The sequence below is a fragment of the Struthio camelus genome, chromosome W (assembly GCF_040807025.1).
Source record: "Struthio camelus isolate bStrCam1 chromosome W, bStrCam1.hap1, whole genome shotgun sequence".
Taxonomy (NCBI): Eukaryota; Metazoa; Chordata; class Aves; order Struthioniformes; family Struthionidae; genus Struthio; species Struthio camelus.
The window spans coordinates 33,207,062-33,467,793 of record NC_090981.1 but is presented as its reverse complement, the minus strand read 5'-3'; the positions used below and the strand labels follow the sequence as shown (position 1 = coordinate 33,467,793).

Sequence of the window (260,732 nt, the reverse complement as noted above, 5' to 3'; positions counted from 1 at the left end):
CGGCCGCGGCCGTCAGGGGCTGCCGCTCTGCGGGCTGCTCCCGGGCTCTGGCGAGCTCCCTCGGCGGGCGCGGCGCCGCCACGCGCCGTCCCGGGGCCGGGCAGCCCCTGTGGCGGCCGTTAGGGGCCGCGCGGCCGTTGGGGGCCGCGGCGGCGCCCCCCGCCGGCCTCAGGCGCGGGCGAGGCGCTGCCCTTCCTCCCCTTGGTTTCTCTTTTTTTGAAAAAGGCAGCGCTCAAACGGGGATCGCGTGTGGTGGCAGGCTGCTGGCGATGCCTGCTGGGGAACATGCGGCTTGCTCGGTGTTCGGGGTTTGGCGGGTGTGTGTGTGTGTGTGTGTGTGTGTGTGTGTGTGGTTTTTTTTAACATATACAATCTGTAAGATTCACCCTGAGCTAACAGTAAGAAATGAGTGAAGATTTATCATCTCATTGAAACCAAACCCTTCATGGTGGTTTTTTTTGTTGTTGTTGTTGTTTTAAGCTTTCAGATGTTGGGAGGAGCTGCGCTCAAATCTGAGCGTCGATGCAAGAGGAAAGCTGGGAGAATAAAACATTTTTCAATTAAGCTAATAACCTGGGACCAACTGTGCAGTAATGCTTGATTAATGCACATGGTCCCCTGATACTTCCAACACACCGTAGGTATGCTGCATTAATCGGCACTGCTGCCCAGACTGATTATATAACAAGTATCTTTTTCCTGAAATACAATTATGCTTTTTTAAGTTATTTAATTTTTTTTTTACATCCAGTGGTCTGCATTGTTGTCATTTCTCAGAAAATACTAGAATTTGTTAAATGTTAATTTACTTATGTAGTTTCGTTTTCCATTTACATCTGCTCATTGCCTTCTATTTTATTTTGCTTCCCTGCTGCACTTCCACTGTCTTTTCTCTCCTCACATTTCAGAAAACTTCTCTAAAAATTTCCTAATATTCCTTAAAGGCTCTTGCTTCTGCTTCCAGAACTGAACCATTCTGCAGTTTCTGTTTATAGTTAACTACATTTCACTGCTTGATTCTTCCAACTTACTCTTATTTTGTCAAAGAAAATACTCAGTGTAGAGAGAGATATTAATATTGCATGTTTTTGCATATGTGACCCATATAACCCTAACATAGCTTTTGTGGTTTTGTGGGAAAGGCTTAAAGGTAAAGGCTTGTGGTAAACTTGGACCTAGATTTAGATTCTTTTGATGTCAGGACAGCCAGTAGAATATGATGCAAAGAAATACAAAAGCTGCTTTTAAGTCTCAAGTTGTGTTTTAATACTGTTTTCCTTCTGTTTTGTAGGGAGACAAATATGCCTGCTCTACTCTTCACTGGCTTCTAAAATGTGAAGATAATGGAAAATATAAACATGAAACAATGAAGAGTGGAAGACAGAGCAATTCTAAAAGCTTCTGAAGTCCAAGTCCTGAAAATCATTGTATCAGGATGGGTCCGATGCTCTAGAGTCCCAGGGGGACTCACGAGTTCCCGTAAGGATCAGGGGATTCTGATGATTGCAACTGAACCATTGGCCATTACGCTTACAGGAGGCCAAAATAAAAGGAATTTGAATGAATCAAGGGGTGGGAGAAATGATGGTGTAATGAATATGAGGGTGACAGAGCATTGGAACAGGTTGCCCAGAGAGGTGGTGGAGTCTCCTTCGCTGGAGATATTCAAAAGCCGTCTGGATGTGATCCTGGGCAATATGCTCTAGGTGACCCTGCTTGAGCAGGGAGGTTGGACTAGATGATCTCCAGAGGTCCCTTCCAACCTAAACGATTCTGTGATTCTGTGATATGCAAGAAGTGTCAGTAAAATATTAATAATTATCAATATAGAATATCAATAAAATGACACTACAGCACCATGTCGGTATTCACCAATGCTCACTTTCTGCAGCATGGTAGTGATAGTACAGGGTTTTTCAAAGTCAAGGTAGGGACTAGGACATGTGTTTTCTGTTCATTGTAATTTGTTGTATTCTCTGCATGATTTTTTTCAGTGTTCACTGCCAAAGATATATTTTCTTCACTTTCCTGGACAGATGCCTTAAATTCCTGCATTCCATTTTTAGCATTTTATTTCTGAGGCTTTCTTTAAATGTGTTTATCTTCCAAGCAATTTCTGGGTCCATGCAGGTCTTTCTTGTGTCAGTTTTATCAGCACTGTTCCAGGCAAAACACAAAGGGCTTTTTACCTCTCATTTCTCATCACTGAAATTGCAACTTGGCTAAAGTTCTATGTTTATTATTGAACAACTGTGCAGAAACTTGGTTTACATACAAGAAACGAAGTGAAAGGCGCATATATATGTGTGTGTATATATATATATGTATAAAGAAAATTTAAATTTATATTCCCAAGTCTTAAGTCAAATAAGTGGTGGGTAGAGCACTGAAATCCCTAAGACTGTTTTGAAAAATCTCAGTACTCTTTTCTAAATTACTAATTCATTCAAATGTGTTTATTTATTGGGATATCCTTTTTGTTTAGGACTTCAGTTAGGTTGGCTGAATACGAAGAGACCTGTGCTAGAGAATGAGCCGTGTGCTATACAAACCTGGTTATCCTACCATTCCATTAATGAAGGATGCTATCCAACTCACTACATTCCCATCTAATAATAGCACAATAAAAAGGAACAGCTTGCTCGGCAGCATCAGGTGGAGTCATAGATAATTGTTTCATGCTCCGTAAACACTTTGGGTTTGTTATTTATCAGCAAAAGATTTATTTAGCCCCTAGCGCATCCAATGGTATTGTGCCTTAGTGCAAGATCAGAAACCAATATAAGACCGATTATGAAAAGATTATTTATGATGTATAACTTCAATTTAGCATGATATTCAGGATAGACTTGCTTCTAAAGGAACTGGGTTGAGGTAAAGACCTTTTTATCTATTTGCGGAGAAATGTTTAATAAAGACATTGGGTTTTTTTCAGTGTGTGGTAGCTAAGTGGGTACCATTACATTTCCCAAGTGGAAGTATCTTCTTGTAGCCCAAGTGCACTGCAGATAGGTGAGATGTCCATCAGGACAGTACATAATGCTCAGTATGAAATCCTAAGCCACCAAAAGTCCCATTGAGAATTGTACCCACAAGTTTCAGGAGTGCCAGGAATGAATCCCATCAGTCCTGATTTTAGTCACACATAGGTGTAAATCAGCAGTAATTCTACTAATGTTTTCTTTTTTCTTTTTTCTTTTTTAATAGGAGTGTATTTTTTTTTTAAGAACAGTATATTACAGCAGTGTAAATGAACTCAAAATCAGAACCCATGGGACAAGCATCTTTTCTCAGGTCTCCTCAGCAACTATAAATACATTTCATCTGTTTATGTTTTAGATTGCTCATCTGCAGCATGCTTAACTCACAGGAATATTTTGCAGAACATTTTGTTAATGTTTGGTATCTTGGTCCAAGACATCCAGATGAAAGTGATATTGGAAATGTCCTTATACACTCCAGGTGAAAACATTCCCATTAGAGCCAAAGGCAATATTCCAGCTCTGTCATTATGCTTAAGAGTTCAACTGATGGGCTTTTTTCTTCCTCTTTGTCAGAAGGCATTTAAAGATTTCAAGCTGTAGCTGTATTTTTGCACCTAGTTTCTGATCCTTCAAAAAGATGGCCATGACAAAGGGATGTTAGTTTTGAAAAGCCAAGCATGCACGCACAGCATCTTATTTCCTTGTTCATTAGGAGGGCTGGAGCATTTAAACCTAAAAATTTAAAATCAAGTCTCAGCTCTGTTTTTGAGTCCAACTTGCTATTTAATTGCTGCAGTGTCTGTCAAGACATCCCTTCCAGGCCGCTGCAGCACATGCCAGAGGTCAAGGGGAAGTTTGGGAAACCTGGAAGACAAGTGCCAAGGAGAAGTAGCAGGGCTGTGGGTCAGGAATGAAAACTGCTCTCTCTGCTCCAGCTGGTACCGCTTGGCTTTACCAGAGATGCATCACTTAGCTCAGCCCACCAGCTACGCCGGGGCTGCCCAGGGCGCACGGACATCAAACATACCTGTTGTCCGTGTCTTCCTATCATCTTTATGCTTTCTGGTGGGGTTGCCCTGGTTCACACTGGCAATAGAGCGGACCCATCAGCTTTTCTGCTTGCGAGATGGTTCAGAGCCATGCAGCAAGCCAAATGGTCATGCAGCAGAAGGCTGATAAGTCCAGAAGCTTTGCCACTTCGCAATGGCAGCCCGTTTCCTAACAAAGGTATTGATTGCGAGGTAAGAAGCACAGGCGTGAAACACTGGAACCCACAACGTGAGAAAGCTGCCTCTGAAATAAAAGCACCCCATCAAGTTATAAAGAGATAAAATTGTATTCCTTCATCTTTGTGCACCTCGTAAAGGAGGACCAATTGTCTCTCTTATTGAGACAAATAAGGAATGCGTGAAGATAAATAGGAACAGGTCATAATGAAAATCAAAGGCAGGTAAAACAATGTATTTTGATTTTATTTGCAGAAAAAATATCAAAACGTTTCAGGTAAACTCCATCATTTATCCTTCAATTATGTTGAAAGAATATTGCTGATAAAGAACATATTGCGTAATCAAATTTATTTTTGAATCAGTCACAAAATGAAAGCCAGAGAGCAAATTCATCTCTGATGCCACTTCATAAGGTTGACCCATTTGATTCTGTAGAATGAAACTAAACGTTTTTGCCTGCCCATAGAGCTTTCTTTCCACATGTACATTTAATTAGGTTAAAACACTGGCCATTCTTCTTGGCTGAACTATCAGTCTATCTATGTAGTAAGCCAGAATAGACATGTTTATAAAACAATCAGGAAGAGATCCTGAATGTGTTACTGCTTCTCTGCACTCTGCCGCCGAGCTGACAGTGAAAGATGAGAGCAGAGCTCAGTGCTAGGGAGTTTCTACAGTGACAGATAGCCAAAACAGCGGCTGGTGCACCACAAGCCTCACTCGGAAAGAAATAGTGATGCTAGCAAAGACAGGGGCACTTGTTCAGGGGGAAGAGATCAATGTACAAGGATCAAGGATCAACCCCATCCTAGTTTAAGTGTTTTGGCTGTTCTAAGTATTACAAGCTTTCATAATTCAGGAGTCGCTTGCAGGCTGTTCTGAGTCAGTTTGCTGTGTGCTGAGCAGCTCCAGGACTGGGCTTCACGCCAGTTTTGCAGAATACCTCTGACTTTCCCCCGACCTGATCAGGAGCTGCTCTGTGCTATCATCCGTTCAGAACAAAACCCAAAAGTGACTCTTCTTCCTTCTGTTATTTCTCACTCAAATGCATTAACCTGGAGGAACAGTACATTGTAAAAAAATGTATTAAAAATGTGACCGCTAATATTTCTACCTGCATCTCGCTACAGAACCTGCCACTCTGCAAGGAGATTTTACCCAGCTACTATAGCTAAATGGCTCTGCAAAGTACAACCTCAGGTTGTAAGGTATAAAAACAATCAATTAGGTAAGTGTCAATATTATTTTACTGATTGCCTTTGAGAGATCCAATTTGAGACGGTTAGTAACATTTAAATGGGATTTTATGTCACATATAGTTTGAATTTCCTAAGTCAGAGCACCACATTTTAAAATGACAGTAGCTGCAAACACATTTGGTGGCTAAAGTAGATGCAGTAGCTGGTGTCGTTTAACTATTTAATTTCTAAGCGGGCCATGCTACTTAGATTTAATTTAGCTGTAGTGGAAGAACACTCTTGAACCCCACTCTTTTTCAGTAACGCCGTTTCTTTTTCTGCAGGAGCCAACACTACAAAGTAATTGCAGGAAAATATAAAAGAAGCCATATGTGTAGGCAATCACAGGGAATATGGGAAACACCTGTTTTTCCTTCAATTACAGCCTGCAAACTAGCGGGGCATGTTTATTTTGGGGGCATTACATTTGCTTGTGTAATAGCGCATGACACATTTTCAGTTTTACTGCGGGCAAACACTGAGAACAGCTAATCATATCGGAATAAATGAAACACAAACATGCCCTCCCAGCCATAGGTGCAGTTAAATAGGGGCCTAATGACACCGCACATTACCCGCGCGGCATCCACTTGGGCGAGCAGGAAGCAGTTGGTGAACAACCTCCCATTTGTAGCAACCTGGCGCGTTTTGTTGACTTTAAGTCTCAAACTAATTCGACCAAAAAGCACGGAAAAACGCATAGGCAGAACTGTTGGAGACACGGGAAAGCCTGATAAACAGCAATAATGTAACTATTAGGAGGAGGCAAAGCCCCCCCCCCAAAAATATGATTTGACTTCTGGCGATAGAGAGAGGCAGAGTAGCAAGTTCCGTTCGGGCTTGCTAGTAATCCAGATAGCAGAAGCAATCACAAAAAAGAAATGTTTTAGTGAAATGTTTTATTGATTTTGTTTTAAAAGATATTAAAAGCACCTTTTTTATTCTGCATTTTTGAGTAATACTTTTAGTTAAATTTTACTTACAGTGAAGGACTTTTTGTCCTCATGTGCAAGTTCTTCACCAAATGCTTTGGTGAGGGGCAATACATTCGAAAATTGTTGTATAAATTTTTTAATAACAGTATAAATAATATCCAGTGTTGATGAAAACGGTGCTGAGAATTCAAAATGACTATTTTCATGAAATATTATTTAATTTAAAAGAAGCATTTTTGTTAAAGTCTTCTTAGAAGATTTAGCACACTGATTAATTCATTAAAAATGGCTCTCATACAGGGTTCTTCCTCTTCATATTCTTTTTCAAATGTAGTGAAAAGGAGGGAAGATGGGAAAGACGAGAGAACATGAGCAGGAAGAAGAATACCTAGGCAAACGGATCAAACCACATTCAGAGAAAAATGGAAGCTATATAAACATTTTTATCTGTTCCCTCTCTCCTTGCTGTTTGTTGTAACAAGTTATGGGCTATTTGGTACATGGCTTGTATACAAGTAACAAAATGTGACAATAAGAGATGATTTTGGATTAAAATTCAGAAGAGTTGCTTTCCTTTGGGAGACAAGGGTGGTCTCATTGAAGAACTATGAGAAACAAAGTATTTAGTGTTTCTTACCAAAATCAGTACCGGGCCAAAGCAGCACATGAGTAAGGGAAAAGAAGTAAGTTGTATTCTGGAAAATGCATATTTCTATGGCAAGTAAGAATTGCTGTTAGCGGGTCAGCCTGTCCCAGCGGGTGAGAGCAGACTCCTGTCACCTACCGGGTCCCTTTTCCGTCACGAACCCAGGAGCAGGTGAGCACTGTGTGAGTGGAGGTGTGAGTCTGACTGCTGCCTTCCCATGGCAGCGCTGGGTGTCTGACCACACCGAGCTGCAACACCCTGTTTGTTTTTCATGGGATCTGGCTGTCATTTTTGACACGTTTCAGTGTCTGTGGTGGTCTCACTAGTAGACACATCTATCCAGCTCTCTGTAAAATATATATATCAGGCTGATTTGTTCAAACGAGGGCAGAATCCTCTGTGGCCATCCTTGTTCCAGGTTAAAGCACTTCACTTTGGTTTGGATTAAGCCAGTGAAGACAAAATTTAAATGTAACCAGTTTTAAACCGAAATTGTAATGTTCATTTTTTGATTTGACCCATACAGCTAAAGCAGCATCAGACTGTGGCTAGGCAAGGCTTGTGTCAGTTCTTTACTCTTTCTCAGGGCAATATTTCAGGTGTCTGTGTTATCCGATCTGTATTACTGACACTTGGCCACACATATTTTGCTTTTGGATGCTTTCAAGTGCTACCTCGATACTTTTATCTAAAAAGTCAAGTGCTGATTTCTATCAAACGATTAAACTCCAACTTGAAAGGTACAAGCGTGTGAGCCGCTAGATCACCACTGACTACTGGAAAACAGTTTTTAAACATTTTTTCAGCTGAGATTGAGCTATGATGAAGTAATGTCATTTCAGAGGAAATCACTCACCTACCAAAATTGCTATTTAAATATAAAGCCAACTCTTCAGTGCATATATGTTAAAAGGAAGCGTTTGTACTGGTGCTCAGCAATGCATAAGCCAAAGCAAATATAGTTTTTATGGATGGGAGATGCATTTTAGACTGTATTTAAATATGCAGTAATAAAATCACAGGATTTCCATGGAAGATTTGCATAGGAGTGTACCAGGGATCACCACCTCCATCTAATAGTGTTCAGCAATAGGTCCTCCAGCTTACCTCCATGCTGTGTGGGACTCCGTGGCCGGCCCATTAGCGGCTTTTCCTGCTCTCTGAAGGGCAAAGGCTGAATAACACATTGGTTATATTTTATATATGTACGCTCACAGACGACGTCTTGGCCTTGCTGTGGTAGCCTTTGCAAGCATTATATTACAGAATGCTTTCTCTAGATAATTTAGAGTTGGGTTTTCAAAAACTTTCAGCACTCCAGGAATTATAATTCCAAAATAACAAAACCAAGATGCCACCCTAAATAAAAAGAGAATTAAATATTAAGATATAAAACTGTTAAATATCTTCATAAGTCATTACCACCAAAATACATAAATGATCCCAAAGGTATCTGGTTTCCTTTTGCACATGTAGAGATTACGGACATTCAGTACTCATGGTTAAAGCCAAGGGAATCCAAAAGCGGAGAAAATGGGCCCCCTTTAAAAGGGTGGGAAACCCTTCCCTCCATGGCACATGCTGCAGGATCACTGAACTGAACAAGGACCAGAGCCCAGCTCTGTGACTTTTTTTAAGTATTAAAAGCCACTGGGTGATAGCAAGATCTCTGAAGAACCATTTCCTTTGTAATTTTTAAAAGTACCTGCTTCAAATGTCACTGCATGATTTAATCTCATCCTATACTTGGGGGAAACTGCAAAAGGAGAAGGATACGTTTCTAATTAGCAGTCTTCCCTAAATCATCTTTCTTATGCCAAGTAATCATCGATATTTCTTCCTCCTGTGTACATAACACACAGCGTGATTTCTCTAGCTCCTCGTTGCTGAGTCCAAGGCAAAGCAATCTTCCATCCTCTTTTCGAAACAAACGCAGTCTGGGCTGAGCACGATGCTGTGGGACGGGAGAGTTGAGCCAGGAGAGAGGGCCACGCAGGGCAATGGTGACTGAGCGTGGAAGCAAAGAAAATTCAGCACAACTCCCAACAAGCTAAACTTAATTGTAGCGACAGTTGAAGGCATTAAGCACGTTCCAGGATGATGATGTTTAGCCACAGGCACAATTACGCTTTCTGGGGAATACACTCAGTTGAGTATCATTAGAAAGGAAACATAAAAGGTTAACAAAATCAAAGCAAATGCATTTGAAACTTCAGGACAATGGTTTTGAATAGCTGTTTCAGTAGGTCTGCAACAGCCATCCCACTGGGGGTTAATTATAGTCGGAATAACCTCATCCAGAAGATAGGCTACAGTAACAGGGGTAGAAAGTTGCAGGGAACGGCATAGACAGAAATATCTGTTTTATCTTGAAAATCTATATCATATTTAATAAACCTTCTCCTGTGAAATAGGCCATTATGGGCAGTGTGTTTATCTAAGCTGTTTCCCATTTCTCGATCTTCATTATGTTCTATTGTCTGCAGTATATTTGAACAGTCAATATAAAACTTTATTTAATTAAATTAAAAGGCAAAGCCTTATTCAAATATAAGAAAATGCTTCCGCTTACTTTCCCACTGATTGAATACTTTAGTTTTGTATTTTATTGCTTGAATCTTCCAATTTAATAACACTTTCATCTGAGATTAATATCAGCAATATTTCTCGATCGGGTTATCCCAAATAATTTTGTTATTTTTTGCCAACAGCAAGAGGATATTTCCGCATTTCTCTGTATTTTTATATAACCAGCATGAAATGCTGTTGCTAAGCGGGAAGAAAAATCAATAGAGAAGGCAAGCATTGCACCTTCTTGTAACCTCTTTTCTTTTAAAGCTTTTCTTCTGCACAATTCTGGCATGACTTTGTGAATAGTTACAGTGTTTTGCATTTCGCGTTATTTCTAGAATATCTCACATAAAAAGTCACGCTGTTTGACTGAAAGGTACCATTTTGCTGAAACTACTAAGACAGCCTTCACTATTAAATAACCTCTTCTGAATGTAATGAGTGAAATAGGCTGAATTTTAAGTTGAGACTCCTTCCACTAATCTGCCAATATTTGTGTGGTTCTGCCTCTTCCAGACAAATCATGACATTGAAACGTTCACTAGCATCTAGAAATTTTATATGATTATAAAAATTATTTGTATTTGCTGTTGCAAGAACACACTTGACAGTCTACTATCTGTGGAAAGGAAAAGAGAAAATCTTTTCCTGGCATTTTATGTAGCAGCTCTCTGCTACCGCAGACCTGTCCTAAATACCTTGCCGAAAGTCACACCGGCAGGGCCCGGGGGCAGCCGAACTCCAGCGCCTCAGCTGATGCCCCCGGCGCTGGGCCGCTCGCCCTCCACAGAGCCACGAAGGACACCACGTGGACTCATGTCCCCGATACCTGGCACGCATAGTCGAAATCTGACCCGCGCGATACTTGTGCGGCTTTAATCGTGTACTTATATGTCACGCGAAGCCGTGGAATAACTGCTCAGCCAAAGAGAAACAGCCCCACTCTCCCCGTTCCCCAGGACAACCATTCTGCTAAATCTTATCTGCATTTGTGGCTACCTGTCTCTGCAAAAATCATCAGCTTTACTTCTTTAAACTGGAAATTCCTCTCGGTGCTGGTGAAATAAAGAAAAGACAAAAATATTCCTTTTTACTCAGCATCCTTGGTACTCGGGACAGAAATAGGTGTCGCGTGATTGAGCAGATATAGCTCAGCTTTTGCTGGATTAAAAGGATGATTAATTCATACAGTTTATAACTAAGAGTTATTTTGGAGAGCGAGTGAGCAATAGATGCCTGGAAATTCCCAATTAGATTCAAGAGCATGTTGGAGTGAGTAACGCACACCCACTGGAGCAGCTGTTTGTTTGCACTATCGCAGTGCGTGTATCACCTACCCAACTGACTTCAGAGACAGCAGGGGATGGCAAAAGATGCTGCTGGATTCAAAGTGACCATGTAATTCTTTTTATTATGACACTGCTTGGAAAAAAACAGTTCTTAGGGAAGATGTCACACCGAAAGACAGACGGGTGAAAGAAAACATCTCTAAACCCAGCCCCCTGGGTGGGGGATTCTGAGCCGGCATCTTTCTCTGAGCTACAAAGAAGAGATTAGGAAAGCACCCTTAGTTTCCCAAGAGCAGAGTGTCAGAGACATTCAAGGAAGCAAGCAGGGCTTCAGCCGCCTGACCTGTTTTTAATGAGCTCCGGGGGAGTCTCTGGGCTGTGCTTGAGCAGCCTAGTGACCGTCTCCGCAGTGCCACGGCTGCAATCTCCCAGCCTCGCTGCCCTCCGGGCACCCACTTCCCCTCCCAAATCTCGGGGCACTCGCGTGGCTGCTCCTCAGTCTCTCTCCTACCCATAGCTACGGGCTTGGTGCATTGCTCGGCAAAATACCTGCGTCTGGAGCAGTGGAGAACGCAATCTTTCTGGCAGGGTTTTCCCTAGCGCCGACATTCAAGCCCCACAGAATCCTGTTTACATAAGCTCATAAAGTAGGTACGATAGGACGTGTATTTACCTCACTGTTCCTACCACTAACAGAGATTTGTCTTTACCCAGATTGCTGGGAGCAGAGATGAGCTCATTAAGTCAGCATGGCTGCAGCTTGCAATGTAGGGAATAGCTGCACTATTTCCATCACTAAAGTAACTGTGAAGTACACTTGTGGGGGGCATGTAAAGAGAAACATTGTTGTCATTAGAAATTTTGCTAAGATTCCTCCCTCCCTCTGATTCTTTCTGCAGAAAGACACAGAATTTGTATAATTGGTATAATAGACAAGCTATATAACCTGCAGTTCTCCTTCCTACTTAGTCTTCAGCGTGAGTTCCACCAACTTCATTGTGTTTACCCTGCGCGTCACTAGTAACTGAGGTAAACAACTGAGAGAGACCTTGCAAGTCGTGCTGCTGCAATTTAAGATGCTGTGGCTGCCCTAGCAGTGTGCCCTGCTCCTGGGGTGGAGGTTACCTTTCCTGCAACGGAGCGGGCGTTGGGGAAGGTGCCTCAGCTCAGTGCAAAGACAAGTGTTGCAGATTGAACTGCTGAGGGAACTGCGTTTGAACAAAGTGTCAGACTTCATACTGATGTGAACAAGGAGCGTTCATAAGTTCCCCCAGCTGACTGTGGGATGAGAGTGGCAGAAGAGCAGGACAGACCAGTTGGGATGGGAACGAACCGTGCTGCTATTCACGTACTGCACCGCTGCACCTCTTTGCTGAGCGAGAGCAAGCCAGAGATCTCAGTCAACTCCAGCTTCTGAGATGACCATGATAACTTGCGTAACTAAACATCTTTCCCTTGTCACAACAAATGGACGCAGGAACCGCAGAAACTTGTCACACACATAAGCTACAAATATAGGGACTGATTTATTGAATATAAATTCGGTTTCGACTATTATGGTTGTGCATGTCCATCTCTCATTTCTATGATTCCTTAAAAATCTCCCTTAAGCTTTTGTAAAGGTAAGAGTTAAAATATTGTAGATATGCTGAGTCTCATCTCTGTCTTTGATCAAGACATATAGGCATCATTTCAGGTAAAAAGTGAAACTGGATTTAATTTACTCCCTCAGATGTCTTTGTGTTAAACAAAGGAAAATGTTAATCTAAACCCAGGAAAATTCATGGCTGTCACTTCGAGAGCAGTCCTTCTCAGTTTTTCACTGGTGTCCTCTGACACAGCCCAAGTAAATGGGTCTGGGTACAAGGCAGAGGGTGTCAGAGACAGAAATCCTCTTCCCCATCCTCTGGGGAGGTTCAGGCAGCCCGAGGCAGCAAGCATTTCATCCGCAGGGTTTCAGGAGCGTGCGTGCCCTAGTACCTAACCGTCACACACCAGCTTCTCCTCTCCAGGCTCTGCTGCAGAGGTTGCCATAGAGTCATTCACCGCATCTGAAAAACACGGTTGTTGTTTGACCAGAACGACGCGGTTGGGTTAGAGGTCTCTTGCAGTCCCTGCTTGAGGCAGCTGCGTAATTGTGAGCCTCTTTCCTATCTGCCACGCTCCTCTAGCAAAAAGGGGTGTTTGATCCTGATGCTTTTTAAACGACGCGTTGTGCTCTCTCCTTGATAATTTGGTTATTTCTTCTTTTTCTTTTTCCTTTGATCTGAAATAGATGAGAGTCAAAAGTACGTTCTGGCTCTTGTCTGTGAAAAGATTCATATAGGTACACTGCTATCTTTACAAGGGCTTGAAAACAATGCAGGAGTAGGAAAGAAGAAACAAATTGCACGTGAAGAAGCAGGACCCCTTAGGGCAAGCTTTTCATGTCAAAACACTTGTTGGCTGCTTGTTTAGAGACTTTCAATTTAAACAATGCATGAAAGGCAGTGGTCTGAATCCTTTTAGCTGGAGTTTCAGGGGGATCAAGGAAAGTGCCAAGGCTGCTGCTGCACTGTGCAGCTAAGATGCTCGTATGATGCTCTCTCGTTTGAATTTATTTTTAGAGATGGGAACCTATGCCTTCTTGTGATTGTCAGCTTTGCCGCACCAGGAAGGCTGTCAGAAGGAATCAGCTTGTGTGCTCCCTTTCCCTGTGACCCTAACAGGGAACATCGAGAGCTCTGAGCTCTGTTTGACATTTGCAGCAAAGCCTTCTTCTCCAGATTGTCTTGTTTTTTTAAGCACTGACGCCACTCGTAAAATTTCAGAAAAATATGACAGTTAGTGCTGCTTGTGAGTAACTTTTAGGGAAATGTCAGCTACTCTGCATTCAGCATATGCTGAAGCAGTATTTTTCAAACGCTTCAAATTTCATCTCCAGTTTCTCGTGGGTGAACAGGTTATATCCAAGCTGTATTATGACTGAAGTTGCATTAGACAAGCATAGATACTGGTTACATGCAGACTCTGTTAGGGATTAAGGGAGCTGAATAAGAGGAGCTGAAGTGAGATTTCTAACAAGCCATAATTCCTCTTTCTTGCAAGCTTTTCTGTACTCCATCTGCTGTAAACTCTTACTCCCATGCCCATTTCCTTTTGTCTTAACTCACACAGGGTATTAGAGTTGCTCTAACACATCAGCGTTAACAGTCTTCCCATAAGGACAGAAGATGGAGTATGACAAGTCTGGGACACCTTAAAGGTGTTTTTGTTAGCAGAGGACATCTTCTATCACTGATTTTGGGAAGGAGAAGTTATTTACCAGAAATCTGGATGACAGATGATATCAGCTCTCATCTGTTGTGATTAAATAGTTAACGCTTGTCCTCCTACCTCATGTGACAGAGATATTCCTAATCGCGAGTAAGTTAGTGGCCAGTGTGTTTGAACCCCTTTCAATTTCTATGCTGGCTGACAACTCTTTGAGAAGGGTGGTGCTGGTGAAGGAAGCAAGTGAGTGACAGGAGCCATTGGCATCCCCTCAAGTCACCTCACATCAGGCCATTGCCAGCTTCTCTACAGCACTATGAGTAGTCCAGTGGGGCTGGCTCACTTGGGAGAATGCTTGGCTAAAAGACTAGTAATGTTTCCAGGCTTGGATCTCTTTTTCTGGTAATCCCACAGCGTTGGGTCAACCACAGAAAGGGATTTGTTTTATGTTCTGTTTTTAAATATTGTCTTGTCATTCTCAGGTGTCACGGTAACTCTGTTTTTTCTTGAATCATTGAATATACAAAAGTACTCAAGTCTTTTGTTCCCAGCATGAAAGTAAGAGGAGAAAAAAAAAAAACCTGTCTGTTTATTGGTAACATCTGCTAATTGATGACTTAGAGTCCAGGTTAATCATATTCATTTACTTTGACAGTGAAATCCTGGTTCCACTGAAATCAATCAAAGGCTTTAAGGTATGCATATTCTGGTTTCTGTCTAATTTATGCAGCTATTCTGTTTGAAGCAAGCTACCTTTTTCACCCCATGTTCCCCTCATGAGAAGCACCCGCTTGTTCTTATGAAGAAGTATTTCTTGTCATCTCTGTAGTGTCTCTCATCCTAATTGCAGTTATCTCGTTTGAGATGTCTCATTGTCTTCCCGATTAGAATCAGCTGCGGGGTTTGATTCCCCATCCTGCTTGCTCCCTGACAGGCGCTGCGAGGCTTGCAATCACAGCTTGGATTTTGTTTCCCTTCTCTTGAGCCGGCAGCATGGTTCAGAGGGTCTGATTAACATTGAAGATACTCTTTGTGCATGGTTCCTATCAGCAAACCAGTGACACAACTCACAGACACCCGCATGCTAGCCTTACAGCTGACAGGCTGTGGCATAATAGCTTCTTAGTGTTACAGTTCTCTTTGGCTTTCTCATTTAAAAATAAAGAAAAACAAAAGGCAAAAAAGGGAAGCTTTCTGCATACTAAACACTCCCTCGTCTCTGGATGCAAAGGCATTTCTGAATGTTCCCCAGGAATGAGGATGCAGAACTGTAGCAGGACATAGTTTTAAAAAAGCCCTTCTGCAGTCGGTGGCAGATTTCACTTTTGACGTTCATGGGGCGAAGGGTTCTCCTACTTCTCTTACTCAGCACAACAGCAAGAGACTTCCCTGAGCAAGGATGGCAAGCTGAACCCTTGGAGGGAGGCTGAGTCAAGGTTAGGTGTACAATGAGGTGATGTAACTCCAGGAAATCAGAAAGAGAGTAAGATAAAATGAAGGTCAAACCTCTTATTAAAAGCGTATTGACTTGATTCTCACAGTCTTTTTACCTCTAAATCTCCACTCATTCTGCAGATTTGCTTTTATGGTAGTGCAAATGAAAGGAGCACTGGGCATTTTTTACGTTAATGGGAGCGCTACTGACAATGGTTAACAGAATTTGATAAAATTGTTAGAGATTGGGAGCTGTCTTTCAGTAGCTGAAAATAGCTTGAATGTTCTAGCTCCAAGGGGTAGTGGGACAGGACATATACAGTACATTTCTTCAAGCCTTTAGGCAAGAAATTGCACATTCATTTTGCTCCGGAGCTGCCTTTTCTCTCCCTCCTGACGTTCCCTTTGGAATCTGACTAGCCAGGCCAGCTGCCTCATTGCAAGTCTGGCTAGATGATTTCTTGTTAAAACAGGGCCATTTACTTGAATTGTACACGAAAGTGCAAGATTTGCATATAACCCCAACTGCCAAGCAAAATTATTCCAAATCAGCCGTTTCCATTGACGAGAGCACGATGCTTAGCATTCAGGATGCAGCATCTGAATACATTGAGTAAATTATATGTGGCAAACTATTCATGCATTGCCTGACTGTAGGATTTACTCACACAAACAGCCACAGAAACTACATAATAAGAAATCTTCAGCATCGTTTCAGAATATATATATCTTAGCCTGGGGAGTGAGTCTGAAAACAGGTCCTCCATGAGAGGAGGACCGCCCTTGCCATTAAGACTCTAGATTGGGCTCAGAAATCTGGACTCCTTTGCTAGCTCTAGCATGTCCTGCCTACATGACCCAGGCAACCCAAATCCATCTGCATTTCAGAAATATCACTATTTCCTTTCTCCCACCCTTTTCCTGCTTTAATATGTCTCAGCCATTTAGCTCCAATCTGCCTGGGAGAGGTTATAAGGAGACTGTGTAGCCCCATGGCCGCAACTACACTGTGTGAAGCGTGAGTGTGTATACCATTTCACCAACTACTAGTACAAGTAAATCTGTGCCTGCTTGGTGCTTTTACATACGCTCTGTCAGTATGCTTAGGTTCAGAATAATTCAAATTAAAAAGTCCACACAATAGTTGCTAAAGGTAGGTAGGAAAGAACAGCATTTTCAGGTAGCTTTCAAGAAAACAGCCAGCAAAATCCTGCTTGAGAAGTTCAGTTGCATTCATGGTTAGAGTTCGTAGTCTGTTTTTAAGTGTTTTATGAGCTCACAGTCACGCTAAGGAACTACAGAGTGCCAGAGGATTTGCTATGTCTGGTAAACGTCCTACACAAGTGACCTGAAACGAAGTTTCTGGCTGGCTTTGAAATGGCAAGTCTCTTCAAATTGGAATCAAACTAAATGCAGGGCTGATCTGCTTTCCACTGGGGTTCATCATAAGGATGAACTGGACGAGAAGAAAAATATTGACGGAAAGAGGTGAGTGGCATCTATGCACGCATCACCTAGCTGGAGGTGCAATGTAAAAGCCAGAGATGGGTTTATGAGAAGCTCAAAGAGGATGGTAGCTCTTTGTTCATACTGATCAATATTCCACGTACCCGAGGTGTGATGGGAGAGAGAGCACCAATAAATAGCGTTTTCCCTTCTTTACCGTTGCACCTGTATGTAGCTTTGGAGATGGCTGAAAACTTGGATGTAAAGATTAACTGAGCTGGATTAAAGTGGACTGGCCAGTCAAGTCCCTGCCCACGTGTGCCTCTGAGCTTGTCACCTTCTGTCACCCGGCCAACCTGCCCCAGGAACCCTGGAGGAACCTGCAGTCACATCTTCCAGCGTGCTTGTGACAAATGTATGCCAATGAGCCCAAAAGCCCACGTAGATGGAATGGCAGTGAGCCCCAGTGTTTTAGGACGCAGAAGTCAGGTCCAAGCGGAGACAAGCAGTCCGAGTACTTGAGACACAAGCGCATTTGCAGTGCAGAGAGTAGCACAACTGTGGGGAGCTGAAAGGAAAGCACTGGGTTGCCAGCCCTTTTTGTGAGGGAAGCGTACAAGAAGTACCATTTCGCGGGTATGAAAAACATAAGGACAATGATAAGAAAGACCTGATGAAGACAGCACAGGGGTGGGGATAAATAGCCCTGGGGAGAGCAGAGGAAGGTTTGCATCAGAGAAATGGTTAAGTGAGCATCTTATCTTCGCCTCAGGCAGGTGAAGCTACACAGCATTTATACTATGACTTGGTCTCAGATAATGGGAGAAGCAGCAGAATCTTATTTATATATGTAGGTTCTACAATCGCTCTTTCACACTTTTTGCATTTATTGAAGCATAATTTTGGTGAATTTACTACTCTATAGGGAAGCAAAGACTAAAACGCAGATCATTAATCCTTAATATTGAGTAGATGCAGCTTGTTAGTTTGCTTTTCACCATGTAATTATTGCTGCTGTCAACAAGCCTGAGAAATGTGGAGCTGAGATTCTGCACATCCAGTTTAGAAAATCAAGGGGAAGATGCTTAGAGCTGACAGACAGCACGGACGTGTGATTCAGGGAGCCATGCTCCCTGATTCGCAGGGCTGAAAAATCATCCTGGGAGATTTCTATCAGAAGCCTCATGTATGTTTGTGTCAAAGAGGGGGAAGATAGGCTTTCAGCACCACCGAAAATTAACAGCACATTTTGGTGATTAGTTTGAATTTAAAGGTAGTATTTTCAAATATTTCATAAGTAATTTGGACCCTAAATCATACTAACCCTTCCACGGAAATTCCAGTCAATCCCTTTGTGATCCCAACTCGTGAATCCCCTTGATAGGTCCCTAAATCTGGCACCTGGTGTTGACACTGTTGATCTTTTTCTACAGAATCGTTTGGTCTTGAATCCATCATACCCCCCCTGGATTTCTTGTTAAGTACATGATACTTAAATCTGGTATGCTAACTACCCTTCCCCCATTTCACCTTCTTAATTGCTGTATTTAAAGCAATAATTTAATTTAGAATTAGTGAATTGCTTTGTGCAGATATTTATTAAAATCTGTATCTTGAAAGACATTGACAGTTTCATGCAAGAGGATAAATACTCTCACCAAACAGGCACATCCTAGCCAAATTGTACTGTCTGCATATGGAAACAGTAAGATGTGTTCACGGTCGTCTGGAAGTAACAGTCACCTAGTTAATAGATTAACGGTCCTCATGCCATTAACTGCTCACTGACAAAATCTGCTTTTAGCCACAGACATCTTTGCTAAACTAACTAGGTGCTCTGTAGGAGATCAGCAAAAGCTTCTGGAAAAATTAGTTGCTTGTATGTCCATAATCAGAAGCAGAGACTTCTGCTGACATCTGTGGCCAAGTAATATAGACAATAGGACTGAAGGATGAATGCTGTAATATAATCATTGGTGAGCATAAGAGTAAGAAGGCAGCTGAACAGAGTCCTGCTTTTTAAACAGACTTACAGATAATTTCAGGAAGAGCAGATATATGTTATGGAAGTGTGGAGGATTTCAGAGAAGAAAGACGGACATGACCATTACTCATTCTGCAGACTGCTCAAATCCTAAACGGCCTAACCCCACCTTGTGGCAGTTCTGAATTAGGTTGTTTGCTTTGTTCCTTGGACTGCAAACATTTCCCGAGGTTTAGCCAGCTACGCTTAAGACCCCCCTATAGAAGGAAAGATTAAAAGGGAAAACCGAAAAATGTTCCTGGCCATTCAAGCAAAATGAGATGCTGGAGAAAGCAAAACGATTGGCAAAGGGAGGACCACAAGTTCAGTCATGAGCAGCTTGAAAGTTGGATCTACTATTACTGAATAAGCCTGAGAAAGCTGTGATACGAAATCACCTGTATTTTAGGTAGACTGTTGTGACCTGGATACAAATACTGTCCGAGTTTGTTATACTTTCAGTCCAGTCACACCTGAGGGGAAAAATTACTGTCTCATCATTTATTCAGAGCATCTTCATTTTTTCAAAAGCTATATTGGAAACATACTTTCAAGAAATACAGCCTTACTGATGGCCACGATTAACCAGCTGATGCTCCCATGTATGCTTCCATTTAATAATAACAGGCTGCTACTAAAAACACATATACAATGCTACAGTTAGTTAATAAGAAATGTAATTAAAAGCGGATGAAAATGATCTCCTTTCAAGAGATCCCTCTGTTTGCCCTGCTTTGCAAAATGAAAACATCAAAGAAACAAATATTCTATCAAATGACTCACTGGCAATCTATTAGCATATTTGTGTATCTCCCTGCCAGCCATTCGTATACCAACACTTTTACAAAAGCTGCCTACTGCAGGCTGGTGTATGATTTCTGGTTAGCTTGCTGGTCACCATCGTGATATAATCTCCTTCCAAAGCAATTTAATTAGCACAGTGAAAGAACTGACCTTTCTCAAGATTTTTTTTTTTCCACTATGCTAAAAATATCCCACTGAATATGTCAATAGTATCCTTGATGCACACAGCACTCTGGTACCCTATTGCAAGGAAAGAAGCATTTTTAAAAGAATAATTTAATACCCAATGAGAAAAAGAGGCTTTTTCCTGTCTTTTTAAATGGGCAATGTTATTCAAATGCAATATTACTGTGAATGTTCTAGGTGAGAAAAAAGCCCTTAAGTAATAATGCCTTGTGATTCTCAGAGTATTTTAGAAGAACTATATATTTCTACCCATCATTCATGGACATGGCACAGAAAATTGAACTGATGCGCCAGACCGTCCCACAGACTCTCCGTGTTGCAGATTCTGTCCACTGGGATCCACCTGAGATATTTGCTCCTTCATCATCATTTATTAATTTAATTATTGCTTGCACTGTAAAAGCTTCAGCTCTTGTTTTGCCCCAGGGTTCTTCAGAGGCTCCTTGTTGCTAAATGATGCCGCGGACCGAAGGCTACCCATCCCCAGCAGTCCCAAAGGAACGGCTGCCTCGTCTAGATCTGCCTTTCCAGTACATGTCTAATATTAGAAAGAGCACAGCTTGAAGCAGCACTTCTAAGTAGACGGAAATCAAGCTTCATCAGTAGGTGCACAGCATGTGTTTCTCTCAGTGAAGATGCTCCTTGCCATTTCTCAAATCATTTAAAAAGTGAAAAGCAAGCAATTATTTCAAAGCAATTTGCAGCCCAAGGATGAGCTACACATGTGGTTTGTTGGTAACCAAGTGCTGTCTCATGATCGGTGATATTTTCCTATTAGGTTAATTAGTCTTCAGAGCTGACAAGGTTAGGGAAATACTCTGTATGTCCATAGGCAGGACAAAATTACTCTCCTCTTCAGTTGCCTCTTTCTGCTACTTCTTTGTGAAAGGTAATTGCCACTAGGTGATCTGGCTGGGCCAGGGCCCTTTTCTGCTCTCAAGAAGGTAACAGGAAAGCAATTCTGGGCTCAAAAAGCTACAGCCTTCATCTCTTTAACACTAATCCCCTCTCCAATAAAGATACACTTAGAAGTGGAGTAAATGCATTTTTAAAGGGACATAAGGGTCTCAGGGGAAATGAGAATCCGGCTCATAGTGCTAAGCATACAACCTACACAGGCACGTTTGTACAATCACACAGAGCTCCACCAAAACCCGTCGTACTCGCTGTCAGTTCAGGCTACCTATCTAGAAGTTTTTGTTTCCAGTGATTTTGTATTATTAGCCACACTGGTTTTAACTATCTTTTCTGTCTAGCTTTCGGTAGTAGCCCAAGTATTCTCAGGACTATAAAAACAGAGTTCAGAGCAAATGGTGCTGTGAACTTTTAGTGATGAAAATGGAGAAAGTATTACTTGGCTTTGCACCACCAGGAACAAATTGGTGCAGAGATCATTCAGCATTCAAAAGATCTAGGCTCTGTTTACACAGGCTGGAGAAAGGGCAAAAATCCTGTGCTTTCTGGTCTGCTTCTGCACCCTACCTGATCCTGTCGTCCTATTTAGGATACCTGTAGTTCAGTGCAGTACAGGAACATTGCTGTAAGAGGACCTCGCATTTTAGCTCCCTACACATCATATCAGTCTTCTTGTATGAAGACTTGTCTGCCAAATGTTATTCATCAAATATCCACAAGAGAGAACTTACGTACCACCATAAAGATATATGTGTGCTGGTGGTGGATGTATGCAGGTGTACACGCACACTCACAGAAAGAAAGAAAAAATACCCTAGAAAATACCCTTTTTTATATGGGCTTGCCTAAAAACAAAGATGATGTGATGGGGAAAAAAAAGAACAATGAAAAATATTTTTCCTATTTGTGCTGTGGTTTGTTTGAACTGGCCATTATAATAAAATCAGACAGTGCTATTTTTAACACACAGCATTATGCTTATGAAATTTAGCAAGCAATAGGGACTGGATGGGTCTGCTTTATGGCTAAAATGAGCCCAGCTTCTCTCCTTCATCTTGTGTTTGAGTTCTCTTAAATATCGCAATTCTTTCCAAACAGTCTGGATAAAAAAGCAAGCTGAGCTCAAGCGCAGACTTGATCCCAGAGCTGAAATGCAATATACACCTACTCTGATTCTGTTCCTGCTCCTGCTGTATAACGTCTGTGTGACTGTGAGCCTGGCACAGTGACTCCCTGCGTCTCTAATTGCCAAGTACAACATGAGCTACTGATTGAATAAAATCTATAAATTCTATAAGCACTCATCCACTGCAGCAATAAGGGCCAGAAAAGTATCCAGATGGACTATGCACATTGAAAAAATGGCAAAATGCCAAATATTAAGGGACTAAATGGTAGGAAAAGAAAGTGAATCCAAGCTTTCAAGAGGAATTATAACTTTTAGCAAGCGTAAAAGAAAATATTAAACGTCAAAAGTCTGTGTCATGCCCGTGTAAGTTATAGGAGTGACTCATACCGACTTCACCTTGGCATCATAAAACCAGCACTGAACACCAGAGCCTTCTCTTCTGCTTGCAGCTATTTATAAGGTCTTTTTTTTTCCCCTTTAGCATGACATAGGGAAGAGTATCTTGAGTGTATATCATACCTTCTTGCTTAGGATCTGCAGAGCTCTGAAAATTCGCATGTGTGTAAGACAGAGAAAAACAGCATTCTTTACTGAGAGCTAATGAAAACAATTTTAATGTCCTGAAAAGAAGCAAGGCCACAGACAGGCTTGGGGGGACGAGGAGGGTGTCTTCCTGCCTTCTCTTGCCAGAAAAGTCCAGGCTGTTTCGGAAATGCTTTTTCTTGCAGTCTGCAGCCCACTTGGAGGCAAAGTCACCTATCAAAATCTGCCTCACTTCTTGGCCTTTGCCCTTTACTTAAAAGCATCGAATAAGATTTTTATAAATTGAATTCAAAGGTTTTGCCTACCTGGTCCTGTATGTAGCACAGCCCTCCGTCCAGAAGGATCTGTTCGGATCTGCCCCTCAAAGCTGCCACCACAATAGCTGAAAAAACAGCTCAAGTAATTGTGCTTTTTTTTGCCCCTCAGGTTTCTCCCCACTGTCTCACTAAAAAAAGGCAACATTTCAATTTAGAGTGCATCCAAAATGGGATGAAGTTCTTTTGATTTTTTTTTTTTCCGGCTGTTTCATCAAGGTTACGGAGCAGTTGGTAGCAAATCTAGGTGAAATTACAGTGTCGAACTAAGTTTTAGTCAACATAGAACAAGTGCAGGATTAATTTACGTTGAAGGGTTTGCATGTCTCCTTTCGGACTGTGTGAGTTGTTACGGTAGCCTGCAGACACGCCGGCCTAAGTCTTAAGGACAGGATCGTTAATATAAGTTGCACGTATAAACCGTAGGATTACATTTCTAGGTATGTTTTGGAAAGGATCTTGAAGATTTTAAGGCTGAATATGCCCCCATTTTACCCTGTTGGCTGATACCTCTCTAGTGGCACGATAGTGGGGCTATGAAAAAGCCTGTAAGTGATTTCACCTCACGCTGGAAACCTAAAATAGGAGGCTTCTTTCTTAAAGCACTTGAGGATTTTCAGGTGGAAAGCGCCGCGGAAGTGCAAAACTACAGCGTGGCTGGAAGTGTCTGGTGAGGCTCTTACGCCTACTGGAGCGCGGTCAGAGCCCTGCCGCCCGCTCCGCCGTACAGTACGAGCTGCCTTTCACACGGCGCGACCGTCAGAGGGAGGCCCAACTGATTTTATTAGCGGCACTCCTGCAGGAATGACAGAGTCGGCCCTTTAGCGGCCGGGAACAGCAGACTCATTTCAAACTAGCGTGTTGTTAAAAAGCAGCACGCAGGGAGACCTTCTGTGCTGGTTAAGACTTACTGCAACCAAACTGCCTGTTGCAGCCATCTGATACCGTTGTTTAGTATTTGCGCCGTGTCAGAAGGCATGCCGGGCACCTCACAGGAGGGATACCCAGTGTTTGGTTTCAAACGTGGCCACCCCTCGGTTCAGAGATAGGAGAAATGGTGGTAGGCAGAAACAAAAGAGAAACAGGACTGGGAAGGAAAGGATTTTATATGTGAAATCGTGGAGACTTGTTTTGTGTACAATCACACACGCTGAAGATATTTTTCATTTAAAATTAAAATGGGAAGCAACTTTGCATCTTGACTTTGGCGCTTTCCCTGACGATTGATAGCGTCCTGCAGTCTTGAAGCACCTGAGAAAGCAATTTGTAACCACAACTGTCACCAAGCAGCAGTAGCTTCCAGGGTAGCGTTACAGCGCACAATGTGGCTTATCCCAAAATAGAAATATATGTTGCTTTCCGTAAATTACTGTAACTTAATAAAAGTTAATGCAAGTTAATGTAATGTAACCTACCTTTGACCATAGTTTCATTTATTTCCAGGGCAGTCTCTCAAACTTCTGCAGGAAGGCAGAGTACGCTACAAAAGAGTATGCAAAGTAGAGAAAATTTACATATGCAGAAAAAGTAAGCATCGTTCAATGAGGACAGGTCAATGAGACTGACAAAATGATAACTAGTCATTTTTCAGCTCTCCTTTGCATGACCGTTTTTTCAGTTAACTCTTCTATTCTGTTACACAGTGGAAATTTTTATGAACTATGGAAATAAAGCTAAAACCAGCTTAAAGCTGCCTTAAGCAAGATTCACAAGACCTATTGAACGTATTCGTGATTTATAATTTATTGGAAGATTATACCTTGGTTTTGGAATAAATGCAAGCTGTAGCTTTTCAAGAAATTTGAAATACGTCTCTCTACGGGAGGTGCAATTCTCCGCTGAAACAGTCAGATTTAGATTAACGCAAGTAGAACAGCTGAATTCTGTTTTGCAAGAGGGACTCTTGAGCCTCTTAAAGACTTTGCAGCCTTTGAGTTGGACATAACCGATCTGTTTTGTTGGCGGCTTACAAATGCCCCAGCACCTTCGCAGAGCATTGCCCAGGACCCTTATGATGGTGGCCCAGTTTCTAGGATGCTCCATCCCTCCCTGACCCACGTGTCAGCTCCGGGCGGCAACAGGGGACATCACCCAGGTGCGGCTCAGTGCCACCACAGTGCGGGCTGATCTTCTGAAGCAATTCCTCCGTGGCTACTATTTGCAGTCCAATATTTTAAGACTAAATAATTTAAAATGATTATTATTAACTACAGTGTTTCCAAAACTGTTTCAAGGACAATGTGGTCGTCTCTGTAGCGGGCCCTGGTGAACGGCTGTGGGCAATGAGGTTGTCACCCGTAACTATAGACGTCGTTCCCATCAGTGCCGGGAGCCCTCGTGCAGGCCTTGGTCACCTTGCAGCGGGAGCACAGCAACGCAGTCCAGGGGGACGCAACGCTCGGTGTCCTGAGGAAACACCAGCTGCTGCAGAAACGCTGCAGCCATCCAGGCTACCACGAACACACCAGGCATGCTCACTTCTCGGGGTGCTGTGTGCGAAATGGAGTTACGTTAGCCTGTGCTCATGGAGGAGTTGATGCATCGTCACTGCAGGTTAGTGCCAGCTGTAGCTAAGCCGGCTTTTTCCCCTGCAGGACACACACATCAATTTGTGGGCGTGGATTAACAGAGAAAGAAAAGGGTAAAAACAGGCTACTTACATCTATGCGCACCACCAGGTAAGCTGCTTTCCTCCAAACTGTGAACGGGGTTGTGGAGGACCAGATTTTAAAAGATCTGTAGTTGAAAAGCAGCATTTCAGAAAAAGCATCATTTCATCAGTTTTTCTTAAAGGACCTCTGCAGCTGTTAGCGTATCTGCTTTCACTTAACCAGGCAAGATCAAGAGGTCAGCCTAATGCCTGTTATTATTTAAAACCTTTCTGCAATTAACGACATATGATAAATTAACTATAGGCCACCAAACCAATGAAAACAATTTCCAGAAAAACATTAGCATGAACAGAAGTCAATTAAATTATACCGGAGGAACACAGGAACTGCTGTACTGCACACTAAGTGTTTAATGAACAATCAATTATTTTAACGCATGATCACTTTTTATTTCTTATTTCCATCCATAACACCACTGTAAAAGCTTCTGAAAGTTGAAATAAATTACTCTCACTGTTTACTCCTACTAATTTTACCATTATTTTACTGCTACAGTGATTTATACTGGTTTAGGATATACAATTTTCCTTCAGGGTAGTGGTGCTTGTTTGCTCACAGGTACTCTAGCTGATGGCATAAGAAACAATTTTCCTAATGCCTCCAGATTTTTTTAAATGAAAAATATTTTTGTTGCCTGAGTTGACACAACCGCACTGTGTACGCAGCCGGGATTAGGAACCCAGTTTAAGTCTGCGGATTGCACTTGGGGAACCAAGTGCCTAGAAGTGAGGCATTGCGGTACTTGGTAGCTACCTCAACTTGCCGGGCAGGGTCATACCTCAACTGTTACACCATGCTGGACTCATGGTGCTCTGATCCATGTGGGTTTATCTAATAAAAACGATACCCTAGCAAGAAGTCACATGTCACCTCTCTCTTTTTGATGCCAGTACTAGGGGATTTGGTGGTTGTTGTGGAGAAAAAAAGCTTTACAAATCACAAAGCCATGCAGGCGAAGAACGAGACTGTAATGTTGCAGTTTATGAGATTTCTCTGGCTCCAGAACAGTAACAGAGAGGTCCCAGCTCCTCAGCTAACGCACGCTCCTTAGTGCGGCTAACCGCCCACTTGCGCCAGGATGTGGCCCACAAGCCTGCGTGGGACTTGTCCACAGCTGGTTTAATCAGCATCAATAACCTTCTCCCACTGCAGTCCAAGAGCTGCCTAGTCACTCGTCTCTGATTAAGAAACAGTGACTCACTTTCTGATCTGACTCTTTCCTGGTGCTTTTGTCTGCAGAATAATTTGAATTAAATATTTATGAAGAATTCTGCAGAGTCAAAAGTTACTATAAATGACCAAATAAATTGGAAAATGTATGCAGCTTAGTAAAGACACCTTGGTGCTGTAGTTATATAAAGTCATGTAGTCCTACTGACAAAGGGGCGTTCTTAAAGCATAAATTGATTTAATTCCGTATATTCGTGAGGATAGTCAGTAGTTCAGTTAAATGGTCATTGTATTCCCTGGCTTTCCAGTAAGTTAGAGCTGCTCCCAGTTCAAAGATCAAGAGGTGCATTCTGCTGTGATGTGTGACAAAGAATCATTTTCTCCTGGAATCCAAACTTACATTTGATTTGACTCCTAAAAAAGCCCACTGGTGGGTGTTGTTTTACAAAGAGATGACTGACAAAGATTTCACATCTGGGATGCACACATGCATAGCTTGGTGACAGATTTCCAAATGAGGCTATTACTAACTACCTGCAAACTTCAAAATTCAAAAACTGATTTTTGTTTTGTTCTCTTTTTGTCCCATTTTTACTTCCGGATTAAGACATAAGCATTCGCATTCTCATATGCTTTATTTGCAAAGATACAATAATTTTTTTGCCCCCATCAAAGACCGTAGTCCCGTTTTCCGTTTTACTTCATTGCTAGGATTCCAGATAATCTGTTATCTTATGGGTTTCCAGGGTCTTTGGAGAAACGGTTCATCCTTCTGATATGCAACATCAGCTCTCCCTGCTGCCATGGCTTCTAGATGTACCTTGTGCTTTCCTTTTGGGACTATTTGGGGGAATGGCTTTTCCATTCCTCCAATGGAAAGGGACTATTGAGACTTCTACTTTATATGAGGCATAAGTGAGAGCGTTCAAAATCCTCCCAAAGGACAATTAAGCTTTTTTCAACTATTTTGAAACAGTTTAGGAAAAAAAAAAAAGGAGGTCCTTCTAGTTCTTGTATTGTCCACCCTGGAGAAAAATGAAGTGTGAAAGACACGTTATGCATAAACAAGGAGTATTTTAATTATATGCGCATTTTAAATTGATACCATGTTTTGGAGCAGTACTGCTGTGAAGAACGTGAATGTTCCTATAGTAAGGGAGCAAATCAGGACCAAATTTCAAACTACTCAGGTATTCATTTTTCTTTGTAGATTAATTTAATTTTGCTGCAAAATTTTATTAGAAAAGATCTAAGTGTCTTCATTTTTATGATGGACAGAAATTCAGTAACACTCAACGACCATAAAGTTCCTGTATGAAGATGAAATCAAATGAGAGAATTGATGTCATTGTGGATATCCAATAGCTGATACAGAATCAGCTCTGCTTCCCTACTCATTTTCAACAAAATATGCAATACATTCAGACGTTTTCCAGAAACAGAATGCGATGAAGCCACAATTCCACATTTAAGACAATTGCGCAGTTACAAAATTTAGAAGGTGAATGTGGAGAATTAGAATTTTTTTAACTATATCTTCAGACTATGGGTCTATATTCTCACAAATATGCAGATTCAGTCATGACAAGACAGAAGCAACAAGGGGATCTGTTTTGTTATCGTGACCTTTCCTAGGGATCTGATCTGGGTATACAATAGAGTTAGTTGGTTGTTGGGTCTCATTATCAGAGATTCAGTAATTTTTGGCCATTTTCTTAAGATGAATGAAGAAACTATGGTCCCTGGTGATTATTTGCCTTCAAAAGTGGCCAAAATGATCAGTGATGAGTTAAAGTACAGTGTGATATATGAGTTTTTAAGGAGTTCTTTCTATTCTATGAATTTGCCAGTTTCTTTTCCTGCAGCATCTCACCCTGATACTGGGGTAACCAACCAAAAAACTATCTTCAGCTGGGGGCAACCCGTGAAACGAGTGGTGTGTTCCCCGTCCAGGGGCTGTGCTCCGCAGCCAGCGCAAGGCTGCGCCGCCGGGGTTAGGGCTCAGCGCGAGCGCAGTGGCTGCGTGCCGCGGGGCGAGCGCTCGCAGAGCCCTGCACTTAGCCGGGCGCCGCGTCCCCAAAGAGCCCCAGCCAGCTGCCTGCCGCGCTGGCACCTGCAGTCCCCGTTGCCGTCCAGCCTCACGGGGCCACCTGCAAGTGTCCTACTGCACAGCCCAGCCAGGAAAGTTGGCCACCCTCATTTGGTAAGAGCAAGCACAAGTCTGGAGCCATTATATCCAACCAGTAAGTATTTTTATAAGAAGTAGTTTTTATTTCATTAAGGGCTGGATTTGTCCTGAATAAGCATGCATGGGTTTCTCTTCTCCCATAATTTGAAAATAAGTCCAAAGTAAGATGCCAGGTGTATGGCAGTGGCTCCTCTCCAGCTGTTGAGTTTTGTTCCTGCTGATGTGTCTTAGATCTTGTTTTTCTTATGATTGACACTAGGGTAAAAACTGCTTTGTAGTACAGTGCCTTTATTAACCAGATTATTCATGCTAGTTTTATTTATGCTGAAGTGGAAGGAAGTGTTCTGCTTCAGCTGCAGAGGGTCAGCAGAAGAGCCTGATGTCGCAGCTGGCCAGGACTGCCTACTTCATATGTGCGCAATTTAAAGGCGGGGTAGTGAAAGCCAAAAAGTTTGGCTGGCAGTTCTAAGAAAAAAGGCACCATGAAAAATCCTTACGTACACGTGTGTTCACTTTCATTAAAATTAATATAAGGCAAGGGAGGTATATGACTACATTCATTAATATTAATGGCAATGGAGGGTTAGGTAGATATCTTAGCTTCCCTATAAATATTACATAGAGCATCTTCTTTAACTTCCCTGAAGAACCCATGTAAAATGCAAGCAAGACGACACTGATACTGCTCTCAGACAAATGTGAAGGACGGGACTGTTTTAGCTTGCTAAAGCTGTCTGTTTTTTTCCCCAACATTACATCAATAAAATTCCCATTTGCCTGATGTAAAGCGTTCATTTCCTCGTGGGCTGTTGCCAATTATGGGAAAGAACTGATCAATAAAGCAAAATGATGGGCTTCATGAATGTTAAAAAGTCATACATAATTTACAGACTACGCTTAATTCCAGCATCCTGGAAATGAGACTGCTATAAAACCGTATAACTCTCATGTACTGCAGATACCAGGAAAAACAAGTCAAATTACTGCGTTTGGTTAAGGTATAGAAAGTATTGTCCTGATATTTTTAAAGCAATCAGGAGATACGGACGTGGACAAAGATTTATGACTGTGATTATCTTTTTGCTTGCTGACGTAAATTAGCCTTCTGGGAAACCTAAGTTATTTCTCAATATGCTCTTAATGGTCTGAGTCAGAACTGCGGATGATCTCTCTCCTACAGAGGATTTATAGTAAAAACAAAGGTGAGAGCTTCTGTTGCAAAGGACAATGGAAGTGGGAACAGAAATATTTCATGCGAGTGAGCTCATCCTCCGGCGTGTCGCAGGTGCTACTGCTAAGCAAACATGACTCTAGCCGTGCAAGCGGAGCGTTTACTTTTCCAGCTGGATCAGGCTGATGATTATTCCAATCATTGACATTATCTCTGCAAACAGGGAATTATGCCTCACACTGGCAACCTAGGATTTTGCCAAGGTAATGGATGTGTCTTTTGCATGAGCTCATCTGTACGTTACCGGCCCCATGTCAAGGGGATTGAATGACTGATGTGCTTCCACATCTCTTTTTTCTGATTGATATGCTTATCCTTCCAACTTTGCCCAGGGTCACACTTCACACAAGCCAGCACTGCAGCAGATACTAATTAGAACAAGGTTAGCAACTTCAGCAATCAGGACAACGACAGGAAAGTGGGGAGCCATAAAGCCTGAACAGTCTTGTACTCTACAGAAATCATTTCTATTATGCAGATGGTAGACCAAGAGATTTCCCCACTATTTCTGTTTCTTCGTGCTGTAACAATTCTGTGTATAAGTATGGCAAGTACTGCTGCAGCTGTGCCTGTGCAAATGGATTTATAAGACCACCACTAAATGAACTGAATAAATAAGAAAGCCTACAGAAAGTGTTCAGATATTCTTATCGTTTTACCAGTGGACATCTGTCCTTATGGCAAACATCCTGGATAGTTTGCACAGTATATAGCGCTGGCACAAAAGGAATAGCAAAGATAATAATCAGATGCCAAAGCAGAATGACAAAGCAGCAGAGGGCAGGTGGGCAGTTTGCAAAGACCACGTGTGATTTATGACCTAGATGGTGCTGTCGTTTCCCTCCCAAGAGCAAACTTCTTCAGAAATGGTGCCAGGATACTTTCACAAAGCGGTTCTCTTCCACTGAATTGTCACAAATAGGCTAGAAAAGACAAATTAACTTCAGATTTTCAGGTTTTGGCTTGAAACAGACAATATGAGAGCCTCCACTCTCATTCATCGGTGTAACAAGGCTGTCTCGGGCTTTGATGCAGGAGAGCCCTCAGGCCAGCAACTCGCAGCACTTGCTCTTTTCTTCCTAGGTGGCTCCCTCAAACGCTGGTGAAGGTGCACTGCCTGCACACCAAGTAGCTTCCCTCCTACTGTGTACAAAGCTTTTATATTGAATAGACAGTAAGCATATTATGAATATTCACCCATCAGAGAGGGTGCTCCCGATGACGGTTACTAGAGTTTAACAAATAATCACTTGTGTTTATGAATGCTGGGCTCTCATTAACTGCCTTCGGATGCGCCCTTTGCCAGTCAGATGTCCCCGCCATGCTCCTCGTGTTTGCTCCACACCTTGCAGAGACTTCCCTATGCTATAGCAAGAAAGGATCCTGCGCTGCAAGTGAAGATCAAGCATGGGGCTTCTTACATTGTGCACGGACACTTTATTTGCAGTGATGCCCAGGGGTAGTGCCATGTATATCTTCAAATTGAATTAACTCTTCTGATTTATGCAATAACTTAATGAGATCTGTTCGGTAGCATATCATTTTATTGACTGCTCTTGCATTTATTTTTGTGTGAAGAAACTGTTTGGACAATTAATACTTTTGCTTGGGCTCTTGATACATTTTCATGCACTTAGATAGCAAGCTTCCATCCAGGTCCCAGCAGAATGTACTGCATATCTCAAAAGTCAGCCCTAAGGGGAATTGTGAGGAATACCCCTCTCTAGATTTTTTCTTTTGCTGAATCATTTATTGCCACCTATTTCTCAGATTAAAAAAAAAAAATAGAGACACGGTCTCCCCGCCACCTCCTACAGACTCCTTCAAACTGAGCACTACATCTTCTCTTGTTCTGCTGAATTATGCTACTATGAAATAAACATGTGGTCCACACTCCTGTCAAATATTCCCTGACAGCATTCACCCGATCTGCTAGAGGGCTGTGAAGATAACGCTGCCACGTTACCTGAGTCTTTGTGTAGTACACCGCGTGCTTCCCGTGTTAGAACTGGACCCTGCCACAGCACTGCATGGTGCCAGAAGAGAAAATGAGTCCAAAAAAAAAAAAAATCTCACTGGCCACAGTAATTGTTACTCTTCTGCCATAATTTCTCCCTATCCCTGTCTTGTTTTGAGCCAGGAATCCTGCCGCAGCAGTTGCGAGCTGACTGACCCTCCGAGGAGCAGCTGGGAGCTGGGTTTGCTGCCTCCTTGCCCCGAAGGCTCACACAGAAAGTGCCCCGGCTGCAGCGAGCGGACAGAGCCAGCGGGCTCCCAGGCGGGACGTCCTGAGCTGACCCCTGCTACTGCCCGGCCAGAGAGAGTCGGGAAGAGGAAAGAAGGCTCTGATCTTTTGTTTGCTACTGAGTCGCAAAATCAGAAAAATCAGTGACTGTAAAACGGTTCAGTCACTTCTACCTTCCAAAAATGTTCCAGTTATACTGTCACATACCGAGAGCAGAGAATATAAATCATCCTACGTTAAAAAAAAATAAAAAAACTTTCTTCAACTAATTTTCTGTAAGCATTTTTATAAGACACTAAAAATTGTACCACGCCTCAGAGACAGGCAAAGAAAATATTACAGGAAAAGTAGTTCTCATTCCTGTTGGGAGAGATAAAGCAAAAGTTAGGGAATGAAATCGGGGAACTTCTCAAGACAATGGGAGATGTGCCATGGATTTGAGAGAGAGAGTTTCTCTTAAGGTTTTTAATCCAGCATTAAGCTAATCCAGCACATCCTTTTCGTAGCGTAAGTGTAGTTTTACTGAGGCTCGGTACTCTGTAAGACTGTGTAACTCTGTCTGAACAGTACCTGGAAAAGGTAGAAAAGGACACAGGTGTATTTTAGACGTTTGCAGCTTGACAGAGCAGAGAATAGGGTTGCGCAAGCAGGCAGGCATCTGATTGCCATTTTGCAGAAGACCCTGGGAGTTTCAAGATGATACAAATTAAATAGGCATGGAAGGGATTATGAAATAGGATTACAGGGCAGAAACATTTTCTGCACAGAGAGGAACAAATCTGAAACAAAATTGGGGCAAAAGGCACGTTAACAGAACAGCAGCAGAGCCCGGCGGCAGCACTGGAAGGACCGTGTCAGTGGCCTGAAATACAGTGTTAAAACCCTACCTCCTGGAGTTCAAAAGCAAACCTTTCCTTGACTTCAGGGCTTCCTCTCACAGCCAGGTTCAGCAAGAAGCAAAGCCGGCTTGGTGCAAGTCATCCTCAAGACAGAGAAACTGAGTGTCATACTTTGACCAGGGCTGGCTACAACCACCGCCAGCGAGACTGCGCTGTGCTCGTGCTCACACCAACACAAAAGACGGCAGGATCTGAACCCGTATGACTGTACACCAGGCTCCTCTAACCCCCTCCACGGTGTAAGCGGCACCCCCCGAAATTCAGTAGCACTGTGTCTCTGATATCAAGATGAATTTGGCCTTTAGTGTTTGAGGGAGACTGTGGCTATACTGGCATTATAAACAGTCAGTGCTGGCTGGTGAAATTCCTTTATCTGTCTGATTTATTTTCAGACATTTGGCTGGCAATATAATGGCAGGGAAGCAAATACAGCTGCCCTTTTTTAATACAGAAGCTGTTTGCTCATCGTGCTGTCTGAACTCAAGGCTGTCGCAATCATTATGAAACTATTGTGTTCTTTGACTTGCATAAAACAGAGAAGTTCATCACGCAGCCTTCAGGACAGTTGGCCAATCTGATTAAAAACGCTCATACTCATATGGTGGCTGGTGGGAGGGTTAGGAAAGAAACCACCGTGGCAGGTTGACAGCTCACAGAGTGGCAGTAAGTGCTCTGCTAACAAGCCATGAAGGCACCCACTGATTAAAAAGAGTGGTGAGTAGAACAGATTATTCTTGCTCTCACTTAACAAATTGATGATCTTTCCAACGACATGATAGTGGGGGGGGGGGCGGTTAGTAGCTTAAATCTTCCAAGATAGCATCTTCTATAAAAAATACTAATAGTTACAGGTATATTTCCACCAGCAGTCTGGAGCATTTGGGAAGTTCCAGGGCAAGTTTAAGAAAATTTTTTATAGTTTGATATCAGCTGCTCAAAATAGCCATGTCTAATAGGAGATTTTAAAAGTGGAGGAGAAGGTGTGAGGGAAATGTAACACAGGATTAGCTGTAATAGTTTAATAAAATCTTTAGGGATGAAAGAGATAAAGGTACCTTTAACAGTAGGGTGCTGTGAGGGCAGAATTTCAGGATACAGTTTATTCTGCGCTACTGTTCCTATAGCCACAAAACATACATCACTCACAGACGTAATGGTGAAATTCCAGTACTCTCCAGTTGTGTTGCCTCCACAGGATAAAAATGATGATTCCTCCCTTTATGAAATAGCAACCACAGCAACAAAACTTCACAACAAAACCTGCAATGGTTAACAATGCAAAGCTGTTACAGAATAAAGATGCAGCCAAGAAAGATACAGGCAATAAAGATACAGCCAATGTAAATGGCACATCACGTAGGAAAGCCTCTGCTTCTCAAGGGAAGACAAGTTGAAAACTGATGCCAAATTTCTCATCATGATTCGAACAAAATGTCTCAAAAAGCAAGCTTGTACGAGAGAAGTTTCATCATCGTGATGTCCATTTTCTATCGGAAAGACTTCCATATTTCTGCAAGTAGTAGAAATCAGTGAACATAATTCAGCTGTTGCTCCAGGACAAAGATCGAGTTTGTGCTCCTCTGAGCGCTAAGGAGCTGTGCTTCATCATCAGGAAGCTGCTGCTTTAAGGCTTTTTTTTAAGCAAGGATGCTTCCTATTTATTTGAAGTAGCAGGGCCCCTGCAGGGTGACATATACCTTCTGCGCTCTCAGAGTTGTGGAGACTGCTAAATCTCTGGATGTAACAGCAATGCCTTTCAGTCACAGAAGCCGCCTTCTGTGATCAGTTATTTTTAAAGATGCTCAGAGTTCACGCATGATGAAAATACCAGTTTAAACCTCAGCTAAAACTTACTCAAGACAGCCAATACCCAAAGGAACCCTGGAAAGCAGCTGGATCTTGTCCAAGACACCATTTTTTGCTAAATGTATTCATTTTACTGGCTATTATTCTGTCTCAAGCAAGTCCTGGACAGTGTTTTCAGCCTGGTTTCCTGAAGAGTTAAGGCTTCAAATCTTTTGAAACTCTATTTTGAGCTTTTATTCTTAGTACGCAAGAAAGAGAACAGATCCAGTGACAGAAAGCCATATGGGCTGTCCATACTAGCCAAAACTGATAGTTATTCGCTGTTGTTATAACTGTCATTGGTTGAGAGGAAAACTTCTTCCGGAGTTTGTGCTTCGTTAGGCACCGGACAGCTCTCTCCTTAGTTTCTCTCCGAAGTGGATTTTTCGATGTCTAAAAAGGCGTGAGTTGTGGCTGAAGCCTGAATGTCTGCGCTGGTATCTTCAACAGACAGGTTCTTGGGCCCTAACAAGGTGGGAGTTTCTGCTGCAGCCTTATTACAAGTCAGTACAAAAGAATCAACTTCAAGGCATAAATCTGTAGAGAAGAAAGCTTCTTTCATTCGCAGGATCGTGGAGCAACTTGGTTTACTCTGTGTTTCTGAAATTTTGTCATTGCTTTTTGTCACAGCTGTGCAGAAGGTTAGTGTTAACATGGGAAACCGACTGCTTTAGGAAAGAAACGGTGTTGTGCAGACATGAAGCAAATGCACAAAGTAAACAAAATGACAAAAAGGCACTCGCCTACCAGTTCCTCTAAGTTATCAGAGCAACAATACCTGTGAGAAAGCACATCCCACCAATCTCTGATCAGAGCATACTTCTTGAGTCAGCTTAAGTCAGCTAGCTTTCTTTTGTTCATTTGTTCTCCTCTCCGGGAGGATATGAAAACACCGGGAAAGAGCACTAACATCCTTACATATGTCTACCAACCCTTCCTTGTCCTCAGGGCATCCAAATAGTTGTAATAAAAGTCTGCAGCATGTATGAAAGATTAGATACTATTACAGTTTGAGAGAAAGTGCATGTGCTGAAAGTGCTGGCCTGAAGCCATGAAACAATATTGCTGCTGTGCCTCCACTGGCTTCCAGGTATCTCACTAGAAATGACATTTGCGCTTCCAGAGCAACCGTAAAATACTGAGAAGGAAAGAATCAGTTTCATCACTACATGCAAATACCACGTCAGTGCATTTACAAGTGGGTTGAGGAGCATTGTGGTGACAGCCACGGTCACAGTCATCAGGAGGGGCAATCTGTGTGACGCAACTGCGTGTTATCCCTCGTGTCGACAGTCTATATGGCTTTCCATCACTGCAGCTGCTCTCTTCTTCATCCACCAGGAAGACATGCTTGAAGAATGATCTCATTTCAATTATTTTGAGCTATTCGCAAAACAAACATCTTGGTAGGTTTTGGTTTAGGAGCTAATTCAATTTTTGCATTAAGGACCAATGTTGATTACATAATGACGTTTCAAGAGACAGCATTCTGCTAATGTCGTAGAGTTTGTACTCACTGAGACCAAACTTCTTCGAGGAAGAATGCCAATTTTCATTTGAATTCATTTTTGAATTCTGGTCTTTGAAATTGGATCCCTGTATTTGCACTGGATAAGTAGTTGTGATTTCCTTCCCTTTGCTATTGCATAACAGTGAGCAGACAGGTATTTCTTTTAATGGTCGCTTTAGAGAAGCAATGCCGTAGAAAGTCTAAGAGGATAAAGGTAATTACCGACAAAGTATGACAAGGGTGGAGCTTGATGATGATTGTGAAAATCAAGTTATCATACACTAAGTAGAAGCTAGGCTTAATTTCCTGGCACGGTCATATGATACAGTCACAATTTTTTTTTTTTACCCTGCCACATGGCTCCAGTGATCACAACTACAGATATATTGTAGTTTGTTTATCCACCTTCACAAGATACAGAGTCATGGCAGGAGACACAAACCTCTTCTGCTATACGTGGCAACTGCTGAGTATACAGCCACCGCAGCACGCCTCTCTTCACAGTAACGTAGCATCATCCTGTGGATCGCTCTCTGTTTTGCAAGAGAGCCAGTCCGGTCTCCCCTTCCTGTCCCCACTGTGATAAAGGAGATGTGAATTCGGAGATTTACCTTTTTTCAGGGATATTATTATATCAGAAGAAATAATGTTCGGTATGAAACCCAGGTGGAGGATTACTTAAGCACGTGGAAATATCAATATTGCAGATTAGAGACAGTGCAGAACTGGGGCTCTCGTGTAGGCTCCCTGCTGGCTTTTGGAAACTGTTGCTCTACATGCACAGCGCTACCCCGCTGAGCACAGCTGAAACGGCCACCAGGGCAATGGCAGCGGCTGCTGCAGGAGAGACAGCTCAGGCGGCAGCTCCTGGATACGGTGACTCTTCCACGTCGCAAGAGTGAAACTGGAAGAAAGTGCGTGCGAGAGCTGGAGAGAGCTGGGCCTCTTCAGCGGGCTGCTCCTGAGCTCCCACAAATCAGCCTGGTCCCGTGATTTTTGCCTTTCATCTCAGGCCTCCTCAGGAAGCTCCCATGCGAAGCTAAGAAGGTGCTATGCCGATCAAGAGAGAGCCTGTGAATATGCTTTTCTCTTAATTGCTACTGTCCTCAGGCCTTCAGATGCTCGGTACGATCTAAAGTAACAAAAGGAAGTGGGTTTAGCTGTCTATATTAACGAAAAGAAAAACCTATTGGAAATCTTAAGTAGCGCTTTATTATTAAGCAAGGCTATTCTGGGAATGAGAATATTAAAGGACAAATAGACTAGCACAGGGTATAACAAATGATAGTGATAATAGCAAACAGTTGCAGAAAGCCCAGGAACAAAACCCCAGGTTCTTTCACTCCATCCCTTTAAACTTTCTGCTGGAGCAGGATTAAATCTGTTGTTCGCTCCAGAGTACATACTTCAGTGGGAGGTTTTTTGTGGCAGAACACGTACGGTGGGAAAAGGCTGTGTAGGATAGTATCGAACCCCAGATTTCGATAATGGCCTCTGGAGGAGAATGGCCCCTTGCTGGGCTCGAATTCAGACGAGCGTCTGGCCTGACTTACCGAGCCAGCCCGGGGCCCAGCTGCAGGGGCCCAGCGGTCGCCGGCCCGCGAGGTGATGCTGTGATTCACCCCGGCAGCGACGGCGGCGGCGAGGGAGCAGCGGCCGGGAGGCTGGTCCAGGTCCTGCCCGCTCCTGGTGGCCAGTTGCCATAGCGACAAGGTGGCTCACTCATGGCAGACGAAAAGATGACCTCGTGCTGGGCTGACACGCGGCAACTTGCTTTTCCTGCCAGCTTAAGCGCCGGTGACACCTCGCGCGGGACCGGCGAGCGCGGGAGCAGCTGTAACCTCCTCAGAAGTCACAGCACGCTCCAGGGCTCCCAGCTGCTGCCTGTCGTCGACTTTGCATTTCTGCACGCAGATGAAGGAAGAATGATAATGCGTACCAAAAGAGTTCGTTTTCCCATTCCTCCACATTAATTCCTTGCCTCCTGAAATTCAGTTAAAACAGAGAAAGAAAGAGTATACTGGCAAAGAGAAAACAGAGTTTTTCTCACAGCAAATACTACAGATTTTATACTACAAATAGGGAAAAATAGCTCCCATATCTCTCCCAGAAAGGCACTGAAGAGACTGCTCCTTTCTGATATTTGTTTTTTGGTGCTAACCTTTTATGGTTAGCCTTTTATGGTGCTAACTCTTCAGCGATGGACGTTTGAAATTTTCATGTTTTATTTTTAGTGTTTTTGTTATTGTATTTTTAAGTATTGTGAATGCCATGAAAACCATCACCTGCAGAGGAGATTCACATCGAGTCTTTCAGTGCAGAACTGTCAAATTCTGTATCTGTGCAACTGGGACGTCACTGCACGTACAACACTGTCAGTGCAAACGAACGGCCGATGGAAATCGATAGAGCCACCTTCCTCAAATCCCACTCTTCCAGTCCCGCGTGAAAGTCAATAAAATCACTCTGGGTATCTGGTTTGATGGTAAGCACATAATATTTTGCTACTGGGCACTGTGGGCTACACTTCCTCCTACTGCCTCCATCCTCCCCCTTGGCACCCCGATCTCTCACATCCGAGCTCTTCCCGCCAGAGGGTTGAACCTGGAGCGCCTCCCCTGTTCGTTAGCAGCTCTAATGAACCACGAGCTCCTGGCAGGGATTTAATGCCCACGGACACAGTACAGAAATGGGAGTGCGCTGTCACTGTGCTACAGGCAAGGGACAGAAATTAGAGAAATACACAGATAACAAGATTGCACATATTTTCCTGTCAGACTGTCAGATACAGCAGTGTGGAGACAACAGTGTTTGAGGGAAAGGTTTCAAAATGAACATCCATCAGTTACCAATAAAAAAAGAGGCAAAATTTCAGGAAATGTTTTCCCTTGAAGAACGAAAATGCAATCTGGGACCCGATCCTTCCCATTCAGACCAGCGTCAGGTACTTTGGGGAAAATCCTTAGTAGTGGCTTTTAAATCCATTTTTCCTTTTCCTGACTTTTTTTCCTAACCAGGAGTTATCTGTGGTTCTATTAGAACATCCGTGTCGCTTCAGTCTGCAAGCAAAGATCCCTACTATACGCATATTTTCTTGCCCCGTTATTGGTCCTTCATGATTGAGAGAACCAATATGTCCTGCTGCTTCTAGCAGATGTGCAGTCTTTAAATAGCCTCGTCTGTAAAAGCGAAGATTTCTCTCCAAAACCGTTTCTCAAAGGCTTTCTTCCACAGAGCCAGTGCCTCTCAGAATACTGCATGAGGACTGAGATAGATCACTTCACGTCACCCAGGAATAAACCTCAGCTTTGTCACTGTCTTATTCATATTTGATAGCATGAATTGCAAGCGGGCTTGTATTTGCATGTTAGATTAATTAGATGCTGTCTTCCTGGCATTGCCTGAAAAACTTTATGATGTGTCAAATTAAAATCTGCACAGATTTCTTTCACGCTCAAGATTTTTTGCAACGTATATTTAATTTTCATTTTACTGGAAATTAATTAATGCTGAGTACAGAATGGGCAGGTGACAAATGAGCTGCCTCATTAGACGGAAGGATGGCAAGCGGTGCAAAACACACATTTGTAGTGCAAGAATGCCAGTTCTACAGGTTACAAGCTGCACGCGCTGTGGCTGGATGTCAATATATAAGTGAAACCCCGCCGCTTAGGGCGCATGAAGTGGTGGCACTGGCCGGGTTAGCCTGCCGGCCCCGAGCGGGGGCTGTCATCTGAGCTGTCATTGTGAAGGAAATAGGGACATTAATGAGACACCTGTGGGACCGTTATACAAAGAGAGAAAGAACCGAACATTTTTTTTAATTACATTGTCTTTGGAGGGCCCTTGTCTCAGTCCTTCAGACAGGCTGGTCCCTGGTGAACCCCCGGCAGGAAGGGAAGGTGCCCGTCCTCACCAGCTCACCAGGTCTTCGTGGCACCAGGAGCACCAGCGAGGGTCCCTGGGGCCTGCCCAGAGGCTGCCAGAGCCCTGCCTGCTCCCTGAAACGCTCGGCATCTCTTGGTCATAGATTAAGCCTTAGCTATTTACCCTGCCTCCAAAAACATAAAAAAGAAAAAACAAAAGGAAATAGAAGAAAGCAGACAAAGCCCACGAGCTCAGTGGATGGCGTACATTTCAGCATTTCAAGAGAAAATACGGGATGAACCAACAGACTCTGCCAACATGACTTAATCTCTCTCCTGCCAGTGCTGCTCCTGTTTATAATTAGGACTAAATGCATTAAAAAAATAAAATGGGCTCTGCATTGCTGGAATTTCAGCTGTTTTCTGATGTCCTCTCATGTGTACTGGGAGAACTGCCTCTCACTATGTATCAGATTTTAATTGCAATCGGTACTGAAGTTAAAGCCCTGTAGATAAATATGTTAGCAGAAAGCATCCTCTCTAAGGAATTTTCAGCCTTGGAAACTACTCCTCTGCTTTTGGCCAGAGTTTATTCAGTTTGCTTACCTTCAAGGCATCCTGCAAGTTTGACTGATTTATCTGGACAATTCCTTAAAAACTGAGGTACACAGTGCCCAATTTTGCGATTGCAATGTTTTAATTCTCCAAGCCAGCACAAAATTACAGAAATGCACATGTGACTTTTGTAAAAAGATTTTTTTTTTTTTTAGTACACACATGCCAAAGCACAATACAGAGGCTTACACTTCAGTCTCACCTCTGACCGTATCTCTGGCCCTTTCATTTGTAATAGTGAGCCCCACTGCTATGTTGCTATGCTTTATCAATTAATATTGAACTGAAGTCTGTGAAAAAATAGGATGCATTTGATACAGTCAGCAGCACAATTTGTTATTTCTGGGCTGTAAGGGCTACAAATCGGTAGGACAGGTAGTTTCCAAATGTACTTCTCTCCACATATCCTGAAGTTAGTCTGAATATTGACTTTTAAATCTGGCTTTAGTTTCTGCAGCAATACTGTACTATCAATACAATATTGCTGTGCCATGCCCTGGGCCCAAACTGAGAGCAGCCCTCTAATTTCCAGCCACAATATTCATGAGCACATCTGACTGAATACGTTAATATCTAATAACAGTTCACAGAAACACCGAAGCTCATTTGCACATCACTGCTGGGCTACAAAAATAGATGAAGAACCGAAAAAAAAAAACCAAAAACCCTCAAAATCCATATTTTCCCCTACAGTGAGCGAAAGCCACATCCCAGAGTTTAGCCATGCTAAATGAAATTGCATAATTTTAAGATTCTTTCCGTTCAGGTTTCATTGCCTTTTGTCCTAAAATCAAGAGAAATTATAATGAGATAAGAGATATATCGGAGCGACAGGTGGAAAGGAATCCCAAAAGGGAAGGGGGGAGGATAATTACAACTTTCTTTCAGCTCCGGAAAGGAGCGGTTTCCTAGGCAAAGCAAGACGAGCCTGTTTTGTAGACTATTACAGCCCAGTTTCTGCTGTGCTCTACCTATGCAAGTGAAGGGTGTTGCGCACGTGGAGTAGCAAAACGCGCAGCCCAAGCTCCGTCTGCAAAGGCTGCAGGTCGTCGCAAGGATCCCAGCAGGTGGCACTGCAACCTAGGGAAACCGGTTTTTTCCCTTGGGCTGGCAAGCTCCTCCCTGAGCTTGTAATTTTATACTGAACTTACAAGTGACTGAAATTTGAGACTACTTTATTTTTTGCGTTATTAGCATCGCTGCCTGCCTGCATATTTGCGCAGCAATAACATCTAATGGCCTTGTATGAAGATAAGTGGATTTTTTTTTCTTTACTTAGCTTCGTACAGAGCTGCCCTGAGCGGTCTACAAGCCAAGCTAGCTGTGTGCTGAGGTAAAAAAAGAGGCCAAGGTTTCAGATAAAATCCTACCCTCTCTTGCCTTTATAACGTGTTTAACTCGCACGAAGGGGAAGAACAAAACACAGGCTGGCAGGGCAGAACACAGGATGAGGTAAGCTGTCAGAGGAAATGAGTCAGTGCCCGAAGGGAGAAGGGGTTCCTGAGAGACCAGGCAGTAAACACCAAATGCCGCCTTCTGACTGGCGCATCCTAACAAAAAGGAGATAACAATCGAGGCTGAACATCATGCAATACTGAAAACCTAGTGTCGGCATGGAATTTTTGTACGGAGTCATTTCAAGCGCTAGAAAGGGCTGTGTCGGTCTTGCAACATAAATTCCTCGAATCCTGTCTTTTTGCTAAATCTTTGTGTACTTCTCCGGACAGAGGAGTGCTTGAGCCTCCCAGATGTTATCACAACGTTGCATAAAAGCATTAAATCAAATTGACCAAACTAACACATAAAGTCTAGCTGATCCTGTCTTGATTTCCAGGCGTTTTCAGTCTGGAGTGGTTGAAATCAGGGTACTTCATGGACTACTTTTAAAGGATGTAAGGGGCCAGGAAAAGCCATTTTTTATACACCAAATGGCAACCTAGATATATATTCATCTTAAAAGAGCTTGTGCTGCTGGTACAAAATTTTGGAACATCCACCAACTCAAAAAAAGCTGAAAAGTACTGCTATGAAGTTTACTGGGCAACGTTTAGGAGTGTCATAACAGACAGGCACGACTGCGAAAACAAAAGGAGATTAAAATCTGGGCCACCATACATCAGGTGAGGATATCTTGGATGGGTAGAGCAATCCCACACTGCATAACATAGTACCTCTGATGTTTCTTCGGACGGTCTCCGACCTCCTGTGCGCGTGCCCCAGGCTCCGAGGGGACGGAGCTGGCGGCAGGTCACTGCCGTACAGCACCAGCGCAGCGTGCCAGACCTCTCCCTGCCATGCCGTCGCATTGCCTTCAGAAAGTCAGTGCTAACACGACGGTGCTTGTGACCCTTCCTGCACAAAATTGCTGGGAAGACAAGGAAAAATAATGGCTATATTTTAGCTTTCGAGGACGGGTCCCATCACGTCAACAGATCTACGCAGAGGGACTCTCGTTATCTGCAAAGTCAGTATACGGAAAGGGAGGTTTCAGGCATACAGTCTCAACACTGAATATTCTCCTCTGCATAGGGTGTGAGTAATGTTTCATGCAACTCTTAAAAATCTGGTCTGCAACACTGTGCTCTGTAAACAAGCCCAAGCACTGCTATTACGAAGCAGAGGAGAATGTCAGGATTGTGGTCAGAGGGAAGAAATTTAACTGGCAACCACACGCCAGCTCGAGGAGCACTTCCAGCAGACCCTGGAAACCGAGCACAAGCAGCCTTTTCCCCAGCTGTACATCGTCTTCCCGCTCTCCCTGAACCAGCGGGTCCAGGCAGAGCAACGGGGCGATCCTGCTCCTCGTGTCAGACCCGACCGTGTGCCTGCGCCATCCCAGCAGCAGCCACCGTCGCGAGTCCGCTCATCCCTCACGTGCGTGGGGAATCCCTTCCAGAGTCCCAGCTACACAGGCCATATTTAGTCTTTTCCACTGGGAGCTCTAGTCCCTGCAGGAAAGAGGATTTTCCCTCTTTGGGATGTAGATGTAGGGCACGTTCAGCCCTTTGGCTTCGAGCCCCGGGCTTTGGCAGCAGCAGCAGAGAGGTGGAAGAGATATCTGCTCTGGCATCATAAGCATAGCCAGGAGCGCACTGGCACTTAACTATTATTTATTCACCAGAAATATCGGCGCACCAGCAACCTGTGGATGGCATCTCTTTTTTAGGTTTTGGCTTAGCTGGCGTATTAAAAAGAATCCAGAATCTTTTCACATCAGCCTGTAATGCTGGCACAGTTTACTGAAGTTTGGTTAAGAGGCGAACGGACTGGTGTCCTGGCTTAAATTATTTCTTCTAATTTTTCTCCGACCTGGGGGAGAAGGGACTTTTACATGCACAGATATTGGGACAAGGTTCGTATTGTCACTGCAGAAATAATCTTTTTCAGACTCAATCTAGACTTTGTTAGGGCCAGCAGGAAGGCAGTGTTTGCAGTGAGCTTTGCAGCAGGTCCCTGGCAAGCTCAAGCAACCCCATTTCCTCCGGCTGTGCCAGACTCTCAGCAGTGGAGGAGGAGCTGCCTCCTCCCGGAGCCTGGAGCAGGAGACGAGCACTTGTGTTTATATTTCTTTAAGTGCAAAGCTCTTGTCTCATGTTTTCAGGGTCTTATGGCAGGAAGCGTCTATCTTCTCACTGGAGGACATTGTTTTTGCCACGTTTAATAATCACACGTTTCTTCTTTAGATGATTACTCCACCCCCCCGAAACAACTCTGCAGTTGGCCGTGGCGTTTTAAGAACAGCGCAGAGCAGGGCAGATTTCCCAGCCCCTGTTTGGTGACTTGATGACTCAGAGCAGAGGTACGAAGTGACTAATAAACTTCGAGCTTTGTAACCCAATGGGCGCAAGGGTGGGGGGAGCCATTTACTTCCGAACGCAAGTTACAGCCAGGCCCAGCTCCTCTGCGAGGAGGTTTCTCTCCTGTTTGCTGAAGTTCAGGTTCCGGAAACCAGCGCATTACCCGAGCACCCCACGTTTCGGCTGGGGAAGAGGCCCGGGGACGGCCTCCTCGGCCTCAGCCGCAGCGGGTGTGCGGGCAGGCTCGGCCACGGCGGTGTCAGCAGAGCCGCTCTGGGCACCGTAGGGCTGTCCTGGACCGGCTCATCTCACCCAGCACCTCTGCGACGCACTGAGCAAATCCATTTCTTCGGCGCGCTTGTGCTCAGACTTTACTGCTCTGCTATCCTCCTGTTGCTGGAAATAACCGGATTTTTGCAACGTTCGGGGCTGTGTCTCGGACGGGCCAGCCCTGATGAGTACGAAACGCAGGCTCCAGCACGTCTGCTGTCAGAGCACCCGTGCGTACGTCCTTGACCTGCGTTTGTCAGCGCTGCCGCGCGTTTGCGAGCGGAGTTGGCGTCACACGCGCCGGGGGTGGCCGGCACGCTCTGTGCGTAGCGGCCAAGGGCACCTGGGCGGCTGAGTCCCGCTTCCCGGCTGCATGGTCACGGCCCGGAGGGGAACGGCAGCACACCCAGCTAGAGCTGCAAGCCCATTGCCAGGCTCAGCATGACTGTCCGGGCTGTATGGCTCCGTGAGCCTGGCTCTGAGACGTAGCACAACTTCTTCTGGGGCGAAATCACCTGTTTGGGGGTTTGTAATTTCAAATCCTCGTTTACACCATTTTGTTTTATTGTAATGCAGCAATACTTAGGATCTTTATAAATAAAAATTATTACTAATTTTAACAGTAGAAGGACAACATTAGATAGCATTACGCATCACCTAAAAGAGACAAGAATTGTATTATTTAAGATTAATCGTTACGGATTCTACATCTCTTTAAATCTCTCTCTCTTGAATGTTAGTTCAATTTGCTTTCATTTTTTAATTATTAAAAATGTATATTGCCTTCAAAATAGCATACAGCTGCAAAATATTTTTCACATTACCCATTTTTCCCTTCAGAACAATCCTAGCTTCTTTGTTTTCTCCATTTTGGAAACAGAGGAAAGAAGTTCCTGCAAAATAGCGCTACAGTTTTCCACAAAACATTTCTTTACCGGTCTTCACTTACTTATTTACACTGGCTCCCTACTCACTGTTCCGATTGGAAGTCACACTTTTTAAAAGGCACTAAGCATAGTAACAAACTAAGAAAAGACTGAGACATGTGAGCTTCAATCCCATCCAGAGTAAGCATTCTCCAGTGATGAAAAATTTGAAGTGTGCAACTGGGCAAATGTCAGAGCAGGGAAGTAATGGCAGTAAAGTGGCAGATGGCTGTAACGGATCCAGGAACACTACATGGTAAGCAGAACTAATATTTGGAGACATGGCTATTAATACAGCTTTGAACATGTTTCATTTCCAGGTGAGGCACTGGTTAACCAAGTACACGTGAGATGAACCTGATAGCAACAAGACTGCTAGATGCACAGCAATACCCACTCAGCCCGATCAAACCATTCCTACATGGTTCAGCACTGTGACGCTTTATTTAAGGAGCGGCATTGTCTGCTTTATCCCCATCTCCAAGAGATGTTCCTGTGATCAGAACTATATTTGACAAAGATATTTTTCTGTCTCTAGAATGCAGTCCATAAAGTATTATTACTCTGTCTGTATTTAAGATCTGTATAACATACACATAAATATGTGTGTGTGCATAGAAGTACATTTTGCACACAGAATTATTCCATTACGCGTGAAAGCCGCTGTTAGGTTTCCACGGTCTGCACACCAGAGCGGACAAGTTATGTAACTACTTTTTTCATTGTTGGTATAACCATGTTTGTAAGCTTTATGATCAGAAAAGAAATGTGGTGCGATTGAAAGGACTGCACATAAATCAAATTCAGGGTCAATTCCCTTCTCTGCTATAAGCATCATTTAGTCCTTCTGTGCCTCAGTTTACCAGGCAGAAGCCTTTCCCTCCCCCCAGAAAAGTGATAGTAAATTGAAAGCCTGAGGGACGTCAGTTCTATCCTAGCAGATGCTATGTCCCTGTAGGAAAGGTAGATGGTCAGTTCACAAGAGCTGCCTAATTTCCTTTCTCTCGTCAGGAATTTGTTTGCCACAGGTTTTTCATATCCTGTCACAGGTGCTGAGTGAAATACTATGGAAATACTTTTGTAATTGCCGGCATCTTATTTTATAGCCAGCTGTTGAAAATATATTAGAAGAAGAACCATTAGAGGCCAGCAAACACAGTGTCAGCAAAGACTTTTTAAAACACTAACAGAAAGCAGAAAAAATACTTAGCAAGGTTGGCAAAAGAGCATTTTGTGTTTTCTAACCAGCGGTAGCATCCAGCTCACACAGATGTACTCTTCCAGCAGTAGGCTCCGACACGACCCCATGGAGCAGGCACCAAAATGATGGTCTTCTGCGGTCTCAAAAGAGTCGGGGTCACCTTGTGCCACTTGTGTCACTAGTCGCTACACGTAATGTCCAAGGGCTCACACTGTGGCTACTCAGCAGCTAAGTGGAGGTGGGTGGAAGAGCTACTTTCCTCTCTTTTCTGATCACTGCCTAGCCCTAGAGATTTTCTGAAGTTTCTATCAAAATTCTGTCTTAAGTTTAATGTTTTCTTGTGTAAATTCAGAGTAAATTCATCATCCTTGTTAGTGCTGTTTTGCTTTAAATGATTATTCTTTAATCTTTAGACATTAATGTTTTATTTTAGCTGGGAATCATGGGAATATTGATTAGTGATACAGTGCATTATACCATAGACTTGTACAAAATAGTTGAGAGAGAGATATACATACATACACATATGTATAAAACCTTCCAGTGTTATTCTTATTTTTGCTTTTGGATTAGTCATAAACTATACTTTCATCTGTTTTGGACTTCTTCAGGCCTAACTGCCTATGTATCTGCGCAAGGGTAAGAGGATGAGAAAAAGAAAACACAGAACAAAATAGATAGAAAAAGAGACAACACATATCATGACGTGTCACGTAAAACCTTGTCTTTGTTGTCCCGGGATGACCCATCAGAAGTAATACCCATAGAAATGAGTTACTGCATCTTTGCAAACCAACACAAACAATTTTTTAGTTTGCTCTGTGGAACACATTTTAGCAAATTATAGCTATTTTTCTTGACCTTTCCCCTGCAAAGTCATTTAAAGCCTCTATTAATGCCAAGAATCCCCAGATTAATTCTATCTGAAGGTAAGTTTCGTTTATTATAAAGCTGGCAAAACTCTGGCCTGGTGGAATACAATGTCAGTCCTTTCCCTCAAAAACTAAAAGTATTGAAACCAAAATTTATGGAACGTTGCTCACTGTGGTGATTAGAGATTAGTGCCATACGGCACTGAAAGGAATGCTGCTACTATCAAGGAAATCCTTCTTTCTATGGCAAACGGAGATAAAGAGAGAAAATGACCAGAAAGTACGTGACAGCTGTGATTTCTCACAAGGATTTTACGCTTTGCATGATATAGCATTGACACATAAACATATGTACCCTGCTAAATTCTGCATGTTGAAAATGTAAACGGTGCTTAAAAGGTATGCATTTGATCGTATTAACATGATTTTCTGTTGATTTTGAGACTTTCTAGTGCACAAAGGCTTCAAAATTTATTTCTAAACCCATAGTGTTTGCTCTGGCTCATCACATACAGAGCTCCCAAGAGTTTTCCTTATCTGAAGTTTCTAGTTATAAACTAATCTAAGCCTATACTTTGAGAATCTGAGGCAAATGCTAGTATCATTTTCATGAATGTCTTGCATTCAGCGGAGTTCCTCCAGGTCTATGAAGATCTGAAATTTCTAGTACATATATTTTGCTATAACTGTGTAATTCACTTTGCACTCAAGAGAATATACTTCATCTGAAAAAAAGGTTCTTTTTAAATAAAAGCAGCAGACAAAAATGAGCTGCAGGTTAGCCGCTCCTACATAGTTAAAATGTTTGACATTCACAGGGGGTAACGCCTAGCTCATCATACTATACTTCCCTTTGGACTTCACTTTTGAGTCATAGCCCTGTACATGTATACCTGTATCTATACCAAATCCACAGAAACACCTGTGATTTGCTAAAAGCCATATTTGTACTGAAACAAATAAATGCCATGAGGAATACTTTCCTAAACTGTTTCCAAATCAGTCAACAGAACTGTATTGGGGATATCGTGGTCTCATCCTAGTTGTCTTGAACCTCTGCTGACCCCTCAGACTGACAGCACAGGCTGGTTTCCCCAGGAGAAACAGGCTGCAGAGAAAAGAAAGGACGAAAGATAGGGGGGTGAAGTCCTGTATGATGAAAGTTACAACAGATGATTTTTTCATTGATGATCACACGTGACGCATTCTGCTGAAGCTTTAGGATTTTATGTGAAATGCTCTATTTCAGTGTAATGTCCTTCAAAACTTTGGATAAATAAAAACTTTTGTATGCATCATCCAAACTTAACTCCATTAATGATGACATTTTAAAGTTAATTTTTTGAATTAACACCCAGCTCAGGACTTACTGATTTACAAAAAAAAAAAAAACAAAAAACCAAAGACAACCGTGGAATCAACTGTAATTTCTTCTTGGCTAGTTTCAGAGGTAGGGATGTCCGTTTGCAGAAAGGAAATTTCTGTTCAGCAGCAGGATGGAGTCTGGTGTGGAATCTTTCAGCCCCATTGATGAGGGCTAGATAAATGGAAAGGACATATAATTTATATAATAAAAGAGAAGATGTTTATAACATATACAAATGTATGTGTATAGACACATATGGAGAGAAATCATTCTTGTTCAATAATAAAGATTTGAAACATTGCTTAACGGTACAAGGATGTTATCAAACTACTTGCCCTTATCAACAAATAGGATTTCTATAGCCGAAAACACCACTTTGCATTTACTGGACACTGTGTGAACAGAAGCAGTAGAAGAATATATGAAACGTACTTGCCCATCTCAGTTACTGCTGGCATGTTAAAACAGGGCGGGATCACAGGCATCAAGCGAAAAAGTAAATCCTGTTTGGGAAAGGAAATAAGAGCTGAGACCAAAGAAAGTCTTCTGCAATCATTTACGACACTTCAGAAGGATTGTTTCAGGGAACCCGTGCCCTGCAGGGACACCTGGAGACAAAAAGACAAAAAAGAGATGTTTTATGAGTGTGACACCAGCACGGGACAATGCCAATGTCTCAAGTGTTGTGGCTCCTAAGCTGTGGCTTACTGAGTACTCTGCTTTCCCACTTTCTAAACACAGACATATAAAATTTGCAGCGCTGCTGAGCACATATTAGATCTTAGCTGCTCATAAGTCAAGGACTAAGGTTAACAAACAATATTCCTGACGGGCTGTAAAATCTGATGGGCAAAACTACTCGACTACATGGCTGTTCACAGAGCCATTTTGCCAGTACTGACCAAAGTGCATGACTTGCAGTCACCAGAGTGCATGACTTGCTGTCCATAAGAAAGTGAGATTTTGTTTTCAGTAGAAAGAGAATAGAAAGAAAAATCATGCCAAGAGCTTCTTGGTAAACTAAAGAGATTAAACAGAACTTGCTTAACTGGTCTTGCAACCGTATCTTCCTCTCTTCATATTTTTTAAAACTACCACAGGTAGAAATCTAATTATAGAAGAGATTTTATATTCTGTTTTGTAAATTTGGTGAGTGACTCATAAATTTGCGGTACTATTATGCAAGTGATAGTAATAAAATATGCATACTCGGCAAAAATTTCTGCTGACCCTGCCAGAATTTTGGGCATCTTTTTATTCAGAGATATTTGACATCAACTGGAGCTGTTCAGAGGCTGAGTATGGTAGGGAAAAGATAAGTCTGTGATTCTGAGTACAGATTTTAGACTCCCAATACCTTGAATTAAATATAAGTGTACCCATGAAAAATATCTCTAAACGACTATTAAAAGCATCAAAATTGTTTCTGAATGCTTATTTACATTATGCACACTATTATCACAGTGAGTAGCTTGTGCTCCTGATGTTGCCACCTGTCATTGCTCCAGCTGACTTTCACTGGACCAATCTGGACTGGACTATCAGTTGTCTCTCTCATCTGTCTGTGTTTCTGATCAGTTTGGTGCAGTACTCCTCTCCACACGGCAGGTAAAACCTCAGCGGGCACGAGGGAGTTTGTTCACTTCTGTATGACAATTGCAGATGCTGCGAGGGAGCGAGCAGAAAATGCAACAGAAAACCAGTGACTTAGAAATTACACACCCGTACAGTACTGAAAGCTGTAGGAAAAGCATATATTTTCCTCAAGTGAGCAAATTGGTGTTTAGCCCTGCGGTAGTTCAAGAGCTGACTCATGCACCAGTCAGCTGTGATCACTTCTGCTGGAGGAACAAGTACCTGATTTTAATCCCCTGGTAAATGTGTGGTGTCTACATCATCTACATCTAAAACGAACACAAACTAATTAAGTATAAAGTCATGTGGAAATTGCCAATAAACAATGTTTTTTTAAAGAGATCTGGAAGATCTAGAAGAGACTTCTAATAGCAAATCCTTTCACCCCCCCCCCCCCAAACCAAGCACTCCTCTTGACAGGAGCTCAGTCACTGTCCAAAACCTTGCAGAGGCATGCAGCACTTGCAGGAACTGGGTTACGTGCCTGAGAGGCGCTCCTCCTTCCTCCGCCTGCAGCCTAGGAATGCAATCCTATCTGTTAGACCTGTCAGAGCAACCCCGGATAAAATAATATGCAAAAGACTGGTGTAAAAGTAATACATTAAACATGTTCCTCACCTTTACTTCCCCCAGAGCATCTTGCCTGTATGTCTGATAGGCCAGTCCTATGTAACTGCTTTATACATTCACAGGCTTAGCTAAGGACTTAAAATGTTAGGCACCTGACCCTTAGAGTGGGACGCAAAATTCATAGCTGTCATGGGCTTAATCACTTCAAAGGCTAGCTAAAAAATCTGCACAGAGCTAGCCAAAAGGCATGTTAGGCAAACGATGTGTCCCAACCTTGCCTCCTCTCTGGGGGTTAAAGCCATCCCCAAGGCTTCTAGGGACTCACCTTGGCCCCCCCAAGGTCTATGTCTAATTCAGTGTATAGATAATTATTGCATTTTGAACCTCCTTTCACTGAAAGTTCATTTCATGTTATTAATTGCATCATTTTTGCTACAATATTTGAAGGATATTTACTATACATTAATCCTAGCTTGTTTATTCACTGAGAAGGTCTTCGAGAAGGAGGGTCTTCACTGGAAAGTCTTAAATGGTCAATTTTCCATTTCAGCTATACATCCCTATGAACAGGACTTGGCCAAACCAAGTCAAGCCTTTCACCCAGGCCCACGATAACACCGTTCATATTCACAAAGAATTTTCCAGCACCTGATCTGGCCCATTTAGTCAGGCTTAACCTCCCAGCAGCTTTGACTGACCGTTAATTATTCCTGCTGTATTTGGAAGAGCTGACCGTACATCTTGGGCACCTCATCCGTATAAGCAGTCACATGGATTTGGACGTTTAGAACTTACTCTCGAAACAAAAAAAGCAGACATTGAAAGCTTTTGGATTTAATAACCTGAGTTGCAGTAAATGCTGAATATATGGGTTAAAAAACCCCTCAGGATATGTGACAGACTTCAGAACTGAGACTACTTCATTCGAAGGGAAAGTTATATGCAATTTTAGGGTTTGGGGAAGGCAAGGCTTAAATGCTGAAGGAGCCTGAGCTAGAGGAACAGGTAGGTACCTGGAGATACTGCTGGCCTTGGCTCAAAGAAGGCAGACAGCCTTGGAGGAGCGTCCCACATCCCGAGGGGGATGCCCAGAGGGTAACGGGGAAGGGCTCCAAGCATCGCTTTGGGATCAGATGTCCAAAGCTTTTCAGGGGAACTGGGGAAAGGCTGAGGGACTGACTTTCGCGAGGAAAGAAGTTTTCTTTTAGTACTTCCGCTTGCAGCTTAATCTAGGAAAGTGCCTATATTTTTCCACAAAGCTTAGGGGGAGGGGGAAGGAGCCCAGCTTGTGTTGGACCAGATGTGCCGTTTTTTCAGGAGTCACATTCACGGGGCAGAGAACAGCCCTCAGAGGAGTACGGGACCACTTCTCCGAGCAGCAGCGTTGCAGCCACCCGACGGCGACCGCGCTGCCGCCGGGCACCGGCCCAACCCCGGCGGCCGGCCCGGCCCGGCCCGGCCCAGCGCGGGGGGAGCTCCCCACCCGCCCGCAGGAAGAGGAGGGATCGGTCGGGCCGCGCCCGGCGCTGGCTGCGGGCGCAGCGAGAGAACCGCTTCACGGGGGCAGCGCGGCGCCCCGCTTCTCGCAGCGGAGCCGCACGGGCCCCGCCGCCAGGCCAGGCGCGAAGCAAGCGGCCGCCATGTCGCAGCCGGGCCGAGGGGCGCCGCCGCCCCCCGCCGCCCGGCCGGTAGGTTGGCGCTGGGCGTTGGCGGGGGACGGGACGGGACGGGACGGCTCCGCGCCCAGGGCCGGCGGCGGGCCGGCTCCCGCGGCTGGCGCCGGGGCTCGGGCGAGGGGGGCCCGGCCCGGCTTGGTGGGGGCCGGGGCCGCCGCCGCCCCCAGGGCGCGCCGAGGCCCCTCGGCGGGCGCGGCGCTGGGCAGGGCGGGGCGGGGCGCGGGGCCGCTCCCGCCGCGGCGGCGCCGCCCCCGGGCGGGCCGGGCAGGGCAGGGCAAGGCCGGGCCGGGCCGGGCGGTCTGCGAGGACGAGCGGGCGGCGGCCATGGCGTTCGCGCGCTGGTGGTACGCGATGGTAAATATGGGGGGCGCCGCCGCGGGCCGGGAGCGGGGCCGGGGCGCCGCTGGGGGCTGCGGCGGTGGGAGGCGCGCGGAGCGTTGCCCTCGGTGTTAAAAGCTAGTGAGGGGAGGGCTGGGGGGGCCTGGGTGCGGGTGGGGCCGGCCGCCCTCGGCGGGGGGGGCCGGGGCCGCCCTGGCAGTTCGCGTGTTGCGCGTGGGCTGCCGTGAATTCCCCGTGAAGTCCTTCTCGCGGGAGGTAAGCCGCGCTGAGAGCCAGGCTTTCCCCTGCTTGCTGCCGCTTTTCCTACTCTTGTGAGGAGTGCGGGCTTCCCGGCTGGCAGAACTTCATACGGTTCAAATACGGCGATTTGCAACATAAGGCTTAACCTGTATTGGGTTGTTTCTGCTTTGGAAAAAGTTCCGCAGCGGCCTCTCTTTTCCGGAGCGTGCTCTCGGCTGCAGGTAGTTGATGGCGTTGCCGGGAATAGTTGTAGCTGGCTGGATACCTGAGAAGGAAACCGCCGCGCTTTGATGGCTTTGGTGGTTTAGCTGACCTTACGTTACTGCTCATTACTGTGCCTGAACCTGCAATTGCCTAAAACGCCTTCTTTCTACTTTAGTCGTATGAGGAAGCAGCTTGTCTTTCTGGAGAACAGCTTAAGAAAAGGTAGCGTTCTGTTAAAGTTTTAGAGAAGGTCTGCGTTACGCAAGGTGACTTTCACAGGAAGCGTTATGTTAAGGTGTTTGCCAACTGTCTGTTCTCAGGTAGATGGATCTCTGGAATTTCTGTTCATGCTTTTAGAGTGCTCTAAGTGGCTTTGATACATAGTTACTAACGTGTTTCAGTGTCATTCACAGTATTAAGTCAAATCAGTTATACAATATAGTGGAGGTGGCACAAAGTTGCAAACAAGAAAGTTTAGGAATTGCAGCATTAAACGATAACAGGAATATTAAAAACCTTTGTAGTCCTGGGTCATTGAATCAGAAGTGTAAAAAGATACTAAACCTCACTATATACTTCCAGGTTAGAAAACCATTCCTCCGCATGCTCTACTGGAAATCAGTCTTTATAACCATTTGCACCAGAATATCACCTGCTAACCTCTGGTAACCCCATACGAGGCTGGAGTCCTCTTTTGCCCTGTCCTGGACCTGTATCACGCAGGGCAACTTCTGTCTGGAAGACCTTATGCTCTGAACAGGAATAAGCAAAGCAGAAAATGTATGGAGAGAAGAAGAGGGGGGGGGAAAAAAGAAACATGCAAAAGAGATGAATTAGTTGTTCTGCCAGTGTTTTTCCTGGGTGGTGCATTTAAAGCAGAACGTGATTGCTGTAAGAAGAATCTAATTTTCACCTGCACATTCCTTACACATCTTGTCAAGTTCCTTGACACATCTCTCCATCTTGCTGTTTTCAGAAAAGCGTCACAGATATTGCAGGTCTTTTTCCCCACTTCATCTAAGAACAAGGGTCAGATTCCTATCCAGCGTAAAATGATATGCCTCCTTTATTATCTGTCGTGCTATGTTATTTGATGTTAGCTAAGAATCTGGCAAGTAGATTTGCCTTCTTACCCAGTTACTGAATGTGTCATCGCTGCAGTCCTCCAAGATGCCATGTAATGGCTCTGAACCAAAGGCGCATTAATGCTGATGTGACTCTGGAGGCCCAGAAAGACTTTGAGTCTTGTCTTGAAGCAAGACCTTTAGCTAGGGTCTGATTTTTGCAAGTGCAAAGTGAAAATGCAGTTGTGAGTTCAATTATTAATATTTTACCCCGTCCTTTTCATATAGGTCATGAATTTTCTAACTTATGAATGCTCTTTGTATCAGAAATTACAGATATAGCTATAAAATGATGGTCATGCATTTTTGTACACTGTAGAAGATGATGAAGATCTTAAGATAATCTTTCTTGTTTATCATACTTCTTCTTTGTTTATTTTGAGATAGATTTTATGAAGATATTCTGATTCCAAATAAAGTTATGGCTGGTTTAGCTTGCTGTGTTATTGGTTAATAAAATGGGAAAATATTTTGGGGCAACTTAATTTTCCAACGACCGTAAGAAACAGTTGTTAATTAGTTAGTAGTTGTTAACAGTAACTTTCCGTAGCCACTCAAACATCTGAGAATAGGGATTCATCTCTGCTCTGTTGTGTTAAGTGAAGAAAGGAGATGATTTTTGGACCTATTTATTTCTCTACTGCTTTGTGGGTTGAGTGGCAGGAGATAAAGTTAGCTAACCCTTTAAAGCAATAAGTTTCTGTAGCATTTTTTTACATGGATATAAGGAGAAAGTGATGATCCGTATATCACTGCACTATCTTCAACTGGAATGTCTTCAAGCACATCAGACAGACAGCCTAGGAAAACAGTACAGTTGAATGCACATAGTAAAACTAAAAGAAAAAAAAGTTATTTGTCTCTAATTTGTTTTAGTTACAGCAGTACAGGAGAAAAGTTTCAAAAATTCCTTTTAACAAAACCCTAACAATTCAGGTTTTTAAAATGGGTTGGGGCATCAATCGGATACTTAAGCTGATAGGTTTTAATTTTAAAAATACAACTCTCATATTCCAATTTTTCCTCTTCAGAGGCAAAACAAGCCACTTAAGCTGTTTTTTCAGGTAGTAGGTGAACTCATTCACAGCCCCATAAAAGCACTTTCAGTACAGACACAATTGAACTAGTTTTCTGTGCTTTTTACTGGGATAGTAAAAGCATACCACACGCATACCAATAAAAGCAATGTTAGCAAAAGTTTTTTTGCTGACAAAACAGTAAATGTACTAGAGCCCCGCTGTAAGTTTCAGGAAGTTGAGCTCCTACTCAATAAAACTCTGTTCTCTAGTCCCCTAGTCCTAAACGGATATTCTCAGCATCACGGCGCTCTAAAAGCCAAGTGCTACCCTGAAACCAGTCATGCAGGTCTTATTGTTATCTATGTAGAGAGCATTTAGTTTGTGTATAATTGTGAAAGTGTATCGCACGTAATGATAAGATTTCACTGGCTTGCCCGATGGGCTATTTATTTTCACGAAAGCTGGCTAATGATGCAAGCATGCCTTTCTGTACACGATCTGTATTTTTTTGGTTTTATTTGTTTCCTTAGTTTGGGCATAGTTATAAAAGCAGTAATGCCAATTTAAGTCCAAAATGACAAAATAAATGTGCGCGCTCTCTCTCTCTTGCGTGCTCTCTCTCTTCTTTTTTTTTTTTTTTTTTTTTTTAAATCAAGTCACAGTTTAAAGAGTTTCATACCTCAGTTCCTCCCTGATCTCTCTAGCTCCATGCTCTTCGCGCTAGGCATGCCACATATTTACCATGGCTAATCAAGCGTTATCCTTCCTCCCTGAGTTTGTCGCCTGGTTTCCATACAGAGGAAACCCAGCCTAGAGTGGAGCCGCAGTATCAACAGGAGCCCCGTCCTAGGACTGAAGTGAGGCACATGCTGTGTCCCAGCAGATGGATGGAGCTCAAAGCATCCCCCTCTTGGGTTCAATGCACATACATTTGGAAATCAAATGTTTGCAGTTTTTGCTCCAGAAGCCTATGCCAAATAGCATTTAGAATAATGAGACTTTGACTTAAAATCCAAATACCATTAACAGTTGGAACAAAGCACATACGTCCAGATCAAAATATTTGTTGATCCAAAGTCAGTTGGAGTCAGGGAGCTATATAATAACATCAAGCACCAGTAGTCTCTAGCATCAGATAGTAAAGCAGTCTAGGAATGTATTATCTCACTTGAAAGTTGGCCATCCTGAGGAGATAATGTATTAAAGTACAACTTCCTCATATACCTTTGGGGTAGCTCACACTGGCTCCGCGCTGCTTTTAAGAAGCTCATTCTTAAAATAAGAGAAGAGACCCTCTAGTCAAAAAAACAAAACAAAACCAAAAAAAGCCATAAACTATTTAGCAAGAGAAGCAGCTAACCTTTTGTAGGCCAGTGGGTGGGAGAGGTGGCTTTTTCTTTGGCCGTTCTTTCTTTTCTGTATCAGAGATACTAGGGTAATAGCTATATTGTGTTGCCATTAAGAGTCATTGTAAAATCTATAGCCTCTTTCTTTGTTATAAAGACTAAACAACATATTTTTGGAAAAGATTTTTTTGAGGGACCCAATTCAGCACTTCTTACAGATCTACAGAGTAAAGCTTGCAACATCTGAATGCCAGTGTGCGTGCTGAATGAACTGTGTCTTCCTGTATGTTGCTGCGTGCTGGGGACAAAAGGGATTTGCTTCAGATTAGGTGAAAGCAAGAAGCTTAATATTTCAAATGGAATGAAAGATAGAGGCGGCTTGGGGAATCTAGTGGAACTGGGTGCCCTAATGTGCCTCTGTGCTGGAATCGTTACAGAGGTTATGTTAGGATTATGTTTTATATCTCAACAATATAATTCTAGAAATCATGATAACAGCTCTCCTCCAGGTAAGGAGGGCTGGGCATAGTGAGAATTTGGCCAGAACGTTTCCGAGGACAGTTCATATGCTGGAGTGGATGCTCGTGATTGCATGAGTCATGTTGGTCTCTCTGGGAGACCTGTTTGATTTCTGCTGAAATCTGTGAGACTGACAGTGTTACTGAGGCAAGTATCCGTTAGAGAGCATTGTGCTGATGAAGAATGAGTGATAAGCTTAAGCATCTTCCAGAACTGTTCACATGAACAACCGTGTTAACTATACTGCCGTGAAAGACACTACTTTCCAAGCATGATTTCACTTCAAGTTATCCATCAGATCGTTCAGAAGGTCTGTAATTGGTTAGTGAGAAAGCTTATATCATTCCATTCTCTCATATCATAGTAGGTGAAATGGATCATACATGCAGTAAGATATTTGGGAATCTCTCTACACAGGAAATATAATGTAAGATCTTAATAAGTACACGTTTATTTTCTATACTTACAGCGTGGTGACAAGAAGACCGGTGGAGCTTCTGGATCAGGAGAGAAAAAAGCAGGAGCAGCAGAGGTAAATTCAGGTGTTTCATCATATTAAGAAGAAAAGTTGGTAATGAATTCCCTCATATGCAGATTTTTTTTTCTTCTGATGACAAAGTGATTGATGGTTTTCAGATAATTGATAACTGTAGTCACATACAGTTCATTCCAGAAACGCATAGTTCTTTCTTGTGCAGTTTAGCAGCCTAATGGAAACATTTCTTTTATCTGCACCTCCTTTCACTAAAGGTTTCCTGTCAATATCAATGGAAATTCAGAATCTCAGGGAATGGGTCTATTCTGCAGTACAATTGCACTTTGTTATACATGTTATACATTTGATGGTACTGTGTTTTTGGTCATCTGGAAGCAAGGATGAAGTGGAACGTGCTGTGGCTCTTCCCACCTTGTCTGCATGCTGGCTTTTCTCCAAAAGGGAAAATTCCTATGTGGATGGTGCACGTGTGGGCCATCTCCTGACACACTTGCAAATGTGTGGTCGATGTTGTATTTTAGAAAAACACTTATCTATGAAGTATTCTTCTTCATCAGGAATTAGTATTTGTAGTTCAAGTGTTCCTGCTGGGCTCTAACTTTGACATGCAGTTTTGTAGCCTGACTCTAGTGGCTGTTAACAATCAGAAGCTGTAGGGATTGTGGACAGATAATGTTAGGAACAGTACTTACTCTGAAGGGTCACCCCTTTCCCAGCAACCCCAAGCCATGGACCTCCATTCATTAGCCACCAGGTGCGTCCTTGTGTGCTACCGGGAGTCAGGCTTGTGGTGCAAAGAGACTGTGCTGTCCAGGTCAGGAAGCAAGCACTGCAGGCAAGCGCCAGTACTGATCATTTGCTTCCCAACAGCTTCTGCGACTGCTAGCAGGAACAGTACTTTCCTGTGGAAGGTAGACAGCAGATTCAGAAATAGCATAACTAATAGACACGTCGATTATTAACTCTCTGCTTGCTGGCTTTAAATGTCAATTATTGAGATACGGGAAGCCAGAAATAGGTGCACCTGATGCTTTGCTCATATTGCAAGCTATTATTTGGAAAATAGCTTTGTCTGAGCTATATATTTAACTCCGAAGCTATAGTATACTTAACTCCTGTGCAAATCAAGGCCAATGAACACTTACATTACATTACATTTCTCTGAGGTAGGTGATTAAAGCAATTACCTTTCTTTCCTGGCCAATTATCAAGAAAGGCTTGTCTAGCCTGGGAATTCAGTTCTTCTTTCTTCTCTAGACAGTTTAGTTTTTCCTTAGCGTTGTTCTTTATCTTCTTAACTTAATGCTAAATTCCTTGTCTGCATGTTGTCACTCTTAATATAGAAATGCCGATCTTCTGTGGAAACGGTGGGAGTTGAAGCCTGCAATTTGGCTTGTGGAGTTACTATTCCTGACCTCACATTGAGAAGATCTGTGTCTAGCTATCAAAAGACTGTTATTAAGTTTATTGTTGTGATGCTTCTACCTTTTAATTTTTGAGCCCTGAAAATAGAGTGTGTGTGTTTTCTCTTGAGGAGTTCTCAGTATATTTGACTTTTCAGGTTTTTTTGCTTGTAATTGGCTTGACAGTGTTTAAAAGTGGAAGTAGATGAAAACACTTTTCCATAGGCTGGTTAAATGGCACCAGCTCTACCACTATTGGTTACAAATCCAGAACTCTCCAATTCCCTAAGTAATTGAAGTAGCAATTAATGATCTTTGCACTATTTTTCCAAGAGTCACCAATAGTTTAAAAGTCTGAGATAATTTTTGTTATCCTGGAGTATCAAATTTCTGAAGCAGAGAGTTATAATATGTCTGCAGAGGACTGCAGGCAGCCATGTCCAGAATACTTTGTTCTGGGTGCGCCTGTCACTATCAGAAAAGTTTTGGTAATGCATTATGAAAATGATCAGGAATTTGAAGATCTTATACCGAAGGGAAGCTTTTAAAAGCCTGTATGTTCATAGTTTAGAACTAGAGATGAGCCTGTCTTTCAGATGTTTAGGATATATAAATCCTCAAGGAGGGAGAGAAAAGGAGTAAAGCTTAGAAAAGTAAAGGTAGGACTGATTAGGCTGACAAAAATATGAGTAGGAGACAGGCATTAGCCAGAACATCAAGGAGAACTCGAAATGCATGCTATTGAGGTGTGAAATAGGCTTCTAAAGGAGCTTACGGAAGCCTTTCCTTCTTGGAGACTTACAGCTAGATTAGGAAAAAACACAGCAGATTTACTGTAAGTAGAAATTCTACTTTGGTAAGACATTATCTTGCATAGAGCTACAAGGAGATTAAATGGCTCAATAATACTTTTCTATTTCTAGCATCATAGTACAATAAAATGATGCATGAAAAGAGTTAGGAATTACAATTTGAAGATAAGCTTTTTAATAACACTGTAGTTTTGGAATCATGTATAATCTCTGCAGGGTGCATGTGCACTTTATCTATGACTACATACCTACAGACTTTTTATACAAGTTTATAAGACCTTTTCTGTGGGGAGTAATTTTACTTTTTAACTTTCCAATGTTTTAGTGCTTATCTCTCATATTGTACAAAACATTGTGTAAAGCAGATGAGCAACGTGATTTGAAGGACGTAGATAAAATTGGGAGGAGAGGAGGAGCTGAAGCACAGGGCTGGAACTGGCTTACTTAAGGTGATCCAACAGTTCAGTGGGAAAGAAAAGAAACCAGGTTACCAAGTCCCAGGCTGGTGCAAACAGTGGTGGGATGCGTAGCTTCCTCAAAGCTTAGAGGGGAAATTCTGAACCCATTGAAGTCAGGGAATGTTCCCTTTTGAACTGTAGAGAAGGCTTTTCTTCCCGGACACTGTATAGTTTAGCGGGCAGCTAATGCCTACTCCTCACTTAAAAATGAAGCTTTTGAAATCCATTTTACTTTAGTACATTGACATGGCTGGAATCACACAGCTAAAGTGTACTGAATGGCTGACTGGAAGAGGTAGCAAGCAGGTGAGTTCAGCAGCAGTATCCAGTAGCCTCTGTTCTGCTTGGTGGCTGTCCTGCCTGGGAAGTAGATGCGCACAGTCCTTCCCTCCTCCTTCTCTTACCAATGGTCCACACTTACCTTTTTTGCTCAGTAGCCAAAAGCATATATATATTAAAAAAAAAAAAAAGTTTACCACAGTATTGCAGGTTCTAGTTGATCCCTTTCTTCCTTCTGAAATGCTAAATTTAGTGTTTCAGTTTCCTAAAACAAAAACTAAGATGTGGCCCTAGAGCTACGTTGCCATTTTATTGTGACTCTACTCCTTTGTAGTAGCCAATGGCAGTTACCTGGGAGCACTTTGGTTACACTGCTGCTCGGTATCGCTATGTCTAGCGCACTAGAGAGGTACTGGAACAGTTTGCTCAGAACAAATCACTCAGAGTCTGGTATCCTGCTTTACAGGGCCGTACTTCCCTTGGAAAGACCGATTCCCTCTGCTTGATTACTCTTTGCATGTTATCAAAGGAAAGAGATACTGTACTTAAATCCAGTTTGCCTCATTCCGGCTGTGCTACTCAAGCTTCAAAAGTGGAGAGATTCAGGGATCTAGTTGCCACAGGGACAGGTCAGCTTTAGATTGAGAGATGCATAATCTGTGAGTGTAACGATGAGCAGCTGAATGTACAGCTGTAAATGATGTCTTGTACGAATATGCAAAAGATTTTATAAAGGGAATGACGGACTATTACAACTTAAGCGTGTTAGAACATGTAATTATAAGGAAGATGAAGGCAGTTCTTTATTGACACAGTTTAAAGAGGATGTGTGTGTGTTATGGGCATGTCATGCACTGCCCAAGGACAAAGGTTCAAGTCATAAGGGCGTATACCTTAACTCTTCCTGTCTTGATTTTCAGAACTTTAAACTCATTTGGACCCACTGAGATTCTAAATCTGCTTTAATGAAATATTTTTATTGCTTGTGTGCATGTAGTAGATGTTAACAGAAAAGAAATGATTCTTGTTCAAATTGGTAGTTGCTCATGCACTTAAAGCTGTTGCATATGTTCCAGGGGTGCACCTGGAACCCAGTATAAATGCGTAATGTGCTGCAGTTTTCCCATATACATCCTTCTCTTTGCTTAGTGTGTTTTGACATTATGGTCCTGAGTCCGGATGTTTGCAGCGTGCCATTGCAAAGTGGGTGAGCATAAGAAACTGCAGACTTCCTTTCCTTCCCTCCCAATATTCCAAGGTTTTGACGATTTTGCATGTGAAGTGTTAGCTCATGTGAGACCACTGATGTTCTTTATCCTCATCTCGACATCATCTTCAGCTTTCATGTGCCTTTCCACCAGTTTCAGCTCACTCTAAGCTTCATATTCCGCCAAGGAGGCATTTCAGAAGCCTCTGTAAACTAAAAGATCAAATTCAAGGGAATATGGAACAAATTCACTGAAGAGAAGCCCAAGGCAATTTATAAAATACCTTGAAATTTAGAAGTCCCTGAGTGACAAAATGTTTCAATCTCTGAGACTATTTGGGAGGTGTATAACCTTAATCCCTTTTATAATTGCTTGTTTACATCTTTTTTATCTTTTTATATCCACTGTTGGCTACTCTTGGAGACAGGGAAATGGGATAGGTGAACCTTTGGCCTGACCCAGTAAGGCACTTCTTGCTTGATAAGAGAAGGTTGCGCCTTGTCTGTTACCCTTTGCCACTTTGCACATATATAATAAGTGGGAGCTTCCCGGAGAGTCTCACGTTGCAGTCGCTGGTGGTGTGAAGTGTGTGCTGAGCCAGGCACTCCCTCTTCCTCGCCCCATTTAAATTCGTTAGTCTGCTGGCATCCGCCAGGCCTCTTCGTAGTGCCCTTGCCCTTCTGAACTTGCCCCGGCCGTTGGCAGAGGGTGGCAGGGTATGGGGCTCTGGTGGCATCCGAGTCAGAGGAGACCACAGAGGTCCCAAGTGCAAGCCTTCTGCTTGCTGTGGAAGTCAAGCAGTGTTTCAGCAGTGGAAGATAGCACGTGGTCCTGCTGTTCTGTTATTGCAAACTGATGTCAGTGTTGCCCTTTCAGAGGGCTGCTTTGGGGAGAGAAGGGGTGGCAAAAAAAAGTGGAACTTTTTTTTTTTAATGGGAGTCTGGGCTCAACTGGTTAAAGTACTAGTCCTAATCCTGCCCTAATCTTCCATGAAGCATACTGAAGTGCTAGGCAGTCGTGATTCATTTTGTGGATTTCGGAGTAAGGCTGTTTGGGTTTTAGATACAGTCTTGAGCTTTCATTTTAATAATATTTTAAATATTTTCATTTTAATAATATTTTGGAACAAGACAGGATAACTTTGAAGTGTATGCGTTAAACATAACGCTTGTAGGAGAAACAGGGGATAGGGTAGAATTCAGCTGGCGGCTGTTATTCAGATTAGTTAATTGTAGAAATATTAAGTTGCACTGTACTTAAAAATACATAAATATGACAATGCCCATTGCAGGTTGAAGTGTACTTCAGTACCTAATTACATGTATAAATTGTAGTTTTGATGCCAACCAAACACTCCCATTGGGCGTGATTATATGGTTAACATGTGCATATAGAAAGCTCCAAGACACTCCTACTGTGTTTTGAAATGATTCATATGATTGGATTTAATCCTGCTTGCGTTATTAACTGCACATAATTTTGAAAGAGCTATTGTCTTTCTGCTATCATAGAGTGAAATACTAAGTGGAGCTTATATAGCAGTCTAAAAATCTCGTCTGTGCATCACCAAGGTGTCAGAATGTAAAAATGCTGTACTAAAAGTAAAACAAGGCTATATATGCTAGAAACTTGAAGCCTCAGCTTAGAATGGGACCGGATATGATATGAAACAAGACCGTCCCTATCAAACGCTACCATTTAGAGTCATGTTTTCAAGCAGTAAAACCAAAATATGTGCTGCTCGTTTTGCTTATTATCCTTTATTGCAGGAAATACGTTCTTTATTTTGGAAGGATGATGGGGACAATTGGTGTTGAAATGTTACTATCCTTTTAGAATTGATTCTTCGCTCTAACACTTAACTTCTGGATTTCTGTGATGTTTTTTAATCCTAATGCTTGTAGTACAGGATTCCTTATCCTAAACAAACATTAGATTACTTGGAGTCCGGGAAAACAACGCCGAGTAAAAATAGTATGAGTGGTAAAGATTTGTTAGGATGCCCATTATTGGTTCCGGTTATGGAGATTTTTAAGTAGCTGTTTGATTAGAACATTTATGAGGTTGTTTTTTTTTTCCTGTTTATTATTTGGTGACAAATTCTTTATTCTAAACTGTATTGCTGCTTTTTTGTTCTTTAGTTCTTCTCATAACCCCAAATACAGTGCTTTCCAGGTCTCAGAATGCAGCTTTGCTTCAGCAACATCCTGATTTACTGATAATAATTTGAGGTTATGTAGTGGGAGAAACACAGGCTGTTAATAAGATGCTGCAATGTTACGGGTATCGTTCTAGAAGTTCAGAATTTAATTCATCCCTCTTTTAAAAGAAATCAGTAAACAAAAGGATCAGTATCTCCCTAAAAATGTTCTGTCTGTGCACAATTACAAATGTATTCATATTTTTCATTTGATCAAAAAAGTCGCACTAAATTAGATCTCTATGTTCCTTGAATAGTTAATGAGAGAAAAAGACCTCTCTGCAGGGTGGTTTGGCTCACTGTGTGCCCTGGAGAGGAAACGTAGATACCCATCTCGTTTGCTGAAATGAGGTGAGATGAGTCCCTGCGTTTCTAACAAAGAAGGGAAGTAGCAATCTGTCTGGTGCTGAAGCTCAAGGGACATCTAGTGGCCATAGGGAGATAAGACAAATCAATAAATAGAAGAGTGAAATGTTTTTGATAAGTAAAGTGCTTCTTTGTTTGCCTCTTTTCCCCTTCCGTTTTGATTTTTCTTTGGCCCAGGTGCAATAAGTAGTTTTAAAATAACACTATTTCGGTTAACTTTTTGTGTTCGGTGTGAGTAGTTATGATGCAAGATTCTTCACGCCGGAGGAAGAATTGGAGCCTGATTGCTGGTCAAGCAGCTGTTGAATCGAAAGACTGAGGCCGAAATACTGCTTAGGGGGTAGTTGCAGGCATTTCCAGAGCAGAGATGGGGCATTCTTTCCTCATGAGATTTTCTTTGTCTTAAAAGAAAACAACTGAACTCTCTTTCTTTTCGTTGCAAAATGATAATGAACAATTAAGTGGTATAGTCCAGTAATTATGAACATTTAATCAGTATTTCTGGCCACCACTCTATTGCATTTCTTCACTGGGAAAATCTAGCAAATTTATCAAAGGGATGTTTATCTTATGTCCGCTTTATTAAACATGGGGGAATTAAAGTTCTGTTTCGAACATAGTGTTTTGCTTCTTTGTTTTAAAGCCACTGCTAATAATAAAGAGTAGACTTTGTAAGTACGTGTATGCCACAGCTTTTATTCCTTCACACGCAATTCTCGTCGGGCTGCTTGCTTCGTAAGGAAGCTGTGCTGTGGTACTTCGTTAGCTCTGTTACCAGGCTGAGGAACCTGATACAGCTGCAAGATGGTTCTTCCTCCAGCTGATTGGGGCTGAGACTGTCACCCAAAAAAAAAATTATTCCTTCTGCTTCTAGAAGGGGGTGAAGATGGGGACAGCACCGATTCGTTTGTTGGAGAAGGGGTGTGAGAGCTAGTTTGCCTGGAGGGAGCGTTGTGGGGAAGACATTGGGAAGTACCTAACATCATTATTTTAGCAAGTCTGAGAGGAGGATGAGCCTAGTAGCAGAATGTTGCTGATTTTTCTCCTTTTATAAATGTATTAAGGGGTAGGCACCAAAGAAGTTGCTTTCAAAAGCTGGCGCTGGGAACTAAAATACATAACTGTGTTTAGCCTATCATGTTTAATATCCAATAAGAATACTGTTTTGGCGGTGTAGTCTAAATGTCCACATAATTTACCTCCAGGTAGCCTTTCACTACTCCAGAGAAGAACGATTTATTTTCTGCTGCTTCTTATTATTTCTCTCTGTCCCAGCTTTATCCCTGTTTCACTTGCTAACGTTTCTGTGTTTCATGGTATTAGTCATTTTTTCCTCATATTGTTTAATTGGTTAATATAATTAGGCTTATGCTCAGAGCAAGGGTTTTTTTACTGTTTCTAGTTTAGGCTGGAAGGAAAAAAAAAGGCTCGTGCTTGAAATGTTTGCTTGTGTTGGCTGGAATCATAAAAACTACTTCTGTAAGTTATGTCAAACATACTGGAAACCAAAAGTAAGTTTTGAACACCATCTAAGTGTTATTGACAACTTCTGAACCAAAGGTTGTAATTTCAGCTGGCTGTGGCACAGACATTGAGAACCATAAAGGCAATATACTGAAGTCACATTCACAGTATTGGTGGTTCTTAAAATAGCTGTTCTCTTTGAGCATTTTTTTTCTTTTGGAAATAGAAGGGCTTATAAGTAAATAGCACTTAAATCTTGTGTTCTTTCAACAATTTAATAACTTATTTAAAAGTTGAATGCCAAGTTTTGTGGCTAATACTCACTAATGAGTCTTTAATCCACTATATCAGAGAGAAAATCCAGGATGTTCTTCATCCCTGTACTGCCTCTACAAAACTGTAATACATCATGCTTCCTCACGTGCCTTTAGGAACGTTGTCACGTAGAACTAGAAAACCACTATTTTCTTAAGGGACTGGAAGAGGTGGATTATAATGGGGAAAAGGGAAAACACCATGACGTTAGTTTTTGCAGTATTATGTAGTGTCTTATTTGGATGTCACTGTTCTCAGTGTGATCAATCTTAAGCATGAAATCTTTGAGGGAAATTTCATACTTGATGCGTCAGAATCCGTGGCGTTGGGTCACATTTTTGTGATGTTAATCTTACGTACACGGGAACAGAATATGGTCCCCTGCGCAAGGCTCTGACCAGAGTTTGACTATGCAGAGGAGTTCTGCTTTAATCTTGAATGTGCAGCTTTCTTTATGTAAGAGAGATTCCCTGCTGTTTTTAAAGCGACATCAGAAGGAGAACATGAGATGGCAATTAACTTAATGAAAGAGAGGCCTGAGACTACCGATCTTCTGCAGTCTCGAGTGTCTGTCTTATTGCTTGAAAGCTGGTGCTTCTGAGTCTCAATGCTAGTTTGCTTGTTGGACCTCTGAATTACTGTTCTACAGACTTTCATGCTTGCAGAGAACAGTGGATCTTCTACTTACTAGAGAAAATGAATAGGTCTCATCCGTCTGCTGCCTCCAAAAATCTAATGCTTTTTGCTCTATTTATTACTAATAGCTGATTTTTGTAGTCTTCATTAGATCTGATTTCAGCAGTCACTGAGTTGTCCCAGTGATACTTAGTGATACTTCCTAATAATGGAATTGCTTTGGTACAAAACTGGAGCCTCAAAGGACATGTAATGTTTTTGTTTCACTGGAAGTGTATTTATTAAACCAGAAAAGCCAACATTTTGCCCTGAGTTTTGTATATTTGCTTCCCTGCTTGATCTGTAATGTTAGCTTCTGCATTGTCATTTAAATTATTTCTGTGCAGCAATAGCTTACCCGTTGTATTGTCATTGACAACTTTTTATTAAATTCTGACCCCTAAATTGTCACTTCTTATATGTGATTACTGTTGGTTTAACTGCTAATTAAAATAAGTCTCTGTGCTGCAGGAAATAGCATAGATTTATATGTACTGCTTAAAACAGTACAAAAGAACTCAGCCCATTCTGATCTTGGCAAAACTATCTGAAATAACTGCATGAATTAAAGTTATTTAGGAGGATTTATTTCTGGATGACTCGATGGTGCATAGCATGTCCTAATGGACTCCTAAGAGAATTGTTCTTTAATACAGAATTTTACTTGGCTTTTCTCTTTCTTCATCAAAAGTTCTAACATTTGTTCTCTCTTTCTTTTATTTTGCAGAAGAAATCAGCAAGTGCTAGTGTCAGTCAGCCCCCCAAAACACAGACAAGTGGAGCACCTTCTACCACCAAGGTAACGCGCAATTAAGAAAAGGGTCTCTTTTTAAAAAGGGAAGACTATATCATGTAACTTCAGCCCCTGTAATGGTATAGAAAGCAGCTGGTGTTTACCAGGATTCAGTAACACGAGGAGTGTTCTTCACGTCTTGCTAGAAATCTTAGTGAATTGAAATGAAAGACAGGCATTCAAACAGGCAGTATTGCCTTCTTGGAGAAATAGTCTTTCGATTACGCTTTTTTTTTCTTGTATTCTTTGGTAATCTCTTAATTATTTAAAAAAAAAAAATCCAGTCTCTTAAATAGCAGTAGCAAACTTAATTTGTCTTATGGGGCTATGTTTTTTTTTTTCACCCTTGGGTATTCATGTGTTTGGATCCTGTTTATTCAGCAGGACCTGATGAGATCAAAACATCGATAACTTTCTTTGTCTGCTTTCATAGTCCCTGGCTTGGTTCGGTCATTCAGGAAGTTAGCGTTAAGAGGCATAAACATGACTCTCATGCTGTAAGTGCTGTTGATATTTCCTGAAGAGAAGGAGGGATTACAGCTTTAAGCAAGCTGAGGTCTTGGGAGGCATTGAACTAAGGGGCTGAAAATACATTTTCTTATGGTGGCTACCCGTGAACTGATGACTGTAACTGGTAATCACTGTTTTGTGTTTTTTCTACGCTTGGAGATGTCCCAGCATTTGAAGCACTGCTTTCCCTGAGAAACTTCTGTACCTCATAGATCTTATCAGCTGGAAGTGTTTCTCCTTTTGAATGGCATTTTTCACTTTCTTAATTAATTCTTTTGTAAAATAATACTCTTAAAGACACTTTTATGCTGCCTAGATAATTATTTTTCTTTCTACTCAGTGAAGAAGGACACAAAAATATGAACTCTGTCCCTTTCTTTCAATGCTTTTGTCCATCACTAAACAGATCCAGAAAATTTTTGTTGCTTTTCTTTGTTCCCTTCAGCAAGGGAACAACTTTGTCGGTGCCTTTCTGATTTCAGTTAAGCTGGAAGCGGTGCTCCCTGTGTAGTTCCATGGCAGCTGTACAGAGAAGGACTCTCTAAAGTATGTTTCTGCGTATTGGTCTCCTGCTGCATAATTCAGTGCAAGCTCACATATAGCTTGCTAACTAATATATATATCTTTAAGAGTTAGTTTTTTTCCTGTATGTTTTTTATTTCTATTATAAGCATAAGTTTCACATTAAACACCCAAGAAACATTTTTGAGTGATGTTATTAAGGATAAGAATAGTAGTGTAGTATAATGGGGGGAAAAACATAAAGTCATGTAATCATCAGGAATTGCTTTATATTAGGTTATGAAAGTCTAGGCTACATGTTTCCTCCAGTATTTGATGCTTTTCCAGTTTCTGTGACATTCCAAAATAATAAATAACAGTGAAAATTATGTATTATAAATGTATTTACCTTAGGCTGTCTACTATTGACTTTTAATCAATAGGTATTTTAAATTTAAACTTTTTATTTCCCACTTGTCCATGACTGCTTTTCTTCAATTACACCAAGTTTTCTTTTAATTATTACTTTTAATTTTAAGTCTTCTGAGATGCTATAGTGTTGTTTAAAGTAGAGTGAAATGCATAGATTCATTGCCCTGATTTTGCTGTGTGGTGGGATGGGGTCAGACAATGTGTGTATTTATATGCATATACACTTTCAGTCACTTCTGCTTTTCAAAAAACAAAAACATTTGGCTAGCTGCACTTTTTTCTGCCCCACTTTTTCTCCCTTTGATATTTCTAAAAGCTGTCTATTCACAATAAAAATTTTACAGGGATTTGAAAGGAAATATTTCTGCAACAGCCTTTTCTCTTTTGTAGCAAAAATAAATCAAATGTTTCAATACAATCAAAAACATTCCACCAGTTTTTAGATGACTTTGGGAGTATTTTTTTTTTTTTCCCTGCTGTAACATTCCTGTGTTCTGAGTGTGAAATCTTGTTGGACTCCTTATGTAGTTCCTTGGTCAGTAATACTTCCTATGAACTTATCCAAGATAAGTTTCTAACTTCTTTGAAATCTGTAGCCGTTGTTGTTGTTGTTTTAAGTTGCTTGGCCTAGTACTGGTCATTCTTTTAACCTGCTCTTACTCTAGTTACTTATTTTTTACTTATGCCGAATTAAATAATCGGGGTTTATTTGCTGCCTTATGGTCTAACTCGTCATTCCTTCTGTTAGTAAATGATAATAAGTGATGTCCTTTCTTCTGCTTGGACTGTCTGTATTTCTGAGTTTAAAACCACAGAAACATAGTGTGTGATGAATGCTTGTTATTGCTTAATGCCTGACTAATACCACGTAGTTTAATTCTCCTGTAGCTATATCTTATGATGGGGAATGCTCCTAAGAGGCAGCGTTTATCTGCCTGGCTTCCTTTTTTGTTCAACAGTATATATCCAGACCACCATTCTTTGCGTCTTAAGTTTGTCCCTGTTCTCTATTGTTTTACTCTCAAGTTCCTGGCATGGCAGCTAGTACTTATGTAATGCTTCTGTTCTGTTTCCTCTTGCGGGTGTTTTACTTGGCTGTGGATGTGTGAGAAGAAAGAAGCGCTGCTTCTCTAGTCTGTTTTGTTTTATGTTTGTACTGCCTTTGTGTTTTCGTAAGGGCACCTGGAGAGTTGAATAGGCAAACCTGATGTACCCAGTTTCTGTAAAATGGAAATCTAAATGAGTAATTTAAAGATATTTAATTGAAATAGATGTGCTGGCTTCTTTCTGATGCTCTTTGCTCTTTTTGCTTTAGAACAAACTATCACAAGCCTTTCTTTTGTTTTTGATGTGAAGTTCTGGGTGACTATTATTTCATATCAGGGTATCTTCAGGGGGGCGTGTGTCTTATACAGGACTCAGTCAGATAAATGAAATGAAAAAAATTAAAATTCAAGTAATGTTATGGTAATTAGGAGTATTCATTAACTACCACGGTGTGCAAAGGAGGAGGTCATTGCTGCCCCCTGTTCTTGTATGGTAATTATATTGATACAGAATGAAGTTTTACTGCTTTTTATGTAAGAGGTTTTTGGCATTGCTCTTAATGAACAAAACTTTTCTTTTTGTTGCTGGCTTAGTGAAGTGAGCATCTTTGTCTGTAATACGCCATCTGTAACAGTGAGGCGGGGACACCGTCTGGACTCCCGGCAGGGACAGATACACAAACGCAAAGCGCACTAGGGTCGGTACTGGGCGTTTATTACCTCTGTGTCTGAGCAGGGGTTCCCCTGCGATTTCCCAATCAAGGCAATAACGGAGCGGGAGAGTCCCTGGCACCGCTGAGCTTCGGTCCAGGGTGAGGAGCGCCGGGAGGGGGCCCTATGTGAGGTTTTAATGGACTACACACATGCGCAGCAAGCATATTGAGCTCATTGCTGCTTCCGATTCAAAGCCCAGGTGCAGCGCCACACTGGCGTGGGCTCAGCCGCATGACTATGGGTCAGCATGCCCTGTTGATGCTCTTTTTCCCACGGAACGGTCTGGCTAGCTTCCATCGCCTGTCTCCTTGACACGTTTTCCCATACAACTTTCATGGATAAATTTATTGAAGGAGTACTGGGAGGATTCAACAACAGTGGAAGTTCTGTAAGAATTATTTTTATTTTAGACTTCACTAGACTTGAGTATTTTCTAAGGAGGATCTTTGATCTAAAACATTTAAGAAACTTAAGGTTACTTACTTCCAGATGTCATCCAAATTAACGCTATTTCTAAAGGGGGAATTAAGTCTGCTGTCTTGTTGTGCATTAGACAATAAAACAAGAAGAAAGGGAAGAACTTTGAGCAAAGTTACTGATATTTCTGCAGCGCGCTGCAAAGTCTGTCACAAGTTTAAATATCAAGATTGTTGTTAAAGGTGGTTCCTACTGACAGTATATTGTTGGGATTTTTTCTTTGCTCCATTCCCTACTTAACTGTCATGAAATTTTTATTTTTGTGATCTTTGTACAGACACATTATTTTGAAAGAAGGCATTTCTGAATAGAAAACATCTGAAGTCATGTAGTTGATTTGGAAGAGCAGCAGAAATGCGTAAATTTATTGCTGTCTTGAAAAAGATTTAAGTGGCCCATCTGAGAACCTCTGTTTCAGGTTCTCTGTAGGCGGGGTGAACATCATGGCATGAAGATCCTCAATTTGTAGGTGCTTTGTAGCAAGACTGTGGCAAATCCTGGGGCTGTTTCCTGTGAGCTGCCCTCACAACCCTTGCCGACAGGTAAGCTTGTACTTGGAAAATACTAGAATTGCGTCAGTTACCTCTGAGAGTTGTGGAGGTTCATGCTGGTTTTGTTGGTAGCAGAGGCGCGTGGATCAGAAAGTGGAAGTCGTAGGAGTGCGGAAGCTGCCTTCTGCATGGAGCAGCTGCCGTTGTGTAAAGTTACAGGATGTAGCTTCAGTCACCAGAGAGACAATCTTTGCTTTTGAAAAGCAGGGCTGTAAAGCAAGCCTCTGGTCAGGAGACTATTGGAAAAGCCAAAAATTGTAATGGTATTAGAGTCATTTAACAAAAAAACCTGTACTTCGCTAAGAAAAACAGGATATTTTCCTTGTCAGTCTGTGTCATATCTCTGGGTGTTCTCCATCCCAACTTCCTTTCTCTGCTTGACCTTTTGTTTCTTTTTCCTTTGAGATAGAGAGGATAGAGACTGATATGAAAAAATGTTTGAAGTGTTTATTAGGGTTTTTTTTTTTCATTAAAAAAGAAAAAACTCCTGGAGTACAGGTATTGATAATTTGATTGTATAAAAAATAAAATTAAAGACAAAGTCACTATTGGTATTTCAAGAAGCTTCCAATTGCGCCTTTTAAATTCTAAGTTAATATAAAGTATTTGGATTTGTTATGCTTAAAAATAGCAGTCCTGATCGGTCAAATTCTCGTAGCCTTAACTGGTGCAGCTATCTCATTTCCTTTTGATTAGTAACGTTTAGTTGCTTTGGGTGTTTGGACAATCGTGTTAGAATTTAGGGCTTTGCCCATAAACTTCTGATAAAAATACTAATCTTGTTTATGGGAAACTAACAGGTTTCTTCCCTCAGCATCAGTATTGTTAACTCAAAAGGTGGAAAATGAATACTGCTCCTTGAAAGTTAAAAGTAGCTACTTTCTTGAGTTATGCCATTGTGATAGATGTTTCTTCTGTGACTTTTGCTATGTGTCTGCACGCTGTCAGCTTGGCAGCAGTAGTGCTGAATGGGGGAATGTGAAGAAGCCACGTTCAGAAGTTAGATGGGAAGCTGAAGATGAGTTTTGTTTATTTGCACTTACGGTGGCACATCAGATACAAAGAAGTGTGCCATGTAGAGGGCAGCAGGTCCTATGTCTGCTTCTGAATCAGCAATTTTAGTTGAGCAATTTTGCTTAAATTGCCCTGCCCCAGACGCAGGCAGCAGCAGCCGGCTGTTACGGAAGTGGAGCGGCTGTACTTCCTGCTGCTGGAGGAGCGCTCTGCTCGGCACCGCTGTGTCATCACGTCAGAAAGGGGGCTGGCCGGCGCTGTGCACGAACTGCAACCATCGTCTGTACAAACACTAAAATGAAAAACAGCCTATCGTAACAGTCTTGCTGGAAGCATAAAATTCAGGTGTACCAAGTAAGTTAGCTATTCTTACTGGCTTTTCTTTCATATGGCCTCTGTTTTAGGCTTAACTTATGTTCTTGTTTTAATTCTTTTTTTTCCCCTCCTCTCTCTCTCCTGGAAATTCTGTGGGCTAAAATAACACTAGCTGCCGACTTCCAGGGCTTCTGGCGCGATCCTTTTATCTGGAGGCTTGAAGCACTCCAACTAGCTGCCTGTAATGAATTGCTTTTAAAATTATTTTAACACATTGGAAGCAGTCTTTTCAGATACTAACTGTGCCAGTATTTATCAGGTCCAGTATATATGCATTTCCAAATGTGTTTTGGAGGTTGCACCACAAGTGGTTTATGAGACATAAGCAGAGTCTGGAAGGGGAGACGGGCAAGGGGGAAGAGCAGTATATTTCAGTAGTGTCCTAGTTCTGGATTTACGTTTGGTTTTCTTTCTGCATTTCTAGCAGCCTAAACTCTCCTTGCCTCGAAACCCCCTATCGTTTTTTGAGATACAAATGCAGAGCTTAATGCGTTTGTAGCACAGAGAATATTGCATAGTCAGGGTGTGATCACCCGTAAGGACCAGCTTCTCAGTAGAAGCATGTTTAGGTATTGATACCCATATTAACAAGAAGGTTTTATTATATTTGATACCTAAAAGATGTGGCTGTCTCAGATGCATACATTCCCATGGAACAAAATTGTACATTTCATACTTTAATTAAATGATCTTTTTTTTCTATAGTACTAGATATAAGATAGCTAGGTGTTATTTAGGTTATGCCACTCTTCGATTATAGTTACTGTAAAATAAAACCACTGCTCCGTTATCACAGGTGTTTTCAGTTTGATCCAAAAACAAACTGAGAAGACAAGATCATGTTCCATGTGCGATGTGATGGTATCAGTATCATCCCTCCTTCTCTTTTTCCCTTTGGAGAAAGCGATAACGATAGATTAAATCACACAAATGTTCTTGAACTTTGCGGAGGTCTCTACTGGATTCTTGATCTGTGATCTTTTTTGTTGCCTAGTTTTCCCACTGTTGTATTTGTTTGATGTCTTTTAATTGGCATAAAGCATGGATAATTATTTCTTCTACGTAAGAGAGATTGTTTTCTAGACTGAAATATTTATTACTGTCAGCCTCTTGTGTAGAATGATGGTTTTTCCTTTTTTTTGAAGAAGTGATTGATTCTGCAGGGTATAAATAACTAGCAGAAAACTCCAGTCCTGAACTTAGCGTTTCGGTGACTTGTTTTGCTTATGAGTCTCTCGGCCTGCTTTTCTCACAGTGCTAGTTAGTTCTGTATCTATGTTTGAAGTCTAGGTAAAGTTGTGTTGCGATAAAAGTAATGGCTCTGGGAGGACTGGGGATGGGGCAGAAGAGAGATTGAGAAAGAAACCTCTGTCCTCACAAAGTAAAGGACCCGCCTTTCTTTTTCCGTAAGTGCTCACTGTGTTGATCCTGATCATGCCTGCTCTTGTTGCTTTCCTGAGCTAAAAAAAAACTGGACTCGCAGAGTCCTGGGACTTCCTGCAGACTTTCTCCTGCCAAAGGGAAAAAACTAAGTATGAAGGCAGAGAGGTCGGTGGTCTTGTGAATTCCCCAGGAGCTCTGTAAGGCTCGGAAACCTGACTGCTGTTGGAAGAAACAGTCTGCGTGCCTGCCTTCCTTTAGTAGAAGTATGCCTGAACCTAACTGTAATCTTGAAATTTGTCGTCTTCAGGAAGAGACCGCTGTGAGGCGTGACAAGGCCTCATGAAGATGGAGGTTTTATATGTTTGAATTGAATGACAGTGTGCTTATTCCTGCAGAGCATGCTGAGGGCCCTGCTAAAGCAATTTTGAGAGTTCCTGAGTTAAGAGCTAATGCAGAAATATGAAATGCCTCAATCCAGCTGTTTTTAAATGGGAATAGTAAAACAGTTTTTTTTTTTTTTTTCTAAAATGACTTTGGCATGTTTTAAAAAATAAAGCTACATGAAGGTTTTATAGTGGAGATGATACTTCAAAAACAAAATTCTATTACGATGACTTGATATGGGGATTTTTGTTTGTTCTCCTATCTTATTTTCCATTCAGTTTGTTAACAAAAGCCATTGTGTAACAGTGTGTGTTATCAGTTCATACTGCTTTCCTAATAATTTCCTTTTACTTAACGTGCTGAGGGTTAAAAATCCAATCTCTGATTCAGAGTTTCTTTCACTAGGTCTTGTGACCACCAGCTGGCCATTATGAATATTGGCTGAGGAGATTATTGCAATAAAAATAATCAGGCTCAATAACCTCAGGACTCTTTGGTTTATGCTAAAGTCCTCTTTCGCCTGACATTTTTATCTTTTTAAATTTCTCTGTAAAGAATGCTGATTCCTTTATGTTCCGTTTATGTTCCAATTCTCTTGAAGCAGAGCTTTGCATGCTCTTCCTCAATAACGCTCCAGGCCAAGCCATGCAAATCCTAGCTGAACTCAGCAGCTCTGTGTGGCATGCGGCTGGCACCCAACAGCTTGTTTTTACTAGCGTTTTCTTATCAGCTTGCCTTTGCTGCTGCAGATAGCTTTGGAACATTCTGGGGTGTAAAACAAAACACAGAAATGAAATGTTAACTGTAGGAGTTACAGCTAGGTATTAACTGTTTCTGCAGGACATTTCTGTACAGTAAAATGTAGAGCTGAGAAGAGGATTTCTGAGCTGCCTGTGAAAAGGAGAGCTCTGCTCCAGGGACCAGAATGTGAGTTACCGTAATGCTCCGTTGTGCAGAGTGGAAACCTGAGAAGAGCAGGGATAATACTGACATGCTGCTTCAAGTATTTGAATGCAACTGAATGGAAATAAAATTCCGGTATATGCCAACCTGTGGAAATTCCTGCCAGAAAACAGAAATGTTCCAAAAAGACATAATCAAAGGGCACATTTTAAGAAGAAATAAGAATGAGGAGTTTAAAACAAATTATACATGTGAAAACTCTTTTCATGTCACTTCCATATCCCCAGTGAGGAAGTTTTACCTAATGCTCAAAACCTGTGGCTTATTTGAGTATTTCTTTATGCACAGCCAAGGGAACTTTGATGTTAGGTAGGTAACCCAGACTGTGATCAGATGGGACTGCTGAGATCACTCTTTATGAAATTTGCAAGGAAAAAGGACATTTTTGACAGTGGAAAATAAGTTTGAAAATACAATGCTTTTATTTGACTGAAGCTATGAGTTTAAAAACTTTTCTAGTGAAACAAAGTCCGAATTTGATGATGGAAAGGTATAGCCTGGATCCAAAAGTAGTGCTTTGTTGCAGTCTTTGCTTTTAGCTACGTTTTATGGAAACAAAGTGTATAGCCTACCAAAGAGCTGGTCTGCATGCCTAAGGAATCTGAAGACAGCAGATGGACTCTGATATCGTTGTGTTAGTCTGTCTTTCCAGATCACTTACAACAATCACCAAACGGCCTTAAATGGGAGTTGTCTGTGTATAGGAAAGGTTATAGGGCAGAAACCATGCTAAATACTTAAGTGTAAATGGTTTCTTCTGCTCACGGATCAAACTGGACAGTCTATTTGTGTGTATGTTAAGGCTCTCCATGCTTAGATAGCGTGCGTGTTCTGTGATTGACGAGCAAACTCCATTTCTCTACTTCTCCCAGAACAAATGAACAACGAAACAAAACCAGAGCTTTAGACACAGTAGGATACACTAACAAATGAGCAGGCAGAACTTCTTCCCATCATCTGTGGGCAGTTGTCAGTTTTTCTGCCTGTCCGTAACTTCCAGAATGTAAGTAATCATCAACTGAGGTGTAGAAAGTTTAAGAAGAGGCAAATGGTACAAAAATGCGTTAAATCGGTTGTTGCTCACCCACCTTGGAGCGTTCTTTATTTAAGCAGAAAGCTGTTTCAGAGTTTAGATAGGGACATTAAGAAAATAAAACCCTACTGGTTTTAAGCTTTGGACTTGACATGGGTTGCTGCAGTCCAGAGATTTAAAAATGGACATCTAACCTAAAGGTGGTTTGGTTGGTATTAGCTTCTAGGTAGATGAAGGCTCTGTTACTCACTGTGGTAAGTTTGAGATTGATCTTGATCACACCTGGTGCTTGATAACATGTGATGCAGCATGAGCAAATTCAAATGCAAGTAGGTTATCTTAAAAACCACTGTTTAAGTGGAACCATTACTTTAAATTTGAACAATATGGTGTATCAGTTTTAATTTGTATATGGGATTTAGGGGTAAAGTTTTGCCAAGTTTTGCCAAATGTCTTTTGTCTGCTGAAACAGTATAAGTTCTATTTTAGTAAAGAAGAAAACAAGAGGTATGAATCCATGTTACGAAACTTCTCTGGCTTGATGCAATCCTCAGTAAATTTAGAAACACTTAGTGCTGTTACAAAAAAAAAAAAAAAAAGTGCTTTATGAACAAATTGCCTCTTCCATTTCCTGATTCAGACCAGTCTCTTTAAACATCTGTTACATGTTTCTCCTTCATGAGGAAAGGTATTTGTTCATTTCCTTTGTGCTCTTTTAGCATCTCTAAATGATGGTTGACCTTACTCCTGTATGTAGATTAATATCTGTTGCAAATACTTATTCTCTTATTCTGAGTCATGAGAAAATTGCAGAAGAATGAAATTTCAGGGTTAGCCTTTTTCACAAGAGTAACCTGGGTCATCCTTTAAATTGAGGTTTACAGAGAGACTTGGCCCGATTTTACCAGTGCTGGTCTTTGTCTCTCTGATTTATTACGTATGACTTTCAGGTTCAGGAAAAAAAGCAAGAACATAAACCTACTGTTTGTTTTTAATGCTAGTATCATTCAAGGGGGCAATTTATGTGGAGTTTGAAGGTGTCAGGTGGAGGATGTGCTTCTAAAGCTCTCCTAAGATCCCACTTAAGACTGGAATGTGCTGACGAGGCTTTCCTGATGTTTGGTTTCATGCACGGGTCTCCACCGGCATTTTTGTTGCATACCAGTCCTTTCCTGGACAGCCAGCACGTATGCTCTCTTGTCTTTTAGCAAGAGTCTCAGTGCACTTTCAGTTCAGCACCTAATGAAGTTACCTGTTGAGGTTTGTTTACTCCTCTTCAGAGTGTTACATATATGTTCTCTCTCTATATATGTACATATACATACATACATACATACATACATATATAAAATGCTCTGCAGAATATTAATATATTAATGCATTCTAGTTGTACCTCAGTTTATTCTTCACATGTGCTCTGAACTGTGCGCTTGCATTTCAAAAGAGCAAATTTATTTTTGATAGTTTCTAAGGCAGGTTCTTATTTCAGAAATTATTTTTCTTACCTTTGTCAAGTTGTGGAATGTTAAACTATCCACGGATAAGAGTTTCTACAGAGTTTTAGGTTGTATTCACATCCATTGAGTTTATGAATTTCAAAAGCACAGGAAGCATCTCTAGAGAGGGGTTTTTTACTATATACATGAATATTTACAACTAAATACGTATTGAAAAATTCAGCCGCAAAAGCAAGAATTCAGCAAGCTACCTATTTAAATAATTCTTAATGCTTGAATGCTAAAACCCTGGAGATGTGGTGGTGTTGTTGTTGTTGGCTTTTGTTTGTTTGTTTTAATGGCATTGAGCACAAAGGTGAGGGGGCTTTCCTGAGTCAGGGCTGGAATGAGCTTAGTGGTATCAAAGTAACAAAATCTAGTATAGGATTTTATGCTGAATTGGAATGTAGCTACCAAAAAACTATCCTTTAAGGTTTTTCCAGTATGTGTTTTTTGGCTTTTACTTTCTTTTCTTTAATTTATCCACTCAGCAATTGGCATGGGCAATAGGCTTTGTTTATAACATGCAACGTTTGTGGGTTGAAACACTGATAATAGGCTTCAAAAATAAAATAGGCACACCCCTCGTCACACATGGCAAAGCTGCTCGTTAGAACTTGTAATGCAGATTTTTTTTAGAAAGCGAATCATGCTGTTTACTTGTACATAGAAACTCCTCATAAAGGACAATATAGTGGTATATATTAAAAGCATATTTTAGGTAAACATGCCAGTGACTGCAGGTACTAACTGGATTCTTATATTTTAAGTTTTTATTATAAACCTTTGCAAAATCAGCTTAGAGTCTGAGATCTCCAAAAGAAATATTGCTCTTTCAGTTGATCAGTTTTCTTTCTCCTATTAAAAAGTCATTGCTTTTCTTGATGACTTAATAGCTGAGCTATTCATGTATAAGAAGCAGAGGTAGTTTCAATGTTAAATTTTTTCCAGTTTTAAATCTCTGCATACTTTAGCCACTGTGTGTATGTTTACACACACATGTGCATGTGAGCGCACACACACAAACATTTGGCTCAAATTGTGTCTTGCAGCTCCGTTTGTCATAATGGAAAATGGATGCAATTGTGTTTATGCAACATATCATAATACTGTTGGGGGGGGAACATGAATTCATTTTGAAAATTGTATATTACTTTGCTCACAGTGTTGTGAAATGCCTCAGTCCTCTGCTATTCTTGGCCCTCTTTCTACCTGTTAAAAGGCTCAGGGAGGTAAGAGTTGCATAGCTATTAAAATATACTATTATAAAGTATATAACATACCATTAAAGCAAGTGAAAGATTTAACCCATAGCAGCCATAACACCATGACAAAAGGTATTTCACGTAAGTAAATTAACCCATTTTTTTTAATAGTACTCCCAATCTCTGTTAATCAAGGATTAGTAAGCGAGCAATTAATGTTAAGAAGCAACCATTTTTAATCACAAGTAGCAGTAGAGTAAATTGTGCCTTGAGGTACATGGCCAAAATTGAAGCAACCAAAGCCAGTTGAACATATGCATGTAAATTGGATCAAGATTATGCTTGGGCATTTTATTGTGGAAGGTCATTTTTTTATTACTTTTCTTCGTTCCGTCCCTGATATACTCTGCAAGTTAGTAATACTGAAATAATAAAACGGGTGTTAACGCTAAGGCTGAGAAGTAGTCACAACTTGTATATCAAAGGTGTGTAAGTCCAAAAGAGTAATGAAGTGGCCGTTGAGCCTGCTGTCCCAGAGGGAGCGTAGCTACATCGCTGAGCAAACGCTTGTCTCACCTGTTGCCAAAGCCGCCAGCGCTGCAGTTCATGCAGGCAGGCGCTTCCGCTGAGAGGCTAGGCTGGTAGGCACAAAAGTCTTTGAGAGCCGCATGTAGCGCTTTGCACTGCGTTTTATCCTTTTCAAGTTGGATCCTTTCCTCCAAAATGCTAGTAACGTTTCTCAGAGCGGTACTTGATATTCTGTCCTGTAACACGTTGATGAAAACATCAAATGCAGCCCAGCCTTGGAGAGATGTCTTCCGGCAAGGCCTATTGAAAGCAGGCTGAATGCACGTTTGTAATCCAGTGTCACCTAGGCCGCCTTTCCCTCCTTTATTCCCTGGTTTATTTATGAGAATAACGCCTAAAGTGCTGTGAAAAAGCTGTTACAGTAACATCACGATGTTTCCTCTCAAGACATTTTCTTATCCAGTAGGCTTGTTGCCATGTTTAAAAAATATTCCGTGTTAGGTTGTCTTTATATGCTTTATTCTTGACAAATCTGTTTACTCTTATTCTCCTGTTACCATCTAAGTGTTTATGTATTGGTTGTTTGCTAAATATTTTCAGTATCTCTTCAGTTTTTGAAGTTAGCTGACTGGTGGGTTGTTACCTGGATGCTTCTTTCTAAAGATAGGCAGTGACCTTTTGTCGTCTAATGGATTGTTTCCTCCTCGAATTTCTGAAAAGTATAGTTTTAACTGATGCTTTGAGGGTGGCTTGCTGTGCTACATGTGGTGTAGGTCCAGTGATTTTTCAGCTTTCAATACCTGAGAGCTCTCATGGAGTTCTTCACCTAATGTTTTTTTCCAAAAGGCTTTGGCTTCCTGTTTCCTGAATAGTCGAAATTATTGTCTCTAAAGGTTCATCTTAAGGTTACTTTTTTTCTGTTTTCTTCACCTGTTGCACTTTCCCTTTTACTTCCTCATCCCCCAGGCACAAACGGTAGGATTAAATAACCGCTTTTTGCTTTTTGTTTTACTAACCCACGTTTTGCCCTTTCCCACTGTTCTCTTTTGACAGTTGCATAAAAGCTGCCCTGTGAATTTGACAAATAAGTTTCCAAGGGCCTTCCTTCTCTTCTGCTCAAATTAGATCCTGTGCTTTATCAGCGGACCTTCCTGGAACGTCATCCTCTAACTCACGGTCAGCAGCGTGCTGAAGTCTCACAGTCAGTTCCTATATTTGTGTGTCAGTGCCTGGGCCTGTAGCGTCGGCTGGAGGGACCGATAAGCGTACAAGCTGCGACTGGGCAGCCGTCGCGGTGCCTGTTATCTGGCAATGTTATTAGCAGAGCGGGGTAAGCGTCAGGTAGCTTGAGGAGCCTCCAGGAGTCTGGTAGATACGGCGTGCTTCCAAAATGGGCAAGCAAGTTAGCAGAGAGCTATTTCTGTCCCCTTTGGAAGGGGGACTCTTGACTACAACTGTTTATTTTAGGAGCTGTGGAGGAGTGGCCTTCTGATCCTCTTAACAGACACCGTTCACCCTCATCTGAGTTGGTGGCTGCTTTATTTTCTCTTGGTCCCAGGATAAGGCAGCAGCTGTTTTGTAGGGAAGGAGTAATTTCTGCTCTGAGCCAATCTCAGTTCTGTGGAAAAGCCCGCTCTCTTTTGGTGCCCTTTCTGGGGTGTTTTTGCGGGTCTCTTGCTGTTAGTATGTTCCCAGGTGTTTTGCCTCGTCGCACGGCCGCTCACGGAGCAATCCACCAGCAGCCGCCTCTTGGCCCAGCCAGGAGCTCCTGGGTGTCCCGTCTCAGTTGCATGGGGCTTGCGTGGAGTCCGCCAGCATCAGTACCTCTGTCTGGGCAGGAGCCACGAAGGTGCGGGCATGGGAAGATCAAGCCTCAGCGCTAATGATGTTCATTTTTCCATCCATCGCAGGTTGTGCCCTCTGGGGCATCTGCAGCAGCACAAGAGAAACACGGCTTTTCCTGCTAGATAGAGCATTTAGGTGATTTTCCTCTCTCACAAATTGAGAGCAAATTGAAGTCCCGTGATTCCTGCTTTTTATTTGCAAATGTAACCATTTTTGACTGGGGTTGTTTGGCCCAAATTGTGGCAGGGGTTTACCATCCCTTCATAGGAACAGGGTGTACCTCCCCCTCTTAAAGTCTCTCTGCAGCTTCTGGGTGAGCCATGCCTCAGGCAGTTATTATGCTCGTTCCTAGGCAACACTTCAATATTTACCTCCAAGCCTGACATGCATTCATGTGTTGCATCAGGAGACAAGACTTCATCTATTCAGACTGTCAGACTACAGCAAGTAGAGTACGCAGGGCTTTTTTTAGCAGCTACATATTGTCGGCTAACTCGCACAACCCCCCCCCCCCCAAGGATGAAAACCAAAACAACCCACAGTAAAAGGAAATCATCCAACAGGGGCCTTACAGGAAAGTCAGATTGTTTTTATGGGCTGCGTGGTAGTTACCAAAGAAACGTTCAGACCTCTGCAGCTTGTTGTGTTGTCCGCCCGTGAGGCGTAGCGTGTTTACAGAACCGGACCCTCCTTCCTCCTTGCAGGGCTCTTTTGTGGGGGAGTCTGGACAGCCAGAGACTCTGAATATTGGGGAATTCAGGCAAAAAGTGCTCTGTAGTGAAACTAAGACATGTGTTGCCTCTGAGGGAGCCAGAAGATCAAGATAGTGCTGTGCCACCTTCTTTATCTATGAAGATCAGCTACAGTAGGAAATGCCCTGTGCCCTCCCGGTCCCTCCCTCCTGCTTCCCCTGCTGGAGTCCCCAGGAAAGATATTGTATGTTTTTTTCCCACTCTGTCAACTGTAAGTGTTTACAGGGGGGGATGGCTTGACGTTTCTTCATACTAGCTGGTGAGCAGCCATTTATTTGACTGCTCTTTGTCCTCGAACTTTTTCCTCCATGAGCATTTAAACTCATCTCTCTCCTAACTACTACTAGGTTGTAAGCATTTCACCTGGACAGCACAGAAAGAAGTAGAAGTTGGGTTTGTTTGGAGAGATTTTAACTAAGATATAGAGCTGTAAAGGTTCCTCCAGGACAGACCCGCTTCAATAAGACTGCCTTCTGAGGAACAACATTTCAGCAACCATGACAGTAACACTGTCACGGGCAGCCCGTGCTGTGGTAGAGGATCTTCGGAGGTTGTAGTGGTGCTTTTGTAGTGAAACTTTGCAAAGAATTTTTCAGCATGTTGTAAGAAAAAGGTTTGGTGGGAGGTTTTGAAGGGGAGGGAGGGAGAAGGGCTCAGATAAATTATAAATAATTCATGCCTTGCCAGATACAGTGATATGTCTTTATTAAATGAGTAGTGACTAGGATGACTAATGTGAAGAGGTGTAGAACAGATACTTGTTAGTCATCTAGAAGGAATTCAGATTAATTTAATAGGAAATTAAGAAAAGGAAAGGAAAGTCTGTTACTAGGCAGAATAAGAAAAATATGACCTTTTTGCCTGCAGATTACATGATAGCGATAGTTGAAGTATATAAAGCATACGAAGTTGAAGTATATGAAGTATATAAAAAGGTTATTAAAAATATTTGCTCCCTGTCCTGTGGGAGGCTTTATGCGTTCTGATGTGGTTTTCCTCTCCCCCCACTCCAAAAGCTCTCATCTATTATAATCAATGTATATGCATACGTGGAAGCAGAAATTATTTACTTAACAATAGTGTAGCAACTGTAGATTCTCTCCGGTATATATTTAATCATTAAAGCTCTTACAGAGACGTGCCAAAATATCAGAAAAGGCTTTATATGCTGCTCTTGCACGTGATAATTAACCATTTAGTGTAGTTCCTGTGTTATTGTTAGTCATGTTAAGGAAAGGACTGGTATTTGCAGTTCTACTGGATGTCCGTTTAACGATGCTCCACCCCCCCAACACACATACACACAAGTGACATCTGAGATTTGTATCTAGCCAGTTTCACTGTGTCAGTTCTTCTCGCAGCACAGAAGGTTGTGAAATTGTGTAAGAGCACAGAAAAAGTGTGACTACAAAACCATAAAAAATTGGCAGAAGGACCTAAAGACAGATGTACTAACTAAAAGTGCTGATATTTCTGTCCTTGGGTTTTGGACTTTGAGAGGGTGGGAAGTTATCGTCATAATAGTGTACCTTTTAAATTCTCTCTAAGTTTTATCTTAGTCTTGAGAAAGGTTTGTACTATGAAAAGTTTTGAAAATGCTGGGTGGAGCTATTTAAAAGGGCCAAGTTTCTTAAAAGTTATATTTCATGTTTAAAATGAAAAAATTTTCCTTATGGAAGTAAGATGTCACGCCAGGAACGGAAGAGTAATATTGCTTCTGAGTTCATTCAGACAATATGTATTTTAATAGGGTAAGTGGCATGAGTAAACATCTGAGGAAAAAATCTAGAAAGAATTTGTGCTATTCATTTGAACGTAAACTGTGAGCACATTGCTGTGGCTGAGATGGCAAATACAGCTGTTGGGATGGCTAGGCAGACAAACATTAAGCGGGAATAGAGAGGTGATATATCTGTGTAAAGTACTGATGAGACAATTAGAATATTCATTTCTGGGGTAAGAAAGATGCATTCAGAATAGAAGTAGATCATCTGCTATTCTCAGTGAGAATAACATCTCTGAAGCTGGGAAGAGTGTCGTTTGCGGCTTCTGTGCAAGGGTTGCATGATATTCTGAAGCACTGTTTGGCTTGTGTTACATAAAGATTAATTATTCCTTCTCATCTCAACGTTTTTGAGTCTGCTAATTTAGTATTAACTATTTTGTATGACAAACTAGTAAATCCAAGAACCCAGTTTCTTTAAAAAGAAATTTGAAATGTCTAAGAATCTGGCTCAGAAAGCATAGGTGCTTCAGTAGAAGAGCAGGATATATGTATATTTCAATACTTGATATGAAATCTGCTTTCAGTTCATGTCAGAGAAGAGAATGCTGTAATAAGATATATGGGGATCATGCTGTAGAAAACCTACAGAAATGTATTGTAGAAATACAGGCAAGGCAGAAGATCTAAAATGGTAACTCTTATTTTTCAGTAATAATCAATTCTTTATTTTTAGTTGGATATCTAATGAATTCAAGTTGCTTACAGTTGCTTAATATAAATTATTTGTAAGAAAGGTGAAATTTAACTCGGCTTTTCCTTTTTCTTCTTCAGAAACAGTCCCCCTCTGCTGATGCATCAAAAACACGTGTTATGGAGTCATCTGAAACAAAGGTATGATTTTCTAAGAAACTCATTTTTCAATTAAGCACAAACATGGAAAGCAAGGGAATTTCTTGTTTTTAAGACTTTGATACTGACTCACTTTGTTACTTTGCATATTTCTTATCTGCAGCTTAATTTCTGCTTTGAAAAATACCTGAGAAAAGTGCTAGCTAGAGTACTTGGATTTTATGAAAACAGTACTAATTGTAATTTTAATTCAGTCACACTTTGTGACATTCATATAGCCCTCCTCCTAGTGTAATTACAGGGTTATTTCATATATTTGAAGAATTCAGGGCAAGTTTCAGCTTTTAGTGTATGTACAATCTCATCTTCTGAGTCATACATCTGCGCCTGCCTGTCAGCTTCCTTTCCTTTGTCCTTTACACTTGTTTTGTCTTGTTTAATGACTATAACTTCTTCAGTGTAGAAGCTGTATCATCAGTGCCTGTACTTTGTGTTAGAGCAGATTCGTAAACCTCGCTTATGCCTCTGCTGCCTAACTCTGTTATGTAAGGAGAGGAGCAATGATTCTATCCCTCCCTTGTTCTTTCATTTTCCATAACCATAATAGTGAAACCAACAACAATACTGAATATCAAACTGGATCAGCAAGGAGTTGTGCGGTGGTAAAGCTTAGGACTTGATTGCACCTTGTGTTTGTATGAATAAAAAGTATGTGTGTAATTGTAGAGCAGCGGGGTTGGAAGGGGCCTCTGGAGGTCACCTGGTTCAGCCCTCTCTCACTCTTCTAACCACCACTGTATTCTTGTTTGAGTATATCTGCAAATATCTTCTTTCAGAACTAATAGCTACAGAAGGCCAATGTATTTAATTTGTATAACCCCTTTTCTGCACACATGCACACAATATGTAAGACTTACACAGCAATTGCTCTGTAAGTATTGCACATATGAGTCCGTATATTCTGTAGCATTGTCGTAAATTTATAGAATGAGCAATTCTGTAGATTTTTAAAAGCTCTACAAGAATAACAAATAACACCTAACCTACTCAGTAAAATACACTAAGTAGTCAATAAAATAATACTTATAATATATGAAAATAATGGCATGTAGTTGCTGATAAATGGTGTTTCATGCTGTAGGACATTACACCATTAAAATGTTAACCTCTTAGCCCTGGAGTCATTAGTCGTGAGCTAATAATCTTCGATTACAATTTTTGTCGTGCTGCTTCACATTGACGCCTTCCCTGTCAGCCCACCACAGTTTGGAAATAAATTAGTGAAATGGTATGTTTCTTGAGGCTCATTCTCTCGCTTCTGTGGCATTTTTTTTGTGCTCTAGCTGCCAACTAAGGACATCTCATGTCTGATTGACTTCTTGCTTTAGTTGATGTATAAATGTAGCCAATGTTTTCAAGCTAAAAACTGAAAATTTAGGATTACCTTTTTAGATGTAGGATTAAGTAGAGTACAGGTACACATACAGATGCGTGTGTCTTTGAATTAACCGTATGGTAAGCATATATGTGCGGGAGTCATACATAAAATGTGACTGAACCTGAGAAGTACCGTGTTTTATTCAGGGCTCACATGAAGAGAAAATCCAAAGGAGGGAACCTGGGAGGTTAAGCAATTATTCTTTTCTATTATTATTATGTTTTCAGTTTGCAGGCTAGGAAATTTTTGGCCTCTGTCTCTAGTAAGAGATTGCTTTTTTTGTGCTGAATGTTATGTGATGTTGCGTTCTTCGCTATGGTCTTCAGCTTCAGGGCCTTTGCCCAGCTTACGCCTGAGTATCTACACTTTTGTGTTCAGGATTTCACAACCAAGTGTCTGTGGTTTTATGTTTGAATGGGAATACTGGCATAATAAATGGTAAACGGTTTAGGAAATTGTTGTGTGTAGTCAGCTAGCAAATATAAGCTGGATATATATCTAAACAGCAGTTAATGTTTGGCAGCTGGTATGAGAAAAACTTACCAAACTGCAATAAACAGATTTCATTTTTAAATTACAGTCAAGTTGGACTTCTGTTGTTTCTTCACTGACTGTTAATAGGTGATTGAAAAAAAAATCTGCGTTGTTTGTCTCTCAGCAACTTTAGATATGTTCAGCGTGTCGTGCAGGTTTCTGTCTGTGGCCCCATATTTCCTAAGTGGAGTCTGAAACCCCCCTTGCTGTGTGTGTACGCCATGCAATGTAACGTGGTGCTAGTGTCCGTAGTTGGTACTAGAGGAACGTAGCGATGCCATTACCAAAGGGGGAAAGGCCCTGAGATCGAGTAGCACTGCTACAATTTACACTGCTTTCCATACTGAGCTGTTACACCCCTGGGGGGCTCTGCCCTGTGGCTGTTACCCATCTCCGTGGGCACTGGCTTGGGAGTGTGTGTTTGTACGTGGATATACATCTCTCTATATTTACCTTTAGAGTCTTTCCACCTAGTGCTGTTTCTAGCAGTAATAGATTAAATCACAGTCTGAGTGTGTGTTTTCCCCGGTGATTCTGCAGGTGGAACTGCTGAGGCGCGTGCCTTAGTCAGCAGCCGTCTTTCGGAGTCCCCACATGACTTTCCAATAGCGGCTTTGGCTCTTCTAGTGTTAATCGTAGCACAGTAAAAATAGAAACAGCAAAAAGTTAATAAGATATGGGGAAGAGTCTGCCATTTTCATGTTTCTTTTTTCTTATCAAATATAACAATCCTTTTGTTTTTCAGTCTTTGTCCTTACATGTTTCTGCTAGGATTACTGTATTGTTTGCTGGACTTTGACTTGAGGTGAATCTTAAGAATAGGTTTTCATGATGTGGCTGCAAAAGTTTTTCAGGGGTTTGTTACATTTAAAATCCTCCTCTCCTTCTTTTCACTCCTTAAGTTAAATATTTATGAGGTAGATGTGTGTGCATGCGCATGTGCACATTTGACTACTCTTAGAGCACCTGGATGGAGTTATGTGCCGGTCTTGTAAACTGCCAGAATCAAAGCGTTATATATTAGTTGTGTAATACATGTGCTCACAGGTATGAATCTGTCTGATATAAAGATGTTCCTCTTTTAATAAATCGACCCCTTAAAAAATAACCAAGTTAACCAAGTGTATTGATCTCTGTGTGTACACTGTTTCTCTTTCAGCCCACACCAACACCCAAAACAGGACCTGGAAAAACTGCACAGTCAACCAAGGTAAGTACTTATCGTTCACCTTTGAGTTGCTGTACTTTGTTTTTTGACTAACTTTGAAATGACAAGCTAAATCCTTTGTTGCTACTGTGCCACGTGAAACTGCTGCGTGAGTAGAGAGAAACATGCCTGCGGAAGAGTACAGGAGCTGGCAGGTGGGGAGATGTATTTTGGGAGAATAGCCAGTGTGCATTAGCGCTTTGCAACTGGCTTTTAAGGCTTTTAAGAAGCCTTCCGGTAACCGGTTTTAAATCCAGCTCATGCTTAGTCAGGGTAAGTGCAGGTAGGAAGAGCTGGAGAAAGCTGGTTTTTGGATTTTTTCTGGATAGTTGACCTGGGACATGATGTGGAATTTACTCAGACGTCAGTTGCAAGCTCTGGGCTTTTCCTCTGTCATTTGCTGTCATACTGGCAAAAACCTCTCCAAACCCAAAGCACCAAAACAGAGGTATTTCAGTCTTAATTTGCAGAAGGGTGGGGGGAGGTAATTGTGTAGGGAGCCATGGTTTCGCCAGAGTGTATAAGAAGAGTTGATTCCCGTTTTGTTTTTGGCCAGCTGATAACATAATTTAAAATACAATTAAGGATAAGTGACTGGTAGAAAGTACCATAAGCATGTTTTTCCTTCTCATACGGTATGTAGCAATAGCTGTACATGTGCCAGCTTCTCTAGCCAAATGTAAACCGTGCCTTTGCCTGCAAATATAGTTTGAAAGAGAAATTATCACTGTCTCCTCTAAAGCTGCATGTGTGTGCCAGGGAGGGAGGGATGTACGTAGCTGACTAAAAATAAAGTAATAAAAGAACTCCGTTAAAAGACCCTCTCATTTTCACGGTACGGCTGTAGTGATACAGCCTTGGTTTTTACCTTTTCTGTTAAAGTAAGCCCTGTGTAGATAAATGTTTAAAGGATTGTCCACTTCAGAGTGTATATTCTAGGCAGGAAGTGCACCTTCCTTTCTGTAGCCTGAGTTTACTGAATTTCCCTAGATGACAGGGAATATTATTTCCTATCTAATGACTTCTAGTCAGACAGACAGTGTATTTGTAGCTATATTTACTGAACTAGTCTAAATCCGATTCCTTTGCGTTGAGTGGTGGTAAGGGTAAATGATCTCAAATTTTTATTAAATGACAGCCTACAGACTCTCAGACTAAACAGCCAGCTGAAGGGAAGCAAAAGGAAACCAGTGATGTAAGTTATATAATTTTTTTCTTGGGGGGTTTCTTGTGGTGTTTTTCTTCCTTCTCTTTTGTTAAAAACAAATGAATAAATAATAGCCCAAAAATTATCTAGCAGCAATATATTTATCTCTAAACAGGGAAAAAGCCAAATAGGACCTTCTGTGACAACAGCTTCTAAACCAAATAATACGGGAAAAGGAACCACAAGCCAAACTGATCAACTTCCGCAACCAACTTCCATAGAAACAGCAAAGGTATAGTAGAAGTAGCAATCCAGTTGTTGTTATTTATGTTATTACAGGAGATAGAAATCTAAATCAAAATTCTTTTATGCTGAATATTGTAAAACAGGACTGGGCCGCAAAAACCACAATGTAGAAAAACTCTGAAACTCTGCTGTTTTTTAAATGTGTGTACGACAACCCTCCTTTGTACTGCTCCAAAATTTGGGACTTCAGAAACTTCAGATTTTGCCTACTGCTTAGGTAGAACAGTGAATATACCAATTCCAGCTTACCCATGATGGCATTAATGGATAAGCATCAGCTGCATGGCAGTTGATGTTGGTAGTTTGCGCTAGTTGTTTGCTGATGCTGATGTGCATCCACCTTTTGTCGTCTTTGCACATCTATTTTTATTGACTAGCGCATTCTGGCTGTTAGCCAAATAAGTCACATTAAGTTTCTTCTTTCAGTTACAGGCCTACTTAAGCCTGTGCCTGTGTGCTATGTGTTTGGGGCTTCTCTGTCATTCATGCAAGCTTTTTGCAAGTTCCTTGCAACTACTTAGGCAATGTTGTTGATTCTTTGCAGTTTTTCCTCTGCCCTTTCACTGCTGAAAGGTGAGCGGATAGGACCTGCCAGTCAGTCAGGTGAACGGATTTTTGTATGAGCGCTGCCACAGTGGAACTCCTTTATCTATGGAGTGTTTTGGGCATGTTTTGTAGTAGCAATGTCTGTTCCAAACGTGGAAGGTCAGCAGGCTAGCTAGTTTGCAGTGGCAGCCCATCCTCCCTGACTGCAACACTGGAGAAAACTAGGAAGAGAAAGGTTAGGGAAAAGGAGGGGGGAGATGTCACTTGAGAGGGGTGAGCAGGGCAAAAAGCTGGAGGAAAAAAGTGTAGCAGAGTCAGAATGTGGACCTTTTGGAAATCTGGTCTTCGTGTGTCTGGGTAACAAGGCCACAGTGACATGGAGGACTCCTGCAGCCCTCCTACAACTCAGGTCTCTTTGCAGTAAATGAGAATGTCCGTAATAGAAAAATCTGCTTTCTGTCCTGCTGTTGCTCCTAGCATGCACCTAACTCCCTGAAGCAAAAAGTAGGCAGTTTCATTCTACCTATTTGAGCTGTGTCAGTGGCTGATTTTAATGGTGTATTGAGAACTACTACTACTATTGGGAAGCTTCAAAGAAATTCAGATGTAAGTCAAAGCTTTCTAAAGAGGCTTGGAAAGGGCCTCGTAATCGTTTTGGACTGCAGACTTCTTTTACTGGCAAAGTAAAGAAAGAGGTGAAGTTGTTAAAATTGCACGCTTTTTTTCCACAGCAATATCACACTGGAAACAGGGTATATCTACATAGTATTCCCGGTAGATGGTGAGCTCACTCTACCCAAGCTTCTGGAAGCTATGCAGGTTTATTAGCCTGTTGCTGGGTCTAAAAAAAATATATGCAGCCTCTGAGTTGGACTCCTTAGCTTGGGCTTGGTATCATCAAGCAAAGTGCAGCTACCCATCTTCCAGGCCGCTCAACCAGTAGGTAGAACTAGCCTTTATCTGCTTTTTGTGGAAATGTAGATGAACAGGGACAACAGATACATACATACCTGACTGAATGTCTCTGTTTTACTTAGTTCTGTCTCTAGAATTTTTAACATAAGATCATTTAATAATGCTGTCTTATATCTTTTTTTCTTATTTCCCCAGCCTAAGTCTGAAAATAAGCCCGTATCAGGTGGGGCAAATGTTGCAGGTGCAGTTGGTGCCGATGCTGTTGCAAGTATGGCTGCTGGAGCTGATAAGCCAAGCACTGAGGTAAATAAATAAAATGGCCCAGACAAGTCCTTCACTGGTAAAAATGTCTATCTGTAACGCTTCACTTTCAGCAGCAGTTTCGTCCGTTTTGCAGCATAAAGAAACTAAACTGGCAATTGCTGAAGTATTCCTCTGTAGTAGTTATGTATAGTGGTACTAGTTATGTACTAGAATACCTAAAAGAATACTGACATGCCCTTTGTGTTTTATCTAATAGGACTTCCTTAGAACCCCTTTTTACTGCATCTAGCATTGCTGTCAACAAAAAGCTAGTTAAATTTCATCTTCAGTTCTGTTTTTGTAAACATATATATGTGTGTGTACATATATATGGATGTATGTCTAGATATATCGGCTGGTATATAAGTAGAAATAATCTTGTTACTGGCATTGAGGAAGGAGTTTAAGAAAATTCTCACTGAAAACATTTATCAAGTGTTGGACTTGTTCAGAGCAAGCTTTTGATGTTGTCTTCAGGGGCTCTCTACAGATTCTCCAGATGATTCAGATTTTGATTTTCTTTGCACAGAATGATAACTTCTATAACCCTCTGCTTATTTTTCAGCCTGCTATGGATGAGTCTGCACTGGATAGCCTAATAGATACTCTAGGTGGACCTGAAGATGATGTGCCTACTAGTCCGGTTTACACTGATCCAGAAGTTACGGTATTTTATACGTGTATATATATTTTGCCCTTTTCCCTTGTTTGCCCTTTTCCCTTTTTGCCCCGACTCATCTCTAAAATATGCGTATAGTTGCTCACTATTGCATTGATCCAGTGATTGTCACTTTGATCTACTGAGAGGCAAAATGGAGTTTGCACAGTTGCAGTGTAGCATTGTTTTTAGTAATACAGAAGTGATGTAATTACATATATATTGCAGTAGAAAACAGTGAAGTGTCAAGAAAGGTCACTGCTCTTTTCATTGACTTCTGAGCATCAGATTTACAAAAGGGAATGATGGAGGCTTAAGAGAAGGCTAAGCCTAGGAGCTTTCATTTCTACTTGCAACACAGTAAAACATTGAGAATTTGGGGAAGAATGCATACTTTTCCAAGTTTGAACATGAGAGTTACAAAAGGAAGATCAAGATTACTAGCTCAATGCAATAGTCATCCATGGTAAAAACGTCAGAATTTATAAATATTTAAAATTCAATCTAGGTAGAAATAATATAGTCCATGGTCTGAGACATTGAAATGACATATATTACTGCAGAAGGAACCTGGCTGTGGACATGCAGAGTTTTGCTAGATGGCATCTACTTTTGAAGCTGGTTGAGATGCATGTTCATGACACTAGGTTCTGAAAGACACTATCTGATCATGCTCCAAGACTGGCCTTCTGACCTACCCAATCCTCACGTTTTCTTTCCAGAAGTATCACTGTAGATAGCTCTACATTAGAAACAATAAGTTGTTCAATAAACAGAAGTACAAAAATATTAATGTGTGCATTTTTTTCATAGGAAGATATTTCTTCAAGATACTTAGAAGAACTGGGTAAACGGGAAGGTAGTCTCCCTCCAGAGTATGTTAAATTGTTGAAGGTTAGTGAAGTGAGCAAAATAATTATTTGTGCTTATTTTCTTTTTTTTTTTTTTTTATATTGTTGTTTCACATTCACCGCAAAACTAATTCTTATTTTAGAGCAAAGGGAACAGCAAAGATGGATTCCCACCAAAAATAGATGAACGATCTGAAGTAAGACTTTTTTTTTTTATATTGCAGTTTATTGAAAATAAGCCAATGTTATCATTGGATTCCTGGGAAAATTAAAAAATCTTCTGTCATCAAAAGTTCCAGGAAGTGGGAGAGGGCTCTGAGGCTGCCAAATAACATAAAAACTGATTTAAAAAAAAAAAAAGAGTAGAATTTAACCCATTTTTTAAAATGAAGAAATAGAAACTTTCAGGGTACTGACTGAAGCTGAAACAATTAAATCAAATACTTGTTGAGATTTTGGGTATAATAGTGGTAAGGTAGGCAATAGTAGCTATGCATGCAGGAGTCTCTTGGTAATGTCTCTAGCAAAGTGTACCTGAATTTCTGTACTTTGCAAGATCATTCTGTAAGCCAGTTCACACTCAGATTTTAAACTGAATTTGACCGCATTGATACTTGAGTTTTAATAACTGTAGCCTGGTTTGCAATTTCTTGGTCAGAAACCAATGACAGATGATGAGCTTGCAGATGCCCTATCATCTGATTTTACCTGTAGCACTGCTTCTACTGAAGAGAAGACGACAACGGTGACAGAGGTATTGATGCTTTTTTGCCATTGCAAGCCTTTATTGCTGTAAAATATTGTCATTATTATCTTAATATTTTACTTTAAAATTATCTTGACAATTTTCCTTTTTTCTTTCTTTTTAAAAACTTCCCTGTAATTACATCTCTCATTTTGCCTGTGTATAAAAGAAGCCAAGGAAGGAAGGAGAGATTGTACAAGCAGAGGCAGCAAACTCGGTCAAAAGCTCCGCTCCTCCTAAGGAGAAGAAAACAAAATCAAAAGAGGTATAGATACTCTGTCTTTGGCTAGTTAACTTCTAATTAAAATTTCACATGCTGTAAACACATTGCATGCTGTATGTGTGCCTGATCTTGTAAAGATGCTCATCATCCTCATTTTCAGTTGAAAATCCATTTTATCCTAGGCAGTATTGGAGTAATAGGAATTGCTGCTTCTCAGACTGCAAGGAGAGTGTTCTGCATCTGAAACATCTTGCCTTAATGGGTCAGATAATTCCGCTTCAGGAGTCCTCTCCAGGGATAACTGTTGTTGTTCTTGTGAATGGAGCAACAGAGCATTAAAATTAATGTGTTTTCTCAGCTATGTGAGGCTTTTTAAAAACGTGGATGTGATTTCATTTTCTCATATTTTACAAATCTTCCCTTTTTCCTTTCTAGAGAGAGAATATGAGCTTGTAATTTCTAGGCTTGCCAATTCAAAAAATATGGCAGTTGTATTATGCAATACTGCTCTTTCTGCTTTTTCTCTCTCCTTAAGAGGAGACTTATTTTAACGTGCTGATTTTGTCACAGAATTGCCATATGCTGCGATCTGATGTTAAGAAAATCAGGTGAAACCAAGCAGAAATGACTCATATGGTGGTGGCTGTTTGCATGAGCATCGTATACAGCATGAAAGATACATGTAAGGTAAAGCCTGTGTCATTTTATGGCAATAACAAAATGATTTACACTTTTCTTAATTACAGGAAATTAAAGATGATGCAATGGAAGCTCTTCTTGATACTCTTGGTGAACCGGAACCTGAACCTGAAGAAGATCTTAGCACTGTTGTAGAGGTGTCAGAGGTATACGCTTTATTTATTCGATTTTAAAGCATTTTTCAGAATCCCCCATGGAATTTTGGTTCCTTTCTGCTAGATACCATACAAATGTGTAAAATAATAATTAAAAAAAAAAGTGACTTAGATACGAAAATTCTAAGAAATGTCTCAGTCTAAAGTGATTAAGAAAATCAAGAAAGTAACAAATACAGGTAGGAGAGAAGATAGTCAGATGTTCTGGATAATCATCTATCCTTTTTAGATTACACATGCCTATGTACATACACCTTCCTCTGTGTTTGCTTTAGTTTCTCTGTTATTTCCCAAGCATGGGGTACAATTTGTAACAGGCTTTTCTTTCGTATGTTTACTGTTTGTTTGTTTTTTTTTAATAGCCTTTTTGCTTTTTGGTGAGAGTTCTCCTTTTCCTGTCAAACCCCGTTATTTTTCTAATTTGGCTGTGGTCTTTCCCTCTGTCTCCTCAGGCATCTTTTTTTTCAACATTTTGAACAGTAGCCCTATCTTTGCATGTTAAACTCTGGCTTTTTAGTTTAGTCTTGTTTAACTCTGCCTATAACGCTGCCGGACTAGTCTCACTGTTTTTCCTCCTGTCCTTACTTACAGCTCAGAGTAGGCAAATGACAGGGGCGAAAGGGGAAAATCAGTTGCTGCTGAAGGAAGATGCTGGAGCTCAGTTTTGACAAAAAAAAGAGTATTTGCAGTGCAGATTCAGTCAATCTGGGCCTTCAGATAATTTAGTGGATGCATCGCTTCATGAAGGAGGTCCAGAGAATGAAAATCATTCATCAGTAGCCTCTGGTAGACAAAAGATCCAGCATTACAGCTTATGTAGTCAGAGTGATGTTAGGCAAGGAAAGCCGAGGGCTTTGTGTATCCCAAAAAGTCCAGAAGTAACAGCCATGAAGTTACAACTCTAAACAGTATCTGCAGTGGTTTAGAATTTAAAATTATACAACTGTATTTATGCATTGTGTTGATCTTTAAACAATGATTACTTTACCAGAGAAATTTGGCATTAATAAATTGAGGGATTTGAGTATCTTTGATGTGTATAAATAACCTGATGCTAGTACTTCTTCAAATAGTAGGCAGAATAATCCTGATAAGGAAGTTGAGTGTGTTTTAAATTTTCCTTTGGATTGATCTAAGTGAATGTTTTTGTGCTTCCTTTTTTCAGGTAAAAGCTAAAGAGAAAAAAGAAGAAAAGGTAGGAGAACGAGATGATACAATACCTCCAGAATACAGGTTAACACCAGAATTGGTAAGTTTTTCATCTTTCCATTGCCCTGTGAATAGGGAACTGTCTCCTTCACCCTTTCTGGACAAGGATAGGGGTCATATGTACATAAACGGTAGAATTATTCAATCTGCAGCTTTCCCTTTTTGGTGATTTCTGTATCTCTAGATTCTTTCCCTTCCTTTGTCGGGAATAACTTGATTTATCAGATATCATTAGCAAATATCAGGTCTTCCTGATAGGAATGAGTTCCCGCATTCCTTCTCCAAGAATGGTGTGATTTATTTCTTAGACTAACCCTCAGTTTATATCTCTTTTTAGAAATGTTGTTGGGTATCCTTTTGTGAGGTAGCCTTGAAACACTATTTTAAAGTGGGATGAAAATTACACTCATTGTTACAAATAGTCACTTGGAACGACGGAGACTTGTTCAGGGTTAGCAAAAACAATAATAGAACCTAGATCTATTTTCTATGCAATTCTGTTTAGTTTACAGAAGTGAAAGTTTTTGCCATGGTTATTAGCCTTATTGATGTTAACAAAGTTGCTATATAACTGGCTGGAGCTGAATGTTGACATTGTTTTGAATGGAGCAGTTTTACCTCTCTGTTTGAGATGTCAAGACTGCCTGACTGCAGACCTGGGATTTAATCCTGTTTTAGTTCACGTGCAAAAGTTTGTCTTTGGTACTCAAAGCCTGTTTTAACTACTGGATTTATTCCTAACGTATATTGATACTGTGTTGTGCTAAAGGAGAAATACGGTAATGAACAGTGTTTCAGTCTCTTGGCACGTTTGTATCATGCTCGCATTACAATTGTTTTCTGATCCGCTTACCAGGCCATGTAGGAATTCCCTCTGTGCAGGGGGGCTCCTGTTACTGCGTCAGTGATTCCATCTTGTGTGCCTCACTTATATTATTATGCTGGTGACTGTCGTGTATAGCACTTTCTTATAACGATGGAAAGATATCAACCATATTTATATTTTTTTATTTTCAGGATAAAGATGGAAAACCAATAGTACCAAAACCTGAAGAAAAACCTAAGGTTAGAAAACTGACAGTATTGTAGGAGTGTGAATAGGTACCCTCTTTTCTCCCTCTCTGTCATCACTTGTCTCTGCACACTTATGTAAGTCTCTTAATCTTTTTATATGTTTACTTCTTTGCACAAAGCCCAGTGCTCTCAAGTGCCAAGTGGAAGTTTGTTTTACTGACATTCACAGATGGTGATTAGAGAGCTCATAGTAAGAAAAAGAAATTACTCGGACATTACAGACTTACGGAGAAGACTGTTAATGCAAAGAAAAATGAGAAGTTGGGGTAGGGTTCCCTGTAGAAGTCTGCTGGAACTGTCAAAAGACAGAGAGAAATGAGACAAGGAAGTCTATAGTTTTCTTGACCGTTTCCTCTCGTTAAGTCATCAGATGATAATTAACACAACTGGAAAGAAGGAAAAATCTGCTGTGGACCTTTTCCTAATCACAGAGAACGACTTGGATTTTGCCAAAAGTATCTCCGTCGTGGCCCAGAAAGTGCAAAATACGTTGACAGAGAGAGTTGTAAAGGTTAATTAAAGATACACAGGAAGAAAGCAAAAATTAGGAAAAGGAGCTGTGCACTGAAGAGATGAAAGGATTCACTTTGGGAAATACTTTGAGTTGAGGAGTGCTACCAAAATATCTGGCTTGGGACTGGAAAAGTACAAGTAACCTCTGTTCTTCTGAAACAAGCATGAAGGTCAGGCCAAATCTAAGTGAGAATGAGATTGTGCCTTTTTAACAGAAATATGAAGTCATCTGAAATATGGAGAAACGCAAAGGCAATGATGAAAAGACTTTAGGTCTCTATAAATTGGTGTCTGTCAGATCTTAGACATTTAATCATCTGGATGGGTGATGTATGAGACACTGCACAGAAGAACACCTGCCAAACATGTCGTAAGGGAAAAAAAGAGGGAGCAGTTATGCTCTGAGGGAAGCAGACGCTAGTGTTAAATGATAAGCCCTCCAGTTTCACAGGGAGGCAGAGAGAGAGGATACATCCATGGTTTTGGTTTTTTTTAAAAAAAAAAAAAAAAGTCTCCAGAAGAGGAACATAGCATGAGTTCAAGGGGGCTGGTTCCTAGTTTGAGTAACGTCAAATACAAAATCAAAACAGGAGGTGAGCTCAGAACTGTGAGTTCTTGAACCAAAAGAAATAAGCGATTAGCAGGAGAATAAATATTCCCATACTTTTCTAGCCAGTATCAGTCTGAGACACAAACGTAATGGAATATTTGTTCTATAAGTGAATCACAGGGGTATCTTAAGAAATACATTGAAGGATTTTTCTCTGCACTAGTCCTCCATTTATAATTTGAGGAAGGCAGTTTTGAGCAAGATGTGTTTGCCAGTATTCCTGTGGTATCATCAGTAACTGAAAGCTGTGAAGTCAAAAGTGAAATAAAAAGGTTATGTCAGTAGTTGCAAAACCTTCAGTCACTTGTCATTTCTTTGTCAGTCCCTGGTGAATAAACATTTCTTCATCCTTATGATTTCAGCTAGAGCTTCTGTTCATTTAGGCTTCCGTTCTACATGCTTTTAAGTACATGCAGTGAGATTACTTTTGTGAGTAAAGCTGTTAGGCCAAAAAAATTTTTGGTTTAGTGGTTTAATGAGCAACTCAGTAGTCGTGAAGAGTGGGGCTTCGTGTGAGACTTTTTATAAATACTTAGGGGTCTTGAGAGATGATGGAGGAAAAGTGTGAGGGGGAAATGTTAAGAGACTCTCCTTAGGAATGACATTTTACATATTATGAATTTATTCAAGTAGGCTGTGCCTAGCAAGTGAATGGAGATCCCCGCTAGAAAAGACTTAAACATTTAGATGTAGACATTAGTCTAAAGGGTCACAGGAGCATCAGCAATAGGTCATAGAATAGGGAAATACAACTGCAGTTTATTCACCATTTCCTGAAACATTTGCAATAGAAACCATCGAGCGGCAGCAGTCACTGCACACACTACAAGAACTTTCGGATGCCTTTGCCCCCGAGAGGAATGGTACTTCTGTTGAAAAAAGGAAAAACAATATTAAATGGGAGAATTCTGATGGTGCTACTTCCCACTACCTATGTGTACTTTATACTTGAAGTGTTATAATTATATGATACTGTTTGTAGTAAATATAAGCCAATAAATTTTAGGGAGGTTTTTTTCTAATGAAAAAGTCACATTTTCCTTTTCGCTAGCCTTGTAAGGAGTATGTTTTTCCTAATTTTATGCACTGTGGAATTCATTCTGTTTGTTCTCTGTAACCGCGAAAGGTTGTTTCTGTATAGGCCACAAAAGTTTGTCTACTCTCTGAAAAGTTAAAGTATAATTCTTAGGAAAAAAAATCAATTAAAAAAAAAAGCAGTGAGTCCCCCATGCTACATATGTCCTTTTTTGCAGCCTTTGAGTGAATCTGATCTTGCTGATGAATTTTCAAAAGATTTTGCCCGCCCTGTACAGCCTGCAGCAGAGTCCAAACCATCGAAGCCCAGCATCATGTCTGAAGTATGTCTCTCCTGTTCGGTAAAAATGCTGACGCTGATAATTTTGCTAAGACTGGATAATGTTACTGCTGTTTCAGGAAAAATATTTTCTTTTCTTTCTTCTGTTTCTGTGTGTGTGTGTTTTTTTTTGTTTTATTTCTTTTCTATTGCCTTCAGTGGAATGTGGAATATTTCAGTTATTACTTGTGTTGAAAACTCTGCTTGGCATTTAATATTTAATTCCAGGGCTTCTAGCTAGGCTTCTAGGCCTTCTTTTTCTTTTTGTGCTTTATTTAAAAAGCTGTTCAACAGGTACGTTTATTAGCACAGTCAATAAAATGCAATGCATTTGTTCTGTTTCAGAAGCCTTCAGCTCCTGTGCCTGCAAAAACTATTAAGGATGAAGTAGTTCCTCGTGCCACAGCTTGCACTGTGCAGTCTTCAGCTCCATCAGCTGTTTCTTCAGTGAGTAGTTAGCAGCCTCAGCGGGTGCTAAAGGAAAACTCAGTGCTTTATTTATACAATGATAATAGCATGTTGTCAAGGGGTTTATTTCAGTAATGCATATTCTTCCTCTGTAGAGTTAACCGCATAATAGATCCCTGCAACACAACACATTGGCACTTCTTGCAATAAAAAAAAAAAGTGATAAAAATTATAATGACTTGATGCTCAACATTTTGAATATTTTCCATCTAGCTAAGGAGATAGAAGTGGTTTTTTGCTTTACATTGCATGAACTACCTATTGAACCACCTGGGAGCTACATTTGCTGTATGTCTCAAGAATTACTGAGATATTTGTTCCAGGGAGGTTTTTTGAATGAAGCTAATGTGTGAAAGGGAACTTGGTACCTGTAGTTCTACCGTTCTTACTGGTTTCAGACAGAACAAGGGAACAGCTTGTTGCAGAACCTGATTGTTAAAGAATTAAGTGAATTTAGCATAATTAAAGCCAATCTGCATCAGTCTGTGATTGGGAGGAGTAAATAAAGATCATCAGAACACTATTAAATTGGGTACTTGATAGAATAGGTCCACAATATATTTTTTAGTCTAAGTAGGTGTCCTTCATTTGAGATACAGGCCACAGTTACAGGGTTGAAACTGGGGAGCCAGCTCACCAGCCTGGGTAGTTGGGTGACCCCTTCAGGTTCCTCGGGCGAGTTCTTTAGCCTGGCGGTTCCCAGCACAGGCTGAGTGCTTTCCAAATAACATGGTATCAGTCAAATACCAACTGAACGCAGAAGATCTATGACCTTCTTAATAGAGGAAGTCAGAGTGACAGTTGTCATGGTCTCTTCTAGCCTTTTAATCCTATAAAAGAGATGCTGTTTGCCAACTTAGTAAATACTGCAGTAGAAGACGAATTCTACCTGTAATTGCCCTACTTAACCTTGCAGGAGGTTTTAGCAGTAAATGAGTCTCTGGAAAGAGAGCATTTACAGAGCAAACCCCTTTCAAAGTTCCCTTATACCTTGAACCGAGCAGATACCAAGTACGTGAAGACAACCGGGGAAAGAGGCATTACAGTTTTTTATTTCTCCACGTTTACCTTACTTAATGTGTGACTGAAGGTGATAGTATTTCTTTATGAACATGTCGCTTCAGCTGCAGCTGAATTCCAAACCAGGAGTCCTGTTTGACTGTGTCAATACCCTTACAGGTTGGTCATGAGGCAGATGAAGCTTTGGAAGCCTTGTCTAGTAGTCTAGGAAAGAGGGAGCCTGACCCAGAAGAGAAGAAACCTGCTGTGGATAAAGTTAAGGTAGAAAAATAATCCAACCTCACAAAAAATACCTTGTTAATGTAGTTATCTTCAGTGTTGTTGTATTTGCTCAGGCTGAACAATTTAGAGATAATTTTTTCACTACTTTAAAACAAAATTTACTCATGAAACCAACTGTGTTCTGCTTAGAAAGTACTTGCAGAATTTGCACAGAGTGCATTTTCTTTATTGTTTTTCTCATTGTAATACATGATCTCAGCCTCTGAAAATTACGTCTGCCTAGTGTCTTAGTGCTGAGGCAAAGCAGAACTAAAATGCACATTAGAAATAGCACATAGTTTAGCCCTTTTTCAAAAGCAACCAAATTTATGAGTTGCGTAAATCAGGGCTGGTTTATAAGTGTTTGTTTTTTTCATTGACTATAATTTTAACAGGGAGCCCTATGTAAGTTACTGAAATAGCTTTATTCTGTCTTGTGGGATGCTGTTTAAACAATCTGAATGCTTCCCTTTGCCACTGCAGGCCATGAGCCAGATGGTATCGAATGCAGTGAAAAAGAGAGGACAACTATTCTGGTGTGCTGGCACTCTGTCAGCAGAAAGTGTCCAAAGTTGGCTTTACTACCTTTTCTTAGTTGTCTTCCAAGGTTGTTTGTACAGGGTTAATCGTTTATGAATCCAGCTACCGTTTCCACTGTTTAGCCTTCATTTGCACACAGTCCAGATAGCTGTTGAGTGCATTTCAAAGAATTAGTGCTCGGAGATCCGGTGCTCTTTTGCTACTGGTCTGTGCTTGTCTATTTACTTAATTCTGTTGATCTTTATGGAGCTAGCTAGAACTACTCCTGATTTATGCAGAGAGAAACAGGCAGAGAAAAAACAGGTTGAGAAGCCAACCCCTTCCCAAGAGGGCTTTTTAAATTTGCTTGAGATTTTTATTTGGCAGTTAGACTGAATTAAAAAAACCTAATTAGAATCAGTAGACCAAAGACGTTCAGAGCTTGCTTGTATCCATTCCTGTTCAGTTATGGTTAACTTCTTTTTTTTTTTCCCCTCTTAGGAGAAAACCAAACAGGAAGAACGGGAAAAACTGGGTGAAGATGAAGAAACAATTCCTCCAGAGTACAGATTAAGAGAAGCAAAAGTAATTCATTACTTTCCTTTCTTCCTTCAGTATATATGGATGAAGCTGACGCTCCATTTCATTATTGAATGTTGGTGTTTACTTCAGGCATTATTATAGTATATAAGCATTGGTGTTTGTAGTTTCTGAATGTCTGACATCTTTCATTAGATGCCTATATATTCATAGAAGTGGTTTAAGTAAAGATACCTACCTATAAATAATTTTGACTGAGATTAGTGCACTGGGAGTCTTTCATTAGCTTTCTGTGTTTTAGAATAACTTAATAAATTGTGATTTATTGTACCTCTTTAAAAACATTTCAAGGTGGTATTTTTACAAGCATCACCACACGACTCATTTGACATAAACAGGATGCTTAGGTATAACCAAAACTCGCACATCACCTGCCACAGCTGCCAATGTGAGAAGATTGAGCCTTTCTGGACTCTGCGTCTAGGAATATTGATATAAAGCTGGAAGTTGGGAATTTATGTATCAATAATGCCATTTCTGTGGAAATTGAAACACTAAGTGGGGGAGCTCAGAATCCCACATTTCAAATTGCTTTTTGGCACTCAGCTCTATTTTTAAGTTACAGGACCTGTATTTTTGAATGACGCAGTGGATAACAGCAGTAGAGGTTACTAGTTAGATCATTTTTCTGTGTAGTAGTTACTTGTCATTCTGTGAATTCTCTCAGAATACTTGTGTTGCAGGGTCATTTAAAGACTCCCTTTTAAAGTAAGGGGCTTTATCTTTTGTAGGATAAAGACGGAAGAACGCTCTTGCCACAACCTGAAGAAAAACCTCAGGTAAATAAGTGGATATCCAGATAACTGTTTTATCAGTTGATTACTTACTCAAACGTTAGTAAGCTTTCCCAGTTTCTACTCCTAAAGTGGAGTTATACCGTAGAGTTGTTACCTCATGACTAAACTATACTTTTAATAGTTGAAAAGGCTTAAAAAACTTTTTTTTTTTCCTATTCAATGATAGCCTATGAGTGAAAACGATCTTTTAGAAGGTTTGACAAAAGGATTTTCCTCTTCTCCAGCCCCTTCTGCACCACTACCTACACCAACTGTAATAAAGGTGAGTATACTTGATTTCTGATGTTGTTTTATTTTCGAGTTGTGTCAATAATCTTGATTTTTCTGTTTTCCTTAAAATTTATGTAAATTTTCTTAAATAAAATTTGATAAATAAAAAGCTAAAAATAGTTTTCTTACAATAAATAAGTAAAATAGAGACCGAGACTTTAATCGTGAGGGGGAAAAAAAAGATAAATTAGTTGTCTTATCTTTTTACCAGTTGCTTGCATTAATGCTGCCTAGTAGTTGAGATTTTAAAAGTGTTATTTAGGGTTATAGACAAGCTTGGTGAAATCTTACCTCCTCCTAAGTCATGTTTTTTCCCTTTGACCTCAGCTAAGCCGGGGTTTGACCCATTAGTTGAGATGGAAGATTGAACATGAGCAAACAGATACTGAATAAATGTACAGGGCTTCTCAGGAAGGGGTTTTATCTGAAACAGGCTGAGCTTCTAAGAAAAATAATATCCTAGAAATAAACTGTATGGACTTTACATTTCACGTTCATGGGATTTACTTCTTCCCTTAGCGCTCTCTACTACTACTAATGCTGTGTCTTGTTTCAGAAAACCAAAGAGGGTAAAATACCTACAGATTCCTCTGAAGTTGTCTCTGCTGCTACAGTTTTTTCAGTGCACGCAGCAGCTCCTCCAGCTTCTACCTCAGTAAGCAACACTTTTTAGTTCCAACTCAGATCTGAGTGATGAAGGGAAATGGGAGGTATGGTCAGACCAGTTTTACCAGTAGAGTGTTGCAAATTTAAATCATTTATTGATAAGACAGGCTATTGGCTGAAAAAAGCTTTCTCTGGAAAAAGAGTTTGAGATTTCATGGACATTTCATCTTCATGTTCAGCTGAATGTTAAGACTGTTTCATCTGTGTAGTCTGAATTCCATTTTATGGTGTATTTCAGTTTGCTTTTGAAAACCCATCATCTGCACTTGGAAGAAGTGCCCATCCCTATGTAGATTCCTCCAGAATTACAGAGGACCTGAGTGGATTTGTGCGTTTCATTTCTGTGGGTAGATGCGGATAATATCTACCTGCAGCTGGTTTCATTTTTGGGCAGGTTGGCCTTTTGTTGAACCATGTCATTCTTTTTGTGGTTGGCTAGTGACAGCATTTCAAAAAATGGTAGCATAGTCATTGGCATAGTGGCAAAGTCATCTCTGAAGCCTATAAAAGAATGAGTTCAAGGTTAATGGTGGAAAAGGCAGTTCCATAACCTCCTTTTCAGTAGCAGGAGGACTTTCCTAAATTGCATTAAACAATAATGTTGCATGTCTCTTCCTTTTTCTTTCTTGATTTGTGCAGTGAGAGCTCCCTCTAGTGTTTTCAATCTAATTGAGAAGGGAATAAAAGAAACTCCTCCCACCTAGGTTTTGTTCCGTTTAAGGTCCCTTTTTCTTTTTTCCTAACCAGCGTTTGAATAAAACTGGCATGAATAAGCAAAAGACCCTACATATTGAAGATAAAATATTTTAATTCAGTTTTAATTCAGTCAAATTTAACTTTAAAAAGTTTTGAATTTAAAATTTTTAAATATTATTACATTTAACTGTTAAAAATGTGAATTCAGACTGACACTTGCTTAGCAGCTAATCTGCACTGATAATGATGTTTGCAAAATGAATGGCACCTATGAAATATAACCTTCTTGTAGAACTAGTTTCATTAGATCAGTTTGGCTTATGCATAACAAAAGAAAGGCATTAGAATCAACTCTGTAACCCTTTCCTGAAATTATATGCTCTCTAGGTCTAAATAACCTGTAATTTTTTTCCAGCTATTATATGTGCTATTACCAGTGCGTTGCAATTACAGAGGCGGAGTTGATTGTTCATTGTTTGCTGAAGTTAACAGTTCATTAGTCAGTATTTATTTTAGCTTGATGAACTAAATTATTTTTACAGCCGATTTGCTTTTGCAAATATGTTTATACTTTGGTAGGGAGGAAAAGAGATGGATGAAGCCTTAGATCTCCTGTCTGATTCCTTGGGACAAAGAGAACCTGACCCTGATGAGAACAAACCAGTTGTGGATGAAGTAAAGGTAATAAAAGACGTTCTGAAATTTGTGCTGCCTGAAAGAACTGAGACATTGACTTTATTTTATAGGGATTTTTTTTTAAAAAGTAGTATACTACAGTATTCCTCATGGGAGTACATGGCACGTGATTTTCAGATATGTTTTTTTCAAGTAATCTTAGTCCTATATTAATTTTGTACCTCGTGTAGCTGTATTAATCAGTTCACTTTTGTGTTTTTTGCTTCTCAGCATACACTCTTGAATCAACTGCATTGTTTGTGAGTTTTGTGATAAATGTGGAATTAGTTAATATATCTTAGACATTTTGAGGTGATAGTTGAAATGTTAGGAGAAATTTGCAATAATTTCACTTCAGTGCCTTTCTTTCTTCCTTTGTTTCTAAAGTGAATTTTATGGTCGTCTTTTTGTGAAACTTAGTTGAATTGTATAACCTCACAAACATCTAGTTTATCAACAGACATGTTAATGTATTCAGTTTTGTTCTTTCATTTGTTTATTCCTGTTTTTTTTAATACAATCTTTCTCCTTACAGTTGTATAAAGGCCTTAATTTTAAAGCATTCCATTAAGCGTGAAAGTTGGCTATAACAATGATGTGTGTTTAGCCAAAAAGGTGGCAAATTTCTGCTCATAAGAAAATGCCAGAGAAAAGTGGATGCATCTCTGCGTAGTAGTAGTACACTATAAACAGGACTAAAGTTAAAGAACATTATTGGGGAAAAAATGACCATAAGCTGCCCATAATTACATTTTAGGGTGGGAACTGAAAGAAGATTTTTTTTTTCCCCTAATCTCAGGACAGACTTCCAGTGTGGAGATATTTTGCCTCATTATGAAAAGGCTTATATGTTATGGTTACAGTGTGGTTCCTTGCCATAGCAACTGTTCATGTGTGAGATCTCAGTGATTTCTGTGCCTCAGTGGCAGTGTAGCTGTAGGAACCCAGCTTTCTTTTTGTGTTGGTGTTTTAAAAGCATGGAAGACGCTCATACTGGATGAAATATTTCAGTTTAGAAAAAAAAAAGTTCCATAAAAGGTTGGTTTTTTACAAATACAAAAATATTCTTCAGCAACATGCTTAAAAACCTATTTGAATCTAAATCAGCTGTTATATTTGGCATGTTCCTGCTATGCTTGTCAGAAATAAAAGCAGTATAAATAGAAAAATAAACTCAGTGTGATGAATGCTGCCCTCCTTGTGGTACACAGGAGCCTGTGGTGCTCTGTCCTCTAGTAGTGTTGTGTTTGAAGCTGTCTCTGCCTCCTAAGTCTGGTAAGACGTGTAAGCCAGCCTTGATCAGTTTGGTGTTAGGTGGAGAAGTGCCTTCTCTTAGGCCACAGATGCTCAGACACATTCATGGCTAAGACATCACGAGAATGTCAGTTTTGTGTTTTAAGCTGCTGCAGTGCATGGATGAGCTGCAGTGCATGGATGAGCTTCAGTGTGGAAGTGTAGAATAATTTTTTTTTTAGTCATATTGTTGAAAAGCAGAACGGACAGTTGGCATAACTGTTTTCTTTATGTTGCGATGCTGCTGTGTATATATATTTTTAACTTATTAAAAGTGTACATCCATTGACAGCTAGTAATTTAGAAAGTTTTGTACATGTCATACACTCCTCATGGTGGAATAAATATATGGTTATTTCCAATAATTCTAAACTTTTAATTTCAAAAAATGCTTCTGTCCTCATGTATTCAAGCTTAATGAACTCTCTAATGTATTTTTTGCTAATCTTTCTAGCATTTCTACTAATTTGTCAAACTGGGATATCCTGCATAATAGAGAAGAACCTGTAACTATTGCAGTTGTTGATTAGCATCTCAAAGTACCAATAAAAGATACCAGTATTAAAGTTGTTACAAATTAAATAATTTCAGGAAAAGGCTAAATCTGAACACAGAGACAAACTTGGAGAAAGAGATGATACTATCCCACCAGACTATCAGAAACTTCTGGAGTCGGGTGGACAGGTAAGCAGAAGCTTTGTTAGTTTTTATTTAGCAATTTTACTGCAACACTAGAAATCTGTACGTATGAGCCAGTCTTGCCATCTCTGGAACTCAGAGGAGAACAGTGGAGCTGAGTAAGTGTATGAATTATATTCATGTATTAGAGTTGAGGATGTATACTTAGAATAGCTCTCCAAATCATTGTATACATTTGCTTTGAAAAGGAAAAAAGAAATGAAAGAAAAAAGGAACAGTTTTAGATTTGGGTTTGTTTGTTTCTTTTTTCTTTCTTTTTTTTTTTTCTTCTGAATTGGGCGGTCTGAACAGGTAAACACTTTAAACCAACCAATTACAATCAACCAAAGCTGGAGATTCAGCAGTAGAGATTCCAGTTAAACAGGCGCAGTGTTGTAAGCGCTCAGGAAAACCAGGTAAACAAATAGGGAGTCCCCCTTAAAAAGCTTGGCATTATAGTCTCGGGTAAACAGGAGATTTTTGTATGCTGTGGCTAATGATGCTTCTTCATTCAAAATATTTTTACATTCGGGGGCAGAGAGCGTTATTCAGATTATGAAATACTTACAGCCCTGTGGAACTGTCATTCACTCTGACGAGTCACTGACAGTGATTTAATCTTGTCCACCAAGAGGGAGCTGCAAGAAACTATTCTTCCAGTAGAAGAAGTATGATTACAAGGATAGAAAGGTGAGACCACAGACATGCAATCAAAAAAACAGATCATGAAAATAGATTATGAAGGGGCTTTGGGATAGCCACATAGCATGAGAAATGAAGAAATTAGTTCAGAAAGGTTTGATTTTTTTCTTGGTCATCTGTACATTCCAAATGTAATACGTAAGTACTTGTATGCTAAAACTAATCTGACCAGCTCAAAAGGAGGATGAAATCTTTCTCCTTTTAAAGGATCAACCGGTAGAGCCAACAGCGAAAGATGATGTGAAACCAAAGGAAAAAAAGGTAAAACTTACTATATTTTTGTGCTATATTTGTTCCATCCTATGTGCGCTGATTTTTTTTTTTTTTCCCCAAAGTGGTGTCACTGTAGACTCAAGGCATGACTTTTATAGCAAATTCTCACAAATACTGTTGAATGCAGTGGGTAATTGTAGCAGTGTGGACGGTAAATTTTTTCTTACTGGTAACTCTTCAGAATATGTACAGTTTTAGTGCATAACGTACTAGGGGTATTAAGACTCAGTATTCAAAACTTACGTGATTTGGGAACGTCAAATAGACACCTCTTTTAACATTTGCGTAGAGCTACGATATCTTTTATTAAGAAAAGGATGATTAAACTGGGCTTAAATACCTGAAAAATTAATTGGCTGTCAGGAAGTAGTGCATGTTGTATGAATCAGAAAATTGTATGTATCAGAATCATAATTATTGCAGAAGCCTACAGATGACTCTGCAGCTATTGATGCTCTATCAGGTGACTTTGATACATGTGCGAAGGCTCCTGCCACACCACAGCACTCAAAGGTAGGACATTTTCTGCCATCTTGCAAAATAAACTTTTTTTTAGCTAATCCATGAATTTTCTTTACATGTCTTTGCAATTTAGGTTTAAAGCTGGCCTCTTTGGAAGGTGCTGTCAAGATGTAATGATTGTCTGATTTTTTTTTTTTTAATGAAAGTTTGAAGTTTCTTCTTATATACTAAATATTTGGAGAGAAGTAGGTTTGAGATATTCAGGGTCTTTTAGAGAGGTAAGACAGGCTAGGAGATGTGAGATGAGTAGGGAATTCTGGTAACAGATTTTGTACAGATTAGAGTTAAAAAAAAAAAAAAAAAGAAAAGAAAAAGGAAGAGGAGAAAGACAGTTTTTAATGACTGCATGCATGCACTACCTAGGAATAGTTGTAGGCTGGAACAGAGAAGCAGTTCAAGAGGGGTTTTGCAGAGAGAAGATGACAGAGTTTGAAAAAAGAGTTCTCGATACATGTTAGGGAAAACGATAGAGTTGACAATAAAGAGGAAGCAATGGTTTGGAGAGGGGTTGTAGTGAGAAATGAAGCGTTTATTTGTCCTGCCGTCAACTTAAAAACAGCTGGCTGACTTCTGTCAGACTTCTTCCAGCAAAGTAGTGAGAAAGTGAGGCTGTATGAAATGAAGTAGCGGCGTTAGCTGCATAGATCTGGAAGCCATCGACATGAGGATGGCGTTATGCTTACATGTGTGAAAAAGGATGATTGTGCTGGAAAATGATTTAAAAGAGGAGACTGATATTTGATCCAGGTTTGGGTAGAAGCATAGAAGCACTATGAAACTTGCTTTCTGCTTGCTCTCCCTCAGCCTAGCATTTGTTGCCTTGAGCCTGGACAGGGGGAGAGGTCTTGTCTTGACTTTAAGACATCTGCTGTACCTGTTGGAACTTGGCAGAAAACTGCAGTCTTCTTTCACGATTCCTTGGCAGAGGAGCCTAGGGGCACACTACGGCAGTTTGGGGGAGTTTGGGGGATAGTGGTGCTAAAATCCTGGACTCCTTTGTTTTCTACAAGTACTCAAACTGTAATCAAGAACCAGTAACTCCTTGTTAGCCATTTGCTCCCTTGTCTTGTAAGTGACAAATTCCATTCTATGCCCAGGTCCCTTACCTACAGGGAAAAGAAATGCTAAACATCTTTTTTTCTTTTTTCTTTTTTCTTTTTTTTTTTTTGGTGGTGAATGTTTTTTTTCACTTAGCTGGTTAAAGCAGCTGCAGTTGTCTCTACCCTGCTACCAACTCCTACCAGTCAGTCCCTGCCTTATTCCTGCAATAGTCACCTGCTTGCTTCCAGCCAGTCTGCACTGGCATGTCCTGTGAGAAGAAGGAAGAAAGAAATAAGGCTTGAATTTGCCTTGTTTTTGAGCAATCCACTATACTAGTAGTCAAAACTTAATTCCCTCTGACAGACGCAGCCATGGCAGCGTAACCAGTTCCCAAGGGAATTCTGAGTAAGTTTCCTTAAGCTTATACCACAAAGCACCCAGTTACGAAAAGAGAATTACAAGTTTGTTCATACTTAAAATATTGATTATGGTCCTGTTCTGTGCTTTTATGCTTATGTTTGTTGCTCCCCTCTACCAGTAAGTTTAAAAAAAAAAAAAAAAAAAAAAAAGGAAAAGAAAAAGCCTTGAAACTAAAATTCAAATCAGATGCAATTCCCAGGGGGAGATGACTCCATTCCTAAATAAGCTCCTCTGACCAATCGGCATGTTCATCTATAGGAATCCATTAGCTCTTCCATAGGAAGATCTAATACCTTCTGGTTGGCATCAATTGAGGCCTTTTCTCGGTATGCCCATTTATTAATAAATAATAGGCTTACTACAAATGTTGAATTGTTGCCACATTAAAATGTTTGGGAACTGTAAAAGCCAATTTTATGGTTCATGTTCTCTCACGTAGTGTAATCGGTTAGTCTCCAAATAAATTCTGTCCCCTTTCCCTGAAAAATAGTTGCTTGGTGTATATATTTTTTTGAATTTGTTCTGAGTATCCTAGCAGTTGATGGCATTATGGCATATTTTTAATCAATACTTTCTCAGTACTGTGCACCCTGATCCCTTTAGCTACACTCTTGCATGACAGTGGTTTTTTTTTCAAAACCATCCTATTCTAGAAGGCAATTTTAGATCAGCACAGCTAGATACGGTAACTTATACCGAAAGAAAACTAATTCTGTGTCCCTCAGGTCGGGGGAGATACCCAGGTGCTAACAGTCATGGCTGGCTTTGACAGTGAATCCTGAGATGGCTCAATTAAAACATAATCTTGATATTTTTAAATACAATATAAGGGTAGTTTATTTGGTTGTGAACTTCAGAGCAAATCTTCTGGTGCAATATTATTGCTTTGTACTAAACACAATATCTGCCCAAATATATCAGCTGTATCATCTTTGTTTGCTTCCTGGTGCCCTGGTCTCCCCAATATTAAACAAAGCTCCAGATTCTAGCTTTCTTTGGATTAAGGAAGTAGTTACATGTATGTGCAATTGAACTCTCCCACCTTACAATCCACATCTAAAATAATTCGTTATGGCAGGTATCATGGAGGAGTGACCACTGTTTCTCTGATCTGTTTGTAACTGTAATTATTTTGTTCTCTGGAGTGTAGGACAAAAGTGGAAAGACCACCACCACCACTAAACCAACCCCAAAGGAGGAGAGAAAACCCAAAGATCCTAAAAAGGTATGTTCACATTACCATATGGATAGTAAGGGTTATCATGCAGTATAAATGCGAAGATGGGCAACTGGAATTTGGATTCCTATTATCTGGGTATTAGTTTGCGGAAAGTTTTATAGTAGTAAACTCAACTTGATCCATTTATGTATGTATCTGAGAGAAAAGCACCTGCCTATTTCAAGGGATTTTTAGATAAATAGGGGCTAAAAATCTTTCTTTCAAGAAAAAGTAGCTGGCATTCATGTGGCCTTCCACACAGGGGCTCTGTGTATGTTCCATGTAATGCTCGGACTCCTCGCTGTGGTATTTGCTGATCTAAGACCGTCACACTTCGCAGGCCTATGCTTGCCTCTGGACCCCATCACTTTTCCCTTCTGTTTCTTTATTCTGCAATGGTTTCTCAAATCGTTCCGTTTCTTACCTAGAAGAAACTGTTTTCTCTCCTGCAGCCACTGACGTTGTTCTCTTTTATTTCCAAAACCCTGTGTTCAGCTCTTAACACAGCGATGTTCCCTTTATGAATTAAGCATAAACATAAAATGCTATTATTTTCTACAAAACTGGAGTAGTTTGACAATTTTAAATAATAACATCCTGAAAATGACTGTTTCAACCACACTTCTCAACTTTTTATCATAATTTATTTTTAAAAATGAATAAAGCCCTACATATATTCATAAATAAGTACGAAGAATGAATCTAGTAGAAAAGGGAGGAAGTAATTTCTTTAAAAGATGCATTTAAAAAAATTAATCATGTTGCTTGCTTTTTTTTTTCTTTGTGATCTAGAAATACAGAAAATAGATTTTGGTTAAAAAATGGATTTAGGAAGAAACTTCTCCTATCAAGTTGTTCTCTCACTATCCTGAGAAATAGATGCAGATAGATGTCTGAATCAAACAATAACATATCTGCTGTAGAAATTTTGTATTTAAGTGATTGCAGTGTAGGAGTGTTTTTTTCACTATAAAATTGCTGCCCATTGCTTTTGTGTAACAACAGAGCTGTTGCGCAGTTTTCAAGGTAAAATTGGGAGATCTGGAACTCCTATTCGGAAGAGTATGGTTTTTTAAGTTCCGAACTGTGACTGGATCACTAACATAGGATAGATGATGTCAAGAAATAGGGTATGAAGAGGTCAGCCACAAACTCTGAAATAAAATAAATGATGGAGGAACAATGAAGATAAATATGCACAAAAAGTTACAAATGCTCTTGCTAAATTATCTGTATTTCCTGGGCACATCATATTTATGTTTGAACTGTGACTTCAGATGAGTATCTGTCACTGTTTTATTTCAAAGTTTAGCTTTGTTCATAGTTTCTTACTGTCTGTCTCATGCATCTTTTTTCCCTTTAGGCAAGGGAACAGTCCTCCAGCAGCAAATCTGAGAAGCAGAAAACAAGCTAAACGTTGACGTTATCGGGTGAGATTTCTTGTCTATTCTCTGAACTACTATAAAGACAATTTACCTAAGCGTTAAAAGTTAACTCTCAGTGACACTCCTAACTAAAATGAGGAGGTGGCTCACTGAGAGAGAAAATACTTGGGATGATTTTAAACTTCATTGTAGAGAATCCTAAGCAGAAAGAGACATGCTAGTTTTTTTTTTCTCTCTCTCTCTCTCCCCACAGTTGGTGAAGAGTTACTTCCTTTAGCTCAATTTCCTTAAGTTCATACAATTTTAAGTGTTCTAAGGCTTGTCACTCCTACTGCTTCCCCAGTAAGACCTTTATTCAGAGTAGTTAAGACCAAGTCTATTTCCACTGATTATTTTTATCTGTGGGACAGTGAGCTTGTTTCATTACTTCTCTACCAGGCTAATTTTGGAACAGTGTCCAGAACAGGTATTTAAAAAAAAAAAAAAATCACAACTAAGCTGACAGGTATAGCAGGTTTCAGTGTTCTGTTCTTGGCTTACGTATAGCCCTGTTCTATACCTTTGTTCCACTATTACTGTATATTTCTTTATATTTAGCTTGATCACATCCTTAATACAAGTGTAGGTAATTACAGTCTCTCATACTCATCACTTAGCAGTTTGCTTGACTACTTCCATGAACTAACCTTACTGTAGTATCACTTTCAAACAAGACCTAATGGCTTTTGATATTACTTCTTCCTGGATTTCTTCCTTTCTCTGAATGTCTGTGTTTCTGATAATTCTTCTCTGATCTATTCAGCAATTTTTTTCCAAGCTAATGTGCTTTATGCTTATCTTCTTTCATTTAATTTCTTAACTTTTTTTTTTTTTTTTTTTTTGCTTCCAGGATCTTGGCACATGGTGTAAAAAGTCTTCTTTCTGCTGCGGGATAATTATTCCTGAAGAACAAAAGCTGATGCAAAAAACATGGGGTTATTCTGGGTGGTTTTTGTACAGTGGTATTTGCTGGAGGTTTTTCATATTTTCTTTTTTTCCAGTAATGGATTAAGATTTTTTTTTTTTAGCCATTCATTTTATTGTACTGATACATTTTGAATTCTTGTAATTTTCTTCAGTTCTAGGAGGGAAAGGATGCTTTATATTTGTAAGAAATATATTTCATAAATTAATAGCAATGCCAAAAGAAAAAATTTGCAAACTTTTGCACATAATCTCTACATAGTGCCTGTAAATCTCAGAAAAGTTGATAAGTATGTGCTAGCGTTGTTAATGTTGCAGTGAAAGCATTAAGAATTCTGGAATGTAATGAGCTTGACTTATCCTCAGCTTGGCTGTATAAAGTATTTCCTCAAGGCAGTTCCTGGTAAGAAACCATAGATAGGCTGTGGATAGCTAAAGAATGAGAAACTGGTGATAGATGCCCCTGATGAAGCAGTTTATTAGAAAGATAAATTTTGGATGATGCCTTAACCATAGTTAAAACGACCAAAAAACCACTAGAAAAGAAGAAATTTTACTTTTTTACTTCCAATTGCATCTGTGCTGTTATCTCATAAGTTCAGGAGTCTCAGGACTGATCCAAATACAAATCACTATGTACCACACACCATTGTTATCACAGAAGAGGGGAAAAAAAGAAGGTACATGAGGCTTAACAGGTTAAAGAGAAACTCAGGTCGACAGCAGGACATCGTTGCACTGTTTCTAGCCCTTGCCTCTGTTCCTCTGTCAGTACTCCCAGCAGGGAGTGCAGGAATAGAGCAGAAGTTAATGCTGCAGGAACAGTGTAATATGCAGCTGGTCCTCAAGAGAGCAGGCACCAAGAGCAAGTACCCCCTAACAAAGTCTGCTACGGGTTTACAGGCTTGTGGGACCTCGGTGTGCTGAATTCCTCAGCTTTTTCCTCTGAATTACTTGTAAAACATGTTTTTGCACCTCCTTACACACATGTACTACTTCACCAGTAGTTTCCAGAGGAAGGTAATGTTAGGGATGGTATCTGTAAGGGTATCAAAATCTGACTCTAGTATATAGTATTCCAGACAGACAGCCCAAAGATTTAAGATGGAGGATAATCAGAATTTTGACTGTACTTAACAGTCTGTATTGAGAACCTGTGTCGCACTAATAAAGTTTTTAGAATGTGTTATGTTTGTAATTTCTTTCATCATCTTCAGCTATTATCTGAATAGCCATTTAAAGGCAGAAGAGGAACATCTACCTTTAAAAATTATTTTTAAAATTAGCATATTAAAAGTGAATAAATGTTGTTGTTTTTTTTTTTTTTAAAAAAGCAAAATATTTGTCATCAAGGCTCCATGAAGCCCCTTATAGTCCAGGTAAGATCTTGCTACACCTTTTTTCCCTTCACTTTGCTTTTCAACGCTCTATAGCAGTTAATTAGGACCAAATATAAATTGTTGAATCCCATCCTGTAGAGATAGGCCTAGCTTTGGCCACAAAGCAGCTAAAAGACTAAGCTATAAGTACAGGAGGAAGTTACTGCTTATTGTGCTGAAAAGTTCCAATTAAATTTTATTAAAACATAATGTATACAAATGATAAACAATCCTTCTTAGGAGACAGAAGGTACATTTAGTTTTGATGGAGTTAATGAACCCTTGCCCAGCATGCCAGTAACTGGTAGAGTTCTCTGAATATACAAAAAATTCAGTGTTACATAATTCTGGTTTTCTAAACAATTTTTCTTTATGGCATACGAAGTTCTAAAATGTTAATATCAGCTCATGCAATTCAATCAGTGAACATTACAGTGTTAAGAAAGGTGACATATCAACATGCCTGCTGTTCTAGAGAGAGGGCTGCAATGTATCCTGATATATGCTGGATAATCAATGCTTCTTCAATTAAAAAAAAAAGGGGGGGGGGGGAAGGGGTTTGTGGTTGGGGCAGGGGATTGTGTTGGTGGGAGTACTACTTGGCAGTTTTCCCCAAAGTTGAACAGCTGGAAAAACTGCAACTGAAAATGAAGGAGTTAGTTATAGTAGAAAACAGCAACGTTACTGCTTGCAATAGCAACAGAAAAGAATAAGCAGATGGGAAGAGTGACACACAACTGAAATACTGTATCCAGAACTCTGTAAATGGTGTTTTTTGTGAAATTGCTTTTTCAGTTTGCTCTGAAAATGTTTTAAAGAATACAGCAGTCAACAATACCTGAAATACTGGGTCTTCAGCTCTTCCTGTTTGGTATCAGTTACTCCAAGACTATATCATCTCTTACTTAAACTCCCCCTTCCCCCCCCCCCCAAAAAAAAATTATTTTTTATTTTTGGTTTACCTGTGCACCTGTCTACTACTTCTGGCAACAGTCTTGTATTTTAGTAGTTCAGTGAGTTTCCAATGGCATTACAATTCAAGAAGTGATTGTAAGCTGTATTTGAAATCAGAAAACAAAACTTATAAAACAATTTCAATTATTTACCTGAATAAGGTCACAAATGCCTGTATGCTTACTTCGTGCACTGTCTATTCAGAATTCTTGTTTCCCTTAATAAGGCTGAAGGTACAAGAGTCCTAATATGAAAAAATGGATACAGCAAGCAACTGGAAACAGTATTTTCTACAATGGTAACAGCACTTTAGGTCTTCACTAGCAGAACTCAAAAGCCTTTCTGAGGTGTAACAAAATAGGCTTCAACAGCTGGGGCAAGTAGTAAGTCTAGCTGAGAGAAAAGTGAATAAGGCGCAGTCAAAAGCTTATGATTAGTTCCAGATCATGTGTTTTTTCCCTAAGTGTTTTTTCCCTAAGTTTCTGGCCGCTTGGCAGTATCAGAGAGGAAATGGAGACAGACCGGGGGGGAGGGAAACAAAACCATGGAACCATGTCATTGTAAGGGCAAAACCCCCCAAAAACCCAGCAAGTGGATTTAGGCACACATGATAGTTACTTGGAATTTTCTTTAAAGAAAATTCTTGAAATTGTAGAGTTCCTGTAGCTAATCGAACAGAGATGGGTCACTCACAGCTTCTGGTTGGTTGTGTTGTTTTTGTGCGGTGGTTTTTTTTTTTTTTTTCCAACCAACAAACAAAAAAACTCCCACAACACTCCAAGATTCCAGCTCGGCTTTCTTAAGTATCTGTACCTTTTGGGGGGCCTAATAGTCATCATTTTTCTGCTTACAGTAGTTACCTTACAATCCTGATTAGTGGGCTGCAGATGATAAATATGCCCCCATGATATGGAAACGGATAGAGTCATTTTTATCTGAAAGCAGGTAAAATTCAATTAGGTAAAAAAGGGCTCATTAAAAGCAGAAATATAAAAACTAAATTCTAGCTAGAACTGATTGATTAATAATCTAAAATGAGATTTCCCCCCCCCCTTTTTTTTTTGCTTACAAATCGCATTCTGATTTCCTCAATATTAACATAAAAATAAACAGGCCTTTTCCCTGTATTAAGACCATAGGCAAGGCATTTACATCAGTAGCAAAAGTAGTAGTCCAGACTTAACTGGAACAGGGTGGGATTAAGGGGACTGAAATGTGCAGCTCACACTCTGTGTCACCTCAGCAGAGATGGAGCCACTACCGCTGCACAGCTTCCACACCATTACAACTGCCTCCAGCCCTAAAACACTACAGTAAAGCTTGCCTAAGGCAGACGTCGTCCTTATTTATTTTGAAGTCTGCAAGGTTAACTATAGTTGGTACTATTTTTAAATTCTGTGATGCTTGATCTGAGATAAATATTTATAAAAATTGTTCTCCTGCATCATAGACCAAGAGGATAAAGGCACGTGCACAGCAAAAATGTCTTTGCTACGTAACTTGTGTTCACTCCAGTATTAACTAAAGCTGCTACTTGTACCTTTGTGGGAAAGATATAGGAAGGGTAAGCATTCACAAGTGGAAAGCTTCACTTGGTTATTTGTCTCCAAATACTTTCTGCTTTTTCAGAATAAATAAATTAATCCTAGCTCTCCAGTAATCAGCCTCCCCTACCCCTTAGCTCATTGTACAGTGAACAAGTTCCTTTTTTTTTCCTAAAACTGCGACCTAGTGAAAAGATCCATGAACAGTCTAGTTTTATCCCCAGCAAACCACAAGACTGAAATATAAAAATACTGAGAATTAGGATTAGGCTGCCTTAGAGCTCCTGCTAAAGAAATAAATTTATAAAATTCAGCTTTCTCTCCAACACAGAGTTTTCAGTGCTTTTTCAGTTATTTTTGATAAATGTAAACAACGTTTTACAGTTTGTTGTTTTGTAGCCATGTTTTGACCTTCTCAAAATTTCTGTCCATCCACTGTATGTTGTCTTCAATGGTTTCAATAGCTTGTTGCACACAACGAAGCTGCGAACTTTTTTCCTCCAGAGAATTGAAGAATTCTTTCACCTGTTGAACAAAAATGTGAAAGAACAGTTGATGAAAAGGCAATGTGTGTTAATTCATACACAGGCAGCGCAGCAAGAAATAATTTTAATTTTGAACCCAACCTTCACTTGCTTGAGTGAGCGAAGGACAATTCTTCCTACCCCCTCTTCTAACTAACTGCCATGAGAAGAGTTTTCTTAGAAGTTTACTTCATAATGGCTGGATCTCACAAGCAGAGAAAAGACTATGTTTAAAATTATATTTAAAATTGAATGACATTGAAAGAAAGAGAGGTAATGCTGTGTCTGCGATCTGTCTGGTTCCTGCTCATTCAGCAAACACTTGCCATCATTTAAGCCGCGCCACCTACTCCCAGGACAGCAGTTCATGCAACAGAGTTTGTATTCCCCACTCTGCTTCACGGCCACTCTGGCTCTTAGCGTACTAGTACTAACATCCCAAATGGTGAACTGCGAGGTGTGGCATGCAGCCCTTCCTGATATGGGTGAAAAGGTGGGAAAGACATGCTGTCTTGCAGCTGATTTTGGAGAGGCTTATCAAGATTTATCAAAGTTTGTATGTCTGAACTGTAAATTCAATCTGTTTGGATGAGCACCAGTAGCCTAAGTGTTTATGGTAAATCATTTTAAGACGTTTTCCCTACATGGGAAGTCTGTGCCTCATTTTAGTTTTCTACTCGAAACAACAAAACAAAATAATCCACTGTTTAGGAGGCAACTACCCTCCTCCTTTAAGCACTTGGGAATGCAGCCACTGGAAACCTGTAGGCTGATTCTCACTCCTTGAATCCACTCCATTCCCTTTAGCCACTAAAGTGCTGAAAAAATGCCTTCCTGACTTTTTTTCAAGAGGCGCTCCTAATCACAAGGCTTCATGGTGAGAATTTTATCTCAGGCATTAGTTGGTGTTAATGCTATACAGATACTTTCAAAGGACACGACGACTGTACCACTTTATAAAACTAGATAAATAAATTTTGTGAGAATTTACTTTGATGAGTATAACACAAGGTAAAAAGCACGTACAAATACTTGTACAAAGTACAAGATACAAACAGGATATAAGGAAGGGTGTCAATGTTTCATTATTATTTTTCTCTCTCAACCTTATAGTGACTCTGTCGGTGTTTAGACTTATACCTAGTCCCACAGATCCCCACGGGAGATGTAGCCACATTCTACAGAAAGGTCCCTGCATGTGCGGTACTGGACAACACACTGCTGTTGACATACTCTGAAAGAGTTGTGGATGTCCGGAACTAAATACAAAGTAAGTACTGCTTCCTATAGTAAATACTATTGTTGCACTATTTATGCCCATGTTTTGCCCCAAACCAGGAAATTTTAGACTGCCAACAGAAGAACAAGCTTCTGAAAAGAAATTGTCAGGGATGTCCTTGGAGGGTTTTGAATTGGCACACCATCAAGCTTTGGTTTTTGGATGCTGGCAGAGAAGTTTGAGACTGTGGAAAAAGTAGACAAAATGATTACCATATATGACATCCAGGAGAGTGGAGAATTTTGCCTGTGGCAGATGATGTAGAGCACTGGTACATTTATCACTGCCATTCAGCTTTTCTCTTCTGTCCATGCTCAGTAGAAATACTTTTTTTTAAAATCATTTTCAGCATGTTTTTCTCATTACTTTGCAAAGTGGGTAGCAAATATTAATAGAAGCAGGTATACCATGGGCCCTCTGGCAGACACGCAGTAGTATTCTGCATTTAGGTCCACTGCTTAAACAAAAGCCATCTTTCTCCTTGCCACTGACATAATACTCTGCCCTAAGTAATCCATCCCATCATTGCTATAATCCTTGTCAAGAAAAGGGCAGGCTATTACCTTGATACTCCATCACTGATCATGTTTTAAGATGTTAAAATTTAATCCAAGGTTTCATTTCAGTTAAACCACAACTATTTTTAAAAATTCAGAACAGCTAATCTGAATGGCTTACCTCTGCAAGCTGCAATCTTGTTGAATATTGATTTGTCACTCCAGTGACAATCTCTGCTATGGAATGCGAACCAAGTTCAAATCTGGCAAAAAGAATCACCCATACTTAGAAAATGCATAATTTGGTTGAAGATCAAGTTCAAAAATACAAATGGGGTAGAGAGAGCATTAGAACAACTTTATGTCCTTACTTTTCTACAAGTTTCTCCCAATTTTCCTTTAAGAATGTCCAAGCTAGATGATAGCCAGATGGGTTTCTGGCAACAAACACAATAATATGTGGAAGATCCTGTGTTTTTATCATGTCACCATGCAGACCTTGATCCATTAACCTAAGAATCAATAACAGAAGTGGAAATTGTTTAGATCAGTAGATAAAACTGTCAAGTGACTATTCTCTTAGTATTTTCTGCTATTGGGCAAGTCCGCATTTCTAAAGGTCCTGGCACATCATTTCAGTTAGGTTACTTCCAACTTTTTGCAACATATTTCTTGGCCACATCCATCACTCCCGTTTACATTTACAATTACAGTTACTTAGTAGCGCTGCCTTCTGAAAATAAAGGATAAAAACAATGCTATATCTGGCTCTTATTCAAGATTTCCAAATTAATATGAACCTCTCAAACCTCCTGCCAAATATTTGTTCTGCACTAAAAGTGTTGATGGCAAATTCAGGCCTGCAAGTGCTGCTCATGACTAATGTGCCCAAACAGCACTACAATGCAAATAATATATAATATCATTACAGAACAGCTAAAGTAAATCTCCAGTGATATCTGAACACAGCTGTTATCAGTGTGCCATCCTCCAACTCCCACCAAATGGAAGACGTGAGGTTTACAGAATGCAAGGCTTGAAGGAAACACCTAAAAGCCTCAGTGGTGGTCAGCTCTCAAAAAACAGGACTACCCGAAATTTTGTAAGAAGCATACAGCATGTGTACCTATAATCAAATACAGACTTAATACAATACAGACTTAACCAAAGAAGGGTCTGTCAAGCAGTAGTAAGGTATGTGAATAGCTGTTTTATTATATTTTGCCTGAATTTGCTATTGCAAATGCTGAGTGCATTGATTCCTAGTATCAAAAACAAGAAATGGAGCACTGAGACCACTTTCTCTTCCCTTATTAATTCTGTAAAGTATTTTATAAATTCTGAAACTCAAAAGCTATGAAACAAGACTCAATAATTCTAGCTCCTGTTTCAATATTTGCATATCTTCCTCCAAACACATTTCTGTTCCTAAGTAGTACACTACTCACCACTGAAGTTTGTCATTATTTCTGCTGAGGCTGAGAGCTACTTCAATTTTATCTTTCTCTACGTTGAATGAATGCAGCCTGTATTTACTAAAGAGGAAATCCCAGCCTTCAGATGTTTGTGCTCCAATAGCGTACACTGCTGTCTTCACATCTGTTGGCAAGCTACAACAAATGGAATATCAAGTTACCCTCCATATCATATTTAAGAGTATGTGTACATGTAAAAATATAACCACGTCACTGTCACGTGTCAATTGGCAGAACAGACTATCTATTGAGAAATACTAGTCTAATAACTACAGGTATTAGACAGTGATCCCTGTTGCTGGGAAACAATGTTAAATATCTCAATCTGCATCTCAGTAAGGCTCCTGACTTGCAAATACTGGACTCATGATTCCTTTTATTTCCCCCTTATTTTTGTGTATTTCTTCCATGGATAGCTTGTTAGTAAATCCAGTCAGATACTAACATGGTCTTCTCTGGCCTTCCCAGAAAAATCTCTCATGGACCTTTTGGAGTGTGTTTTAGGGAGTTCATATCATGAACAGTAGGATGAACAAATCACGTTCACAAACAAATTCATGAACAGTAGTTGACCTATTTTTACAATAGGTATAGGGCAATCTTCAGGCATATAAATGAGGGAATACATTTCATGTGTTGTTTTCCCTTTCCAGAACATCTTTAATAAACCGAGCCGTGGAGTAACACATGATGTATGTATGTGCTAGTTTGGGGATATAACATGTGCCGAACTGGGAAGATAAAGCCCATGAGAAACAGAATTGAAAAGATTAATTTTGGACTGCAGAAAGGACTGAAATTTAGCTCATTCAGTAAATAAACTGTAGTATCATTAACAGAATATCAGAAAGGACAGTACTAGTTACAATACAGACCTCAAAGTTCCATTGGATTTCTGCCATTTCATAAAATATTCTCGTGCTTTGTCCACACACGGCTGGTATCCACGCACACACGCAAACAGGAGGAGCGAGTGTCTGAGCATTCTCTCAGACACTGAGCCTTCATCGTTCCAAGACTGCTTGTCAATTAGGTCTTTAAATAGATTGACTATATACTCCTAAAAATAGTGTAATAATAAAGATCTGTTTTAAAGTGTGTTTTACAGGGTACAGGCGGAGTCAGAAAGTTCTAGATACTTAACATGTTACCTTTAACTGATTTTCTGTATCACCCATATCCCTCCTCTCCATGAGCTTGTATATGGGAATCAGTTCATTCATGCCTTGGAATACAGGCATGATTTGCGTTTCATGTTTCAGGTATAAAGTTAGATCAAAAGCTTTGGAAATTGACAGCTTTTTTATTCTAAGGAAGACAAGAGAAGATAAACAAGTTAGAGTCAAACTTAAAGGACTTTATTTCTGCTTATTATTTTCAGAAAACTAAATAAATGGGAAAGCCTTGAATATATTTCCAAATCCTTTTTAACTTTGCTTTCAGAAGTCAAATGTAGCTGAGCAACTACATAAGCCATGAAACCTTGTATCCGATGCAGCAAAAACCAAAAATCAATTTGAACTAAGAAACGTGCTGTGAGGGAACGATTTACAAAGATCCATTTTTTCCCCTCTTTCCCATTGCAAGGTTATCCCAGCATAACTTCTCCCTCTCTCCTCACATTTATTCTCATAGTTACAACCCAAACTGCTTCTTCACTGTCTTTGACTCACTTCTCAAACTTTCTTCTTCCTCTGCCAGGACATATCTCAATGATTTCTTCCAAGAGAAAAAGGAGAAAATGCAAGAGGACTTATTTCACTCTATTCACTTTTTTTTCATCCTTCTGGAAAACTTTTTTCCTACTTCTTCTCCCATCCGTATCTTCCTGCATGTAATTCTAATTTTGTCCTTATTCACCTCTCTCTTCTGCCTCCAAATACAAGCACGCTTTAGAGGCACAGATCTTTTAAAATGAACCACACTTGACTCAATTTGCATCATCTCTAATTGTTGCTTCTTCCTTTCATCGCTAAGCTTCTTGAACGTGCTGAGCAATCTTCCTTCAGTTGCCTCTTTTTTCTTTCAAACTGGAAAGATCTTTCTTCGGCTGTCCAAACAAAAATCTGCTAACATCTCCTTGAGAGCTGCCACCTCAAATTCATACACTCTTAATTTTATCTTCCAGCTCTCCCCACTTACCTCTTTCCTGAACTCTGGAAACTCAGATCAGTAATTAATTCAGTTCTTTTTGTCAAGACTATACATAGGTCTTGCAGATTCTTTTTGCAAAACACCTCTAAGAGACAACCTTTTCTAATGCATCCAGAGAATTCAGACTAATCATGGCCATAATCTCATCACACCTTTATTACTGTAATACCCTTGTTTCTAACTGACAGGATCTTTACAGCTGCAAAAACATAATCCTAGTCTATCACTTTACTTTGGCGTCCTTCCACTATCTTGTCCTCATTAAACACGACCTTCCCCCTGCTTTTTCAAATCTCTTCGCAGCCTTTTATCTATCATTTCATGTTGAGAATTTGACTTTTGGCCCTCGTTTGCTCTTTTTTGCTGTCTTCCATCCCTCACTTCTAGCTTTCCAAGCAAGCATGCTTGTGGGCCCCCCTCACTCCTCCTCACATTTAGGAGCAAGCTCCTCATAAACACCCAAAGCTACACTGGTGCTCTCCCTCAGGTTCCCATTTAAATATCTGCTTTGTTGTATTGTCCACAAAACACATCAGAACAGCGATGCAACTATACTGTGTTACAATTGTCTGTTGTCTTGAGCTCACTGAGCAGCCTTACCCCAGCTGCAATTATGCCACCTTCAACTGTAAGCTGAGGCAGGGACCATCTTTTGTTTTGTCTTTACACATTGGTTAATGCAATAGGTCCTTGCCCAGGACTCCTAGAAATTGCCAGAGGGAATTTTCAATAAAATCAAGTCTAGGTCAGTTTGTCTTGTGAGAAACCACCAGTAGTTTGCACCAGCACGGACAGCTTGTGTTTGTGTAGGATCTGATGTTCCTTGTACACCAAGCTTCAGATGCGGATGCAGTTCAACTGCTAAGCAGAAGCAGTGCGACATCAGAGTCAGAAGAGTTACCACAGCTTTCTTAAGAAAGCTGTAGCTTGCAAACAGTTTCTTAGTCTTTCTTGCAAGTCCTGCAATTTTGCATGAAGGACCTCTCCTCCCCCCCCCCCAAAACGAACAGCTCATCATTTTGGACAGCGCTCCTCTCTGCACTGCTTTCTTGTGAAAATGAAGCTCAGAAGTCAGAACTAAAAAGCATTTGGCACTAAATTAACATACCAAATGTTATGTTTCACAGAGAACCCTGCTCCAAGCCTCCTTTTTGAAAACAACAAATAGTGAGATTACTATGTCATCTGGTTCTGTTTCATTTACTAGATTTCGGTAACTCCACTGCAATCAAAGAGAAATTCTGGGTTTACATTGCCGGAAGCGAGAAAAGAATGTGCTCTCAGTTTACTTAAAAGATTTAATGAATAATATAGTATACATTATCAACATTTCCTGCTTCAGTGATATATACTCAGAAATGCAGAGATTGTGTCTTTTCAGACTGAGAAAATGTTACCTCACAAGCTGGAAGACATTGTTAATGAGACTTGCTCTGTCATTGCCGCTAATCACTGTACGGTTCTCTTTCAAAAGTTTAATCAGATGATCCCATCCATCATCTTCATAGTGCACAATGTAATATCCATTCATGCCAACATTGAATTTAATCCATTCTACCTTTTCTGGAAGGATGAGGACATCTACAAACAAAAACAGAACTCTTTTTATTCGCGATTCAAACACAGTGTCATATAAGAGCCAACAAAAATTCTTACTCTCATTCCAGGGATTTAAAGAAAACAGTAACATGATTTCTGAATATATTAAGAAATACTTACAGTGATGTTACTGAAATACAGATCGACAAAAAAAAGTGTGCATCTTGCACTAGCAGTTCCAGTTCCCCATGCTGCAAAAAAACCCTGCAGAGCTAAAAGGCTTGCAAATAAACTTTGAATAAATTAATCACCATAAAAGAAAATTACCTGTTTTAGTTGTCATCAAAAATCTTTGAACAGTGTCAGATTTACTGGTAATGTAGGTTAGTGGAATATGCCACAAGTACCTATTGCAAAACAGAAGTGCTTTGTTTAATGACAGAACTTTGCAAAAGCTTCTCCAACTTGGTTCAGTCTAACAGCTGAGTAAGGTCTTTTGTCTGGAGTATAACAGCAATGAGATGCTCTTACATCTCCGATTTCAGTGCAGGACCAGACGCATCTAGCTAGCTTTAATTTAGTTTGCTTGGGTGACCAGCAATAGTGACGCTGCAACCATATGAACTTTCTAGCCTAGTTCCCCCAGCGCGTCTCCTGTGCAGGTTTATTCAGCTCATCTAGATGTCCTGCCACTGTACCTTTGCGGCTACTGGTACCTCAGCTGGGTCCTGAGAGTCCAGCCACATCTACTGCCGACTCAGTACTGACCCCAAGTTACACAGAAAAAGCCTCACAACTGATCTGCTCAGGGAGGATTCCTTAAGAAACAACAGTAAAAGCTCTTATCATCTATCAAAGCCTGCCAAAGGTGGATGCCAGCTTGCATGCTGGGATTTCCCATTTTGCTTACTCTTTGGGTGAAGGAGAATCCACTCCCTTCATGTAGCGCTCCTGCTGCAAATGGACATTCTTTCCTCTCACTGTGACGGTTACCAAGGGAAAACCTTTCTGCAGTGTCCAAGTGTTCATCATTGCCCTCACATCAAGAGTCTCTCTTCTGGTCCAGTGCTGTGTTTTAGCGAGGAAAGAAGAAGATACATAAGAAAAGCAGGAAAATGAAGTACACTGACAACAGAACAGAAATGAGTATGTAAGAACTTCATAAGAGCTGCTGGGTATTTGTAAGCTTTACATAGGTGAGTTGAGACTGGAACATGGGAAATCATGTCTCTGACTTTGTCTTCCTGTAGACAATTTCATGCAGTCATCACAGCACTTTAAGTAGCACTGTTTTTCAGTCAGTCCTGGGCTCAAGGATAAGATTTCTGTTCAATCTCAGAAAGACTGGATTTCCAACAGAACTGAAGAAACCTACGCCCTCTCAAGAATCATGCTGAAGTGATAAAGAATGCTTTTGCAAGGTGCATATATCAACGCAACAGAACAGAACGCTAACAGTAGTAACAGGACAGATGCTTACTGCAGTTGAAGATGACGGTTGGTTTCTTCTGCAAAAATTATCACCTTGCAGTTCATTTTCATCAGTACCTACAGTAGGGCAGATCTGAAAAAAACATCGGTGGTCATCCTTAATTTCATAACTATAAATCATGGGCACTGGTCACAGTCTTCAGTAATATATTAAGAGAGTTCACACTGCTCATGAGAAGTTATGAAGTCTGAAAATATAAGAGACTAAAAAATACTTGCCTTTGTCATACTGTTCCACAAATCTTCATTTTTTGTATTCTGATAGCTGTATTTCTGCAGATACTGCACAAGTCCAGCTTTAAACACATCAGCAGTCATATAGTCCCTCAGCATATTTAATATACAAGATCCCTGAAAAAAGTCACAAAGCTTTTAAAAAATTTACTTCTTAGATGGCCAGATAACTCTTTGAAAAAAATTTCTAAATGCTACTAATACACATAATAGTTCACTTTTAAATGGCTCTCTGACTAAAGAATAAGCAGGCTTAATCACATAAATTGAAACAGTACTTTGGTTTTCATGATCATTATTATTAAAAACATCTCTGTTCAAGCAAACTATGTTGTTATTTTTTGAGCTTGGGTACTGAGCAGTTACTGTACAATTAAGGCACCATATAATGCTCCTATGAAAAATGCTGCTTGGTTTAAGCACCTTAAACCATAGTTTATGGCTAAATTGATACAGAACAGATAAAGGGAGTAAAAGCACCCTCATTTACAAATGGAAAAGTAATGAACCATTTCATCTCCATCCCGGAGTTTTGCACAAAGAATTATGCAAGTCAAAAGAGAAGGATATCAACACCATGTGTCAGAGATGTCTTTCGTCTCCGCTTAGGGTGAAATTGATACAATACAATTGTACAGGACAATGAGAACAACTGAAATCAACAGCAGGTACAGATTTTACCTTTTCATAAGAAACATCATCAAACATTTCTAAAATTTGAGCTGGCTCTTCCACAGGAGTAGACACAGGATGCGATGAATTTAATGCATCCACTTCCATGGCATCAAAACATTTGCCTAAGAAATAATCTTCCTAATAGGAGGCAAAAATGATAACTACTATTAAATTTTGCTTGTGACCATGGAATTCTTATTAGTTCATATGTCAGGCCCTTTCACATCATCTTCAAACTGTACAAAGAAAACAAAACATATCTTTTTATTTTTACTCCAGAGCACAAAAAAATAAATAACTAATACTGACAGCCAGGTTGTCTACAGTATTCTATACTAACTTAAATAGTCTACCTAGTAAATAACTCCAAAAGGACACCTATGCATTTTAAGAGTTTGATGACAGAGTGGTCAGAAATCATAAAACAAACTAAGGAAAAAAAAACCAAGTCAGGTGAATTTATGTACTAGCAATCCACTGTAGTGCTATGGCAATTTGAAAAATCCTGCACAGATCTGCTCACTGCATTGCTTAACTCACTTTGGCAGAACTAGTCATACCTGTAAAAATGTCATATACTGGACCAGTGCTAAAGCTTGTGGAAGGATCTAAGTGTTTTCATTATGTTTTTATATCCAACTCTATGTGATAGAAAAAAAGACAAAATCATTTCTTTGTATTTTAGGGGTGTCTGAATATTTTTAAAAAAAGAAGATTCATAGCAATCATTAACTCTCATCATCAGTTTCTGCAAATATTTACATACATTTAAATCAACATTCTTATTCTTCAGGGTTAACATCAGATCATCTTTTTATAGATAAATTAAAAAGTGATTCATAGGACAAACCTGTCTGATCTGTATCCCTACAAATTATTGGTTTTAGAAGGCAGTTATAAAAGAAAATATGGTAATTGCTGCTTACAACTCTCAGTTCTGGGTGGGTAATGCTGACTGACACGAACTCCATAAACTTTGCAAACCCTTCGTTTAACCAGAGATCATTCCACCACTCCATGGTAACCAGGTTGCCAAACCACTGAAACAAAAAATACATTTCTCACAAACGTGAACACTTCAGAAATCAAAATACACAGTTTGTTACAATAGCTGCTACCGACCTGTATGAAACTGAATTTATAGTATGTTACTGAGCTTTAAGAAACACTTATTTTAATGATACACGGTACCCTGGCTTCTTATTTCATTTCTTATTTAAACAGGCTAAATCACTGACTTCCACCAGCGTTCCATGAAACACTGTAAATGATCCATGGTTGGTAGGAGAACTACATATGAAACAGTAACATTCCAAAACATTTATGCACTTATTTTTGCGGTCTGCAATTAGTTTCAAAGGTTGACAATGGTGCAATGGTCCCAGAGCAGTGGAGCTACTGAAGTAAATACGTTTATGTCTACAGCCCTGCACATCTATGAAGCCTGCCTGGACTCCTTGCTTGAAGGAGGATACGCAGATGAAGTAGCTATTTTCAGTTTATAGCTCAAATATCCCCCTACCCACACAGGATCCATCCAGCTTGACCATTCTACCAGCCCATTCTGATCCCTTATTGTTATCCCCAATTCTCACCTGATGAGCCAGTTCATGGGCTATTAACATAGTAATCCAAAGTTTAGAGGATGCCGAGGACTTGTCAGGGTCATACAGCAATGCAGATTCCCGGTATGTGGTCAGTCCCCAGTTTTCCATAGCACTAGACTGAAAATCAGGAATGGCCGCTAAATCTAGAAATACATTAAAATACTATTAGTGCTGTTTTACTCAATAAAGAACTTGCTCACCTCATCGCACTTCAGGGATTCACTAAGGCTCCCACACACAGGCATACATATCACATACATTTCTATAACAAGATAGCAAAAATAGACTTTTTAAAAAGCTCTAGAAGGAGATTCAGGGTTTCTTAGTTATCAGTGGAGCTTTTTAACTTATTCTGCAGTTATGTGAAGCAGCCAGCAAAAAGTAAACTTTCTGTCTAAAAGCCTGTGAGCCAACCTTGGTCCCGTCCTGTTATTCTAAATTATTAATTCTGTGCAATTTTACTTTCTATTTTTGATAATGTTCTTAAACACATTAAATTATTTAACACTTACCGTGCTTAGGCAAAGGATATGGAATGCTAAAGTAATCCTCATAAAAGTCTAGAAGTTTCACTGCTGCATCCAGCGCATAATCAGCTTGGTTGATCTTGTCTGGTACTGCGAATACAGAAATCTACAGGAAACAAGCAGGCAGTATTTCAACGCCAGCATCAGAAGCTTATGAATCTGTTCTTTTCTACGTTTACTTGAATGATCATACAAAGTGACACTAGAACTATATCTAACATTTCTCATACAAGAGTTTGCAAAAGCGTGCAAAAATTTTTAGGAAAATATGATTAAAATTAGAAACACGATTTTTAAAACTTATCTGCCAGAACGATTATACCCCTACAAGGACTTCTACAATTTCCATCCCCTGCAATGTTAAAGAATCGTTCAGCTGACACAGCATTATTTCATTGCTGGTTCTCCGTTATGAAAAACGTATTTAGTTTGTATTGGATTAAATAATCTGATGTGAAACAATGTTACCAATACATGCAAGTATATAAAAAGCAAGCACATTATCAAAAACATTTGAAACTGATAAATAAATCAATTCCTTTCTCTCCTCTCGTTTCTATCAAACTTCATGATGTATCAAGCAAGTAATTTAACTGAAAAGTAAACCATATGTATTCAATACAGACTTTATTACAGACAAGCTCGCAGAAAATGAAACAAGAGTTACCTTAATCCCATGACTGGTTATTTTGCTGATGGATTTAAAATCCGAAACAATAAAGGCCACAAGGTAAGTACTCATCTTGACACTGGTATCAAAATGGTCCTCAACAAGCCATGAAGCTATATTCACAGATTTCATCTGAAAAATTAGGACACAGCTCATCGTTCAATAGCGCTATTTATTAAGACCTTGGCACCAAAAATTGCTGTGTTTCTTTTCAGTGTCATTAAGAACATTTTAAAGAGATACGGTAAGGAAATCCTCCCCACCCCTAAAACCATGCACCTGAGTAGCGTTATCCATACGATGCTGAAATTAGACAATAAGAAATATCACTCTCTGCTTCAATTTTCCTCAGTGTTTGTTAGCACATTGATAGAATTAATCCTACACAACATTAGCTGATTAAAATGAGAGAAATGAACTCCTCCAGAGACTGATTCAGCTACCTTACATATCTCTTTTTTAGGACAAAATGCATCAGCCGTTGGAGGTATCTAGAGCCTTTGGTAATGAATCTAGACTTAGAAGACGTTTAGCCATACTGAATTATAACACTTGCATCTGCTCTTTATTCATCAGTTTTATCCATTTCTCTATGAAAGAACTTAATTTTTAAACCATCTTTCAAAACGTTTTGTTCTGAATGGTACTTTGTGGTTTTTGTTGTCTCATTGTTAAGTATTATTTGGTATACAGCTAAGAAGAACTTATTCAGAATCTCTTATGCCCAAAGTAAGATCAAATGTACAAAATGTAACTAACCCTACATATGTCTTTTATATATATATATATGGAATCACCAGCAGTATTTGTAACTGTTACATGCACTGCACCTTCACTCTGAGATGTGTCTTTTTAAAATTCAGATTATCTTATTTTAAATAAAAGGAGCTGCTTAGCAGATATTTGAAGTTAATACATGTGGATCCTCTTACGTATTTATTCACATAAATGTCATCGTTCATTCTTAAAAATCTAAGTGATGCAAAAAGTTCTGTGTATGAAATAAGGGCTATGGAATCTGCATTGTGATGAATTTTCTCAAACTTCAGGTAAGAAGCGGCACCCCACATGATGCATGATGTCCTTCCTTCCTTTTCAGCCTTGTTGTCAAAACTGCCAGCAATCACACTACATAATCTAATAACAGCACCGTGGCAATGTTCAGGTCAACATTCCCATGAACAGCAATTGCCTAGATATTCTGTTCTCCTTTTACTTTCTTGTTTTAAAGGTCACAAACCAACAGCGCATCATTAAAAATATCCACTTACAATTGGCATATTGGATAGTGCAAGGTGCTTTGGTTCCCTCCTAATCTTAATTGAAAATCTGGCTTTGAAAGCTGGTTCATCGAAACACGGGAAGGCCATTCGTGCAGCTGTCGGTTCAAACTGTGTTAATGCAAGTACTCTATAATTAGACAAAAAAAATGTTTTTTAGTCACACTCCTTCATATGCACAGCGTTCACAACCTTCATGCGTGAAAAAAGAATAATTCCAAATTCACAAAATAACTATGGGTACTACCAAACATTTTTGCATGTCAAGTACAGAATTACTGTTTCTCCATCTGTGGTGGGGATCTGAGGTGGGCAATTTAAACTTCTTAACTAAACTCCCCCAGGGTGCTGTGGAATAACAGGCAATCTGTTCTGAGCTCAATGACTTCCCTGCCTCTTCCTCTCACCAGACTCCAGGGGAAATCAACAGATGTCTTGGCAGATTAAGGCCAAAAATCAAGAACCTCACTACTGCCATGAAAGGATGAGAGTCTCTGTGAGATAAACAGCCAATTACAAATACAATTTGATGCAACTTGGTCTGTAAAATGGAAGAGGATCCTCAGAGAGAACAGTTTCAAACAAGGAAACAGAAGGTAAATGACAGCAAATTCTAAAAGCAGTTATGTTGCATGGTTGCATTTAATGTCACAGAAGTAACATCTATTAATTTACAAAAAAATTACCTGAGTTCTCCGTCCTGGGTTCTGTAGGTGCTTTTATAAAAGCCGTGGAAAGACTCGGAGAGATTTGCAGAGTAGTGGATGCTGACGGTGTACCTGTGCCCAGGCCGCAGTGGTTCAGCAGCAAGGAGCGCCACCTGCTCCAAGGGCTGGTGCTCCAAAACCCGCACCTCTTGCAGGGAGCGGGCACTGCCAGCCCCAGCCTGGATGGCAGCCTTGGTGATGTGCAGGCGTTTGCTGTGCAGGATGACTGAACTGGTTTGCTGGCTAACTGTAATTTCTATTTTAGCGGACCCAGAAAATGTCAGAGTGGTGAGATTAGGATGGATGAGGAGATCATAATGCACTGGGATAACGTGCTTGGGGAGCCTCGTTTTATCCCACGGAAACTGCATGTTGTTACCACCACCTTGGTCAGCGCTGGCAGAAAAGGCAGCGCGCGTCAGACCTAGCAGCGCGACCATTAGAGGCAAAAGCCGGCCTGAAAACGGCCGGGTAAAGAACAGCGCTGGCATTTTGGACTGATTGTCACAGACGATCGCCTACACAAGAAGGAAGAAGGAGTAAAGTCACCGTCATGACAAACCTAACGTCTCCTCCTCGTGGAAAACAGCTCCGCGGCAGGCCTGGCGGCACCGGGCCTCGCCGGCGGTACCGGGCCGCGGTACCGGCGCCCTCCCAGCGCCGCGGCCACGGCACGGCACGGCACGACACGGGATGGCACGAGAGGCGCCGCGCCGCGCCGGCCCCGCCGCAGGGCTCCCGCCTGCCCCGCGCCCCTCTCCCGCCCCGCGCGGTCGGTACCTGCCCGCCGCCCTCGCCGCCGCCGCGCCACGGATTTTCCCCCGTCGCAGAAAGCGAAAGCAAAAGCGAAAGCGGCTCTAGGGGCCTGGCCTGGCCTCGGCGCGGCCCGCAGCGGGCGGGGGACCCTCGGGACGGCCCTGCGCGGCGCGGCGACCCGCGGCGCGGTGCGCGCCCCTTCCGCCATCGCGCCGCGTCACGTCAGGTGGAGGCGCGGGGCTGAGGGGCGAGCCGGGGGCCTCGCTGCCCTTCGCCCCGCTGCGGGGCGGCGGGGCCGGGCTGCGCTGGCCGCTGCGGGCCCATGCTGAGGGCTGAGGGGCGCGGGGCTGTGGAGGGCAGAGGGAGGCGGCGGGGGCGGGGGGCGCGCGCGCGCGGCCGTTGCGACCGTTGCAGCCGTTGCGGCTGCCGGGGGGAGGGGCGGGGTTGTGTCACGGCGCGGCGTGAGCCGCCGTGTGGTGCGCGGTCCGCGCCGGCCGCCCCGGCAGCTGAGAGGCCTCGGCCTGCTGTGGGGTTCCCCCGCCGCGATGGAGTATTTTTAAGCTTAGCTTAGTGAAGTGTATACATTTTGTAAAACTCGCGCTTTTCTCTTTCTCTATTAATACAAACCGTGGGCCGTTTAGATTAGGCTGGCTTCGCTTACTAACAGGAGCTGCTTTCAGACAATTTCAGACTCAACCATGCGTAGTTATATTCGTCTGCGTGTGTCTGCGTGTGTTTGGGAATGAAATTTCTAGGGATTGGCCAAACCTTTGCTAGAAATACATAATTTATTAAAACATCCATGCTAGACTGTACTTCCCTTTCTCTTAATAGAAGGATAAATGATAAGTGGTTTACCATGTTTTAAAACTTGATCTCATTGATTCTTTTCAGGGCTATAGCAGTAGTTCAGGCACGCAGTCTTTGTTACTCTGAAAGGCTCAAAATATTCACTTCTAATATTTCTAAGAAAGTTTTATGCGTAGTTTTTCCTTAATTTCCTTCTTAACATGCAGCATCATTTCTTTTAAGACTTAGATACTGAACACTGTTGCAACAAGTACAGTATTTGAATAGTGCATTTGGCGGAATACATAATTGGGCAGGTAAGTAGATGCTTTTATGGTTAAAAGGTTCAAAAATAAAAAGTCTTCCAAGTTCATTGCTAACTTTGTAACTATGTTGTGTAATAAGGGATCAGAATATCTCTGGAACAGCCATTCTCACTCATGTTAAAAAAAATCCTGTGGCATTCATGTGGTGTGACTAGAAGTCTAGTGAACAATCATAAAGACTGTTGTCTTTATTTATTTATTTTTCTTGTCCCCACTCTACACAAATGCTATTGAGTCAAGAGAATGTTTGAAATGTCAGTAAGTTTCTCTGGTGTTTTGTCCGGTGTTTCTGCAGCTGTGAACTATGCTCCAGTGCCACTGTGGTCTCATAAAACATTGATGTCTGTGGCTATGTTCCGTGTACATTAAAAGATACCTGTAATGACCTCTCAGCTATTCCTCCCATGCTCTCTCTCTCTCTCTCTCTCTCTCTCGTATCATCTAATTCATGCTTGTAATATATGAGGATTTTGTAGAAAACCAGTAATAATATACACCTATTAGGTTATAGAACCTCTGAAGCGCTCAAAACTTCAGGGGCGGGGCAATGGTAATAAAACTGTCAGTTTAAATGAAGCAGTTACCCAGATGCTCACGTGCCATGTAACTACGTAGTTAAAAATGGCAGGCTGACTAGGTACTAAAATAATTCCAGAAGTCAGTTCCAGAGGGCAACATCTTCCTTTTCTTCACATTCCATGTTTCCCGCTCTTAAGCATTCCATTCGTTTCTAGAGCGTTCCCAAGACCTCTGTTTTGTTTTACATTGTACCTGAAAAATGCAGCATTTATTTCTAATATGCGTTGTTTGGGTCAATGTATAAGCTGCTGTTCTTTTCCTTCCAGCTCTTGAAAAAAATGACATCAGAAAGATCATAGATATTGAGCAACTGACTTTATATTAAGATATTCCCTTCAAGAGCTGTTATGTGACTGTTTCATCAAGTAACACTTATTTAGCATCTTTTCTGGGTGCTTGTGGCTCTCCCTATTTTTTGCTGTTGTTAGTAAGGTAGTGGCACTTTATATAATATGTTGTTAGTATGATTAGGATCAGAGAGCTATGCAGACAAAATGTCAGTAGCAACTGATGGCAACAGTTTCTTTAGCATTAACGTAAGAGTTGGATGTGCACTGGCTGACTGAGAAGGAACTGGACAGGAGGAACAAGTGAAGGAATGAAATAAGCAGTGTTCAATGTATTCTTTTTAAATTGGTTCTAGAATGGAAAAGGATTTATCAAATATGGAATAAGATTTTCCGTATAACTGTATTGTCATTTTTGACTGAAAAGCCTTCTATGGAAAAGTAACAATTTACAGAATAAATTTATGAAGAATGCTGCACTGAACCAATATTGATATTCTTCAGTTGTATGATTTATGGCCAACTATTCCTCTATTCCTGACTCCAGAAAGTGCCATTTATTTGAACTGTTAGGGCAATAACAAAAATCCAATGCATAAAAAGAGAAGATGAGCAGCACAAGATGATATACGTCTCTTGGGTTTTGGTAGGGTAAAAAAAAAAAAACGAAGGGAGCAGATTTTAAATCTTAGTGGGTTTGCAAGAGTTGACATGAATTTAGAATCTCTCCTATTGATTTTATACTTTGACTTTTTATGTCAGAACATCCAAGAGAGTATAAGGGACGTCAGCTCATTTCATTTTTTTTAAACAGACCCTACGTGTCAGTCCCGGGTAGTTTTAAAAGCAGACTTCCAGCGACTTTAGTCAAAAGGTGTATAACTAATGCCCAAATACGCAAATTCCATTTCAAAGGTACTTTTAAATGCAGTATTCTATACTACTTTATTTCTTAAATGCTGAAAATGATTCTTAATCTGCATCCGCAACAGGTGGCTCTTTGCATACATTTTTGATTCAAATAGAGTGGATTTGGACCAGGCAACTCAGAAGAGACTGGAAATAAAACTATAGTTCTTCATTCTTCTGATGTTAAAAAAAGAAACAAGATGATAACATACTGTAGTAAGTCATGTTTACCTGTGTCTTTTTTTATATTTGGTGCATTACTGTTTTGTTGTTTTTTCCACAAATTTTTACGTAACAAAGCTTGAATGTGAGACAATTATCACAGAATAAATAAATCGGGTTTTCCATGCAGAGGATACAGTATGTAGTCTGTGATTGTTAGATCTCTCCTAAAGGGGTTGAGAACCATCTCAAAGTCCAAGGGTGGCATTCAGCCAAGTGCCAAGGGTCAGCATGATACCTGTGGAATGCCTCAAAGGCTTGGCCCTTTGAGTAAGTATACGGAGAGTTCTGTAATAAGTAGATTTCAGGAAGGCTTGATGTGAAGCCCTGAAAATGGCTTAGAGTTATGTTGGAATTGGAAGTTAAAGTATTTACTTAAATTAGTTAAATTTAAAATGGTATCTCAGGGCTTAAGGTAGGAATTTGCATAAAATTTAAAACTGAATGGGGAGGTGTGAAGTGAGTCAGCAGGAAATACTGAATCTCAAGTCCTTTTATTTAAATTCATTTAAATTAATTCTAAAATACTTCTAATAACTGAAGAACTTTACAAATGTGAAATGTGTGTAATAAGGCTTACATATGAAATACAGAAACCACAATCAGAATATTTTAACATCTGTAAAACTGGGTATAGCTTTGTTAACTTTGTTTCATATTATTTGTTTTTCTTAATTACACATAGCTCAGATTAGCTGTAAAATTTCACATTTATTGTATTGAAAAACATGTAAACCAGCAAGGTACTGAGGCTTGACATGGCTTCTGACAGTTCTGTACTATGTAACTAAATACCGTATAACTGAACTAATTGCAGGTTTTATTGTTGTCTGTAAATACATAATCTAGTATTGTTTTCTTACATAACATATCCAGCATTTGCAAAGCTACTTCAAAGAACATTTTCTGCAGTTTTGAGCTTTTTAAATCTGATCTTAAGTATATAAAATATGTTGATTCACAGGATTCTTTGCCCAATGAACCCCTCTTTTTCCTCTAACTGAACTCTGTCCTAAGTCTATCAGCCATTAATACTTCTGAGTGATCCATCTCTTAACGTTTATTTCTGAGAACTGTTACCAATTCAGAACAGAGAAGATCTGTCTGTTCACTTAGGGCACCTCTCCCAAAAGACCTGATCTCTGGAGTTTGACTTTAGTACAGATTTCAGTTCTTATCCCAGACCGTGGTCTGCAGCAGTGAGATCTTTTTTGCTGCTAAAACTAATGTGTTTCAGAGAGTTCTAATAATGTAATTTCCATGGCTGCTAAACACACACGTTTCTTCCCTTAGTTCAGAACTGAAGGAGCCTCAGCTTTCTCCTAATTATCTTTGGTTAGTTTGAAATGAACTCATGGATCATAATGCCCAATTTAGGAGCAAAAAGAAGAATAAGACCTACATGGAATTTAAAGAACGATTCTTTTTTTTTTCAGTTGTTTTTCATATTGTTTACAATAAGAACCTGTTTTTAAAAATTGTGTATTTAGCCGCTGTGACTGCAAACATATCTTTGAATTTGGAGAAGGTCTAATATATGTTTTAAATGTATGCCTAGCTCTACACAAGCACGCTTTCATATGCCATAGTGACAGCATTTATAGTTGCACACACTTTTGAGTGCTGCACAGTTTTGAAAGTTGGGTGTCTCCCCTTAAGAGTGTAGTGTATTTAAAAATGTGACACCAGGTCCCGCACAGTGATATGTGAAAATGCTGTGAATGGGCAGACTTTTTTCAGGTGCACTTATAAAAGTAAAACGAGGCCCCTCTGCAGATTCCTGGATTGCATTTGGAGCGTTCTTATTTCTTCCATTCTCTTTTTCAGGATAATCGGTCAAGGGCGTTCTCTGTTGAAGTTTTTATTTGCAGAAGATACTGAAGGAAGTTTTTATTAGCCAAACTGAAATGCTGAACAAGCAACAGAACCAAAACAGCAAAATAATTACAAAAAAACCGCGACATTTTGTTGGCTGATAGCAATGTTGTCACTACTGTATCTTTGGAGTTTGATTGGAGTTAATTATTCTCTCAATGGAGAAAGGAGCATAGCTTTTCCTGAATCAACAAATGGGCAGCCTTTTCCATGGAACCAGTTAAGGCTTCCAGGCTCAACAGTTCCAATCCGTTATGACCTTCTCATTCACCCCAACCTGACCTCATCAGTGTTCACAGGCACTGTGAAGATCGAAGTCACTGTAACACAGGAAACCAGAGCTGTAGTCTTGCACAGTAAACATTTGGAAATCACTAAAGCATTTATTGAACAAGAAAATGGAAAGGGCCAAGCAGATATTAAACAGCTACAAGTTTTAGAATATCCTCCTCATGAGCAAGTTGCCTTTCTGACTACTGAACCTCTTCAGGTGGATAAGAACTATTTCCTTTCAATTAACTATGTTGCCAGTTTTTCAGATGGCTTCTATGGGTTCTATAAAAGCACCTACAAAACTAGGGATGGTCAAACACGGTAAGCAAAGAATATAAAAGTTTTCACACAATAAGATTTCTTACATTAACGTTTGCATATGAAAGCTCTTCAAACTGGAAGTGTTAGTGTTCTGATAATGTAATATTATATTTTTTTAGCTTTTCCCAAGTTGCTTCCAAAGATGTATAGTAATAGAGGTAATAGTTTTATTTTACAGCCTGCCTGTACAGTCATAAAGCTGTAGTTGTTCACTTGTATAACACAGAAACAGCTTTTCCAGCACTTTTTGGAAAATCTCATTTTAAAAACCCTTAGTAAAAATAATATTTTTTTATTTTTTTGTTACGTAAAAAACTGTAACAGTCCAAAATAATTACTGTGTCTAAACAGAAACTGATATTTATTTACATGTGAATCATAAATTTTCATATATTACAAATGATTAAATGTATCTGTTGTAGCAAAATATGCATTATGCGTATGGGTTTTTTTATGATTAATAATAATGATAGGTAGGTTATCCATGTAGGTGTTCGGAGAGAAAAAGAGAGACCAAGACAGACCAGTAGAACTAATTCTTAAATTATGTGTAGCTGATTCACTTTTCACACAAAATCTTGCCCCCTAATCTCAATGGCAATCTCTGTTACCATTGTTTAGAACATTAATACTAATTTTTTCATTTGGTTGTTGTATAAAATATGAAGTCAGATCAATGGAAATTTTACTTGCTAGTCAAGAATTGTTGAAAATTCATAAACATGGGCTCTTCTCAATCATTGTTTTACTTTTTTACCCTTCATAAGTGAGACTATAAATATGACAGTCCAAGAATTTTTCTTATGCACCTGTGTGGCTAGCTAGGCATGACCTCTCTGTCAGAGTTTAAAAGCAATTACATAAATGTTTCAAAGGCAGGAAAAGATTTAGTTATACCTGTTGCACTTCTGTTTTCTTCAGGGTTTTCTCTGCCCTTTTTTGATAATCTATTTTTGCTCTAAATCTCTCTCTTTCCCTCTCTCACAGTATCTTCAGTGCAGCTGCACTCTGGACGTGCTCTTCTTTTCCTTCTTTTCTTTACAAGTACTTCTATTTCCTTTTAGCCAGTTCTATCTGAGCTAAACATGTACTCATTCAAAACCATAGAAATAGCATGATATTTTCTTTAATCTCACAATTTATTTAATGTTTTTTATAAAATCCCTTTTACTGCTTCCCTTTCCTCATTTCCCTTGCCTTTCTGAATGATAAACTCCCCCACTCCTCCATGTTTGTAGCACAGTATGACACTATGTTTGGTTGATCCGTAGGCCCTACCACTAGAAATAAGTTCATTAATGTGATCGGATTGCATGTGACTCTATTAAACAAAAGTTGCTTCAGTAGCAGCAAGAACACCTGTTTGGGTACACATACTGCTGAAGTCGAAGCATCGAACTGAGGAATCTGGGATCTCCCTGTAGTCAGGGAAGAGGAAACGTTTTAAGAGAACGACTCAAAGTACCTAAATAAGGCATGATTTAAATCATTCTGTGGAGGAGGCCAGTTCTCTCCATCAGCTATGAAGGGAGCCAGCTGCCCAACTCAGTGAGATGCCTAATGCTGAGTGATAGATCCTCTGACTAAAATATTGCTCCATGTGTGTCACCACTTTAGCCATTTTTGAAACTGGCTCAGGAATAAAAATATCATGACCCGGACTGCTTTAGGATCAGAGGATCTGTGTATGGTGGTTTTAGGAAATTCTGACAGAAATGTGCCTACCAAATGCTTTGCAGTGCTTCATCATTGCATAGCAGTTTAGGTTTCCTCTACCCAAACAACCTTTTTTAATAGTCTTTAATTTTGATGATGATTGTGCTATGGTTTATCAGCTTGCTGTGGTGGATCAAAAAATACTTCCTTAAAAAAATGTGCGTGCTTTCTCTGTTCTTCCAGGTTGCTGGCTTCTACTCATTTTGAACCAACTGCGGCCCGCACGGCATTCCCGTGTTTTGATGAGCCATCCTTTAAAGCCAATTATACAATAAAGATTCGGAGGGAAGAGCAGCATATCGCAATATCTAATATGCCAAAGGTGATTTTTGGGGGGTTTAATCTCAACCCCTTTAACTTCCTGGCATGTCTTCTTACTGAGCCATGTAGGGTGAAGTATATAGCCGCACTATATTGTGCAAAGGACTGTTTTATGCCTGGCTTTTACACTGCCCAGTATTCTGAATATTAGAAAGCACTTACTACTTTCTAATGGATGAGAGAGAGTTAATTTCGGTCTAAATGACTGAAACTATTTTTCACATAGATTCTTCAACAATTCTTCAGTAGCGTGAAGAATTCTCTGCTGAAGTATATTGGGGATAGAATTTTTTTTTTTACCTTTAGCAGCATCTGTAGTCATGTATGCAAAGATAATCTCATTACCTGTGTTAGTAGTCAGGCCAAAAATGATCCCTTCTGGCTTTAAACTCTGCGTAATATAAACTTTACAGAATAATTGATTGTTAGCAAGGGGTAGGATATCTCTTTTTCTCCTTTACACAGTTACACAGTACTGCAGAAATATCTAATGGTCTTCTTTTGAATAACAGGAACTTTCCACAGTTACAGCCTGCAGAATAAAGATCTGCTGAACTAACTTGTCAAATCATGTTGAATTTTGTCTGTATTTGGCTTTTAACCACAGAAAAAGATTGCAAGGGAGTGAATTAAATGGTGTACCAGCACTTGTCTTCCAAAGCTCACCTTGTGTTTGTCTTCTTGTCTTCATGCTGATGGTGTCTTGAGTGCTGCTGTAGTAAAAAGTTGAAAAAAATTTTTTTAAGGTATTTTATTTAGAAGAAAAACTGAGTATAATATGTATCATTGTTTTCTTAGGTAAAGACCTTGCAACTAGGCAGCAATCTGTTTGAAGATCATTTTGCAGAGACTGTAAAAATGAGTACCTATTTGGTGGCATTCATAATTAGTGATTTCCAGTCAATCAGTGGTACAACTTCATCAGGAATTGTGGTAGGTTTAAAGATGATTGACATTTATTTATAAAACTTTCAGGACAAGTCAGATGTGAAATTGTACAAATCCTGCATATCAACTTCTATCAACATCTTTAGCCTTCTGTATCTGTTCTATAATAGTTTCCAAAATATTGGTCGTTTTAAGCCAAGAAATTATTACTAAGGTAAACCAGAAGTCTCCCCATTATGGAATTCTAAGTTTAAAATAGATGGGAAGAACAGCTCTGAATGTATTTGGTAACTATTGTTTAGGGGGAAGTTTACAAAGGATGAAACCAGTAAGCTCCATAAAAATGACTGTAACGTTGCTATAAATGTTAGAGAATGTCTTCTCTGCTTCATAATTTTGTGACTACAAAATCTGTAAATTTATAACTATAATCAGCTAGATGTCAGTTACTATGTTCTTTATTAAATTCCATCAGCCTGTTTCATTAACAACTGAGAGATTAAATGGTATCTTGGTATCAGAACATTCTGTTGTAAACTGCTGTCAAGGAATATTTTCAGCTGTAGCAGAAGAAAGTAATTTCCTTCCTCCTTGGCCCGAGAGGGATAGAGTATCCTGGCTACGAAGGAAAAGATGAGTTGGAAAGAATCAAGAACGTGAGAGAAAAGGAGATCACATGATAAAAATCTAAAGAAGTATAACCCTCACTTTTGATGCATGACATTATTAAAAGGGATATTCCCAAGACTTTGAAAAAAGATGAGAGGGATCTTGGTGCAAAAAATACATATATGTTCAACTGATGAGTTATCCATTTCTCCCTCCGTGTTACTCTCTCTCTGGACAGTACAGAAGGCTAAAATTTAACTACATCATTAGTATCTGTGTGTCTATCATGGTTTGTACTCAGATGAAAGAGGCTTTAAAATGCAAACCTTCTAATAATCTGTGCATAACACCTTTCCAAAGTAATCAGTTTCTTTGGTGAAAAATTTGGAGTCAAACTTGTGGTTAGAAATGCAGACTGCTATTGGGAGGTCACATAAGTGCTTGTCTGCATTACAGAAGATGGAGAATGTGAGTGGGAATGTACATGCATGTTCTTGTTTTGTAGGCATGTTCTCATTACTTTGTGGGTTCTGGAGGCATTTTTCATCTGGCTAGAGGAAGATGATGTAATTTTTCCTTTTGTTAAAAGAGACGAAAAGCTTCTCGACAACTTTTACAGGGCTATGTTTGAGCTGCTATTGAAACTCTGTTTATCTAACAGGTATCTGTATATACCAATCCAGAGAAGCTGACTCAAGCCCACTACGCACTGGAAGTTGCTGTAAAGATACTAGAATTCTATGAGCAGTATTTTGGTATCTCTTACCCACTTCCGAAACAAGGTAAAGAGTTGAAAATAGTTCGATAACTATGCCTGATATGAAATGCAGGAGGTTATGTGTTGCTACTTGTTATTTATGCAGTATCTAGAATAAAGTCATTATTAAAAGTATGAAGATGCAATTTTTGAGTCACAGCAAACTTTCAGTCTAAAAAGACAAAACAGAGAAGAAAGATGAGGGAAGTGATAAAATAAAATATATAATTAATATTCTCTTACTCCTACTATTTTTTTTAAGATTTTTTTTCTATTTCAGAGGGTCTTGTGAATGTGTGGTCTGTGTTAGAAGTGGGACAGAGAGCAAATGACATCCTTAAGCAATAAGTTATCACAGGGATTCTTAAAAAAACTGTCATTCAAGGCCTATGACAGGTTGATGAATCCAGTAGGAATTTAACAAACAAAAGTAGTTAGAGGTTGGAGATAATCTGCTTTTGCATCTGGTAGTTTCTCTGAGAAGCAGCTGCTTCTTTTGGCAAAACTCCTGCATGTTTGTAATATACAGATACTGCACAACACAGGAAGATATTTTGCCTTTCATCATTTTTGACGGAAGGTTTACTGTGACGAGTTAACTCCTCCTTCTGTGACTGCTGGTTCCTTGAGGTTATCGAAAGTTGCTAGGTTGACTAAGCATGTTTTTAAGATAGAATTATTTACGTATTCATTGTTTTGAATGTATGGCAGTTCCTAGCCATAGTGGGCCTGAATCAGCTCCATTCCTGTTATTAGACTCACACTGAATTCAAGAGGCACTGAGCCAGAACGTTGGCGGGAATGTTTTTATTCAGTTGTTTACTAGAACTCAGCAATGATGCTGGAGTTCTACATATCAAAGTAGGTAACTATTTTTTTTTTCCCTCAGATCTTGTTGCTGTCCCTGACTTTCAGTCAGGAGCTATGGAAAACTGGGGCCTGACTACCTACAGGGAGACTTCTCTGCTGTATGATCCAGAAGCATCTTCGGCTTCTGACAAACTTTGGGTGACCATGGTGATAGGACATGAACTGGCTCATCAGGTTGTCCGGTTTTGATAATTTGTCATACGTATTCATCAGGACCTGGCATTATATGTATTATTGGTAACAAAAACACTGATTTTGTTTTGAAGATTTATCTCTGCATCCATTGAGTCATAGCAGTTATGTAACTATAGATCATCTTTCCTTCCTGGATGATAATGAACAGTGATGAGATGAATCTAGCCTTTTCCTGTATTAGCTCAGCATACTCCTAGGGATCACAGCTCAAGCTCCTTCTTCCATCACAGTAGAAAACACAAAGCATGTACATCCGTGAAGAACTTGTCCATGAAGTACTTGTCACTTATGAGTTAGTTACTGATCAAGTGAAGCAAACTATAAATGAGAAACTTAATACCACAATTCAGGAAGTTTGATGGCTAGTGACAACTTAACAAAAATTGCACTGACACTAGAAAAGAGTTTTCTATTGATTTGTAAATTAGTGTTATTTTAAGTTTCTAGTTGGTCTACTTGGAAGTATATCTATTAGCTATCATCGCTAATAACGATCTATAATTATAAGCTATACTGTGATAGCTAATACAGATAAATAAACTATTGCAGACAGAGGTATAAATGAGCCTAAAAATAGATACTTATCTTACTAGCTACTTCTTGAAAATAGTCCCAAAGCGTATCCCTAAACTTCTGGCAAAACCCTCTGAGTCTACTCCTGATGATAGTCCCCCTGACCCTAAAAGCACGGTTTAGGTTGGTGAGTTAAATGGTGCAGGTTTGCCAGCCCTGTTCTAGATGCAGTCTAACAGCCTAATGCTTTTCCATTTGGGCACAAGGTTAGGCTCACTAGAGTAGACTCAGCTAAAATTGTTCTTTTGGTCCTTTTGGATCTGAGGTTTGTGAAGACAAATCGATTTGAGAGTTTTTTATGTCTTCCAGCACAGGTATTCCCTGTATCATCCATTTCTATTTTTGAAAATTTCAGGTGGTCTTCCTCTAGTGACTTTCTGAATACTGTACTGTACTCCAGATACTATCCTGGGGCCGGGGGGAGAAGCCAGTGCTAAGATTGATATGATAATATACTACATAGGAAGGAGCTCTGAACACATTTGTTCAAGGCTTTTCCTGCCTTATTTGACGGAAAAGAGTTTTTCCGTCTTGAGTGGATTTTATCTTTTGGATATTAGTTGTATGAAGTATTTTTTTTTATTCTCTTAGCAGAAAATCATTGTTCTGCACACAAACGCGTGCGTTGCATGTGCACACACACACACACACACACACACACACACACTCTTGTTATACCCAATAAAGCCTGCTTTAAATCCTTTGTATATTCTTTAGCTGCTGCTGAATATGTATGTTGATCTGTTTTAGTGGTTTGGTAATCTAGTCACCATGGAATGGTGGAATGACCTCTGGCTCAATGAGGGGTTTGCAAGATACATGGAATTCATATCTGTTGATGCTACATATCCTGAGTTGCAAGTGGTCAGTATGACAGATTAAAATCTGTTGAATTTTGTAGTTAAAGATGCTTTTCTTGAACTAAATCTGCAAATATTGCTCTTGAAAATTTTCCCAGAATGACCATTTGTTAGATACCTGCTTTGCAGCAATGGGAAGAGATGCTATGAACTCGTCACGTCCAATATCTTCAAGAGCAGAAAACCCAGCACAGATTAAGGAAATGTTTGATACTGTTTCTTATGACAAGGTGAGTTTGTTTCATATATAAGGGTGTTTTTTCAGTTAATAGCCTTTTTTTGACTGCTAGAAATGACAACAATGACCCTGGCTTAGATACAGACAAAGTGAAAGGGAAATTTGACATGGAAATATTATTTAAAAGGTTGAGATTAAAATAGATTACATCATGATGAATTTCCAACAGGAGATGTTAAACATTCACAATTTACACTGTCACACTGTGAGCAAGCACCATTCAGGGTCACTGAAGGAAAAAAAAGATGCTAGTGGATGTGGAATTTCCATACTTACTCTGAAACATTGTAATTAAATGCTCTTATACAATAGTCAAAGTAATTAAAGTGCTTTCATTGTTTAATTTTATTCTGTATAATAGAAATAGAAAAGATACTTCTGTTAGGAGGAAGAGACTTCAAGTCTTGGCTTCAGATGTTCTAAAATATTATCTTCTTGTTTCAGATTTTTGGTCTGTATTTATTTGTCTTGTTACCCATAATGTTATGATACGCACCAACAAATTATTCTGAATAGTTTTAATCTGTATATTAAGGAAACTAAAAAAATTAGCTAGTTGTAAAATGGTGCTGTACCTTATTGAATTTATATGGCTACATAGCTGAAGTCTTTCTGCAGCACCTTAATGAAGAACATTATTTTTTACTGGCCTGATGACATATATCTGTAAATATGAAGAAAAAAATGACTGTAAAAAATGCTTTTGAATTTAGATCTGCTGCTGCATACAGAAAAATGGTCATGCTTGCTTATATTCAGTGAGGTGGGTTTATAGCTACAACTTTCATGTTGCCTAATCAATTTTGTACTACTTCCTTAGCCTGCTTCCATTCTCACATAGTCCTTGAATTAGGCAAAGCTATTGCTAAAACCAGTTCGTCCATGCAGGAGTCAGTCTGGTATCTCTTGGATGTCCTTCTCGCAACCACAAAGCTTCATCACACAGAACTTCAATTTCAGAGCTTCCTCATAAGTGCTTTTGCTCCGTGAAAAAAAACGATGAGCATGAGATAATGCCTTGATCTCGGTTCCCGTTTATTCAACATTTGAATGGTTATTAAAATTCTCTGTTTGTTTTAGTAGCTTTGCATTGTCCTCCAGTGTAGCTCTAGCTGTTTCAGAGACACGGGAATTTACATCTTGATCTCGCTGTGGTCAATCTGTGTGTGTAGGGGGCTTGTGTTCTGCATATGCTAAGGAACTTTCTGACTGAGGAGGTGTTTCGGAATGGAATAATTCGTTACTTAAAGAAACACAGCTACAAAAATGCAAAGAACAAGGACCTCTGGGACAGCTTGGCTAATGTAAGTTCCCTTCTGCTATTTTAATTGATATAATTCACAGTAGTAAACATGAGTTTGGGAATCAGCTCATTTTCTAAGCAGACAGCACGCCCAAAGCCTGTGCAGTTTAAATACTGTGTAAGTTTTGTGTTGAGAATATAGGTGGTACACAAATTCTGTTCTTGAAAGCAGATTTCACCTCTCATCTTTGTTGCAATTTGTGTCACAAAAAGCTGATCAGAACGTAGTCATTGTAAACTATTACTTTGAATATTTTACTCCATGTCTCTGAAAGACATAAAATATTAAAAGTTTGAGCAGCAGATTGGCTTGGACATTGGACAGGAGAGCGTTCCAGAAGTGAACGTCACATTTACTGTGACAAATTCCTACTGAAGTTAGCACCTTGCAGGATTTGGCTGCAAGTGTGGAGCTGAGACGACAAGTAGATCCTTTCTGCTTTGTATCTGACAATATGAATTGAAACATTAAACGCAAAAAAATGAGTTAAATAGATTCAGCTCAGTCCTGTAGACTAGTAGGGCAGTAATAATCTCAATACAAGTTCTAATTCAATGGGAACCATTGCGGTGTATCAGACAGTGGATGGTTCCCATTTTGGAGAAAATAGCAATTGATGCAAGTGGTTGTTGCAGTACTGTTCATGTTTTGAATTTATTATATCATTTTATTACAAAAACCATCACACAAAGCATGGAGTGTAAACAAGGAAGCTTGTATAGTCTAGGTCTTAAGTCAAAAGCTACAAATAACAACCCTAAGATAATAAGCTAGTTTGATAGAATGAAGGTCATATAGGTCCTCCATGGATAACGGAAAGACACTGGGCCATATTGGATTAATCAAGGCTAATACAGTGACACTCATTTTAACTCATCTGATGTATCTGAGGCATCTTGAGTACATCTCCACTGGCTTAACTGAAGTAGCCCAGATTTGCTGGACTACATATGTAATAATGTAAACCTATTTGTTTTCATGAAAAGGTGAGCACCTTCACCTATTTTTTTCCATAGCCTAATCAGTAAGCGGAAATCCATCAATATATTCGATTCGTAGACAAAGTAACCTAATAACGATGTGTCACATTTGGTATATCCAAAATTCAAAGGGAAGGAGCTATTCACTGTTTGATTCTGATAGCAGACAATAACATCCATGTCATTAAAGTAAATTCAGATTTTTAAAACTTGATTTTTCATAGATATGCTTATATCTGTAGCTGATAATGTATCTAATTATAATTATCAAGACAATGGCTAGGTAGAATCAAATAAAAAAAAAAAGCTGAGCAAATATAATGCAAACAGCAAAGTATGGCAAGGCTTTATTTTCCACAAGGGCTATATTTAAAATAACAAACTAAAAGAAGAAAAAAACCTTATTGTGGTCCTCAAAATCTGTAAAACCTGTAAGGATTATGCCAAAGATTAAATTGTGTTCTAACCAATTCTGGGAAGTTTGGTTTATTAGTACTGTTAGTCTTACTCATATTAAGAAGCCTGATTCATAAAAAGTATGTTGGATTCGGTCTGCAACTAAAGTCTGCCTAAGGAATTGCAAAAGAGAAGTCAGAACACTCAAAGCTTAAATTGCTCATGAGAAAGTAGAGAAATTGGAAAAGCAGAGGCAGTTGTGAAGGCAAGATTGAGAAGAGTGGGACCAACGTTAAATGGTAATTTGATGATGACAGGCCTGAATGCTACTGAGTGTAGAAGAGTACACTTTTGAAGATGACTATTCATAATAGATAATGATCAGAAAAAGGAATATTTCATATTTTTCAGGGACAGTTTCAGCAGAAGGATTTGAAAATAAGCTGTGGGCATATAAGGAAGGGCAATAGTTCATCTTTTCAGTAATACTTACTTTAAGGGGTTCATGCAGGTTGCAGTGTTTCTTATACTCAAGAATGGTTAGCACTAAAAATGTGAAAATAGTAAAAATAGTAAAGAAAATAGTAGAAGATATTTTCAATATGACTCGTTGATCCTGTATTTTACAGACTTGTTCTGAAGAGGATTTTACTTCTGGTAAATACTGTTACAGAAAAAGTCAGGCTACTCAAAATGTAGTGAGTACATGCATTGCTTTAATTTTATTCAATTTCTCTCAAAAAGAATAGGTTGTTGCAATTCTTTTTAATATAACCATGATCATTGATATAAATTGAGCAGATCCTTCATACTGTATATTTCATTGAAATGATAACTGCAGGGTGGAATAAAATTACAAAACTGCTCTAGAATCTGTGTCTGTAAGAAAATGGGATCTCTATCTCCAGTTGCCATATCAGTTGGGAAAACTTTGAATAAAAAACCAAACTGCATGTACTTGTTCAAGGTGAAAAAAGAAGCTCCAAGAACATAAGAATACGGATGAAACTTCAAAAACTCAATGAGGTCTACTAGTTAATTTAAGACTTCACTGAACTCTTCTGTGAAATATCATTGCTTCATAAGACTGTAGCCACAAAAAGACATTGGCAGTTGGGGTTAACTGTAGGTTTTAACGCAGGTTACACAGTACTGTCCCAGTCTGGAACATAACAGCCATTTGAAAAAAACTCAAATTAGAACAAAAACACACTTGTGTGTGTGTACATTCCTGAAACCTCAAACTGCCTTAATTATATTGCTAATGGTAACACACTGTTATAAGCAAAAGAAAATAATTTCATTTAATTGCTGCCTTTGTGCATGAGCAAAGAAAAGTCACATATTTAACCTGTAGAGCTACTCAAGTGGAAGTCCAGGGGGGAAAGCTGAAGCGAGTGTGTCATGCCATGAATTCAAAGAGATCTTGTTAGGTATGGCAGAGCGGGACAGTGCTACTTTATCTTGAAAATGTTACATGTGAGCTTTGCTGATGAAGGGCCCTCAGCCTTTTCAGAAAATCTGTAGTTCACCTTTGTCTTTTGTTTTAATTAGGAGAGACGCATAACTGTGGAGCAGAAGATGACGCCAATTCACTTCTTACTGCAATGGGTTCAGATTAATGGTTTTTTTTTTTCCTGACTTACTAGTGTAACAGAGGATAATCAGTTTTTATGTGTTACTCTCACTATATTTACTTAAGTATTTCAGGGTTTTTCTTAGATTCTGTGGAAATGACTAAAATTTTACAGCAGATGAGTGTGTTCTTTTTGATTGCTGACGCTGTCTGATAACATTATCTGAAAAGAGACAGGAAACACTGAGCAAAAAAAAAAAGTTTGTTTTGTTTTGCATTGTTCTCAGTATGACTATTACTTCAGTGAACACTTTGATGTTGCCAAGATAATGGATACCTGGACTGTGCAGAAAGGACTTCCATTGATTATTGTTGAACAAAATGGGAAGAGAATCAAAATAAGACAAGAACGCTTTCTGAAGGGCATTTTCCCAGATGATCCTCAGTGGTCCTCGATGCAAGCTGGGTAAATGCAGGGACTTTATCAGGGCATTTGTGAAAAGTATTGCAAATGTTTAAAAAACTATGGACATTTCTCATTTTGTTCCTTTCTACTTCTTAGGTTCCTGTGGTATATTCCTTTGACATACATCACAAGCCATTCCAAAAATATTGGAAGACATTTAATGAAGAATCATTCAGGTTGCAGATTAATTTATCCTGTTACCTGCTACCATGTGCTGCCCTCTTCTTATTGCTCCTGCTTACTGAATCTGGGAAAAGTAGCTGATTTTTCCATTCGGTGGCTGAGCCAGGAAAGTAACACGAGTTCTGAGTAACCTAAAAAAGTTTTGTATTCTTATGGGAACAGACATGGTCAAATGAGATCATTCATTTGGGTTTGTTTCATTTTAAAATCCTTAAGGCTAAATTTAAACTAAATTTAGTCACACGAAAATTGCATGTTTTTCACTGTTAGGCAAATTAACTTTGTTTAAAAACCGTGCTCAGTTCTACTGCATGTAACGCAGTCTTTTTAGTTTTCATTTAGACTACAGCCGCCAGAAATGCCACAGCACAACCAGCATTACAAGGAATTATAGAGCACTGCCACAGATAGAAGACTTAAAATCTTTTGCCTTCCCTATTGTCAACTGGAAATTATGGTGAATTGCTTTGGAAATTCCATACGATTCTTTCTTGGATACCATTCTAGAACAGATGCAAGTCTAGATTTTTTTTCTCATTTCAAAAGTTGTTTCTCACTAGACAAACAATTCTAAACTGCTCAAAACTGGGTTAAAGCTTTAAAAATGCCCATGTACACAAGTGCAGACATGATACTATAATTGGTGAGCATTCTTATATTCCGTATTAGGAGAACTTGGTCAAACTTTTTTCATGTAGTCCTTATCGGTGTAGAAATTTTTCCCTAAGGATGAGGCCTTGCTGGTAAGCAAAATCCTTAATACTATGGCTCTGCAAGTCTGTGAACAGGACTGGGAGGTCAAAACTCCAGGTTCTAACAAGGGCATCTTGCGCCGTAGTTTATCCATGCTGGGGACATGTTCTATTGTCTATGCCAAAACACAAATCCCTACTTCCTGGTGTGACAACACAAAAGATTTGGGTGCAGCAACATTTTCAGAAGACTGGTCCTAACAACTACATTTCAAGGGGAAGTTTAGCTTCTGAGTGGTTCCTGTGCTATAATGACATATTTGCATCATCACCAAAGACACATTAGTTAGTGTTTCTTAAGTCTGAGATACTGTATTAGCTTCGCCTGCACAAGGTAAAAAAGTCCCCTTCTTTGTGCCAAAATTTGTTCTGTGAATCGCTAAAGATGCTAATGAACCAGGTGAGTAAAATATTTCCTGCTACTACCCTTTCTTAATCAACATAAAGCTATTTGCTTTATTGTTTGGCTACTTTAAAAAAAAAGGCTGTGAGATTAAAAAGCTCAGCTCTGTGCATATGTGTGCATCAATGTCTTTTTAAGAGACTAGTTTAATTGCTACTAATTAAAAGGACTTCAAAAGCAGTGCCTTGCAATCTTCCTGTACATTTCAGATCACTTTTTTTGACGTATAAATGCCCTGATGCATGTTAGGAAATACCACTAAGTATGTTTGTTTAATTGTTTTAAAAATGTTCTTCCTGCTGCTAGATACCATAGAATTGGAGGAAGGTATCAGCTGGGTGAAATTCAATGTGGACATGAATGGTTATTACATAGTACACTATGAGGGAAACGGATGGGACAACATTATTAAGCTATTGAATGAGAATCACACCCTCTTCAGCTACAAAGACAGAGCAAATCTGATCCACAATGCTTTTCAGCTGGTCAGGTACTACTGGTTCTTCCTTAAAACAAAAGCAAGAAGTTTGTAGCCCCCTAGATCCTGACCATGATGTCAGAGTGTCCAAAGTCTGAAGAATCTTAGGCCCTAGAAGCAGGCTTTCTTGAGGATAGTTACCTTTTCTCTGGCCAATATTTTTCATCCTCTGGTTTTTGAGAACTACTATGAATGCTAAATCTCTCTCTTAAATTCAAGACCCAGATCTACAGGTTGCTGATGCAGCCGTCCGTTTCTTTGTTTCTTCCACATGAGATCTGTGTAGAGGGCAGGATGATGAGTACACAGGGAGGTTCCACTCCCATGTGTACACCACCCAGGATATTTTTCTCTTTAGATAATAAACGTTAACGACTTCAGGCCATCCCCCACCCTCTTACCATGTGTGATTAGAAAGACACTAACTCTATTTAAACTCTCTCTTAGCGCAGGCAGACTATCGCTAGACAGAGCCTTGGATCTAACGCGGTATCTCCAGCATGAGACAAGTAACATAGTACTTCTGAAAGGCCTGGGCTGTCTGGAAGTGATCTATCGCATGATGGAGAGAAGAAATATTTCTGATGTCACAGAAAGTCTGAAGGTTCATATTTGAGTCCTGAACCATGTAACATTTTATACATGCATTTACTTGATTGTTTATTTACTCATTAATGTAATCTGCATTTGTTTTTACTGATACTTTGTAGTGACAGAGAGCACATTCTCTGCACTTCAGAGAATGTGTTGTCCGTAATAAGTCCAACAATGTACATACAAAATGTAGAAATGCTGTTCTTTGAGTTGGGTTACTACTTCTACTAGAAATCCTAAATAGTCTTAATACAGCAAAAGTCATTACTTATAAATGAACACTACCATGTTCTCTCTGCAGTGGTACATTTTGCAGTATTTTAAACCAGTGATTGACAAGCAGACCTGGAGCGATGAGGGCTCTGTTTCCCAAAGAATGCTTCGTTCTGATCTTCTGGAGCTCGCATGTGACCTGCAATATCTTCCCTGTATCCAGAAGGCAAATGAGCTTTTCAGCAAGTGGATGGAAAGTGGTGCAAAGATAAGGTAAATAAGTTATTTATTTCTTACGGTTCCTTTTTGCTCAAGTTGCTTTTACTCTACCCTGAGATTTGATTTTTACAACATGGACTTCGGAAGAAAAGCAATTTCCCGTAAAATCTATGAAAGTATTTTCATTACCTGAAATGAAGCAGCATCCAAAAGCCATGTATTCTAGTGTGTGTGTTAAAATGTCGGTTTATTCAGTGTAGTTCCCTGTCCCTTGAGGTTTTCCTTGTCATTTGAGGTGCCCACATAAACGTTTTGGAATCTGTGCTGCATGAGCTAACACACCACAGTTTCTTAGCTAGGGTGCCAGATACAAGCTCTTTTTTTTAGATCTAGAATTTCTGGGTCTTTTTCTCCATTGCTGAAAACCCATGAAGAGGTGTTACATTATAGCAACACAATATAAACATGATCTGGTTGTTCCCACCTGTTTCATTCTTTCGGTTACCTAAGTGCTCATCTTATTCTTCATCTTGCATATTGTCCTAGTTAAGAGATGGAGTCTTACTGAGTCAATCGAAAATCCTTTGTTGAAATACTACTTATCTACAAAGAATACACAAGGTCTATTATCCGGACTATAGGAAAAATATAACAGGAGGCAGTGAGTTTTATCACCATTCCAAGCAATGGCATGAAACAGTTTGTTGATCCCTACTTTCCTGTGAAGCTACTCAATGGTTCCTACTAAACGGAACTGCCATCCTCTTAAATGGTGGATGATAGTTATACTTCTTCCAGTTCCAGCAAGACTTAACCTGACCTCTGAAACTGATTCTGGTGTGGTTCGTTGTGTGAAAAGTTTTTCATAAACATAGAAGGAGCAGTGTGCCCTGAAAAACTTGCCCAGAATGAGAATACAATGCTGCACTGGGATAGGAGACTGTTGCATCCACATACTTTTGATGATTTCAAGTGAACTCCATAGAAGAGGAATATCTGTGGCCCACTGCAAGATCAGGACTTGCTGCTTCTGTGCAGTTTGTTTCTTTTCCCCATTATTTCTGAACATATGTGACAGATGTTTGTTGATCTTCTTTCATCACTGATCTGTACCTTACCAACTTCTGTCATCTATCAAAAGGAAAAGCAAATTAGTTACATCTCTTACCTTGTTCCAGGACATGGCAAGGTTCATATGCATCAAGAGATGTATTATGCAGTGCTTCCCACATCTGTTGACATTTTAGTACTGCTTGATTTGTGTTACATGTATTGGAGAATTATGACTGAGTTCAATAGTGTGCCAGATTGGGCAGAAACATAATTTCTGCAGGTTCAGGATCATCCATTGTAAAATTTCAGGGCAGAAATGCATCTATAAAGTACCTTTTTGTCATGCTAGATTAATAGCAAGACTACTTTAAAACTAGAGCATCAATCATATTTAATTTAAAAATGAGGGGAACTTCTGTACGTTACAGTGAGATAATTACTGTGGGAAGATTTACCCCCTTATACTTAACATTTTTTCCACTGTTTTTCAGCCATGAAAAATACTAAATTACAACTCCAAATGAAACTTTCTTTCTTTCCTGCTTAGTAACATTCCCTCTGATGTCCTTGGAACTGTGTACTCCGTTGGAGCAAAAACAGCTGCTGGCTGGAATTTTCTTTTGGATAGATATAAAGTGTCCATATCTGCTGCTGAACAGAGAAAGATCTACTCCGCTCTGGCAAGCAGTAAAGATGTTAGTAAATTAACAAGGTAGGAACCATTCCATATGAATTATTATTTACTTCCAGCTTGTACTGGTGCTCCATGCACTGCAGCTTGGGTCTTGTGAATCTCACTAACTTATTTCCAGTGGATACATGATCTTTGTTACTGTCTGAGACACTTTAGGGGTGAATACAGCCTGACTGCTGAGCATGAAAGGAAAAATTCTAACATGTGGAATCTCTTTAAAGGATAATAACAGATGTTATTCCTTAGTTGAGTTCTTCACTTTCATAAATATATGTTGCATTTATCTATATTTTCACTCCCAGACTTTCAGCATGATAATTGGAAAGTTTAAGAAATACAAGGAGGGAGTGAATAAGTTTCTTCAATCAGTCTCCGTTAGCTTATTCTGCTACAGAGAAATGATTCAGAATTGATGGTAGATTAAGGAAAATCAGTATACCACTGCACTGAGGCCTTGAAATATCTGACTGTGCTTAGTATGTAGCTGAAAAAGACAGAAGTTAGATATAAATGTGTTCTATACGTGTAACTAATCAGTAAGTACTTCATGTTTGTACCTTAGCTGGGAGCACAATGGAGGCCTGATATTTGAAGTTTCTAAATGTATTCCCAAATGTAATTCTACAGTCTGACCTTTTCTTGCTTTTATAATGTGTTTTGATGCTATAGGTTGCTTGAACTTGGAATGGAAGGAGATATAATCAAGATTCAAGACCTGCCTTCCGTTATCTATTCAGTCAGCACAAATCCAGCTGGACAACGACTTGCATGGGACTTTGTAAAGAAAAATTGGAGCAGGCTACTAGAGAAGTTAGTATTTCTGTGGAGGGGGCAGAACCCCACTTGTGTTTACCTTGGAAACAACATAATCAGGACAAGGGTCTGAGAGTCAAGAATGACAGGCCTTAGCCTGGAGAAGCAGCTTGCTCCTTTGTGCCTCAGATTTCCATTCTGAAAAGGGAAGGTAATACTTCGCCGTCCCCACCTAATGATGGCTCAAAGGTTTATGTCACAGTGAAACAAGTGCTGACTATGGCGTTGTTAAAGTAGCACTGGCAAATATTTCTCATGTAAAAATTTCTTAACAGAAGTCGGTTACTTTTTTTTTCCCCAGTACTGTTTCAAGTTCAGCATCACTGACAGTTGCACAGAGGTGAAGTTTTAAAACTTTAAATAATTAGGAGATGAAACTTTAACCCTGAGTTGTAGAGAAATAACTTCCACGGGTATGTGCAGCAATAACAGTTTGGGGAAGCATCTTGGGAAGCAGGAAATCAGGGACAGTCCTTCCTGTTCTGTTTATGCATGATGCTGAAGATACATCACTTTTTCACTAACTCCTGAAACAGATGGTTCAGGATCCACTGGGCTACTGTTGTCTTCCCCACCCTCAAGTTGTATGTTCCTGCATCTTGTGTCAATGCTGGCAATAATGAGGTTGAAAACTAACAGAGAAAAAAAAAAAACTTTCCATTTTTGCAGTGCAGCCACACGTTCACTAGCAATAACACAAAGAAGTAAGCAGGGGTGTAAGGCTGGGGAACAGAAATGACGACAGTCTCTGTTGGCCGCGTGTGATCTTAGAGTCACATAAACTTATAGTGAGACAGTAGTTTTCCTAACCTTCTAAAAACTCCAGCAATAAGAATGCAAACAATTCTAAATAAGTTTTCCATGAAAGTCAGATGATAATGGGTGTATCTGGCTTTCAGGTGCAAAGCACTGCTGCACTCTATCCTTTCATATTCCAAGGCATGTGTGACCTAGAGACAGAACCTGTATGGCAGTCTGGAGAAGGATGAACCAGGTTGAGCGCGTGTGAACATGTAGTGCTTTCAGTGTTTTACATGTAGATAAACTTATATAACCTGTAATTTCTCTTTTTTTCCATCAGATTTCCCCTGGGATCCTTCTCTATTAGAATCATTATAGTTGGAACAACATCACAATTTTCTTCAAAACAAGAACTGGAAGAGGTTTGTCTGAATCTGAAAGTAAATGAGCATTTGGGTCAGGAAAGTGTAGCGAGAGGAAAATGGAAGGGCGTCTCTTAGCAAACCACCCAAAGACTCAAGCCAATGGAATAAGTAGGGCCCTCTGAAATTTGGAGAAATTTCTGTAGCTTAGCCTAGAATTTGACTGTCCTATCAAATTAGCTGTATGCTTAGTCTCCCTCATCATTTCTTTTCTTTCTCTTAGTATCAGTCTGTGTCTGGGCCTATCACCGTGTTCACTTTATCTCTTCCTTCAGCGTTCACTCTCATTAATTTCTCTTTCATTTTTAATTTGCACTTAGAATTTTCAAGCACAATGAAATTTGTTCTTTGCACTGAAAAAAGCATTGGGAAATGGACCTGACATTTGCCAGTCATATCACCTGCTCTACTTGGATGTTAAATCTCTTCTCCCACTTTCTTGCCTGTTTAGATTTTAAATTCTTTTTGAGCAGAGACGGTATCCTCTTGTATATTAAGGATTTAGGATTATGAGCTCCTTGGGAGAGAGGTCTTTATTTACAGTTTTAAATAAGGCATATGCCTCTGCCCCATGCGTAGTCCACATAGGACATGAATTCATTTCATTCATGGTTAGAAAAGTCATCCATTTAATCCAAGCCATCAGAGCTCGTAGTTTGGGCTTTGAGGCTTCGCTGTTCAGGTCTCAGTATGTTAGCCCAGCTGGATCCTGTCACACTTTAGCCGGTTGCAGTGGTAATAGCTTTACTCATGCCTTTAAAATGGCTTGTTGTGCTTGTTTATAAGCTCCGCTTTATAAGCTGAATTTTGTTTTGTTTTTGTTTTTTCTTTAATAGGTCAAGTTATTCTTTCAGTCTGTAAAGGAGGAGGTATCACAGCTGAGGGCACCTCAGATTGCACTGGAAAATATAGAAAAAAACATAAGATGGTTGGAAAGAAATGTAGCTGTATTAAGGAAGTGGCTATTAGAGAATCTTAAGTAAAGGTGCTTGAGTGAAAAATGGTGATATTTCTGAACGCAGATTTCCCCTCTTCCTTTAAAGAATTGCAGCTGATACTATACTTTACTCTTGCTAAGCGGTGGTATTTAGTTAATTAGAATGTTTCTATTTACTGATTGTTTTTCAACTTTTGGGGAAACTTGTTAATAGTACTTCATTTTGACTTTTTATGTGCTGCTGCTTAGAGCTTTAAGCCAGTTGAAAAAAATGTGTGGCTGCAGGCTCAAAATTATGTTTGTTTGTGTGCATGCCTGTTCTTGATTTCACAAAAGAATTGATACCGTCTTTGACAGTATCAAGGTAGGTTACATATATAATATGGCCTGATACTAAATTATTGCTGAGTTTGCCAGGCTTTGTGATCATGTGTGTTGCTTATTATCCATAAAAGAGATTTCCTGTTTCTTACTGAGCAACTTCCCTTACGTTTGTGTCTTTAGTGATCTGAGAAAGACAGAACAACTTCTACCAAAGACTTCTACCAAAGACTACCTTTCAAATGCTTTGAAAGGTGCATCATGGGCATTTTTGTAAAGCCTTAGAATAAACGTGCTTCTACCTCTTATTTGAGATTTCTTTAACAAGGAAATTGCAGTTTCTTCTAAAACAAATTAACTATGAGTTTGGCTTAGAGATTAAAATACTGTTTCACTGATGGCAGCTGAGAAATTGGAGTAGTATATTGCTGTATGTTAGAGAATACTGGAGACCTGAGAGAACCAAAATACGGTTAAGATAGCTAACATAAAGCATCACTATCTCAGGGAAGCCAGTTTAAAGAAAACAGGGATCCTTTTGGTTGTTCCTTTAGGAGCTGAGCTTTCATGTGTGACTAGCTCGACCCCTAGAGATTGTCTCGCAGTGGATAGTAGAGATTAAGGAGTGGAGGATGGAAAGTTCCCTTGCACCATTGCTTTGCTATTTACTATCTCTGAGCTGCCTGTATTGTTGGTGGAGAGAGAAGGGTTTTCACGCTGAATTGCTCTCTCAGCTGCATAGGGGATTTTAAGAAACTTGCAAGCTAAATGACACGTTTGATGCTAAACAATGTAAATACCTTCTTGTGACCTGAACTGGAAGAAGGAGTGGCCTGAGAAGACATCTGCAGTGACCCTGAGAAAGGGGAAGCCATCTTGTTTTTCCCAGGAGGCTCAAAGCACTGGTCTGCAGTGCTCACTCAGTATGCAGTGAACAGTGCATCATGATGCATGAGGGACATTGTATTGTATGAATATGAAAACAATAGGGACCTTTCTATCGTTCCGAGTAAGACCTCTCTTGTGAGTACCACTTAGGAGCGTTGTATTTTCAGGTCTGTTATTTTAATAAACCTTGACTGTAACACCTATCAATCTTAGTACGATTTAAGACAAATTATGTCTGAGCTTGCTACTGCAATAATGAAGAGGGGGAGGGGTGGAGGAAGATTTTCTGGCAGGCGCAAAGTACCTTCAGGATCTTTTAACCTCTGTTAGAATTGCCCATACAGGAGTTGCTTCTTGTAGCACTGGATCCTTTGGTTTTAATTGGGAGCAGAACCCACCCCCCTTTTCACCTTTGCATAATCTGGTGGGATAAATTAAGAGCAGAAAATTAATTTCAAATTCAGAGAACTCTGTTTTTGTGGAGCAAAGGAGTTTAATAGTGGACCTCATACTGAGGCAAAACTCCCGCTGAAGACAGTTACAGTCTTGACGACTTCTGTTCTGTTTGAAAGCTGCACGTCCTAACTGTCAGTGAATTACAGCGTCACGTATTAGAAAAAAATATCAGCACCATTTCTGTGTCAGAGTGGAAAGAGCAAATCCTACCTGTGCGAAGAGGAGTTCCATGTTGTTTGTATTACAGGATGCAACAAATTAAACGTTGCCCTTCTAAGTAGTAATGGGAGATGTTGCTGCATTCTGAGTCATGTTCCCTATATCCCTGTCCACCCAATATATACATGCACTGGTCCTTGCCTCTATCTCAACTATCAGTTATATCCAAACACATCTCAAACACACACGCGTATGGCCATTACTGCTGACTAGCAGTAGGACTAACTGCGTAGTAGTGGGACTAACTGATTAAAGTTGATGACTCTGGACACCATTTGTGTTCTCTTATTACATAAAACCACAATTTATCTCACCCACCGTATCAGCCATGCAGTTCCTCGACTACAGTGATTCTGCCCTTTGTAGTCCAAAAGCTTCAGGCAACAAAGCTAAGTGTTGAACGATATTGACCAAATATAGCCTGTGGAGAAATAGTGCTACTGCTAATTTTTTTTCCTTTTTTTCCTGACATTCAGTAGCATTCAGGAGCAGGCCTTTTAATTGCAGGATCCCTGGGGTATTCATATCGCCTTTTTCTTTGCACAAAGCCAAGCAAATGGCTGTCATTCAGTAAATACATTAATACACACAGTGGGGTTCATGTTTTCCTTGCTTTGCAGCTTGGAGTTTTGAAGTATGTGGGTACTCAGTAGGAGTTAAGAGTTGCAACTGGAAAGAGTTTTTTCCTTTTACATGTCAATCACAGTGGACTACAGATTTCAAGAAATAAATGCTCTTGTAAACGATAGTATTTGTAAATGGACACGGGAAAAAACACTTGTGTATGACATGCCAAAATAGTTTACAAAGTCAAGCAGTTTGGGTTACCTGGGCTTTGTTTTCCATATAATGCTTGGAAAAGGCATTGAAAACAAATGGCAGCATTCAGTAATGAAACCACACATTACTGAAAGCTAGTTTGATTTTTCAAGCATAAACCAGTTAGTTATACAAGGTTATTGTCGTGACAAGCTTTACTGTAATCTCAGTGGCATATTATAATTTTTGTTCTATTTCAGGGCTGTTGGCTTGGTTGATCATTGTGTAGGGCTCTTTGCTTCATACCATCCAGGGCAGGAACAAGCACTGACTGAGTGTGTGTGGATTTAGTGTGAAAATAAATATTCATGAGCTGTACTCCAAACCATACCCGCTCTTGCAGCTGACTCTTGGAGTGAAAACAAAAGTGAAAATAGGAGTCATACCATCTAAGGCCACAGAAGCTTATCAGATACTGCAGAGTGATTGCTTGTAAAAAAAATGGGCTTTTTCTTTTCCCCTTCCAGAAACGCTGTGACCCTACAGCCACATCTTTTTAGCGAGCCCTGCCATAGAAATAACGAAGGTGGGCTGGCATGAGGGTTAAGGGGGGAGAGGAGAGGTTTATAGTTGTAGAATGTCACTTCTTTTTCAGTACTTCCAGTACAACTGCCAGTCATTTTTTGAACATTGTGATGTGTTTGGTTAGTACTGTCAATATTTCCTTCTCAGGTCTTGAGTAATCAAAAAAACAATTGCAACTGTTTAGTTATGTGGTATGTTCATTAGGCTCCAGTTTTAAACAAGCATATTAACAAAGTCATTGTTTTTTTCTCTATCTTTTCACTAGTTTTCTGAAGAGATTCACTATGTTGGTGTACCAGGGAATAGGGTAACCCTCAGCTGTGTCCTCGATATGTGAGCAGCTTGGCCACATTCAGAATCTAGCAACCCCTTGGAATTAAATATTGCCAGGAAGCCAGGAAGGGACTGAGAAATGGGATGACATAAACTTACTGCCAGATGATACAGACCACTTTAGTAGCTGCATGCTAGACAAGCTGTCAGAAACATAGCTGCAGTCAAAAACACAGCCATGTAAACACATATATGTTATATATAGATATATACATAAATATATAAACTAAAGAGCTGCCATAAAAAAATTGCATACAATTCTGAGGTCCTTTATTTCCTCAGTCTTATTCTCCAGGGAAAATAGGAAATAAGCATAAAAATGGAAGTCTTTCTCTTATTCCCAGCACATGTAATAATCTCAAATATTTGGAGCGTTTTCTATGCTACCGGCCTGCTGATCTTCAGGACGTGCTGCATACACGGTACAGATTTTTAGGACGGCTGACAGCAAAGCACTAACAGGGGTTTGAGAGGAAAGTAAAGCGAGTGGGGTTTGGTTTTTGCACCGTAATGAATTAAATGCTGTGTATGTGTTGAATTAAATGCTGCGTATGCGTATGTGTATGAGGAAGGGAAGAAGGGCTCACCATTTTATGAGCTGAAGTTTCCTTTGCTGGACCTGAAGTCCAGCAAAGTACTTGAGCATGTCTTGTTTTAGTCGTAGGCCATGCCATTAGCATTATGGCTTTATTGTATTTTCAGGCAACTACAAGAGGCAATAAAAAGGATATACTTAATTTTAAACATTTAGATAAAAATATTTAAAGATCCAGCGCTGTGTATTTTCCATATGAGTGCTTTACGAGTACTGAAAAAACCTAGTAATTGAAGCTCTGGCTACACCTATGTTAAGAAGACTCTTCCATTTTCCATCAGAGAAGAATTAATTTACTGGAATTACTGTCACCACATGATGTATTCAAAGCAAATGTTTTCAAGGCATGAGCCATCTTAGTCAGATAAAACCACATCTTCCTCCAAAGGAAAGAACTCTTCGTGTGCATTTGCAATAGCTTTTGTTGTTCTTCTTGTTTTAATTACTTTCACTTCGTTATGATCTGTCTCTTTATCCTAATCTTTCTACTTTACATTTTACCAGATCGTAGAGAAGGGAGATTGTTGTGAGAGAGAAGGCTGACTTTATTATCTTGCACAGCAATGGTCTTGGAATCACCAGTGCAGTTCTTCTGTCCAGAGACGATTTTAATGCTAGTAAATCAGAAGAAAACCCTTCAAGTTTTAGAATACTGTGTACATGAGCAAGTTGCCATGAAGGCTCCTGAAGAATGAACAACTGGCAAGTAATACCAATTTATTACTGAGTTTCATGCAAGATTGGAAGATGGGTTTGACACGTTATACAAAAGTGTTTACAATACAGTTGGTGGGAAATCAAGGCATGAGGTCTTTATAAATTGTCTAGGTTCTCATGGCATTTCTCCTGTGGAAAATTTTTAAAGAAAAGTTCAAACTGCAGCTGTTATTTTATCCTTTACACAAGGATTACAAGGGCTACAAAGATGATCAGGGGACTGGAGCACCTCTCCTATGAAGAAAGACTGCAAGAGCTGGGCCTGTTCAGCCTGGAGAAGAGAAGATTGAGAGGCGATCTCATCAGTGTGTATAAGTATCTGAAGGGGGAGTGTCAAGAGGACGAGGCCAGCCTCTTCTCCGTGGTGCCCAGCAACAGGACAAGAGGCAATGGGCAGAAACTGAACCACAGGAGGTTCTGTCTGAACCTGAGAAAAAACTTCTTCACTGGGAGGGTGACAGAGCACTGGACCAGGTTGCCCAGAGAGGCTGTGGAGTCTCCTTCGCTGGAGATATTCAAAACCCGTCTGGACGTGATCCTGGGCAGCGTGCTCTAGGTGACCCTGCTTGAGCAGGGAGGTTGGACTGGATGATCTCCAGAGGTCCCTTCCAACCTCAACCATTCTGTGATTCTGTGATTACTTAGCAAGTTTTTCCTTCTGCTCTGCAGGTCACAGGATTTTGTGGAATCCTGTAACAACTACCATTGTAATTATTCAAACAGGTACGGAGCAAGGAGTGCTCTTGATCTGGTGAGGGGCTTGACGCCAAATGAGACATTTTGCGGCGTTAAGAACTGTTAAGAGTTGAATACTGTGATTTTGTTCCTGTAGAAAGCTAATTCTTCCCTCCGTCTGGTTTTACCTAATGGAGCATCACCAGCTGTGATAATGTTACTTTTGATTTAAAGAACAAGAGGCTCCTTGAGGTCGAGTCCAGCTTTCTCTGGTGTGGCTCTGCAACAGAAGTGCAGGCTAGCTTAAGATATTCCTTTGTTAATTAAAAGCTGCAGTAAAATGTGTCATAGTAGAACCCTTAACAGATTGAAAGTTATGTTTTGGATCTGCTAGAAAGGTTTTATTTGTGGTTTGTATGTCCTGTCAATCATGCTGGCCCTGGTGTCCCATCCCCATGTTGGCAAGTCATTGGTGGGGAGCGATTGTCAGTCACGGGGAACATTCCGGAAGGGGAGCGGGCCTAGGCGCGGGTCGGCAGGCGGGCCCGCACGCTGGTGACGGATCCGGAAGGCACCAATAGGAACGCGCATCGGGACGAGGTGTGACCAATGGCAGGGTCTTGCTGCCTGCGGGCACAACGCGGTCCAGCTCTCAAGCGCCATGCGCGCGAGCTCTCGCGGGGCTTTTCGTCGTCGGCGACGCAGGGTAGAAAAAGACCAGCGAAAATCGCGAAGCCCGGCGTCGGGAGAGCCAAAGCCTGGCGGTCTTTTCCAAGGCCTGACGACGCCAAAGGCACGTTCCCCAGCTGAGGGCGGCTCTGCCGGAGGCTGCGGGACAGCCAGCGGAGGTCGTCCGCCACCATCGCCGGGTAGGTTAGGATCCCGACTTACCGCGGAGGCGTGAGTTATCCCTGTAAGGGCGAGGCGGCGCCCCCTCTCTGCTGTGGCCTGCTTAATCAGGCCTCTGGCCACGAGGCGGCACGCTCCTCCCCCCAATTTGGGATGTGGCCTGGTTATAGGTTTGAGAGCTTCACGGCACGCTGGGCGGTGGCGCCCTCTGTTGAGGGGGGCCTGCTTAGGGTACAGGTCCCCGCACCTGGAAGCGGGGCTCCCTGCTCCGGGAGCAGCCTGCTTAACTCTTCCTCCCCCCTCACTTCCGCGTGTATTCGTTGATTGTCTTCTGTACTCAAGCCTGTGTGTGTATGTATAGAGACATAATCATTTCTGTTTATTCTTACACTGAAGCTTCAGGTATGCTCTTGTAAGTAAGTTAATACCTTGTGGTGATTGTACGTTCTTATCAGTATTATTATAGTTGTTATCGTTACTGTTTATCAGTTCATTAAAATTGTTTACATATCTGTTAACCTCTACAATTATGAACTCATTTGTAAGGAGTACAGGTGCCTATGCTACTTCCCGAACCTGCTCGGTGTATGGAGCCTGCTGAATTACCTTACCAGGGCAAAATGCCTATCGACTGGTTCAGTCATTTTGCAGAGGCCTCTCGGCACAAAATGACGGACTGTTTTATTTTCTTAAAGGGTCCAATCCCAGAACTGCAAAAAAAGCTGCTGTTGTTAACAACAGGCATATAAGGCTCAGTTAATACAGCTAAACTGCTAAGGTTCTGAATAGAAGAACAAGTGTCTCTTTGACTGGCTTTATTTTTATTTAGTGTCTAGCTCACTTAAACACTGCCAATGCTTAGCAAGGTAAATAATTGCAATTTAATAACCCCATAGGACACTGATGAGGTATTAAAGTAGCAGTAGGCCTCGGTAAATAATTAACAAGGAATAATTTGTTTGTGAATTTAGCTTTTCTGCTTGTTTGTGAAATGCCTGTGTTTTTTTAATATGGTTGTTAGTTAGTCCAGTACTCATTGTGCACAGTTTTATCTGGTGACTAGTTGCTGGGTCTCTCTGGGAGTCTGCTTTGACCTGAAATGAATGACTTCTAGCTATGAAACAAGCAGTGTCAGTGATTTAACCTGTCTATGCAACAAGCCGCAGATGAATTTTCCACTAAAGTTATTGTGACTGTTGCTGGGTTAACGCAAATCTTAGCAATAAACATTTGATCCGAAATATCCTTAGTAGTCCCCAAAAGGTTCAGGAGAGATTTCCTACTATCTGTGCAGCTCTAGTCAGTAATAGCAGTTACAGCACATCCAGTTTTGTAGCTCTCTTAAAAAGTTGGAATTACTTAGGATTACTAACGATTTGACAGTTTAGACAGTAAAGGCTGCTTTTCCCCATGTAACTGGTAGGTGGCCTGGTAAATAAATCGGACCGCATCAGTACATGTTACAATCTTGCAATGTAAATGTAGACTTTGATTGAACATACAGACAAAATGTAAAAAGATGAGTAGCCTTTTTGGTTACTTTCAATACTTAGACTTGGATGCGAAAGCAACAACAGCCGCATGTACTGTTCGTGACTCTAAAATTCAGCAGATGTCTACATCCTTATGGAATGATGGCTTTTTTTTTTTTTTTTTAATGGAAGTAAAATTCCCATCAACGTTCCTGCTGTCATTGACAGCTTAGCCTGGGTGTTGAGTGTAGGAGCAGATCCTGTGGGATGGTTCTGTCAGTTTAGTGAAAGTGTTGCATAAATACTCGGAGACTGCAGGCTAGAGCCATAAAGCTAATAAAACCAATAGTTCTGCAGACTGTAAGTTGCACGAGTAAGCATTTGCAGGATCAAGCATTTCATTATGAATTTAATGAATTTCAGTATCTTCTTCTAAAGAATTTCAAGTAACTAGGAAACTTAAAAGGTGAATTTTTCAAATCAGTGCAATAGCCAAGCTTAAGTTACTGGAAAGCCTTTGTAAGCTTAAGCAGAGACCTGTCATCTATAGATCGTTAACTTCAACATTCCTTCAGTTAACTAAATTAGATTCATTACTCTTTTGGGACAGTCAGTACATGAGATTATGAGAGTCAGTAAATGGAATATCTTGTTTTCCGAATTGTCACTTGTTCTATTATTTCAGGAAAGCAATTTTCCTTTTTCAGTATTCCGCAGGCAATTATCTTTGTGCTGTCTCTTCTCAGGTATTTAGACCGCAGAGTTAATTAGAAGGCTTTGGGGTTTATCTGTGGTACAGATAAAAGAAGCAAAGTATGTCCTTACAAGATAAAATCTTTTGCTTTCAGGCAAATCAGGAAATTACACAAATGTGTATAAGCATGTCCTTGAAAATATGTCTTCTGTGATATGTTGTCTTTCTGTAATTGGAAGAAAACTTTCCATGGTTTGCTTTGTTCTATGCAGGACAAACATCAAACGTGATAATGTGACTGAAAGTGTTACCTGCCTGGACCACACTGACATTGATATTTAGCTTGCTTAGTTTTTGTAGGGAAAAGCTGATACCAGAATGTTTCTCATAAAATTCCAGTAGTTTTACTGCTGCATCTAATGCCTAGTGTACTTGACTCAATTTGACAAGTGACGCAGTTATCTACCTGTGAAACCTCTGATTATAGCAGTCATACCCCAAATTCTTCGTACTGTAAATCAGTTCACATTCATTCTTTGCAGTACATACTGCAGTTAGTCACTAGAGAAAGCTGTAGTAGACATTCTATTCAAGAGGCGAAGTTGAAATGTGAAAGATGTAGCAGAGATTGCATTGAGGAAACAAAGTTGAAATAAACTTGCTTGGCTAAGCAAGTACATGCTGCTATTTGGTTATCTATGGATGACCTGGGTCATCTGTTTTCTTTTTCAGACAGCAATTCATACTTCTAGAATTTCTCTTCACTGCTTGCGGGCTGCTTTCCTAAAAAATATTAACCACTTACATTAGTTTTGTGTAGCTTCAGTAGACTGAAACTTGAGCTCAACTTGGTTCTTGATGTGCTTTTTTTCCCCCACAGACATGTCAAAATGAGCTTCCAGAAGTCTACCTTCAAGATGAATTACTTTGATCTGAAGAAATGCAATGTTCTGTTATCTGCACATTTTCAGAGTTCTTGCGAGCTGGTAGATTGATTCCATATGTAATAACTCCAAAGTTTCTACAGAAAATACCAGGTTCCTCGTTCACTATGTAGCTGTAGAACATCATAAAAGAAGAATAGAATCAGGAAACAAACATTCAGATCCTGATCCACGTAACCTTTTTTTAAAATTCGTTTAAACCTTGGGCATGTTTGACAGCACTTCTGTTGGGCGGTGTCTTCCTTCTCTGTCTTAATGGAAAAGCTGGCCTTGGAAAAAATGTTCATCAAAACATGGAAATACCATTTGTGCTGAGGTAGGTTCAAAATCCATAGTAGCAATTATCTAGACATGAAACTGAGGGTTGTCCAGATCATATGATGGGAAAGTTCAAAGTTTCCTGGTCAAGTCTGAAGCCTTTCCAAGAATAGAAGGAGCTGGTGGAATTATGGGAATGCAGTTACTCTCATTGGTTAAAATATATGTTTGCAAATGCCAGTAGAAATAATAGACTTTCACTGTTACAGACTTTTGCCGATTTTGTTCTGGCGTCGGCATTACTTGAAAACCGTAACAAACGGTCAGGTTTGGTCCCCGTAGCAAAAGACTTGCTGTAACATTCAGCAGGGATTTCTAGTCTTCAGATCTGTCTCTTTTTTTCTAAATTAACACCTTCCAGGGTGTTAATGTAGAAAAGACCTTTGACATAAAAGGGAATGCTGCATCATGTATAAGATGAAGAGTAATTTTGGCATCAAAGTGCTTGCTTAAAAAACTTTAAATGTTTGAGTATCTTACAGAAAACCAAGGGGATTTGAACTATTGCTAGTGTTTTGATTTGTACCTAATTCAAACTGTTAGACTGGATTCCTCGTTTCCTCACATTTCCTCTGACCCTAGCACATGTTATTAGACTCTGAATTTTAATTTAGTATTTCTGTGCTATAAATATTTAACATTAACGAATCATTCTCTAGTAACCTCTTGTCTTTGAATCTTTCGTACCTTCCAGATACACTAGTTTGTTTCAACAGAGTTTCCAGATACAGAGTTTGTTTTCAAACATTTTATCTGTGTCTTTAAAAACTAGAACCTTTGCTAATGTAAGACTAAGATTTCACATAAGCCCGTGATTCTGGAAAGCATGCTTTTAAATAATACTAGATTAGTGTTGTTAAGTCATGATAGTTTGTTAATTTCTTGTCCTGTACTGTATTTCTAAGCCTCCATTCTTTCTTTTTTTTTTTTCTGTGAAATCTGGAAGGGTCAAGGATTCTCTGGAAGAATTATACAATTGTTTGACTTAAACATCTTAAATTAGGAACAAAGCTTGTATTTAAAAAAAACTCCTTAATTCCAGCACAGTTTTGATAGCTTTTTTTCAGGTCATGTGGTATTTCATCTTTTTATCAGTTGATGAGACCTGTGAGTTCAGATTCAGTTTTTAAGCAGAAAAAATATATTGAAGTAAGGTAAATGAAGGACTGATCTTAGAACATAATTTCCGGAAGGATAGGAACTGAAATGACAGTAGATAAGGTTTAGAATGGAATTTTCCCAAGTCATTTTCAGATGTGGAGACAAAACTGTGCAGTGCAGTAAAACCGAAAAGGGAGAAAGAGGTAGCTTGAAGAGATGCAGCAGTATAAATACAAAGAACAGGGGCAGTCTTTATTCAGGTTTTTACCTGAAATGATGTCAGATGAAGAACTTATTTTCAGTGGCCCTGTTTAATGCCCACATCAAGTATGGAGCTAGCCTGCAAATGGGATCATAAATATTAAAGCTGATGATGTGTGATACTAGCTTGATGAGAAATAAATCATCCACCCTTGGCAAATTATCTATCTTCCACAGAAAATACCTTTCCTTTAATGTTTTAGGTTTTAATTTCCTTCTTGGAAGTCTCAGAACATCTGAAAAGATTTTTTTTTTTTGTTCTCTGTTTCTAAGTCCCTCACTCAAAGTCATACAAAATGAGTCATTCTATGGTAAAACCCCTTGCGCATAGCACTTTACAAAGCTGCTACTCATGGTGTATTTTATATAAGGAGTTGTAATGTTAAGTTGATGGTATATTGACAAATTACAGTTGAATGTAGAAGACTAATTGGAATTCATAGGTCTGAAGGTGAAGATTTGTGGGGAGAAAATGAGGGAGGAAAATAAAACTTCTTTGAGTTTCTTGTGCTAAGTAGCTCCTTGTAGGACGTTATACCGCATGCAGTAGTACCACTAAACTAGTAGAATCACAAAATTGTAGAATAATTGAGATAGGAAGGGACCGCAGAAGGTCTGTAGCCAAACCCCCTGCTAAAAGCAGAGTCAGCTCTGATACCAGACCGGGTTACTTAAGGCTTTATCTCGGCCAGTGTTGAAACCCTCCAGTGCTGGAGATTGTTCAACCTCTATGGGTTCCAGTGCTTGCCTATACTAACAGTGAAAAAGGTTTTCCTTGTTAGTGTGTTAGTCCTGACGTTATTTATATGCCTTAATATCTGATATACTTTAAGGTCCTGTGTAACGCAGTATAAGCCCTTCTGTAGTGTCGTAGTGCACGACAAAACATGGATACGTTTCTGGAGTACAAGATTGTGCCGCAAGCAAGAAAAGGTATATTGCTAACATCTGCTTCCAGCAGCAGAAGCACAAATAGGTTCACAGATAGGTTTACAAATAGCTTCTAGCAGAAGTGAAAACGAGCCTTTAGATTTGCTAGGTCCCAGTCCACTGTCTTTATCCAGGGGTTGTAAGTGGCATAAAACAGGAGTGGAGATAGAATCATTTAACAGACCTCCTTCTTACCTGCAACATGTTTCTAAAGCAAAAAAAAACAAACCCAAAAAAACGAACAGAAAAGGCAAAGTAAATATGTGGTCTGGACAACAGGAAAGTGTTTCGGCAGCACATGGCAGGGAATTCATTTTTCATTGTTCTTTGAACCATGTATAATATTTGCAAAAACTCAGATGTGCTTTATGTTAGGAGTAATGTTTTCTATGTAAATATAGTGATTGCTAAATTTTGGTTAATACCTTTATTATTTAAGATTTTGCTTTTTAGTGTTTTGGCAACTTTTTTAACATGGGATGGTGGAATGACATTTGGCTAAATGAGGGGTTTGCCAGATTTCATGGAGCTGGTTTCTCTTAAAAGCTACCTACTCAGAACTGCAAGTTTTAAGTCAGATAGCTATCGCAAAAACCTTTGTGCAATGTAACGAAGAAGTTGAGATTATCTAAAAGTGAAGTAAACTTTAATGTTCAAAAAAGTTAATAGTGTCTATCATGTGATAAGTGTATTTCTGATCTACTTCAGTTTTGTAGTAAAAAAAAAAAATCTTTTACCCTGTTTTTTTCCTTGTATTTCTGTTTCTTAGATCTCAGCTATTTGATATTAAAAAAAAAAAAAAAAAAAAAAACAACCTAGTAACGGGTAAGGATTTTGATATGCAGTGAGGCTTTTAGCAGTTATGCTTACTTTCTAGCTCTTGAATCTTTTTGGAAAAGTAGTATACTTCCTGTTAGAACTTACTTATTTGTTCTCCATTCACAGATGAATGTATTCTGAAATTTCAAAATATATTCCAGCTTGTCCATGCTATACTTTAGATCATGTAAGACATACAGCTCCTGTATTCTATTCCAGCTAAAGGAGAATAGTTTTCAATATTAGATTACATACTGTGTTGTAAAATGTACGTGTGCATGGGAAGAATTTAGATAACTGCTGATTCTGCCTTGGAGCTTGATGACCTTCCAAGATTCCTTATAGTCTGTTCTGTTGTGGTTAAAGTAACTTTGGAAATGTTTTGTTACCCTTAGAAGTTATCTTAGGTCTGATCTGAAAAAGTCGGCACTTGACGTATCTTCAGTATAGCAAATAACCAAATTTGCACTATGATCATTATCTCATTTACAGATTTGGGATGCTGGGTGATGTCACTAATGTTAGGCTGATCCTTCTCAAAGAAAGGTTTAAGGGCTGTTTATTCTCCTGCAAAATTGGTAGATGTTTAATTTTTCCCAGCATGATGAAAATAAGGTATAAATTAAAGGTAACATGGTAGCAATCTATTTGGTAGATGTCTCGTAACTGTGTGTGGCAAAAGGTTGGCAACAAGTTTTATTTTTGTCCCATGGTTTGTTTCCTTGCATCTGTATCCAGCTGAATCCATGTCACTGCTATAGGAGATAATTAACTGTGTAGCGCACAGGACAACTACTTCTTAAATGGATGTTTGGTGCAATGGAGAGATACCTTAAATTCATCTTGTCCTTTCTCAAGTCCAGCAGAAACTTCTGTCTGTATGACTGAAACATTTGGTACTTTACCATAGAATAAACTGTATAGCAATCCATGAGAACTCAGCAGTACACAAAGGTCCTATGTAATCTAATTCCTTGGCGTTCTCAACAACCTCAGAGTTATTTGCTTGCATACAGACCGTAGTATTCTGGCATCGTGACCCCTGGTCTCCTGTGGACAACTTAATGATTATAGTTCACTTGACTGACACCCCTGGCTTGTACCATGTAGGACTTCCATACCGGTGGAAAGTAACATTTGTGAAATTCTGGTTGCTAGGTGTTACTTGAATATATGAGCATGTTCTTAGAGTTCTCAAGCAACGTTTTTATGCCTCAGAATCCTTCCCTCCTTGCCACTGCATGTTTCTTGATGGTTTCTAAGAATACCATCAAATTGATTTGTCATGCTTTTCTACTAGAAAATTACATGATAGTTCCATCAACTTACCTTACTCAAAACAACAGAATAGATAAGTTTTCCTTACTTCATATGAAACAGCATTAGTATTATCCGCAAGATGCTTATACCTGGATCCTCTGACCTTTTCTTACCTGTATCTGACTGTCATGAGGAACTGATAGAATGCTATTGTGTATTTGTGTGAGAAAACATTGATTTACATTGCTTGTCAACTCTAAAATCTGTTTAAATTAGTAACTTTGCCAAGACTGTTTAGCACAGGAAGTAGTTTGTTAATATTTACAAAGTGTTCTTGAATCCCGAAATGAAACTTCCTACATGCAAAGTTTAGTATGAATTATTTTTGCAATGCAGTCTTAACTATAGAGCATCATCATAGCATCTTTCTGAAGAAATATGAGAAGAATAATTTTTGTGCCTGGTATTATGAATGACTGTTCCTTTTGCTTAAAAAAAAAAGCCCTTAACTGAGTCACTGAGTATGGCAGTGCTAAATTTTTGGTTTTTAATAACTTTCAGCTGTATATAGCTTTGTTTTTCAGATCCGTCATAAAGCACAAGATTAAAGAATGGGACTGTAATTAATATATATATACATATACATAGAGTAGTATTTCTATTTCTTTGCAAAGTGCTGGAAAGCCTTGACGTTATGTAACAACACTGAAGTCAAATGTAATAAAACTTCAAAAAATAATGACAAATATTTATTTAACTGCATATTTAATTCTAAAAGTATTAGTCATCTGCTTTCTAGTCTACCAGCCCTTCCACCAACCCTGCGGTCAGTGGCACAGTCTGGTTGGAGGCCGGTAGCTAGCTGTGTCCCCCAGGAGTCAGGACTGGGTCCAGTTTTGTTCAATGTATTCGTCGATGACCTGGAGGAAGGGACAGAATGCACCCTCAGCAAGTTTGCTGATGATACTAAACTGGGGGGAGAGGCTGACACACCAGAAGACTGTGCTGCCATCCAGAGGGACCTGGACAGGCTGGAGAGGTGGGCGGAGAGGAACCTCCTGAAGTTCCACAAAGGCAAGTGCAAGGTCCTGCCCCTAGGGAGGAATAACCCCATGCACCAGTACAGGCTGGGGGTTGACCTGCTGGAAAGCAGCTCTGCCGAGAAGGACCTGGGAGTCCTGGGGAACTGGAAATTAAGCATGAGCCAGCGGTGTGCCCTTGTGGCCAAGAAGGCCAATGGTCTCCTGGGGTGCATTAGGCAGAGTGTTGCCAGCAGGTGGAGGGAGGTGATCCTGCCCCTCTCTTCAGCCCTGGTGAGGCCTCCCCTGGAGTCCTGTGTCCAGTTCTGGGCTCCCCAGTACAAGAGAGACATGGCACTCCTGGAGAGAGGCCAGTGGAGGGCTACAAAGATAGTGAGGGGACTGGAGGGTCTCTCCTATGAAGAAAGACTGCAAGAGCTGGGCCTGTTCAGCCTGGAGAGGAGAAGATTGAGAGGGGATCTCATAAATGTGTACAAGTACCTGAAGGGGGAGTGTCAAGAGGATGAGGCCAGCCTCTTCTCCGTGGTGCCCAGCAACAGGACAAGAGGCAATGGGCAGAAACTGAACCACAGGAAGTTCCACCTGAACCTGAGGAAAAACTTCTTCACTGTGAGGGTGACAGAGCATTGGAACAGGTTGCCCAGAGGGGTGGTGGAGTCTCCTTCGCTGGAGATATTCAAAACCCGTCTGGACGTGATCCTGGGCAGCGTGCTCTAGGTGACCCTGCTTGAGCAGGGAGGTTGGACGAGATGATCTCCAGAGGTCCCTTCCAACCTCAACCATTCTGTGATTCTGTGTGATTCATGTTTTCTGAAGTCTCAGAAAGCTCTCCAAAGCCTAACAAAATTGAGAGTCATTATGCTTTGAATGCCTTTTTTTTCCTGCACAATAATCCAATAGAATGATTTTTATCATTCATTCTACATTTATGCTATTGAGGTTTATTGATTGATTCAATTTTGATAGAATTCTAACTCACTAAACACAATTTTACATGTGCAATTCAAATTATTTTGCTTTACTAGCTCCTGCTTTTCTACTTTAAGAAGCTTGTATTTTGAAGATGCTCCAGGATCTCCAACCAAAGGAGGTATTACATGAAAGAACTGCTCACTACCTGAGGAATTACAACTATAGGAACAGAAAGGATGGTGAACTGTGAAACAGTCTAGCTGACACAGGTTTGTTTGTTGAAATATATACTATTTTACTTACATGATGGTAATACAATAGTTGCAAATTGGTAGAATTTGGATTTTTGTGTAAAATTCATTCAGAAGCATAGTAATGATAGTGAATACATTCATCCGATAATTCTGGTCATGAGATCTGTTCTATCAAAAAGCAGCACACTCCAAGTATGTGGTCCAGTCTGGCAGCTACACCTGAGCTCTGGACCTGCTTTGCACAGGGAGGGCACAGTGTAAAATTGGGGCCATACCTACTTCTTTATTGTTTTCAGTCCTAATTCTAATACACATGCTATAAAGGCAACAGTAGGCCTGACGGGGCTTTGCAGGGGCCCCCACCCCACATACTGTTCCCATGGGCCCCAGGGCTCCATCAAAGGTCAGGCCTGGCCCTAGTGCCCAGCTGAGCTGCACCATGGGTGGGCCTGTGGCCAGCCCTGTTCCTACTGTCCCTGACTTCCTTGCCTGATCTTGGGTCTGGCTCATTGCCTCGTATTTGCCTAAAGGTCACAGGACTGTTGGTGGGAACCACTACTGCAAGAGCCCCGTTCACCTTCCTTACGCGTGATGGGCCTGTGACCAGCCCTGCCTGTGCTGTGGTCACCTTCTATCCCAGCCTGTTTTCCCTCATGGAGCAGCCCCTCTTTTGCTGGAACTCTCGATACCCTTTGATTCAATTGCTGTGAAACAGCTGGTGTGCTTAACATTGAAACCTTACCGTATGTTCACGACCATCACATGATCATTTACAAGCTACCTTAAGGCCCAAGTTCTGTGCACCAGTCATGCTGGCAGGTGTACACTTAATCTGTTTTCAAAGACATAGCTGTGAAACTTGTGTGTGCCAACAGGTGCTCCTGCATAATTTTCTCTGTATTTCATGATGCTTTTCACTATTTGAAAACTTGTTTTTCTTAGGTATAGCTTTCTCCCACGCAGGCTTCATCTATGGCTCTGTTGCTCTTGGTCTCAGAGAGAATTCAGTGATTGCTTTTAGCTCTTATGTAACAATTGCAGGGCTGCATTAGATCAGGAATCAGAATTTCCTCTTTGCTCTCATCCCTTCTTATAAATCAATAAGCATTCTTGCTCTGTTGTGTGATTTCTCTTAAGTGCTTTCTTTATTTTACAGTTGTGGTTTACTGCTGAGCTTGTTGCATTGCACAAACTGAAACGGCATGCTAATGTGATTTTGGATTATAAGAATATCTGCAGTGTGTATTTAGCTGTGATTGACTTTTGCCAACATAAACTGCTGCAGACAGTGCAAGGTGGCGCGCACAAGCCTTTCCCAGCTAGGAGCCAAATTTGTCCCACAGTTCTAGTCTGGAGTGTGTCATGAATCTATTGGTTAAACACTGGAATGTTGCAGAATAAAGCAGCGCAGTGGCAGTCATCCAAATTAAATGAGATGTGCTATTTATGCGAGTGCTGACAATGGGGATTCTTCTGTATCCTTCTAGTATGTTTGAAAAAACCTGGGATCCTTCAGCCTCTTAGAAACCTAAGTATAATATTGGCCAATGTCAAGCTGTGGGTGCACGTTTTAATCGGTGCATGTGTCTGCATCCAAACATATCCACTTCGTATACATTTGAATGACAGATTTCACAGAAGGCTGTTGAGGATCTGCAGTTAAAGACTGTGCGTTCATAGTAAGCAAATTTCCTAGGCTCAGATTTGCAACTGGTTTTATTTGCCTCTCTGTCTATAACTGGTTTTAATTGAGTTCTTTGTGTTCAATATATCAGAATTAACTTTCCTGACTTCTCGTGTGCTAGTGTTTATCATGTAGCTCCCAGGCCCATTAGCAGTGCAGTAAGTACATTATTAGAAGATAAAACCTATGGAGGTGATAAAATGACAGGATGTTCTGCTTCTGGCTCTGGGTGTTGAGCGTGGAAAACAGATTGTATGTTCTAGTTCTTCAGGTTGGCAGCCACCTGAGCTTGTCCTTCACTGGATGCTCTCAGGCTCCAGGGAGAATGCAGATAAACGGCACTTAGAAGTTGCACACTCTGAAGCTAATTTATGGAGCGATGGAGCCTGTTAGTTTTTTTCATTGTTTGATAAGTTGAAATATCTTCTTGCAAGCTGTTGAAATTCTTCATTTACAAGAATACCATGTTGGAAAGTTTTCGTTCCTTTCGAGGAGTCTTTGCAGTTAATTTTAGTTCACTGTGTTATGCCATTAGCAAATACAGAGGGCAGAGGTCTGTGTCTTTTTTTTTTTTTTTACATTTTTTTGGTAGCAAAAACATTTCTCATACACTTAAATGTATTTTTTTGTACATTGGTTGTGGAGATCTTGACAAATCTTTGCTCTTCTGACTGATTAGAATTGAAGACGGAAGATGCTTGGGTGAAATTTAGTGCGAGTGTGAATAGTTCTTATACTGTTTACTCTAAGGAGAATGGATAGGACAAAATTACTACGTTGCTGGAGTCAGAAGGACCAAGCAGGCTTGATGCCCAGCCCATTTCTATTGCTTAGATAATAAAACATTTCTATTTTAATGTGACGGAAGAATTAAAGGTTGGCTTTTCGAAAGGAAAAAGTCTTTGTGCCAAAACAAAAGCACAGTTTTATGCACCATCTTATATGAATCTGCAGCAGTTGCGTACAGAGAGTGGATAAACAAATATGCAAATCTAGACTTGCGTATTAATTAATAATCTGTACCTCTGGGAACATACCCTTTATTTGACTGGTTCTGTGCAAAGTCCTGTATGTGCACCAGAGGAACTCTTTGAAAACTGTATTAGAACAGTGACAAGCAGTTGTTTTTGTCCTTGGTGATGTGTGTGTGAGATGGGCATGTAGATGCTAGAGACACAATTACTTAACAAATATCTGTGCTGACTCTCCTGTATAGGTTGAAGGATTATTATTGTAAGCGTCAAGATACTTGGTAAGTTGATTGTGCTAGTGAGTAGGCCACAAAGGAGGAAGGCAGAATCCCTAGTTTTCCTAGTGTAACTGTATAGCTGTAATACCATTGCTGTACAGTTCAGCAGCTTTAATTGCCATTGCTAGTAATAGTTCTTAAGCTTTTTCCCAAGTTTGCAAGGCCTCAGGACTGAGACTTGTCAGGCTGCTCTCGGTCTAAGCTTTTCTTGATCTGCCTGCAGCTTTGTTTAGCTTGGTTTAGCTGTGACAGTAATTCCTCTAATTGACCAGGTGCTTACGGGTAATTTGTTTTACTTTTGTTTACCCTTGTATGGTCCCACTATGGTTTTATGACTCTTAACAGAATGAAGGAGTACAGAGGAATACAGCTTACCGTAGCAGCTGAGGCCTTGAGAAGCGACGACACAGAGCGTGGCATAGAGAACAGGCGTGGGATAATAAGAGATGGGGCACAGGCTTGCCACTGGAGACCCCATGGCTATAAACAGCTCACCAGTCATAAAAGGAATGTATATCTAGAGCTGGACCAAACTGGTTTTAGGGGCAACAAAGAAATAGTGTCTAATGTGTGTAAAAGGCACTATATATAGTAAATTCAGATGTAACATGGAGCTACAGACAATGAAGAAAGAGCAAGATGTAAAGGCGTGCTCGCAAGCATAAACATGATCCCAAGCTGATCCTAGAGTGAGGAAGAAGAAACCATCAACATGAACATCAGATTCCTCTTGGCAACAGGGAAACTCACCATAACAACCCACCGTAACACCAGAATAAAACCACCAACCTTAGGACCCAGAGGAGCAGGGGAAGGGTGAGGCGTTCTTATCAAGAGGAAAAGAGGTAGAAACTACATGTGTGTATAACAGTTTTAAATGTACTATTAGTCTTTCTTTTTCCATAACTAGATCTGGATTAATAGTGATCAGATTCTTAGGATTTCAATTGCACTAACAATAAATTCTTGGCTTGTGTACTTCCTCTTTGCCCATGAACAAGATTCTGAACATAACGCTAGTCAGCTATACCCTGCAGCTGATACTGACTGAGAAACACAGCTCACCTCAGTGGCCACGAGTCCATTGACAGAGGCTGAGAAAAAAATCTGGCTTTCGTTTCATGTAGTTTTTCTCAGTTTCTTTGAAGTGTTTGGCTCATTGTTCTTTCCCATGAAGACAGTACTTCTCTTTTTCTTAGCCTGTGGGAAAGATCAAACACTATATCCCTTTGGGAAATAATATTTTGGACAAGTTTCTGTCTTTTGCAAATACTTGATGGAAAATGTATCTATAAATGTAGTAAACTACTATAATTGTAAGTGCTAGCTAGGATCATGTATAAGCAGGTCAGCAAAAGGAGAGTTGTTAGAACTGTGCGTGGGGAAATAAGGCATTTTGGGGAGAAATAATTAATCTGCATAGAGACCATGATATATTTCATAGTAACGGTTAATAGGAAGGAGGTCTTGGAAGTGACCGTATTGTTCTCCTAAAATGTTTTGATTAACAGCAGAAACATTAGGGGTCACTGGGGAATAAAGAAAGAACAATATAAAACCCATCGCTATCCAATGAGCTAATCTGTAGCGTTGCCACATTCTAAGTATGTGGGAAGCCAGATCCCATCTTAAAGGGATACAGTAGAAAAGGCACAGAGAAGGACAAAAAAGATGATCTGAGGCATGGAACGGTTTAGATACGAGGAGAGATGAAGTGAACCAGGAGTCTAAAGCTTGGAAAAGAGATGAAGGTGGGAGGCCTGTGAAATCATGGTAAGCAGAGGCTGATTGTGAAACGTTTCCCCACTTCATTCCATACAAACGAGGAAGACTGCAAAGGCAGAACAGCATGAGGGTTGGTGTGCTGTGGGTAGATGCCTGCCATCTCTGATTCCAGAGGTGCTCTGATGTTCAGGCAAAAGCTCTGAATGTTGGTGCTGGAGTTAATTAGGGAAAGGGGAGGTGGTTGTCCGGTTTGGATTTTATTGGCACCTTCAGGCATGTGGTTTTAGATACAGAACAAGGAAGAGGTTGACCTTCTTGGCCTCGTGAGCTGTATTCCAGAAACTTCATGCAACCAAGAGTTCCCAAACATGGTATCATGGACCTTGAAGAATGAAATGTAGAGGCAACTCTGGCGTGCTTCCCAGTAGCTTCCAAGGGTTCCTGCCGCTCCACTGTAGGCAGAGCTGACTGGGCTGCCGAGTCCTGGCATAACCTCACACTGGTGCCCTTAGCAGTGTCTGTAGATCTACCTGGGTAATGAAGGCCAGAGAGCTCTCACTGTCTTTTTACTGTTAGTTTGTGACTCCCTTCAGTTCCTGTCACTGGTTGATGAAAACAGTGATATATAAAGCAATTTCTCTTGCCCTGAAGGGGGAAGGGGATGGTTAGTTCCCATTCATTCTGTGTGAAGACCTATAACCCAGGTGCAAAATGCTTGCCATTTGTGAGGAGTTTTACTGAGTTAAAAAAGAACTGCCCTTAATGGCTGTTTTTTATTATGAGAATGGGGGGCTGCATGGATCTTGGGCCAAGTCCTGCGGGGAATGTCAGGAATTGTAGATATATTTTGAAAGTGTTTATGAGTGAGTGTCCTGACCAGAATGAGTACAAGGGTTGCATAATGAAAGGGCTGCAGTAGTGAGGTTCATGTTTCTGTAAGTAACTTATTTTCCTCATGGTCAGAGAGCCCTAGAGTGGTCCTGGAAAATGTGGCTTATTAACCACTCCATGTTCTCTCCACAGCAGTACATTGTGCAGTAGTTGAAGCTGGCAGTTGAAAAGCAGACCAGGAGTGATGAGGGCCTGTTTCCAGGAGAATGCTTTGTCCCAAACTCATGGGGCTCATCTGTGACCTGCAGTATCCTCCCTGTGTCCAGAAGGAAAATCCGCTTCTGAGCAAGTGGATTGAAAGTGGTGGGAAATTAAATTGGCTTAGATGCTTCCTTTCATATAAGGTTCTTTAACTAGATGGTTTATTTCTCAAGCAAAGTTTTAAAGGCGTCTTAATGGAAACTAAAGAACAGTCTTTGATTTTGATGTAATTCGATGATAACATCAGTTGCTTTTATGAAATGCTTTTTAAAACTTTCCCTCTTTCCATTCCTAATGCTTTTCCTCTTGCTTTTCAAGTGTACTGGAATAACTTTATGGATTGTTTAAAGGGTGTGACTTGAAACGAGACCATGCACACAGATATTCCCCGTGATCCTCTGCCTCGTCTCTACATCTGTAAAAATGCGGCTGTATTTCAGGAGTCCCATGTCCTTGTATTTTTCTGCCTAAGTATTCTTTTTATCACCTGTTTTTCTTCCTTCAAGCAATGTGACAGAGTACATAGATTTGCTGTGGAGTTGCTGTACATCTCTTATTCAGCTAATGAATGCATAACTAAGGGTGTAATAAATGCCTGGAAAAGTTGCCATGAAATTTCCAAGACCAGGCAGAAAATTACTTTCCTGCATACCTCTATCCTGTGGTAAGGATAGAGATCCTGCGGTCACTAAGAAATAGAAGAGAGAAGAGTTGAAATACTCTGCTCGGCTAGACAAGGAAATAACCGTCCTTGTGTTAGAGGGTAAGGAGAGCTTTGGCGTGGTTGAGAGGATGGTAGATGAACTTCCATTTTGCTTTATATTTAGTAACAGTATCTCCTTAGGGATAGTCTTGTATTATACTAGCTGCTGTTTGTCGCCTGGTCACATGACCAACCTCAGTGCAACACCACTCTCTGATTTGCAGTTCTTAGGCTTGCAGTGGAGTACAGGAATCCAAATGCTTTCTTTGACCTTTTTTACTCCCTCGTTCTGTCAGTCAGTACACTTAAATAGTACACTGTAGCATTTCTGCTCCTTGCTGAATGATGAAAACTCCTCACATGTTTATTTCAGTTCTGCTCTCTGTTTATGGACTGGAATACTGTTCCTTGCCGCTGTGACCTAATGTACCAAGAAGCTGTAGCCTGACTTTTAATACCAGCTACCCCAACTCAGCAGTGAGCGAGTGTCATAGTTGGCCAACGATTATCTTCTCCAAGAAGGAGAGATATAAGGCAGGGTAATAAGTAGCTGATGAAATCATCTGTGGCTTCTTGAATATTGGGCAGATTTCCAGCTGCTTGAAGAATGCAGTTGGCGTGTGAATTGAGCTGATCGCTTGAACTGAGCTCATTAGCTTCTAATGTGACGACTAGACTCACTCCAATATTGTTTCTTGATTGTAAACTCATAGGAAGATTAAAAGTGAGTGAAAACGTGATTTGGCTAGATGTATGTGAAATATTCACATTGCAGAGTTCAAGTTCTGAACATTTTCTTAGCTTTTTATAAGACACATGTTATTCCCATTTTTACGGAAAACTTCTTCAAAATCATAGAAAATCATCTCATTGAAGCTGTTTTCAGAATGGAGGCATGAAGTTTTTTGATGTTTCACCTCAGAGTCAATATGAGAGAGAATGTCAAGTACATGAAAATGGGTCAAACAAAATTGCAGGGGATGTTAACGTAAGTTAAACATTGACTCTTGTGATGTTCTGTAGTGCAGCCTTTAAAGAGAAGAAAAAAAGAGGTCAAAGCGAAGAAAAACACATTGTACATAAGTGACACTAGTATGATACATCTATGCTGACATCAAGCAGGATAATCCACAGGTTGCTGGTCCACATATAAAAGGAAAAAAACGGATCACTTACCACAACTTTCTTTGATATTCCAGCCTTCCAGATGCTGCTCTGCAGATAGCCTCAGCTGGAGCCTCTAGAGCAGCAGGATGGAGTTGTATCCTGAAGCACTACTTTCTGTCAGGTTCAGGTGCAGAAAAGAATAAACCTCTATGCTTTGACAACTAGCAGGCACCGTAAAGAGGTAGAAGCCATCTTTACTGAATTATTTAAGGCAAGATAGTACTAAAGTCTTTCAACATGAGAGCATGACAATCTCAGTAGTGGTTTTGCAGAGCATCAAAAATGTGGAGGCGTATTATGATTTGTATAATCACTTTCCTATATAGTTTGTTAATAAGAACAGTTCTCCAGGCAACAGTTCTTGTGCCATTTCTTTGTACTTCTTTGCAACTACCACGCTGCAGAAAAGTTTTCATTAGAACAGTAACCCTAAAAGAAAACTTCAGCCACTGTTAAATGAGTTTCAGATCTACAGTTCAGATGTACCAGAGCATTAGGAAGATCAAACTGCATACTTTAAAAATAAATGTTCCCTTTGTTGTAAATAGACTCTAAAGCCTTTTAAAGTGTATTCTGATAAACTGCTACTTGCGATGTCACTTATCAGATCTACCATAATCATGTTTGCTTCTAGAAACTAAAACAATGCCTCTCTTGGAGTCACCTCCAAGGTTCCTGCATAGTGGCAAGCATGTTGAATTTGCCATTCTTTAGTGTCTGGATATAAAGGACTGACTGTTAGAATGGTGGCTGAAAACAAATCCTGTAGTCTGAGCAGGTGTAACTTGGCAACAGTCCTATGAAACCATGATTTAAAGCATAGTAGAATCTCTCTTTCAGCAGTAATTATGTGCTCACTAAACTGCTGTGTTTTACGCAGAAGTTTCCACTGAAATTCTCAGTAGCTTTGCTAAGAAAATAGAATATACATTGTAGCATCATCCATTGAGCATTTTATCTTGAGAAGGGAGGTATCTTGAAAAAATTTCCATCTTGAACTTCCAATTTCTTAGCATATTGGTCTGAACATCGAAAAGCCTCAACTGTTGATAACAAACTGGATAAAAACTGTAACCAACCACTTTCATTTTTCCAGGTTAATTAAAAGGAGTATGGAAGGTGACATAAGATCTGTCAGCTCTTCTTCATGCCTGGAACCTAAAGTGACAAAAGCTTGGAAAATTGGACTCGGCTTCTTAAAAAGTTGGCATCTGCTTGCATGCTTTAGCTGTTTTGACAGAACACGCCGCCAAATAAGCGTGTTAAAGGCTAATTATTGTGGTTAATCGTTTGTGATTATCCTTTATTTATAAATATTTTTACTTTGCTTTTGTTAGATTAAGTCTTTTTGAAGAAGAGAATACAGAGCAGTAACGCCTGAGCTGTGATTTGGAGAATTAAATTCTGAAAGTTCTGAGATGGCATTTCAATGTGATGTAAATTTCACCCAAAAGATTTTTAAGAGGAAAAGGGGAAGCTTTTTTTGCCTTTTCTGTAAAAAGGCTTGCAACTTAGATTTTCAGAGATGAGAATCTGAAAGTGATTCACTGCAGAAAAATAGAAGTGCTGCTAGAGTGGACTTCCACTGTTCTGGAGCTAAATAATAAAGCAGCTGTTCACTGAGATATTTTTCTGTCTAGTACAAACAATTTAGAGTTGTTTTCTCTTAGCCTTGTGTTATACCATTGACAATAGCATTTCAGAAGAATTTGTCTTCTCATTGCCAAATATCTAACTGCAGTAATCTGAATTTGTGCTAATCTGAATGGTGATACAGTCCCAAAGCGCTCACAGTAGCACCGTCTCCAACATTTTTTATTTTATTTTATATTATGCCTACTAACAGATATTGCCCTGTAGGACTATATGCTTCTTGTTGCTTGAGCATGTCGGAGTTAAGAATGCTGGAGTTGACCAGTACCAAACAAGTAGTGTGTATGAACTGTTCAGTAAACTATCTTCAGTGGCATTTGTTTTTTGCCTGATTGAAGTGATTTATAGCTCTTACAGTATGTTATGAGCCTTCGAAAGGAAAAAAAAAAAAAACACGCTTGTAAATACAAGGTTTTAAAGTGATGTGAGGACTCTCAAATTTTACCAGTGTGAGAATAGCCTGATTATCACAGGTAGTATTCATTGCTCCCAGTAAGCTTTGAAGTTGTAGGTGCTCAGCTTGTCTTTAGGTGACTTCTGATAGGCAAGTCAGTGTTACTTAAGGGGCACCAAACTGGGTGCTATCTGCAAGCTGCCAGCTTGGGATAGCTGCCTAGGTAGGAGTGTAGATTGACTGCCGAGTAGTGCTTCTTGATGCAATTCTAGCTTTGCTGTTTTGTTGTAAATCAGGATTTATGAAGTTACATATTTATTTTTCTACTATCTTCTGCATTTGCTTTTAACATCAGTCAGTCATGGTGTGGACGGGTATCCGGAGCAGAGAATCCCCTCCTTCGTAGAGGAAGGGAGAAAATAAAGAATGGCTTGTTTAGCAACCAAAATAGCGAGGGAAAAAGGGTCGTGATCTGCTGCCACTGCAGAGAAAACGTTTATCGATTGCTCTAGTGCTCAATCCGTACATCTTTGCAAGAAGTGAATGAGGAACTAGAAAAAATGTGAAAGCTTACACTTAATATATTTCTTGTCAGGCAGGAGGTTAGACTAACATGGAGTAATATTCCTGCGATAGTAAGTAAGTAATTAAAAGAAAATTGTTTAACAAGTCACTCTGTTACTGTCTGTTAGGGTAAAGAGGGTATGTTTTCAATTGGAAATGTGTTGCCTTAAGCAAAAGGAAAATAAGAATATATTTAATTTTTAGAAAAGCAGTGAGGATGCAGTTCCAGTATTCTATAATTTATATTGTTGCTGAATTTTTTTCATGTTCCTGCTTACCCATTTGAATTAGCTTCTTTCTCTATTAGAACTATTATCTGAGACTACATCTTAAAGAAGACGTTGGTGACTTTCTATTAATACTTGTCCATACTTTAGACATGCAGACAAACAAACCAAAAAGCTAAACAACGTAAAATACTCTCATTAACGTTATCTCTTTTCAGTATCGTGGCAGGAGAATACAATAAAAGGAAGGAGCATTAAGCTGAAGGTTTGGAAATTGAGGTAATAATTTGGTAACTGTTTACTACAGTTTTTGTACCAGTCAGAGCTCTCCGTATATAGCACGGTATAATCTAGTGTCCTCCAGGCGTGTTGCTTTTGGCAGTGGTTCTTACTGTCATATGTGTATCCTTTTTCCATTTATACAGAGGGAGATTTAGTATTCTGATGACTCTCCTCCTTTCTTGGCTCTACCTTGAAAAATACATGCAGTTCACAACACAGACAGGCATCTGATTAAAGAGCACTGTGTTAAGATGTCAGAAGTTTTCTGGAAGCTGAAACTGTACACTTCTGAATGTCTTGCAGACTGTATATGTCTAGATCTGTCTGTTGCTCCTCTGTTTCTTATACTCGTTCACTAACCCTTAGGAATGGGTCACCATTAGGGATGAGATACTGGGCCAGAGGGTTTTAAAACAAATGTGGTTCTTACACTATTAAATTCTTACTAAAATCAGGCTGTTCTTGTTTCTCGAGGAAGACTGTGAAAGTCAAATCAGTTTTGATTATGATTAAAGTGATGCACAAAATCCAGTGGGTGCCCTGTTGCATGAAAGGATGACTTCTTATCTTCCTCGGTACAAAGACCATCCAAAAGAAAAATATAGTCAAAAGGTAGCAGGAGAAGTTATGGCAAACTGGAGCCGTAACTGGCTGGAGCATGTCTCTACAGAAAAACAAGCTGACTTGAACTCCTGTGGTCTCGTGAAATTTCCTAAGGGGGGCTTTATTAAGATGCAAGCCTTTGCTCGTGTACAGCACCTTGGAGGTCAGGATAAGGGAAAGCTCACAACTCATTAATATGCTTAAATAGTTAAAACATATAGTTTACGTTTTTATGTAATATCTGACAGAAACTGCTCTTCTGCTATGGGTGCTTCGCAGAAAGTTGACCAAGCCAAGGTACTAATCAACGTTTCCTGTTTAGGTGAAGGTTGTCTTTAAGTCTCTGGAGAACCAAGAATCTCAGCTGACAATCAGCAGGTTTCTGTGGGATACCATCACTAAAAGCATCAGATGGCTGGAGAAGAATATCAACAGCCTTAGAAACTGGCTGCTGAATAACGTTCGAGGCCTGAAATGAGATATTCAGTGGCTTCTTATCTCTGCTAGTGATAGCAGAGATTTGGATATAGGGTTCATTCAGAAAGAAAATCTTAGGACAGGTAGTGAGGATGTCTTGAAGCTGGCAAGAGCAAACACAGAGGTACAAAGCTGAAGGAAATGTCAGAAGTTCTCCCTGATCGGCAGCTGGCTAGTATACTTGGAAAGAGGATCCGCTCCAAAAAAGGCCTCTGAACTGGTACAAAAGCCTGTCACAATACAGTGCTGTAAATATCTGCTTGGGGATATACCTTGTTGACGGCTTTGCTAGAGGAAATAGAGTACGTATTTTTTCCGACTTCCCTCTGTTCTGTTGTTCAAACAAGTTATTTTTGTTTGATATGGTTCTAGTAACAGAAGAAAAGGAATTACTGTTGCTAAAAGCTTTTTTTGGATGTGGCCTGAATTGTCTGGGAAGGGCGAAGAACATAGGAATTAGACTTTTTTTTTTTAAAAAAAAAGTCTAAAAGGTGCTTTCATACAGAGATGACTTTCTACAGAGAAGCAGTCTAGTAGAAAACAAACATGACCAGGGTCACAGGAGCTTATTTTTAGTTTTGGTTCTGTTGCTGACCTACTATATGATTTTAAGTCGAATCATTTCTGTATTTCTCTCTCCTCTAAGCCCTCTCGTCTCCTTCCATTGAGAAGATTTTGAGTCTATTTAAACTTCCTCTTGAAAGCTTTCTCCACAACAGTGGTCCAAATGAGCTCTTCTCTCGGCCTGAAAATTTCACTAGAATTAATAACGCCGCAGAGTTGGGTGAATAGTGTACTATTTTTCCTCTTTTCTTACATGGCAAGTTCTCAGTTTAGCTTCTCTCTCTAGCTGAAAGTACAAGCTGTTGCCTCACTTTCTAAATGTGGAATTTTCAAAATAGGTAAAGCGTGAATAGGTGAGACGAACAGTGTGCAATATCACAGCCTACCTTTCCCCCTCCTCCCCACCAAAATCAGTGAGCAATCTGTAAAAGCAGAAAAAGACAACGGGCTCATTCGAGACACGGTAGCACAGCATTCTAGAGGGCTGTCACTGATACATTACCTTAGAAGTTTTTAGCCAACAAAATTCCCTGCGTAAGCCGTTCAAGATAGTCAGGAGCTAAAGTGTGCTTTGATTCTTACTTTTAAGATTTCTAGAAATGAGTATATGAAGAGGCTGTTAATGGAAAGAGATCAATTTATCCACTGTTAAAGCACACTCCTTCTCATGAAGTAGACAGCTGCCTCACACAGTGAAAAGCTAAGATTCTGCAGCTAGGTTTTCAAAAATGCCTAAGCACTCTGTGTGCTTCAGTCTGGATGCCCAACCTGAAATATCCTTTTGCCCAAGTGAAACAGATCTATGGCTTGCTCTGGGGTCAGTTCTGGGGAGTACGCTGCCACTAGCAAGTGCAGGTAGATAGCTAGTGTAGAAACTTGCAACCTGTTCCAGTTTACGTGCCCAGATTTCTGCCCTGTGATTCACTGGTTGACTTTTTGGAGGTGAGACCCAAAACTAATACGATGACATCATCTCATCTTGTCAGAGAAAATAGAGGTATGTATTAATTAATTTTTGTCTAATTTGTCTTTAGTCTCTTAGCATAATTGAATGAAAAACTCTTCAGCTCAACTATTAAACTATTTTTTTTGTAATCGGGCGTTTTCTAATGCTCAAAGAAAAGACAGATAAAGCAATGTGCGTTCAAACCTCAAACCAATCTGCGTTTTGGAAAACGGTCAAAACATGCGAAGAGAGTTTAGATCTTCCCCATGTGCCTAGATGTTTTCTGTCCTTTTCACAGATTTCTGCTTTTTCTCTCTAGGATTTGTTAGAAGTTGAGAAATAGAGTTCATGAGCTTCTGTCTTAGAAGGGGAATTCAACAGCTTTAAAGCTCCTTTGCAGATTCCTCTCCAGCGTCTTCTAAACAGGTTAGCCCAAGTGCTTAGTGCAGCTCAGGTGCCACACTAGTGCCATTAAACTGACTGTCCCAAGCAGGGCAGTATGTTCCTGCTGCTTCCAGTACCCAGCCTGACTTGTTTTGGGTCAGCTCAGATTTCTCTGCATGAAACTGCTTTGCTCTGTGGGAGCACACCCAGAATCCTTTGCCATAGAACTAGCCTGTGTGAGCCAGTGTTGTGTAATACTAGAGACGAGTGTCCTTCTGGCACACATTAATCTCATACAAGTTAAGATTTGGAAGTGACAGCTTGTCTGCTGCCCACGAAGATGTTTTGTCTTTTAGTCGCTTTCCCATATTAATGTGACTCTGTTGTAGTTTTTGTCTTCTCATTTGTCAGTGAAATGTTTTTTTTTTTCCACCAAGAAAGCCATCTACGTGATCAGTACTGTTCATTATAAATGGGAATTCATTGTCATTAATAATTAGTAAATAGAAAGCATGGACGTCCTTTAGGTAAGAAGGGTGGTTTGTAATCAATCGTCTTTTACAGTGGGAACACAGGAAAAAAAAAATGCGATGGGGTGAGCTGTTCAAATGTTGGTTCTTTTTCTCCTTAACGATAAAACTGACAATGCGTGTTTGGGGCGGCAGCTACTAAAATGTAATTTCATTTGTTCCATTTTAAGAACAAATTATCTTAATGAGAATGATCTGCTTTGTGTATTAGTGGTGTATAGGACAAGAACTAATAAGTAATAAGCGTAAATAGCAGTAAAATAAATTCAGTTTACGTGTGAAGAAAGGTTCCTTAAAAGTAAGACTAATGAGACACTGGAGGGAATTGCTGGGTAAGAGAACACTGAAAGTTTTTGAGAACGGTTTAGATCAGCGTCTATCAGGACACTAAGGATATGAATGCCTTGGGACTAGAGAACACTCTAGCTGACCTTCTGTTATCCCTTTCAAGACTACTTCTCTGTGATTCTGTAATCATCCATCGCATTGTTCCTGCCTTCCCCCTGCCTTTTTAAAAATACGTGTTTATACTACCATCCTTCAAATTAAGAAGTAGCTATTTGCGAGCAAAAGTGAAAAAGCTGTTTATGAGATGCACCGCACCATTTAAACTTGGTATGTCCTCAAATCAGCAGTCACCACAATCTGATAACGCTTACCTGTTTTCTTAGGGGTGAAAATGATTGCACTAGCCAAAAGTGGCTCCTCCTTTTTGTTCTTTATTGGGAAACAAATGCTATTTAGCTGGTCTGTACTTGTAATTCTCATTACACTAGCATCCAAGCAACCATCGTTATAACACACTCATTCAGTTTAAAAAAGATGGGATTTTATTTACAAGCCGTTTTTCTCCAGAAACAGTAAGAGCAATCAAGTCACAGATACTGTCTGTTAATTTGAAGCTGTGCAAAACAACCCTAAAAAAGAACAACTGCATTGGTGAAATGAAGAGACAGATTATTACCGTGACTGTTTTGGATGGTTAAAAATCCTTTATAAACTCTGCCTGGTTAAAGTGTCTGGACCATTAAGTCTTAAGGCATGTCTATACTTGAAACATACTGCTGTGTATCAGGGTTAAGTGACCCAAGGCAGTTGTTGAACGAGCAGTGGATGCGCCCCACGTTGTTAAGTGGTGATTATATTACCTATGCGTTCTATTATATCACCACACAGCACGCTCGTGTTTCAAAATACCTACTCTGTATTCCAGCCAGACGCCCTACCAAATATTGCTCTGCTCCAGTAGTGTGTGCACGCTGGTGGTATCGTTCAGTTTTGTCGGATTCTCTGCGGACATCAAAAGTACTTTGGAAGTTTGAGCTACGCTGTAGTCTTATCTGCCCTTTCTAGCATGTACTCTGTTTTGCTACTTCAAGGCACTGCAAATTTTCAGTGTCCAGCCATGCAGCACTGATAAGTGCTGAGGTTCTCATAACAGTGAACACAGACAGGCTGCTGCATGCACAGCTGAAGTCATGTGAATTCCTTAGAAATAGGACCGTAAAACTTCTTGATGTTGTTCACGGCCCTATATTTTATTTTCAGTAGTTACTCTGACAGTCTCAAGAAAGGTGTAACTATAGTGTTCCTGACAGCACGTTATTTTCTCATTATTGTTGCTGATGTGTCAGTGAAGAAGACTGGAGGCTAGTGTGGAAAGTTCAAAGCTATATGCTTCAGGAGAGTTGTTTTCCGTTCCCCATTCTTGGCAGCTTGGTCTAGGATTTCTGAACCGTCGGTTAGATTTCCCATGTATGATTTGCACCCTGGTAATGTGAGCGGAGGGAGCAAGACATTTAATTATAATGGAGATTGATAAATGCCAGATGTGCTGTGGGTATTGTGGGAAGCTAGCTAAGATGTTGCAAGAGTAGGCTAGTAATTGCGTATTTATGCTTGCAGTTGGTCATTCTGGAGAGTGGTTTTCTTTTTTTTTTTTTTTTGATGGAAACTGAGCAGGACATGCATCGTTGCAATGGGGTATCCTAGTTCACCAAACTACCATGACAGTTCAGATTACTGTGAAACGTTGTGCTCTATTTATGCTCTACCTCTGTGGAAACTGTTACTGTGCCGGACGGATTTTATGGAATTGTAATGGTGAAGATTCTACGCTTAAGATAGAAATCACCAGTGTGAAGGCTTAACATATTCTTGTAGATAGCGTGCAGGTACGTATGTAGGAATTTCATGGTTTCAGTTCCAGAGGAGGTAGAAACCCCTTGAGTTCTCCATGCCAATCGATGGGGAAATGAATCTTCATGCTAGAAAAAGAGAGAGTTAAATCCTTCTTTTTGGTAAGTCAGTGTAAGCCTGCTGAAGTCAGTAGAGCTATGCCAGGCCTACTAAAGTCAATAGGGGTATGCCAGTCCACCCATTTCTTATCAGCAGTGTAGCCCAGTAGCACAGTAACAAGCATTTATATAGGGAGTCTTGAAAATCGGGGGCTGACTTTCTAGAAAGTTTCCAAAAGCTGATGCATACCTGTAAAACCCACTGCAGTAGGGGATTAAAAATAGGCAGAACTGGTTAACTCTGGTCCTTTGGGATTGACACTTTAGGTTACTTAAATCTCAAGTAAGTTCTTTTTGTCTCCTCCTCTTTGAGTCCTATGACAATATCTTGTTTCACTCTATGACTCAGTCCGGAAGGAGCTATTAGAGTGAAAGGTGCCAAGATGAAAAAGGATTTTATAGGCGCGTGAGATCTGTACATAAATCCCCTGAGGAAAGCTAAACCACAAAATGACTGGTTTCTTAGTGCAAGGGCTTGTCAGTACTTGAAAGCTGTTCCAGGTTAACTTGTATTATTCTGTACTAGAATGTCTTATGTCCGCAAACATCGTCTGTGCATTACTGGTGCTTCACTAACTGATAATTGCTGCCTGCCTTTGGTGCCAGAGGTTTAGGGGTGGTGCATTCCTAACCCAAACCAATTTCTGCTATTTGCCAGTGGTATCTCTCTGGTAAGCCATATTGATTTTTTTTTTTAAGGTATTTGTGTTGTCTGTCTCTTGTGTCTATACCGTCTACTGCTCCAAGGTTATCCTGACCGAGTGGCATGTTGATTTTTTTCAGTCAACGTTTTTGGTACACTACCCAGGACTGTCTTTTCCGATTGTCAGCACATGGAGAGTTCCCATACCTGTGCCTGCGTATCTTGTTGTGTGGCTATCTTATCCATGGCTATTTACCGTTTGTGCCTCAGACTGCGTTGACTTTGTAGAAATCTCGTAATTACGGTGCTAATCTGATGACCGGAAACTCATATGTTCAGTGTTTCTTATGGAATGGGGTTGTGGAACAAACGTACAGGTAGAGACTTTGCAGTGGTCAGGATGTAGACTATAACGATAATAGCAGTAACAACTATCTCACTAGTTTCCAAGACGAGCATAAGTGATATGAAGCAGCACCCAAGCCCCATTAGACTTGCAGTGCAAATGGGCTTTTGTTTCATCAGCTGAGTCCAATGTATTATTGCTCAGAACGAGCGACAGAAATAAGAAAAGGTCAAAAGCTTGAAGTATTGCTTAAAACGGAGAAAATTAAAGGAGTTACGTTGAACTGTAAAATTATTTTCATTTTTCTATTGAAAAACATAGCAGAGTAGTTACACTGGTCTGCTAGGGGAATAGTGATATGTCTCTTCAACATAATATTGTCGGGTTATTTGTTTTTTGCTTTCTTCTAAGATGTGTTTTTAAAGGAGTACTGCCAGCATGTGATGGATATATTTTCAGTGAAATAAAGAAAACACCAGAAAATTCACAGCAGGCAAAAGGAAAGGACTCTGTTGAAGAGATACTGAAATCAGAGCTGAAAAACACTGGAGAGACTTTATGCTTCCTTTTTGTCTTGAGATGCTGTACATTAGATTAGCATTGTTGGAAAAGTGCCACGGAGATGTGCAGCTTGTTTACCGTGTACTCTGATCTCTCTCCTGTTGCATATATTGTCTGACTAAAGGCTGCATTTTAATAGCAAGTAAAGGCTCCATTGCCTGATAGCTCATTTAAGATTACAAGAGAATGTTGCCAAAGAAAATGATATTGCTCCTGAAGTATTTATTCTACAACTTTTTTATAGTATTCTCTTAACAGTGCTTTTCAGATGACTGTAAGGTTCTTGCACATCTGAAAGCCTTATGCAGCTGGGATCAGATTAGGGTTGTCAACACTGAACCTTTCAGAGAAGTATGAGCAGTAAGTATGCAGGTGTTTATGTAGCAATACCCTCAGCATTATATGATGCCTTGTTCTTGCTCTCCCTGTACCAAAGATCAGTAAGAAGTCAACCACTGTAGAACCCCATGGTCTTCCGTGCTCTATGAACATGCCTATCATAAGCCAGGTTACCTTGTTTCAGTGATAGCAGGAGTATCATATTCCCTAGTTTGATACTTCCGTGATTCGCATAACTTCATTTTTTGATACTAGCACAAATATGAGTAAACATACAGCGTCAGGAGCGCTGGTGCTAACTTTACACTTCTTATAAGGAGCTGCTCATTTCACTTCGTCTTTCTTTTGCAGTTTCTCAGTTTGCAAAAGGAGAAACTACTACTAATTAGTTGTCTCCTGGGGTACTTCAAAGGTGAGATGTAAGCGTGAATCTCTTCTTAATTCTACAGTGTTACTACGGCTATAAAAACAAGGATACTTATGCATCCTTCTTATAACTTCTTCATTAAGTATTGTAGTTAAAATTTCCAGAAATGATGATTATTCTTCCGACTTTATCGCTGTTGGTGTCAGTTAACGTTGATTTCGACAGCAGGGAAGTTCTGCCTACTACTTGAAAAATTCTCAGTGTGGATTTATTCTGAGCAGATTTTCCACTTTAGAAAGCATCTGCTTCAGTGAATGAGTTTACTGCCTTGTTCCCCAATATTCAATGCCATAAATGTTATAAAGTTTCAGCTAGTGGTAAATAAAAGGAACTGACCGCCTCCTGAGCTGAGCTGGGAAGGGAATTACTAGAAGGGGAGGGACAAAGACATGTAGAAGGCTGCGGAACTGAGCCCTAAGGGGGAAGTTACTCTAGACAGATGAGCAGATCTAAGAGCTCTCCACTGCCGAAAGGGGAGACTCTCCCTTCTCTCTCTCTGAGCTCAAGTTGCTCAGCTGCCTGTTCCTGAACCCTCCCATGTACTGGTGTCATTCAGACCGTTTGCAGAGATACAACTCTGTAACCCAGAATTAAAACTATCCACTGTTTGGTTGAGTTAGTTTTCTGCCAGGTTAGTGAGTTGACGAGTGAGTTGAATCAGCCCTCAAAGCGATCTGTCAAGCATGAGAACTGGAGCAGGGCAAGCAGTGAGAGAATGAAGCAGGTGTAGCAGAGGGGGAGAGCTGAGCAGGGAGGAGGAGGAGGGCATCACCCTTTTGGCAAGTGGCAAGCCGTTAGATCTGCCTAAACCATCGCGTTTAACTGTTTTCACCTCACCAAAGGAAAAATCAACTTTTGAAGTATTCTATCCTGTGGCACTCTGGCCACAAAAGCTGGCAAGCCCTTTCTGTGCTAGTTAGGAGGATGTATTAAGACATGGTAATTTCTTGCTAGTACACACTCCAAAAAAAACCCGCACAATTAACACGTGACTCTTTACTGTCTAGAGGTGAGTTACAAAGGTGCTAGAAATAGTGTGAGGGAAAAAGAAAAATCAATGGATTTAACTTCTGGAAGTTTTATGGCAACTTATTTATTTGTTATTTATTTATTTATTTTTATCAGCAAAGCAGAAGGAGCATTTACAGGCAACCTGTCCACACAGCAACAAAATGTTCTAATGTTCTAACCCTGTCATGACTCTTCCTCCTTAGAATATATCAGAGCTTGTTTCGTGATTTGTAATACAGCACTGTAATTCATCTGGAGGCTCATGCACTACTATCACTTGGATGTGGCTGCTGAGAAGGGGATGGCAATTGACATGTTGCCAAACCCTCATTCCAGGCCATAGAAAATGCATGATTTTGCTGGCCTCTAAGAAAATACGCAGTTATATAATTTAATTAAGCTGTTCTGGGAGCAGTAGAACTAATGAAACTTGGTTGCCTTTGTATCTTTTAATTCATTGTGAGCTCTTGATAGAAGGTTTTCTGGCTTTGGGGTACTTAAATGTTCTTTCTCACTCTCTCCCATGTACCCCTACATACACAATTGTAAATGCCTCTATATAAGGATTCTCTGGTGTTTAGTTCATGCTGGAATATTTTATCGTTGAGACAGTTAGGGTATCTGTCTTCTTTCTTAGATCTGTTGAAATTCTTTTGTCCTTGAGATGTTTTTCCTATGACAGATGTATTGTAATCAGCCAGTGGTCTCAACTTCTGAAGGAGACACAAAGTAACAACGTAAACAACAGTATAAACTTAATTACCACCTGTAAAAAAAAAAAAAAAAAAAAAAAAAAAAAAAGCAGCGATGTAGATCTAGGAAGTATTGCTGAACGGTTGGTTGTGTGGCAACGTAAAATAAATAGCAATGGTTCTTCTGTGGAAGCAGCTGCTTCTCTTAGGTACGCTTGTAGAAATCAATAAAGATGGCCACTTTCTATTTTGAAAAAAATAGTGCTGTGGATTGTGCTGATCTGGCTGAAAACAACTGGAGGATTTCCACTGGGTCAAAGCACCCAGACGTTACTTGATGCTTGTGATGCTCAAGGGGCTCAAATCTCTGTTCCTCTCACCAGAAAAATAAAGCAGAACAACTAAGGTCTGAGTCATGTTTCTTGATGTTTAAAGCTGACTTATCTCAACCGTTGTTTAGGGAAAACACGTCTTCAGGGATGAGAAAGAGACAGTCTTGGTAGCTATCATATTTTGTACCATCGCGAAGATTCAGTCAAGATGGTGTTGGATGGTGGCTGCCAAACAAAAGTGGAATGTAAGTCCCTTCAGATTCTTTAAAAGTATATATAGGACTTTGAGCGTTTAGAGAAATGTTTTCTTCTGTATCTCAAATAACAATACAACATTGTGATAATTGTTGGTGTAAGGTCTGGAAAAAGATATTTTAACATTCTTTGCTTTGGTTAATCACTCATAACACTAGAACAAGGACTAAAAGTTAAATTTTTACAGTAAAAAAGTCTGTTTCTGCTGGGTACAGATCTTCTATCATATTCTAGAGATTTTAGCTTTTTAACAACTCCAGCAAAGTTGGAGCTTCAATTGTAATTTTGTTCTAAATTATGTTATACAAATCCTATTGAGACCTTTTTTCTCCTAATGTTGGACAGGTGTGAGTAGGCCCTCCTGTGAAATGGCCTTTGGACTGAACTTCATACATGTGACTAGTTCCCATTGTAGTCTCCTGAAACTTGATTTTAATTGGGAAAATAAAGATACGGAAATTGCTGCATGTGCAATAGAGCGTGACCTTGTTTTGTCTCTTCTGCTTCATAGAGCTATATAATGCTAATTCGAGATTTTTGGATTGGAGAAAAGGAAGAATGGTGAAAGCAAGCGATGGGGATTCTGAAGAAGTTATTAAGGGGCGTTTGCGGTCTCTGTGTGACGTTGTGCAGGATCCCAACGTTGCAGAGTCAGCTACCTACCTGGTCATTCATTGTTCTTTTATGTATTTAAATATGGGCCAAGGTGGGTGAATGCTTAGAAGAAAAACCTCCTGGGATGTTGTAAAGTGTTAAAAATGAGTGCTGTTGCTGATTTAATAACATAACTCTTCCTTTCTAGGATGGGCTGTACTGGTATTTTACTTCAAGAAGTGTCGTGCTGGAGCTGCGACAACACTTTGAGTTAAATAGTCGTTATCCAAGCACGAAATATGAAACTTAAGTATGGCCTAGTGTGTACTACAGGGTTGCAAATGTAACTGAGGTCAAGTCACTGTGGGTGTGAAAAAGTGCGCTTTTACCTTTATGTTAAGAGTGAGACCAGCTACAGGCCTAGGATTAGGTAGATTAGATTCTGGTTTGGCTCTAGTTTTCCTCCTCTCCCTTCCCCAAAGGAAAGAAAATAACATAAAAGGGTTTTTTTTTTTTTTTGGAAAATAATAAACATAGGGCCTTTAAAGTGCGTTTGAATTCCTAGGGAACAGTCTAGTCCACAATCAGCGGTTAAAAATCTCCAATATTAAACCAGTCATGGATATTTTATCAGTGATGTGATGTCAGGAAAGTGGAGTGGTCGGCAGGAAGAAAGAAGCTTGAAAATAAAAACGAAGGGGCCACGCCGAAGGCGGGAGGGAGGGCGGCGCGCTGCCCGGGGCGGGGGGCGCCGCCAGCGCCGCAGGTGGGCCCGGCCGGCCGGCTGCCCGCGCTGGGGCGCAGCTCCTGGGCGTGCAGCGCCAGGGCGGCTGCATGGCGGCAGCGGCGGCGGCTGCTCCGCCGGCTGGTCCGTCTGCAGTCGCCCGGACAGCCCGAAACTCGCCGCGGCAGCCCCTGCCCGCCGGCCCGGGGCGCGGCGACCCCCGCACGGCGCTGCGGGAGGAGGCGGCGGCGGCGGCGCGGCCGCGAGGGGAGGGGCGGGCCGGGCCGGGCCGGAGGGAGGCAGGCAGGCAGGCGGGAGGCCGGAGCAGAGGCCCCGGCAGAAAATGGTCGGCGGGGGCTCGCTGCCGCGGCGAAGCGGCTGAGCAGGGGCGCGGGGCGGCGGGCGGGAACCGGGCGCCGCGGGCCGAGCCTGCCCCTTCCCCCGCCGGCCGAGGGGCGGTCTCGGGCCGGCGGGCAGCCACGGCGGCGTGAGGCGCCGCAGCGGCCGGGGGAGCCGGAGGAGCCGGAGGAGCGCCCGCCCCGGAGCATGCGGCGGCGCGAGGAGGAGGAGTGAAGAGCAGCGGCGGCTCCTCCGCGCGTCTTCTCCTTCCCTCTCGCCCGGGTTTCGCTCTCGCGGGCTGCGGGAGGGCTCCGGCAGGAAAATGGAGCCGTTCCCCAGCGGTGAGTGCGGCGGCGGCGGCGCCGGGCGCTCCCGGCCGCGGCTCGCCCCGCGGAGGGGGGAGCGGAGGAGCGGAGCCTCCCCGGGCGGCGGCGGCGCAGGCAGCCTGAGGCCGGGGTGGGGGAGGCCGGCGGCGGGACCCGGACGGGGCTCTTGGCGAGCGCTCATTGCTGGAGGAACGGGGGAGGCCTCTTCCCACCCTCCCCCTGATAGCTGTTAAACCAAAAAATTACCCTAAATTTGGTTTTGTTTGGGATATCTGCCGCATCAGGCACGCGTGTTTTTAGTTAGGAAGGGGAGAGCAGGCTCCCTCGCCGCTTCAGTGCTGTTGCGCTTTTTATTGCCCGGCCTTAATCTCAGGGAGGCGGATAAGGGACTTTAGGAGTTCTAAAGCAAGCAGCACTCTTACTCTTTGCTGCTCTGCGAAAGAGAGTCTTATTTGCCTCAAGAGTGTGGAAACCATCATGACTTTCTGACAGGGAGGGAGGAATCAGATCCTCTGTTTATGTACGTGTACTGGCTGAGGCGTTCTGAACAGCACCTCATCCCAGCAAGAGAATTGAGAAATACAGAAAATAAAGGAAGATTTAGGATGCTTACTTTCTCCCATGTAAGTAAGAAAGCTTCCAGAATTGCCCATGCATTGCCAGAAGTGCTTAAAATAATTTGGTTGTAGCTTTGGGATAAGCATGCAGGTGCATTTTTGGAAGCTCTCTGATACAGAAGTGTATGTGCGCCCTGTATATGTGACTAAAAATGAAGCCGTGTCTGAGGGTGAAGTCCCTGCTGCCTCTGCAGTGATAATACCTTCTACCAGTCTAGGACAGAAGAGGAAATGAAGTTCTCAGATCAAATTGAAACCAAAGGATGTTTGGTTAGGCAGAGGACAATAGCCAAATATGGAATTTGGACAAGACACTGGGTAAAACATCTTCCTTCCTGTTGAAAATGCAGCACTTCTATTATGGGGAGGATTGGGTGTTTTAAATTACAGGCACACTTAATAACCATAGCTGAAGCACCAGCTTGAGTTTACTGCATTGTATTTGAATTTCTCAGTGATTTGTCATCCAGAGTACAAAACTCTGCCAAATTCGGAAAAAACCCATATAGCAAAAACTAAATTTTCTGTTTCTCTTGAGAAATTTTGCAGTCATTGCCTTGTGCTTCCCTGTTCTCAAATATACTAAAAATTCCCTGTGCCGTATAGACTACGTAGTTCACGATGCGAAGGATAGCAGCCTGAACTCTGGATGGATTTTGCTGGTTTAACTAGCAAGATGGGCTTTTTATTATTTTTTTTATTTTATTAAATGACCCTTTTAGGGCAGGGGTAGTTTCTCGTGTTATAACTGCAGCTAGAACAAGCAGGTGATGTTTTATATTCTTGTTACATCATAGCCTTATTGGAAGATCTTTCTGCTGCAGCTTATTACCATTGCGGAGTTGTAGTCTACGTTTTTGTACATGATGATAAAGGGACTTTGTCTTTAACTGTAGTAACGATTTTGGGAGAGAAGACTTTTTTTTTTTAAAAAAAGTTAATCACTAAGTCTGTTTCCTTTAAGTTGAGGGAGATAGCCATCATGTATCACTCTAAAAGTATGTTTGACATAATACTGTTACTGTGTTGTGCAAGTCAGCGCAAAATGGATTTCTGCTCTTGGTCTGTGAAACTGGAAGAAGCGGTGCGGTGGGCCTGGGAATTCAGTTTAAAAGTAATCTGTGCTGCTTCTGAGAAGCCATGTTCGTGCATAGAGCCATTCCCTGAAGCCACTGGTACAGTGGTGATGGTGAGGCTGTTTGGAGGAAAACTCGGAGTTGAAGTTGGTCTGTAGATTTCTTGCAGAAAGCTGGCCCTGCTGAAAGGGAGACTAAAGAGAATTTGCCAACACGAGCAGAGATGTTGATGATGTTGATCGTTATATCGATGATCTTGATGTGCGCTAGTGCACAATAGCGACTGTTCAAGTCTGAAGTGAAGAGGAGTCTTACAGCATTGGCTTCTTGAACAGCGTATTTGTTTCTAGGGCTGAGGAGCTGGAAGCTTTTGCAAGCATCACGTTTTTGAATAAACTATGCTTAACGGTTCCTAAAAGGTTTCTCTATTACATGGTAGTTGAGTTCTGTTTGTGAATCTGTATAACTTTACCGTGCAGCATGCTGTATAAATTTAGAGGAAAAGATGATGGTCGTAGAGGACTTAGAATAGTATGCTTATAGCTCTCTGAGCTCTGTGGGGCTTTTACCCTTCAAAAGAGAGTACTAATTGGATCCTGGGGCTTTCAGAAAGCGTTTTAGTTGGATGACAAGAAGACAATTTCTTCCTTTACTTTCCAGATGTAGGGCTGCATGCAAATCGATGTTTATATGGGTATTTACCTTAAAATAGTTTTTTGAGGCAGCAAATGTGCGCTGAAGTGGGAAGGGAAGGTCACTTTTTTTTTTTAATCAAGTCGTATTTTTTAAATGAAAAACAAAAACATGGTCTTAATTCATCTCAAAAGTCAGCCTTCCCCCCTCCTCAACCCCTCAGCATAAATATTTAAGACTTCTGTTTTCCCTTTCCCTAAGACCTGGAATAATTGAGTTAATACATTTAGAAATAGTTCCTGAGAAAATGTTTATTTTTGGTGAAAATCCTCTGTGTTACGTGACCTTTTAATTTGAGTCCTTTTCAGAAGCATATGTAATCAAAGTGTAATTGAAAGTACATGAAAGACTTATTTATTGTTGCAAGTGCACTTTTTTTTCTAAGCTGTATGACCTCAAATTCCTCTGTTATTTGGGGACTGCAAATTAAAGGACAGAATTTATTAATCCTGACCAATAATTTGTTACCCAAACTGTTCTACTTCAGGGGAAAAAAAAAAAAAAGGACTAAAGGGGGTATGTCATGTAATTTGAGGCATCTCTCTTTTTGATGGTGTTTGGAAATACTTCCAAAGGCTTTTGTTTTTACTTTCAGATTACATGCGTTTCAGACGGGTAATTTCACCACTTCCTGTTGAATATATTAAGCATTAAACTCTGTTTAGTTTCCTGTTTGAGATGAGAGGGGGGAAAAAAGAAGAAAGTGAGCTGTTGCAGTGTTTCTCACTTAAGATAGGTGACTTGCACAAGCAAGTATATATAGAAAGGATAGGTTGTTGTGATGATCAGCTGAAATGCTAAGAATGATCCATTTATTCACTTTTTGGAATCATTTTTTATCTTTTTTTTTTTTTTAAACCCAGCAAATGGAAACTTTAGAATGAAATCTAAATAATAAATAAACTGATGAGCAAAATGAAAAGGATCTCCTGGGAAGACATATTGTTTTTATAGAAGATAGACAATCTAGGTGGTGAAATAACCTGAAAAAATGTCACTTGCATAATTATTTCATTTCAGCTAATTCCTGTCACTTCACAAACATTTTTTTTTCCTGTGCACTAGTAGTGTTAGGTATGTAAATGGGTTGCAGGGGTATATTCTGTGTGCATAATCAAAGTCTACTAGGGAGAGACACTTACCCTTACTGTCAGTATTGTGCGCTGTTCTGTTGTGAAGCAGAAGGCTGCTGTTTGTTTTGAACTGTGTTACTCAGTCCAAAAAGGCAAAGTAATCTATTGGTAGGCTGATAGAACAGACCTCCTAGATTTTTATTCTCAGTGTCGTTTTTCCAGTTTCTAAGTATCCCAGCGTTTCTTCTGTAGTCAAGTAAATACTACTGACGGGAAAAATTTGATTGCATCCGTTTGTTTTTGAATATATTTGGTATGTTAAACAATATTTTATCAGAAAGCCATGTTGTAGCATCTGTAGTTTGTGTTCCTGGATCAGCTAAGCTATGCAGAGCTCTTTCTTCTTTCTCCCCTGTCCCCCGAATTTCTCCATGTGTTGGATATTTACTTGTTTTTATTGCCTTTCTGTGAATTCTGTCTGGCAACGGATGCTCAGAAATGGACGTGGTAGTTGAGCGGTAGTCTGTGTAGCTTTTGGGGGGGGCATCATCTCTCTCCGTCTCCATCTCTCGCTCCATCTCTGTATACGCACAAAGACTTCCTTGCTTTTTTCTGCTGGCATTTTACGTTACAAGCTTGGATCTGGATGTATAGTATTAGAAACATAGCTGGAGCAGAGTACTTCAGCACCTGTTATAAAGAGAAAAGCCATTTGATGATCAGAAGAATGAAGGAAGAAGATGGATAAGTGAAGAGAGAGCGAACTTAATCTGTTTGACGTTTTATTTTGGTAAGAACAACGTTGTGAGTTGACAAGAGATTGAAAATCACTTGCCCTGCTAAAACAGTTTGTGGAATTGAGGGCATAAGCATTGGCTATGGCTTTTTTTGCTTGTTTCTGAGATTTTTGTTTTTTTCCATTGAGGGGATGGTATTCCACATGCAGAATGAGTGAAGTCACTGAATATCTCCAAGCTGTCTCATGAGTCAAAAGTGTTGAAAGCTTATATTGACCTCAGTATTTGTCATCTATAAAGATATTTCAGATCTCCCCATGTCATGCTTGGCAAGGTGGTGCATATTCCAGCAACCATGACTGACATCTGTGAGGCTGCATTTACTTGTGCTAGATAAAGACTGTAATGACAGCCATAAAGAATGTTAGAAAGGACTGAAAACTAGGATAAAACCACTGGTGTTTGTTTAGCTAATCAGATAGACTTTATTTTTCGTACTTAATGAGCGCTGCCATAATAGTTAACGACAAAGAAGCCGAATTTAGCTTTATTTAACGCCTAACTCTGGTTTCACTAGTTGATTAATTCAGCTTTAGGTTCCCAGAATTGAATTCAAATCTTCCCCTTCCTCCTCCTCCTCCTCCAGTGGTTTCAAGTGAAAGAAGCTCAGCCTCAAGTGAATTTCCAGCTCTGCTAGAGAAATTTTTTTTATTAAATATGGAAGCAAAAAGCCTCCAGAAGAGCGAAACCAGTCAAATTTCTTCATGAGTGAGGGCAATATTGTTTCTTTAGCCATCAGAGAAATTCTTTAGCGTGGCAGCTACTGCGTAGATGTCTGTCCAGCAGTATTTTAAAATAAAAACTAAGTTTTAAAATACATCCGCATAATGCAACATGTAACACGCTTGTATGAGCGGGGCTTTACGCATCTGTGAGTGTTTTAAAGAGTATATATGTGCATGCTAGTAGCTGTGTGTTGAATTTTTTTTTTTGCCTTTAAGTATGTTGAGCTTAAATTGTAAGAATCGCAAAAAGATTATATACCCTGTAGCCAGGAAGAAAGGGAGAGAACAGATGGAGGCTCTCGAAAGAAACTGAGAGGAGGGGGAGGAACAGCTCCAGAAAACTCAGGCAGTTGGTCAATGAGAGGGGAATGTGGGGGTAATAGGATGTGTTGGGTGCTGCTCTGTTTGCCTCCCTCAGGTACAGCTGTTTATTTCATCCTGAGTGTTATCTTGCTAAAGAGGTTCAAATAAGATCTCAGTGCCCAGTTCTTCTGTTGCATTACTCGAGGTATGTAGTAATGTGCTGCAGCAATGGTCATCTTTACGACAGCCAGTGAAGGCTGAGAGGAGAATCCTGCTGCCACTGAAAATTGATCCAGTGGTTTTTTTCGTCGTCGTTCATACGGAAATAATTTTTTGTTGTTGTGGCTTGTTTTTATTTGTTTGTTTTTCTGAAACTTGCACTGTTTGGGAGAATGTTTTGCTCTTCTTCAGTAAGAGTAGTTGAGTGTGAAGAGCTGTCCTTGAGCTGTAATCACTGTTTGACAGTGAAGGCATTGATTCTGAAAACATTTGGGTTACATAGTAACAGTACTTCCCTCGCAGCCCTTTGACACTTCTGGGGAACCACTTGTGCTTGAAATTAAGAATGGACCCAACTTACTGAGAGCTTTGGGGTCTAACATTGCTCTTCATTTAAGCCTTTTTTTTTTTTTTTTTTGCGTAGAATCTGGCACTTGAAAACAGTTGCTTCTGCACTAATAATGAGGAAAAAAATTGTTTTTAATACATCAGTGGAATCATTTGTGACTGTTTTTCATGCATGTAAACCAATCTTTTCAGAAATGGCTAGACTTGTATATATGGGAGTCCAAAAAGCTCCAGATTGCTTTTGAAGTCTCATTACCTCCTGCTGTAAACCCTGGCAGGTGAGAGAAAGACATATAGAGCAGTCTTTCAAAAGATGGAACTGTGAGTATAGACTGTATTAGCTGTCAGTTTTGTTAGTTATCCAAATTTGTGCTTATAACTGACAATAATGCCTTGGTGTCCCTTGGCACAAGTGAGTACTCTTAAGCAGAGTAAAATACTCTGCATCTGTAAAATACTGTTCTCCAAAGAACTGGAAAATAGTTAAGGAAGAAGTCCTCACAAAACATGCACTTCAGCTATTTAAAAATATAAACGAGAAGAAAGTGAGAACTATTAATAGTATTTAAAACATGCAAGCCTGAAAAAAAGCTATGAACATATAAAAAACAAAAACCCAAGGAAACGGATTAAACTTTCCCTCATATCTATCTAATGTGGTTATAAAGGAGCACGGTTAATGGCCTTTAAGTGTGTTAATGGCCTTTCAAGCTCCATGCTTGAAAGAAAAAAAGAAAATTCAGACTGCCCACTTATCTTACGGGGGATGAAAGTTAAATGAAACACTTCTTTCCCTGAATTGAAAAACCCTGTGATGCTACTGTGATGGTGGTCTGCATTGCAGTGGAAGGAGCACGGTTTTTGTCCTGCATTACGTATGCCGATTGGGCTAGCGAGCTCTATCACAGCGATTGACTTGTTGGCAACTCTTTTGATTAATTTGGCAAAAGTTCAGGGTAGTGCTGTGCTGAGGGACGGTGCCTGGGATAGAAGAAGAGGCTACAGTAGATGTTAAAATATGGGAGGGACAGTATCCTTTGTACTTAAGTTCTTTGGGATTTTTTTCCCCCCTTCCTGTGTGTACATAAAGCAGTAACAGCCATGGATGTGGACTATCTAAAAGAAAAAGTATGCAGATTCTAAATCTTGTCTTTGTCCAACTTAGGTACTTTTCAGAGGAAGAGTAGGCAAAGTCGTGCTACCTTTTCACCTTCAAACATAATGATTGTGGGATTAAGATCGATGAAGACAGAAGAACTCGTGTGGATCAGGATAGAAGTGCTTTATTAGCAAGGGAAGTATCATTAGCAGAGCTATGAGCTGCAGAAATTCTTCTCTTCTAAATAAAAATTGGATTGGTGGTTTAAAAACAAATATAATGCTTTGTCTAGAGAGGAACTGAGACGAGTTCAGAGGGTTGTCTTTTTTTTTCTCCTGTTGTATCTTTTACTCTCGTTTGCTTACTCTCCCCTCCCCCTTTTCTTGGTAGCAGTATGTGTGTACTGAAATGGGTATAAATCGAATAACAGCGATGCAGCCAAGGATACGTATGTTGCTGGGCAAAGCAATGCAGAGTGCTCACAAGATCAAAATAGCTGCTTGTGTGCGCAGCTTGTTGATGGGAGCTCCCTGGAGGCTGGCTCTGGAGTGACCTGGCTGGTATTTCTGTGGAAACCTGTCACAAACCCTGGAGGGCATGTTCGTCTGCTGTGTAGATGGGTCTGGCACTCTGCAATCTGCAGCTTTCCCACCTGCTTTCTCCGCGGCGCCACTGAGCGGAAGAGATGATCCAGGGGCCCCAGGGCACTTCCTGAAAAGTCGCTGATGTTTGGGCTGTGTCCCCCCAACGCCTACGCTCTATCCCCTCCCAGTCCCCCCCCCCCCCCAAGGGTGGCTGTTACAAGGAAGCTGACTTCAAGCTGACGTGATGCATCGTGGCTGTGTAAGTCTTTCAGTACCTCCATTTCTTGGAGGTACCGTGCAGGTGCACTGCCGCTACTTTCTCTATCAAAGTGCGTTCTCTCATCATAAAATGAGACTGACAGGTATTTGGGGAGCTATACTGTTGCTCTGTCAAGACAGTGTACTGTGCCTCCTAGATAATAATCTTCAGACGTTGTCGCTTCCGCAAGCTGAAAAACCAGTTATGAAGCGGTGAACACGCACCGCTTGCTTGTAACCTGTAGGTGTTTTTATGCGGTACATATTAAGAGTAGTAATCTGGAGGGCACATCAGGTTGTCCTTTAGAAACTATTTAAAGATGAAAAGATATAATGAATAGAATTTATTGTGCAAAAAAAGGGTAAGCAAGCACTAGGTTGAATGCAGTCTCATAAGCCTCTGATCTGTTTGATGACTTAAAAGTCCTCTAAAAATTTTCCCCAGAAAGACTGACTTTGGAAGCGAAATCTGTTGCAACTTGAACTGTGACAAATCATGGGCCTGGTGTTCATCAGCCATGGTTATACAGCGACAATCAAGAAGATGGTCAACAATCCCGAGTGTGGGACTTTCAGTAGCTCAAGAAATTTGAGATGCAACTTCTTGCGAGTCTCTCAAACTCGGTGCCTTTTCATAAGACCCCTAATAACCATAAGGCATCTTAAACAAGAATTTTTATATCATTTTAATTGTAAAAATATACCATTAACCATATTGGAAGTGGGAAAACAAAAAACCCCATCTTCTAAAATTAACATTCAGTACTCTCTTTCTCACTGTTTGCTTATGTTTTGTTGCCCCAGTGATTGAGGATGGAATACGGGCTTAAGGTCGTTGGGACTTTTGGGAGGTTTTGTCTCTCAGCAGTGTCTAAAGAGTGAAGGATCATTTAAAACAACGTCCTCTTTCCCTCCCTTCGCACCCCCTTTCCTGTGGAAAACTAACTCCCGCTTGTGTGAAAACCTGAAAATATTTTACGAGGTGTGAAGTTATGTGATAAACCTACATTGGGTATAAAAAGTCCAGGCTGAGCTTGTAGTGGGTAGCCTTATTCTTCACTCATCTCTATGACCTCCAGGGAAATATTTATGGAATAAGTACCGTAATGTTTTTTGCATTTGAATAGTTGAAGTGTTCGATAACTGATAAGCCACTCTCTTTTCCCTTTCCATGACATTTTCTTTTTGCTGATGATGTAAAAACAGTAATTTAAAATGTCATACCAATGTAACCTGGCTACATACGGGAAACGGTACTGGTAGATGTGGAAATGTAATTGATCCATGTGGTTCTGCAGCCTGAAGTCCTGCCAAAGAAAGTGCAGTGCATTTGCGCTTTCATTAAAAATCAGGAAGAGACTTTGAGGAAAACCTTTGAGAAGCGCCCAAGAATAATAAACAGCCATTTGAACAAATCATATTGCACTCTTATCTGCTGTTTCTTCTGGCAACTTAAGATAAGAGAGGGTCTGAAAATACGTAATCTTGTATTGTTCTAATTTCCAAGATATGGTCCTGTGGCAAAATTTTGCTCTAAGGAATGTGCAGGAGCTTGCTGTTGAAATATTTGATCATTCATAGGTGGAATAAACAAAACCCAGCAAAAGCAGCCCTTGCAGTACAGGGAGAAGTAGAGGGAGTAGAGTAGAGACCTGGTATGGCTTGGAAGTTATGTTCCTTTGCTTATTTTGGTTTGGAAAGCAGCATTTGTCCTTCTTTACAGGAAAAACAGTGCATATTCAAGTTGGGATAGTATAAAAATTATTAACAACTTTTTTTTTTCCTGAACAAGCACTTACGTATTTGGAGCCCTTCCTCCCCACGCCTCCTTCCCTTCTTGCCTAATTCAAGAAGCTGTGATAATGCGTTTCACTAGACAGATTCTTGCAAAACTCTTCCAGTTTGGTTATTCTTGTAGCTTTATTTGATATCAGTCCCATGCAAAGTGGCATTTATCAATACGGCACTGTCAGTACGTTGAATCTTGGACAGACTTCTTTTAAGCTGGTGCACGCCTTTTGATAAAAGCTTACAGTTAAAAGGTGCTGGAGTATAGAAGGACAGCGTGTATGTTTTTGCATGTCAGTAATGACACTGCAAAAAGCAACAAAGGTTGTCTGGGGTTTTTACCACTGCCCCAAAACAGAAATATCCTTACGTGTATGGATGAAGGAGTGAATTCTTAGCCATAGCAGAAAAACTCCCACTGTACTTCAGTGAGGTTATAATTTTATTTGAGGCTCCGAGGGCTTGTTCTCTCTGAGTGAATGGGTACCGTTTTCTGTCTCTGATGCTTATGGACTCCGAAGAGAACTGGCAGATGCTATTTTAGGCTCCTTATCAATGAGAGGCACAAGTAACTTTGTTAATCTCTTTCTCTTTTAAATGATTACTTTGATCCTATTAAAGCATGTATGCATTGTATTTAGGTATGTGTTTTAATTATAAAAATATACGCACGTACTCTTGTATATACGTACTCTGTACTCATGGGAAGTAGGGAATTTGTGTTAGCTTCCTTTTTGCTTCTGTTCTGTCTCTAAAAAGCCAGCAAGGCACATGGAGATGATACGCAAACTTTTGTGGCATTATGTCATGTTTCCTAACACCGCTCAGATATGTTTTCTTCCATTGGGTTATTCTTCCCTGCCTTCTGAATTCATTAATCTAAGGAAGCAAGCAGTGACATCTGTTCTGTCACAGCCTAACTTCCCCCCCCCCCCCCCCCCCCCAGGAATGTCTTTCTCACGAGAAGGATCTAAAAATAAAATTTAGCAAATTTAAAATACATGCAAGTGTGGAAGCTTTTAGTTCTAAATGGAATTATTTGTGGTTTCCCTCTTATACCTCTCCTGGGCTGTTGCGCCTACGCGCTGGCTATATGAGTGAATAAAGATCCTGCCTAAACTTTATTCTGAAGGGTGAAACTTACTTCAAAACAGAGCCTTTGGATGTAAACAAAGACTGACTATTGCACAGAGATAGCTATACGTCTTAGCAGTGTACTTGGTACTCCCTTCTCATGTCAGGCTCTGAAGCCATGGCTTCTGTGTAGCTGCATACTACCATATGTAAAAGCTTCTCAAGGGAGGAAAATATGTTCTGGGTATTGATTCAGTACCCCCTTTGTGGGCCTTGCCAGCTCTGCATATTTAAGAGAAAATCAAATTAGAAGCATAACACTGTGTGCATGGGAGGTCTATATTAGATTGTCCTTGTTGGTTACCAGTTGCATTTGAGCTAAGCATGGCTAAAAGAAAGAACTGGTAATGCTATTTATGAAGGTTAATGGCATGAAGGTTATGAAGGGTAGTGGCATGTGAAATTTGAGATTGGATTTCACAAGTCATGGAACTCAGATTTGATCTTATAGGAATAGTAAGGTGGTCACTTGTATGTCTGTTTGACGGTGTGGTCCTCCTTTTGTTTTTTCAAGAATTAGGACACTATTGATATTTATATTACACCTTGGCTTTAATTCAGAGCGTTACATGTGTGTAACACTGCAGTGCGTGCATTCCCTCATCCCTTACTGTTACTTCACTCATGTATGATGTTATACTGTACCACGTTGGGTTACAGTGAGAAAACAGTTGCCAAGCATACATCAAAAATGCGGTGCTAGCTTTTCTGTGCGAACTGACTCGCTCTGCTGCATGTTTGGTTTGTTTGATGCAGTTGAAATTTTGTATCTTAGTACTGTACTAATGAGCCCTTTTGCAGAACACTATGATCATGTTTCCCCCTTGCCATTTTTAGTGATGGGTAGATTTTGCATTAGGTCAGAAGGTACGTGATGCCCGTAAGGCAGAAAAAAGTGTATGCGTGTGCCTCAGTTTTCTCCTTTTTCCTGGTTACTTCCTAAAAATCTTTCAGTATTACAAGCTGTGGTGTTTGTTACTGTAGATGGTTTGTTCCATTTTATTTATTTATTTATTCATTTTTGGTGATAAAAGGATCACAGAACAAATCTGAACTTCTGACATACTGTTGCAGAGTATTGCCATTAGGCCCCCAGGAAACGTGACAGGGGATATATATTAGGTACAGACCTGTGGGAATTAGCTGCACGTTTCATTTAGCCTTTGAAAAATGTCTTGGCATAACTGCTGCATAGACATGGTCGTTCTTCCCAGCGCCAGAGAGACCCATACTGAACTGGTTTTTAGGAGACTTCGTTAGATCTGCTCAGACCAGGAGGGTCGTTTGCAGACAGTCTGCCCTTCTGGTATCAGGTTCTTGTAGGTCCTATATACTATTATCATTTTTTCGGGAGGTACTTACGTATCTGCTTTGTTATTTGAATGTTAACATTATACCATAACTGAACTAATCATTTCTGCCATTATATGAGCTGCTGTTGAAGTTCATGGCTGCAGGCGTTAATCCCTGTGCAGGCATCTAAAATACTTGTGAGAGTGTATGGAAGGTTGTGTAGGCTAGTGTTGTTAGTAAAATCCCTAAATTTTTTGAAACTTTTCAAGCTCACTCTCTAGTGGCCAGTTCTGAAAGATCCCTGTGTCTCTTGCTTGTCTCCATAGGAATTGAAAACCACGTGCAGCCTGAAGATTCAGAACAGGGCACTTAATGTTTCCATAAATGCTTCCTCCCAGAGCAAATATTTACAGCCGTGCTTTGGTCCTATTTATAATGGAAAAGTTGGCATGCGCTGTTAGTGAGCCTATGCTATCTCGAGCACAGCTCTAATTTTGATCACATGTTCCTGTCTGAGGAAAACAACGTAATTCTTAGAAGGTTCTGGCAGTTCATGATTTTCCTCCTGCAAGTGGAAGGGGGGGGGGGGCACCCCATGCACCCAAGCGAAGCCGTGATAGAAGAGCCACAAGGCTGGGAAACCTGGCAGTCTTTCGGGAGCCCTTTGTAAAGGAAAGGTTGATTTGTTGGATCCTGTTGGCCTAAAGAGAGGTGTTTCAGCATAGCTCGGGTGATGCTACAGCCACTGAACCTTTAGTTGTACCTTTGGAAATGTACTGGGGGCTTCAGCCACTTAGTTGAACGTGAGTGCCTTTGGGACGTCTCAGTGCATCTTTTTGCATGTACAGCTAACAGTGCCTGGGACTGCGATTTGTTGGCAGATGAGATTTTCTAAGGTGCCCTGCAACTTCTGGAGCGCTAGGTTCCCATATTTTGCAAGGTTTTTCTTATATGTATTCTGCTCTGCTTGATTCTTATTACTAAGACTTTCATTCCCTCTGACATGCCTGTGTCCCAGCTCCTAGGTGGTAGATGAGATGGGGGCAAAATGGTTTTGACTGGGGACCTCTGATTTACCTGGAATTCTGTCAGCCGGTTGTTCTCTTATTTCTGAGCTGAGGGTTATAAATGTGTTTTATTACTGTGGCTGGGTGGTGATTTTTAAGTTGCATGAATTGCATTGTGTGCTCTCTTTCTCGATTTCTCTGTGTGGTGTTGAATTGTATTTTCTTACTCGGAAAGAATTTGAAATGATGGCGCATATGAGAAGACTTAATAGAAAAGAAAGAGAACTCTAGTCAAAATGTTAGCGTGACTAACTAATGCTTCCTGACACAGGCAACAGTTAAACAACATTGTTAGGAAAAACAAGACTAGTTTTTCCTCTCTCTTTTTTTTTTTTTTTAAAAACAGCTAACGTTAATGTGGATGCATTTTTTTTATAATATATATGTATATGTATGTGTGTACATGGATGTGTGTACATATATAAAAAAAAATAAACTAGAGACAGCTGAAAGCATAACAGTGCAGGAAGTCTTTTGCAGTGTATTAGGAAGAACTAAATCAATATGATAGAAATAATGGTCATAAACCAGGAAGTAGATGCCAGTAGAACCAGGAAGCCAAAAACATTTTACTAGCTCAAAGAGCTGGCTAAAGCCACATTTGGCGCATTACTACTGAAGTTGGAGTTAATGATTTTTCTTTGCTAGATCTGTGTTACAAGCTTATATGGTTATTTCCTAACTTTCATTTGTGATAAATAATTTGGAGTAGCTTTCCCTTGCTAGCAATGAACGTATCAGTTCTTTTCAAAACTGAAACAGCCTCAGAAATGGCAAATATGATACCTGTATTACGATTGCATAATATTATATATACACTATTTAATTCACGTTTAAAAGTGCTGTGAGACTTGAAATAAGGCCATCTGCTAGGAAACACAACTGGTTCATGTTTTGCCGTTAGAAGAAACACATTAGTGTAGTGTAATATCGAGATGATGATAGAGGGTGACCTTAATTACTGCTCCAACAACATACAACTTGGCAGCAACGTGTCTGAAAATATGCAGTTTTTTTCACACTTGCACTATTTGTAAATAACGAAGAGTGTAGTATCTCTTAAAGAGCAACAGATTTCATAAATTAACAGTTTTTAGTTTCTTTAGTTTTTAGGATTTTTTTTCCCTAAATGAATTAATGACGTGTGCACATGGAGATTTGAACTTAGATGACAATTATAACTTTTCAAATTCAAGCCATGAGGTCCATGCGGTGCGTTACTGTACGGAGGTTTTCTGTGGGCTTCAGGGGCAGGAATCCCTTAGGATGAGTAATTAGCTTTTAAGCTCTGACTAAATAGAACTTTTTTTGTTTGGGATTTTTTTTTTCCTGCCTTCCCTCTGGGTGGGAGGGAAAAAACAAGAACAGAAGTATTACTGCTTGCCTGACCCACAGAAAAGCACGAGGTTTTGGCTAGGTGTTTGGGTGGATTCCACAATATATTAAGTGTTGGGTGGTGTGTGTGGTTTATTTGGTGTTGGTTGGTTGGTTGGTTTGTTTTGCCTGTGATCCTCAAGAGTCTGTGCCAATGCCCTTCTGCCCTTTTTGAAAGTGACTTCCTGTGTCCCAGAGAGCTGTCTCTATTCACTGTGCGTGAAAACAGTAACAGGGATTATTTGCTTGCTGACTGCGCTATGAATCAGTTGTCCGTGGGGAAAACTTAAGGAATCCTACATAATTCTTATTGGGTGGTGTTTTAGAAAGAAAAGAACTTGAAAGTATTTAAGCATCTTTTTTCATTTTAATTTTTTGTATTAGTTCTTCCAGAGCTTTGAGGCATTTATTTCCCCTAGGTTGCCCTTTGTGGTCTTTACGTATTTTCTTTCGGTACTGTTCTGAAATAGCATTCTCTTCTTGGTAATACCTTTTTCCTTGTTTAACAGCTACTGAAATATTTAGATTCATGCACTGAACTTGGGAATACAGCCTTCTAAAGGAGTGCCTCAGGCACTTCAGTGTTGATTGGTCACAAAATAAGGTAGCAGCAGGGAAGAATCTCCTCAATAAGAGGAATGTGAAGAAGTTGCAGTTTTTTTTTTTATGTAAACACAGGGTGAGTGATCCTGTGAACGCTACTGAATTTTTCCCACAATGACTAGGTAGATCTGATTAATCAGGACTACTGTTAGTAACAGTCATGCTTTTTCAGAAAGTTTTGGCATAGGGCAAAAAAACTAAATGTGTGTTTCGGAAACTAATAATAAATTGCTTTAATAACGGTATTTGCTGGCAGCTCCAGCTAATCTGGAGCTCACTTGTAATCAGACACTCTTAAGAGAGTAAGAGAGTATAGTATAGTAAGGGACAGTAGTTGTCCCAAAGCTTTGCAGCCCAAGTTCAAAAGACAGGGTCTGAGGAAAAGAAGAGGAATAGAGGAATGAAATTCTCTTCTGAAACAGCAGAGCTAGAAAATGAAACCGGAGTCCTTGGATTGCTCTTCTGTTCATTGGGCCATGCTGCCTTCTGTTAGCTGATGAGATGTGCAAATGGTTTACATTATAGGGCAAAGTATTGCTTATTGCAATAAGGAGGTGAGAGGAAAAAAAATAGGAGTTTCTAACTAAACTTAGTAACTCTTTGAGGAAAAGCTTCTGAAACAGATTTCTGACTTACCTGATTATGCAGTTAGTTCATAGTGTTAACTATGATTTCCGCCCTTATTTTAGATTTAAGTTTAGAAAAATACCAATTTATTTGCTGTGGAAATGCTAACAATGATAGCCTTTGAACACGCAGACTTAAAAGCTATTAGTTCAGATGCGTAGTTGAAGATTTATCAGTTAAGCCACCACCTGTTAGCAAGCCAGAGCCATTTTGTTCCTTTAAACTGTTGAAAAGATATTGGATAATAAGCTGCACATATCTATATTCGGCCTTCTTAACTCTGATCTATTAAATTAACGCTGATTTGCAGTGATAGTACTTTAAACCAGTGGTATGAGAAACTAATGATTTTAATCAGCTGAAGAAAGCAATCTCCACTGAGGAAGCAGTTGCACTTGATGAAATATTTCTCCCCATTTGGGTTTATGTAGTATTTTCCAGTGTACTATTTAGGTTCTCAGTTTTCTTTGGAGTGTTTCTGTGTACCAGTTTCAGCAACTGCAAAAATGCATCTGTGTTTTGGAGCCCTCCTTTGCGCTGCCCCTTCTCCCTTCTTTCCCCTCAGCCAAGGCAGAATCAACAGCTGCAACAATTGTTTGTTGAAGTTTCTGAAAGCTTGCTGGATATTGCTAAGCGATGCTCGATAGCTTGTTTTCCTCCTTGCATTCAGAGAAACTGTACAATGTAAGTTCCTCTGTTTTGTATCTGCAAGTGTGGTGGGGTTTTTTTTGTTTTTTTTGTTTAAATAGGTTCTGTAGCAGGTATGGTTCTTTTTTCACAAGACTTCTAGTACTAGCCATAGCCCAGACTTTACTACCTTTTAAAGACAGTGCAAGTGTAGTTGAAAAACTTTGTACATCTGTCTTGGGTATAATAGGCTCTTTTTAATTGTGGGCTGCTTCCAGAACCTGTTTTTAGGATGTGATGAGAAACTATTGTTTCATTAAGCAAAATAAGAATTGTAAGCTTTAATGCAAATGTTCTTTTGATATCTAATTTTACAGCTTTTTTCTTTTTTTTTTTTTTTTACCTTTGCTGGGAACCTGTTTATACTGAAACCGCTGTTGCTTGATGTAAAGCAGTGCAGAGACTTCACACGTGTCATTATTTCTGCTAAGTTTCTCTGTGGCTCTTCCACATGACATAACCTAAGTTACTGACATGGGTTAGGTAATATAAAGAACACCAGTACTTGTACAGTCTGTGTGCCTAGGGCTACATATCGGTGACCTGCTTTAGCCTTCGTTGCCTTATTCCTTTCCTTTATTACTAGCCCCAAAGCCCAGATAAAGGAGGGAAGATCCGGTTCCACATGCTATAATTGGTGTTACTATTTTTATGAGAGTACATCTGTCTCCTTGAAGTGTGCTTACCTGCACTTGCACGTGCTTGGAAGTTCTTTGCAAGTGCCTGAAAGTGCTTTAAATCTTGACAAGATTTGCCAAAACTGAAGAGCGTGGAACTGGTTTTCCGGTGCTTAAGGAACAGCAGAGCCCTTGCTGGTTTGATGTTGGACTGTGTAGCACAGTATCTGTGCCTGCTTGCATCTTTTTCTCGACTTCGCCATCATGGGAAGTGGTTCATTCATGTTTCAGGAATCTCATATTCTGAATTTCCTGATTCTTCTGAAATTGTGCAAGTGTTTCTCCTCTCCTAGAGAAGGTGGCATTAAGACTGATAAACATGCAGGAACGTGAAATAAATCTTTAAAGGGGAAAAAATACCTTGAAGTTGCCTTTTTCCCCTTGTTGCACGGTTTTGCAAGTAGAGAGAAATTCCATGTGGTTTACTTACAGGATTCATTACTTGGTCTGCAACTGCTTCTGCTAAGAAAAGGCTAACGCTTTCAAAGTTGGACATAAAAGTTAGGTGTGTAAAACAGTATTGCGGCCCTGAATAATTATCTCCATTGTTCAACGCCCGCAGCCCTTCCTAAAATCATTCATTGCACAGGATTATTTTTTGACGTAAAAATCAATGAGTTGCATAGCTGAGTACTGTTATTTCAGTGTATGTAACTTTTATTGTATAACTTGAGCTGCGATGTTCAAGCGGTTAGGACAGGAACTGCATTCTCCTTTGCTTGCCTTGAATCCCATAGAGTGACTTTAATCAATAATGGATCAACTAATTCATTATTAGAAGTTTCTTGAGTTTTCTTGCTACCAGCACAGCCGAAACAAATGATACTGCTGTTCCTTTTTCCCTGTCAAAATACAGCAAGGGAAGGTCAATGAATATTGAATTAATTATGCTCCAGGTTTATGAAACTGTCCAGTGTTATTAAGTCACGACATATTTCCTTGGAACATGCATCGCTTTCTCAGTGTCTGCTTAACAGGAGGATGAATGGGGATGTGCATGCACATGCGTGTGTAGATTGTTTCTTCTGTATCCCGTGCCTTACTTCAGCATCAGGTAGCAAAACAAGTCAGTTCTTCATGCTTTTGCTGTGCTTGGTCTATCGCTGAAGAATACAGAACACACCAACAGATCAGAAAATGCTGGCAGCAGTAACTCTAAGCCTTCTCTCCCACTTCCTAAATGCAGCTGAAGTTTCAATTCTGTGGGAATTGATCCTTCTTCCAGTTAGTAGGTAGGCTTTATAGAGAGCCATTTGGTTTGCTCTTGGATTTTGTCACTTGTTTGCTGCTGGCCTGTGACAACATACTACCCGATAGCTGGTTGGCGTCCAGGTTATTCCAGGTTAACAGAAAGTTTCCTCTGCTTAGCTCTGCAGTAGGGCTTGGTTGCTACAAAATGCCAGGTGTTCCTGTAATAACTCTTTAAAAAAGAAAAATGCTGCATAACACCAGCTTGTTATTTAAAGATAATGTACTGAACTTCATTTTCAAAATGTGATGGCAAGCTATCTAGCTGGACCTGTGGGTTACCTTGGGTTTCAATTGTGTTTTTTAATTTTAATCACTTAATTAGAATATGGAAAGCTGAAAAAAATTGCAATAGAGCATTTTCTGCGCACATTTTAAAAGGGAGTGAATTTGAGAAACAGATCACTTAAATTTGTTTAAGGACTTTGAGTGTTGACATTTCAGTTCTTAAATAGAGTACTCGGGTGGGGGAATCCTGATAGCCCAAAGATGACTCGTTTGGTTTTTGCAAGGGAGAAGTCCATACTTCTAGCATTACAAGGAGTTACTGTTAGCATTACAGGAAGGTACTAACTTAAAAAAAAAGAAAAGGGGGGGGGGGATAATGACTTTCTGTAGTCTACAGAATGTTTGTAACAGATTCCAAAAACAATGTCGTAGCATACTTCATTGTTGTACGTAAAGGCTGAGGCTTTTGTATCGCAGGGTAAACCTTCTGTTCCCCTATGTAATGGGAATGTAGCTCTTCTGAAGAAAATGAATACTTGCCGAAAATGCTGGACAACTTTACTAATTGTCCCTGTGTGATCAAGGGTTCCAACTGAGTTCAATATATTGAACTTGAGTGTTGTTGTAAAGTTCCCTCATAATTTACGAGACCAATTTGCAAAAGAGTGTAAAAGTGAAAGATGTGTATTTTCTAGGAACAAGAAAAGCGCCCTACTTTGGTTTACGTTGGTTCTGATGAATTACTCTTCCCCTTTGTGGTGCTAAAGTCGTGCCACTTTTTTTACTACCTAGATGTGACTACGCTGACAAGGGCATGTTACAAAGACGTGGTATAAACAGTACAGGTATGTACTGTTTGCCTTTCCTTTTGTAAACAGCACTTGAATTTCATGTCTAAGACTTCTGTCGTCTTTATGGAAGACAACAGACTGAGCTTATTACGGTCCTCTGAGTATTGTAACGAGGAGATGGATTGTAACGCATTTTCAGGCACCTGTGTGGCAAGAAGCCTCTTTAAAGAAACTTATTCCTAAACATCCACTTTAGGAAGATGTCTGCCTTCCTTCAGCTTTGCAGTGTAGGAAGACTGGCTTTCTGGATTACTGTCCTACCACATTGAGTTTTTAACCTCACAGCTCTCCCCAGGATTATTTTTAAACTGTGAGTATTTGGACTGCTCTCTACTAGATATGACACACAGATCATGTTATTAAGGAAGTTGTTAGAAGTATTTAATTTGCAGATTACAAATGCACCCTCAAGAATTTGTGTGTGGGGTGGGGGGAAATGTGCAAATTCACTTTCACGTGGGTGTGTTTAAGCTTCTGCAAGGGTGCTGGCTATTCGTTTGGACCTCTTGGGCTGTAAGAACCCAGATCAAGGAGCAGGTGCCTTTTCATTAGTGCTAACTGGGAGCAGCGTAAGACCCAGTCGAACGGATTGTTTTACCTCTCTAGTCACCCTCTCACAGTAAGATACTCCAGCTGTTGCTTATAAGGATTTAGATTTAAGTTCCTGTGCATGATGACAGAATATTTGTACCGTATGTTAGCAATTAACGTCAATGCTTTCTTAACCATGGACCAGTGTGATCACACCTGGATCTGTTGTTATGGACTCTTCAACTTCCTCTATCAGTGCTGCTGTACTGTAACCTCGGAATGGCAGCGGTGGGTCGGTGGAACTATGCTGCTTCTCTGTAGGATGAACTTCCCAAGTCTCAGAGTTGTACTTCTTTCTCCTGTCCTGCTTTAGACCCTTTCATTGGGATCTGAATGAACTTGCTCAAATCTCTGAATTAATCTGCTTTCAGCATGATGTTTTGCAGTTCGGATGCTTGTCTGTGATTGTACTTGGTGTGAAAGAAGATGGTGAAATACGATGGTTGCAATCGTATTCCTCAGGTGGCTGCTTTACTCCTTGTGGCTTGCTTCAGTTAAGAATACCTTTTGTGTCCTTCCTATGGGCTTTTTAGCTCTTGCTGCAGCAGCTCATGGATTTAAACTGAAAGGTCTTGAGTTCAAACTCCGTGACTGATTACTCATGCTATCATGTTATAAATCCTAGTAAACCAGTAGGAAGCAAAGGAATGCAGAGTTAATCTGAGTATAAATGCTTGAAGCATGTGTGCCATGTTCCTTTCCAAAAAGTAGCCTGACTTTTATGCTTCTGTGCCTGCGTATCTCGGCATAAATAACTCTAGCAACCTTTTGGTACTTTGGATGCTTTCCAGTGGAACAAAGTAGTGTGGGTGATGCCCTTGGTCTTGAGTAAAGTTCTGACCTCCTAGCTTGTGATCAAACTGATAGGCCAGTGTGACGTGTTTTGACAGCACAGAATAACCAAGGCCTTCGTTGCTTCCGGTTTTTGCAGATAGTTGCTTAGAAATTCATTTTAACTGTTCTTTCTCTAGGAAGGAATGTCTTCTAGGTGTTAAAACTGATTTGCCTTGAAACTAACTTTCATTGTAGCTTTTCTGTCTTAATTTGTTTCAGGTTTGACCAGAAGAGCTGTTAGTGTACACATGCAAGTTCTGAAGGGTTTTTGAAAATACTAAGGGAGTTGATTTTAGTAGGAACATGTTAGAAAACAAGCTCTTAAAAAGGCAAATGGTTCTGTGAGCAGCAGAGCTGATGAAACCTACTTTCTGCCAGATTGATGTCCTGTGTTATCTTTCTCCTGCTTCCTTCTGCAGTGCCTCCCCTGTCTTCTACCTCTTTCGCTGGCCATGAGGCAGCAGGTGCCATGGCTGGGGTTGGAGCTCTGTACTGATTGACTGCTACCTTTTGGAGAGGTTAAGATGTGAGTTTTAATACCTGCCTTTCCTACAGATGTTGACTTGGATGCCTTTCTCCTTCCAGCCGCTCATTATATTGGGGTGGGACCTTTAAGGAATTTGGTTATCCTCGAGTCTGCTGTCAAATGTGACTGAAGTTAGCCAGCACTTTGAAGAGCAACGAGCTGAGAGAGTAATCAACAAGAAACTGCCATGAAAGTAGTTTAGAGGATTCTCTATGAACTATTCTTGGATAGAAGAATTGTAAGAGAGTTTCCCTTGCACAGTCCCCCTCCCCTGCCCCCCGCCACCAGTTTGTCCATCGGTTTCACTTGGAGCTCCTTCCTACTCTCTATTTCCTTGCTGTGCAGGGCCTCCAATCTGTCTGATATGCAAGGACACATGCTACAATGTAGAGACAGAAGTACTGGAGCACTGAGCTGCAACCAGGGCCTGAACTCTTTCCAAGCATTATACTGGGAAGTGCTGTAAGGAGAGAAACTTTCAGAAGCCGCTTTTGCCTAGAGGTTGGACTAGATGAGCTCCTGAAGTCTCTTCCAACCAAAGTTATCCTGTGACCCTATTCATAATTAGGGCAGCATGTTTACACTAGGACAAGGGGTGAGCAGGTAGATCCAAATTCCAGTAAACTGCCTGCTTTCAACGAACTCTGTACTGCTTGTTGAGTTTGACCAGTGCACCTTGCTTTTACTGGCTTGTGTTGGATAGGTTTTTTTTTAGTTTTTTTCTTTTCTTTCCATTTGTATGTTAAATCTTTGTGGAGAAACGTTTGGAGTTGACCTTTTTTAAAGCAACTGAGTAGTCTTTGGTTTGAGATACCAGGTGCCTATTTGTGAAGTGAGTTACTTATTTTGAAGGGATCAGAATGGTCTGTCAGTTTAATGCTGAAAGAAGTGGCAGACTTAAGCGTCTTTAGAAGTTTAATATGTAGGGATATCGCACAAAGAAAAGCATAGTGGATGGAACCTGGGCTGAAATAAGTCTTTGCTCTATCCTTTTCAGTGTTATGGCCACCAACACTAAAGTTTACAGAGTTTGTGGCCTTTTAAACAGGAAGTCTTGATATATTTTTAAAGTAAATGTTGAGGGTTTTGGTGTATGTGGTTTGGAAGGGGAAAACAAAAATCTCTGCCTCTCTTCTTAAAGCTGTTGTATTTTCATCTTTGAAAGTTTTGACCATATAGAAACCTGACTTCAAAAAACAACCCCTCCCTGCCCTAAACTTCCCAAATCATAAGTTTCACACGTACTCCCCAGTATTTTTTTCTTCTGCTCGTCTGTTTCCAGATTTGCATCCTGTCAACCAGCTAGATACAGTTGGTTTCCTGAAACTATTCATCTAGTCACTTGATATATAATATTGCCCTCAAATATTGGATGGGACCTTAGCATTTTAAATGACAAATAAGTGATGTATTATAGGTGCACTGATATTTCAAGCTGTAGATTACCCTATCAAGTTCTGGGAAAAGTACGTTCTTGTCAAAAATTATTAAAAGTCAACCTGCCTCTCAGGATTTTCTAGATGCAAAGAAAATTTTATCTTTCTCATTATGAAAACACTGACTGTGGAGGATAGAGGCTTGATGTGATTGTTTTTTCAGCTAACAAGAGTTCCTTCATGTTTGAAGGAGCTTAGTTTTGTTTTTGAAGTCATGCAGTTTGGCAAAACTTCTGTCTCCTTCCTTTGAGAGAAGTTACCAAAAGAGGCCTAATTCAGATTACTTATGAATTGCAAGGGCCTAAAAGGTTGGTAGTGGGATTCTTTGTGCAAGAAATCTCTTCTGAGATTATTTTGCAGTTATTTTGGCAGTCTCTTCAAGTTATTTTGTTCTCCTCCAGGCAACTCTGTGATATCCTAACAAAAGCCAATTAAAATTCTCTGTAGAATTTTTACAGTGCACTGGACATGGACTCAGTACAAAAACAAGCTTTTTCCTCTTAAGTAATCCGGTTTTGGGTGTCCAGGACCATCTCCCTCTATATGCTTTTTTCCCCTACAATGTTTCTAATTTTTCCCTACTTTTCAGTGAGCAGGTTAGCTGAGAGATAGACACGACCAGAGTGTAACTACATATGAAATAGGAAGAATATCCGATGCTTGTGAAAACTGAGATGAATTTGAACTCTCGTTTTATATTGTATATTCAGTGGTCTGTTAACTATTAAAGACAAATTTTATGAAGATAACTTTTCTCTGATTGGCGCTGGTCTGTCTAGCTTCTTATCTGCAGGGACTATTTCAAGGGTTGTACGAGCTATATCTTAAATGATGAGCTCAATCAGAATTGTAATTTTTATATTTCTCTCTTTGTATAAGAAAAATATGCATTTATTTTTCTCTTTTCTTGGGGGGAGGTGAAAAGTTGCTTTAAGGAAAAGGGTCGGACTGATACTTCGTGTGCATATCTGCCAGCATCTTGGCAGAAGTTCTCTCCTTTTAATCAAAAAATTCAGTAACTAGCATGTTCAGAAACACCTTTGGAAGTGTATTGGTTTTTCCTGTAACATAGAGAATATTGTCTGTCTTAGGTACTTTTATTAAATAGAATATGGGTTATTGGGGTAGAGAAAACGTAGCCGAGACACTGACATCAGTGTAGTGGGAGTGCTGTGCAGTGATGTAGCTGATCCCCAGTCATGATGTGAGACGTGATCCGACGACGTGTAAGGGAAACACCTTTTCAAGTCCGTAGATGCACAAGATAGACCTTGTCTTATTGAACCAAAATTGCAGCGGGCAGAAAAGCATGGAAATGTTTTCTGAAAACAAACCTGAGAGAGAAAACTGAAGAGCTCTTGAAAGGATATGCTGATAAGTGTTTCCCATGCTTGGACTCAGTCAGTTATCTTTGAGGTATTGCAGTCATGTTCCTCAGGTGACATACGTTCTTTTCTGTTTCAGACCAAATTCAGTTGCCCAGGAATATGATTGAAAACAGTATGTTTGAAGAAGAGCCCGACGTGGTTGATTTGGCAAAAGAGCCTTGCTTACATCCCCTGGAGCGCGAGGAAGTGGAGTATGAGCCAAGGAGCTCCCGGCTCTTGGTGCGTGGCCTTGGAGAGCATGAAATGGATGACGATGAAGAGGATTACGAATCATCGGCAAAATTGCTGGGGATGTCCTTCATGAACAGAAGCTCGGGTCTCCGGAATAACATGGCTGGCTATAGACAAAGTGCGGACGGATCCTGCTCGGTGCCCTCTACAAGGACCGTGGTGGTTTGCACGGTGGTTGTTGTGATTGCAGTTTCAGTAATAATGGTGATTTATCTTCTTCCCAAATGTACCTTTACCAAAGAAGGCTGCCGTAAAAAAAATCATACAATGGAACTAATATACCCTTTGGCAACCAATGGAAAACTATTTCCATGGGCAAAAATTAGACTTCCTACTGACGTTGTACCGCTGCATTATGATCTTGTCTTGCAGCCAAACCTGACCACTCTGAAATTTGCAGGTTCTGTGAAGATAGTGGTTAACGTCATCCAGGTAACTTGGAAGATTGTACTTCACAGCTCAGGACTTAATATTACCAAGGCAGCCATTACTTCAGCAGGAGGGAGTCAAGCAAAGCCAGTTGAATTCCTGGAATATCCACTGCATGACCAGATTGCAGTCATGGCTCCTGAGGCTCTCCTTGTAGGACAGAATTACACCCTCAACATAGAATATTCGTCTGATTTATCAGATGCCTACTACGGTTTTTACAAAATTTCTTACAAGGATGAGAATTCTAAGCAAAGGTATGCCCAGAAACGCTTTTCATTTCTGCTACTCCTGTAGGTTGTGTTCATGCGCGTGTCTGAATTTGGTAACTGTGCTTTGAGAGAGATAACAAGGCTTGACACCCCCCCCCACCCCACCCCCCCAGCCTTTGAATTTTTTGATCTTTACAATTAATCTCTATAGGACAAAACGGATCTTTAATCTCCTGTTGGTTGACACTTTGCGTTGTTGACGCTTTATGCAAAGACCGGTTGTCAGGGAGGGAGACGTTATCCGTGATTACAGTCAGCATTACCTGAAAAACTGTCTTTTGTGGGTACGTTCATTAAGGCAGGGTAGCCTCTTTGTCAGTCCAGTGCGGTTTTCTGTACTTGCAGATAGCTATGGTGTGTTTTTTGTTGTTTTTGTTGTGGTTTTTTTTTCCCCTCTTTGCAGACGTCCTTGGCTGGTAGATAGGGACAGGACTGTGGGGATCAGTTCTTCTTACCAAGAAGGCTAATGAGAGTAGCCCCCACTCCACCCGCCTCAAGAGGGGCTGTAGGCTGATCATAGAGATAACATTGTGTCCTAGTTAGAACGGAACAGTCTATGCAGGTCTTCTAGGAGCAGAGACGGACACAAAAAATGAAAGACTGGAAAGAGTAGTCTGGATCAAGTTCAGACTCCCTTCGCTGAAAGGAAAGTAATCAAGAAGGGTCTACAAAACAGCTGCTAAATAAAGTAAGGATATAAACGCTTAACAGCTTGCTCTAAGAAACGCTAAGACCTAAAGTTAAAAAAAACAAATGATGGGGGGGGTGTGGGAATGTAACACTGGGGAAGAAGTAAGAAAAAAGTGTTACCAACATTACAAGTATCTGCTACCGCAGTGAGTTTGTGTGAAAACACCCAAAGCATTAATAAGTAGATTTTGTTCCCTGAAAAGGGAATGCAGAATTTAGTATTAATCCCCACCAGCCTGACCTTTTACAAATTGACAGTGTAGGCTTGAAATTATCCTCTGGAGAGAGGATCACACTGGGGTTTTATTTATTTTCGCTGACTTAAAACAAGACTGTTCGTTAAGCTGTCATTAGCTTTCTTCAGTGATACTCCTGGCAAAATAAAGCAGAGGTGTGGGGAAAATTGGTCATAATTTTTTTTCTTTCCAATGAGCTCCTATCACTATCCTCCATTTCTGCTTGGATTATTGCTTAAAGATAGCTCATCTTTTAAAAAAAAAAAAAAAAAAAAAAAGGCAAAACAAAAAGCTACTTGGTGTCAAGATGATTTCCTAGACCATTAGGAAGCTGCCCAGAATAAGGAAGAAGCGTTCCTATTAGTTTACTCTTTCAATAAAGATACAGTAAACATTACTTTAGATTCAGCAGGCCTCTCTCTTAAGCACTAACAAGAGACTTTTAAACCAAGCGGCAAATATCTTTTCTAAAATCTACTCACAATTTACCTTTAAAGCTCCCTTTGAATAGATCAAGTGTGTCTGTGACATACTGCTGAAGTGTAGAAAAAGCATGCACATATTTGGAAACAACTGGTGCTGTCAAAACAACTGATGTGTTCAGAGGAACTGGAGAGCCTAACCTGGTTCTTAAACTGATCCGTAACTGAGATAAAAGCAGAAACTTCCTTCCCTCCTGCATGTTGCTGTTGGCCCTTACACCATGTAGTCTGGGGGGCTTGCTTTAGGGGATCAAGCATTTAAAGAGAGAAACCTGGGCTGAAGGATTACCGATCTGTTCCGTTGGCCTGTGTCTCTAACTGACGAACGTGGATCTGTCTTACTGAGGTGCAAACAGGTGACTGTTCAGGAAGAAAATGCTTTCCGTAACCTTTTCATAAGAGGCTTGTTCCTGAGAATACAGTAAAATGTTCCAGTGTGTGCCTGATGACTGGGAATAATCCCTTGTCATTTGGGAAATCACCGATAGCCTCGTTACTCTGGCATCATAGAGAAAATGCTAAAGGTTGTCTTACTGTCACGGGAATGCTTCTGATAATAAAGAATCACAAGGGGTAGATTACATCGGAAGAACGTTTCCACAGGATGAAATGAAATGTTGTCAGAGCTAAGTAGCTTATCGCAAACAGTGCACGACATGCATTACCATGAAATATGAAGCGAAATGAGAGTAGGAATGCAGTAAGAGTCCTTGCAGTAAGAGTGCAGAAGGAAAAAAGGCTTAAAGCATTTTAAATATCCTCCTCTTTGAGTTTCCATATTTCTTCCTACTCTGATGTAGCTGAAGCTCTAAGTTTTTTCCTTATTTGTACTGTAGTAGAAAGAGGATGTGTAAGTGTTGGCCAAGATTGAAGGAAAAAAAAAAAAAAACAACAGACCTGCCACTGGTGTGATGGGTGTGTTTTTTTTTTTTATTTTTGTCCCCCTTCAGTGCAGCGGTGCCTACTTTTATTCAGGGAGAAGATGTAGTACACCTTTTAACTTGTGTATTTTTTGGTAAATCCTCTTCAGATGACTCTGCTGCTTACATGTCTGTTGCCTTGCCTGCCCCTTTTATTTCCAGGGGCTGTATCTTTGTATGCTTAATGTCAGTGGTTTTAGAAATACAGGCCATTACAAGGACACCTGTTTTTATTACATTTTAATGTAAAACCTGAGCTATCAAGTTGCTATTGCAACTTGAAAAAGATTTTCTTCTAGACTAATTTCTCTTTTCTTTTTGAAGAGTTTTTTTTTTTGTGTTGCAACAAAAGTAGTAAAATCTGTCAACTGGCAGGATGACTCACTATTGCCACATGCAAGTGATTTTAAAAAAAAAAAAAAAAGCACAAGTTGAGCCCTATTTCTATTTTTATGCAAAAAGGTTCCTTGTTTTTTTTTCCCCCTTGTGTGCAATCTCAAGGTAAAGGAAAGAATATGAAACTTGCGACATCCCCTGTTGGTGAGAGGGGAGGAAAAGAGTAAGGAATCAAAAGTGGAATCGGAGGCAAATTGTAGGATTAGGCAGCCACGTGACTCCTCAGAAAGCTGCAGGTCCAAAAGCATTGAAGTGAAAATGTGTAATAAGTTCTTGCTCTCCACGATGCAAGAAAAGGTGTGTGTGTGTGTGGGGGGGCCGAAACAAAAACAGCAAAGCTTGTGGTCAGTTTAGCAGTAAGTTTTTAAAAAAGCAGTGATTGGAACTGCTGTTCTCTCTACTATTTAGCCTGTAATTAGACTCGAATGGGCAAACTTCTTGTTGAGCTCCCAGGGTTGTCTTGCAGGAGCAGAATTCAACTCAGAGAAGCCCTCTAGGAAAAGCCATGGTTTCTGCAGCTAGTTAATACCAAAATACTCAAGAGCGGGAGGGAACGTGCACCTCTGGGAGATGGAAGTTGTGTTCCTCTGATAAAACTAGCTGTTGGATCAAAGGCAGAACAGTGCACGGGCTTAAACAGCATCCGTCCCCTAGCCAGCAAGGGGAACAGGGAGATGGTCAGATGAATTGTGGGAGCAGCTGCAGAAGGAGGCTCAACGGTTAGGTGCAGAAGCTTCCTTGTGTCTTTTCTGCCACTGAGGTTTTAAAACTTTAATTATAGTGGGCATGCCTACTAAGTGAATTTTTCAGTCTGCTTTAAGTTTTGTTCCTTCTTACTTGAGGGGCTTATAGCTAATTGGCTTATATTTTGGTGACTGTTTTGTGATTGTGGTGTTCCAGGTATAAGCTAAGAAAGCAAAAAACAGCCAAGCAGGTGAACCCTCAAATAAACAAGCTGCCTTTTTTTTTTTTTTTTAAACCTTTTGTTTATGATCCTAATGAAACATTTAGTCTGACTAGACCAACCCAGTCATCTGCCGATAGGAAAAGTTCTGCCATATCAAGCTATCGAAAGTTTTTGTAGAAAAATGACTGTTCTATAACGTACAGAAACTGACTTTTCTTTTCATAATTTTTAATTTGCTCTTCCCTACTCTCTTCATTAGGTGGTTTGCAGCAACTCAGTTTGAGCCTCTGGCTGCAAGGTCTGCTTTTCCATGCTTTGATGAACCAGCATTTAAAGCTACCTTTCTAATCAAGATCAAGAGAGATGAGCAACTTTCCACCCTGTCAAATATGCCGAAGGTACTTATTTTTGTGGAGGATTTTTAGTAGTGCTATCCTCTGTGTAATCTCTTTAAGTGCTTTGCATTATGTTTCTGTTGTGATAATATCCAGCGGGTTGACTTGAGCGGGTAAGCTATAAACTGTATGACTTTATGAAGAAATGACCATCTCTTCCTCAAGGGCTTGAACTAAGTAGCTTTATAGAGGAAACCGTTTAATGCACTGCATAACGTAGGGATGTTACTGTAGGGACAGTTGAACGGCTACAGGAGGGATTCCTGTTGCATGTAAATGTATCACTGTCTTTAAGGATTTTTGTTGTTGGCTGCAACAATCTCAAACGACGTTAAGAAATTTTTCTGAGGTTTCCATGCTTGCTGAGACTGCACATGTGCAGAAGGGTGGACTATATCCATCAGTAATATGTGTACCCGAGGAACAGTCTGTGAAAGGGATGCCTGGTCTGGAAGGCTGTGCGTTTAAGCTTCAACAAAAGGAAGTAGGGTATGAATAGGGACTCAGCTCTGAAATTTGAATGGGGGGTCTGAAGTCCCATCAGCTAGACCCTTGCAGCCAAAATCTTGTAAGAGCGTATCTGCATTTTATGTTGACCGTTAAGCCTTTGGAGATACCTTTAGAGAAACAAAATTCTTTTGGATAGTCTAGCGAGACTAACTCATTACCTATTCTGCCTCTGAATGAGGTCCCCTCTCATCAAAACCTTATCAGCATTTGTAACCTGATAGAAACTCATTAATGATGGTATTACTCTAACCAGTAATGGAAAAAACTACGTGCTTGGTGTTGGTGGGACATGTATGTACACAGCGCAATTAGCGTTCCAGAAGGTTGTCTTAAGGCTCAGGTGCTGATGTAGCTGTCCTGTTTTTGAAAACCAAGCTCATAACTGTGCCCATGTGAAATAATCTCTTGCTCATAGTGGGTGAATATGTAAGTACATGGGTTTGTGGTAATTCTCAACCAATGCTTCTGTAGGATTGCAACACTGGTTTCCAGCCCTAAGAGTATTTTTATTTGCTGTTTATTTTCTTCACTGAAAGGATTGCAATACAGACTTAGCTGGACGACTCTCCTGTATTATGTAAACAAGGAAGGGTGCTAGCTCACTTTCCTCTGCTAGGAGCTGGATGTGAGTGGCTTGAGGCAGCTTTCGTAAAACTGCTTCGTAGTTTTTCATTTATAGAAAGCAAATCCATGATTTAACATTGTGGCATGCGTGAAGCAGACATTGCTGAACCAATTGCAAATAGTTGCTAAAAGTCTATTCCTTTCTTAAGCATACCTTCCACAAATGGTGAGTCCTCTGCAAGACACGTTTGCCACCCAAAATAGTTTTCTTTTTTCCTCTTCTGCTGCACTGCTTTACCAGCATAGACTTTCATAGAAAGTCGTTCCATAATTTGCTGCTACTGTGATCTTTACGTCTGCTGTTTGTTCTCTAGCTCATGGGCACGATTATAAGGAAGATAAGGAACAATACTCCGTGACAGTTTTCGCTCCAGTTGGGTCAGACAGAATTATCTGATATACCCTTAACATCTAGCCCCTTGGCTGCCAGCTTGGCTGAGAATGACTGGCAGATGGAGTGGAGGGGAAAATAACCATCCGTTCTGCTTCAGCTGTGGTTGGCTAGCTAAGAAAATAGGTTGGGGTTGATTCAAGAGTCTTTGCAGAGCAGGGAAAATTTCATAAAGTTAAGTAGAAGATGTGTATGGCAAGCTTTTATTCCCAGATCCTGTTGCTGTTCTACGGAAGAGGGTGATCCTTAAAATCACATGTCTTACTACAACTCTTTGCTTCCTTCTGGAAACGTCCTCATTTAGGGATTCTTATTTCCCCTTCAGAGGCTTGACCTGAGAAGCATTACCTGCCTGCTGTCTTTTAGGATATCTGTAAATGCCCCCTGCTGTTGGTGGTAGCCTTGTCCAGAAGAAAAAGCAATGGCTCTCACTACAGCAGCAGGCATGCCTGCTTCCTTGCCTTTCTCCCACCCAATGAGGTGGTACATCCCCACCAACCTGCCTTCTTTGGTAAACGCTTTGTTTGGTTATTTAATCTAGTCACTCCATTGGCTTCCCTGTCTTCTCCCTTGAGGTCTCGCAGATTTCCTATCTTTTGTGCAAGGCGTTTGTTCAACTTTGTGTGGACAGGAAGAAGTCATCTGGGGAACTAGTGCATTTGTTTGTGGCATCGGGCAAGGCTATGGGAGTTCAAGTTGTATCTTCCTGTAGATTTGCAAGTGGGTCATCTGATGCCGTGCACGGCGAGTGTCAGCAGCTATGAGCAGCGGTTTCGGCCTTCCCGATAGAATCTGCAGAGAAGCTACTTGGAGTTGCAGTTCTGTGTTGCCGAGAATTGTGGCTGGAATTCAGCGGCTGGTTCAACAAACGCGCCTGAAAGGGAAGCTCTGAATTTCTTTTTTAGTGAATTTCTTGTCTAGTTGTCTGAAGATCGTCCTGCGATTAATCTGGAACTAGCTGCCTCCCACAGCCTAGGGACACGTAAACTAACTCTGAGGAAGAAAGATTTATTTGCCTTACTCTTGGAACCTCCCATAACTTCTACGTTGCATTCCCAGTCACACAAAACATGCATCTGTGGGGCTCTGTGCTGAGGAGGGAGCTGTTCCCCACCCCCTCTGTCCCTGCTCAACTGGGAAGGCTGTTACGGAGCAGCTGGGGAGCCCTCTTGGTGCTGTCAGAGGGTACTGACGTTGTATACTTGACGTACACGCGCACCGCAAGTTGTCATCCACTTGGAGAAAACCTATTGAAGAGCTGCCTTTGCTGTAAGATCATTAACGCATCTCTCTCTTCCTCCGCTTACGTGCAAGTTTCTAGCTTTTCTTGCTGCGGAGTAGCATTCCTTGCATTGCTTTTGCAGTATTGTTTACAAGGAGATGGGAAGCCATCTGAAAATAGAGGTTTGGGAAATGTGACCTTGTAACCATTCTCCTTGTCGTGAACAGTGGGAGGTATTGTGCCTTTTTATCATTTTAAGCATTGATATTATGAATTTTCCCTATTACCTGCTTTAGCTATATAATTAGCTGTTCCTGAACTGGAAAGAAAGACTGCTTCCCTTGGTTTCAGCATGGTGCCGTAGGTAGAATAATTCTTCAAATGGTTAACGTCACTCCTGCACCCTAAATTCCTTTTGAGATGACATGAGGCCTCTTGTGCCTCTCTTTTTGGCTTTTTCATTCCTGCCATTGTTTGCCATACCATTTGCATTAGCTGCAGATCCGCTTCTTCCTGTTCTGCTCAGTTACCTGCAAGTGCTATAGGTACAAGCTGCTGCACTTCCTTCAAACTGAGATGCCTGCTACCTTCCTGTCTTGTCAGCCTTTTCCATCAAGGGGTTGTTATCTCTCTTGCCTGCGTTCTGTCTTGCTGCATAGTGGAGTCTCCTTCCCTGGAGATATTCAAAACCCGTCTGGATGTGATCCTGGGAAATATGCTCTAGAGGACCCTATTGGAGCAGGGGGGTTGGACTAGATGATCTCCAGAGGTCCCTTCCAACCTAAACCATTCTGTGATTCTTGCTACCTGACCTTTCTCCTGACATCCTGTTTGTCCATTCTTTTCGTCTGCAGAATCTGTTGAGATTTTTATGGTGAGATGTTTAAAAGCACATTAAAAATTATCATCTCCTCTTTTTCTGTGTTTTTTTATCTCTGCTTTAGAATTTGTTTGTGCCCTTATCTGTGTGATAATCAAGATTTGAAAAGCTTCCAGTTGTTGAACAAAAAAGAAATCAAAAAGAAGACGTTAGCAGGAGTGAAGTTGTGTATTTAGTGCTGAGGATCAAGCACTGATCCTCAATTCAGAGGAACAAGTCGGGTTTAATTAAAACTTATCAAGAAGTAGTAAGAACATACAGAGCAAGTGAATTGATGCTTTTGCTAGTGCATAAACAGTACATTGAAAACGATTACCTTACACTCATCTGTGTTTATACTGCAAGCAGTTTTGTTGTTTTTGTTGTTTCCCTCCCCCCAGCTCCTTATTTCATACTGTATAATTCTTCCTTTTGCTGTACTTACTCGTGACTTCCAAACGTGCAGTCTGTTAATGGTTCAGAAGTGGTGCCCTTGGTGTTACGCAGTTTGTCAAGAAAACTTGCTCTCCCTTGCTTGTGAATTACAAGAAAATCTTCTTAATCCAATTTCTGTGTTTCGTACAGTCACCAAAAAAACTGTAGAGTTTGTGCAAGGGTGTCTGAAAAAGTATGCGTCCTCAGTGACGTTCCTTGCATCAGTGAGTTCTCTTGTAACAGTACTAACGCTTTACATACAAAATTTTTTTTCTTGGCATGTTTTTATGATTAATTTCACGTTTGTCCCTGATCCTACAAGTGTTCTTGCACTTGCCGAATTCTTAAATTTTATGCTTAGCCTGGAGTGAGTGAGTGTTAGGTAGCATGGTCTTCCAGTGCAATACTGTAGCTGACAGGAGTGAATTGATTCCTGGATGCATAAAGAAAGAAATAACAGATGTGAATGAGAGGATCATATTGTGCAGAAGTATAACGTTGCTGAGATCAGTACTAGGATAGGCCCACTTCTAAGAGTAAATACTTACTCTTAGAAGCTCTCTTATGGGAGGGGGGGAGGGGGGTACAAATTTCCCTGTAATAGCTGTCGGTCCTGGGAGTGCTATGCTGGATGGAGAGACTTAAGAAGATGAGGCTTTTTAGTTTATCCATGAGAAGGTTAAAGGGTGAACTTTGTCGTAGTCTGTGGATACCTGCATGGGCAGGAGATCTTAGAGGCAAGCCTTCTCAACTAGCATGTACACAGCTAGTATGGCAGCATAGAGTGGCTGACTCAAATTCAGGCTAGAAGTAAACTGTTGTGTTCTTGAATTTGGGTTTTGGGGAGGGGTTTTATTATTATTTGTTAACGAGAATAACTGACTTTGGAAACCATGTATTTGCAGCCACAGTAGATAGGTTATCTCCCCTTTATGAAGGAGAAGCTGTAGTAAAGACACAAGTTACGGATTTACTGAAGGAGTTCAAGAATGAAATTCTGTTCATATGCAGAGAAAGCATTATATTAGGTTCATATGCAGAGAAAGCGTTATATTAGGTTCATACACAGAGATCAGGCTAGGTGATTTTTATTGATCCATTCAGGCCTAAAAATCTAGTCTGTTTCACCGTTGCAGTTGAATGTTTCACAGCAGTTGGATGTTGATCACTTTTGATCTAAAACAATCTTGTATAGAAATAGCTTTTTTTTTTTTTTTAATGTTCGTGTGTTTTTATTTGAGTAGAAGCACTTTCTGGGAGTAAATGATGATTCGTTTATAAAGCTTTATAAGAAAGCATATTAGGCTTTTATATTGGGGGCTTTAAGGGTGAACCAAAAGAGATACGAGGTTTCTCTGCAACAATGGAATTGTCTAGTAATGCTGCATAATAAAAGCTTGACAGTTACTTTTGGGGTAATGCTTAAATGTTCCAGGTCTCCTCAAGTTATTAAACTATGAGTAATTTAGATGTGGATTGTGGGTCTTGTCGATCCCATCGAATGATAAGCAGACTTGCAGAACATCTTTACTTCTTGGTCATAAGCTGTTGCTAGCCGCTTGTGAAGTAATTCTGTAACTTACCACTGACTGCTTGCGTGTCTTAGTCTTTTGTTGCTTGCAACAATAACAGTATTTTCTTTCTACCTGCAGGAAGCCACTACTCCTGTGACAAATGGGATTGTTCAAGATGAGTTTTTTGTGAGTTTGAAGATGAGCACCTACTTGGTAGCCTTTGTTGTTGCAGACTTGAAAAACATCAGCAGGGAAACTAATGGGACTCTGGTATGTTTGTTCCCCTCAAAGTATCCTCTCAAAAAAAGCCCCTCCCCTCCAAAAAGCCTGCATGCTGTTTGCATCACGAAACCCTTTTTGCTGTATGAGTTCCAGGAGTGCTGCAGATATGCTCCTCTTTATCCTCAGGAGCCTGTTAGCTATATCCAGCCTCCCTCTCTTCCCCCTCCCCCCCCCCCAAAAAAAAAAAAAAAGAAAAAAGAAAAAAAAAAAAGCTCTGCAGTAGAGCAAATTCAGACCAATTTTAAGTCGATATTTACTCACTGGAATACACTGGTCTAATTGTTTTTTGTTTCGTTTTGGTGCCCTCCCCCCCCCCCCCCGATGTTCCGAGAATCAAATAATTGGTCTTGTTTAATCTTCGTCCTTTGCAGGGATTTGGTGCGCAGGGTCAGCGAGCAGTTCCTGCAATGTGTGCTTTTGCAGTAAATAAATAAAGAATGTGGTAATACTAAAAGATGCTCCTTAATCTTACTTATAAGAGGTGCAAGAGTTTCCTGTGAGCAGTCATTTTCATGGCTGTAGCAGGAACTGCCCCTTTGTGGTGATGTGTGGGAAGTGTCAGTACCTGCGCAGAAAAAGCCAGTTGAGTTAGTGCTAATAGAGCTTAAGAGGGAGAGGAAACTCTTTTCAAAAGCAGTACTGAGCATTGTTATCTTCTAGGCTAGCAAGATAATCTCATGGACTAAATATCTCTAATCCAGCATACAGAGGTAAAGCTGCTGGGTTTGTATCAACACGCTTTCCTTCTGACTTGGGCAAGTCATTGTAGTTACAACTTAGACTAAATACAGTTCATCCTACTAGCTTGAAAAACTGCATTTCGCCCTCTACCCTCGTGAGTACTCTTCAGCTCTTTAGTTAAACTCTTTCTTTCCTGGCAAAAGCATTTAGCCTGTCCTTTACCGAGGAGAATATTAGCCAGTGTACCAAAAGTTTCATGTTTGCAGAGAGGCTGAAGCAATTGTGTGTGTGATATGCTCTTCTGTGTTCCTAATAGTGAGCGTAACTTGCATGGATTGTCAGCGTTTTCACGTCAGTATTTTAGAAGTATTCATGGCAGAGTAAAGCATGTAAGAGGGAAAGGAAGACTGAATGATATATTGAGACTGAGGGAAGGTGGTTCCTACATGTGCCCTTCCTTCGTTCTGACTACTAGAAGCAGTAAAAGGTGAGGAGAATCACAGGGGTTTCTGAGCCCCCTAAGACTTAACCAAGCTAGGGAAGTCCAGCAGAGCTTAGAACGCACCCAGGCACAAGGGATCTAGCAAGGTATAGGAGTGCTTATCAGCTTTACGAGAGACAGCATAAGAGTAATCACAGCAAGTCAGGCCAAAGTCTAGGTGGTGAGGTGTTCTGCTGCCAACAGTGAGTAATAGGCCAGGGGAGACTGAGACTGTAAGAAGAGGGCAGGCGTATAACGATGTTTTTCTAGAGATGCGGTCTCAACTTCCAGCAATTTGTGGCCTGCAGAGTCGAAGAATCTGAACTAACCAGTTCACGTAAAATAAGCTTATTGGCATGGCTGTTATAATGACAAGCTCAGGCTTAGAGTGTGTAAAGTTGCTTTGTGTTCATAAAGTAATAAGCTTTTTTCCCGACCCTGAAAGATTCCCACATGACTTTTTTTGTTTGTTTTTGAGCTTAAAATTTGCATCTGATAAGGTTTTGTACTTTCAGCAACACTAGATTAAATCTCTACTGGTACGTGCTTGGTTCTGATCTGCTCAGTAGTTAAAAGAGCACCCTATCTGTCTAGTTGAAATGTTGTTTGTTCCCTGACGCATAGCCTAGCAAGAGGGGGCCAAATTAAGGTTTTTGGTTTTGCTTTGTTTTAGTGGTTTTGTTGATTTGGGTGTGTGTGTGTTAGAGCTGAAAATAGAAAGGGGAACAGAAAAATTTGTGTCTCAACATATTTTGTGTATGAAAAGACATCCTAAATCTGGGTGAACGGGGATCTTATAATCTAATCAAAGTTCTTACTGTTGTAGCCACTCTGGTGTGAATGGAGGAGGACCTGAAATTCTCAACTTTTTTGAAAGCTTCTTACACTGAATCTAATGTGGCCCCTACCTTAGAGGAATGGATGAACTTGGTGGAAATCATTAGTCCTTGAATGAGTTTCTTGCAGATGGTATTAGTTTTGTCTTAGTGATACCTGAAAATTACAAATGAATCAAGGTTTGCCAGGAGGATCAGTTAATAACTCATGGGGTGTGGAAGGGGAAATGGATGAACTTCTGTTGGCGCAGGCCCTTCCTGAAGACCGTCCTAAAGGTGTCATAAAAGGGCCGATAGCCTTGCACTGTCTTTGCCTGCACTGCTGATAATTGGATAGTCTGTATGTTCTTCAACTGATAATAAGCTCTGGCAACAATCTTCAAAGACAGCTTGATAATCTGTGTTTGCATCTTGTGTCCGTCCCCCCCCCCCCCAAAAAAAGTGTGCCCAAGAAATTGGTCCTGTCCGTTCTGGGGAGTTCTCTCTGCTTTTCTTTTCCTTATAGAGCTTTTGTGGCTGTACATTTTGAAATGTTTTCTCTTCTGTTTGGACTAGGTCTCCATCTATGCCGTACCGCAGCATCTAAACCAAGTTGGATATGCTCTAAACACAGCAGTGAAGCTTCTGGAATTTTATCAAAAGTACTTTTTAATAAATTACCCTCTTGAAAAATTAGGTAAGGCCTTTCTGACTTCCCTTTTTTTAAACAACAGGAAAAAGGAAGCTGTAATCAGTTCTGACCAATACAGGGAATTTTTCCTTTCTTTAAGAAGTGCTAACAAAGGTAGATAGCATAAAACATCCCTCAAATGAGGGGTACCTAAAAATTATTTTTAAAATCGACTAAATCTTCCCACGCTGGAAAACTGTGAGCTTTTTGACTCCAGATTGTTTAGATTTGTATGTGACATCAGAGGAAGAGTTCAGTTAAACATGATGCCCTTGGATAGGGAGATGCAAAATTCTCAGTCTGCGAGGCATGCGTACCTGTCTGTTATCTGCAACCTGACTTTTCTGTGTGTCGGACTGGGAGAGTTCTTAAATGCCAGTCTTTTAAGACTACCGCCTTCAGTAGTGGCAGGAGCAATTCCTGGTTACTTGTGTGCATGCAAGACCTTTTGACAAGGTTTGTGTACTGCTTTGAAGATGTTTGTCGCAGAGTATTGCTAGAGAAACATGGCTATAAATCTACAGGGCAGCTTCTGTGTTTGAAACATGAGCCACAGGGTTTAAATAATGAAGTTTTTAGGGCTTGTATGCAATGCCATAGGTAGACTTGAAATACAGAATTGTTTTAAATAAGTTTTCAATAGTAACAATAGCTTCTTTCAAATTTTTTCCAGATCTGGTAGCTATTCCTGATTTTCAGTCAGGTGCTATGGAAAACTGGGGCTTGATCACCTTCCGAGAAACAGCTCTCTTATATGACAACAAAACCTCTTCAGCAAAAGATAAAAAGCTAATAACTGCAGTGATAGCTCATGAGCTGGCCCATCAGGTATTGGATTGGGGAGGAAGTCATTTAATTGCTTTAAAAAAAAAAAAAAAATCCTCTCGCATTTTAATTCCCCTCCTGCTCTCGCTGTGACTATGGTGCATGTTATATCTGTTCAGAATGCTGTATTATTTCTAATGCAGAAGGCAGAGTGCAACTCTTTACGATCCACTTACTGAGGTGTTCATACAAAAGCGTTACTGTGGTTTTGACTAAACTCTCTTTTTGGCACGAGATCCTTTACAAAGCTGAGGATGAATGGAGTGTCGCTGTACTCATTTGATTACGTTATTTAATCGATTTTAGTGAGCATTTATCTCATTTATAGAGAAAAAGGATTATGTTTTTGGTCTGTCGTAGTGGTTCGGCAACCTAGTAACTATGGAGTGGTGGAACGATCTTTGGCTGAATGAAGGATTTGCCACTTTTATGGAGTACTTTGCCATGGAGGAGATTTTTCCAGAATTACATTCAGTAAGTACTTTATATGACTAGTCTTTTTGTATCTTCACCACGTTCTGTTTTTTAATACTGACCACAAAGGACTGATAGTTATGAACTCACACTGAAATTTACTTTGTGCCCCATTTGAATTACGCTATATTTCTTCTTCTTTGACACTTCAATGATATTAGAGATAATGTCTTTTTTTTTTTTTTTTTAAATGAATGTTGGTTTTCTCTAACACTTGTTAGTGAAGAGGTAACTAGAAATGTGCAGAAGTGGTCTACGCACAATCTTTGTTTATGTTAGCTGAGATATTCTCTGCAACATAATGGTCATTAAAAGCTATGTCTGTGTACCAAATTAGAGCTTAAAATCAACGTCCTGAAAGTCCAAACACGTTGTTGGCAAAGTTTGTCAGTTTTCACTTTTCCTAGTAGATTTAGGCAGCACCAGGGCTTTAGATTACCAAATATGCCTGGAGTCGTTCCTGTCTCGTCATCCTCTTGGTACGTGCTTGTGTCTAAACCAGTCTGGGGTTCGGAAACTGGGGACTTGATCTAATAACATGTTACGGGCCTACCCAGTGGATTCTGATAGCTTTGAATTACACTGATAGTACAAAGCGCTAATCCCACAAGTGCTTCTCTTTATAAACATGGGTGAAGGAACAGGAAACTTTTTGATGTAATAACCTAATGATGATTTAAAAACTTACTCAGGAACTGAGTGACCTAACTTTTCCGGCTATGGATAACATGAGGGCTTCAAATATAGCCTTTCACCTCTAAGGAGAGGACACCAGCTACTGTGGCAAAGTGGCTCTATCAGTGAATAAAGGCAGAGAAAGGAATGCTGGTGGGACTGAAGGGAGAGAGCAGCACAGAGACTAAATTTGCCTCCTGATATAAAGGTACTCCTCTAGGAGAGGAGAGTTCTAGGCTCTGCTTCCAGGACTGCTTATGCAGTTTGCGTTAGAGAGTCACTAGGTAAAAAGCCTAAGTGGTACTTCCGGTTTCCTGCACGCTCGTTTGGGCCCTTCTCAGCATCCTGGCTGCTCGTTAAGAGCTTTTCAGCATCTAGAAGGAACCTGGGCCGATAACTTGATTCGGTAAATTTCTTTCCTGGCGCTGGGTGTTTAAAAGGTTGTTCATTTGGCCTGAGTTTGTTAATTGTGTTGATGCCTGCCTGAAAGTGTGATTACGTAGATTCTTTTTGTTGGGCACATATATAGTGAGGGGAGGACACAAAACTGGTCTGCTTTTTAAAAAGGACACGTTTGTCATACAGCGTGCATGTGCTTCATTCGGAAAGCTGCCTGACAAACTGCCTTCACCTACATCTCACTTCACCACATGGTGGTGCCCAAAAGTGTTTTATTAAAAGTAAAAATTCACTCAGAACTTCTACATTCAAAGAAAATAGCTCTAAAATGTTAACGTTTTTAAAGAGCATCTTGATTGTCTTATATGCTGGTGTGTGGGGTGGGGGTGTGGAGTTGGGTGTTTTGTTTTGTTTTTTCCCCTCTTCTCTCTCCCTGTAACGTGGTAAGATCCGCTCCTGCTCCGCAGAAGCTGTACAGAGAAGTAACGTGCTCAGCTTTCAATGAAATAGAACGTACAAATACCAGTATGATCAGCTTCGTTAATAGTAGTTTAAATTCCTAGTGTTTGGGGATGGGTAGTTCTGGTGACAACGTATTCATTTCAGATATCTTCATCCTAGAAGGAAAGACAGAAGTAACTTTGGTACTAGGATCATTAGATAAGATAGTGTTCACATTCACACAGACATCACTGTATAGTCAATACTGTCACTACAGGCTTCACTTTTTAACATTTAAAAAAAGGACTCCTTTAGTATGCTTTATAATCTTGGCTTCTCATAAATGGACTGAAAACATTTTGTGCCAGATCTGAAATTTGGTGGATACTTGCTTGTTTATTAGCTACATGTATTTTCTCTAGTGCTGAAGATATTTTTAGCTGGGACAAGGGCTTGAGGGTCTGGCTTACGGTGCAAACTCAAGATTTAGATTCCACTGCTAAAAATCCAGCAGGAAAAGAGTAGATGTCACAAGCGGTACCCTGACGATACTTTTGCTGCCTCCATTGGCAGGATGGTTAGCACGCTTTTCCTAAGAGCACAGAAGAGCAGGCTGCTATGCCAGATTAACGGAAGAGAAGGACAAAGACAAGTTTTATTATTCTTCTTGCCGTGTATGTTCTCGCTTCTCAGATACGTATAAAGGTTTCTCTTCTAGGATGAAGATTTCCTAAATCTGATTTTCAAGGCTATGATGAAGGATTCCTTGAACTCTTCGCATCCACTCTCTTCCACTGTTCAGTCTTCAGAACAGATTGAAGAAATGTTTGATGCGCTTTCTTATATAAAGGTAACTTCAAAAAATCTTTGGAAAGTGATGAGCCATAGTAAGTATGGATGTGGGACTGTGAGTAAGTAGGCATATGCTGACAATTGTTTTGGGGTAGTTTGCGCATAGCACCAACAGTCTTGTTCCTGAGGATGTTTCCGTAATGTTTCTGAGCAGCTACATAATCTTTCATTAGGAAAATATTATCTGCACATATCTGGGTGCTTACATAATATTCTTCTGCTTGGTGCGTGCTTCAGCACAGAAATAAAATACTCCAGAAAGCATACAAAGGGACATGGTGGGCAAAACAAAATGTCCAACGAGCGATATAGTCTGTCTCTGATAGCAGACTGTAACAGATGCTTAAGAAAAAAGGCACGCATCGAAACAGTTTGTCCTCTTCGTAGTCTCCCTCCTTTTAAAAATCAACATTTTAGATAGTTCCTGAGGTGGAGATTTGCATCTGCAATTTCAGTGTGACAGCATACCTGGTTATCTGCAACCTGATTATATCTGTTTTCAGTGTACAGCGAGGTTTGTACGTGAAGTTTCTTTTTAAAGCTTTGCTGTGCCTTACTCAGAAAAACATGATGAGAGCAAATACTTGTATTTGCCAAATTCTGACTTGTATTGGCTCAGTCTTTAGATACGGCATCCTATGCTTTTGGGAATATTGGAGGAAAGCCTTCTCTCTTTTTCTGGGTTCTCTCTCATTTTTTCATGCAGTTTATATGTTTGTATTGTCATCTAATAAGAAACCTTGGAGACAGCAAGTGCTCACTTGAAAATAGTCTAATGCTGCATCTTCCTCTACTCTGTGCAAGGCAGCTCCCCCGGCTGGTTTTGTTTCTCCTCCCCCTTTTTTTTTTGCAAGACTTAACAGCTCAGCGTGTTGTCTGGCATCCCTTGGTAGTCTGAGAAGCTGAATAGAGTACTTACAGTTGTGATGTGCTTCTGCTTTTCTCTTGTTCTGTTTTCTGAAGTACAAGAACAGAGCTGTGTGATTTTCAGCTTACCCTTGCCTGCAAAACGGATTTGTTTTCAGTCCCTAAAAAGGGACTACGTATGTCAAAAGACATGACGTATTTCATTCTTCAAAGAGGCAGTTGCGGTCTCAAGTAGTTCCCTTTTTTGGGGGCTTCTGAAAGCTACAAGCCTTGCACAACTGCGCTTGTAGCGATGTAACTTAAGAGAGAAATTTGTCACTCTCTGACCAAAGCTCTGTATAATTTCAGTAGAAGTATTCTAAAAGTGATGGGACCAGAGTTTCAGTCGATTAGTAAAACATTACGTTAGGCCGTTTCTACTAGCTTACTGCTATCAAATCTTTCTTAAGGGTCTTTGTGTGCACGTTCTGGAGGGAGATGTAACAACCTAGCTCTTTAAGTTTAGGAGGTAAAGACGTTTTGGCCTTGCGCTGTAAGAAACAGGTTTCTCTTTGCTCCTCTGCTCATTGTGGAGGCTTTAATTGCGTTGTTTTTTCATTCGTACAGGTCATCTTTGTATTCCCACTACTCTTGACCCTGTATCTCGGCAATTTGAGTAGGCAGACACTCACAGTGTAGTCCCTAATCAGCTCATGGGGGCTATTACTGAATTTCACAGCTTGCTTCGTTTTTACTCCCAAGTGACAGAGATGAATAGATCGCCTCTACGTTTTATTGCTCTGGAATAGAAATTGCTATACGAAATTATTTTAGCCTGGTGGTTTTGCAAATTACCGGTATCCCTAATGCTCAATGGTGGGACAGCAATCTAGCTGGTGTAACAGTGGTGTTTGGGAGTATTTGACAGTAAGCACTCCTGAGAAAAACCACAAAAAGTAGAGCTATAGCTTAAATATGCACGCGTGCAGGAAAGGAACAAACGTTCATATTCTTCAAGCTTATGATAAGGGGTATTCCTACTGTTTCATGAGTAGATTAGATTAACGTTGTTCAGGCAGACTTCAGCTTCATGCAAGATGTTACTTGAATGCCCAGACTTTAATTTGGAGTCTATGAAAACCATACATGCCCTCATGAATATCTTGCCTTCGTTGTTTTCTTAATCCTTTCTCTAATACATGTTTTAGTATCAGAAATGTAAAGTATGCCTTTAAACTTTTCAAGGACTATGACTGCTCATCTGCAGTCAGTTGTACAGCGTGCAATTCTTCCGGCAGTTAATTGATTAGTGACACTGACGTAGGAGTGTTCCTGGAGAAGGACAAGGGCTTGCTTTCAACTATGTAAAAGCACCTTTCTGGCTATACATTCCTGGCCACTTTGAAACTGTAATTAAAGATTATATTCAACGTTTTGCAGAATTGGCTACTCAGTGCGCTTGTTTAATAAAACATGCGTGTATTTAAACATTGTCAAAATACACTGCTATTTTTAATTCCAGCTTACTAGTGTATCTCCCTCTGCCATCCGTTTTAGTTTTTTGATTTAGCTGCAAAACACGTAACTGTCAAACACCACGTGTCGCAAGTGCAGTTCTATACCATACAGATGAGTATTGCTAATGAAGTACGACAGCCAGCAGAAAGACTTCAGTAAGAAAGCAATATATTTTAGATGACGATAACGGAGATAAAAAATTCAAACTGTATTAGCTTTTTTATTTTCTGTGTTTGGAGCTTTTGAGATATCCAAAAATATTTTTTCCCAAAGCAACTGGATGTTAAGATAATTATTCAAATGATATTGTTTGGGATAAAATCTGCCAGCTACTGAGTTGCTCTTGTACTGTAACAGTACTATAGTTTGTATATGCTTCAGCAAATTCTGTAACTTCCCTTTGACTTACTTTTTTTTTCCTTTTTTTTTTCTTCTCGAGGGGGCTTCACTTCTGTTGATGCTGAAGCACTATCTCACTAAGGATGTTTTCCAAGCTGGCGTTGAGGTATATCTGCGTAATTATAGCTATGGATCCACCAAGAGTGATGACTTGTGGGACAGCATGAATGAGGTATCCATCTTTGATGCTCTGCTCGTGTTTTTCACGTGTGTGTTGTGGATTTTGATTTATTTCCTCGTTCATAAAGAAAAAAGGTAATACACCACAGAGAGATACTTGAACGCTTTTTCTTGTGGCAGTCCTGAATTCCATCATACGGAATCTTCATTCTTGTAGCTTCTAGGAGTCCCTTCTGTAGCATTCCAGAACCTCTTGGAAGTGGGTATGTACCACGTGGGAACACGTCAGCGTCTCTAGAGTTCTGCTGTTAGTGTGTGAGGGCCGGAATAAAACCGCTCATCTCAAGTGTGGGATCAAACTTTAGTTCCATGCAACAGATAAATCCAAATTCCTTAGAAAGCATTTACGTCTTGGATGCTCGCTGCTTGTGTAACTTTATTTCAGTGGTAGCTTCTGTTTCAGTGAGTGGAATTGGAATTGTAGGAAAACAGACTGCCAGGAATCATCGAGTCCAGCAGCTCTCAAATGGAAAGGAAGGCCTGGAGCTGTGCTGGAGTAAAGCGTGTGTTCTAGTCTTCCCTATGCCAGTTAAATCGTTACTATTATCGTGGGTTAAGACCTTCGGTTTCCTTTTGGGTTACTTTTCCATATTTATTGGATTTATTAAAAATGTATGGTACTCAACAATTTGACGGGTTCTTCTTCCTTTTGTTCCTGTTGTTCAGGTCAAAATTGAATATAGTTGAAAATTTCAACCATAAAAACAGCCTTTTCTTTGGTCATAGATTTTGCTGTCTGTAAAGCAAAAAATCCATGATCGGTTTCTTAAGTCTTACCTTCCCACAGAAGTTGGGAGAAGCCGTAATTGGAGGGGAGATGAGAAACTTGCAGCAGCATTAAAAGAAAAATCTGTAACACTGCAGATAAACTTTCTGTCCACCTCATCTGGAAGGAAGGGGAAAGAAATAATTCTCATAGGTTTTGTCCTGCTTTCATTGGGCCAAGGAGCTGCTGTGGTGTTAAGAGAAGATATGTCAATAAAATCAATCATTGCTGTGGTGAAAATACAAACCTGTCATTTCTAATAGAATTAGTTTGATTTGATTTGTGAAAATGACCCTCTACAGGTACTACTGTTCTGATGAGCTAAGGAGGGAGGTTCAAAAATAGTTATTCATGGAGAATCTGTTTAATCTGTTTTCCTCCTCCCCTTTCCCCCCCGTTACACAGATTACTAATGGAACACTAGATGTAAAAAAGTTAATGAAAACCTGGATTCTGCATAAAGGATTTCCTTTAGTGACTGTTGTTCGAAAAGGAAAGAACATCTCTGTACAACAGGAGAAATTTGTATATCGTGTGGAGCCAGAAAATTGGACGTCAGATGCCAGGTTATTACCTCCTCATTACTTTCTGCCCGTAAAAATCTATCTGCAGATTTATATGTCTTTCCCATTTGCGTTCAGGGGGTCTCTGAAGGTAGTCAGTAATAAAGAGAACGTAGCACAGAAACACAGGCTTCTAATATCTACCTTGAAAAATACCTGATGGTCCTTGTCTGTTTCCACCTTGGCAATTGGTGAAACTCTGTGGCCTTGCCTCATAAATTGAATTTATTTACATGCTTTCCTGAAGCTTTTGAATTCGACGTGATGAGTTGCAGTAACTGGTAGAATGAATTGTTCAGCTCTCTCAGTATCAAAAGGCAGATCTCTCGGGTAAAGTTTTTTCTTTTAATTTCGGCAAGTTTTGTGTGGTTAATGGGAAGCTGAAAGGAGGACGGGTTGAAGAAGTTACAGTTGAAACACTATGAAGAAAGAAGAGCATATGACCTATTTTAGAATCTCTGCTTCTTTCTGTCAGTATTAAGTGTGTGCCTTGGGCCTTGTTGGAGGAGAACATAGAAGACAGAATCAATGCTTTTTTGGTTTAATGTTTTTAATATAGCACTCATGCATGATAATAGTCGAATATGTGAGGGGTAATGTCCACTGTACCAAAGAATAAAGGGAAATAGATAAGTAAACACTGAGGAAATAAAGATGAGGCAGTGGATGATAATTGCAAAACTGATTTTACTGCAAATTTGCCTAATATCGTGAAACTTAACTGTATGTTGCAGTAGTACATAAGTTTGAATCTTTTGCAATATTAGTGTTCTTATTTAGCTATTTGAATTGTTGATGGGAACTGAAATCTTAATGGGACCTGAGTCCTTTGCATCATCTTACAGAATCGTTCCTGAGAGGAATTTCCCTCTTGAAACGTTGGAAGTTACAGGACTTTGTTTTATTTTTGTTGTGGGGAAGAAGGTTTAACCATGTCTGGTTAAAAGGTTAGGGAAGAAAGGAAGGATTGTTAGGCTTAATTCTTCTTCTAACAGATGTCATTTTGGGGAAAGTGTGAAAATCTTTTCAAGGAGAGAGTTCTGTGTGAATCATTCACAGAAAAGGTCCGTGTCAAAATTGGAATGCATATGTATAATTTGATTTGATATCTCAAATTACGTATTTTTTTCTTAATAGTCAAATTCTTATCATTACAATGCAAGTTAGCATTTACTCTTCCAGCTTGCAGTTTGCTTGAGTCTGTCTTGATAGTATGCAATCTGTTACGGTTTCTGTTAGCATGATTTGGAATTGTAATCGTGAACTTGAATAACATCATTTATAAAAAAAAAAAAAAAAACAAAAAACAAAACCTGTAAAACTTCAAGCAGACGAAACAGTGAATTGAGGCGAAAAGAATATTGGCTGAATATCTTACGTGGCCAGAGATTTCCTGTCCATATGACTTCGGAAAACCTACTTAGGACGTTGGGACTGAGGAAGAAGTACTAGGAATCTTTTCTGCCTCCCAAAGGTGGTGGGAATAAAAAAAAAAATTATTGTTGCGCTTAGATATTGTAGTGATATGAGTTGAGTATATACTTTATCATGTTTCACAGGATGTAGTGGTTCCACTGCTATTAATCTATTAAAATGCTTAAACGGGGAAAAAATAACAATACAAAGATTAATCTCTATATAATATGTCAGTAAACATTTGCTTTCCTTTGCAGTTATCTGTGGCATATTCCTCTCACCTACATAACTAGTAACTGCAACTTTACCCATTGTACTAATGCATATTTACTGGACCAAAAGTCAGGTATGTGACTCAAAAGTAACTTGCTTTTTATAGGTTACTTATCTTTCTCAGCACACACTTAAGATATGAAGGCAAGGAGATATGTAGTGCAAAATAATTTCAGAGACTGTAACTGAGAACAACGCGTCTTAATTGCTGTGGTAGGCTTAACAGCTTTTCACTTTCCATATATACATCTTTTTCACATACACTTTTTTCTGCAGTAGAAATATGAATCCTAAAAAGTTAATCTGTGTGATTTTTTTTTTTTTGATTCAGTCCCGTTTTTTCTCTTCCCCAAGCAATTAGTTACTATACAGTTTTACTCAGTGTTGGGCTAAAATCACGTTGGCCATCTCTGTTGGGTCCACTGACATCAATAGGTCTTTGGTGTTTTATTAAAGCTGATGAGCTGTCTCACTGTCATACATCTGCTGTTGTATCTTTTTCTCCCTCGTTAAATTTACTATTCAGTGCGTTTACCTGACACAATTATTTTTAATTCATAGACATACCTGCCACATGTGCTGTTTGAAATAAAGCTATACAAAATTAAAATCAAATGCTTAGCGCTGAACTTGAAGTTTTTACTGTTTGCTAAATTCACAAACTTCTAGCCCTCTGAAATGGCTTTGGAAGCACTGCAGTTAAAGTAGATAATGTTATTTGTTAATATCATTGTGATGCTGCTTTTACCAAGTGTTCCAAGTCTTTTTGCCTTTTGTCATTTGAGCTGAAGGTTTAGAAAGACTTTTTACACATTATCAGAATGGAAAAACAGAGCTGTTTAATTGTATGAGTTCTGGACTTTACTAAAACTAATGGGTAAGTAACCTGATTTCTTTAGTATTGTTTGACCTGTAAATAGCTCTGCTGGTGGTCTGGTTTGTCATGTAAATTTGGCACTCACTGCAGGAACTTGAGTGTGGAGGCTATCAGAGTAGGAGAGGTGTATAGAGGACAGTTTGAGGTGGAATGGGATTGGTGGGATATTTATTGCACCTTAATGGCATTGCAGGAGCCTACAGATGGACATTTTTGATAGTAGTTATATAATCAACTGAAATGAAGAATTTTGCCTCCTTTATCCCAAAACTTCTTTCTCGCATTTAATTGGTCTTTGGAACTAGAGCGTGGCCTTTCATTCACTTAATGCCATCCCAGTTTCTCTGTCGTGTGTCAGTGCTCTGTGTGTATATATGAAGGTGGGCAGAGAGGAGAGGATGTAGTTTGAAAGGAGTCCTGGACAGAAGGAGGGAAATTGCTTCTTTACATGATGGTCATCGGCCTTTGTTTCTGAAGGTGTGTCTACACAACGCAGCTCAGTTTGTAGCCTGGCTTCCTCAGTGGGCTAGTTGGCTTTGCTTACAATTATGCTGTAAGCCAGCTGATTTTGAAGCATCAGCTCACTAAATACAGTCTTGCGTTACACTTGGAGACATAGTCTATATATAGCTGTATGCAGAAAACTCTGTATCTGCTTTAAAAAAAAAAAAACAACAAAGCAAAAAACTTACCAATTAGACCTGTTAGTAGTGTCTGATTTAATGCAATGTTCCCATCACTTTAAAAAAAAAAAAAAAAAAAAAAAGAAAAAGAAAAAAAATCATCCAGCTTGTGGAAGCTGTTCCACACACACTGTTCCAAAGCCAACTGTCTCTTTAATAGCATCTGCAGCTTGATTGAAGTACTTTAACTTTTTTTCTGTCACTGTTTGTGCAGGCTTCATGGGATCACTTTCACATAAGGCGCACAAGCCGATAGTCCGAGGAACTTCAGTGTTTAAATTCCATTCCTTATCTCTTGGTTCTAATAAATAAAGTATTAGTTTATCTATCAACAAAAAAATCCATGCTGAAGTGTGAGGGTACTGACAAACACTCAGCAACTTTGTGACTAGCACAGCTCATAAAGATATAAATGTGATTGTAGGTTGATGTATATAAAGAGGAACATAACTTTGCTGGTAAGGTTCAGTGTTTGAATTTTAAGTATTCATAGCCAGGTAAGCCAGTTTATACATATAAAAGTGTCACAGGATATTCACTTCTTGCTGTGTTAACTTTAATTGCTGTAGTCTACCTAGGTAGACTATCTCAAGCGGTCAAAATGCTGCTGCTATTGTGAACGTCCGTAAATATTTTGTGTGTGTGTCTGTGAACGCAGGCAGATATATATGCGCACACATGCACAAAGCCAAGCACTATTTTGCAAGTTTGTAACCAAAGAACTGTATCTTAAGCATTTGCACAAATGCAGCAATTATATCAAATTCTAAACATCATAAAATGTCATCAAGAAACAATTAAAGTGGAAGTAGATGTAGAAGTGTCATATAAAAGTTTTTTCTGTAGAAATTTTTGTTTGAAAATAGCACTTACGTAAGAAAACAAAAGTATAAATAATTATTCCAGAGACAAATGAAGCTAAAATTGGTTTTGCAAGTGCAACGCAGCAAAGCAAAATGCATATACCGTTCCACTTCACCATGCTGCTTAGTCACTAAATTAATTGTAAAGGCCACCGATGTTTGAGTCCTAAAAGCTTTTAAAAATGATGACTCTGAATGAAATCTGATCAGTTTTTACTAACTCTGAGATGACAGAGGTCTTCCAGAACTGGGAAGAGTGCAGTCGTCTTGTTCATGAGACTTCACAGCTGAAGCCTAATCTTGAATTGCAACAGGCCGAAATGTTTGGAAATCTTGTATTCAGTCAACCAAGACGCTACTTTCTTTAAACTTATTTCCATATTTTTACAGTGTTTCTCATTAGGTATCTTTATTTAGTATTTAAAAAGTGAACACTGAAACAAGATTTTTATTTTTTTCAGAACTCCATCGACTTTTTTTCTCCCAAGTAACTCTCCTTTCCCCCCCCCGCCCCCCCATATGAACGATTCCATAAAGCGGTGGGGCTTCACGATGCATCTGAATATTCTAATGAGAAATGGCTCCATCGGTTGTTGCGGATGTGGTTTCTTTATTTGTCTCTGTCTCTTTCTTTTGTTTGTTTGTTTATCTCCTCCTCCTCTATTTTGGAGTTCCTACCCTTTTTCTGAAACTCTAATCTGGAACGCGAGCTATGGCTACCTCAGTGTTCTTGGGCCTGAGATGCACCTGTGCTCTTACTCCTACTGTCTTCTGGTTGAGTTCATTAGGAGGCAACAAGATAGGCAGCAGTGAACAGAGGTTTTTCCCTGATGGTGATTAGATCTTAGCACGCCCTGGTGCCCTGCTTTTGTTCATGTCAACAAAATGTTAGTGTCCTCTGTTATGTGATGTAAACGCAGCTGCTTGTATGACAACAGTTGTAAATAAGTCACCAGTACTGCCGCCAGATCCGCATATATACTTCCATCACATAGCTGAGTGAATTTACCAGGTAACTGATACATGTTTCCTCATATGACAGAGGAAGGCTTTTGAGCCCTGGGAAGAGTAAACCACTGCCCACCAGAACGTTCATTCAGCTCTTTACTCTTTCATCATCCGTACCTGAATAACAATTGGGAAAGGGAATGACAGTGAGTAGCCGAAAGATGTTCTGGTCAGTCATTTCTTGCCGTTACTGGACTGAAACAAAATACGTGTCCTGAGGCTGCTTTGCTCTTGGACTGTTGACGTGTCATGTAAAGTTCGTCAGTATTTTGTATTGGACCGAGTTCCTCTTTGTGCCTGTGTGTGGTGATGGCTCTTATCTCACAGTTGAACTCATTCCCTTTGCCGTGAGATCTAGTGGCACATTCTAGCCCTTTACTAGGGTACCTTATACCTCATCTGTAGGATCTTAATAACAGGGCAACAGCTGAAGGCGAAATAGTTTTGCAGCTTAAATAGCTTCTTAGTGAGAGTCCTTCATGCAGGCTTTGACCATTTTTCTTGAAGAAGGCTTTGTCTGAAAAGGTGCGCGACAGGCCGCTTCTAGGCACCATGAGACTTGTGTTCAGCAATTCTAAATGGGATTTAGCTTGTGGCTTGATAATGCTACAGCAGTCCTGCAGTCTTCACGACCTTCCTGTGATTCGATCATATCTTGTCACACAGTATTGTAAGCCTCAGAAATCCAGGTCACTCAAATAATGTTAAGTGTCTAGATTTTTATGCCCCTTTGGAAGGGTGACACTTAAGACAGCGTGTGCATATTTAGTATGAAAGCTCCTACTTACGAATTTGCCTCTTGTGCGTAATTCAGAGTTCTTTATAACTTGCTTGTTGCTGTCCTTTCTTGCTACCTACCTCTTTGATCGGAAAGCATACTTTCATTTTGAAACTTTCATGGTTTAGCCCTTCTCTGAATCACCCAGTGTTATTACTTAGTGAGGTCTCTTACACGTGTGAGCTTAGCTGTACTGAATAAACTACAGTGTGTAATTGCCTAATGTGACTCAGGTGGTAGCTGAGTTGATTCTTGAACTGTCTCTTTGTGATTGCTCTGTACTTCAGGTATGAAAACCTGAGTAACTTAGGTTTCTGCTGAAACGTAAAGCCAGCCAATGGGAAATGGGTGCTCTGGTTTCCTTGAACAAGTTACCTGGCATGATGGAAAATTTGCTGAGGATGTAGCCATCAGTTTTTAAAAATAAACTATTGCCATATTGCAAATGCCTTCCAAGTAAAGCTAACGCATCAATAAAAAGTACGCACATCTTTTTGGGGGGGCTTGTTTTTGCTTTTTGCTTTAATTTTGCCACTGTGATTTCTGGGTGAGGAAAGGGGAAATAAAGGGACTTGGCATACTTCCGTACTTCTACAGTAGTACTTGATTAGCTAGGTTTGCCTTTTGTCTAATTGTTTTTGGTGTTAGGTTCACTGGTGGAATACAAAATAACTGGCACACCATGACTGTAGCATATTATTGCTCACTTAATTCACGTTCTCATCATGCCTGAAGTTTGATTTGCCATGTTGAAATAAGCTTGTCTTCATCTCCAGCATAATAAGCTGTGGCCCATTTATGCCATACAGCCGTCATGAACTAAAACCTCTCTCTCCTCAGTTTCTAGGTAGCGGAGCCTCCCTATTATAGTTGTCCACTGTGTTGTGGCTGCAAGGCATATATGTGCATTATTTGGTTTCTATTCTTCTGTTGTGTTTTAAAGTGCGTAGATAGATCCAACTGGGAGTAGACTTTGATGCTGTTCGTTCAATCAGATCCAGCATTGAAGGAGGAAAAGTACAAGCCAGAATTTTGGCGCATTCACCTGGAACAACGTGGCTTTTACTTCCCCGTAGCAAGGGGAACTGTTGGGCTAGTGGGTGGAAAAGGATTTATTGGTCTTTCAGACTCAGTTGCCTTTAGAGATTTGGAATTGAAGTAAGAGATGCTGAACGTTCGTGTCTGGTTCTCTCTCCGTTAGCTGTCATTGAACTTCCGGAAGAGGTGGAATGGATAAAATTCAACGTGGATATGAGTGGTTATTACATAGTACACTACACTGAAGACTGGAAGACGCTGATTGATCTGCTGAAAAAAAATCACACTGCTCTGAGTGCTAAAGACAGAGCCAATCTGATCAACAATATCTTCAGTCTGGCAGGGTAAGACTTTTGTACTGGAAAACACAGTTAATGTTTAAGTTTTTTCCGAGTCAAAGAAGATCAGACTTGGGTCAGAGAAGACTGCTTCATGGAAGCTTTAATTTAGTCTTCATTAGCCCATTGAAACTGCTCCCTATTCAGTAAAAGTAACTTTTAAAGTTATTTCCCTGAAGCTTCTGTGTCAATGTTAGATATTACCTCCCTGTTCTTAGTAGCAGCATCCATTTCTTTGCATCTCAAAGAGCATGTGGTAGTTTCTGTTGCTGTTTTCTTTGGTATCTGCTTAGTATGCTGTTCTTCTGCACTCTCTCCGTGAGTGTCCCATCTTAGAGAAATAAGCTATTTGCCTCTAAAACTTTTACTGGCTCCCTCTCTTGTCTCTCACCATTGGCTCCGCAACCCAGGTAAGGTTGAATATTCTGGATAACCTCTTCAATCACTGCTTCTTATGTCTGGTTATCCTAATTTATGGTAGATGTTTTCAGTCATCTTTTTCATGCCTTCTTAGTTTCTGTTAACTGAGGCATGTTAGCGGCCATTGTTGCGGTCTTTGTATTAACACAAGAATATGAAAATGTCCGCATCTCAGCGGTTTCTTACATTACTGCTTCTGCTCACCTATCCCTCTCAACATAGTTGAGGTTATTATGACTTGTATAAGATAGGTAGTATCCCTTCTGATCTTGTTTCAGGGAGCGCTTTTGTTCAAGAACCCATTTTTATTTTCTGTGCTTGTTAACCTTATAGTCTAGGAAAAGAGTCTCTGAAAAAGGCCTTTGAGCTGATCGATTACCTCGAGAAAGAGAGCAGCCCTGCACCACTCACTCAAGCTTTGTTTCAGATGAGTCTTATTTACAACCTCTTAGAGAAAAGGGGTGAACAGCTGGCGGCACGAGTAATGGTATGTCTTAGTTTTTGGTAAATCGCTGTTTGAAATGATTTGCTGTAATGTTCATTCACAGTTAAATTATCTATTTCAGTGTTTGTTGTTGAACAAATTATTCAAAAATCTGGTTAAGTTGGATTTGGATTTTAGATTGTTGCCGAGCTTGCCTGCTTTTGTTAAGTAGCGACGGTCTCTTACTGAGATGCTAAATTTTCTGGACTGACTTTTTTTTTTCTTCGGTGTTCTGTAGGACTTGTAGTGGGTACCTAGTGATGCCTCAGTATTTACTACAGTGGCTGTAAAGGTCAGTGTAGTTGTCATGGATCAAGATCCATGATGTTTTCAAGTACAAAGAAGAGAAGAAAATAGCTCTTTCAGTGTTACTTTAGAAAGTCATTAAAGTGACTGGAGTTGGTAGAGCTAGTTGCTTTGTATAGAGAGAATGCAAAAAAAAAAAAAATCCACCGTATTTGATGTAAAAAATAGAAGTGCATGAATGGTTGTCATTGTCCCATTGCAGCTGGGGAAATAGATGAACATCCAGCGCTACAGACTTAGCAGTGAAATAAACATTGTAGTCTCAGTTCTTGCTGTGGAAATGTGTGTCACTTTCCATTCTGCCTTGTTATTTTGAAGCCTCCTTTCCATATTCATCCGCTGATTTTAAAAGGTGCTTACTGCTTTGTGCTGTAGAACATCAGCAAAGGGATTTAGTCTTGAATGCAAGTTTTTAAACGCCCAGATAGAATAGTGGATATCCTTATTTATATTCCAGGTAAAGGTGAAATATAAGTGCTTAAGGAAACTCGGCAAAGAACCAGAAAGCTACAAATTACATGCTGTGAAAAGTGGTGCAAGCTGTGGTTTGCTTGCAGTGTGTATTAGATTGTAATAGTTGAATTTGACTTGGCTAAACGTAGCCCCTAACATAAAGCTCATCCTAGCAGCCACGTTAGTGAGTGTCAGCCGAGACGCGGTAGCTAGCAGGCACCTGGCTGTGTTTGTGGCAAGCTACAAAGCTACAGCTATGAGTGGTGGGCAGCCCAAAGATAAAGGTTGGTTTGTTTGCCTTAAACTAAGGTGTGTTAACTGTGGTTTGCTCAAGTTAAAAGCACTTGTAAGCAGACAGAAGTTGCAGTTAGTTGAGGTAGTAAGCTGACTGTGAGTCTCAGGATCTCAGAGCGTGGACAAGTAGGTATGTTTGCTCAGAAAACACGTATTGCCTCTCTTTAGCACCTGATAGAGAGGCTATGCTTAAGGTAAAGTTGAGTTTAACTACTACCGTCTTTCTGTGAACAGTAGTTCAAGGAGCAGTGTTCCATTTACATATGCAACTCAAGGCATTGACCTGGCATCTCTTTCAGGTGTATGTGGTGCCTGGCATTTATTTATGTAGGCAGTAACATATGGTATATGTTAATTGAAATAGGAAGATGAAAATCTACTATGTTGAATTTACACAGTTTTAAAACTTCCTGGGTTTTTTTGCTGCTTTTGTATACGGAAAATTCTCTTGGGAAGAATTAGGTTCTTATCCTGTTGCTAATCATGTTTCCTCCTTTAGCATAGAATAGAACATCTACTTGGAAATAAAATTGATCAGCAAACTTGGACTGATGATGGGACCCTATCTGAACGAGAGCTGCGGGCAACACTGCTAGCTTTTGCCTGCGCTCATGATATGCGAAACTGTAGAGTGACTGCCACTGAGATGTTTAAGAAGTGGATGAGTTCTAATGGCACAACGAGGTACTACAAAAATTAGCCTGATGCTCCTTTTATCGATCTGTTTTGCTGTTGCCTCCCCACCGTGTTTTGCACGAAGATATGAACACTGATAGGTCACTTTGTTCTGTCTTTTACTGTTCTTCATCTAAAAGTAATTGCTGCTTTAAGATGAGAGGGAAAACTGTGCTAGAACTTAAAACTTTGTCTGCAGTGTTATTGAGTGTGACTGCGAGACCAGCGGCAAATTGTTTCCATCTGCATTTCCTAAGCTGCATGCTCAAGGAGAATTACATAGTAGCAGCATCAAAGTTAACCTTTTTCTCTTGCAGAACTCTCTCTGCTCTGGGTTCACGTGGATTTTGTGCCACAGAAAACTATTCAGATTCTTGTACCATTTACTGTGCTTTCATGTGAATAACGTAATTTGTTTTCTCCTAGTGAGTTAAACTACTAGAATGGCATGAATTCCTTTTTTCCAGCAAACTTACTGTCGCTACAGAATTAAATTGCTCTAACGAGAGGCATCTCTTCCAGTATTTCTGCCTAACTTTTATTTTGTGACTTTTTCCTTTCTTTCCCAAATAATTGGGTTTTTTTCCCTCCCTCCCCCTCCTCCCCATGCCTTTTTCCCCCTGTTTGTCACCGTAGTCTGCCTAGTGATGTTATGAAAGCCATATTTGCAGCTGGAGCCAAAACTAATGATGGCTGGGAATTCCTCTTAAAGATGTACTCCTCTTCAGTTTCTGAAGCAGAAAAGAACAAAATGATTGAAGCTTTGGCCAGCACAGATGATGTCAGAAAGCTGATCTGGTATGGAACAGCCAAAAAGTTATTTCCCATGTAAATTTAAAGTGTTAGAATCTTCCTTGAAAGAATGAATTGTGGTCTTTGTTGTTGCAGAATAAAATTCTGAAAGAAAATCTAGCTAGATGTTTTGCATAGCCTCCCATAAACATCAAGAGTGTGATGCTTGCCCTTACAAATGATTTATGTAACAGAGTAATTCAGAAAGTCAAATTCTGCACAGTTTGGAACATGCACAAAGAGAAAACAAAAACAATTGGAGTTAAAAGCCTTGCATTGCTGGAATGGTAACACAGTTGCAGATTGTTCTATTGAGTCTTCAGAGACTGGTATGTCTTTATAACCAGGACAATAACTAGGATTTTTTAAAATTTCGGTGGGTGAAATTTTCGCCTTGTGTTGTGCTCCAACACCTGTCATAAGACCAAATCTCAATGCTACATGGAGGACACCAGAAGCGTCCTAGTGGGTGATTCTTGTAAAAGCTTTCCTCTTTTGACTTGTGCATGAATTATATTTTTTTTCATAAGTTGTGAGAATTTACTGCATCTTTTCAAAAAAGAGTGAAAATTTAGATACTTAGTTTAGAGCTAAGACCGTTCTAATACTGGGAAACTCAAGGTAAATGAGTATAGTGAGTATAAATTGGAGCATCAGTGTGCTACAGATGCCAGAAGTCGTTAGGTATTTGGTCTATTAAAGAATCTTCTTCATATGGTTCTCTGAATACTCCTGAATTAAAGGAAATCACGAATGGATTAGGGTTTTTTTGTTTTGTTTTCCTGTCCCTCTTCATAGCTTTGTCTTTTAGGTTAATGCAGAACAGCCTTGAGGGCGAAGTCATAAGGGCGCAGGAGCTTTCACATATCATAGCAACTGTTAGCCAGAGTTTGCCTGGATATTTGCTGGCCTGGGACTTTGTTAAAGAGAACTGGGAAAAGCTTACACGAAAGTAAGATTATTATTATTTTTTTTAATGTACCTGAAACTTTATACTCTCAGTGACAAAAGGACCTGTTTCTTTTAAGTGCCTAATAACAAATAGTTGGCTTCATATGAGTAGCCTTGGAGTAAGATGTGAAAGCATGTTTTAAAATACATTTTTTTCAGAAAGAAGATGGAGCATAAATTTTTAAATATTTTGATAGTTGATGGGACTTTGGTGCCCGAGTCTTGTACTCGCATTAGAAAACCTTGATGTGAACTCCTGTTAAAAGGGTACCATCTCTAAAACAACTGTTGCAGATGCAGAATTTGCATGGATCAAATACATTCAAAAGCAGACCCATGGAGTTGACTCAGCATGCATTTCTTCTATCTTTTTAGAGCAATTCCAAAGCCAAACAACAAGAAAATCCATCTTGCCTTAGAAATAATGTTCTCCTTAATGGGTCTTGCTGGCTACCCAGCAGGAGAGCTGTCCTGTGAGTCTTCAGAAAACTAACAGTGCTTGGAAAGCTTGTATTCTGAGTCTTAATTTTGATTTGGAATAGCTTCATGTTACTTTAGGAAAAAAAAGAAAAAAAAAAGCCACAAACAAAAAACCAAAAACCTTCTGCTGCATGAAAATTCCTGTTCTACCAAGCTTTTAATAGTCAGTATGACAAAAAATTACTGTTGTTGAAATGAAATCTGGGGGTGAATTTGATTATTGTCAAGTTTTGGAATACATCCCACAAATGCAGGTTTTGATATTCAGTATGGGGTGTCTTTAGCCCTTTAGTTTTGGAGCTGGGGTAGAAGTTTGAAGAGTTTGCATGTCCTTAGCTCTAAAGCTCAATTTTTAGGGGAGTGAAGGCTCTTCAGGCTTGGGCTTCTGAAAGCTCCTATCTCTTTCAAAAATGAGTTGTGAAAACTTAATTAAGTGCTTTCAATAGTTTCCAGCTCTAAAACAAAAAGCTGAGAGTAAGAATGTGTACATGTTCTGAACTTGCATCTTAAAGTGGCTCCTAGGTGTTTTCTTCTGTGTTTTGTATTTCAGGTTTCACCTAGGCTCATACACTATCCAGAATATCGTTAGTTGGTCAACTTGTCAGTTTTCCACAAAGGCACATCTGCTTGAGGTTGGTGGCGTGAACTACCAGAAAGTGTTACTTACTATAGTACTAAAGCTGTGCATTTCAGTTAATTGAGAAATGAGGAAAACGCATATTTTTACCATCTTTAAGGCCTTTTCACACGGATACACAGCTATAGCTATCCTTTTTTCCTAAGTGGGAAATACATCTATAAGCTTGTTGAAGGTTACATGTTGAACCTGTGACAGAGTTGGGAATATTTATTTTGGTTTCCTGTTCAATAGAGCAGTCTCCCGTAATAGAGATAATGAGTTTCGGGCATAGATTTTGTAAACAAGCTATGCTTTCTCCATCTCTGAAATCAGATGGAAGGCGATAAATATTGCTGTATTTTATTTTGACTGTTGGTGACCTCAAGGAGCTAGTGTGGCAATTGAGGATCAGTTAAGATCTGCGATACCTCAGGCATCTCTGTCTCCCCTCTGTGTTCCCCCTTCCCAGGGGTCGGTGAGGTTCAGGGGTCAATAATGGTCTGTGGTTTAGCCTAATATTTTCACTCAGGTAATTTTGTTATTGCTACAGTTTCCGTGAAGGATGATCTCCTTGCGTTTTGGGAATCCCCCTGCTACTGCAGGATAGAAGGTTCCCCGTTTTCTGCATGCGCTTGTAGCCTTTGCTTTTGAAACTATTTGTGTGGCCTACGCTAGCTTCAATTAGAATATGTTCGTTCTTTCTTTCTTTTCTTGTTGTGCAGGTGAAGACATTTTTTGAGTCACGATCAGAGGAGAGTTCTCAACTGCATTGTGTAAAAGAGGCAATTGATACAATTCAGCTCAATATCCAGTGGATGGAGAGGAATTTAGCAAAACTACAGGAATGGCTATAGTGAATGAACATACTGCTGTGGTTTTCCAGCCATTCAGGATATTTGTGGACTGTTGCTCTGTTACTTTTGCAAAAGCCAGAGTGAAACCAGGCATTGCTGCAACATCGTTTGCACTATTAGGGAGTCTAGATAGCTCAGGGCACATCTCACGTAAGTTTTGTTTTTCCTTGGAGCATTTATGGGCAGGATGTAAGTATTTATTCTGAAACTATTTTAATCTGTAGACCAAACATCTGCATAAATGATGATGCATAATTTTATATTTGAAACATGCGCCCTTTCATTTGGAATCATGTTGTAGTTTTTCAGCAGTGAGTAAATACTGACAGAGGCAGAAAAAAGCAAGATTTACCATGCAAACTGTTCTTTCTTTGCAGACTTCTGGTTCAGCAATAGGGTTTTTAAATGCAAAAATGTAAGTAGTTTTTACATTTGTAGATACAGTAGCTGTTGTGGAACAGAATCATACCTTATAAGATCCATTAATACTTACATAATTAAGGTGCGCCAGTTTGAGGGGAGATGAAGTTTTGGATGTGCTTCAAATTTTGATTTTTAAAAAGGTTCTCTAGAATTTACACAAATCATAGGAAAGAGCAATATAGCATTCTAAGCAATGTACGCTTTCGTCTGTAAAGTGGCTGAGTATTAATATTACATACGGAGAAGTGAAAAGCCAAGGAGCAGAAACGTTTTGGAGGTGGGATTTCCAGAAGCACCTAGGTGACCTTGGGATTTTTACTCTGAATTGATTAAACGTTTTTGAGAATCTCCTCTTTAATCATTAGATTGTAATTAATGTTGCTATGTTGATCTCTTTGAGCAACAGCAGAAATCTGCTGTGGGAAGTTGCTCCAGGCTGGTTCATCTGTTAGACTGACTACTGATTTGTTCACTTTTGACTACTGATTTTTAATTTCTTCACTTGTTGCAGAGAGTCTGCAATTAGTAGATGTGTATCAGCCACTTAATTTAGGTAAGCTTCTGCTTTTTTCCTTAACCTGTGACCTCCCATGTCACTAGTTTAATTTGTGTGCATAGCTTACTTTGTATAGCATAGCATTAGGAAAGCTCCTCATTTGGATTTTAATGGTATATTCTCCTACTCTCTTGAAAAACCCCAGGGGACAAATCTTCAAACTGTTCTGAAGAAAGGGATCTAAAAAAAAAAAAAAAAAAAAAGGGCAAAAAATCTGCAGTACAATCTGCCTCTGTCTAAAAACAGTTAACATGGCCATTTCTTAGGCATGACATGTACATGCAACCTATGCAAGAATAAACCTACTTGTTTATCTGAAGAGCTGATATTTTTAAATGTTCATTTCACTACGGATGTACCTTTTGTGGATTTGTGCACATGTTTAAACCTGCTTTACCTTATCACGGTCCAATTATGTGGTCAGTTTTAAAGTAGTATAAAAGCACTGACAATTAAAAGTGGAGTTTTTTGAACTAAGTGGATTTATTTTCAGCCAGTGTAACTTCTGAGGAAGACGGTAGTTTGATTCAAAGTTAAATTATTGGACTTAAAAATTTACCAGAGGATAACGTAAGCTGCGTAGTTTCACTTACGAAACCGCGGCATTGGCTATTCATTTGATTAGCCAAAATTGTCAGCTATGAGCGCTTAAGCCACGCCACGCTGTTCCCCTCTTTTCTGAATATGTCAGAAGTCCTGGAAAACAAAAATTTCTCAACTTGTCACCAGCTTCGATTTTGGTGACTTTGTTACAAAATCGTCAGAAAGAATGTGAGACCTTGAGAGCGCACGAAATACTTGTTTGCCAAAGAGGTCCAGAAATTAGCCTATTCTGCGTGCACCAAAGAAGGAATTGGCTGTGTGAGGACTAAAAGTAGATCATGCTTCCTTACAATTATGGGATTAGATTTTTAATTAATTTTGTTCTTGGATTGTTTGTACTAACTGCCACGTTTTTTTTCCTTTCCTTTTTTTTAACCTTTGGACTCTACAGAACTATTTTAGTTCCATCTTTGTATGTACATAGTTGGCATGTATTTTTCTTTATAGTCACTTCATTCTAAATGACAGTAGTGAACTCCTTACACATGTTTTACCTCATCCCTGCCTGCAGTACTGAGGTATGTGAATTTCAAACAGAGACTGGAGAAAGATCCCATCCTCCTCCTGTGTTCCACTGTGGGATTTAAAAATGTACCATTGTATTCAAAAGCTTTATTGGTAATGAACCCTTTGTAAGGAAATAACATGCAGCTGAGTTTTAGACGGGAGATGATAAAAAAAAAAAAAAAAAAAAAAGTTTGGTAGGTTGGGAGGTTTGAGTGGGTGTGGCGTGGGGTGGGGGGAGGTTATTTTGTTGTTGTTTTCCTCCCAGTAGTTTGTAAGTAACCTTTTTGGTATACAGATGATGTTGCAGGCGTTTCAGTGTGAGTTATAGAGTGCTTTCAAATTATTTTTC

At 40.2% G+C, this 260,732-nt stretch overlaps 4 protein-coding genes and 1 long non-coding RNA gene across 22 annotated transcripts; 4 read left to right on the top strand and 1 right to left on the bottom strand.

The window, feature by feature from the left end:
* The first annotated feature begins 33,922 nt into the window (after window positions 1–33,922).
* LOC138064225 (uncharacterized) lies at window positions 33,923–41,343 on the top strand. Its single transcript, XR_011137503.1, has 3 exons — window positions 33,923–34,057; window positions 38,957–39,183; window positions 39,716–41,343. It is a non-coding gene; the product is annotated as an uncharacterized lncRNA (long non-coding RNA).
* An 11,960-nt stretch (window positions 41,344–53,303) lies between these two features.
* LOC104150393 (calpastatin) lies at window positions 53,304–116,812 on the top strand. Of its 14 annotated transcripts, none has more exons than XM_068926078.1 (30): window positions 53,304–53,504; window positions 58,753–58,815; window positions 68,687–68,758; window positions 86,519–86,578; window positions 89,668–89,718; window positions 90,854–90,910; window positions 91,038–91,154; window positions 92,825–92,932; window positions 93,498–93,599; window positions 94,404–94,484; window positions 94,585–94,638; window positions 95,100–95,195; window positions 95,356–95,451; window positions 96,156–96,254; window positions 97,429–97,512; window positions 98,490–98,537; window positions 100,923–101,027; window positions 101,369–101,470; window positions 102,671–102,772; window positions 103,793–103,876; window positions 104,623–104,670; window positions 104,855–104,950; window positions 105,515–105,613; window positions 106,900–107,001; window positions 108,880–108,972; window positions 109,876–109,929; window positions 110,365–110,454; window positions 113,075–113,149; window positions 114,507–114,573; window positions 115,418–116,812. In XM_068926078.1, exons 1-29 carry the CDS (start codon window positions 53,457–53,459, stop codon window positions 114,555–114,557), a joined length of 2,337 nt encoding a protein of 778 aa, XP_068782179.1. In that variant the 5' UTR covers window positions 53,304–53,456; the 3' UTR covers window positions 114,558–114,573; window positions 115,418–116,812. The 14 variants fall into 14 exon arrangements, with proteins under 14 accessions (XP_068782179.1, XP_068782177.1, XP_068782180.1 ...); XM_068926076.1 differs by having other exon boundaries at window positions 53,308–53,504; window positions 113,070–113,149; XM_068926079.1 differs by having other exon boundaries at window positions 53,319–53,504; window positions 95,359–95,451.
* Window positions 116,813–119,648: 2,836 nt separating this feature from the next.
* Window positions 119,649–134,927, bottom strand: LOC138064285 (endoplasmic reticulum aminopeptidase 1-like). The gene is made up of 19 exons (XM_068926075.1): window positions 134,808–134,927; window positions 134,007–134,545; window positions 133,312–133,450; window positions 132,038–132,172; window positions 131,356–131,476; window positions 130,832–130,986; window positions 130,163–130,276; window positions 129,243–129,374; window positions 128,547–128,678; window positions 128,317–128,400; window positions 127,747–127,904; window positions 127,164–127,243; window positions 126,695–126,878; window positions 124,295–124,451; window positions 124,019–124,203; window positions 123,117–123,278; window positions 122,040–122,180; window positions 121,850–121,931; window positions 119,649–119,893 (listed from the first exon to the last, which is right to left on the bottom strand). Exons 2-19 carry the CDS (start codon window positions 134,516–134,518, stop codon window positions 119,747–119,749), a joined length of 2,820 nt encoding a protein of 939 aa, XP_068782176.1. The 5' UTR covers window positions 134,519–134,545; window positions 134,808–134,927; the 3' UTR covers window positions 119,649–119,746.
* Window positions 134,651–169,146, top strand: LOC104150424 (endoplasmic reticulum aminopeptidase 2). Of its 3 annotated transcripts, none has more exons than XM_068926072.1 (21): window positions 134,651–134,799; window positions 135,816–135,889; window positions 137,757–137,889; window positions 139,723–140,364; window positions 142,264–142,402; window positions 143,200–143,334; window positions 144,560–144,680; window positions 145,545–145,699; window positions 147,044–147,157; window positions 147,252–147,383; window positions 148,564–148,695; window positions 150,701–150,769; window positions 151,935–152,113; window positions 152,210–152,289; window positions 153,758–153,941; window positions 154,377–154,533; window positions 154,825–155,009; window positions 156,556–156,720; window positions 157,372–157,512; window positions 158,597–158,678; window positions 159,515–161,045. In XM_068926072.1, exons 4-21 carry the CDS (start codon window positions 139,877–139,879, stop codon window positions 159,659–159,661), a joined length of 2,805 nt encoding a protein of 934 aa, XP_068782173.1. In that variant the 5' UTR covers window positions 134,651–134,799; window positions 135,816–135,889; window positions 137,757–137,889; window positions 139,723–139,876; the 3' UTR covers window positions 159,662–161,045. The 3 variants fall into 3 exon arrangements, with proteins under 3 accessions (XP_068782173.1, XP_068782174.1, XP_068782172.1); XM_068926073.1 differs by lacking the exons at window positions 134,651–134,799; window positions 159,515–161,045 and adding exons at window positions 134,879–135,009; window positions 169,059–169,146; XM_068926071.1 differs by lacking the exon at window positions 134,651–134,799 and adding an exon at window positions 134,879–135,009.
* Window positions 169,147–198,923: 29,777 nt separating this feature from the next.
* Window positions 198,924–259,592, top strand: LOC104150448 (leucyl and cystinyl aminopeptidase). 3 transcript variants are annotated; one of them, XM_068926070.1, is made up of 19 exons: window positions 198,924–199,162; window positions 220,361–220,467; window positions 223,368–224,208; window positions 228,114–228,252; window positions 233,943–234,074; window positions 236,640–236,760; window positions 237,428–237,582; window positions 237,940–238,053; window positions 240,287–240,418; window positions 243,224–243,355; window positions 244,535–244,695; window positions 246,366–246,454; window positions 251,792–251,972; window positions 252,720–252,873; window positions 254,423–254,607; window positions 255,235–255,396; window positions 256,202–256,342; window positions 257,372–257,453; window positions 258,163–259,592. In XM_068926070.1, the coding sequence occupies exons 3-19, from the start codon at window positions 223,391–223,393 to the stop codon at window positions 258,292–258,294; spliced, it is 3,030 nt and encodes a 1,009-aa protein (XP_068782171.1). In that variant the 5' UTR covers window positions 198,924–199,162; window positions 220,361–220,467; window positions 223,368–223,390; the 3' UTR covers window positions 258,295–259,592. The 3 variants fall into 3 exon arrangements, with proteins under 3 accessions (XP_068782171.1, XP_068782170.1, XP_068782169.1); XM_068926069.1 differs by lacking the exon at window positions 220,361–220,467; XM_068926068.1 differs by lacking the exons at window positions 198,924–199,162; window positions 220,361–220,467 and adding an exon at window positions 218,465–218,510.
* Window positions 259,593–260,732: the final 1,140 nt, after the last annotated feature.

Bases quoted from the DNA above. Each gene is read 5' to 3' on its own strand.
- LOC104150393 (XM_068926076.1), top strand. From the start codon at position 53,457: ATGTCGCAGCCGGGCCGAGGGGCGCCGCCGCCCCCCGCCGCCCGGCCG. The intron at 104,951-105,514 runs GTGAGTATACTT...GTCTTGTTTCAG, and splicing joins CTACACCAACTGTAATAAAG to AAAACCAAAGAGGGTAAAAT. The intron at 108,973-109,875 runs GTAAGCAGAAGC...CTCCTTTTAAAG, and splicing joins TTCTGGAGTCGGGTGGACAG to GATCAACCGGTAGAGCCAAC.
- LOC138064285 (XM_068926075.1), bottom strand. From the start codon at position 134,518: ATGCCAGCGCTGTTCTTTACCCGGCCGTTTTCAGGCCGGCTTTTGCCT. The intron at 131,477-132,037 runs GTAACTCTTGTT...TGTTTCCTGTAG, and splicing joins TAACCAGTCATGGGATTAAG to ATTTCTGTATTCGCAGTACC. The intron at 127,244-127,746 runs GTAAGCAAAATG...GTTTTGCAATAG, and splicing joins GATTCTCCTTCACCCAAAGA to GTACTTGTGGCATATTCCAC.
- LOC104150424 (XM_068926072.1), top strand. From the start codon at position 139,877: ATGTTGTCACTACTGTATCTTTGGAGTTTGATTGGAGTTAATTATTCT. The intron at 152,290-153,757 runs GTTGCAGATTAA...TCCTGCTGCTAG, and splicing joins TTTAATGAAGAATCATTCAG to ATACCATAGAATTGGAGGAA. The intron at 156,721-157,371 runs GTAGGAACCATT...TTGATGCTATAG, and splicing joins GATGTTAGTAAATTAACAAG to GTTGCTTGAACTTGGAATGG.
- LOC104150448 (XM_068926068.1), top strand. From the start codon at position 218,480: ATGTTACAAAGACGTGGTATAAACAGTACAG. The intron at 238,054-240,286 runs GTAAGTACTTTA...TTTCTCTTCTAG, and splicing joins TTTTTCCAGAATTACATTCA to GATGAAGATTTCCTAAATCT. The intron at 254,608-255,234 runs GTACTACAAAAA...TTGTCACCGTAG, and splicing joins AGTTCTAATGGCACAACGAG to TCTGCCTAGTGATGTTATGA.